This window comes from Bufo bufo, chromosome 5 (genome assembly GCF_905171765.1).
Source record: "Bufo bufo chromosome 5, aBufBuf1.1, whole genome shotgun sequence".
Taxonomy (NCBI): domain Eukaryota; kingdom Metazoa; phylum Chordata; class Amphibia; order Anura; family Bufonidae; genus Bufo; species Bufo bufo.
In genome coordinates, this window is record NC_053393.1 from 504451306 (window position 1) to 504739663 (window position 288358).

The following is a 288358-nucleotide window of genomic DNA, read 5'->3' on the forward strand; positions in this document are numbered from 1 at the left end:
AACGGAAGTACGGGACGAAACCCCACGGAGGCACTCCGTAGCGCTTCCGTAGGGTTCCGTTCCGTGGTTCCGTTCCGCACCATTCAGCATCTCCGGATTTGCGGACCCATTGAAGTGAATGGGTCCGCATCCGTGATGCGGAATGCCCACGGAACGGTGCCGTGTATTGCGGATCCGCAAAACAGCAACGGGGCGCACACGACCGTGGGAAAGAGGCCTAAGGGTAAGGCAACTTTCACGCTTGCGTCGTTGTTTTCCGGTATTGAGATACGGAAGAGGATCTCAAAACGGACAAAAAAAAACGTTTCCGTTTAGTCCTCCTGCATTCGGAATGGAAAGAGATCTGTTTAGGATGCATCAGGATGTCTTATGTTCCAGCAGCATTCCGTTTTGGGACCGGACACAAAACCGCTGCAAGCTGCGGTTTTGTGTCCGGTCATAAAAATGAAAAAAAAAACAAAAAAAAAAACACAGATCCGTCACTGAAAACAATGTAAGGCCTAGTTCACACGAACGTATGGCTTTTATAGTTTTTTGCGGTTCGTTTTTCACGGATCCGTTGTTCCGTTTTTTGTTTCCGTTGTGTTTCCGTATGTGTTCCGTTTTTTTTTGCGGACCCATTGACTTGAATGGAGCCACGGAACGTGATTTGCGGGCAATAATAGGACATGTTCTATCTTTCAACGGAACGGAAATACGGAAACGGAATGCTTACGGAACACATTAAGTTTTTAATGCGGAACCATTGAAATGAATGGTTCCGTATACGGACCGTATACGGAACACAAAAAAACGTTTGTGTGAACTAGGCCTAAGTCAATGGTGACGGATCCGTTTTTTTTAGGAGCCTAAAAAACGGATCCGTCAACCATTGAGATTCAATGTATTTAGTGATGGATCCGTTTTTTTCAGTTTTGATTTCACACAACCGCATCCTAACGGAATGGATGCATCCTGATGTGTAAAATCTAAACAGATCCGTTTCATTCCGGTAATAGGATCCTCTGCCCGATCTCAATGTCGTGATTAACAACGCAAGTGTGAAAGTAGCCTAAGTCAACATGGGAGGGAATTGCTGAAGATTTCCCCCTCGGGTCTACACAGGTAAAACCCTGAGTGGGTTACGGTAATAGGGCCAGCTCATGAAATTTTACAAATGTCGTCTACATGCTGTAGAATTTTTAAGCGCGAAAGCTGACATGCGTTCAAAGATTTTGAAATCCGAACCATGTCAGTGTCTGCAGATTTCACCCTTTGCAACACATAGAGTGAAATCTGCAGCATATCTCCTTGTGATGGATTCGCCACGGAATTGCATGAACATCCACAGAGGATCAATTCCATCCTTTGTGGGATTTTACCATCCAGCAGTAACAGCCATTAAAGGTGTTCTCCGGGCTACGGATATTGACGATCTATCCCCAGGATAGGTCTTTAATATCAGATCGGTGAGGGGGGTCACCCCGATGATAAGCTGTTTCAGGCTGCAGTGGTGCCGGACCCTACACGGCATACAGAATCCTCTGATTCCGTCCATAAACGGTTAGCATCTGGTGTACCGTAGCTCAGCTCCCATTCATTGAATCCCAAGACCACTACACATCGTACAGAGACGTCTGTCTCCATCTGACAGCCCAAAACAGTTAATTGGGGGGGGGGGGGGGGGGGGTTCTGGGTCATCAATATCTGTAACCCACAGAACCCCATTACATTTATTAGCTCAGTCCCTTACATGCAGTTTAAAAGAAAGCAGAAAAAGTGTTTAGGCCGGATTCACACTGCCGGCAGAGCCTTCCGGCATAGAATAGTGGGAATCGCACAGACACGGTGGTATTTGTCCGCTCGATTCTCTGCATCTTTGCTGGGTTTTGGCCGGATCACAACCGAACCCAATTATAGTTAATGGGGCCAGACGGCATTTCGGCAGCATCCGGTAGTAATGGATCCGGCAGGCTATATACAGGCTAAGGCTACTTTCAGATTAGCGGCAGGGGACTCCGACAGGCTGTTCCGGCGGGTGAACAGCCTGTCGGATCCGTCCTGCCGCTAGTTCACGTGTGCCCCCGGACTGCCGCTCTGTCCCCATTGACTATAATGGGGGCGGCGGCGGAGTTCCGTGCAGTACATTTAGTCCGGTAGCCTCTCGCCGTGCCGCTGCTGCCCCCATTATAGTCAATGGGGACGGAGCGGCAGTCCGGGGGCACACGTGAACTAGCGGCAGGACGGATCCGACAGGCTGTTCACCCGCCGGAACAGCCTGCCGGAGTCCCCTGCTGCTAGTGTGAAAGTAGCCGAAATGCAGTGTCAGTAATTAGTATAATTTATAGTAGTATCAGCCATAGTCATACATTAATATTGCATAAAGTAAATATATATATAGTCATTAGGTCAGTAGTATGGAGTAGTACCGTAGACTACTATAGACAGACTACATACAGAGTGTGAGTAATCTATAGTAGTATCCGACACATACATTAGTATTGTATACTAGGTGCGTACACTGTCAGTAGTAGTACCAGGCACAGTCATATACATTAATATTGTATACTAGGTGCGTACACTGTCAGTAGTAGTACCAGGCACAGTCATATACATTAGTATTGTATACTAGGTGTGTACACTGTCAGTAGTAGTAGTAGTAGTACCAGGCACAGTCATATACATTAGTATAGTATACTAGGTGTGTACACTGTCAGTAGTAGTACCAGGCACAGTCATATACATTAGTATTGTATACTAGGTGTGTACACTGTCAGTAGTAGTACCAGGCACAGTCATGTACATTAGTATTGTATACTAGATGTGTACACTGTCAGTAGTAGTACCAGGCACAGTCATATACATTAGTATTGTATACTAGGTGTGTACACTGTCAGTAGTAGTAGTAGTAGTACCAGGCACAGTCATATACATTAGTATTGTATACTAGATGTGTACACTGTCAGTAGTAGTAGTAGTAGTACCAGGCACAGTCATATACATTAGTATTGTATACTAGATGTGTACACTGTCAGTAGTAGTACCAGGCACAGTCATATACATTAGTATAGTATACTAGGTGTGTACACTGTCAGTAGTAGTACCAGGCACAGTCATATACATTAGTATTGTATACTAGATGTGTACACTGTCAGTAGTAGTACCAGGCACAGTCATATACATTAGTATTGTATACTAGGTGTGTACACTGTCAGTAGTAGTAGTAGTAGTACCAGGCACAGTCATATACATTAGTATAGTATACTAGGTGTGTACACTGTCAGTAGTAGTACCAGGCACAGTCATATACATTAGTATTGTATACTAGGTGTGTACACTGTCAGTAGTAGTACCAGGCACAGTCATGTACATTAGTATTGTATACTAGGTGTGTACACTGTCAGCAGTAGTACCAGCACAGTCATATACATTAGTATAGTATACTAGGTATGTACACTGTCAGTAGTAGTACCAGGCACAGTCATATACATTAGTATTGTATACTAGGTGTGTACACTGTCAGTAGTAGTACCAGGCACAGTCATGTACATTAGTATTGTATACTAGGTGTGTACACTGTCAGCAGTAGTACCAGGCACAGTCATGTGCATTAGTATCGTATACTAGGTGTGTACACTGTCAGTAGTAGTACCAGGCACAGTCATATACATTAGTATTGTATACTAGGTGTGTACACTGTCAGTAGTAGTACCAGGCACAGTCATGTACATTAGTATAGTATACTAGGTGCGTACACTGTCAGTAGTAGTACCAGGCACAGTCATATACATTAGTATTGTATACTAGGTGTGTACACTGTCAGTAGTAGTACCAGGCACAGTCATATACATTAGTATTGTATACTAGGTGTGTACACTGTCAGTAGTAGTACCAGGCACAGTCATATACATTAGTATTGTATACTGGGTTTGCACACTGTCAGTAGTAGTACCAGGCACAATCATATACATTAGTATTGTATACTAGGTGTGTATACTGTCAGTAGTAGTACCAGGCACAGTCATATACATTAGTATTGTATACTAGGTGCGTACACTGTCAGTAGTAGTACCAGGCACAGTCATATACATTAGTATTGTTTACTAGGTGTGTACACTGTCAGTAGTAGTACCAGGCACAGTCATGTACATTAGTATAGTATACTAGGTGTGTACACTGTCAGTAGTAGTACCAGGCACAGTCATATACATTAGTATTGTATACTAGGTGCGTACACTGTCAGTAGTAGTACCAGGCACAGTCATATACATTAGTATTGTTTACTAGGTGTGTACACTGTCAGTAGTAGTACCAGGCACAGTCATATACATTAGTATTGTATACTAGGTGTGTACACTGTCAGTAGTAGTACCAGGCACAGTCATATACATTAGTATTGTATACTAGGTGTGTACACTGTCAGTAGTAGTACCAGCACAGTCATATACATTAGTATAGTATACTAGATGTGTACACTGTCAGTAGTAGTACCAGGCACAGTCATGTACATTAGTATTGTATACTAGGTGTGTACATTGTCAGTAGTAGTACCAGGCACAGTCATGTACATTAGTATTGTATACTAGATGTGTACACTGTCAGTAGTAGTACCAGGCACAGTCATGTACATTAGTATTGTATACTAAATGTGTACACTGTCAGTAGTAGTACCAGGCACAGTCATGTACATTAGTATTGTATACTAGATGTGTACACTGTCAGTAGTAGTACCAGGCACAGTCATATACATTAGTATTGTATACTAGGTGTGTACACTATCAGTAGTAGTACCAGGCACAGCCATATACATTAGTATTGTATACTAGGTGTGTACACTGTCAGTAGTAGTACCAGGCACAGTCATGTACATTAGAATTGCATACTAGATGTGTACACTGTCAGTAGTAGTACCAGGCACAGTCATGTACATTAGTATTGTATACTAGATGTGTACACTGTCAGTAGAAGTACCAGCACAGTCATATACATTAGTATTGTATACTAGGTGTGTACACTGTCAGTAGTAGTACCAGTCACAGTCATGTACATTAGTATAGTATACTAGATGTGTACACTGTCAGTAGTAGTACCAGCACAGTCATATACATTAGTATTGTATACTAGGTGTGTACACTGTCAGTAGTAGTAGTACCAGGCACAGTCATGTACATTAGTATTGTATACTAGATGTGTACACTGTCAGTAGTAGTACCAGGCACAGTCATGTACATTAGTATTGTATACTAGGTGTGTACACTGTCAGTAGTAGTACCAGGCACAGTCATGTACATTAGTATTGTATACTAGATGTGTACACTGTCAGTAGTAGTACCAGGCACAGTCATGTACATTAGTATTGGATACTAGATGTGTACACTGTCAGTTGTAGTACCAGGCACAGTCATATACATTAGTATTGTATACTAGGTGTGTACACTGTCAGTAGTAGTACCAGGCACAGTCATCTACATTAGTATTGTATACTAGATGTGTACACTGTCAGTAGTAGTACCAGGCACAGTCATGTACATTAGTATTGTATACTAGGTGTGTACACTATCAGTAGTAGTACCAGGCACAGTCATGTACATTAGTATTGTATACTAGATGTGTACACTGTCAGTAGTAGTACCAGGCACAGTCATGTACATTAGTATTGTATACTAGATGTGTACACTGTCAGTAGTAGTACCAGGCACAGTCATGTACATTAGTATTGTATACTAGATGTGTACACTGTCAGTAGTAGTACCAGGCACAGTCATATACATTAGTATTGTATACTAGGTGTGTACACTATCAGTAGCAGTACCAGGCACAGTCATATACATTAGTATTGTATACTAGGTGTGTACACTGTCAGTAGTAGTACCAGCACAGTCATGTACATTAGTATAGTATACTAGGTGTGTACACTGTCAGTAGTAGTACCAGCACAGTCATGTACATTAGTATAGTATACTAGGTGCGTACACTGTCAGTAGTAGTACCAGGCACAGTCATATACATTAGTATTGTATACTAGGTGTGTACACTGTCAGTAGTAGTACCAGCACAGTCATGTACATTAGTATAGTATACTAGGTGTGTACACTGTCAGTAGTAGTACCAGGCACAGTCATGTACATTAGTATTGTATACTAGGTGTGTACACTGTCAGTAGTAGTACCAGGCACAGTCATATACATTAGTATTGTATACTAGGTGTGTACACTGTCAGTAGTAGTACCAGCACAGTCATGTACATTAGTATAGTATACTAGGTGCGTACACTGTCAGTAGTAGTACCAGGCACAGTCATGTACATTAGTATTGTATACTAGGTGTGTACACTGTCAGTAGTAGTACCAGGCACAGTCATGTACATTAGTATTGTATACTAGGTGTGTACACTGTCAGTAGTAGTACCAGGCACAGTCATATACATTAGTATTGTATACTAGGTGTGTACACTGTCAGTAGTAGTACCAGCACAGTCATGTACATTAGTATTGTATACTAGGTACGTACACTGTCATTAGTAGTACCAGCCACAGTCATGTACATTAGTATTGTATACTAGGTGTGTACACTGTCAGTAGTAGTACTAGGCACAGTCATGTACATTAGTATTGTATACTAGGTGTGTACACTATCAGTAGTAGTACCAGGCACAGTCATGTACATTAGTATTGTATACTAGGTGTGTACACTATCAGTAGTAGTAGTAGTAGTACCAGGCACAGTCATGTACATTAGTATTGTATACTAGGTGTGTACACTGTCAGTAGTAGTACCAGCACAGTCATGTACATTAGTATAGTATACTAGGTGTGTACACTGTCAGTAGTAGTACCAGCACAGTCATGTACATTAGTATTGTATACTAGGTGTGTACACTGTCAGTAGTAGTAGTACCAGGCACAGTCATATACATTAGTATTGTATACTAGGTGCGTACACTGTCAGTAGTAGTAGTACCAGGCACAGTCATGTACATTAGTATTGTATACTAGGTGTGTACACTGTCAGTAGTAGTACCAGGCACAGTCATGTACATTAGTATTGTATACTAGGTGTGTACACTATCAGTAGTAGTACCAGGCACAGTCATGTACATTAGTCTTGTATACTAGGTGTGTACACTGTCAGTAGTAGTACCAGCACAGTCATGTACATTAGTATAGTATACTAGGTGTGTACACTGTCAGTAGTAGTACCAGGCACAGTCATGTACATTAGTATTGTATACTAGGTGTGTACACTGTCAGTAGTAGTAGTACCAGGCACAGTCATATACATTAGTATTGTATACTAGGTGCGTACACTGTCAGTAGTAGTAGTACCAGGCACAGTCATGTACATTAGTATTGTATACTAGGTGTGTACACTGTCAGTAGTAGTACCAGCACAGTCATATACATTAGTATTGTATACTAGGTGTGTACACTGTCAGTAGTAGTACCAGGTACAGTCATGTACATTAGTATTGTATACTAGGTGTGTACACTGTCAGTAGTAGTACCAGGCACAGTTATGTACATTAGTATAGTATACTAGGTGTGTACACTGTCAGTAGCAGTAGTACCAGGCACAGTCATGTACATTAGTATTGTATACTAGGTGAGTACACTGTCAGTAGTAGTACCAGGCACAGTAATATACATTAGTATTGTATACTAGGTGTGTACACTGTCAGTAGTAGTACCAGGTACAGTCATGTACATTAGTATTGTATACTAGGTGTGTACACTGTCAGTAGTAGTACCAGGCACAGTCATATACATTAGTATTGTATACTAGGTGAGTACACTGTCAGTAGTAGTACCAGGTACAGTCATGTACATTAGTATTGTATACTAGGTGTGTACACTGTCAGTAGTAGTACCAGGTACAGTCATGTACATTAGTATTGTATACTAGGTGTGTACACTGTCAGTAGTAGTACCAGGCACAGTTATGTACATTAGTATAGTATACTAGGTGTGTACACTGTCAGTAGCAGTAGTACCAGGCACAGTCATGTACATTAGTATTGTATACTAGGTGAGTACACTGTCAGTAGTAGTACCAGGTACAGTCATGTACATTAGTATTGTATACTAGGTGTGTACACTGTCAGTAGTAGTACCAGGCACAGTTATGTACATTAGTATAGTATACTAGGTGTGTACACTGTCAGTAGCAGTAGTACCAGGCACAGTCATGTACATTAGTATTGTATACTAGGTGAGTACACTGTCAGTAGTAGTACCAGGTACAGTTACACACTGTGGTAGTAGTGCAGTTGGTGTATTTCGGGGCTGCACCACTATCCTGTGCCCAGAACCAGCGAGGTCTGCAGTGAATAGGAGCGAGTAACAGAACACATCCCCTCCTCTGCCTCCTCCCCCGCCGCCGCCGCCCCGGACCCTGTATTCCAGCAGCACTGGATGTTCACGGTCTGCGCTGCGCAGCTGGATAACATGGGCCGCTTGGTGTATGCGCAGTGCAGGGCTGGCAGCCTCCGGCTTAGTAAATAGGATAGAGCAGAGGCTGCCGCGGTTCGTGTGGTTAGAGCTGAGGACAGGACGGCGCGGAGACATGTGCGGCTCACCCCGGGGATGGAGCTCTAGCCTGGCGCTAAACCTGGCGCCCACCGAGGACTAAACCTGACACCGCGACCAATGATACTGCTGCCGGTCCCAGATACTTCTGTACCCGCGAAGCAGAACCGGAGCCGTGAGCAGGTAATGTCCGAGTGTCATCCGTGTGTGTGATCCATTCATAGTACGGACAGCAGGGCCGGCTTATTACTCTATCATCTATCTATTATCTAATCATCTCATATCTATATATTTATCTGTCTAATCTCATATCTGTCTATATTTCTATCTATTAATTAACTATCTAATATCTATCTACCTATATCTTTTTTTTATTATCTCTCTATCTATCTTACATCTCTCTCTCTCTCTCTCTCTGTCTCTCTCTCTCTTTCCATAGGTTTTCCCTCTATTTAGATGATGTTTGCTCTCAGATATTGGCCTCCGACACATAATATACTATTATATTCATATATCTTTATATTTTAGGGCGCTCACACAGACACATTGTAATGACTTATTACATGACTCTGTTTTTGTATTACTTATGACATATTCTGCAGTCAGTGTATTTGCTGACATCAGTCCTTGTCCCCTGAAGAGCTTACAATCTAATCCATGGATACCCATACAGTGCGGATAGCCGAGCTGAGTTGTACTACAGTTGTACAGGCTGCAGTCATTCAGCTGTAATATGGATGCATAACTCACGTTTATCTTCATCCTTTTCTATAAGCAGAATCTGTCAGATATCCATTAGCTGATATTAAACTAAACGTGATGTCATGCTGAGATATGTAGTTCACCACGGCCCTTCTAACCTGCAGACTATAATATCTATATAACATTTACTTGTCATTTGTAGAAGTGACGTGTTACATGTATTAGGAGGCATGCAGTAAGTCATGTGAGGAGAGATATTTGGCAAAGACAAGGAGGTCTGATCCGTTTTATGTGTCCGCTGTGTGTCTCTATTAACATTCGGGGCAGGGTATAAAGCAGAATAGGACAGATGTAGCAGTGCTGAGTGTGTCCCTTCATTATTTGGGGCTGCACGGTTTACGGTCAGTTCAGATAACGGATGTAGAATTTGAAAACATTGTGACATCATGGTCAGCTGTGCCAATGACAAACTCGGCTCCACTACATCCCTAGTGTACATGAGGCATTCCCAATAGCTTGTAAGAAGGATGGGTGAATGTAGCTGGGTAGTGCCGGTAGGTTTGGTCGCCCATTGGTGTAGAGTAGGACGGGTACGTCTTGATATTATTGTAGTGTACAGTAGAACAGTGGAGGGGATTCAGACAGCAGCTCAGGTTTTATGGAGAACAGACAAATAACGTCTGAATTACATCCCTGCAAATATTTGGAGTGGCCGCCCTTTCATGTTGCTCCACTTCAATCTAAACACAGTAAAACCGCACTGAGATCCGGGGGCTGAGGCTGCAGCAGGTTGTGGATGGTAGTGGATGAAGGAAGGTCACTGTGATGGATCAGGGCATGTTACACTGGAAATACTGTTATGCTCTTCCCAGGCGGTGGAAGGATCAAAGGCAGCGCAGGCTCATCTGGAGTGTAGGAACCCCATCTACAGGCGGCCATGGCGCTGAGCCTTCCACCAACCAGGGGTGGGGTGGGGGTTCTGCAGCTTTTACATTAATAATGTACCTAGTAGTGGTAGGAGTAGTAGTAGGATTAGTACTACTAGTAGTAGTAGAAATAGTCGTAGTAGTAGTAATATATGGAGTAGCAGTAGTAGTAGGATTAGTACTAGTAGGAGTAGTAGGTGGAGTAGCAGCAGTAGTAGTAGGATTAGTACTACTAGTAGTAGTAGTAATAGTCGTAGTAGTAGTAGGAGGATTAGTACTAGTAGGAGTAGTAGTAGTCGGTGGAGTAGCAGTAGTAGTAGTAGGAGGAGGATTAGTACTAGTAGGAGTAGTAGTAGTAATAGTCATAGTAGTATTAGAAGGTGGAGTAGCAGTAGTAGTAGTAGCAGTAAAAGCAGAAGTAGTAGTAGTAGCAGCAGTAGTAATAGTAGGAGTAGCAGTATTAGTAGTAATAGTAGGAGTAGAAGTGGTAGGAGTAGTAGTAATAGTAGGAGTAGCAGTAGTTGTAGTAATAGTAGGAGTAGTTGTAGTAATAGTTGAAGTAGTAGTAGTATTAGTAGCAGTAGGAGTAGTAATAGTTGGAGTAGTTGGAGTAATAGTAGGAGCAGTATTAGTAGTAATAACAGGAGTGGCAGTATTAGTACTAATAGTAGGAGTAGCAGTACTAGTAGTTCAAAATGGTATATATTCATAGAATATGTTCTAGTCAATTATTAGGTATCCAAAATCTCTGTGCTCTGCTACAGCATATGTTGGTGGCACACAAGTAATGTGTAAAACAATGTGTAATAATACACAAAACACAAAAAAAACTGCTAACACTACTACCGGTAGTACTAGCAGAAGCAGTAAAGGGGATATCAGTGGAGAAAGGGGGTTACACACTTTAAAACAAATTCTAAATATTCATAGAATATGTTCTAGTGAATTATTACATATCCAAAACCTCTGTGCTCTGCTGCAGAACATGTCAGCGGCATAGAAATAATGCTACTAATACGCAATATATATCGTAATACTTATACACCTGATCCATAGTCACGGATTACTGTGTGTGTATAGACATATATTACACACAGAGATATTACATACACTCATGCCTATATATACTTCTATATTTACAGAGGTTCATATGCACATTTCTATATATAATATACAAAGTTCAGTTTATAAATAAATATATATATTTACACGTATGTACATGTAGGAACAGATATACGTATGCACACCTACAGTATATGTGACATAATATCTACCACCCTGGCACGGTCTGATACTTGTGCACATAGGTGACCTGGTTTTGTGACCACTAGACTTGGAGCTCTCGTTGTGTGGATCTCCCACCTTCTGTTGGCTGATTGTACCGCGCTGCGGCAGATGTTGGCTCCACACAAATATCAGACTTGATTATCATTTTTTTCCATATGTTTATGTATCAGAATGATGTAGTATATTTTTTAGTAATGTGATGGTGATATTATATGGGTAATACATTAGAGTAGAGGCAGTGTTATACATACTGCGCATATATGAAAGGACAAGCATCGATAGGGACAATTCCCGTGTAGAACAGGGGCGTGCACCTCCCAGGGGACAGGTGACCAGTGCGCATGGGAATAATTGTCGGCAGCTACGGTCATTTCTATTGATTTCTATGCAAGGTCTTATTGTTTGGCCATCAGAACAAAATAATCGGCCCCGGGAAGTTGTCCGCTCTCGGTTTAGAAGATTACATCCATCTCTTTGGAGTCCTCTTACATTACCGACCTCATGTTACAGGTGTGTGGTATATGGATCCTATTATATAGATATTATGTGCAGCTGTCTGTAAGCACCTACCATAATATAATATAGGGGTGAAGGATTATGTGTGTCCGGTGCGCCTGGAAATTTACTGAAGGATCCGAACGTTTTGTGTTGATTTCCACTGACGTCTATTGAAAATAAATCAGATTTAACTTCCAATAAATTTGTAACAAATAATCAAATGATAATAATAATGACAATAATAATGATAACAAAGTATTTGGAAGTATTTGTACTCGGTTCTGAAAATGATCTCTGAATATTTGATCTCCAACACATTTTCCAGGTATAATGTTATACATTAAATTCGTGCAAGGTTTTTATGTAAAAAACAAAATACATATTGAGCAGTTGTATGTATGTTATATTCCAAGACTTTTTTTTTTTTAACATAAGCGGTATTTTATACTAACACCTTCCTGTTCGGGAGCATTTAAATAATCAGTACTGTGCTATACTATAGAGATGGAGCAGAGCTGAGTGTGTTGTTTAACTCTTTGGGGCAGAAGTTTTTGGGCAATGTATGTTATGCAGTAGATATACCCGCAGTCCTATGTAAAAGCATAGGTAAGACGTTGTGACAGTATGATGAATACCAAAGGACATTGTAGCCCCCTTGGCTGTAATTTTGATACTTGTCGGAATTTTAGGGAAGGGTCTGTGGTTAATTAGGGAGAATTAGATCCTATGGATAGAGGGCAGGAGGTTGACTGTTCATCTTTTTCAAACCTCTTAAATACCGAATTCACTAATTTATTAATGGGGGGGGGGGGAGCAAATTAGAAACATAGAAACATAGAATGTGTCGGCAGATAAGAACCATCTAATCTGCCCAAAATTGAGTAGAAAAAAATGATATAGCTTCAGCCAGTTTTCTTGGATGTGCACCGCGCGTTTCTTCCGTTTACTGTGGGTCCTCTGTGCCACATTACAGTCATTGGACGACAGGCTCTGATATAAATAGTGCATTCCTAATCATGGATGGTTGAATTTTACTAGTCTTTTCACAGCAACGCCTTGTATTTGCGAATGGACCTCAATTTACGAAATACCCAGACAAATCCCAAACTGACAACTTGTTCCAGACGGGATAAGCCGCCTTCTCCCTTCTGTTCATTATCTTATCCTTGCCTTACGTTCTCCATGGTTTTGATTAATTTAATGGCCCTCCACCTTCCATCATCACCTGTTTCTGAATAATGAGCTGGCGGGGAACCTTTGGACTAGAGAGGAGGTAGACGGTGGAAGAAGAGAGTCCATGAATCTGTCTGGTCACCCTGCTTATAGATCTTTCTGTTAGTTTTTTAATGGCAAGAATTGCGCAGTCTACAACGATATTGCAGTCAAAAATACCAGAACCTCCGGTAACGTCCATGGGGTCTGTAATTGCCCATTTGGAATTGTCTCTGTTAAACAGATGTCAAGATGCTAACGTGAAAAGAACCTAAGGCTGTACATACGTACTGTATAAGTCTAATGTCTGCCGAACCCATCTGAGACCGGCCAACCATCTAACGCGTCTTAGAATTTCTGTAGAAGTTCATTCAAAATATGTGAAAAAAGAAGTGGACATATTGAGCTTTAGCGTGCACATGTTCTCAAGGAAGGTTAACTGTGGTATTCCCCTCCCTCTATTGAGAACACATGAAAACTTGGTCTAACATATTGTTTGGGAAGATCAGGAGGAATAGCTCTCAGCTGCCGGCGGTTCTGAAGGTGCATGGACACCTTAACGATATGACTGTATGATCACTTGAGTTGACTAAAGTGAAGGAGTAGCACCATCACTGACCTTGAGGCATCTTTCTCATCTGTAAAGGGTCAATACACCTTTTGGTCCACCAGCAGGACCTGATAGCTCTTGCTAGCTTCTTGTGAACATGATCTTTGGAAGGTTCTATATGTGATATCAAGTCCAACCCATGGTCACAAGAGCTGATTATTACTAGGTATTAGACTAGGCCGTCCATTCGGCTCCAAATTAGGATTTCTGTGGCCGGTCTGTGCTTTATAGCTCAAAAATTCTACCATTGCAGGGATTAAGAAGAATCAAAGAGGAAGCCAATATTGGAATACAGCTATATAATACAACAACGTGTCTCATCTAACACCATAAAATGTGACAATGACCCATTATGCAATACATTCAGCTCTGTTGTATATGTGTTAAAGATGAAATACAGAGATGCAGACATCTGTCTACTAGATATTACACCATAATGATGAACAATCAGCCACAAGGAATCTTTAGAACCGCTGGTTACTCCACTAAGAAGATCTTTATGGGGGGAAAGCTATAATTTGGAGAAAGTTAGGAATGTTGGAGAAAGTCCTTGTCCCTGCTGTGTTTCATTATCCTGTAAGAGAACTGATCGATGAATGTTTTTTTTTTCTTGTAGGAACCGATTCTTCTACACTACAGAACCTCATTTTCTATAGGAGCCAAGAGAGAAGCTCCAAGACTTTCTACCATGAACACCATCATGTTTAATAAGCTCAGTGGTCAGGTCCTGTTTGAGGACGCCACAAGTGACCGCGAGAGGGTAGTACGGCCCTATGTAGTAGGAATGGAGAGCCCCAATCCTGATCTAGGCCTTCAAGACAGCGTCTCAGTAAAGGACAATGCCGGCATTAGACATCGGCGCCCTGGGTAAGATCATTTACATGTGTTACATTACATTATTCGCATTTATATCGAACCAAAATATGATGTTTTTGTGTAATAATTGTTTTTATTGGTTACTTGTTTTCCTTCTTGGGACTTTATCTAAAGCCAAGTAAAGTCTCCAGTCTAGTATGGCTTTGGAGGACACAGGCAGTCATTGTTTCTATTGATTTCTATACATGTCCTCTAATGCATATAGCTGAGGGGTGACCCTACATGATGTACCGGGATCTCATCTGTGTACATGATCGTAATTCAAGTGAGTGAAGCCTGCATGTGAAGTCAACAATGGTCAACCAGTAAAAAGTACAATATAGTATAATAGTAATAATAATAGCAATAGTAGTATTTGCTAATTATACCACCTCAGACAGCAGAGCAATTAGAAGTGATAGTAGTCATTTTGTCTCGTCGGAGGAACCCCCTTTTATACTGCAGGCTCTTAGCTCAGATGATAGGCTGTCCATGTAATCCATCAACAGCTCAGTCCTCCAGGACGGGATCCCAGTCTGGGATGTCTATATGCTTTCATTGGACATATGGGCTGATGTGTCTTCATCAGGCTTTATAAGGGCTTCTAAGGGCGGTTTCACGTTTTTCACGACAATCGTTTGCTGTGAGTTTATTAGAAATGTATGAGGTAGTTGGTTGTTTTTTTGTGCCATTTCAGAACATCCGTATTTTGGTGTTCTGCGGTGCAGCGCTTGGTCATGTTAGAACATACAGCTCCGTGGAAAGGTGCATGTTTTTTAGCTGTTAGGCCTCATGTACACGAACATATTTTCTTTCCGTGTCCGTTCCATTTTTTGGAGCGGACCGTATGCGGAACCATTCATTTCAGTGGGTCCGCAAGAAAAAACGGAAGTTACTCCGCGTGCATTCCCTTTTTGTATGTCGATTCCACAAAAAAAAGAACATGTCCTATTACTGTCCGCATTACGGTCAAGGATAGTACTGTTCTATTAGGGGCCAGCTGTTCCGTTCCCGCAAAAAACAGAAGGCACATGGATGTCTTCCGTGTTTTTTACGGACCGCAAAATACGTACGGTCGTGTGCATGAATGAGCCCTTAGGCTATGTTCGCACTTGCATTGTAACAAAATAACTTGTTTCATAACCAAAGCCATGGCACATTATTTATTCAATGCACTTATATAGCACTATGTGCTCTCCGCATCCGCATTTCCGGAGCGCGGCCCCCGAACTTCCGGGCCACGGCTCTACAAAAAAAGAGATCATGTCCTATTCTTGTCCGGACAAGAATAGGCAGTTCTATGGGGGGTGCATTGCGGATCTGCAATACACTACAGACGTGTGAATGGACCCTTAGTTGGATTCAAACCCAGGACCCCAGGGCTGCAAGGCACCAGTGCTAACCACCGAGCCACCCATATAGCGAGATATATTGCATGAAAGATACCGCCATTAGTACCCGATGGACCCTTTTGCCATTTTGATGGTATTCTTCCGGTGAAGTCTGCCAGGACTGCTGACAGAGGGCGCGACACTCCACATACTGTCTGTTGTCTTTGGTATATTCTGGAATTAAATAGATTATCTGTTTGTTTATGAAACTGGTCGATAGAACATTTGTCCATGTTGCCCACGGCCACCAATAATTTCATATTCTGCTCTTGAAAAATAAAAGCTGCACTGTGATTGGTTGTCACGAGTGGCAAAGACAGTTTTTTCTTTTAGACAAATTCACAAATCTGCCCCATTGTGTCCGAAAGTAACATTTTCTCTGTTGCCCATTGCAACCAATTGCATTTTTTTTTATTAATTGTGAAAAAATGATTGGTTGTTTTAAAAAGAAAACAAAAAAAAACCTGAGGCCCATTGTATATGACGCACACCTATAGATACACCCCTAGATCTTACCTTGTTCCAGGAGGCAGAGATTTAGGCTGCTGTATGCGGGGCGCTAACAGCAGAGGGATGCTTAAAGGGGTTTCCCACCTCCACATAAAATTAGCCAGTACCAGGAAAAACAAAGAAAAATAACATTTACCTTTCCAGATTCCCGAGCTCCTCTGCTTGTAAACACAAATAACCTCCCAGGACTCCTATTCATGATACTCCGGCAGCTGGGTCCAGCGGTGAAACGCGTTGGGCCGGTACTAACCACTGTGGTTGATATTTATTGTTTTGTCCACTTGGATTTATTTTTATTATGGAGTATTTATTTTAGAATGTATTCACCATATTGGGTTCCTATGTGATATGTAAGACTCTGTATTTGCACTTTACTGTACGTTGCTCTTATTGTTCCGACCGTTGATGTTTATTACCCCCCCCCCTTTTTTATTGTATGTCAGCTCTCTTATTTTTAGATTTTATGTGTTTTTTATCATTATGATTCAGTGAAGAATCTCTGATTATACGTGTTGGTGGTGTGTGCCTTTTTTGTAGGTAATATATTAATTTCTAGGCTGTAGGTTAATTATATTTACAGATGTAGCAAATGTTAAAGGGTTGTTTCAATTCAGCAAATGACATTTATCATGTAGAGAAAGTTAATACAAGGCACTTACTAATGTATTGTGATTGTCCATATTGCCTCCTTTGCTGGCTGGATTCAGTTTTCCATCCCATTATACACTCCTCGTTTCCATGATTATGACCACCCTACAATCCATCAGCGGTGGCCGTAGTTGCACACTATAGGAAAAGGCATCGGTGTATGTGCGGTCCTGGCCACCAGAGAGGCCAATGTTTTTTCCTGTAATGTGCAAGCACGGCCACTGCTGATGATTGCAGGGTGGTCGTAACCATGGCAATGTATAATGTGATGGAACACTGAATCAAGCCAGGAAAGGAAGCAATATGGACAATCACAATACATTAGTAAGTGCCTCAGGTTTCTAAACATGATATGTGCCACTTGCTGAAGTGAGACAACCCCTTTAACTTGACATTTAATGTGTTAAATACACAGTTGCAGCAAACTTTAACTTCACTTTTTTAATAGTTTTAGTTATGTTAATTTAATTTAAAGCTTGCTGCAACAGTGTATTCAGCACTTTGAGGGTATATTCATAAGACTGTAAGTGTTTTGCAAACCGCAAATCTGCAAAACACGTGTAGCGGTGCAGACCCATGTAGGTCAATAGGTCCGTGGTCTGCATATTATGGCAAAGTATAGGGCACATCCTGTATTTTGTGGCGCGGCCACACGGATGCGGAAGCACATGGAAGGGCTTCTGTGTGCTTCCGCATCCATGTGACCGCTCTGCAAAAGATAGAAACACTTACGCTCATGTGAATGTTCCCTAAGTGTCAAGTTAATATTTGCTATATCTGTACATTGGTTAAAAAAACGCTTTATTGTGTAATGAAGTTGTAATATTCTTTGTGCTTTAATTCATCAATGCTGTTTGCAACCAGAGGCAGAAGACCTGATAGGCTGGTGTCACACATAGGCTTTTGCTTTGCGTGTGGCATTTTTTTGGTGAGTTTTTTTAGGGGGCGTTTTTGCCATGTTTTTAGGCAAAAAACATCAGCTTTAGATGTTGTGTGGAAGTGTTTGGGAAATATTAAATGCAGGACTTACAGGCATTTTTTGTAGTGGCCTTTTATTCACCTTAGCGATGCTTTTTGCGTCAATGGTGTTTTTTAAGTCTACTTTTAGTTTTTTGGGCAAAACCCCCTCCTGGGCAGACCTGCAAAGGGAAGCATACTCAGGCTACTTTCACACTAGCGTTCGGGGTTCCGCTTGTGAGCTCCGTTTGAAGGCTCTCACAAGCGGCCCCGAACGGAACCATAGAGCCCCAATGCATTCTGAGTGGATGCGGATCCGCTCAGAATGCATCAGTCTGGCGGCGTTCAGCCTCCGTTCCGCTCAGCAGGCGGACATCCGAGCGCAGCTTGCAGCGTTCGCGTGTCCGCCTGGCCGTGCGGAGCCAAACGGATCCGTCCAGACGTACAATATAAGTCAATGGGGACGGATCCGTTTGACGTTGATACAATATGGTGCAATTTCAAACAGATCCGTCCCCCATTGACTTTCAATGTAAAGTCTGGACGGATCCGTCTGACTAACTTTCACACTTAGAATTTTTTCTGAACTATAATGCAGACGGATCCGTTCTGAACGGATCCCAACGTTTGCATTATAGGAGCGGATCCGTCTGTGCAGACAGCAGACGGATCCGCTCTGAACGCTAATGTGAAAGTAGCCTTACCTGCTCTCCGACACTGGGTCCCAACACCTTCGCTCTCTGGCCTTGGCTGTCACGCTTGGTTGCCGGGTGTCAGCATCCACTTTGACACCGCAGCAGCCAGTCTCTGGCCACAGCGGTGTCCTGCTCCCTTTGCATTATGTCAGTTGGTCATGTGACGCAAGGGGGGCAGGTCACCGCTGTGGCCATCAATTGGCTGCAGCGGTGTCAAAGCGGATGTGGGGCAACGGGAGACCCAAGCGAGGCGAGCGAAGGAGCTGGGACCCAGCAGCAGGGATCGGGTAAGTATGTTTCTCTTTGCGGGACTGCCCAGTAGGGAAGTTTGCAAAAAAAAAAAAAAAGGATGCCAACCCCTTGAAGCTATGCTTTTGTCTGAAGAATCAATATTTCATCATGTTTCTGCCGATCTGCCCATGACCAACCTTCCCCTAAACCCTAGCGCTTTTCACGTCCGGCTCCCGTACACCCATCGGTCTTCATGCTCAGTGATTTCAATCCCGTCCTTTAGCTTTGCCGTTGTGGTCGTTCCTTGGTGCTTATATCTGTGCTTAGTGTGTGACTGATCCATGCGGCACCACGAGGCACATGGAGTCCCTATAGGTCCATATTACAGAACCATAGATGCTCCACCAATTCCATGATGCACCTTATTCTCTCCTAGAAGCAGTCTGTAATAAGGCCTGAGACCTACAAGATCAGAGGCACAAGTAGGTATAATATAACCTCATAGCATCCGTATTATAGATCTCTACAACACCACCGTGTGCAGGACGCATTAGGTTGTCAGCACCATTGAACAGCGAACGCTTTCATTCTTTTTCATACTTTTTTTCTGTTTTCAGTTTTATATTTTTTATGGCAATTCTATAAAAATGATAGTAATAATTATCATCATCGTAATACCAGCATATACTGGAGGCACAGTTACCTACGGTAGCAAAATCACAAGCAGATCAGCGGTAGCTGTAATCTCTATAAGAGGTCTGTGGGTTTGGAATATATCCGGTTCCCTCCGTAGAATTCATATATCATATAATACAAAACATTCTTACCATCTGCTCATCAACTGGGTTTTCCATTCGGGGCTCGGAGGAAGCGATCTCTTCGAGTTTGGGTGTGATACGTGAATACGTGCTGCAGACATATCAATCATAAGGTAGCAACTAGTAAGTCATTCCTCTGTACATCAAAGTGTATGGCAGTACATTCCGGGGCTCAGGATGTGCCCTGTCTGACCGCGGCGTGTATAACATAGATCATTCTGTTCGATATACAAGCTAAATCCAGTTACTGGAAGTAATGGATATAGTTTAACTCTCTGGTGGATACTTTCTTATACTCAAGAGGTCTGCCTATGCCCTATATATACAGTATATTTGTTATACTCACTTATATAGCGCTACTATATTCCGCAGCGCTTTACAGACATTAGCATCAAGCTGTCCCCAGTGGGGCTCACAATCTAAGGTCCCTATCAGTATGTCTTTGGAGTGTGGGAGGAAACCGGAGAACCCAGAGGAAACCCACGCAAACACGGGGAGAACATACAAACTCCACCGTTCTCCATAAGGGAAGTACAATCTCCATAAGGGAAGTAAAAACAAATAATCTTGACTTTTACTTAGCGCCTGTGACTCCTGGCACCAGCACTGGTCATCTTCTATTGTATCTGTGTCCTCCTCCACTGAGTGTCATTGTGCTCCAAATACCTTCAGACTCTACCAACACCTTGGCTTTGTACAGTATTTTTTGCTGCCTACCCCAAAGAGCATAGGAATGTATTCAGCATACGGTATTCTGTTGTGCTGTATGCCGTCCAGGGATCATCTCTTCTCTAAGGGTACGCCAACACTGTCAGGTTTTCCAAAGCAATTTTGGAAGCCAAAATCAGCAGTGGGTCATAAAAGGAGAGATAGTATAAAGAACAGATACAGCTTTTCCTCTTTTTTTGAATTCACTCCTGGTTCCTTCATGCAGAAACCTGACTGTGTGGCCGTACCCTTATGACTTCTATATTAACGCACTGGTAAGGTCTCATGCACACAGCGGTATTCTTCATCCGTGTGCTATTCTCGTCCATTCGTTTCTGTTCTGTGGGGCCAGGCGCACCTTCATATTTTTCGTGGCTCTGTATATCCTATTCTTGTCCACATTGCAGAGAAGAATAGTCCTTTCTATTGATGGGAGTGAGAAAAATGTGGAATGCACACGGAAGGTATCCATATTTCGCGGATGCGTTGTTTGTGGACCACATTGCAGACACCACCGCGTGCACTTCTGCACCTTGCTACTGTCTTTATTGGCCTAACCTTATGTTATCTTGTGTATTTATTCCAGGTCCTTCACACTTTGCATTCCTATTTTGTTATGCAACTGTTATGTTCACATGTAAGGTGCCTGGTTCACCAGCAGGTGGCAGCAAACACAGCAGAGCTGTATGTAGATAGAATGGAACTTACCATACCATTCCCTCTGGAGAGAAGTGGGTGAGACCTACTTCCTGCATGAAGATGGGGACCAGTTAGCTTCAGTCTAGTTCACCCCCAGCTAAGGGAAGGATGTGCAGGGGCACATCTCTGCTAGACATGCCTATGCCAGCCAGAGCACCTTAAGCTCTGCTGGCCATGAAGGCCAAAGCTTGAAGCCTCAGGAGCCAGGAGGAAAGTTCCCTGCCATAACCTAGAGTCAGACTACAAAGTGAAGTGCAGCATATAGAAGAAGCTGAGTTATACAGCCAGCATGTCAGTACAACAGAGTCAGAGAGAAACAGATATAGCAGAGTTGAGTTTGCCTGCCAGTTTCATGCTAAAGCCTTCTGGAACCATGACAAAGCCTGTAAACTGATTTGGAGAAATGTTTATTCAAGTAACGCTGCCGTTGAACTTCATCTAAAGGTCTGGACTCAAGTTATTATTTTATTCCTCAATTATTCTCCCTATTTATTGCTTCGAATCCATAGCCTGGGGTCCAGTGGTATCGAGGTAGGAGCACCGTGACACACATAAAGAGACATTTGGGCCGCACCATTACACCACTCGGCAATTCCTACACCTGGGACGTGCGATATATATAGAGGGCCCTGGGGGGAGGCCACCAGTTGCACACGCAGCCTAATTGTGAGACAGGAATCACAGTCCCTAAAGTCCCATACACATTAGTCTTATGATGGCCAAACGCTCTAATGTGTGTAGGGAGCTCCTCACTCCCCCTGATGATGTCGAGGGTGAGAAGGATCGGCCGAAATGAATATTTTCGCCCGATCCTGTTGTTCTCCCATGAGATAAGCTGCTGCCATAGAAAACACATAAACGTTCAGCCGTGCCGTATGTGTGCATGGAGAAGCCAGGAGGGAATCAAGAGAGATAGCTGTAGACTGTGTAGGGGGCTTTAAGGCTCTGTTCACACTCATTTGGAGTCTCTGTCGCATAGTCAATCAAAAATGACAGTGCTATTTTACTGATAAAATGATGGACACCTTGAAGAAAAACTGTCAGCCCCATTATACTCAAGAGTCCATACGGCGCTGTAAGCATCCATCATATAACGGATTCGTCACTGCCGTCAATTTGTTTGACCCACACAGATGTGAACAGAGCTTTATATGCAATCTGGAAAGAAATGGTCTTGAATCGTGGTGTTTGCCCTCTATGAGTTTAGGAGCCTGTGCAGTCACGTTATTCGCTGGCCATCAAAACACTTGCTGTGTGAATAACCCAATAGACCACCATTGCTCTTAAAACGCGTGATGGCCGTCACATGTCCGTTTTTCACTGTAGCCTTAGGCTAAAGGCACATGATCAGGATTATGTGCGGATTTTTCGTGCACCATAGGTCATGCTCATTGTATTCTATGATAATTTGAAATTTAAACGGTGCAGATTTTTTCCGTGTGGATTTTAAAATCTGCATCATGTCAATTTATCTTATTTTTCCTGACCGTATTTTCTGCACTTCAATGGAGAGAGTAAAATCCGCACCAAATTTGCACCAATTGATGCGGATTGTCCGCATGGATTTCCCTGCGAACACTGTGCATTTACCCTTAAAGGGTTTCTGTCATCAGGATTAACCCTATTAAACTGGCTGACATTAGCGATGTGCTGATGTCAGCAGACCCTAACTAGCCTATGCTTATGCTTATGTCAGCCAGTTTAATAGGGTTAACCCTGGTGACAGAAACCCTTTAAAGTGCAAAGAATCCAGTTCCCAAAATCTTCTATATATCTTCAAGATACAGTAATCATGTTGGATTACCTGCAGAGTCAATAACAGATTGCAATGAGCTATGCCAAATGACAAACTCAGCTCTGCTGCATCTGTAGGTATGAATAATGAGTGGAGTATCTCAGGCATTCGGGCTGACATTTTCATCGATTTTTGCCGCAATGCTGTGTAATTGTTTGGCACGTGTTGCTGCTTGTATTCATTAGTGTCTTTTCATTAGTAATGTGACATCATTCATGGGGCTTAAGCCTCGGGGGGTGACACCAAACAGAAAACAAACGAGGAAAGAGAAGAGCAATGTAACCTAAGCTGTCGTTAGGAGAACACGGAGGGCTCTGGTCGCCAGTCGATGAAATGATTTTCATGCTTTCTCCGTGTTAATCTGTTTTGCAGACAAGGCTTGATAAATAAGTCTGGTAATTGTGAGTGGAGCGGCTTGTCGTTAGCTGCTTAAGTATCCTCTCTAGATGATCTCAGAAATTCTAAACATTTGCGAGGAGGTCTACGGCGGCCGGACGCGCGCACGTCTCTTGCAGGGCTCACGCTGACTTGCAGTGACATCTACTGGAATCCCATCAGTACTCAGCTGAATTCTATTACTCACGTCTGGGCATCCGAATGTGTATTTGGTCCCGGGCCAGAAATTTCTAAAGATGCTTTCGAAGGTCTGCTGCCAAGGAAAAATTGATGTCAGTAACAAATTCCAGGTAGTGAAAGTGTTTTAAAGAGTCCTTTATTTAAATAAAAAAAGACAACAATTTGTCAAATATCACAAGGTAAACTTAGCGCCAGGATCGGGAATAATGGAAAAAAACTTTTCCGTAACACTATTGACTTTGCTTCTTTTTTTTTTTTACATTTCCACTTCTTGGAGAAGACAATAAATATCTGCATATAATGCTAAACTAGTGTATGCGTGGTGCGTCCTTAAAGGGAAAGTGTCACCAGAAAATGACCTATTGTTTAAATCATGTTTTTATGTAAATTAAATTTTTTTGGGTGAGTTTTTTTATATCTAAAAAATAAAATAAAAAATAATGTATATAACCGTGCAATTTTCACTTTGGCCACTAGATCTAATCCTAGATCATGATTTCCTGTTGTGTACAGGTAACTTTTCGTTAGTTATTATATCCTTATCACCACAGGCAGAATTACAATGACAAGTAACACCTCTGGATAGATAACACAGAATCCACCATTCACATTAGGTGATATCACAGATTATCTACTCCCTCCTGATTACTGCACAGGTCACAGAGCATACGTAGAAAACACGCCCATCGAAGTCAATGGGGTCCCCTCCTGTCCATTGTGTCTATGGTCCACGGAGCTGCTCTCAAAAGATTTATTTTAGACCTAGTGGTCAGTGTGAAAATTGCAGGTTTATATGCATTTTTAAGAAAATATAGATAGTGATATGGAAAAATGTACAAAGCTCACCACAAATAAATAAAAAATAAAAAAAAGATATGCTTTACATAAAACATTACTTAAACAATAAGTCATTTTCTGATGACAATTTCCCTTTAAGACAAGACAAAAACAACCAGTTGCTAGTGGTTTCGCAGTTTTCTACATTATACTATATAGGGGAGAGAAAACGTAACAGATGCACAAAATGCATAATGCTTTGTTCCTATTTTTTATATTTGGCAGTTTTATCGGGTTTTAGAGGTTCTAGTATTTTTGGTCGTAAAGGGTTGTCTGCTTTTCCCGTATTGATGACTTATCCTCAGGATAGACAATCAATATGAGATCCGCAGGGGTCCGACTCCTGGCACCCCTTTGTTGAGCTGTTTGAATGGGACGTAGCCGCCATAGTTACCCCCGCTCCGCCGGCTGCAATGCCAGTAAGCAATGAAGAGAAAGCGGTACTCGCAAGAGTGCAGTGGTCTCTTCAAACAGCTGATGGGCAGGGGTGCCAGAAGTCGTACCCCCACAGATCTCATATTAGGTAAAAGTGGACAACCCCTTTAAGAATAGTGTAGTCTGCAGCGCTATTCTTGCCTTCAAAAAATATCAGAACCCTCATGAAAATGGGGAACTAAACTTAAAGGGGTTTCCTGCTTGAGTCGACTACTCGGCTAACTACTGGCTGAGGTGGGCCATGGTCAGCTGTTTGAAGAGACCACCGCACTCTTGCGAGTGCCGCTTTCTCTTCATTGCTTACTGGCATTGCAGCCGGCGGAGCGGGGTAACTATGGCGGCTACGTCCCATTCAAACAGCTCAACAAAGGGGTGCCAGGAGCCGGACCCCTGCGGATCTCATATTGATTGTCTATCCTGAGGATAGGTCATTAATATGGGAAAAGCAGACAACCCTTTACGATCAAAAATACTAGAACCTCTAAAACCCGATAAAACTGCCAAATATAAAAATAGGAACAAAGCATTATGCATTTTGTGCCATTTTTATGACATTTGTATTAGGTTTGTACAGTATTGTGAGCCTATTTTAACCAAAATGAATATGACCAGAGAGTCCCATTGAGTTACAACATTCGTTTATGCAAAATTATCCTACAGTATTTTGGTGGCAGTCTGAAGAGCGGTACACACCATATTTGCGCTATAATTGGAGACTTTAAACTCCTCACCACTTTTCAAAAGTGTCGAGAAAAGGGGGTCTTAGCGGGACAGGGCAGGGCTTCTCGTGGCCCATCTGAGTTACGCCAGAAATTGGCGAAGGTTAAAGCTCAAGTCTATGCCAGCCCTTAGCTGGCTCATGACCGCGCAGAGATACGCCTAATCTGCCTCTTTATAAATTAGGCGCTTATAACTCCAGTGCACAAGGAATCAGGACTGATGTACGGGAACGCAGGCATCCGTCAGAGGTATAAGCGCGGCACTGTGTAGTAACTAAAAACCGTAGCTGAACCTGCAGCCCGTGATGATTGCGGGACATCAACCAATCTGATAAAACCCTTGGAACACTTTCAGTACCAAGGGTCAATGATGTGTTTTCGAGTGGAATAGATTCATAGTCTTCTAATATTTTGAACATATTGACGTATCTTATATCGGTATTTCATATGGAAAATATAAAAACAATTAGAACAAAAAATATTTTTCCCCTAGGTATAAGGAAACCACAAGGAGGATTCCAGTTTTTAAGGTTCTAAGCTTACATGTATTAGTATGTAGGTGTTATCTGTACATGGATGTGTAAAGCAACTGGGTACAGAAATGCTGGTCAGGTCGCTAAAGATGGCGTCTTCTCGCGAGGACAGTGGACGCCATAGCAAGCCTGTAGTCAGCAATAACACTGATTGCAGACATTTAACCCCTCAGATGCCGGGGTCAATTGCGACCAGAGCAGCTTAGGTGGCTTTCCCTGGGAACACTGCGCACCTGAGGCCCAACACTTTATAATATGTCAGGGAAAATATCTGCTTCTCCCTCTTGCAGCTCAGGTTGCTCATCTTTCCCCTCTCCATAGACTTCTATGGATCTCTTGTCTGTGTTTCTCTGTACTAGTTTGTTTGCAACCTGCAGCACTCCATCTGCTGTGAAACTACAATTCCCAGCATGCTTCATTCATTACTGTGGAAGTTTGGAGAAGAGCAGAGTAAATATGCATGCTGGGAGTTGTAGTTTCACAACAGCTGGAGTGCCGGAGGTTGCCTACCCCTGTGCTAGTATGTATTTTTCCTATCGATATTATATTATAGTTCCGTGTGTATCATTCTCTGTATTATATTATAGTCATGTTCTATTCTCTGTATTATATTATAGTCATGTTCTATTCTCTGTATTATATTATAGTCATGTTCTATTCTCTGTATTATATTATATTATATTATAGTCATGTTCTATTCTCTGTATTATATTATAGTCATGTTCTATTCTCTGTATTATATTATAGTCATGTTCTATTCTCTGTATTATATTATATTATATTATAGTCATGTTCTATTCTCTGTATTGTATTATAGTCATGTTCTATTCTCTGTATTATATTATATTATAGTCATGTTCTATTCTCTGTATTGTTTTAGCTACTGTATCTGTGTTGTATTCTCTGCATTATTAGCATATTGCATTTGATTATTAATTTTTTTACTCTTTACAATAATTACATTTACGATCTATCTAATGGAAACATATACAGGATGCCCTGTGCACACTTTATAATTGATGCTTAGCAGCAGATCAATTCGTAGCATGCGGATATGTACGCTCCATGTCTTCTCTCTGTTTTATAAAGTTGCAACATTAAAATCGCAGTTTATTCTCTGTTCATTTTCTGAACAATTAGTCACATTTATCTTAATTTAGTTTACAATATTTTTGATTATTCTAGGAGTTATGATTATTTGTTATTTGGTAGACTGTTTAGGTATTATTAGGAAAAAGACTTACAATGAGCTAATCTTATAGGGTGCCATTATATATCTATATCCTATCATATAACTATAACTACAGTACAGTACTGTGCATACCATATCTTGTAGTTATTTAGCATTTTGTAGGTTTCATACACATGTGGTTTAGTGTATTGGTACTGACCAGTATAGTGGGCATGCAATAAATGTGCTGATACCTTTGTATATGGTTAAAAAAGCCAATTAAACAATTACGAGTATTATGATAAACTATAATACTACTGTACATTAAGCAATATATAATACTTTAATAATACTGCATAACACTATAATAATAATAATAATAATACGTAATACTGTAATAAGTGAAAAAATACGCAACCAGTTTCTGATATCGTCCATATCATATCCATCAATGTTGTATTCTGTAAACAGTACCTAACATCATGATGTCGTTGATTTAATGTCACGCATGTAAAATATAATTTCGACATTCCGTAGTATGAGTTCATAAAACTACAGTAATGTGCAGCAAGTTTCTAATAGCGGGATATTATATAGGTATAGCATTTTATAGTATTCTAATATTATATGTCATTTATGTTATGATATTAACCAATAGCTAAACGTATGATTCATAAAATGTTGAAGCTCTCTAAAAGCATGTATCATATGTCACATGTATAATAATCCACAAATACTATCTAATAATATTATGAGGGAGTGTGTCATAATAATAAATAATAAAAAGTATGTCATCATTTGGCGCCGTATGTTTTCTATAAAAAAATCTATACATTTCATATAATCATTTTATGTTATATAAGCGTAGAAATATGCAAACAATACCTAATCATATGGTTATATAAGTACCAATATATCCTTAAGCCATGTATACTGTACATGCAGTAGTAATATTAAATGAAACAATGCCGTAAGCGCAGAATATAAACTGTGTTAGGGTAAAAGATGTTTAAAAAGTTTACTATTATATAAAACCAATATAAATAATGACAAATCTGCAAAAAAATTAAAAATGACTAAAGTTTTCTCATGTTTCTCTTTTTTTTTGTAAACCTTAAGTATTAGTAATAGTGTTGGGAACGATTAAAAAGACATGAACATTATCAGCACTGAGGTCCTAGGTTGGAATCCGGCCAAGGACAACATCTGCATGGAGTTTGTATGTTCTCCCCGTGTTTGCGTGGGTTTCCTCCGGGTTCTCCGGGTTCTTCCCACACTCCAAAGACATTCTGAGAGGGACCTTAGCTTGGGAGCCCAATTGGGGACAGTGTTATGATGATGATGTCTGTAAAGTGCTGTGGAATATGTCAGCGCTATATAAGTGCATAAAATAATTTAAAAAAGTAAATAAATATCACAATATAACATATAGAAATGCACCGTCCTATGAATACCATACTGTGCTGAAAGAATAATTAACCCTTAAACTAATAAGAGAAATAATTCCTGTAAATGTTAACAAGTTTTAAACTCCTATTCTGCTGTTTTTGGTGTTTGCTGCGGTTTTGCTGTAACTTGAAAAACAAAAGATAAAAAAGAAAAACGTTGAAAAAGATGCAGAAAACAAACCCAAAAAATTGCACATGTGTAGTATACCAGAATGACCAGCAAATTAATTGCACAGAAATTAACCCCTATTGGACCAAAATTCCCAAATCAAAAACGTATCGCTCACTCCGGCTTCTTCAGTCTCGGCCTTCTGCCCTCAGCGTGAAAACCTCGGCCACTTCCCCTTTTGTGCGGTTTACTATGTAAACTTTTTAAATAATGATTGATTTAAGTAGGCCCAATTATAAGTAAATGAGGTGTGTGACAAGCTGTCATATCTGCATAAATTCTCAAGCAACAGCCAAACCCCTAATGTGGTAAATTGGAGCAGTCAGACTGTTGAAAATGTAATTTGTAACACATCTGTTCTACAGCGAAAATGCCCGAGATCATCAAATCCAAATGCTGGAGCAGAAAGAGAGACTAGAGCTCACCGTTTCTGTTCTACAGACCTAGACATGTTCTTCCCTTTCTATCCCTTTTATTTAGAGGGCATTTTATTAAAAGAGAAGGCTGTTACATTGTCGTTTATGAGTGGCAACGAATGCAAATACATAAGGCAGTTTTTTTTTACGTTTTTAGCCACTTTTAGCGTCCTTCATACACTCTTTTTAAATTCTTTTAAACGCTGGTAAAATACGTCATGAGTGTTTTTCATAGTGTTTTTCAAGCATTTTTGATGTTTTTTTGTAATATACATTTTTTCTGCATTTTTTTTGTCCCTTCCCAAAGCATTTAAAAAAAAAACGCCACTGCCCTAAGCCCCCACAAAAAGCCACCAAAACACCACAAACCAAAACACAATGGGTATAATTCATTAAAGTTTTATTTTTTTTTTCTAATATGCACCCCAGTTGGGAAGGCCTGTGGAAAAATCCATGCTCACATGCTCCCCACCGTTCTGTTTCGGCTGTTTTCTCTGGTCTTCCACTGTGCGCTGCTGCAGCCAATGACTGGCCTTCTGCTTCCGGTTCTGTCCACTGTATAGTTTCCGGCTGTCCGAAACAGCCCCCAGCAGTCTGATACTGATCAACTGTCCTGAGGATCGATCGTCAATATCAAAGTACCGAAAAAACTCTTTCATTGATTGGCCACATGGTTTGTAGTGTGTAGGGGTTGTCCCGCAACAGAAATATAATTTATTGTTTATGAAATGTAAAATTATTGAATTTCCTAATACACATTATTTTTCAAATCTGCATAGATTGTTCTATACTAGACTCCTTCTCCTGGTCCTTACAGATCCACTTCCTTGCCTGTTTCAATACAGACTGTGTTGGTGACTTACTTAAAGGCTATGTACACCTTTGGAGGCACATTTGTACTCATTTTAAGCTAAAAAAGATTTTTTTTTAAATTGGTCTTTATTAAAAAATATGGCGCCCCTTTTTCTGTACAGAGTTGAGATGCTCTAGAAGCACCCTGTGGATTTTCCCTCTTTTCCGTCAGACCAGGAGCAGACGGGCTCCTTACCTTTGCTTTCTGACCTTATAAACACTTATTATAACTTAGTTGTTATCTTACTAATAAGAATGTAGCTTAAATAAGTCTTTATGACCTCTCAGTAGTTTAGAGATAAGGTTTATCAGATGGCTGGCACAAAGGGAAAGTACTAGTCACACAGTTAGAAAAACAGCTAACCCTTTGTGACAGAACAGCTCAATATTTTTAATAAAGGCCAATTGAAAAAAAAGATTTTTAGCCAAAAGTTAGTAACTTGCAATCATAAACAAAGATTGCCTCTGAAGTTGTACAGAGCCTTTAAAATCAGCTGTCTGTCTACCTCAGTTTAATAGTTATGCCATTTTTCTTCTCTGTGTCTGCATCAGCCATGACAAAGAAGGAGGCTAGCTTGGCTAATAAACTAAGCTATACAGCCAGCCCTTTTCAAGCATGACACCAGCACAGAGAGAAGAGGTTCCCTTCCTGTATCGGCACAAAGGTGAAAATGTAGCTGCGGGGAGCAGGAGAGAAGGATCATCTGAAATAAGATGATCTAAGCAGATTTGAACAATAAATGAGATAAGTTAAGCAATTTTACTATTCTTAAATAAGAAAACATATTATTCTGCTGTTAAATAACCCCTTTCACTATAGACTTTAACCTCTTCAGGACCAGGCGATTTATCATGTGTGCGTTTTCATTTTTTACCTTCCCAAAGCCAATTTTTTAAAATTTCTGTGTTTACATAGACGTATCAGGGCTTGTTTTTTGAAAACCAAGTTGTACTTCATTTAATATTGCATACAATGTAATGAGAAACTGGAAATAAATTCCAAATGGGGTGGAATTAGAAAAAAAATGCAATTCTGCCACAGTTTTATGAGTTAAATTTTTACGAAGTTCCCTATACGGTAAAACTGACATGTTACCTTCATTCTCCCGGTCACTACGATTACAGTGATAATACATTTTTATAGTTTTTTGTGTGTTTTAATACATGAAAAATAGAAACTTTGAATAAAATAATTGTTTTTCTCTTTGCATCACCATATTCTGACCCTCAGAACTTTATTTTATAATTATATCTACGATTCTGAGTGAGAGATCATTTTTTCCGTGGCGGTTGGTAGTTTTTAGTGATACTATTTTGGAATATGTATGACTTTTTTATCACTTTTTATTCATTTTTTTGGGAGGTGAAGCAAAGAAGAAAAAGGCAAATTATGGATAAATTTATTTATATTTTAATAGTTTGGGCATTTTGGGTTGCGCCAATACCTGTGATCTTTATTTTTTATTATTTGTATTTATTTTTAATATGGGGTAAGGGATTTGAAGTCTATATATATATATTTTTTTATTTTTAACAATTTTTTCCCTTTTTGACACTCCCCTGGGGGATTTGAACATGCGATCGTCTGATCAATGCTTCCACTGAACTATTGCTGTGGTAGCCTTGGATCCTTCCTAAAGCTCAAGGCTACCACAGCGAACTCAGTGCGGGGATGCTGCTTGGGCCCCAGGACTGCAGCACTCATGGGGAAAAAACCTCTCAGATGCTGTGGTCACAAATGACCACAGCATCTCAAGGGTTGCAGACATTAGCCCCAGGTGTTTTCTTTTTAAAACAGCAGAAACCTGGTGGCTATGGTGCCCACTCAGCTGCTGAGCGGGCGCCATGTTTAAATGCTGAAATTCAAACGTACATGTATGTCGGAAGTCTGGAGGGGTCAAAGGAGTTTTTCTTTGTATCAACATCCCAATATTCATGCATGAAGGTAACTGTAATTTTGTAATTTATGTCATTTATGTTTATTGCTCCTATGTCCTGTTCTGGGCTGTGGTCACATGATCGTGTCCATGCAGCTCTTTCTTATTTCCTGTCATGTTATGTCCATGGGCGGGGCAGTGATAAGGGAGTGTCTATGTAACTCCCTGGGTGGGAGGAGCTATAAACTAGCTGGACATTGTGAGGGGCGGTGCTGGGGCTGTGGCAGAGGAAGGAGAAGTGCATCATGGGTTTGGTTGGATACAGGAACAAGAAGTGCTACATACAGGATGGAAACAAACCAGAGTAATTAATGTACATGGTGAAAATGGGTCAGGAGTCCAAAATGAAAAAAAAAAAAGCATGAGCGAGATGTATATGAGGGAAGCGACTACATGAGCATATCTGTTAAAACTATTGTAGTCCTGGAAAAGCCCTTTAAGCAGCATGCTACACTGTTCTGACAGAAAGAGAGGAGTCTCTCTTTAGCTGTGATATGATATTTAGAGCTAAAATTCCCCAGCATGCCTTGCTTGCTCAGAACCTGTTCCAGTAGTTTGCATTCTGGGATGTATCCTTTTTACAACAGGCCCCAAACTAATCTAACATTGAAAAAAAAAACTGTCCCACTGCAACATCAAACCTGATGACTGTTTCCAGTGCTGACCTGCTGCACCATAATACAGGGCGTGAGTCAGGATTGGCAGAAGATATGTAACGTGCAAGGTAAAGGTGAACGAAATTCAGACTTGTGTTTTGTGCCCAGTCCTTGCGTCAGGAATGGAAATCTATCTCTGCTATGAACAGGAATAGATTTGTGCTATAATTTGCAACAATTTCTGGCACAGATTATAGTAAATCTGGGAGGGCACCGACCCCGTTCACCAAACCACTTCTGTGAGACTCAACCCACTTTTCTTGCCACTTTTGAAGGTAGTAAAAGGCTGAAAAAGGTCACAGATTGTAAGTGCAAACATGAAGTGCACCAAGACTGTGTGCATTCATTATACCACAAAATAGATGCAAATGCCATGGTAAGTTCTCCCATAGACTTTAACAACTGTGACACAAGTTAAGTCAATTTTCAACAAATATTTGCAATGTGATTTTACAGTGTGATTTTTTTTTACTTGTAACATTAATGTAATTAAATTTTTATTTTTATAGCAGCTCAAGAAGCGCAAACGGTAAAGTGAGGCACAAACGGCAGGCACTGCAGGACATGGCACGCCCGTTAAAGCAGTGGTTGTACAAGCACCGGGACAATCCCTACCCAACCAAGACAGAGAAGATACTATTAGCACTTGGGTCGCAGATGACTCTTGTACAGGTAAATGCATCTAATACATGAGGGTAGGTGGAGGGATTTATCATGAGGGGAATATTTAAAGGCTATGTACACCTTTGGGGGCATTTTTATTATTGCATTGTACTCATTTTAAGCTATAAATATTTTTTTCAATAGGTCTTTATTAAAAATATGGAGCCTTTTTTTCTGTACGGAGCTGAGATGCTCCAGTAGCAGCCTGTTTTCTCTCTTTTCCATCATTTGGGAAGCTGACGGGTTCCTTATCTCTGATCGCTGACATTATAAACACTCATTATAGCTCAGGTCTTATTTCACTGATAAGAATGTAGCTAAAATAAGTGTTTATGTCCTCTTAGTAGCTTAAAGATAAGGGTTATTAGATGACCAGCACAAAGTGAAAGTACCAGTCACACAGTTAGAAAAACAGTTAACCCTTTGTGATAGAATGGCTTAATATTTTTAATAAAGGCCAAATGAAAATATAATTTTTAGGCAAAAATGAGTAAAATGCAGTCATAAACAAGAATTGCCTCTGAAGGTGTACATAGTATTTAAAGTATGTTTTGCAAAACCCTGCAGGGCTGTAATTTGTGCCAAATATATCAGCTTTCACACAATATTTCATACATTTTGTGCCTCTTTAGGTCTAAGGCTAATTTCACACTAGTGGTAAAGCAATTTATACCGGGATTTGGCCACACAACTGCGCACAACATTTTTTGTCTGGGGAGATGACTGTTCCCATTACAGTCAATAGGCCTTGGTGGTGAACGACAGAATCCTCCCAGCCCAGATCCGGAGGACTTCAGCACGCTGTTCTTCTGTCAGAACAGCCGGCCATATTGCTTCAATGCTAGTGTAAAAGCAGCCCTACACTTCCATCTTAAGATGTTGCTCCACTTTGGACACCCCTTTACTGGGTGTAAGATTCTGACAATTTTTGTGACTTTTTAAAAAGTCGGAGTTGATAACTCTGCCTTAGATTAGGTCCCAACCTTTTTTCAAAACTGGAGAGAGTAGTGTAAAACAACAGTAGTGTGACAACATGTCACAAGAATTTTGCAAAAATGAGCATAAAAAGTTGTATAAGCTATCCTGCAACTTATTTAGGTCCTTCTTACCAGGCCCACGGACAGTTTTCTACTTTCGTCAAATCTTTTTAGATAAAAAAAGCTAAGCATTTCAATGCTAAATGAGTTTTCCAACAGTTTAATGCCGATGACCTAGCCTCAGGATAGGTCATCAGTATCTGATTGGTGGGCGTCTGACTCCTGTCACCCCTGCTGATCAGCCCTTTCTAGGGTACTAACATCATATTCATCAGTCACATGGCCTAGGCAAAGCTCTGTCCCATTCAAGTGAATGGGTCTGAGCTGCAATACCAAGCACAGCCACTATACAATGGATGGCGCTCTGCTTAGTAAACTACAAGGAGGCTGCAGTACTCACCGCTTAGCTCTTTAATCAGCTAAGTCATCAGTATTAAACACTTGGACAACCTCTTTAATGGGGTTGTCCAACTTAGTAAAACATTTCAAGTCAGCAGTTGTACTAAAATAATAATAGAAGGTTTACTTCACCATTCTATCCCCTGCAACTTCCAGCTCCACCGCCTCCTCCCCGCTGCTGCAGCCATGCTGTTATCATCTCAGTTACAAAGGTGACATGCCCATATACACTGGACACCACTGCAGCCACTCACCCGCTTCACTGGTATATGGGTGAAACTGCTGGGGCCATTGATTGATTGCAGTGATCACCTAGCACGTACAGGCACATCATCACCGCAGCCAGACAAGAGTAGCTCAGCGGGAGGGATGGAGGCTGCAGTGCTGGAAGTGGCAGGTGAAGAAATGAGTATGCATTATTTTATTATTTTTTAGCAGTTTTTGGCCTGGGTTACATTTTTTGACAACCCTTTTAAAAATGTGAAGGTGTAAAAATGTGAGATTTCAACATTTGTGCTGCTGTATGGGGCTAGACTTGGGATGCCGATTTTAGATATATACAGTATCTGCTGTTGCTAACCTAAAAGAGAAGACAAAGGAAGGTGGAAGGGATTTTTGAGCCCCTCATTGTGAGCGTCTAGCCAAAAGAGACAGACAATACGGGAAGATTTGGCAAAAGTTTATAAGCAGGTGTTACAGATGAGCCAAGGTTTTATGGTGGGGAGGGTCTCCTGAAAAGTAATTGACTTTCACTATGACCTTTATAGACTAAATTAGTATGGCTATCTGCCACAACCTGTTCCCTTTTTGTTCTTTCTAAATCAAAATCCATCACATTAGCTTCCAATAAATGTTTCCATATGCTGCCTTACAAAGGAGCAAAGAGCCTATGAAAGTGTAAGGTACTCCATAGGACACCGAAGGACAGATGGCAGGCTACACCCAGCATTGGCTAATCCTCTACATTTGGTAAAAATCATCTTTAGCTTTAGATTTTTTTTTTTCTTGGTATACAGTTTCGGAGTTGACCTTATGATGTGTAACGGTTAGCTTCTGAAAAGTGTCTATAAAATACCTTTGTTAGTAAAGTAAAACATTTTCTTCTGCCTGGCCCATGTTAAGTTACAGGACATTACCCGTGTACACGTGGATTCTGTTAATGTGCCTTGAGAAATCAGAATTGTTGAGAATTCAGAAGGTAAACCAACTGTGCAGATTGTTTCGTGATGCCGATGGTCGAATGAGTGGTCAGTAGGCACTTAGCTAGACCCCAAACTCATGAACTTAAAGAGGACCTTTCATGTATGTTTTTTTTTGTTTAATTAAGTACCTTTACTTGTGGGGTACGGAGCTGCCATCATTGTTTTTTTCAAATACCCCTCACTTGCCCCGCTGTTCTCCCCTGCAGTCTTCGCACCCACATTTTCACCCAGCCTCTGAGAATTTCCTGCTGAATCGCCATGGGCAAGGGCTGTTTGTTTATATTTTTACACTGCTAGGCGGTCTCCATTTTCTGGTAAGGTTGTCTATGGGACACATACGTGCATAGCCATGTGGAATATTCAATCTGAAGAACCATTAATCATTTATTGATGAGATTCATAGGGGTGGACTGTGAGTCTTCAGGATAGCGGGGGGAGAGGGGGGTGCGAGCAGTCCGGCCATCTTAGGACTCTTTCACACGAGCGGATGCCGTGCGGGTAATCTGCTGTATGAAAGAGAGCCAAGCCCCGTTCCGGACAGCAGAGACACGGAGCATTAACATGATTGATGAGGCTCTTTGCCTCTCTGTGATCTTTTTACTGCAAAATCACGGTGACAACTTTATCTCACTGTGATTTTATAGTAAAAAGATCACAGAGAGGGACGGAGCATTATCAATCATGTTAATGCTCCGTGTCTCTGCTGTCCGGAACGGGGCTTGGCTCTCTTCTCGTGTGAAAGAGCCCTTACAGTTTGATAATTATCACCTATCCTGTGGATAGGTAGTAAAAAAAAATTGTTGGATAACCCCTTTTTTAATGTTTATGCCCAGATCTACTAAAGGCATCACAGCAGAAGGTGATCACACATACAGCCCAAAAGAGTCATCCTTCTGCATAAATTCGAAGTTCAAACATTTGATCATTATGTTATACAGAGGCATAGAGAGGTGGAGGCTGGTGGAGCAAGTGCCCTGGCTGCTGGATAGGCACCAACAAACCATGGTATTTAGAGCAGCGAACTAGATCTTTGCTCTGTATGAAGAAAATCGAACTACATCTCTGCATTATGGGCTCTAAATCTTTTGGATAATGCATTTGAAATTTATCCAAAATGCAGAATGTTGCGATGCCAATCCTTTAAGCCCCCATGATTGTTATCCTGATTCTGTCTACCAGTCAACATTGGGGTGCATTTTAGTTTGAAAGAAAACCTCGACTGACTGTATAAGATAAGCATAGAAATATTCTTATTAGAGCTGCTGATCCATGTACGTGTAGAGTAAAGACATTTTTATTCTCCTTCATAAATCTTCCCTTTGTGGGTCCAAGGAGAACGGACAAGGGTGAGTCAAAAATTAGCCGCACTCTGGCTGTAGAATTTATTTTAATCAACTTTCAAAAAAGACATTTTTCGACATAATCTCCCTAATCACTGCTCGTGTTACATCAGTTCATTTGCACCCCTTGTGATTTCATGAAAGATGGTTGTGAGGTTGTGACTTTGTGCCCTGTATAGAGAAAGTGTTTTGTTGCGAAGAAATGTGAATGAATGGATAAAGAACTTCAAGGAAGGTTGCAAAAGTGTCAGCCACGAAGAAGAAGCTGGACCCCCGTCCACGACCGATTGAGTATGCATGTCAACTGATTCTGTGGTATAGAAGCGTGACAGTAGATTATGTGGCAAATCAATTGCAAATCAGCTTTGGCTCTGCGGTGAAGACAGTGGTGCCTTCGTGGCTCACAGCTCAGCCTAAACATTTTTTTAATGAGGGAGTAGGAGAACTTGTTAACAGATGGACAAAGTGTCTTGAAAATCAGGGAGATTATGTAAAAAATGATGTACTTGTCTTTTCTGAAAGTCGATTAAAATAAATTGTATGGCCAGAGTGAGAGTATATCAGAACATGGAAACAAGCCTCCTCCTTCAAAGGTCTTAGCTTCATATTGCCTACTTCAGATTTTCCAGGCTCCCCAAGATATAAGACTTCACTTGTACAGGATGAAATATCAGAAAGTATCATTGGTAGCCCCCAATTAACAAACCCTAAATTACGTATTCAGTGACCCCCATCTCATACACGTGTTCAGCAAGCAAATAATTGATGATTTGGAGCCTCCTTAGCGTGGATTTGGTGAGATGTGTAATTCAGGCCTCTCTGTTTAAGGAAATCGTTTTGCAGTGGAAAATGAGATGGCTTTATGGATTATGTGTATAGTGTTACCTAACAGCATTTCATTGCAAGATGCTTATAATTCAACTCATTGGCAAAACATTTAATTTTATTTTTTCGACACATGTGGACACATTAAATCCCTTAGCTGTCACATAACTAATCCCAAGTACGTGATCCTTTGAGCAAATGGTTTTGCAATATATAAAATGAGAGAAAGCAGCATGAAATAGCAAGTTGTAATAGTCACACACACTGCAAGCTTAATTAATTTCTCTGCGCTGTAGTAAAAAGGTCATACTATAAATTTACTTTATAATAGTACCCAGTGGTCGGGACCTGCTGTTCTGGAAGCCATGAAATATAGTTCCATCAAATTATCCAAGATTTTAAAGGGGTCATCTCATCTGGACAACTTCTACTTTAACTGAGGATCCAGTTGGCGGTCCGCTGATTGCCTCGGTCTGGCAGCTAAAATGACTGACGATGAGATTTTACCACTGATCAAAGTGTGGGCTGCTGCAGCAACCCCTACAGAGGAAATGTGGTATTACATGATGCTCTTTCAAATGAATGGGTAACCATGTAATTTATAGTCCTGTAATCAGGGGATCCTGCGCGCCAGGCCCTTTCCCCCCCCCTCACTGATAGCCATGTGCATTTAACCATGCTAACAAGGGTCCAGCAATCCCTTTGAAGCTAATCATATAAGGCCTCATGCACACCACCATATGTATTTTGCAGTCCACAAACTGCACAACTGCAAAATACAGATATAGTCCATTTTGCTTTTGCATTTTTTGTGGACCCATTGACTTCAACAGGTCCGTGGTCTGCATTTTGTGGACGTCTTCTATCTTTTGCGGAACAGACATTCGGTTGCCAAAAGCACACAGATGATCCATGTGTTTTTCGCATCCATATATCAGTTTCGCAAAAAGATAGAATATGTCCGCAAAATATGGACCACGGACCCATTGAAGTCATTAGGTCTGCAAACAAGCTGCGGACTGCACATGGACCGCATCCTTATTTTGCATATCTTCGGTTTGAAGACCTCAACACAGATATAGTTGATTGCATGAGTCCTAAATTAGATGTGCATGGGGTTCTCCTGACGTTCCCCTGATGGTAGATGTTGGGGGAGAGAAGTATATGGCATGTTGAATTTCAATACGCCTTTTCCATTTGTCCTCTGGGGAGATGATTTACCTCCCGAAAGCGTCTAGCAAGGGCTTTCTCCTTTTTTCCTTGCACGACACATGCACGCTTGGCTGAGCCAAGCATGCATGTGTATGGGGGATCAGGATAGATAACTGTCAGACAAACAAGAGTTAAGTGTTTGCTCATTCATTGTGTGATCGGTAGCACCTTTACATGAGCCAGTTGTCGGTAATGAACGTTGGTACTATGAACATTTGTTTCCAACAATTGGCCCGTGTAAGGTGGCCTTAGGGTAGGTTCACATCACCGTTTCATCTTCTGTTCTTCTGATCCGTCGGAAGAACAGAAAACAAAAATTAAAAATCCTTTCTTTTGAGCATCTGTTATGCTCTGTTTACATCCATTTTAGCCTCTACAAAGTACTTTTTCTTCCATCTAAAATATCGGATCTTAGACTAAAATGGCTAAAATGGATGCAAAATTAGCATAGCGGATGCTCAAAATAAAGGATCCATTTTTGTGTTTTGGTTATTTTTTTGCCTTGTTTTTTGTTTTCTGTTCTTCTGACGGATCAGAAGAACGGAAAACGAAATGTTCATGTGAACCCGGCCTTAAAGTGGTATTCTCATCTGAGACAATGGGGGCAAATTGCTAGGATATGCCCTCATTGTCTGATAGGTGCCAACTCTGTGACCCACACCTAGAACGGAACAAGGAAGGTGGTGGCCGGAGGACCCCGGGTTTCCCTGGGTCCGGCCACGGCCAAGTGCTCTCCCCGTAGTGGTGAATGGGGGCGAACTGCGCTTGCGCGGTCGCCACCATGCACTCTCCCCGCAGTAGTGAATGGGAGCGCACCGCGCGGCCCTATCTTAGCGATATGCCCCTATTGTCTGAGATGGGAAAACCCCTTTAATGCTTTTTTAGCCTATAAGCATAAAAAGAATAGAGGGACATATCTAATCTTGTACTAGAGATAATACAATTTGCTGATATGTTACATGCTACAGTTTATGTCCATGGCAGTATACGTTCATGGAAATGCCATACAGTGTAATCTGCTACCTGCACTACTGGTGATAGGGCGCCCTGTTTTGTGCATTATTTTCACTCCCCCTCTTCCCTGCAGATGTATTTACTGGTTATGTAATGACATCATTAATATGAAGGAAATGAAAATGCTGTTTTGACTTTTTGCAGCTCGTGTTACATTAATTACTTTTTAAGGCTGTTTTGGTATATTATGTATGGAACCAGAATATATCAGGTGACCAAATTACTTCCTATAAAGTGAAGATTTTTTTTTCCTGACCTCACAGATGATAATAAACTTTTATGTGCCGTCCTACTTACCTTTTGTGTCCTTATAATATGCTCATTTTGAATCTAATTGTGTGATTTTGTTTTGTTCAGGAGCTGAACGCACTGTACTGTGTGTACTTTTTAAGTTCTGGGACACTGGTTAATGACTGTATTGGTTGTTATTGTAACAGGTACGCTTTGTGCCTTATAGACAGACAGTACCTTCTATCGTTATAAATAGCACTGAAATAAGAAATAATACGCCCAGTAACACAGTGGCGGCAACACAACATAATGTACCGCTTCAGATGCCGCAGAACAGTTTAATCATTGTGAGGGTTTTTTTATATTAATTTTTATATTAATTAGTCACTGGTGGAAACAGATCTCTCCCTTTTAAAAAAGAGGTTCTGCATCAGCTGAAGAGTTTAATATAAGGATTACTGTATCCATTGCAACAAATTAAGAGAATACAGAAGCCAACCTCAGAGGTCTATGATTCATACTTGGAGAATACTATATCTCCTTAAGGTGAGGGCCTAAACAGCATTAGGAGACTTATAGACCAGGCAACGCTCCTCTGGAGTTCTGGGAAAAAAGGGATGCAAATGAGCTCTTAAGCTCTGCCTCCAATGTCACCAGATGTAAGGGAGCTATCCTATAAGTCAATGTTCGACCTTTTAAACAGGCCTTGCAACATGACTTGGATAACAATTAAGCCAGCACCTCATCTGCAGACATCAGTTTTGGGGTGATTACCCCTCATTAATGCAGAGCAGTACGGCTTAACTGGGTGAGAGGCCTAAGTCAGGGCTTGGGAAATACTATATCTCCTTATGGAGAGCGCCTAAACAGCATTAGGAGACTTATAGGCCATACACGCTTCTCTGGAATTCTAGGAAGAGGGTATGCAAACGGTCTCTTAGCAAACTTTTCCTCTAATGCGACCAGATGTAAGGCAAGTATCCTATAAGTCAATGTTCAACCTTTTAAACAGGCCTTGAGACATAATTTGGATAATAATTAAGCCAGCACCTCATCTTCAGACAGTTTCGGGGTGATTGCCTGGCCTATAAGACTCCTCATGCAGTTTAAGCGTTCTCCATAAGGAGATATAGTATTTTACCAAATCCTGACCTAGGCTTCTCACCCAAACAATACTCTCTGCTCTGCACTGATAAGGAGCAATCACCCCAAAACAGCTGTCAGCAAATGAGGTGCTGGCTTAATTATTTTTCAAGCCATGTCTTAAGGCCTGTCTAAAAGGTCAAACATTGACTTATAGGATAGCTAACTTACATCTGGTGGCATCAGATGCAGAGCTATCTAAGAGCTCATGTGCGTACCCTCTTCTAAGATTTGTACTGACACTACTGTGATTTTTTTTTAAATCAGGTTATCATAGGATGCCCTCCACTAATCAGCTGCAATGCATGGGGGAACCTATTTGGAAACTTTCAGTATTTCTGCAGCACCCCCGAAGGTGAAATGAAGCATTACAGTTATCAGTTATTATCAGTGGATATATTAGTATGAGAGCAGAATAAGGTGGCACTGCTATTGCATCGAGTGCTATATCCGACAATCCCCTCAGACCAATGCGCACAGCAAAGAATCTTCGTATGTGGTGCTCGGCAAGCAGTAATAGTGTGAGAACAAAATCCAATGCAACATGAAGAGAAGAAACAAAGTATTTTGCGGCACTCACCGAAGTTGAAACAGTATAAAGCTTTATTCTTCCTCTTTTCAGGATACTTGTGAGCGGGGTGCAGGGGCGGACAGCTGATTACAGATGATCGGCGGCTACGGTAACAGCTGAGTGCCTAAATTAGTGACGTTAAAATCATATACATAAAAAAGATTATTACATACATATTCGTACCATATATTTAATTGTCCAATAATGATTATACTGACATATTCGTGTCTTGCAGTTCACTATGCGGTAATAATACTAATTCGCAATCTCCACTGGTTACTCAATGTCACATATATATGGCACTGGTGGGAGGGCTATCCAGGAGGGGATCTTCCTCGTAAAGAGTCCTCTATCTCACCATAACGAAACTTGATACAAATAGGTTTTATCATTTCATAATTCACATCTTAGAGGAACACGGACATGTCATTTCTATCATTTAACCCCGCTGCTCCGGTGGCTCCGGTGCGTATGATCCACCTTACCTCCCTCCGCAGGAGCAGCAGGTGTCGATCCCCTCCCCTGGGGATGGGTCGAACCTGTTCCACTCCTGCAAAGCAAAGGCAGCGCGGATGGCCGCCATGCGCGGCTCTAATATGTTCAATCAAGCGGGGGCATCCCTTGCCCGATCGAATGGAGTTGACATGTTCCCGTATTCTCTCAAAGAGTGGGCGGATTGTTTTGCCAATATAGAACCTCTTACACGGACAAAAGATGACGTAGACGACATAGGGTGTCCGACAGGTCATGAAATCCCTAACTACGTGTTTGACTCCTCCTATTTTTAGCCACTTGCTACACACATTCAATGCGCAAAAGGAGCAGTGCCCGCACTTATAATTTCCTCTTGATTTTCTACTTGTGAGCCATGTCTCAGCCGTCGGTTTATACAACACACTACTGACCAATTTGTCTTTAAGGGTTGAACACTTTCTAAACATAACCAATGGCCGCTGGCTAGTGAGGTTCTTCAAGGCAGGATCCCCCTTAAGCAGATCCCAATTTTCATTTATTACCCGCTTGATAATATCAGCAGCGGGACTATATTTAAATGCGAAGGCAAAACGGGGTTGCTCGATGCTTCTATCTTTCTCAACCAGCAATGCGTCTCGATCGAGTGCTGCTGCTCTCTGCAATGCTGTCGAGACTATTCTCGGCGGGTAACCCCGGTCCAACAATCGGTTCCTAAGCTCATTAGCCTGCCGATAAAATCCGCCATCGGTGTCGTTGATCCTCCGCAAATGGACAAACTGTCCGTATGGGATGGCTCCCTTCACCGATGGCGGATGAAAGCTGGTCTGGTGGAGCAGCGAGTTAGTCGCCGTGGGCTTGCGAAAGCCCGCGGTGTGTAGTACACCATCCTCTACTGTAACGTGTACATCTAGGAAGTCCAGCGATCCACCCCCAAAATTCAGAGAGAATCGCATGTTCATCTGGTTGTGCTCGTTGAGGTAGTCCACTAATTCGCGGCGCCAGACCAAACCAAAAAAACATCGTCGACATAACGTAAAAATAAATGTATAAACCGCAGGAAGGGGTTACCCACCAAGAATATATATGTCTCTTCAAATACCGCCAGGTACAGGTTCGCAAAGGTGCAAGACACAGGCGTGCCCATCGCAGTACCTAGTACCTGGCGGTACCACTGGCCATCGAACTGGAACACATTGCTGGTGAGAACTAAGTCAAGTGCCTCATGAATGAAGCTATTGAACATAATTCCCTTGTCGCTTCTATTTAGTATGAGATTCATGGCCCGGAGCCCTAAATCATGGGGAATCCTCGTATACAGACTTTCGACATCCAAGGACACCAGGCTAAACTCCCTCCTCCACTCAAAAAGCTGGAGTGCACGGAGGAAGTCGCCTGTGTCCTTAAGGTATGTCGGAGTACTGGAGAGGAGCGGCCTAAGGAGCCAGTCCACATAGCCAGAAAGTGGCTCTGTCACTGACCCGATCCCGGCCACTATCGGACGGCCTGGAGGTCGGGCCAGTGACGTGTGAATTTTTGGTACGAAGTACCATACGGGAGCTTTGGGATGGGAAGGAATAAGCTTTCTAGCCATACCTGTGGGTAGGAACCCGGCCACTATGTATTTCTCTATTAGTGTACAGAGTCTCGAGGTGATCCCCTGGATGGGGTCCTCTCTCAACTTCTGATACACTGTGCCGTCCCCCAACTGTCTACCTGCCTCCTCCAAATAATACTCCCTGGTCATCAGGACCACGTTCCCTCCCTTGTCGGCCGGCTTTATTACGATATTTTCCTGTTGTTTTAACCACAAAAGGGCCTGATACTCTTCCCCAGTAATATTAGGGGGTGCTGCTGGATACATCAGTGCACGTATCTCCCTCAATACCAGTTTGTGGAACAGGTCTATCGCTGAGCCGGCCAGCATGGGAGGAAGGAAAGTGGACCCGATGCCACCTACATGTTTCTCCGCCTGGCTACCACTCCTGGCTGTCTCCTCTGCCTCCATGTTGGCCAAGAACTGAATACATTCTATCTCCTCCTCATCAAAGCGACCCTTCAAATGAAAATCAGTCTCCGATATTGTCGATGGGATTTCCCCAGGCAACGGAGGTTTTTCACTAGATGGAGATTCCACGAACATTTTTTTGAGAAACAATTTCCGAACAGACAGGAACAAATCAATTTCAAAATCGACTGGCAGAACTGCTCTGCTAGGCTGAATCCCAACCCTCGATTAGGGAGAGGGACACAGCCCGGAGGCAGCTCTAACCCCATAAGGTTCACCACTATGTCCATAGCATTGGTATTGGACGTTTCACCCTCTGTTTCTACGGTCGCCACGAGACCTGTCGTCTCCGTCTCGTTGACTTGCGAATTTCTTTGGACTTTTCTTGCATGTCTCCCACGTCCCCTTCTCGTCCTTTTTCTAAAGGGATGGGTTTATTCACCAGGTTTGCTCCATTTCCTTCTGATAAGCTTGAGTCCGAGTCTGTTGTCCAAAAGGCAGTACGTCCTCGTCATGGTATACGTTTAGGGCGCGTTTTCTTTTTGCCCCAATCGAACACTCGATCGTGTTCATAATCATTTTTGGCCCTTATAAATTTGTCCCTCTTTCTCTCCTTGATCTCCATTTGGGTAGCTAAAAGTTTCTTGTTAAGTCTCTTTTCAAAATTGGTGAATTGGGACTCTTTTTTGCAACTCCTCCCGCGCTTTGCTTAATTCATCAGTTATGACCGTATACTCCTTTTCATCTCGTACCAGCACAAGATCCATAATTTGCATGGAAAACTGTTGATGCGCGTCAGAAGAAGCGCGGTATTGCATGCAAAACGGCCGTAGCCGCCGATCATCTGTAATCAGCTGTCCGCCCCTGCACCCCGCTCACAAGTATTCTGAAAAGAGGAAGAATAAAGCTTTATACTGTTTCAACTTCGGAGAGTGCCGCAAAATACTTTGTTTCTTCTCTTCATGTTGCATTATCAGTGGATATAGACATCCTCCAGTGGGAGAGAGACACTCTACTTGGTTTCTGTTTTCGCTAAACGCGAATCCCCTCTATTACCAGTAAACTAGAAACCCCCTTTTAAAAATGCATTATGTACGGCAGTATTTCCCAACCAGTGTGCCTCCAGCTGTTGCAAAACTACAACTCCCAGCATGCCCGGACAGCCTTTGGCTGTGCGGGCATGCTGGGAGGTGTAGTTTTGCAACAGCTGGAGGCACACTGGTTGGGAAACACTGATGTACGGTATACTATTTATAACTTCAGAAGTCTATTGAAGAGCATGTGAAGTGCATGAAATAATTCAGTTAGTCTCATATCAACTTTTAAGTATTCCTCCATGGCCTTCTAAAGTGATGGAAAGTATGATGTTGAGAGAGAAGTTGGCTATAGTGCCAATACAGTGCACACTGAAATCGATCCCGGCAGCCACTGGTTTGGGAATGAACAGTTAATACATATAGGGTATACATTTTTATTTATATGTACTTTTATTCCTTCTCAGGTTTTTACTTGAAGGAGGTTGAAGTATTTCAGCCTTTAGCGGATTATCTAGGCAGACATGAAACTAATCCCACCATGTTGTTGTTGTGTCATGTTAAATCCTGCGCAAGCCAGCAGTAGATCATGTGGAGGACTTGGAGAGAAATCAGCGTCCATGGAGCATTAAAAGGTGGAAGAATTCCAGGGCATCTTTCTCAGTTAATATCTCTTAAGGGACTTGCCATTTCTACCTAATCTAAGCTTGTCGGAGAGCAGAATGGAAATGACAGAACCACTAGTATAGGCTTATTAAGTTGTTACTATGAGTATAAAGACAGGCCCATGATATGGCAAAAGAGATTTAAGACCAATTTTTAACTGTCCGAATGTATCCACAACACAATACGACTGCATGCTATGGGTTAAAATCCATATTCCATTTTATTGTAGGTGCACTTGGCAACATAAATATGTCCAGATAATGTATTATTGTATGAATTTAACTGCAATTTAATACAGAGGTATATAGGCATAGAAGGCCAGACAAGACCCAATGGGCACCTGGATTCTGGCATAAATTACACCATAAGTTTGGTGCAGTTCGGTACAGTTTGGGGCATTTAGCTATACAGAAAGTTTCTGTGCTTAGTCAGGAAAAGAACATGGCTTAATGGAAAGGAATCATAGTCTAAGATGTGGCATTTTGCACCAAATTTGTGGTCCAATTCTGAGGTGTCTCTCCCTGTAGCAGATATATCACCCAGCCTCCCTGTGATAAATCTGGTGCATTTATTAGATAGTCAGCCTAAAGTTACTCCATCGGTAGGATTAGTAAATCTACCCCAGTGTGTCAGTAAAATACAGTAGGAACTGGTGCCCAACTTTTTGCAATTTTTTTCTGACTTGTGTGAAGTTGCGTTGTTGTATTGGCTCCTATAGTGGCTTACTCATTTCATAAAGTGGACACTCTCTTCTTTATCATTCCTGTATATGGATTCTGTACATAGTGCAATGGGGAACGAATAGCAACGTGAAAACAGACCACCCTACTATTAAAGGGGTTGGCCACTTTCTGATTACTGTAGACCAATGTGTTTGTAAGATGATAATATGTCACTTACTTATATAGTCTTTGTTAATATTCAGTGCTGCTTGCTATATGTCATATGCCATGCTCCCTTGTTAGGCAAATCTTATATGCTGTCCACACAGAGATCCTGTCCATAAGATGACCATTGATGGAGGGCCATATGACCAGACACATCACTCAACCTCCGCCATTCAAATACACTGCACCTGCACTAAACTCTCAAGAGTGCAAGCACAGATGGCAGGTGCAGTGTATTTGAACAGAGGAGACATCACATAGAGGTGATTTGCCTGGTCACATGACTCTCCATCAGCGGCCATCTTATGGACAGGACCTAACAGATTTGCCCAACAAGGATTTGCCCAACAATGGGGTCATACCCCATGAAATATAGAAAATGGTGCAGAATATCAACAAAGACTATATTATATAGTACATGCCATATAGTCATCTTACAAAAATATTGGTCACATGTAGCTAGAAAGTGGACAACCCCTTTAATTACAGTATTTTCAGCAACACATGCCATCCAGATATTGAGATAGATTGGTGCTTGTTCTCCTCCATCCCATCTTCATACCTTGTAGGAAACAAAATGGCCTTTAGATTAATATCCTCTTAACTTGTTAAGTTTCCAGTGTCTGTTGAAAATGGATTTTGGACCCCCCTCTTGGTTGGGAACCCTCTCTATGAGCCCCTTAGCAGACACAGTGGCTAGCCACAGGGAATGTATGTATGGGTCAGTTTATTCTATAATGTGGGCTATCTATATACTGCACAAAAAGTATCACTGTGGCTTCAAGCCTGTCCCCTTTCCATATGCACTATTAGGACATTAGATCTTACCCCGTCTATTAACCAGAGAGGAGACAGAGATTACTCCATCCACATGGTTGGCCATTCATTTGAAATGTATGGCTTTCTCCGGACAGTCGCTAGTTGTTAGGGAAGTTGGACCCACAGTGATAAGCTTCAATCTCAGAAGGGATTGTTTTAATAAAATTATCCCTTTAAGGTAGGACCAGATCTTACTGACCGATGAAGATGAACTGGAACCCCATGATCCTCAAATAGAGAACAGTATGGTGGCTCAGTGGTTACCACTGGGGTCCTAGGTTTGAATCTGACCAAGGACAACATCTACATGGAATTTGTATATTTTCCCTGTGTTTGCATGGGTTCCTCCGTGTACTCAGGTTTCCTCCCACATACCAAAAAACAAACTGATGATAGGAAACCTAGATTGTGAGCTCCATTGGAGACAGCAGGCAATGTATCATTGACAGTTGAAATTGTTGATTACACAACAGACACTTTGTGGGAAATGACCCATCTAGAACCAAATGTGCAGCTCTTGCTTTGGGTGGGAACCAGTTCTGGTGATCAAGATTATTCTTCTGCATTAGACTTCTCTTCAAATTTTGCACACTTTAACTACAGAGTCCGAATCTGAAATCCATGGCCGACACTGGGATTTCCGCTCCAGATATGCAATTTGATGTGACAAGAATCTGCCTAAGGCCTCTGACCAAATACTTGCCGTGTATGTTTTATCAGTATTTGTAAGCTAAAACCAGGAGTTGGTCCAAAACACAGAAGAAGCACAAATATTTCTATTATACCTTTTCTGTGTAGGTTCCACTCCTGGTTTTGGATTACAAATACTGACCAAATACTAATGCAAAATACTGACCGTGTGAAACAGGCCTAAGGATTAGTCCTATTCAGTGGGGTTAATCTATGTTTGGCTAATAATCTGGCTTTTTTGCATGGGAATAAGTAGAATGCTATATATTATTGCAGATTATTCTTAGGCGTAGAAATTTTCCATAGGCCTGTTTCAACAGTCAGTATTTGGTCAGAATTTGTAAGCCAAAACCAGAAGTGGAACCTACAGAGAAAAGGTATTATAATAAGATTTGTGCTTCTTCTGTGTTTTGGATCCACTCCTGTTTTCGGCTTACAAATATTAATGCAAAAATACTGACCAAATAGAGAGCGTGTGAAAGGGGCCATAGTGTGGAATCTTGGTTGCAGAAACTCCATCCACATACATCAGATACAAGTTTGGGGATTTTTTGCAGGTTTAAGTGAGGAATATGTGCCAAAGGCCTCTTTCACACGATCAGTTTTTGGTCAGTATTTTTGCATCAGTATTTGTAAGCCAAAACCAGGAGTTGGTCCAAAGCACAGAAGAGGCACACATCTTTCTATTGTACCTTTTCTCTGTAGGTTCCACTCCTGGTTTGTGCTTACAAATACTGATGCATAATACTGACTGTGTGAAAGAGGCCCAAATCCACTTAAATCAACATGTGAACAGACCTCAAGTGCTTTATGGTAGGATATGCCATCAATTACTAGGGATGAAATCATCTGGAGCCCCACGATTCTCAAAATGAAGGTGTTGTTCAATCATTGTCCAGGCCCCTCGGATAGGTCATCAATATCAAGTTAGTGGAGTCTAACACCAAGCACCCCCATGATCCGTTGTTTTAGGCAGTTTTTGGCACTGGAAACTATGCTGTGTAAGGATCTGGAAACAGACAGTTCTTCACACTCTAGTGGCTGTGTTGGGGTACTGCAACCCAGCTTCCATTCAGGAGAAAGGGCGTTGAGCTGCAGTATACTGGGCTCCATACACTGTATAGTTTCCAGCACCCAAAATAGCTGATTGGCGGGGGTGCCATCTGATACTGATGTCCTATCCTGAGGGCAGTTCAGCCCTTTTAACCACTGGGACATTTGCTGTTTTTCCCTATACCGCAGTGCTCCTGGCACCCACTGTGCAGGTAACTACAGCAGAAGCCCCATTCTCTAGTTGCCTGTACAGTTGGTGGCCAGGAGTGCTGCTGTGCTGAAGAAACGCTGAAGAGACGACCATCCCTTCATGTTTGGATCAGTGGCAATACAGGATGTCGGACCCTCACCGATCAGAATATTATGGCATATCTAAGCAATATAGCATGCGTATACTCTTTTAAATATGTGTCGTAAGAAATTATATTGTATAAAGGGTTAATTCTAACAAGATTGCTAGTTTCAACATCAGCTTGCATATGGGGATCATATGATTAAATATGAGTCAATCTAAAAGTGGTTATTGCTGCTAAGTGATCTTTTTAAGGCTGGGAATAATTTGAACAATATGGTGGAAGATATCTGTAGCAGAAGGAGAAGTCTGAAACAATGTCTACTCGTTAGCGGTGATGAGACATTTGCTGGTTTTCTTAGCTGCATTTTCTGCTTGTGTGGTATCTCCTTCTACAATGTCTTATTAAAGCATATTTGCCATTGCTTGAGGAATCCAATAGAGTGGTGGGTGCAGAATGTGACCCACCCTTATTTTTCATTCCATACCTCCTGAACACTGAAGTCATGCCCCCTTTTGTACAGAGCCTCACTCTCTTTCGTATAGCACTCCATCCCCTCTCGTCCGTCAACCCACCTGCTTAATGGACTATGGGCAACAGAACTACGTCTGATGATGCAGTATCCAGGTACCACATATGGCCAAAATGTATGACGGGAGGCTCTCTGGGAGAAAGCAGACCATCATACTGTGCCTGGGAGATTTGACGACTCTTCTGGGAGTCTGGTAGCACCCTTTTTTTTCCAGGAGCCTCTGGGACTTTACGGGAGTGTCCTGTCCCATGTCTTTATATATTATCTTATTGCAGTTATTGTAATGTCCTTGCTGTTTGAAGTTTGATCCTACAATCTCCCTGTAGGCAGGACCTGATGTAAGCAGCTCATCCTTCCTGTGTATGATGGCTGCCATTTTACATATGAGCTTTATACAGTCCACCATGTTCTCTTGAACCCTGACAAAAAATATCATCTTTTCACCTAGTGGTTTGTGCATAATTACAAGGATTCATCCTGGAATAAACCTCATCTGGTATCTTCATACATGCCTGATCAGTTGAGTCGACCTGTCTGACAAGATTTCAGGTGTATCTTCTCATGAACCTCAACAGTTGCTGCCCAGTTATTGAGTCAGAACAGGGAGAGTTGGCAAGTTTGTATTGATGGCATATGTCCCCACATATTACTGTACTCTAAATTATTGTAAGATTGTTTTCTTTGTGTGATAAAACTTTGATCTAAAGAGTTCTTGTGTTTAATAATGACTTATCTCGGTGTATGTTGTAAGTGATGATAGGCCTCATGCACGTATCTTAGATCTGTTCTGTTATTACAGATACTGGGTGTGTACCCACTGTGTCAACCAACAGATTTGACTTTGGGCTAAACCTAATTCCGTTATCCTGGCAGTCCCCTGGTATTCACCCTTTAATCTCAGTACAGGGATCAGGACTTCACTGCAGGGGAACCACCAGACCACTACCTCCTGGAATAGTTTCTGTATGATTGAAAGCTGACCCATGAGGGTCAGATATACTGGTGGTGGGCACCGAGGGTACAGGCAAAATCCTAGTCAGGGACAAGCCAAGATCAGGGCTGTCAGGGTACGTGGTTAGAGGGTAAAAGGTCTGAGGTTAGGGCAGGCAGCAGAGGTTGAATACAGAGGTCAGGCACAGGTCAGGCAGTGGAGAGTCAGAATTCAGAAAATGGGCAGAAAGTCAGTATATGGGCAGACAACCGAATACAGCACATCTTTGCAGTAAACTAGCAACCTGAACAACCTATTGTTCAGGCACCTTCTAACAGGCTTGCCATAAGCTGGTGAAGATTTCAGTGCACATTCTGGCCCTGCAAGAGCCGATGGGAGAGCGTGCACGCTCCCTTCGGGAAGAGGAGCAGATGACTTTGTTGGCAAGCAGTCCGCAGCCTGGGGGAGCGAGGAAGAGGATAGAGGGAGGATAGCATGGACATTTTTTTCTCTTGGATTCATATGAAAACCATGTATGTAATACTATTAGAAATCACACAAGAACAGGCCATGTCTACTTAAAGGGAACCTGTCACCAGGATTTTGGGTATAGAGTTGAGGACATGGGTTGCTAGATCGCCACTAGCACATCCGCAATACCCAGTCCCCATAGCTCTGTGTGCTTTTATTGTGTAAAAAAAAACGATTTGATACATATGCAAATTAACATAAAAGAGTCATATCTTACTTGTGTGACCAGAGAAGAGTCATATTTTCAAGCTCTGACTCATCTCAGGTTAATTTGCATATGTATAAAATCAGTTTTTATACACAATAAAAGCACACAGAGCTATGGGGACTGGGTATTGCGGATGTGCTAGCGGCCATCTGGCAACCCATGTCCTCAGCTCTATACACAAAATCCTGGTGACAGGTTCCCTTTAAAGGAGTTGTGTCAGTTCAGAAAATAGCATGTATTATGTAGAGGAAGTTAATCCAAGGCACTAATGTATTGTGAGTGTCCATATTGCTTTCTTTGCTGGCTGGATTCATTATTCCATCACATTATACACTGCTCGTTTCTATGGTTATGACCACCCTGCAATCCAACAGCGGTGGCTGTACTTGCACCCTATAGGAAAAAGCACTAGCCTATGTACCATCCCACAGTTCCAGCCACTAGAGAGACTGGCACTTTTTCCTATTGTGCGCAAGCACAACCACCACAGGGTGGTCGTAACCATGGAAATGAGCAGTGAATAATGTGATGGAAAAATGAATCAATCAAGCAAAGGAAGCAATATGGACAATCAAAATACATTAGTAAGTGCCTTGTATTACCTTCCTCTACATGATAAATGCCACTTGCTGAGGTGAGACAACCCCTTTAAAACAATCTGAATCAATTTCTCACTCTCTAAATTCTACTTTCTTTACCAGTCTTACCGTGGACTTGTTGAGGTAGATATTGGTCTTTAATTCTTCATGATTCTCCCATCAGCTTTCTTCTTTGCAGTTTACAGCATTGTCATGCATCATGTTTGCCCAGGGTCATTACCTGTTTAAAAATGATATACTCTGTGAGCTTGAAAACACTAGACCATGTTTTATATGTGATATAAGCTTCTATGCTTCAAATCCCAGCTATAGTGACAAGAAAGTACTGTAAAGGGGAGTTTCTGGTTCAGGGTATTGACGGGCTATCGTCAGGATAGGTCGTCGATATGAGATCCTGAGCTATGGACTCTTTATTGTTTACCTTGATCCATCTACGCACACACCATCTATTTAGCAGCAGCAGCAGCAATGCAGAATATTGCAGCTTTTTCCCATTTACTTGAATAGGGCAAGATTGCAGTATGGTCCACCGCTGCTACTAAGTGTAGGGCATGCAGGTAGATTGCCCCATGTAAGCAATGAAGAAGTCGTAGTGCTCGCACAATGGCCACAACCACTTTAAACAGCTGACTGTTGGGAGTCCCAGGAGGCAGACCCCCACCAGTCTAATATTGAAAGCCCATTCTCTGAGGTTAGGCCATCAATATCCTGATCCTGGAAAACCCGGTGGCTCAGTAGTTAGCTTTCTTTAGTGCTTTGCAGCACGGTGGTTCTAGGTTCAAATCTGACCAAGAACATGGAGTTTGTATGTTCTTCCTATGAAGCCAATGTCCATGGCGGCTCTAGATTGCTATTTCTGTAAAGTCTTTTCTATCATTCTGTCCTTTTCTCTTGTTGCAGTCTCTGATTTTTCCATGTTTCAGTTGACTTCTTCCTAATTGCTCTTTTGATGCAAATGATCTTAAAAAAATGAATTTTTTTTTTCTCAAGGTTTCAAATTGGTTTGCAAATGCAAGAAGACGCCTCAAAAACACTGTGAGACAACCAGATCTGAGCTGGGCTTTGAGGATAAAGCTGTATAACAAATATGTTCAAGGGAATGCTGAACGGCTAAGTGTCAGCAGCGAAGACTCCTGTTCAGAAGGTTTGTTCATGTCTTTTGATAATTCTGGTCAGACAGGAGGCATAGATTGACACGGTGATGTTGGGTCTTCTTCCTTGTCCATCTACAAAGGCCAATGACAGTCATAGATTTCATCACAAGACTCCACAAACCTTATGTATCAACACACTAGTGTTTGTAATTACCTGTGATCACTCTGAAGACCCAGTTGAATGCAATATTACAAAGCCCAAGCCCAATATGAATCTGAATAAGCTTCCTGTATTAGAACTATCACTCCCTAAATCGTATACAGTGAGACGTTCCAGAAGACCGCAAATATGCGATGAACACCCCTCTATCCAGACCAGATTTTCTGTGACACATTTTCTGTTTCATCGCATACTATGTATTCTGGTCATCCTTCTAGAAGACCTTTTTGAATACAATTTTGAGTGGTTGTCTCAGAGAGGTTTCATTGTATTAACTTATTCAGACATATCTTATCCATACTGTAAAGACTATGTCAATCTTACAGAAACTAAAACCTTTTAAAGTGGTATTTTGGTTATGTAAAGGTGTCCCCTATACTATTCGATCAGTGGAGGTCGTATCACTGGGAACCCCACCATCATGATAACGGGGGCCCCGCACCCCATGAAACCTCCAAAATGAACAGAGCTGCCAGTCAGGCATGCACAGCTGTTCCATTCATTTCTGTGGGAGTTCTGGAGATGGTAGAGTGCTGTGCTCTGCTATTTCCAGAACTTCCAGAAATAAGTTGAGTGGCTGTGCGCATGCCAGACTGGTCGCTCCGTTCATTTTGGATTGCTCCACGGGGTGTGGGTTCTTGTGATCGGTGGGGGCCCAGTAGTAGGACCCCAATGATCTAATAATTATCCTCTATCCTGTGGACATTACAGAATATAAGCAAAAAATTGAAGCTTTTTAACAACTGGAAGACTGTACCACCAGAAATATTGTTACAGTTCCTATAGATATTTGCCTACCTCCTGCTGACCAAACTTCACCTTTACATTTATTACTTTAAGAATAAAAGCTGGTCATAAAGAAGATTACTTGTCGTGATGTCTGTTAGGCTATGTTCACATCTGCGCCTTGGCTTCCATTCAAAACGGAAGCCATGACACAGTGTTGGATCCATCATAGAATGGATTTCAAAAGTGGCTGACGTCATTGACCTACATTGGAGTCTGTTGGAGCTCTGGCTGTGAAATCTGACAGAACTGTATACAAAAGCTTCAACGCATATGTGAGAACAACCTTATTCACACCTGCCAGACCTCCAGAGCATATCTGCCGCTGCTTCTGTATGGGTCCACAAGTTGCATTGCATGTTATTATAGAGTGAAAGGAGAAAAGTATATCTCATTATGCTCAGGTAGACATCTTGCCAATTATTCTTGACTTTGGAGGAGTGACTAGAGGTTCTTGTAGGACCTTCTGCAAGCCTGAAGTTTTAGGGTTGTCATAAGCCTGATCTAAATTCATACAACACTGAATAGTTTCTTCAGTAAGGACATTCTTCATGTTATTTATGTCTTGAGACAGAGCAGCGGTAACGTAAAGATGAGGAACCCTGTGTCCTATAGGAAAAAAGGAGCGATATCTGATCCTTTCCATGTGGGTTACGCAGAGGTAGCCTATATAGAGTATTTATATTTATGATGGACACTAGCCAGACTTTCTAAGAAAGGAAGGACTATTCCCGTGAAGAATAAGTTGCCAATCAGTATAAATAGAACAGTTCCACTGAGCCAACAGGGAATGTTTATTGGTACAGAAAGGAGTTTGTAACACAAGAATGCCGAGCAGAATGGCTTTAAAGGGCATGACCATACCTCAGATTGAAATACATGTGTTTATTACCTAGTCTGTACCTCATGGGCTGGTGACCCCTGTCTCCCCTTTCACACTAGTCTTAGGAAAACAAATCTGGATAGATTTATTCGGCATTACATGGCCCTTCGTTCAGTTGTTCATTGTTAGAGCAGTGCAAAGGAAAATAATCATAATGCGATATTTAAAAGCGATTCTACCAAAGCTACTTTAAGTGCATTTGTTATTTAGAATACAATAAAAATAAAATCACAAAAATACAATTACTGCCTAAAAATTCAAAGTCAGCTTCCAAGATTTAAAGGGGTTCAATTAGGGCGAGAAAGTGAAAGAAAAAGCACTCACCTAATCACCCCTGCTCTGTACCAGTGAAAAAGGTCCCATCCCCATTCCTTTTGGTCCCCTGTGAACCAGAATTATGATGTCACATCTGTGGTCATGACGTGCACCACTGCAGTCATCACAGGTCACCTGTTACTTGGAGACACAAGTGAATGGCTGCAGTGGTTTACATGACCAGGGATGGGACATCATACTTCCACGAGCTACTATAAAAAGCAGGGATGGGACCCTTGGCGCTGGAACAGAATGACTGTGACTAGATTAGTGTATTTTTTTCTTTATCTTAAACTCTTTCCTGGCCCTAATTAAAGGAGCCCACATATAGCAAGTTTACAAAAAAAAAATTTAAAACGTATCCCAGCAATTCCTTCCTTAATCATATCTTTTCCTATGTCCCCATTTTTTTTCTTATATTGCAGAATTATATAAATATATATCGTCTGTATGTTTCCCAAAAGATGTCATGTCTCCCATCCTCCTCCCCCTCACAATCTTGCGTCTGGCTGTAAGACAACTGGTTGCAACAGGAACATCCCCCTCTGTCTTTGCAGTAGGACACAAGGATAGTTAAGCCCCACACCAAGTTACACCCCACAGCTGTTCACAAGTAACAGATTAGCAGGAAAAGAACTGCTGGTACTCTACAGGATTTCTTTTAGGAATGTGCACGTGCAACGAGGTATCTCCCAAGGAAGGGAACCATCTCGCTAGCACCACCTCTTCGAAGTGGCTCCATATGAGTCAAAATCCAACTTTTCAACAAGCCTTGGAATTTGACAAGGGAATATAGCCAAGCAAGATATCCATCCCTAGACAGCTGTTTTGAATTGAAGGCATCGCATACAGCCAGCCAGAATCCTACTCCCTACTGATGAGGGGCAAGCACCCAGAAACAGCTGTCTACAGATGCATATCTGGCTTGGCTATATTCCCTTGTCAAATTCTAAGGCTTGTTCTCCAAGAGGTGGCACAAGTGAGATGGTTCTCTTCCTTGGGAGATACCTCTTTGCATATTTGTTTCCCATGGAGCATTACCAATAAGTTTCCATACCACTGAGTACTTCTAGTAAGTGTCCATACAGGACTGGTCTCTTTAAGGAGATTCAGAACCCTGCCTAAGGAATATGCACAAAATCCTATAGGTCGGCAAACAGCATGAGCAAGTTTATATAATTCATACCTAGAGATGAGCGAAGTATTGCAAAATTCTATTAGTGATGAATCATAGATTGAAGTTCTAGCGTGAAATCTTGCGCAGCCCATGATGACGTCATCAGGTTGGCCGGCTTGGTGATGTCATATGTCACTGCGCACAAGATTTCGTGTGAGATCTTCAATCAAGATGGCGGCAGCCGACATGTCGCAAGCAAATGGATATACACTATTTCAGGGAAAATCGATTTGCTACCATGAATCATGAGGAAATTCGGCTTCACGGCGAATCAAATTTTCCCTGAAATTTGGATCGAAGTCCACTTTGTGAACTTTGATTGGCTCAACACTATTTATATACTTTTTAATAATTTATTTTTAGGTTTAGGTTTATTTTAAATGTTCATATTTTAAGCATGGATATAAAACACATTACATTATTTTAAAAAAAACAATACATTTAAAATGCAAAGCTTTTAACATCAAAGCTACATGATATCTGCACAAAAATGTAAAGATGATGCAAAGAATACAGAGGCTGAAGTGCTCCCCTTCAAAATTTTCTCCTGCACAGTGGTCCTCCTGGCCACCATCTGTGCAGGGAACTGCACCATGCCCCATTCACTTGAGAGGCCAGGAGCAGCACTGTATAGGCAAAAAAGGTGAGCTGTGGTCCCATCAGTCTCAAGGTCGGTGGGGATTCTGGCTCTCCAACCCTCACCGATCATAAAGTAATTCTAAAATTCACCTGAATGATTTAGCCCATGCCCTTCTGCAGTGTAAAACCTTAGATCATGTTTCTTTTTTTTATTGATTTTCAGATGGAGAAAATGTTCCCAGGAGTCATGCTAATGAAGAAGTATATGATAAACCCATCCACCATAATGTGATAAATACTGAGAACTCGGTCATCAAGTCAGGGATGAGGGCAGAAGCTAGTGCCAATGAAGACTACGTCTCCCCTCCAAAGTACAAAAGCAGTTTATTGCATCGTTATCTCAATGACTCCTTAAGACATGTCATGGCCACTAACTCAGTCATGAGAGAAAACACAAGGCAGAGAAACCACTCAGGATCATTCAGCTCAAACGAGTTTGAAGAAGAGCTTGTGTCCCCCTCTTCTTCAGAAACCGAAGGCAATTTTGTTTACCGTACAGGTGAGTGTGTCTACAGATGGGAATTCCCATGTCTTCCTTTGTTTTAGCCTGAGTAGCAAATAATTTGACATTTTGAGGGCCGTAGATAAGCAAGTTGCCGAGAGTATTTTGCAATGTGTCTGGGCAACAGATGTGAGGCTGGCCATATAAGTCTATGGGACACACCATCAAGAGATCTCAGTTCTTTAGTCAAGTGGCTTCCATCATCATCTACAAAGCCTTCTTTAACTAGTAAGTGTTAGGAGGTAGACTTACAATGGGCTCCATGTGTACCCTATCCTTGACAAGCATTATGAGTATTTACCAGGATCTGATTAACTGCTTTTTGATAGAACATAGACTGTAAACTGTTAACTGCCTGAATAAAGTACGTTAGAAACATCTTGATTAGATATATTATTAAAAATAGGTTCTATCTCCACCAAATCTAACAGTCAGGCTAGTGGTGTGACCCGGAGCATAGGGAATCTGTATAAATACTATCTCCTCAACTCACACCGCCACAAAAACGTCTCCCTATTTTGTAATGGAAGCTACATAAAGCCCATAGGATAAGTGAGGTAGTTTAGTCCTAAATCAATCACTTTGTATGGTCTGTCCCTACTCATCTATTAGCCCCGCTACATACACTGCAGCAAAGGACACGACCCCCGGTGATTTCTGAATGGACTGTTCCTCAACTAAAACAGCGGATCTGCAAATATCATTAGTCTATTAAAACTGAACATAAGTAGGTGCATTGTGTTGCTCGACGCGTTTCCCTGCCGATATTAATCAGTATTTCCTGAGGAGCAAAGAGTACCATACACAGTCTAGTTCAGATGTATTGCTACAACACTCTAGTGGTGAGTGTGTAGCGATAGGGCCAGCCTATCTGTATTATCTTTAGCGTTGACTCAGATGTAATACTACAACACTCTAGTGGTGAGTGTGTAGCGATAGCGCCAGCCTATCTGTACTGCGCCAGCCTATCTGTATCTGTACATTCAGTAACACACACGCTGCACGACTCTGATAGCGTGCGTGCAGCACATTAGAGTCTCCGGCACTATGACGGCCCAAGAAGCACTTTACAGGGAGTGCAGAATTATTAGGCAAGTTGTATTTTTGAGGATTAATTTTATTATTGAACAACAACCATGTTCTCAATGAACCCAAAAAACTCATTAATATCAAAGCTGAATATTTTTGGAAGTAGTTTTTAGTTTGTTTTTAGTTTTAGCTATTTTAGGGGGATATCTGTGTGTGCAGGTGACTATTACTGTGCATAATTATTAGGCAACTTAACAAAAAACAAATATATACCCATTTCAATTATTTATTTTTACCAGTGAAACCAATATAACATCTCAACATTCACAAATATACATTTCTGACATTCAAAAACAAAACAAAAACAAATCAGTGACCAATATAGCCACCTTTCTTTGCAAGGACACTCAAAAGCCTGCCATCCATGGATTCTGTCAGTGTTTTGATCTGTTCACCATCAACATTGCGTGCAGCAGCAACCACAGCCTCCCAGACACTGTTCAGAGAGGTGTACTGTTTTCCCTCCTTGTAAATCTCACATTTGATGATGGACCACAGGTTCTCAATGGGGTTCAGATCAGGTGAACAAGGAGGCCATGTCATTAGATTTTCTTCTTTTATACCCTTTCTTGCCAGCCACGCTGTGGAGTACTTGGACGCGTATGATGGAGCATTGTCCTGCATGAAAATCATGTTTTTCTTGAAGGATGCAGACTTCTTCCTGTACCACTGCTTGAAGAAGGTGTCTTCCAGAAACTGGCAGTAGGACTGGGAGTTGAGCTTGACTCCATCCTCAACCCGAAAAGGCCCCACAAGCTCATCTTTGATGATACCAGCCCAAACCAGTACTCCACCTCCACCTTGCTGGCGTCTGAGTCGGACTGGAGCTCTCTGCCCTTTACCAATCCAGCCACGTGCCCATCCATCTGGCCCATCAAGACTCACTCTCATTTCATCAGTCCATAAAACCTTAGAAAAATCAGTCTTGAGATATTTCTTGGCCCAGTCTTGACGTTTCAGCTTGTGTGTCTTGTTCAGTGGTGGTCGTCTTTCAGCCTTACTTACCTTGGCCATGTCTCTGAGTATTGCACACCTTGTGCTTTTGGGCACTCCAGTGATGTTGCAGCTCTGAAATATGGCCAAACTGGTGGCAAGTGGCATCTTGGCAGCTGCACGCTTGACTTTTCTCAGTTCATGGGCAGTTATTTTGCGCCTTGGTTTTTCCACACGCTTCTTGCGACCCTGTTGACTATTTTGAATGAAACACTTGATTGTTCGATGATCACGCTTCAGAAGCTTTGCAATTTTAAGAGTGCTGCATCCCTCTGCAAGATATCTCACTATTTTTGACTTTTCTGAGCCTGTCAAGTCCTTCTTTTGACCCATTTTGCCAAAGGAAAGGAAGTTGCCTAATAATTATGCACACCTAATATAGGGTGTTGATGTCATTAGACCACACCCCTTCTCATTACAGAGATGCACATCACCTAATATGCTTAATTGGTAGTAGGCTTTCGAGCCTATACAGCTTGGAGTAAGACAACATGCATAAAGAGGATGATGTGGTCAAAATACTCATTTGCCTAATAATTCTGCACTCCCTGTAGATAAAAAGTAATTATTCCCAGAAAACCACTTTAAGGGGGCTAGTGTTAGCAGAAAGCAAACTAGGCCAAATGCTAGGGCCCATTGGCAGTGTCGGTAAGCCTCTTCTTAAAGGGGTTCTCCGGGAAATAATAAACTGAAAATACTTAAATATTATTTTATTATAAATATATCCTCAAATACCTTTCATTATTTATAATGGCTCGTTTTGTCTGGGGGGCAATCATCAGGGGAAACAAAATGGCCGCTGTGCCATCAGTTCACACAAAACCTGTCCTGATCACACATGAGGACTTTACAACACTGAGGTAAAGAGCTGCCTCATCCTCCTCATCCTCCTCTCTACTTGTCAGGGATTATGATCCTGAATACAGGTGATAAGAACTTTAGCTGAATCTCTGGGGAATTTAGTTCATGAGGAGACATATGAGGTACAGAGAGGACGGACAGGACAGACTGGTAATGTGGTAATGGAGACTGTAAACAAGCGCTGCTGCTCATTAGCCACACCTCACCCTCCTCTCATGTCTCCTTATCATCTCCATTCCCACAGAGATTCACCTGTATTCAGGATAATGATTCCTGACAAGTAGAGCAGAGAGGAGGATGAGGCAGCTCTATGGCTCATTGTGGTAAAGTAACTTGTCCTCCTGTGTGATTAGGACAGGTTTTGTGTGTACTGATAGGACGGCGGCCATTATTTCTCCTAATGATTGCTCCCTAGACAAAATGAACCATTCTAAGTAATAAAAGGTATTTGTGAATATATTTATTATAAAATAATATAAAATTATTTTCATTTTTTTAATTCCTGGAGAACCCCTGTAACTTGTCAAGCAGAGGATAGTGTAGAAAGAGGGCCCTTTATGACTCTGTTTCCCTGGGGCCCACATCTACTTGAAGATGAACCTCACAAAAGGCCAACAATTTTTGCATATTTATGTCTTGTATTGTTTCAAACAATGTATTTTCTGGAAGCTCTTCCAAATTCTTGAATTACGCCAATCACTGGTAAGGGTTTTAAACCACTGTGACATAGGTTATCATTTTAATTATTATTATTTTTTGTTTTAATCGATATTCCGATAGAAATAAAAAATTGAGGTTGCTCGTAGTAAGTGATTCTAGTTGGATACAAGGGCTTTACTGATACATCCCGGAGAAGATGCCAGTCTAGAGTAGAAGCTTAAAGGGGTTGTCTCATTTCAGCAAATGGCATTTATCATGTAGACACAATTAATACAAGGCACTTACTAATGTATTGTGATTGTCAATATTGCCTCCTTTACTGGCTGGATTCATTTTTCCATCACATTATAGACACATCATATACGGGTGTTTTCGGCCACAGCACATATACGAGGTGGCCGAGATGGGAGCTGCTGTGGATTCGTGTCTATGCGTGCTCCCACGGTCCCGGCCACCAGAGACGCTACCACTTTTTCCTATAGTTTGCAAGCATGACCACTGCTTGCTGGATTGCAGGGTGGTTGTAACCATGGAAACGAGCAGTGTATAATGTGATGGAAAAATTCATCAAGACAGCAAAGGAGACAATATGGACAATCGCAATACATTAGTAAGTGGCTTCTATTAACTTTCTCTACATCAGGGGTACTCAACTAGTTTTATTAAAGGTCCACATACCTGGGTCTGCAGTCAGGTGAAGGTCCGAGCTGAACGCCAACAGTAAAGATGCCATGCGATCATGTGATCCATGCGCGTGGGGCGCTCTGACGTTATAGTGGAGCGCCCCGGGTAAGTCCCAGAATTAGTAATGGCCACATTAGTGCCCCAGTAAGAATAATGCCCCCAGTAAGAATAATGTCCCCATTAGTGCCCCCAGTAAGAGTAATGCCCCCATTAGTGCCCCCCTTCTCTGCTTTTGCAAAAAAATAAAATAAAATTTGCATTCACCTGGCTGCGGTGAACATTCGCTGCTGACTGCAAGCTCAGGACCGGTGCTCCAACGTGATGACGTCTTGTAGGTCCTGTCTTGAGCTTCTAGTCAGCAGGGAGTGCTCTCCACAGCGTGAGCAAATGGAGGTGGAGGTACCGTAATTGGCGTAATATATATATATTTTTTTACTAGCACAAGTAGCGGTGGAGGTAACGGCTGTACTAATGGGCGTTCCATGATGGAAGCGCTCATTAGTAAGGGTACTTTCACACTTGCAGAAGGACGGATCCGACAGGCTGCTCACCCTGTCAGATCCATTTTGCCACTACTTCGCCGTGCCGCTGCTCTGTGCCCATCGACTATAATGGGGATGGGGGCAGAGCTACGGCGCAGCACGGTGAGAGGCCGCCAGACTAAAAGTACTACATGTCCGACTTTTTCGTCTGGCGGCCTCACGCCGTGCACTGCCATGCTGCACCGTAACTCCACTCCCGCTATAGTCAATGGGGAGTGGCAGTCCGGCGAAATAGCGGCAGGACGGATCTGACAGGGTGAACAGCCTGTCGGATCCGTCCTGCCGCAAGTGTGAAAGTACCTTAACAGTCCTTACAGGAAAATTCTGGCACCGCAAGGGAACTAAAATACCAGCCTTGCTGGTGAACTACTGGCCGGGTGGCAACCCAAGCCACAGAACAGACATATGATAGTTTTGTTCCGCATCCAATTCCCATTATTGGGGGATTGGATGCGGCCCCTTAATTACAATGGGGCCCCAAGAGATGCAGACAGCACACTGTGTGCTGTCTGCATCTTTTTCCGCTCCATTGAAACTAAGGGGTCCGCATCCAATGCCCCAATAATGGGAATTGGATGCGGAACAAAACTATCATGGTTTGATGGGGCTTAATCACTTTATTTAATCAGGTTACCTAAAGAAGATGGCCCAGGGGAGATGGGAACATGACACTGGAGTCAGTGACGTGTTCCCGCCTCTCTGTAGCCCTCTCCACGCACCCCTTACTTTCCAAATGTGACATTTATTTCATTGGTGGCAGTGGTGATGTCCCTCCCCTCTCCAGCAGCACGTAAGTGTCCTTTGGAGCTTGAAGCTCCCTTATGTGCTGCCGCTGCTGCAGGGGAGGAGGGACCTGTGAGCGCACTGAGGGAGAAAGCGCTGGTGCCTGCATGTGGAGGGAGCCGTCTCTCACTGTGCCCCTGGGAAGGAGGAAGTTTGCCGGTAAGCTCCGCCTCTTGCACGTACCAGAGTGTGCAGGAGAGGAGGAGCGCTATATGTGGAGGGAGCCGGCCTGTCTCACTGCGCCCCTGGGGCAGGAGGAAGTCCGCCGGTAAGCTCCTCCTCCTGCACGGCACAGTGTGCAGGAGATAGTGATGGGAAGTTCGGATCTTTTAGGTGAATCGGTTCATTTGAATCAGCTCATTCGGATCAGAATCGGATCTTCGGTTCACTTGGCGAGTCAGACTGCTGAGCTGACTCGCAAGTGAACTGAAGACTCTAGGTGCCGGTGCGCATGCGCAGCTGCTGACTCAGTCAGTGACACTGCAGTGAGTCGGCTCTTCAGCTCTCTGAAGTTGAACTCGTCTCTGATTAGTATTGAGTGAGTCAGGAAGAGTGATTTTTTTATAGTAAAGGGAAGCTGAGGCTGACGTTGGACAGGCGGACAGGAGGAAGCTGTCACTGTGGTGTGCAATGTGAATTGTTGTCTGTTGTGCATTGTTCCCCACAGTGACAACAGTCTGACACTGACAGTAGTACAACGAACCAAGTGAAGTGAAATGTGAATGCAGCACAGGGAAAACTATGTGCTGAACTGTGTCATCTGTCCCTTCTCTTATCTCTCTGCTCCTGTCCCTTAATCTTATCACTGCTGCAACAAGAGCCGAGAGCCTCAGTGTAATGTAACCTGTTCTACAGTCTGACTGACGGCTCCTTAACTCAATGAATCGAATGAGTCACTAACTGAGTCGGATCTTTAGGTTCTTTTGACTCATTCCATTCCTTTAGACTCCCTGACCCTGCACTACTCCGAGGACTCGAGTCAGAGCTGCTAGTGTGCTGTGCTGGCCTCGCCCCCTCAGCTCTGGTCGGTGATTGGTTGGTGGGCGGGGAGGGGAGGGGCTGGCAGAAGCAGCTTCCACTCTAAGATCATATTACTGACTCCTCCCAGTCCCTCCCTCAGGCTCCTGCTCCAGCGTGAGGTGAGCTGAGCGTCTCTGTCAGCATTGCTGTGTGCTGTGACTGAGCTGAGCCGGTTCAAACGGATCGGATCACTCTGAACTGAATCGATTGGAGGAGCGCTCTGAAGGATGGCCGGGGTCCGGACAACTGGCGGCCGCGGTCCGTATTTGGACCGCGGTCCGCCAGTTGAGTACCCCTGCTCTACATGATAAATGTCATACTGTATGTTGAAGTGAGACAACCCCTTTAACTCCCTAATTTTGCTGTTCCCGAGCTTGCACATAATATCATAGGTGTGGTTGGTAAGGCACCAAGTGAGGCCAGCGACTTCTGCTAGAAATACATTCATCTGGGACTTGTTACTACAGTCTGGAGTCTGGACAGTGAGCTCACAGGAATGATGTACAAGAACACTATTGAAGAACACATCTGATTTGCAAACTGGTTGGCGTTATGGCAGCCCTAATTTCTAAGATCATTATCACCCAGCGGAAAGTTCCACCTTTCGCCTCTTCCCTGCCTTGCAAACACAATTTTACGATCTGTTGAAACCGGCCTTAGCCACATAGAAGGAAATTTACTAATGCGGTGCTGGAAATAAACCTACAGACAAAGGTGACAGTTTTGACACTGCTTTTATAGTGATGTGTAAGAAATGAATATAAGAGTGTTTCTCTAATGAAGAGTAAAATGCAGCCGGTTTTATCTCATAATTATCTTTATTCTACTTATTGAAAACTACTAGTGGCTGTATCTACAGTACTTACCCTACACTTGAATTTCTTGCTTGTATCCATCAATAGAAGGGACTTGCTGAAGACAGATGTCTGCAGATTTCTTGTTAGTGACCAGTAGAACGCCCCCTAGAGATGGAAGCAGGCTAGCAGGAGATAAAATGGAGTTTTGTAAAAAAAAAGCAGAGTTTTGACCCTTTTAATACAAATCCACACAATATATTGGACCAATTTTATGAAAAATGATTTATTTTAGCAGGGACTTTGAGGATGGATTTATCCAGCCTAATAATAAATATGTTCTCAGTAAGCTCCTACTAGCGTTGGTAACAGTTAACCATATATTATCATTTAAAGGCTACATAAAGTACTTTCTTTTATTAATTTGCTCTCTAAATGCAAAATTAAACAACTTTCTAAATGGTCTTCATTATACATGTCTTACTAATTTGCTGTTGTAGAGTATATGTAAGTCCTTGACATAGTTGCTGGTTCTGCAGAATCTGACATCCATCTGTCAGGGCACCGCTCCTGTTACTGGTGGTTCTCTGTGTTCCCCCCTCTCTCTTCTGTCAGCGTTAGAGATAGAAGTAGGAGGTTGTACAAGAAGATTTATATGGAAAGGGGGAGAGGATCCAAGGAGGGCAGCTCACACACACACACTGTAGATAGGGAGGAAAACACACACTAGGCAGACTTCAGGAGAATGGCAGAAGCATCATTGACACCCAGATCCAGCATGTACTATTCTGCTGGGGAGAACACACAACATTAGCAAATTAGAAACTAGGAGTTGGTTGCAAACTAAATATCAGAGAACAACATTGGGTATAATTTGCCTGTATGGTTTTGATATAATATGATGATATGCAGTGAGATGTAGTAGACAGTCGTCCTAATTAGTGCATAAGGAACAGAGCAGAATGCACAAGGTGTATATACAGGTATGTAATTAGAATGGGATTGCCTGGTATGATTGTTGGGCCAAGTGCAGTGACTTGCCAAATAATTCAGTGGAACCCGGTAAGAGCATGTCTTCTGGTTTGAATTTATGAACTCATTCTTTACCAGTCAATTCCCTACCATCACAGTTAGGAGTTTTTGAGAAGATGACACAATTGTTAAAGGGAGTTTCCCCACAATGGACATTTCTCACCTATTTGATAATACATTTATGATCGAAGAGGGGGTGGGCCACAATGGCACTGAAGGGGTTAACCCCCGCTTGCTCTTTGTGCAGCTGCCATGCTGCTTGGTGGTTATTAGCCCTGTTATGTATTCTGTGTTGTGTGTCCCACCCCTCGCCTGTGCAATATGTCTTTGTAGATCTACCAGGCCACTCAGGTCTGCCTGACCCTGTAACAAGCTATATTCGTTTGTCTGTCTCTGTACCCAGTGTCTCAGTTATCTCACCTAATCTGTGCCTGTGACCCTGATCTGTTCATCTGCCTGTTGCTTGTTTTCTGACCTAGTTCTGTTTCTCCTGGCCCTAGGTCTGTTCCTTGGATTTGCATGTATTTTGTCTGGCTGACAGCCTGGTTCTGTTTGTGTGTAATGCCTGTTCCTCTGGTGTTTTGCATCGGTGTCTCTGACCTCTGTGGGTCAGCTACCAAATACGCCAGGACTATTCCAAGAGGTAGCAGCCTGGTGCCTCCCCTGCAGTGAAGGCCAGATCTCTGTATAGGGGGTCAAAGGGTGAAAACAAGGGAACCACCAGGAAAACTCCCTTAGAAATAGCCCAAAGTCAAACTGGTTAGTTGGCACAGTGGGTCCTCACCCATTGTCTGTAAAGTTGTTTTGTAAAACTACAATGTATAGCTGACTGTATCTTTCCCTGGCAGAATTCCTTGTTTACTTCTGTCTCGGGATCTATGATGAGATATGAATGAGGAATTTATATATAGAATTGTAATTTGTGTATAGAGCTGTAATATGTCTTGACGCTGTTGAATCCCAAACTAAATTACAAGATTTAGGTAGACATCCTTATTCTGCTCATATTATCGTTGATGTTTTTGCATTTCTTTTTTTTCTTATGCTGTAAATAGATGTAATTCATTTTTTTGGGTAGTGCACAGCGGTTGTACATATTATTTAGTGATGAAATAACACATGGCAGTATGGGTAGCAATGTTTGGTAAAGCCCTTTCTCGGAATGACAAAGTCAAGCCAACGCATTCCTGTGGAAGGACGCTGCTTCCTGCAAGCGGGAAATTGCATCTCTTTGCTTTACTGTATAAAGTACATTTACTTAACAAAATAGTATACTGTTTCTGTTTCTCCCCATCACAGAGATGCGGTTATGTAATGTTCCTTGTTATAGTGGAGGGATAAACGACAGAAACACTCAGATCAATGCTGTTTTTTATACCTTGTAGTTTAAGGAACAGCATCAACACTGTCTAGAAATGTCATTAACTTATGTAGGTAGCTAGACAGAAGGCGTTCTTGATGAAATAGGTGATTGTGATACCGAATTTTGATACTTCTTTGCCCAGATTTGTTAAGTTTTTGTGTCATATCTCAAAGTATATAGGTTTATAAACTCCATGCACAATTTTTTTTCCCTGCACTTAGCTCAACACATTTTGTAAAATTGACCATGCTAGTATGATGTGTATTTGTCTGACAGGTTTATTAAAGCTGTTGCTTTGGTTCAAATCTCTGTTTCAATTTTTATCCATTTTGCTTTGGTATAAAAATGTGCCTAATTGTTAAACTTATGCAAGTTATATGTGATAATGGGTCATTTTTAAGTACCATTGTTTAAAGGTTATGTACACCTTTGAAGGAAATTTTTACCATTGCATTGTACTCATTTTGAGATAAAAAAAAAATTCAATCGGTCTTTATTGAAAGTTTTGAGCTATTTTCTCTGTACAGCCTTGAGATTCTCTAATAGCACGCTGTATGTTTTTACTCTGTTGCATCAGGCAGCTCTGCTGATGGCTCCTTATCTCTGACCTCCTAAACACTCACTATAGCTGAGTTCTTATTTTACTGGTAAGAATGTGGCTTAATTAAGTGTCTATGACCTTTTAGTAATTTTGAGATAAGCATTAAATGACCGGCACAATGTGAAAGTGAAAGTAGCATTCACACAGCTAGACAGTTAACCCTTTGTGACAGAATGGCTGAATATTTTTTTTTAATAAAGACCAACTGAAAACATTTATTTTATAGTAAAATAAGTAAAATGCAATCATAGAAAAATTGCCCTCGAAGGTGTACATAGCGTTTAAATCTTTCCTACCCTGGGAGCATCTTGGTTGTCATATGTATAGACAACAGGAAATAATGTACGGTTGTCACATTTCCTGGGGTGGAAAACAATTGGTTTGAGTTGACAGTAACCACCACAAGTTGTTATAATGTAGAAACCATACTGTAACAGTAAATATAGAAGGTCTAGATTTTGCTTTTGATAGAGAAGACATACAGACTGTGTGAAGCCAATTTTACATTTGTGACCTGAGTTTACGTCTGTAAATGCCCCCTCAACTGCGGTATATCCTGTGACACTGCCTATTGGCGTCACAGCAAAAAAAAAAATTACCCCATAAAATGTAAACTTTATTAGTATTAATAAGAATGAAAAAAATTAACCCCAGTAAAAAAAAAAATACTGTGTCCCTACTCTTGCCCTGCCTGAGAGTGGAACTGCTGTCCTGACAAGGGCGCGATCCCACTGCCTTTTAGCTTTCCAAATATTACCCTGATACCACTGGGGTCCAAGAAGGCAGGGGATTGCCAGAAGTAGATTCAGGGAATGTCACAAATGTTCCACCAGTCGTGTCCCGTGCTATATACATATTGTATTTTAGTCAGTCACTGGTACGCAATATTCATACGGTATCGTAGGGAACAACAGGGAAAAGACACTGCCTATTGGCAGATACATAACTTGAAGCCCTTTGGCTCCCATGCAAAATCTGTATCAGATTACCTTCCATTTATAATACTGTTTTTTTTTTTTTTTATATGGCAGAGGAGACTTTGAGCCCTCTCAGTCACCAGGGCCCAGGTGACACTGGCGCCTCTGCAGTCCCTATAGCTACTCTACTGCCCATCGAACTTATAACTAGGCTATTCTGAAACTCTGAATTTAGATTTTAAGATGCAAACGCAATGACCTTCTAACCCACAGTATCTGTTCTCCAGGGTAAACTGTTTTCTTTCCTCTCCAGGAATAAGAAACAGTTAATTATGTTTAGAAAAGATCCATCTGAAATAGAGATCTCCAAAGAATAAAATGCATGAAGTAAAAATATGATTTTTTTGGGACATTACATTTGCTTTCTTTGCCCAGAAAATCCTTGGTAATAACACAACCACTGTCTTAATCAATTACTTATGACATCACTCAGCCCGGTTGTAACTTCATAGGGTTTCACTTTTTAGTGAGAACCAGAAGTTGTCTTTCCAAAGCAACGTTTCTTTTTAGGTAGTAGATTGCTTTTGGTATTTACGACCTTCTGTCCAACAAGTTTTGTGGTGGCAGGAATGGGATTTTAGTCGCTGTATTACTTGTCATATGTTGTGAAAAATTAGAGTTTGGATACAGTTTTTCCCTGCAGGCATTGTATGTCTCTTTTTGCTACATTTTCAGCTTTTTTTTTTTCAAGTAATTTATCTTGTCTATGGCAAGAATGCTGGACTTTTTTTCCGCCTGCCATGGGTGAAATCCACTGGCTGGAATACATTGACTGTCTACTGATGGATTTACAGGGCCTCTGTGGGAGATTCAAAATGTTCCATATCCCTGGATTTGTATTATTAGGCTGTTTTTCTTTTTTTGTTACTAAAGTGAGCAACCCTAATAATGCAACTGTGGTGGGAATCGGGATGTAGGATACCATGATGTCCATGTAGATGAATGGTGCTCTAATAGGCACAGAGACAGCCAGAATCCGCTAAAGAAAGCTGCTTGTTAGTGACTCTGCTCCTGCTCATTTGTATGCTCTATCAGAGGACGTTAGTGGGCTACCCCTTTAATGTTTGACAGTGACACAAAAGTCTGATACCTAATAGTATAGAGTCTACTGGATAGCTTCATCATCATAGTCAGCGCTGAAAAAAAAAAACCTTGTTAACCTACTGATTAAAGCTTTAGACTTTAAACTTTAAAATGGTTCTTTAGGAATACTATTTTTCAGCAAGTGCCCCCGGCTTTACCTGCTCCCCGGAGCCCCAGTCCTTCACTATGTTCATGTTCCAGTCCCCGGCTTGTTTTCTTCTGACGCTACATGGGCATGGTCACATTGCTCTCCTGCAGCCATTTATTGGCTTCAGTAGTGACGTACCCAGAAGCAGCACATGACCTCTGAAGCCAGTCATTGGCTGCAGCGGAGCATGTGACCATGCCCACAGAGCGCCGGAAGAAATCAAGCTAGAGACCAGAACATGGACGTGGCGGAGTGCAGGTAAGTATGAATCTTCTGTTTACAGAAGCAGGCGCGGGTGCTTGCTGAAAAATCTGTATTCCTATAAAACCTCTCTAAGGCTTTGTACACAAATATGTCGTGCCAGATCCATTGTGCAAGAGACCCCACTGCATTGCATACAAATATGAACATAACCGTAAAGACTATTGAGCTTATGCTTTTAGCTCTTATACAAATAATATTTGTTGTTTTTTAGAAATATTGGGCTTTTAACCGCTTAGTGACCAGCCTGTTTTGGGCCTTACTGACCATCATTGTTTTTAAAAAAATTGTCATAGTCGCCTTCCAAGAGCCAAAACCTTTTTTTTTTTTTTCGTCTGTGTAGCCATATGAGGGCTTGTTTTTTGTGGGACAAGTTGTAGTTTTTAATGGTGCCATTTTTGGGTAGACAAAACTTTCTGTTTAACTTTTATTAACTCTTTCTGGGAGGGAGATGGGAAAAAACATTAATACTGCCACTGAGTTTTCACGCTATAAATTTTTTGTCGTACACTTTTTGGAATGAATACCATGATAACTTTATTTTTTGGGTCAGTCCGATTACAGCGATACCAAATACATATACGTTTTACTACTTTTCTACAATAAAACCCCTTTTAAAAAAAAATAAATCTTATTGCATCACCGCATCCCAAGACCCATAACTTTTTTATTTTTCTTTCTATGAAGCTGTGTGAGGGCTTGATTTTTGTGGGACAACTTGTTGTTTTCATTGGTATCATTTTGGGGGTAAGTAAAACTTTTTGATAGTCAATTCTGGCATTTTTTTTCGTTGTTTTTTTACGTCGTTCACCATAGGGGATAATTTACATTATATTTGTGTAGTGTGGGATCATTACGGATGTGGCGATACCAAACATATGGGGGAGATTTTATTTTTGCAATTTTTGAAAAGCGTTTTTTCAGTGGGAAAGTTCAAATTCTGGTATCAGAAAACCCCCACCACCAACCAGTTTCCATTACACAGCTCTACAAATGGCAGTAAAGTTGACTTTGCAGCCGTAGAGATTTATAACTGGCCGCACAGTCTACACAACTTCATCTTAAAACATGGCACCTCTTTATGCTCTATTAACTTTGCCATCGCAAAATGCTAAACACTGGCCACGTTGAACACTCAGTTACTTGTGCATGTACCTCCGCTTCTAAGAAATGTTTGCTCTGGAAGGTTTGTGGATTTTTCTCTATAAATGACATGGTTACTGCATGTTAAGCAGACATTTAAGGGGGCATAACCCACGTAATAAATTCTGGGAATTTCATGTTAGGAGTAATAATATTTCTATATTGTAGAATCATTCAGACCAGGGACACCTTGTTTTTTTTTCATTACTAAAAGCTTATAACCCATGAACATTTGCATTAAAAAGGGGTTAAATCCGTTTCATATTCCAGTAGTTCAAAGTTTGGAGGCCCAAAAGTGCTATAATTTGATATAATTATAATGCTGAATTCTCTGAGGTCCAGTATGCTTGCCTTGGAGAAACGATGTGTGATATGTTCCAGGCAATTATTATAGATTGGATTATACAGAGTCTAAAAACAATCGTTGGAAATAGCTCAGTGGAAGGTCATGATTAAATAAATATATACGGAATAGCTATTCATGTAGGTTTGTAATGTAATTTCTACAATCTGTTATAATTCACACCAGTTAAATATTACACTTAAAGGGGTTGTCCCATCTTGGACAATATGGGCATATTGTTAGGATATGCCCCCAATGTGTGATAGGTGCAGGTCCCACTTCTGGGACACACACCTATCCTTAGAAACGGAGCCCGCAAATTTCAAGAGGCTCGGAGGCTGATTCCAGTACAGGGATGGAAGACCGGGCGGGATCTTACGCCAGGAGTGCAGTCACTCCTTCAGAATGGGCACGGCTGGGCTCCAGATACGTTAGGAACGGCCCCTTGGGCTTTTTTCAGAGGAAATTTGCATACTGGTAAGGGTGGGTTCACACTAGTGTTAGGGATTCCGTTATGGCTTTCCGTTATAACAGAGTTATAACGGAACATAACGGAATCCATAAGACGGAAGGGCGGATCTGTTTTTCTGCCCGTAGACTTGCATTATGACGGAATGCAAAACGGACTCCTTTAAAAGGCATTCCGTTTTTCTCCGTCCTAATAGAAGTCTATGGGAAAACATAACGGATCCGTCTGGTTCCTGTTATGCAAGACGGAAAACAAAGTCCTGTCGACAGGACTTTGTTTTCCGTCTTGCATAACGGGACCCAGACGGATCCGTTATGTTTTCCCATAGACTTCTATTAGGACGGAGCAAAACGGAATGCCTCTTAAAGGCTTCCGTTTTGCATTCCATCCTATGGATTCCGTTATGTTCCGTTATAACCCTGTTATAACGGAAAGCCATAACGGAATCCCTGACGCTAGAGTGAACCCACCCTTAAATTGATTTTCTGAATAAACTAAAGCATACATACAGTACAGACCAAAAGTTTGGACACACCTTCTCATTCAAAGAGTTTTCTTTATTTTCATGACTATGAAGGCATCAAAACTATGAATTAACACATGTGGAATTATATACATAACAAACAAGTGTGAAACAACTGAAAATATGTCATATTCTAGGTTCTTCAAAGTAGCCACCTTTTGCTTTGATTACTGCTTTGCACACTCTTGGCATTCTCTTGATGAGCTTCAAGAGGTAGTCCCCTGAAATGGTCTTCCAACAGTCTTGAAGGAGTTCCCAGAGATGCTTAGCACTTGTTGGCCCTTTTGCCTTCACTCTGCGGTCCAGCTCACCCCAAACCATCTCGATTGGGTTCAGGTCCGGTGACTGTGGAGGCCAGGTCATCTGGCGCAGCACCCCATCACTCTCCTTCATGGTCAAATAGCCCTTACTTTCAAAGTTTTCCCAATTTTTCGGCTGACTGACTGACCTTCATTTCTTAAAGTAATGATGGCCACTCGTTTTTCTTTACTTAGCTGCTTTTTTCTTGCCATAATACAAATTCTAACAGTCTATTCAGTAGGACTATCAGCTGTGTATCCACCTGACTTCTCCTCAACGCCACTGATGGTCCCAACCCCATTAATAAGGCAAGAAATCCCACTTATTAAACCTGACAGGGCACACCTGTGAAGTGAAAACCATTTCAGGGGACTACCTCTTGAAGCTCATCAAGAGAATGCCAAGAGTGTGCAAAGCAGTAATCAAAGCAAAAGGTGGCTACTTTGAAGAACCTAGAATATGACATATTTTCAGTTGTTTCACACTTGTTTGTTATGTATATAATTCCACATGTGTTAATTTATAGTTTTGATGCCTTCATAGTCATGAAAATAAAGAAAACTCTTTGAATGAGAAGGTGTGTCCAAACTTTTGGTCTGTACTGTATATATGGCAATGGTATATTGCGGACCTGCTATAGGAGATCTGGCACACCCTATAAATGGTTCTGTATGCACAGGTTACAGAATACATTTAACCTAGTTGGATCATAGACCATACAAAGTTGAGTCCTGAGCACCCTATACTACCGCTACGACTTTGGCTATGCTAAAATGTTTTAAGAGGAACCTGATTCATTCTGCTCTTATGATGGACAGCATAAAATGTGGACAGGCTCCCTCATTACATTGAACTCAAAATCAATGCAAAAAAGGAATCTTCCATCGTTATTCGAAAATATAGAAAACACAGAGATGAAAGCAGAAAAAACGCATTGGTCGACGCGTATCTGACCCTAACTTGGTACTTACTCATAACCTTTAACAGGCAGAAGTTGGTAAGCCTGTGGGTGTACAGGCACCACCTATGATTTGCATATAGCAAGCATTTAAAAACGTGATCATACAAAACAACAAAAAACATATAGACACATGAATTAGCAGTCTACATCAATAATATAATATCCAATCTGGACCTGCCTACAAGAGTTTAAACCATGGCGATGAACAGTATTTAACAAAAATATCAACTTCAATCTCAATTTCAGGATAAACTCGATTCGCCCTGAAGCCGAATTTCCTCATGCTTCGTGGTAACGAATCGATGTAACCTAAAATAGTGTAATAAAAAACAGGCCGGCCGCTGCCATTTTGCTTGAAGATCTCGCATGAAATCCTGTGCGCAATGACTTCACCATTCTGACCGGCTTGAGGACATCATCACATGCCGTGGCAGATTTCGCACCAGATCTTCAATCAAGAAGGTGGCCTGTGGCAAGCAAATGGATGAGGTGGAGGTAAGTATGATTTTTTTTTGATTTTTTTTAATTTTATGCTCTGTTATTCCTATCAGATGCACAATTGCCACTCCCTGTCATTGCACCCACTATTTACAAAGAAATGCGATTTGCGAATGACTTCATCACGAAGCAATCTTTATTGTAATTCGGCGAAGCAGCTGAATAGAATTTTTGAGTACTTTGCTCATCTCTAAATGAGACTCGCGGTTCAATTACACCTGTCTCCTGTCACCACCACTTACTGGCAAAATACCCTTTCAATGCCGAAAAATCTGGAAATGTAAAAATCTAAAAATTTTATTTGAAAAAAAAAAAAAGTTTAGGTGCATTCGAAGGGATTAATCGTATCTGGATTAGTGGCATCTCTGATCCCTTCTTTAAAGGGGTTTTCCCATCTGAGACAATAGGGGCATATCGCTAGGATATGCCCCCATTTTATGATAGTTGCAGGTGGTGGCTGGATTACCCCGTGTTTCCTGGAGTCTGGCCACCACCAGGCGCTCTCCCCATACAAGTGAATGGGAGCGCACCGCACTTGCGTGACCAGCCCTCCAATTCATTTCTATGGGGCTGACGGAATTAGCCAAGCCAGTGCTCGGCTATTTTTGGCGGACCCAGAGGTGGAGCCTTAACCTATGAGAGAATGGGGGCATATCGTAGCGATATGCCCCCATTGTCTGTGATGGGAACACCCCTTTAAGTTTTCGAATAGTGCAACCCACATAAGCAATCTGGCATGAAGTGCAGTATATCTGATATACAACATGTGTAGTAACACAATTAATGACTTTTTTAATGACATTTAAAATTTTTTCGAATACATCAGTGTGATCTTTCTATTATGAGATTTTTCGGCACTGTAAGGGTAAAGCACCCTGTACGTGCTGGTGACTGGAGACGCCTGTTATTGAACCGTGAGTCTCATTGGATATTTCTATTAAATACTGCTCATCCCGACGGTTTAAACTCTCCCTCAGATTTGATATTATATTATTGATATAGACTGCTAATTCACGTGTCTATCGTTTTTTATGTTATGTTTTTAAATACTTGTTTTACGCAAGTCATAGGTGGTGCCCATACACCTACGGGCATATACATTTCCAACTGTTAATCTAGCATCAGGTTATGAGCCCAGGTAGGGTCAGAAACACCCCAACCGATGCATTTTTTTCTTCTGTGTCTTCTATATTTTGGATTAACTAGGGAAGAATCTTTTTGTATTGAATTTAAACTTCTGTATCTTATTTTATTTGTGCTGGACCCTCCTTTTTCGCAGTTCAGTCTGTTTGCAGACGTGCTGAGCTGATTGAACATTCATTTGTCTCTCCCTACTTGCCTATAGGAAGAGAACTTTAAAAACAAGGCGAGCCGAGCGGGTACAAGCCAGAGGGGGCGGCCGGCAGACTCTTCTCCTGGCTTTTTAAAACTATATTTTCCATGAAATGCTGCAGAGTTTCAGAGTAAAGCATGCGGTAGTTCATGGAAATGGGGGAGCCTGTTGGCATTTGATGCTGCTCATGGTTAGGGCAGCGTGACTCTGCTGACAGGTTCCCTTTAACACGCATTCATTATGAGACTGATGGCTGCTGTGGGATATCGAATCCCAACCCACAATGCTACTTTTTTCCAACTTTGAGTTGAAATTGGTTGTTTTGGTAAGGACAAGTACTCTACAATGTCAGATCTGCTGTTCGCTCAGCCGCTTTCTTTTTTCGGGTGTATGCATAATCAGCCGGGGTGTATAATAGCTTAGTCCTTTCTGACAAGTAATTCAGTATAGTTGACCCTTTGCATAACTAAGGCTACTTTCACATCAGCGTTTTTCATTTCTGCTATTGAGATCCGTCATAGGATCTCAAAAGCGGAGGAAAACGCATCAGTTTTGTCCCCATTCATTGTCAGTGGGGACAAAACTGAATGTAACGGAGCGCACTAGAATGTGTTCTGTTCTGTTGCGTTCCCATGGGATACTGATTGAGATGGATTCGTCATGAAACACAATGCAAGTCAATGGTGACGGATCCGTTTTTTCGAACACGAAAAAAAACGGAATCAGATCCCATTGACTTACAATGGATTTAGAGACCGATCCGTCTTGTTCATTTGGGATATAATACAACTGGATCCGTTCTGAATGGATGCAGACGATGGTATTATATGGCTACTTTCACCCCAGTTTTTTTTGCTGGATCTGTCATGGATCAGCAAAAACGCTTCCGTCATAATAATACAACCGTCTGCATCCGTTCTAAACGGAACCGGTTGTATTATCTCTAAAATAGCCAAGCCAGACTCGTCTCTAAAACCATTGTAAGTCAATGGGGGATGGATCCATTTTCTTTTGTGTCCCCATTGACTCACATTGTGTGTCAGGATGGATCCGTCTTGCTCCGCACCACATCGCTGACAGAAAAACGCTGCTTTCAGCATGGGGACGCAGCCAAACGGAACGGAACGCATTCTGGTGCACTCCGTTTCGTTCAATTTTGTCCCCATTGACAATGAATGGGGACAAAACGGAAGCATTTCCCCCCGCTATTGAGATCCTATGATGGATCTCAATAGCGGAAAGGGAAAGCGCAGATGTGAAAGTAGCCTATACTGGATGCGTTTCTGCTGAACCCATGAAGGATCCAGCACAAACGCAGATGTGAAAGTAGCTTAAGATGCAGCCATGAGAAACAAAGTTCTGCAAGTTTACCTGTGAAGTGGTAATGTTGTACTGTTTGTCCATGGCTGCCTTGAGTATAAGTGTGGTCGACTTGGTTGCGGGTCCAGGTCTTTGATCTTTTGAGAACACAGTAATTCCACAGCACACAATGAAACTAAACAAATGTGATTTGTTGTATCAAACGTTCAAGCCAGACATGTATTCTAGCAATGAAAGATTCTTAACATTAACAATCTGATGTATTAGGAGACTTTTCTAAACAATCGAAGGATGTGTGGAATGTCCGAGGGACATCACAAGCATGTTAAATGTTACAACAAGGCTCTTGACAGAAGCTCATAAGCAAATCCGTCTCCACCTGTTCCAAACCCATAAGATGGAGAACTCGGTCAAATTAGTTTAGAATGGCTAAATGAAAACATAGATCCCAGGCAGTTCTGGGAAGGTGCACTGTTCCAGACTGAGATTGTCTTTGGCACTGCACTATGGGTGGAATGGATAGTGTGGTTTGGATGTGGGTGCAGAAGTGGATGTGCTGTATTTGGATTTGTGAGTGTGACTAAAACCGAAAAAAGAGGGGAGAAATGGATCCAACAACGGGTGGAGGCAGAACAGACCCTGGAATGAGATCAGCTAAAATAAATATAGCTATAGAAGGTAAAGTGTATTTGCATTCCCCCAAGGAAACATGTATTTTCAAAGTCTTGAAGCATAATGATTACATAAAAGCCATTTAGATATGTTGTTACAGTGTGTTTATGAGTATTGAGTGCACCAAGGGAAAATGCATATTGTCTGCATGCAGGGTTTCTAAAAAATGATCACATGTGGTTTATAGAAAAGCTTCTAACAATAGTACTTCAAGATGTAAGACTTATTCTGGAGGGATATGTAATGGGGTTCCTCAAAGGCAGCACTTCATCAGTCGGCTGCTCATCTTGATCAGTTAGGCCCCTTTCACACGGGCGTTGCGGGAAAATGTGCGGGTGCGTAGCGGGAACACCCGCGATTTTTCCGCGCGAGTGCAATACGTTGTAATGCGTTTTGCACGTGCGTGAGAAAAATCGCGCATGTTTGGTACCCAAACCCGAACTTCTTCACAGAAGTTCGGGCTTGGGATCGGTGTTCTGTAAATAGTAATTTTTTCCCTTATAACATGGTTATAAGGGAAAATAATAGCATTCTGAATACAGAATGCAAAGTAAAATAGCGCTGGAGGGGTTAAAAAAAAATTAAAAAATGTTTAACTCACCTTAGTCCACTTGATAGCGCAGCCGGCATCTGCTTCTGTATTCTTTCTTTAGGACCTGGGTAAAGGACCTTTGATGACGTCACTCCGGTCATCACATGGTACGTCACATGATCCTTTACCATGGTGAATCACGATGGTAAAAGATCATGTCATGTACCATGTGATGACCGGAGTGACGTCATCAAAGGTCCTGTAACTGTATTTAATGCTCACCATAGGTCCTTCAACAAAGGAGACACAAGGAGATGCCGGGCTACGCGAGCAAGTGGATTAAGGTGAGTTAAATTATTTATTTATTTTTTTAACCCCTCCAGCGCTATTTTACTTTGCATTCTGTATTCAGAATGCTATTATTTTCCCTTATAACCATGTTATAAGGGAAAATAATAATGATCGGGTCTCCATCCTGATCGTCTCCTAGCAACCGTGCGTGAAAATCGCACTGCATCCGCACTTGCTTGCGGATGCTTGCGATTTTCACGCAATCCCATTCACTTCTATGGGGCCTGCGTTGCGTGAAAAACGCAGAATATAGAGCATGCTGCGATTTTCACGCAACGCATAAGTGATGCGTGAAAATCACCGCTCATCTGAACAGCCCCATAGAAATGAATGGGTCGGTATTCAGTGTGGGTGCAATGCGTTCAACTCACGCATCGCATACGCGCGGAATACTCGCCCGTGTGAAAGGGGCCTTAGTGCTTATTTTCATGGCCACATTGTGCTATCCTACCATATACTGCCTAATCAACAACCTGGAGAAGTCGCTTATCTCCATCCTCCTGCTGGGTACAGCACCACACAGCGAACATATGGATCACACTTTTCCACCAGGAAAAGTTGGGCATTTTTGGTTGAAAGTATATTATGTTGATAAGGCTCATCCACGTGACCGTATGAATTTTGCAGTCCGCAAAACACGGATCTGCAAAAAAAGGGATGAGCCTGGAGGTTATCAACAAACTGACTGACAGATCTAAATTTACTTAAAGTACCTCCATTTTCACCCCGGCAGCCCCCCCTGACTTGAACTGCTCCGATGCTCTCCTTTGCCCTGCGCTCAATCGCGCAGGGCAAAGGCATTTTTAGGAGTTCCGCTGACGTACCGGGGCTCTCCATGGGGCTGCCAGGAAGCCCGGTGACGTCACAGATGGGCGGGATTTAGCGCTGCCCTAGCCAGTAAAACGGCTAGGGCAGCGCTAAAGCCTGCCCATCAGAGCCGGTGACATCACCGAACACACTGCTTTCCGCCCGGCAGTGTGTTATGATAAACAAAAGAGCCGTGCCCTGCGCGATTTAGCGCAGGGCAAGGGAGCGCATTGGAGCATGAGATGCTCTGATGCTAGCCTCACGGGGGCTGCCTGGGTGAAAGCAAGGGTATGTCCGGGTTCAGCTCGGAACCCGGACAACCCCTTTAATAATTATATAATTATATTACTATATCTTATTGGTGCTTGGAGATGTGAGTCTAGTGCTAAAAGTCACCTATGATCCATTGCACATTTTTTGGCAAATTAATTATTGTCCATGTAAAACCCCTGACTTTAGGGTGCATGGAATACCGACCACAGTGGCAAACACATGGGGCACCAGGAGCTCTGCACAGGATCTGTCGTCTTTTGTGAACCTCTAGAGATATACTATGGTAACTGGTGGTAGTCATTGCTTGACTAAAGCATTCTTGTGACTACCGGACTATTTGTTACAGTGTATTATTGTCATGTATTTTTCGTTTCATTTGGCTGACCATTTGATATTCAGTTAGTGGATGTATCGTGTACCAATAAAAGTTGTCTTTTATGCTTTTATGTGTGCATATGTTCTGGCAGGTGAGTATCTTCTGTGGGAACAAAGGATCGCCTTATCTTCCATGAAATTCCATGAAATTCAACATGACGTTCCTTTCTTCCCCCCGTACTTCAGTAGAACAAAATCGCATTCTTCCTGTTTGTAATTGAAGAAAAATAATTCTCAGAATTATATATTAAACTATATGAATGAACATTTCCATAGGTTTTACATGTTTATTCTAGTTTTTCTAATATATAACAAAATACCACTTTTTGGAATTTCAGCTTGCAATTTTTTTTTGTAAATTGACACAAAGTGAAATCTGTGAAGGGTTATCTACTCATTCCTTGAATACAACGAGAGTTGAAGGTCCCTGATAAATGATGACGTCACTCGATTTTGTCATCCGTAGTAATGGTAGCGTTTGGCGCTGACACTTGACACCGCCGAGCGATTGTGTAATTGTTTGCGTGAGGAAAGCACAAACGGTACCAGTCAATAGCCGCGCACAAGCAGCAGGCTGAAGACCACATGATGTGGAAACCTTGATGTTCTGCTGTTGAATATCTTCGAAATCTGTTTCAAATGTAAAATTGAAAAAGCTCAGTGAGGGTGGAATTCCAAACGCTCATTATTGTGGTTGGATGTTTCTGCTTTCTGTCTGCTACCCCTTCCTTGCCCTTTCCTCAATACAATACTTGTTCTTATTAATTTCTCTAGAGCAGGCTATTGTGAAATCCTGTCTGAATCCTCATTAACCCCTAGGCGCGCACATACTGGCGCTACAGCCCTGTTTGGAGTACTTACTGTTATTATTTGGTTCACTCGTGAGTAGAATTTATGACATTGATTTATTTTGCTTGAAATTTAATTATGTGCTTACAGGCTGGGAATAATTTGCTAGTATATTGTATTGTTTACTAGGACACGTCTTCTGGTGTATCCTCAGGGAATATATCTGCTCTGAGGTTCTCTTCCTTATGGCAGTCAGAGAGTGCTCCATGCTGTACGATGGTGAAATCATCCAGCTAGGGTACTCTGGATATGTATTATATCCACAGAGATCTGTGTGTGTAATCAGCATTATAGACAAAAGCAGACTGCCCATAGACCCTACAGGGACATTTCCCAGTGGGGCGATGACCAAGGGGCCACCCGAGCCCTCCACATGGCCTCTGGCCAGGTACTAAATGATCTCATGATCTCAGCATTAATTCATTCTAGGAACATCATGTACTTATGCGCTTGGCCAACAGCCACATGTGCCCTACTGAATTCTACTGAAGCACTGTCCTCACTATGGTTATAGGGCAGTATTTTATGCTGCACTGTGGTATTTGGTTTTGCTGGGGTGGTTTTTTTGTGCTAAGGTCAGGGGCAGACTGGAAACTTACAGTGGCCTTGGAAAAAAATAAAAGTGGCCCCATATTGTAGGCAGGTCCAAATTAACAGAAGGCGGGGCCAGCAATACCGTAGCATAGGACCAAATACCAGAGCAGAGCACAAAATACTGCCTCAGCAGAACCAGATAGGCTGAGAGAATCAGATCTTTATGTACCTGGCTGGCGGACAAAAGGAGGGCTTGGGTGGCCCTCTGGGCAACAGCCCACCAGGAAATTTCCCTGTAGAGTCTATGGGAAGTCCGCCCATGGCTACGGTACTACAGTATTGCTGGCCCCACCCACTTATGTTGTTCCTGCCGACTTGTGTTGGCCCTGTCTATTTCTGTTGCCCCACCTTCTGTAAATTTGGACAGATAAAACATTTTCCAAGGCCACTTCAAGTTCTCAGAACGCCTCGGCTGGCCTTGCATCACCTCCACCTCTCACCGTTGCCACTCCCTCCTTGAGTGAGATTGACAGGCACTGGCATTCTCACTGCTCCATTGCCTGGCCCAGGAATCCCTTGCATGGTCTGGCACAGTGAAGATCTCATGTGGTCATCCTGGCTCTGAGATTCTCACTGCCCATGCGTGGATGGTACTGCCAGCGGATCGTACGTGGGATTTCAGGGCCCTGTCGATCTCACTAGGTGTCAGACAGTCGCTAAGTGACAGACAGAGTCTTCATGCAGTAAGTTCGAAATGGTTGACTAAAGATGCAACTTTCCAGGTTAGATTTTCCAGGTCAAAGCTATACCCGGACATACCCAGAATTTCACCCAGGCAGCCCCCCTGACAAGAGCATCAGAGCAGTTCATGCTCCGATGCTCTCTTTTGCCCTGCGCTGAATCATACAGCGCAAAGGCATTTTGTGGAGTTCCGGTGATGAACCGTGCTCTCCTTCGGGCTAGGGCAGCGCTAAAGCCCACCTATCAGAGCCGGTGACCTAACCGAACACACTGCTGGGCAGAAGCCTCCGCCCGGCAGTGTGTTATAGTAAATAAAAGAGCCCTTGCTCTGCGCGATCCTGCGCAGGGCAAGGGAGAGTATCGGAGCATGAACTGCTCCCATGCTGAAGTCAGGGGGGGCAGCCTGGGTGAAATTATGGGTATGTCCAGGTTCAGCTCTGAACCCAGACAACCGCTTTAATGTTTTAGATTTGTGATCTAATATAACTTTTTTGGTTTAAAAAATCTTTAAAAATTCAGAATGGTCATTTAAAGCATGTTTTCCACTTGTAAACTACTGTACAATTTTATTAGAGCTATTTAGTTTATGAATCATAGTTCCTAAAATAATCCAATGAGCCTGAAATAGTGAATCATCCTGAGTGGAAGCTTTATTCATCTCTATCCGCTAGCAATGATGAGTAAGCCATTGACTGGCCATTGCTGTATAGACACTTGTAGATAAAGAACAACAACATTACGGTACTTTTACAATATATCCAGCAATTATTGCAGCTCTCCCAAAATAGTTTCTCCCCCCCATTTTTATCATTTCTTAAATGATCCTTTACAGCTGGAGAGGGATGCTTTACATCCTGTGATCAACCCCCAGCAGTTATCACTTATCCTTTTCATAAGTTAAATATATGTTGATAATGGAAAAACCCCCTTAACCCACAATCTTACAACATGCCGTAAAATGAGATGCTTTTTTTTTTTTTTTACCAGCCTGCTGTCTAGTGGGATTGATCAATAGATGTCAGCATGGGTGAAGACTGGAACATTCATAATTTGTTTTCACACTAAATGTCAAAAAATTGCAAATTTTTGTAGCTCAAGAAAATATTTGTAAAATTTAGTATATCACTTACTGATGTGTCTTTAATACCTTTTGTGCTTGTCAATATCACCAGTGCGCCATTGGGGTAAAATATCTAGCATTTTCTAGTGCTGATTATCAACTAAAGTTTTTTTTGAGGAACCTAATATTAAAGACCCATCCTCAGGATAGGTCATTAATACCTAATTGGTAGGGGTCCGACACTTGGCAGCCCCACCGATTAGCTGTTCACTGTAGCAGCCAGTGCTAAACTAGCCCTTTAAACATCGGAAACACGGCTCTGTTCAGAGTGTAGTGTAAGCGAACCAGCTCGCCACCGCCACCTAGTGGAAGTGGTTTCCTATTAAGGTCCAACTTTACTTTACAACAAGCCTTGGGATTTGACAAAGGAATATAGTCAAGCCTGATATCAATCCGTAGACAACTGCTTTGGGGTACTTGCCCCACGTCAGTACAGGTTAGGATTTTGGAGGGTTCAGTGCAATGCCTTGGAAGCAGCTTAGGCAGGGTTGTTAGGCTACAAAAACAAGTTATCTAATGTCCACATTAGTTCTTTATTTAGAAGGCAATGAAACTGCTGTTCTAGCAATTTAACCTTGATGTCCATATTTTTTACATGTCCGTTCAGTTTATTAGCACCATACAGTACATTCACTATGGAATGGAGACTGAACAACGTGTAGCCTATATGTACAGCTGTGTCCTTCCTTACCTCGATATGTCCTGATGTGTGTCAGAAGATGGCCAGCTTGTCAAATAGCATGATTATTGAGATATTGTGTCACGAGATGTCTATGTGAGACCACCAAGTGGTTGTGTTGTAAATTGCTGCCTCTCAGAGGTTTGTGATACGGTGTTGACTGGGTTTCATGAGAAATTGGAGTTCTTCACCAAATTATAAGTAGAGTAAGAGTTGACACATCTGTATGACCATACTGGATTTACTTTTGTGGGTGTGCATTTGGACCCTATTGTGTCCCTGGGGGCTGGAATAAAGAGGAAACAGTTCTATCATTGATCTGTCTCTATGTTTTTGGAGTGTGGAAGGAAACCTGAGCACCTGGAGGAAATCTGAGGAGAACCTATGGATATGTCATCAAGCCTTAGTGTGGGACACCTGTAAACAGTAGTACAGTACTTTAGTCAGTACAGAAATCGAATGACCCTCCATGAGTAGCAAATTCGGTGCACTCTGTGTGTCCAGTACTTGCTACTAAACATCTGCTGCCTCCCAGTACTTAGAATATCCTAGCGACTCAGACTTACGAAGAAACCGGTTAATAATGCAGCAATTTGGTCCTGTGCCAGAGTGCACGAGACAGCTGTGCTTCGTTGAGCGTACTTACGGTACCAACCACTAATTATTGTGGTAACCTTTGTTAGAAGGTTAGAAAAACTCAGCGCGGTGTTAGATTTCCTATTTCACCGTGTTTTCTTTATTTTTGCATTTCAGGTAACGGCATTAATTATGATCATACTAAAACGACAGTCATAAATCTTTTCATATGGCTTACTTTCAAGATGTCATTTAAATGGTCTCATTACTAGGACCCCCAGACACTGAACCTCATAACGAGACACTTTAACAGGTCGTTTTGTCCCGCAGTGACGATGGCGTAATCTTGGTTCATTTTAGGTATGCCGTATGAATGTGGAAAAATATTAAAAACAGAAGCACCTCTTAAAAAAATATCATTGTTATTCTATAGGGTTCAAGGAAGTGCCAGCGGCGCCCAACGTTGTACCGTAGCGTATTCATTTTCATAACGGCTTTTTAATGTGAAAGCTTTTTCTTATAAAAATTTGATGCTGAAATATTATATGAAAGTTGTGAAAAAGTAAAGTTTTTCTTAGAGACGCTGTATTTTATATATTAGAGTATTCATTAAATAGTGCTAGATTTATCATCAGAAATGAGCTATTATTTAACGTACATTTTATGCTAAACATTTTTTTATAATTTTTGTTGATTTCTTTTTTCTATGCCATTATCTATTATATATATTTTTTTAAATCCTTAAATCCTAAAATTGTGCAGTTTTCATAATGGCCACTAGGTCTAATAATAGGTCAATATTTCCTGTTTAGAGGTTTGCTTTACAGCAGCCATCATGGGGCATAGACTCAGTGGACAGGAGGGAACCTCATAATCTTCTATGCAATATTTTTTAAGGCGTGCTCTATGAGATGTGCAGAGGTCAAGAGGTTTTAGATAAGCTGTGATATCACCTATTGTGAATGTGTATCCTGTGTTATCTGTTTGTAATCCTGTTTGTGTGGATATGGAGATGACTGCTGAAAAAGGGATCAGTACAGAACAGGAAGTCTTTATATAACATCTATATATACAGATGTAGCTGGGTTAACACTCAAACTCTTAACTCAAATTGTGTTTTCTTGAAATTAAAAAGCAATTGAAGGTGTTTGCTTAACGCATTTAGTTTAGATAACACATCTCATAAAGCATGAGTGTTAACTCTACTACATCTGTATATATACAGTGGGGGAAATAATTATTTGACCCCTCACTGATTTTGTAAGTTTGTCCAATGACAAAGAAATGAAAAGTCTCAGAACAGTATCATTTCAATGGTAGGTTTATTGTAACAGTGGCAGATAGCACATCAAAAGGAAAATCGAAAAAATAACTTTAAATAAAAGATAGCAACTGATTTGCATTTCATTGAGTGAAATAAGTATTTGAACCCTCTAACAAAAAAAGACTTAATACTTGGTGGAAAAACCCTTGTTTGCAAGCACAGAGGTCAAACGTTTCTTGTAATTGATGACCAAGTTTGCGCACATTTTAGGAGGAATGTTGGTCCACTCCTCTTTGCAGATCATCTCTAAATCCCTAAGGTTTCGAGGCTGTCTCTGTGCAACTCTGAGCTTGAGCTCCCTCCATAGGTTTTCGATTGGATTAAGGTCCGGAGACTGACTAGGCCACTCCATGACCTTAATGTGCTTCTTCTTGAGCCACTCCTTTGTTGCCTTTGCTGTATGTTTTGGGTCATTGTCGTGCTGGAACACCCATCCACGACCCATTTTCAGTTTCCTGGCAGAGGGAAGGAGGTTGTCGCTCAGGATTTCACGATACATGGCTCCGTCCATTTTCCCGTTTATGCGAATAAGTTGTCCTGTGCCCTTAGCAGAAAAACACCCCCAAAGCAAAATGTTTCCACCCCCATGCTTGACGGTGGGGACGGTGTTTTGGGGGTCATAGGCAGCATTTTTCTTCCTCCAAACACAGCGAGTTGAGTTAATGCCAAAGAGCTCTATTTTGGTCTCATCAGACCACAGCACCTTCTCCCAGTCACTCTCTGAATCATTCAGGTGTTCATTGGCAAACTTCAGACGGGCCTGCACATGTGCCTTCCTGAGCAGGGGGACCTTGCGAGCCCTGCAGGATTTTAATCCATTGCGGTGTAATGTGTTTCCAATGGTTTTCTTGGTGACTGTGGTCCCTGCTAATTTGAGGTCATTAACTAACTCCTCCCGTGTAGTTCTAGGATGCTTTTTCACCTTTCTCAGAACCATTGACACCCCACGAGGTGAGATCTTGCGTGGAGCCCCAGAGCGAGGTCGATTGATGGTCATTTTGTGCTCCTTCCATTTTCGAACAATCGCACCAACAGTTGTCACCTTCTCTCCCAGCTTCTTGCTAATGGTTTTGTAGCCCATTCCAGCTTTGTGCAGGTCTACAATTTTGTCTCTGATATCCTTGGACAGCTCTTTGGTCTTTCCCATGTTGGAGAGTTTGGAGTCTGCTTGATTGATTGATTCTGTGGACAGGTGTCTTTTATACAGGTGACTAGTTAAGACAGGTGTCCTTAATGAGGGTGACTAATTGAGTAGAAGTGTCTAACCACTCTGTGGGAGCCAGAACTCTTAATGGTTGGTAGGGGTTCAAATACTTATTTCACTCAATGAAATGCAAATCAGTTGCTATCTTTTATTTAAAGTTATTTTTTCGATTTTCCTTTTGATGTGCTATCTGCCACTGTTACAATAAACCTACCATTGAAATGATACTGTTCTGAGACTTTTCATTTCTTTGTCATTGGACAAACTTACAAAATCAGTGAGGGGTCAAATAATTATTTCCCCCACTGTATATAAAATTATTAGACTTAGTAGTCACTATGAAAACTGCATGATTTTAAGAAAAGAAAACACTTCTTAAGGGGATTGTCAGAGAGTTGTCCCATTAGCGCAGAGGTTCTCAACCTTTTCTCGCTTATCTACTTTCAGATATGGCAGGTGATGTGCACGAGGTATTAAATTGAAAACGTCTATTAAATAGTTTATTTGGCCGCTTAATAAAAAAAAAAAAAAAAAAAAAAAAGGAATTGTTTAGAATAAGTAATACTCACCTTACCGATCCTTCGCGGCACATGTTCTAATGCTTACTGGCTCCCCTCTTGTCTGACACCATTATGAGTGAATTTTTTGTAAATTTTATTGGCCGGACAACCCTTTTGACTCTATGATTGATGCCGCAATGGTTTTTTACCCCAATATTAATTACCACTGATGAGTTTTTGATGCTAGGGGCAAGTTTCAGTCATACTATGATCTCCCTGTTGCTATTAGTGCCTAATCATATATTTAGAGCTGCCTCCAGCTAGGGAACGGCCAACAAGGGGCCCCAAGAGTCACATGTGACTTCCAAGCCACAGTTTGGGGAACACTGTATTAAAGTATATGGACATTACAGCGTTTTCTCCCTTGGTGAACAAGAGTAGCTCCCACACAGGCCGACCTTAACAAAACCTGTATTTTGTGGTCGCCCATTCAATCGTTGCCTGTGGCCACTCGCCTTCTTTATTATTTTTGCATACCTTTCCAATACTTTCCCCACATTGCTCTGAAGACTCGTTACCCCTTTCCTGGATCAATCTGTCACTGCACTGGCCACCTGCAAGTTCCTCTACGGCAGGGATCAGCAACCTCCGGCACTCCATCGGTTCTGAAACTACAACTCCCAGAATCTTCCTTTCACTTCTGTGGAAGCCAAGTACATGTGCATGCTGGGAGTTGTAGTTTCACAGCAGCTGGAGTCCCGAAGGGGGTATGAAAGATGGACCTGTGAAAATAAACTGATCACTAGAGCGACGCCATTCAAGCTGAGAATTGCTACTTATGCCATACCCTATTCTAAAGTTTAGCTATTGCTTATTATGTGTTTTCTTACCTTTATGTTCACATTCATCCCTTTTTGACTTTCTTCTTGCGCACACTTGCCCCCATCGGCAATGGCGTACACAAACGGTGAGACATGACTTTTTTCTGTTCTCTACCGAGAGTAACATTTACAGCCCATTTAATGCCTTCTGGCTGGTAACAGCAGACATTTCAAATAAATGCCGTTCCTTTTCGTTTCGGAGTGTTACTGTCCTTTTATTACATGCTCCATTTAATGTGCTAAACTTTATTCAGTTCCAAATACCGTATGCTGTGATCCTCAAATTCTGCTAGTAAAATATCTGATCTCTGCCACCTCATTATGCACCGCATTCACATACAAAAGATCTTACATTTTGAATAAATAGCAGAACTAGCAAAACGCAAGATTGAAAAGTGTAGGAAGCACTTCCCAGTGATATACGGTCCGCCACGGACGTTTAACTTATTACGACACTCCATTGAACAATTTTTTTTTATTTTTTTTTTATGGTTAAAAGCGGCAGTACTCAGACTGAAAAGCTAAATATAATTTGGTTTTAGTAAAAATGTTCTATAGTTATGATAATAGTGGAACTTGGCAGCCAAACAGCTAATAAATTGCCCTCTCCACAAACGTGACTGGAAAGTATAGACTATTTTACTGTGTGCTTTAACATGTGGCGGTGCATGCTAGACCTCGCTTTGTCTTTTCCAATGGAAAACTAACTTTTTTTGTTAACTGAGCCCTTGTGGGAATTTTTTGAAGTAAAGAGTAAAATAATTCCATTTTCTGTGCCAAGAATTTTTTTTTCTGCTCCTTTTTTATTCCCTTGCAAACCAAATTATCGATTAATGGGGCATCTCACAGCAAATGCAGCAAAGATGTTTTTTTACCCTCCAGTCAGAGGTTAAATCAATAGTTATTGGTAGAAGCAGGAGTACAGTAGATGAAGAACAGCTGTGTAATACCGACATCATGCAGCCCCCCTATAATGACATTTTTAACTCCTGCCGCCTTCTGACAAACAAATTTCGCACTACAGGAGAATAATAGAAGATACTTTGAAAGCAGATAAAGAAATGACTACATTTTTGTCAAGATGGGAGCCATTACATTGGTGCAAGGGCCTCAAGACACACCACACATGAAAGTCGAAAATGTCCCCCTTCTTATTATTTCCTTGCAGCCATTCCTACAAGCTTAAAGGAGTTTTCTCACTTCAGCAAATGGCACTTATCATGTAGAGAAAGTTGATACAAGGCACTTACTAATGTATTGTGATTGTCCATATTGCTTCCTTTGCTGGCTTGATTCATTTTTCCATCACATTATACACTACTCGTTTCCATGGTAAGATCACCCTGCAATCCATCAGTGGTGGCCGTGCTTGCACACTATAGTAAAAATCACTAGCCTATGAGCGCTCCCACGGTCCTGGCCACCAATGAGGCTAGTACCTTTTCCTATAGTGTACAAGCACGACCACCACTGATGGATTGCAGGGTGGTCGTAACCATAGAAACGAACAGTGTATCATGTGATGGAAAAATTAATCCAGCCAGCAAAGGAGACAATATGGACGATCACAATACATTAGTAAGTGCCTTGTATTAGCTTTCTCTACATGATAAATGACACTTGCTGAAGTTACACAACCCTTTTAAAGACTATGGACACATTCTGGCAAAAAAAATTTTTATTGCATTTTACTCATTTTGGTCTATAAAATAATTTTATTTTAACATTTTCAGAGTTTTTGTGATACATGCAGTTAAAGGGGCTGTCTCACTTCAGTAAGTGGCATTTATCATGTGGAGAAAGTTAATACAAGGCACTTACTAATGTATTGTGATTTTCCATATTGCTTCCTTTGCTGGCTGGATTCATTTTTCCATCACATTACACACTACTCGTTTCCATGGTTATGTCCACCCTGCAATCTATCAGCAGTGGCCGTGCTTGCAAACTATAGGAAAAAGCAACGGCTTCTCTGGTGGCCAGGACCATGGGAGTTCACATAGGCTGGTGCTTTTTCCTATAGTCTGCAAGCACGGCCACCGCTGATGGATTGCAGGGTGGTCATAACCATGGAAACGAGCAGTGTGTAATGTGATGAAAAAATGAACCCAGCAAGCAAACGAAGCAACACATTACAATAACAAGACATTAGTAAGTGCCTTGTATTAACTTTCTCTACATAATAAATGCTATTTGCTGAAGTGAGACAGCCCCTTTAAAAATCTGTCTATTTGCAGTCTGTCATTCTAGCGTTCTGATGGCTCATGTGAAGCCTTATCTCTGGTCTCCTGACCTCATAAACACTCATTTAAGCCATATTCTTATCAGTTGGATAATAGTTTAGTTATTATGAGGTCAGGAGATCAGAGAGCTTCAGATGAGCCATCCGACCTCAATAGACTGTAACATTACACTTTTTCCATCATCTGTGACTTTTATTTTTGAGCTCTCACACCTACTGGTCCTCTCATTGACCATATTGCCAGTGCAAGTGAAGTCAATCGTTCTGCTTTGAATGTACACATGACCTTTTTTAATGTGTAACTAAAACTCATTTTTTTCAATCAGATTTTTTAGAATTAACTGATTTTTTGTTGTATTTTTTTTAATATAAAAAAGTTTTGACGGGGAGAGCTGAAGCACACCCAAGATGCTGACATTTCCTGTTTGCTGCAGCTGAGTTCTCAGCTTTTCTGTGTAGACTGGTGCAAAATCAGTAGAGGACAGTGGAGTTAATGGGACTCTTTCATGACAAAAACTCATGAAAATAAAAGGGGGCCCCCTGCTCGGAGCAGAACCGAGAGGCATTTTCGCTGCAGGGGAAATAAATGTCTAGATGTGGCTTTTCTCACCAATAACAGATGACAACCAGTGGCTGGAGAAGACCGCTTTGTTTTAAAAAGGGTTTGTCTACATTAAATGACAGAAAAATGTTATTCCATTCTTATTGTAATGTAATAACGGCTCATCCACATTCCAGTATGTAGCTGTGCTTTTCATGGCTTAGCTCCATTCATTGTGCCTGGGTAAACATTGAAGGAGCGATGATCTTTTGGTGATCTGTGGGCCCTCCATTATGGGCTTTCAGTATTTTAGTCTATTAAAAACACTTTAAATATCGAAAAGTAATAATAAATAAAACTAATTAATGACCCATAGAAGAACTACCATTTTCAGTAATATTACTGATTCTGTATGATATAGTGCATTCCATAATACTAGCTAGAGATACTTATAGGCAGGGGCGTAACTACCATAGCAGCAGACCATGCGACTACTATGGGGCCTAGGGTAAGAGGGGGCCCAGTCTTAGTTGGGTTAACCTCCTCTTCTACTGGAAGTGAAAACTTGGTCAGGACTCTACCCTCTAAAGGAACAACGTTTAGCAAACGAGGCAGTGGAATAATGGCCCAAGGGTCATTGAAAAGGGTTTAGGCAGAAACCCTTCTGTCCTGTGTGGGGGGCCTGGTTTAATCCTTGCTATGGGGCCCTTACTTCTCTATGTACGCCACTGCTTATAGGGAATGTCCAAGATTAGTAAAAATAAAAAAGTCTGCTTATTTTCTGGAAACAGCGCCATTCATGACCTGAGCAACAATATCCGAAACATCCCATGGGTAAGCGTGGCGCTATTGCTGTAAGGCCCTTCAACATTAAAAAGCTCTTCTTGTGTTTAGGGTTTATTACCTTTTTTAATTTTTCAGAAGGTCACGTCAGTGTTAACATCTGCACTGAAATGCATAATCTCCAGGCTCACATTTCTGTCACTTTATTAACGTCTTTTGGAGATATCGCGGTGAAACGTGGCAGCGTTATTTCGTTCCAAATTGGCCAAATCTAAATGGAAGGCTGTTGTCAAACCGCACACCAAGTGAAAGCTGCGGCTCTGACAGCCACATTATATTTGGATATTTTTGTTTGATTAGTAAATCACTATCAGTTGCATAACACATAAATGATGTCATGTCATATAAAGCGAAAAGGATGAAAACACTGGCAGGATTGCATGTCTTAATAGGAACATTCAACTCTTGATTTTCTGATCTGCTTTAACATCTGAAGCTGAAATATGTCATGTATGTAACCATGCATTTCCTACACACATAGTAATAGCTTAAAATTTACAGCAAAAACTAGAAAATATCAAGATCTGAAAAGTTACATTTATTTTGCCACAAATTCATGTAGCAGATAATAGATTCCAAACCAAGTTATGTCTTTCACTATGGTAAGAAATGATAACTGGATTCAAAGACTGCTGTTTCCTCCCATTACCTTTTGGAGGAAGTGGTCCTCTGAAGACAAATATACTCCAGTTGTGAAATAATGGTGTTCCCTGGTGTTTAATCTCTGATGTGCATGTCCACCTCATGAGGTGGTCGCACATGCCCGGTTCCATCCTTCAGATGCCACCAGTCATAGCTACGGTTAGAAGCTGGAGATAGCTGCAGCAGAAAGGTCACATTCCCTATTATGCCTCCTGAGAAAGGACAGGCCCCCTGAGCTGTGATAGGGAGAGATCAGCAGCAGAAAGGACTTGCCCTATGAGCTATGACGGAGTGAGAGCTGCCTCTTAAAAAAAAAGGACATGCTATCTGAGCTGCAAGCTTGAAATCAATCTAGCAGAGCAATGGATGAGGAGATCTCTGGTTCCATGAGAGGTACAGGGCTGGTTTTAGCTTTGTTAGAAAGAGATTATCATGTACTATATGATGTTTGATTTTCATTTTTCACATCAATCATGGCATAACCTCTTTAAGGAGTAAAGAGGGGCAGAGGTTCAAAACTAGGCAGTGCCCCTCTCTGCATGTTTAATCTATGTGATATATTATTTATTAGCCCTAATTTATAGTTTGTGAGAAGTGTAGTTTAACGCTTATGTCAGTGTCTCCTCCTTAGTAAAAGTCAATATAACCGGCACCCTGACATAACTTGAACTGAACAAATCCAGAGACTGAGGAAGGATAAAAATGTACTGGGAAATGAGCGATACCTGAGGAATCAGTAAGTGTTTCGCTTGAAATATCTATGACTGACGTGACATTCTCATTTAGGCCTCTTGCACACGGCCGTGTCCCCCCCCCCCCCGTGGCTGTATTGCGGCCCGCATACAGCGGGTCTGCAATACACGGGACACCGGCCGCGTGCATTCCGCATCACGGATGCGGACCCATTCACTTGAATGGGTCCGGAGATACGGAACGGAACCACGGAGTGCTTTTGTGGGGTTTTGTTCCGTGCTTCCATTCTGCAAAAAGATAGAACTTGTCCTATCTTTTTGCAGGATGGACGGATCGCGGACCCCATTCAAGTGAATGGGGTCGCGGTCCGCATGCGGCTGGCCCACGGTTGGTGCCCGTGCATTGCGGACTGCAATTTGCGGTTCGCAGTACGGGCACGGCCATCACACGTTCATGTGAAAGACGCCTTACTAATATGTACAATGGAATAGTTGAGTGCTTGTGATCAGGGACTGTTCAAACGTGTTTTGTCACTGTTTAGGACAGGTTCGCATTGGCGTTATAACGGAATATAACGGAATTCTAGGACGGAATGCAAAACGGAAGCCTTTAAGAGGAATTCCGTTTTGCTCCGTCCTAATACATGTCTATGGGGCCATATAACGATTCTGTTTGTTTCCGTTATACATGACGGAAAAAATAGTCCTGTCGACAGTGATATGAACTCAGCCTAAGATTGCTCAAGAGATCTGTGAGTCTAGTCAGTGTCCTTCCAGTGTGTATGGACAACTCCCTGGGGTGAAAACTTGGATAATTGAGTGTATCTTAGAAATGAGACCATATAAGACGTGTATTTCAAGAAAGACCTCACAGCTCACCTGACATGCCTGTTCTAGTAAATAATTGGACTTCCCCATAAAATAACAATTTGGAGCATCTTTTTTTTTTTTATTCTATGTAGTGCCAGTCCTCTGTTATTCCTCCTAGTAATTTAAAAAAAAAGTTTTTCCAATTGGAAATTAAAAAAAAACCTGGTTGTTTCCAATCGGAGGTGTTTGTAAGTGGTCTGACCTTGCCCAATTAGTCTTGACAGTATGTGATTATGCAGGGACACATCCATTTGACAATGGTAACACCCAATAGTTAATTTATTTACACATTAAAGAAACAGAACAATGCAGAGTTCTGACAAGACATGACCCATAATTGTTATTTTATAGAGACTAAAATGGAGGCTGTCGTGTTATAAAGTGAAAGTAAGAAGCCTGGGAATGTGAGATCATCCATAATACTATTCAGCCAGTCAGTCTGCAGATAGCCATCCCCTGTGATGTCACAGCCCTATCAACTGCTCAGTCGCCACCATTGTCCTGTGAGCTGGGCATAGGGAGAGACATGACAAGAGCTCATGCGCTAGGGACAGTGTTGCTGAAAATGATTAATAGAACAATATTGGAGAGGGAGACTGCAGGGACAGTGTGGGTAGAGTGCAGGGAGACTACCGGGACACTGCAGGAAAAGTGCAAATGTAAAGACGTAAATGTAATTCAATACCAATAAGATGGAAGGATTTATTATTCCAGTGCCAGTGAGCCAACCAATACCATCCAGTCTGCACCCCTTAGGGGGGGCAGGTCTTAATGGTGACCTTCCTCATCTATTGCTGGCGTTACTTATTCCAAGTAATCCTTCTTGGTCTCCATGTCCTAGAAAAGTCAACAAGATGCAGAGAGAGGAGGAGCTGGATGTTCCTGATGAAATATTCTCATCGATATTAGATGATGTGGAAAAGGAGGAAAAGCAGATGGCAGAAGAAGGGCTACCACCTGTAGGGCAGGAGAGCGCTGTGGTTGGAGATATGGGTACAGTCCCTGTTCAAAAGTGTATTAAAGTTGCAGTGTGGCCATTAACAATGAAGAAGGACTATACAGTGCGGTCTTCATTATTAAATGAAAGGCAGCTGCGCGCTAATTAGCCACTCGGTGTGGCTGTACCCTAAGGAGTGGGCTGGGTATATCTGATTTATAGCGATTCGTGACAAATTCATTCGAAACAAATAACATTTCTTCTCTAACTTTGGTTGCCGTATCGAATTTTTCAAAACTTCCCTCATCTCTAATAACATAAAATCCTTCTTCAAAACCTCAGCAAATAACTCTCATTTGGAATTGAGAGCCGACTTACAAAGTACGGACATAAAAATCCCAAATACTTTATAATGTCTCCCTGGTGGACAAGTGGGATCACGCTGAGAAACATGTCATTCTTTCTCTATTAGCAGTGAGGGCACACCTTGTTTTATGCTTTGAGCCCTGTCTTTCTCTGCTCTTATTCCACTTTAACAAGGCTTCTGAGGCTCTGTCTGAGCAGTGATTGTTTGGCTATTAAAACGACTGGTTCCTGGCCCGTGTCCTTAGTACGAGCGCTGTAACTTCTATATAGTCTTTCTGGTCTGTCTCAGACACATGTGAGACAGATCCATGCTTGTACTGTGCAACATATGTAGTTCTAACTGCAGTGGTGACACACGCAGGTCTAGTGAATGTACGTTTGGGTGCAGTTTAGGGAAGGCTGGTCTTTGTAACACAAAAATCCCTTCCAGGAGATTTCTATCGTATGTGGAAATAAAGGGCTAAAATACAATTTTCCCTTGTACCTGCCTGAATCCAACTGTCTGACAGTTTTATATTAAAATTGTTGTTCAGGACTTAGTAAATAGAGGTGCAAGACCAAAAAATTATCAACCACTTGCTCGTAGGTCTTCTCAGCCATTCCAGGCAAACTGTAATGGAGGGAGGAGATATTCTTAGAAATTTGGTTTCTACGCTGCACCGTATGTCGTATAGTTAAGGCTGGTTTCACATCACCATTTGATTTTACGTTCTTCTGATCTGTCAGAAGAATAGAGGGAAAAAACAGGATCCTGTTGCATCCGTTATGCACATTTGGCATCCTTTTTAGCCATTTCCGTCTCAGATCAGTTTTTTTCAGGCGGAAAAATGTCTTGCATGCAGCAGGTTCCGTTTTTTTTTTACAGGATCCTGTTTTTATTTTTTTCTGTTCTTCTGATGGTTTAGAAGAACGGAAAATGAAATGGTTATATGAAAGTCCTAAATCGTGAGACGTACTCACTCCGAAATAGCCTAGAAAAGTCCCTTTTATGCAGATTTGCATAAACCCCACCAACTTATTTTCCTTTTTTTCAGGACTGGCCTATGATACGATTCCAGAAATGTTTGTACTTCTAGACCAACAAGCATCTTTGAGTTGCAGAAATTTGACTAGGCAATTGTTTTAGTATACTTTATGCTTGTATGACTTACTTTTGCGATTGTAAACTTGTCTGTAGCAATAATGATTATTTATAACCCATATATTGTCTGAAGGTCTTCAGGTTACCACTTGACTTCCTGTTTAGGTGACTACAATTTCATTACAACTAGCTGTATACAAAAAGTAGTCATATAAAGCTCTTGAATGTTATATACAAAGGTAAGAGATACAGTATATGTAAGTTGTATTTAGAACTAGGCTGAATGGAGACCTAGAAATAGGCTTGAAAGGACCCCCTTAGGGTCTCTTCGGCCAGAACCCCGCCACGTCGCCGAACCTGTTAGCATATTTACTTGCTCCTCAACTGCAGCTTCCGACTCCTTCGGTCCTCACTGCCGCGCTCTAGTCCTGCTTATCAGTATTCAGTTTCATGGGGATAACGTGCAGCAAAAGCCAAATAACTGGCCGCAGCTGTGACGTGTTCTCTATGCATCATGTCGGTGGGTCACATGACGTACGTTGACATGGAGGGCCATCTAATCAAAAGGCCCCCAAAGATTGACAACTCCTTTAAATGGGTTACCTCATCAACACCACCTCTATTTTATATAAAGCCGGTCCTTCACTATCCATATACCCTAATACGATGTCTAGACAAGTGAAATCATATTGGGACAACCCTTTTATTTACCTGAATACCTGAAATACTTTTACATCTAAAGATTTTAGATTTATTACATAAGCTTATATTAAGACACTTGGATTTGCTGTGCAAATTGCCTTTCAAGCAGTTTTCTGTTGTCATGCAGCTATGTTTCAGTAAGTATTCGAAATATTGGAGTCTGGTAGGATTGCTGTCCAATGGCTTGCCGTCTCATATAGTGATATTATGATTTTTACCCTTTTTATTTGACGTTTTATTGTAGCAATAACATATCTACAGTGTTCTCTTAAGATACAATGGCCTCAGGATACAATATTTTTAACATACAATGGTCTTTTCTGACCCATCGTAAGTTGAAACCAGACTCAACATACAATGTCTCAGACTCAGATCCAACCAATGAAGGCCACTTCTCTGATAAAAATTGCTGGATTAGTTGCTAGTTAGCAGCTTTTCCTGACTGTTATATGTAAGGACTTGTTTTATTTGTCTTAGTTATCTGCTTATTTTTCTTAACTCTTCATTTTCTCTTATCTTGATGACATTTTTGGCCTTTGGAACCAATTACTCAACTTACAATGGTTTCAACATACAGTACAATGGTCGCCCTGGAACCAATTGATATTGTAACTTGAGGGACCACTGTACTTGTTTTGATTTATATTCTTTATATTATTATTATTGTTTTAAATTATTTATATTATAGGGTTACATTGTTCCCTTACATGGGCAACATCTACATGGCATTTATATGTTCTCCCTGTGTTGGTGTGGCTTTCCTTCCACACTTTAACCCCTTAAGGACTCAGGGCGTACCGGTACGTCCTAAGTTTAAATCGCGATTGCCGCCCGGCGGGGGTTAATCGCAACAGGATGTCCGCTGAAATCATTCAGCGGGCATCCTGTCACAATGCCGGGGGGGGGGGGTCCCTTGACCCCCCCGTGTCGGCAATCGCAGCAAACCGCAGGTCAATTCAGACCTGCGGTTTGCGGCTTTTACCTATTGCGGTGGTGGCGTGTGGCGGTGCCATCGGGTCCCCATGCGGCTGTAGGGTGGACCCGATGGCATGGAAGGCAGCGCGATGTCTAAGGAAGGCATCACGCTGCCTTCCGGTGATGAGCCTGTGAGATCCAGCCCCCTGGATCTCACAGGCCGGAAGCTGTATGAGTAATACTCACAGTATTACTCATACAGCCAATACATTCCAATACAGAAGTATTGGAATGCATTGTAAAAGGGATTAGACCCCCAAAAGTTGAAGTCCCAAAGTGGGACAAAAAATAAAGTAAAAAAAAAGTTTAAAAAATAAAGTTTTCCCCCCAAAAATTAAAAGTTTCAAGTAAAAATAAACAAAAACTTCATTTTCCCCAAATAAAGTTAAAAAAATTGGTAAAAAATAGGGCAAAAAAAAAAGTATACATATTAAGTATCGCCGTGTCCGTATCGACCGGCTCTATAAACATATCACATGACCTAACCCCTCAGATGAACACCGTAAAAAATAAAAACTGTGCTAAATAAACCATTTTTTTGTGACCTTACATCACAAAAAGTACAACAGCAAGCGATCAAAAAGGCGTTGGCCCACCAAAATAGTACCAATCTAACCGTCATCTCACCCCACAAAAAATGAGCCCCTACCTGAGACAATCGCCCAAAAAATAAAAAAAACTATGGCTCAGAATATGGAGACACTAAAACATAATTTTTCTTGTTTCAAAAATGATATTATTGTGTAAAACGTAAATAAATAAAAAAAGTATACATATTAGGTATCGCCGCGTCCGTATCGACCGGCTCTATAAAAGTATCACATGACCTAACCCCTCAGATAAACACCATAAAAAATAAAAACTGTGCTAAATAAACCATTTTTTGTCACCTTACATCACAAAAAGTGTAATAGCAAGCGATCAAAAAGTCATATGCACCCCAAAATAGTGCCAATCAAACCGTCATCTCATCTCGCAAAATATGAGACCCTACCTAAGATAATCGCCCAAAAACTGAAAAAACTATGGCTCTCAGAATATGGAGACACTAAAACATGATTTATTTTTTGTTTCAAAAATGATATTATTGTGTAAAACTTACATAAATAAAAAAAGTATACATATTAGGTATCGCCGCGTCCGTATCGACCAGCTCTATAAAAATATCACATGACCTAACCCCTCAGATAAACACCATAAAAAATAAAAAATAAAAACTGTGCTAAATAAACCATTTTTTGTCACCTTACATCACAAAAAGTGTAATAGCAAGCGATCAAAAAGTCATATGCACCCCAAAATAGTGCCAATAAAACCGTCATCTCATCCCGCAAAAATCATACCCTACTCAAAGTAATCACCCAAAAACTGAAAAAATTATGGCTCTCAGTCTATGGAAACACTAAAACATGATTTTTTTTGCTTCAAAAATGAAATCATTTTGTAAAACTTACATAAATAAAAAAAAGTATACATATTAGGTATCGGAGCGTCCGTAATAACTTGCTCTATAAAAATATCACATGACCTAACCATTCAGATGAATTCCGTAAAAAAGCCATTTTTTGTCACCTTACATCACAAAAAGTGTAATAGCAAGCGATCAAAAAGTCACACGCACCCCAAAATAGTGCCAATAAAACCGTCATCTCATCCCGCAAAAATCTTACTCCTAAATGGAGTATGCACAGTATGCTCCTGGTAAGACTGCGCATACTCCATTTAAAACTAAGCGATCGCCTTCCAGTCAAATACAGCGGGACGCCGCTGTTTGTATGAGCAGGTGGAACGTCGTCTTTATATATTATTGACTTCCATCTGCGCTTTGAATCTTGGCCATTAAATGAATGTGTGTTGAGAACTGGTCACGAGCTGGCACTTAACCTGAATATTCGACAGAGATCGATAATTTCCATTTGCAATTTTTTATCGAATATTTTTATCATCGAATATTTTTCATTGAAGAATTTTTATCGAATATTACCATCGAACATCATTATCGAATATTTATGATCGACTACCTTCTATAACTATTATTGCTTTTTCGGAGACCTCACATTATTGCCTTTTAGAATTTATTTGATTATTGGGATCTGTATATATACGTGTGTTTTTATTGTTTTAGGTTTTATGATGTTACCAGGTTAATTATTACTACCAACCATTACTGACATTTTATTGCCATATCTGTGATATTCTATTGTTAATTTATCCTATTCAATAAAGATCCCTTTACTAATAGAGAGTGCCCCACTACTATCTATTTATTGTGTAAAACTTACATAAATAAAAAAAAAGTATACATATTAGGTATCGCCGCATCCGTGACAACCTGGTCTATAAAAATATCACATGATCTAACCTGTCAGATGAATGTTGTAAATAACAAAAAATAAAAACGTTGCCAAAACAGCTATTTCTTGTTACCTTGCCTCACAAAAAGTGTAATATAGAGCAACCAAAAATCATATGTACCCTAAACTAGTATCAACAAAACTGCCACCCTATCCCGTAGTTTCTAAAATGGGGTCACTTTTTTGGAGTTTCTACTCTAGGGGTGCGTCAGGGGGGCTTCAAATGGGACATGGTGTCAAAAAAAACAGTCCTGCCTTCCAAAAATCGTATGGCATTCCTTTCCTTCTGCGCCCTGCCGTGTGCCCGTACAGTGGTTTACGACCACATATGGGGTGTTTCTGTAAACTACAGAATCAGGGCCATAAATATTGAGTTTTGTTTGGCTGTTAACCCTTGCTTTGTTACTGGGTAAAATGGATAAAAATGGAAAATTTGCCCAAAAATTTAATTTCTGAAATTGTATCTCCATTTGCCAATAACTCTTGTGGAACACCTAAAGGGTTAACGACGTTTGTAAAATCTGTTTTGAATACCTTGAGGGGTGTAGTTTCTTAGATGGGTCACTTTATGGAGTTTCTACTCTAGGGTGCATTAGGGGGGCTTCAAATGGTACATGGTGTCAAAAAAAAACAGTCCAGCAAAACCTGCCTTTTCAAAAACCGTATGGCATTCCTTTGCTTCTGCGCCCTGCCGTGTGCATGTACAGCGGTTTACGACCACATATGGGGTGTTTCTGTAAACTACAGAATCAGGGCCATAAATATTGAGTTTTGTTTGGCTGTTAACCCTTGCTTTGTTACTGGGAAAAATGTATTAAAATGGAAAATTTTCCAAAAAATTGAAATTCTGAAATTTCATCTCTATTTGCCAATAACTCCTGTGGAACACCTAAAGGGTTAACGACGTTTGTAAAATCTGTTTTGAATACCTTGAGGGGTGTAGTTTCTTAGATGGGGTCACTTTTATGGAGTTTCTACTCTAGGGGTGCATCAGGGGGGCTTCAAATGGGACATGGTGTCAAAAAAAACTGTCCAGCAAAACCTGCCTTCCAAAAACCGTATGGCATTCCTTTCTTTCTGCGCCCTGCCGTGCGCCCGTACAGCGGTTTACTACCACATATGGGGTGTTTCTGTAAACTACAGAATCAGGGCCATAAATATTGAGTTTGGTTTGGCTGTTAACCCTTGCTTTGTAACTGGAAAAAAATTATTAAAAAGGAAAATCTGCCCAAAAAGTTTAATTTTGAAATTGTATCTCCCTTTTCCATTAATTCTTGTGGAACACCTAAAGGGTTAACGACGTTTGTAAAATAAGTTTTGAATACCTTGAGGGGTGTAGTTTCTTAGATGGGGTCACTTTTATGGAGTTTCTACTCTAGGGGTGCATCAGGGGGGATTCAAATGGGACATGGTGTCAAAAAAAAACAGTCCAGCAAAACCTGCCTTCCAAAAACCGTATGGCATTCCTTTCCTTCTGCGCCCTGCCGTGTGCCCGCACAGCGGTTTACGACCACATATGGGGTGTTTCTGTAAACTACATAATCAGGGCCATAAATTTTGAGTTTGGTTTGGCTGTTAACCCTTGCTTTGTAACTGGAAAAAAATTATTAAAATGGAAAATCTGCCAAAAAAGTGAAATTTTGAAATTGTATCTCTATTTTCCATTAATTCTTGTGGAACACCTAAAGGGTTAAAATCAGTTTTGAATACCTTGAGGGGTGTAGTTTCTAGAATGGGGTCATTTTTGGGTGGTTTCTATTATGTAAGCCTTGCAAAGTGACTTCAGACCTGAACTGGTCCCTAAAAATTGGGTTTTTGAAAATTTGAGAAAAATTTCAAGATTTGCTTCTAAACTTCTAAGCCTTGTAACATCCCCAAAAAATAAAATATCATTCCCAAAATGATCCAAACATGAAGTAGACATATGGGAAATGTAAAGTAATAACTATTTTTGGAGGTATTACTATGTATTATATGTAAAGTAGAGAAATTAAAACTTGGAAATTTGCAATTGTTTACTAATTTTTGGTAAATTTGGTATTTTTTTTATAAACAAAAAATAATTTTTTTGACTTTATTTTACCAGTGTCATGAAATACAATATGTGACGAAAAAACAATCTCAGAATGGCCTGGATAAGTCAAAGCTTTTCAAAGTTATCAGCACTTAAAGTGACACTGGTCAGATTTGCAAAAAATGGCCAAGTCCTTAAGGTGAAATAGGGCTGAGTCCTTAAGGGGTTAAGTACACCATATATAAAAAGAAGATGAGGTAGCTAAAAACTCAATCAGCAGGTTCTTCTAGATTATGAATGATGTCCAGTTTATTAGTTTTTTGACATATTGATGAAGTCTAACTAGCCTTACAATGAAAGGTGGTAACGGTCTTGGCAGCTATCAGAAACTGTAAGAAACTTTTGACTAGGGAAGAAATGTTAGCAGGAAAATGTTCAAAAAGGGAACCTGGGAGGAAAGGGAAGTGTCTCATTTCGTGGCATTTTTGATGATTATCAGAAACCACGTTGTGGTCTTTGATTAACAACTGAGTATAGTTTATTCTCATTCACATTTCTTTTGTGCAACTTTGTAACTCAATCTTTCTCTCATTTGCCTGCCCATTCTTTATGTTTACTGCAACTAAGGAATATACTATTACTATTACTAAAACATTATGTACAGAGATGAGCGAAGTATTTAGTCACAAAGCGACTTAAGTAGTGGATTGCGCCGACGCCCCCCTTCCCCCATCATTGTACCTCGCAGATGCCGCGTTCATAGCTCATCGCGGCTTCTAGCTAATTAAAGGGGTTTTCCTAGCGTTTAATACAGATGACCTATCCTTCGTAGAGGTCATCAGTATCTGATTGTAGTATAAGATATCAGAGCACTCAGGATATGTTGCAATTAGGAGTTTATTTCATGCATCTAGAAATATTTAGCAAACCATGGCCAATGTTCTGGTCCAACCTGGACCTTGTTCACTGCCATATTGTTGCGATGTGTATGGAGTATTGGATGGCGTCCTAATTGCAACATATTCTGTTGCCGTGATATCTTATACTACCATCTTGTGCATCATTTATCACTGAACAACAACTTCTCCACGTGGAGTGCCAACCAGTTTCTCTTTCATTACGATCTGATTGGCAGGGGTACAACTCCAGGCACCCCTGACGATCAGCTTACCAAGAACAGTGTCATCCATTGGATAGTGGCTATGCTTGGTATTGCAACTCAGCCCCATTGACTTGAATGGGACTAAGCTGCCCATAGGCCATATGACTGATGACTGTGACATCACTGGCCTAGGAAGAGGCCACAATACTCACCGAAGCACCGAGGTTTCTTCAAACAGTTGATTGGCTGGGACACCAGTAGTCGGATATTGATGACCTATCCTGAGGATAGGTCATCAGCATTAAACACTTGGGCAACCCTATTAATGGCACTAATATTGTTTTGAAGCATTTCTTCTATGTCCATATCCCAGAAAAACCTTTTTAGCATGTAAAGGGGCTGCCTAGGATAAGAAAAACATGGCTGCTTTCTTCAAGGAAAAGTGCCACCCCAGTCCACAGGTTGCATGTGGTATTGCAGCTCCATCTGGATCTGAGCTGTAATACCAGCTACAGACCATGGACAGGTGTGGAGCAAGTGCGGTTATGGAAGACAGCAGGCCTGTTTTTCTAATCTTCAACAAGCCCTTTGAGTCGATCCAGTTGGAAGATAAGATTTCATTGTATTATTATTATTTTTTTATTATATTGTATTTTACCTCTTATTCTTCAGCATTCACAGGGGAAAACCCGCCACCAAGGTACAAATCTCAGATTGCAGGAGGAATGTGCTTAGACATAGTAGATCTAAAGAACGTTAAAACGCTATTTGGCAACTTCATAATTACAAGGAGGAATACACCTGCCGCTGTGTAAATTTGTAAGGGGAAGGAAATTAAGATTCGGCTTGGAATTCCACACTCATTAAAAGGAAATTACGTTACAACATAAAGTCTAATGGATGTGGGATTATTTGGCGGGCCGTACGTTGCTCCAGCAAAGGGAGTAATTGTGATGTTGCTCACATTTTTTCCTTTGGTCTCCCTAAAGAATTTTCTTGGTTCTGTCTGTGGAATTTGTCTTGACTTCCCACTTCTATATATAGAGCGAGTGAATTGCACATGCTGACCGTGAGAGGGACAAGCCCTGCCAGAAAATTTCAGACAGTGAAAAAAAGGCTTCTACTGGAAAATTGAGAAAGTTGATTTATTGCCTGGTTTTATAAATCTAAAGGGGCAAATTACTTGTGCTTAAAACAAAGCAATCATAGTGTTAAAAAACAATGTAGTGCCAGACTGTGTGAGCAATGTGTGCAGTGGATGTTTTTATTGAGACTGTGGATGGCCGATGTTTAATATGAATTAATACTTGGAATAATTAAGCCACCAGTGCTGTTTCTATTCACCAGGTGTGAATATACTCAGTCCAGATAGGGTCAGGTTCCAATTTTTAAGTCATTGGCTAAGAATTCTGGGAGATGTAGTACAACAACATATGGCTTATTTTTTTTTTTATGTACAAGGTTTTCAGTCCTTATAAAAGTTAAACTGAAATGTATTTATATTTTTTTTTACATACCTAAAGAATCTGGAGCTTTGTTTTGTTGATGTAGAGCTCTAAATTCTTTGCATAGAAATATAGTTAAGTGATAGAATTCCACCACCACTAGAGGGAGCTTAGGAGCTTATTGCATACTGTTTTATTCATGCCTTAACTGTATGCAGAATAAGCTTCACTAGTAGTGACTGCAGGCAGTCTGGATTTTATCATTTAACTTTGTATGCAGTGAATTTGGGGAGATATATTAAGATGTATTAATTGTTGTAAGGTGTGCCACAGTTATTAAGAGGTGCATACCTCCTAAAGGGGTTGTTCATCTTCGGAAGGCCTTTCTGACAGACCCAGTGATGTGACACATAGGAGACACATCAGTCATTGGCTACAGCGGCCATGTGACACCCATGTCAAACAGTATGTTGACAAACGGGGACTGGGACTATAAGTATGCTTACGTACGCAGGTCTGGCCACGTGGGGGAGGGAGAGATGACAATAAGTTCATCAAACCTGAACAATCCCTTTAATAATTGTGGAGCATGTAATGCTGTTTCTGGTGTAATGTATGCCAGTTTTCTGGTTTACACGTTGTTAAAGGAGTTCTCTGGGAATGATTTAGAATGGCCACAAGCAACCTGTCCTAGAATGTGAGCAGGATTGGTTGCCGCCACTTGCAGAACTGCCTAGGGGAGAGAGGGGACGGGAACTCACCATACATTACACTGCTCTACAATAGATGGTAATGATGAGATCCTGTCTGCATTATGCCATCATGGCTGAGCAGCCTGACAGGAACGTTCACCAATGTTTAGTATATGCAAGTTCCTGAGTATAATGAGGCCCCGCCCCCTCACCTCTCCTTGGCAGCTCTGCACATGGAGTAAACCAGTCCTACTCTCATTCTAGGAAAGGTTGCTTGTGGCCATTTTAAATCATAAAAAAAAAAAAAAACTTTAAGTGAGTCAGGCTGTGGAGATCCCGGCAGCAACTCACCTCCCCCTTTCCACACCCCTTTCACTTCTTGGATAGTGGCAAAAGTGTCAGAAAAAAGCTGCAGAATTGGCCATAATCTGGCATATCGGTAGTAATAAATCAGAGCAACTTGACTTGTTTAGTTTTCTTGAAGATGTTTCGCTAGCCATCCGACTGGCTTTTTCATATAGAAATTGAGAAAGCCAGTTGGACGACTGGCGAAATGTCTCCAAGGAAAAAAATACACATCCAATTGCTCTGACTTATTACTACTGATATGCCAGGACCTGAATCTTCACAGTCACATGCTGGCACTTGCAACAAAATGTAAGACTTCACTACACTAGAAATCTGGCGTAGAGCCAGTATGAGAAGAAAACAAAGGTCTGATTGCTATTATCTAAATAAATGAACACAGAATTCTGGATAAAATGGTGTTCAACAATGGACATTTACAGTAAATTAGCAAGAGTCTGTCACAAGGAAATTCACTGTTACATCAGGTACAAAGCCTCGGTGCACCCTTTTTCAACCAGCATCTCCCTCTCCTTCCTGAATGACATGGCAAGGTGAGATGACTATGTAGGAACCTGGTCCAGAAGGAGAGGGAAGGATTGGCAGAGGAAGAAGGAGGTGCAGAGTGGCTTGGGCCCGCCCTCGGTGCATTTAACTGCTCATTTGCATATGGATTAAAAGTACTTTTTCTACAGAATGAAGCAACGAATGGCTAATTGCAGGTATCATTATATTCAGTGCCTGGTTTACCAGTGAATTTCCGAGTGGCAGACTCCCTTTAAAGTGTTTCTCCAGTAGTTTTATTTTATATTTAGCAGCTGTCTTAGAGCTATTTACGCCCTTATCTGTAAAGAATAAGTCAAGGCAACTGGACTTACTGTAGATTTCTTGAAAACGTTTCACTCGTTCTTCCAATGAGCTTTCTCAATTCTGAGTGACTGTACAAGAATTGGTACAAACGAGGCTGATTGGTACAAACGAGGTGTGAAGGAGGCCATCTACGTAAAAATGGAGAAGCCAAGCTTGAATAGAGGCGATGGGGGTTAGACATCTATTGTCTGCCACATACAATGCTGTCTTGACACCTTTTTCTGGGAGGTCATTATCACCTACTGACTCCAATTAGGATAATGGAATCAACACCTTTGACCCCATGCTGGGTATAATGACCTCTGACCCCATGCTGGATATAATTACCAGATGTTGATTCAGTTACATATTTATTCCCAGAGAATTCTTGTACAGTCACTCAGAATTGAGAAAGCTCGTTGGAAGAACGAGTGAAACGTTTTCAAGAAATCTACAGTAAGTCCAGTTGCCTTGATTTATTCTTTACAGATATACCATGACCTGAATAAATGAGAACCTTCACAGACATATTTACGCCCTTGATTGCTGTAGAGGGTTTCTCTTATAGGCAGGAGGTGGATGACGAACCACCCAAATGAGCCTATGTATACGGATGAGAGGTTTGGCATTTTTTATGATCACAAAATTTACAACTCCGAAAGTGGAGAGAAAATGTCAGTGTGTCTTATAAAGCGAATAATAATGAGCGCTTCCATTATGGAAGCACTCACTAGTATGAAGCAGGTGCAGGGAGCCAGGAGTGAGGCACTGCGAGCGCTGCCGGTATTCACCCTCCCTAGTCTTCATTCTTGGGGCCACACTGTACTGTCCTAAGTACGTACAGTATCAGGACGTAGTGCGTGCACTATGACCTGATGCTGCACGCAGTTAGGTGACAGTGTAAAGCAGGCCCGGAGAATATCAGGGAGTGAAAAATGCAGGGAAGACCGCCAGACCTGCAGAGGAGCAGCAGAGCAGCAGAGGTAAGTAAATTTATTTATTTTAAGGTCTGATCTGAGGTCTCATATGGAGGTCTAATAAGGGTCCGGTCTTGATCTGAGGTCTGATACGGGGGTCTGACATGAAGATCTGATGGGGGCCTGATCTGAAGATCTGATGGGGGCCTGATCTGAAGATCCGATATGGGGGTCTGATGTGAGAATCTGATATTGGGGTCTATTCTGAGCATCTGATATGGGGGTCTGATCTGAGGATCTGACATGGGGGTCTGATCTGAGGTCTGATATGGGGGTATGATCTGAGCATATGATATAGGGGGTGATGTGAGGTCCTAATATGGGGGTCTGATCTGAGGTCCTGATATGGGGGTCTGATGTGAGGATCTGATATTGGGGTATAATCTGAGCATCTGATATGGGATTCTGATCTGAGGTCTGATGAAAAATATTTTTCATTATTTTCCTGCTCTAATTCTTGGGGTGCATCTTATAATTAGGTGCTTCTTATAAAGTGAAAAATACAGTGTGTGACCACTGCAGCCTGCAATAATATATTGTGTGAGACAGCTGAGGCCAGTGATAGGCTGCGGCACTCTCTCACCTTCAATATGCTTTATTGAAGAAGAGCATATTGAAGGAGAGCGAGAGCCTGGATGACTTGTTTTCAAAAAAGTACAGAAACCCATTTTTTCCATGTGCACTGGTACAAGCCCAGATGCCGCCCAGACCTTCTACCTGTTACATGCTGTATATGAGCACCTCACCATTACAGTCTTGAAAACCAAGCCTGGTGAGGATATTGGAGCAGTGACATTGGAACTGAGGTGCTCTGAATTGGTGAGTATGTATATATTATTTTAATTCTTTCACTGTCTTAAAAAAATTATCATTTGACCATGACTTCATTCTAGTGTTCTGTGGCCTTAGAGACATCACAATAATCAATATTTGGTTGCTTCACTTCACTTGATGTCAGTGCTCCTCCTTGAAGACATCTGAAATAGGTTGCCTCCAATGAATAATGCCTGCAGGGTCACTGTCAGGTTTCCTTGTACTCTGTAGCATGAGAACACCCAGTATTATTTGGATGACAGTCACAATTCCATAGAGCATCATGCTGGGGAAAATGTCTTGCAGGCTCTATCTTATCTGTTTGGCAGCAGAATTCATCAGTAGCCTGCTGATGAACTTTGGCTTTTGTTATGTCTCTTTGATGTCTATTTTCCTGCACTGAATCTGTCTTCATAGCAGATGTCTTGAAAGATTTCCCCTTGAGACTGTCATAAAGGCTCTAAGTTTCACAGCTGCAAAGCATGACAGTGCAAAAGTCTACAAGACCAGAAAGCATCTGAGGATCAGCATTACCCTTGATATTTATCTAGATTGTCTAGTGTACTAGAAAACTGGAATCTGACTTATGTCCTATAATGCAATATTGTCCATGTTGGTTTGCTGGCTGTGGTGTAGTAATGACTTTTATTAACAATCAAAAAATGTATATAGTTTTTAATGATTGTAAGCTATGAATCAGAGTCACCTCTCTTCTTTCCTTGTCCATCAGTTTGTATATCTTAAGGTCCTTTTACACAAATCAATAATTAAGCTGATTATCGGGGATGAGCATTTGTATAAACACTCATTCCCGATAAATGCTCGTTCACCAGATGATCCTGTTGTTCTGCCGGCACCAAAAATCATTGTTCCTGTACAGCAGATCGTACTATCTAAACAGCAATCTGTGGTCCCGGAAATATGATTTTCAATGGGGACAAGCGATCCCTTCATTGACCGCTTGTCCCCATACAAAGGAAGTGATTACTGCATGTAAATGCAGCCCTTATGATCAGGCAATTATCAGTAGCGTCTGCTTCTTTCCCGATAATTGCCTGACACATCGGTCCATGTAAAAGGACCTTAACTCCCACAGTCAAGCTTGTGTGCCTTCTTGTATTAGCATGGAAGGAACTCCTGCTTTAAAGTAGAAATGGCCACATAGAAGCCCATGCATGCTTTAGGAGTTAGGAATTTCAATAGTAGAACATCCAAAGCCAGAGAGAAACCAGCTCTAAAAATTTACGGTGTCAAGCCTCAGTGCGTCATGCCCTATCATGTTCTATGCACAATGTTATTCATTTATTCTTAAGTTTGTCTTTCTAATTTTCAAATTTGTCCTTAAAGTCAAGGGGTTTAATTACAGTCTATCTTAAATGACATATTTATTAATCAACTTATTGATCCTAAATCAGATTGATTTTAAAACGAATGATCGTCGACAACACTTAAAGTGGAGCTGTCATCTCTCCGGACATGTCTATTTTAGTAATTATTTGCTTTCCCTATGTAGAAACAATATCTCTCTATGTTGTGCTGTTTCTCTATTATTCCTACTAGCAGTTTATGAATAAATGTACATCTGGGTGTTTCCAATTGGGGGTGTCCCTGTATAGTCTGGCAATGACAGCCCTGATAGGATAGAGTCAGACTGTGCAGGGACTATGCTATGATTAAGAATGCTGTGAATGTTCAGAACATGTAAGTTTCTGGGGCTGCCTTTTTCTTCCCCCATTGCTCAGAATTTTAAAACATTTGATATCAATAAAGATTGCATCTTGTATTCCTTTTACTGGAGCACTGGATCAATTTGTGCCATGTGCAGGGACGCACCCCCAGTTGGTAACACCCAATTGTACATTTATTCCTAAACATGCAGTCAGAATAATAGAGGAACTGCACAACATAAAATTCATAAGAATAGACGCACAAGAATGGTTATTTCATGTAGCACACCAATCATTTGCTTAAACAGACATGTCAGGAAAGCTGAGGTCTATGTATAAAATGCTCGAAGTGGTACTACTTTATTCTGTATTACATGTACACAGATGATTATGGGGTCCCTGGATATCTTTAACTATATTGTAGCTACTGGGACTGGATTCACCCCTGTCATCTCTGACTGTGACATATTTTACAATACAGGATAGTTTTATAAACCATAAACGAACTTCACCGGGCTTAATCTTTTTGAGAGATGTGTTGTATAAAAATGAAGAACTAAATGTAAAAAAACTAATATATATATATATATATATATATATATATATATATAAAGAAAAAAAAACTGCAATAACCTAATAAAATAGATGGTAAAATCACAACTAGAGATGATCATATTGATTCTGAAATTTGGAAATTCAACCCCAACTTTAACAAAATTCTGACTCTAACCAATCGGAATTTTGTGTTATTTAATTCTAGAGAATCATGAAGCAAAGTTGAGGTTGGGAGAGTGTTCCAGGCAATCAGAACACTTTTGATTCTGGTAGAACTTGTTTGGAATCAAATTGAGATGGTGATTTTGGCCAAAACAGATCAGAATCTAAGTTTTTAAGATATTTGCTCATCTCTAATCGTGACCAATCATAACAACAGTCCTATCCTGACCAGGAAAGATCAAATAACATGTATGATGATAAGCATCACAGAATGGCAAACATAACTTAATATTCTATTTAGGATCCACTGTACATCATAACATTTACATTCTTAAAAATGTAGAACTGTGTATTTCATTTTACTATGTTTCCACACTAAAATGCTAATATTACAATAAATACCAGAATAAGTACAATGCATTTGGAAAGTCTTCAGACCCTTTAAATTTTTTACATTTTATGTTGCAGCCAAATTTATTAAAAAGAAAAAACTAAAATTTTCATGGACATAAGTATTCAGACCCTTGACATTTAGCTCTGGGTGCCTCTCATGTCTCTTGATCATCTTCGAGATGTTTCTACACCTTGATTGGAGGTCATCTGTGGTAAATTCAGTTGATTGGACATGATATGTAAAGACACTTCCTGTCTATAATGCACATCAGAGCAAAAACCAAACCATGAGGAGGAAAGAACTGCCTGTAAAGCTCAGAGATAGGATTGTGTGGAGGCCCAGATCTGGAGAAGGGTACAAAAACATTTCTGCTGCACTGAAAGTTCCCAAGAGCACAATGACCTCCATAATTTTCCAAGAAGTTTGGAACAACCAGGACTCCAACTAGAGCTGGCTGCCCCAAAAAGCAAAAATCACTGTGATATCCTAACAGTTAGTCCTTAGACCAGCAATTGCTACAAATTGTTAAGAGTTTAAACATTAAACGGTTAATATATCCATAATAACATTTAGAGACTTCAATTTTTATTACACAAAAAAAAAAAAAATTCTATACTGTTTATTACTGTATGTTTACTGTAAGTAACTGGGGAGTTGTATGAGCCATAGAAATCAATAGTGCAAAAAATTAAGACACAAGTTTAAGATGTTACCACCATTTTCAGGGTTTTAACATTTACAAATTCACATGAGGTGTGCATTAAAAAAGCCAAATGTAACAAAATAAATGCAGTGAATAATAAAAGTCTTCTTTTTGCCTAAAGTAGTTAAGTTGAACGTTTCGGTGCCAGCCAGTTATGTGTTGGCAACAGTGATGTCTAAATGATTGCACAATACACATAAAAAGAAAAGTGTAAGACCGCTTAGTTCATGCAGAAAGGTGTATGGAAAATATTCTGGAACATTTAAAAAGTAACATCATAGTCATTTATAACACTTAAAATATCTGGAAACAAGGCGAAATTCTTTAACAAATCCAGGGACTCATTTAACAGAAGCCAGGAAATGACAAAGGTACTAAATATCTACAATTTGTACTGTAGGGAAATTTGGTCCTTGGGATTAGGTATATGTTATGTAAAAAATGTTTATTCAACATGATCATATATTCAGTTTCAAGGAGCTATATACCTGGCGTTTGCAGGGTACATTCAGCATACACTGCGTGCAGAATTATTAGGCAAATGAGTATTTTGACCACATCATCCTCTTTATGCATGTTGTCTTACTCCAAGCTGTATAGGCTCGAAAGCCTACTACCAATTAAGCATATTAGGTGATGTGCATCTCTGTAATGAGAAGGGGTGTGGTCTAATGACATCAACACCCTATATTAGGTGTGCATAATTATTAGGCAACTTCCTTTCCTTTGGCAAAATGGGTCAAAAGAAGGACTTGACAGGCTCAGAAAAGTCAAAAATAGTGAGATATCTTGCAGAGGGATGCAGCACTCTTAAAATTGCAAAGCTTCTGAAGCGTGATCATCGAACAATCAAGCGTTTCATTCAAAATAGTCAACAGGGTCGCAAGAAGCGTGTGGAAAAACCAAGGCGCAAAATAACTGCCCATGAACTGAGAAAAGTCAAGCGTGCAGCTGCCAAGATGCCACTTGCCACCAGTTTGGCCATATTTCAGAGCTGCAACATCACTGGAGTGCCCAAAAGCACAAGGTGTGCAATACTCAGAGACATGGCCAAGGTAAGAAAGGCTGAAAGACGACCACCACTGAACAAGACACACAAGCTGAAACATCAAGACTGGGCCAAGAAATATCTCAAGACTGATATTTCTAAGGTTTTATGGACTGATGAAATGAGAGTGAGTCTTGATGGGCCCGTGGCTGGATTGGTAAAGGGCAGAGAGCTCCAGTCCGACTCAGACGCCAGCAAGGTGGAGGTGGAGTACTGGTTTGGGCTGGTATCATCAAAGATGAGCTTGTGGGGCCTTTTCGGGTTGAGGATGGAGTCAAGCTCAACTCCCAGTCCTACTGCCAGTTTCTGGAAGACACCTTCTTCAAGCAGTGGTACAGGAAGAAGTCTGCATCCTTCAAGAAAAACATGATTTTCATGCAGGACAATGCTCCATCACACGCGTCCAAGTACTCCACAGCGTGGCTGGCAAGAAAGGGTATAAAAGAAGAAAATCTAATGACATGGCCTCCTTGTTCACCTGATCTGAACACCATTGAGAACCTGTGGTCCATCATCAAATGTGAGATTTACAAGGAGGGAAAACAGTACACCTCTCTGAACAGTGTCTGGGAGGCTGTGGTTGCTGCTGCAAGCAATGTTGATGGTGAACAGATCAAAACACTGACAGAATCCATGGATGGCAGGCTTTTGAGTCTCCTTACAAAGAAAGGTGGCTATATTGGTCACTGATTTGTTTTTGTTTTGTTTTTGAATGTCAGAAATGTATATTTGTGAATGTTGAGATGTTATATTGGTTTCACTGGTAAAAATAAATAATTGAAATGGGTATATATTTGTTTTTTGTTAAGTTGCCTAATAATTATGCACAGTAATAGTCACCTGCACACACAGATATCCCCCTAAAATAGCTAAAACTAAAAACAAACTAAAAACGACTTCCAAAAATATTCAGCTTTGATATTAATGAGTTTTTTGGGTTCATTGAGAACATGGTTGTTGTTCAATAATAAAATTAATCCTCAAAAATACAACTTGCCTAATAATTCTGCACTCCCTGTATTATCCTGCACAGATGCTACACATGTCCATCAGTAAATACAGCCTGGTGCACATTCCAATGTTGCTGGGTCCTGCAAAAAGTCTGTGGGTATAGTATGCAACTGTATGGCTTGCACTTGCATACGTCTGGGTTCCATGTCAGGCATATTTGTAGGCACATACGCCAAACATACATTACAAATGCAATGAGAATGGAGTAATTGGTATTGAGCTTGAAGTACATTTTCTGCTGTTATGTGTTAGTTATGGTACACTGCCGCTCCTGCAAACAGCTCATGTGTTGCCAGTATTCGGACCCTCACGGAGACAGCATTAAAATCGAAAAGTGTTTGACCGAATCAACTTCCTAATGATGATCCGAAGCCTGATTCGCTCAACACTAGTCATCAGTATCTGATCGGAGGGGGCCCGACACCTGGGACCCCCAGTGATAAGCTGTTTGAGATGGCACCAGCGCTCCTGTGAGCAGCACTGCCTTCTCTCTGCTTTTCCTACACCGTTGATGACACATTCATCAATCATGTGACCTAGGAGCAGCTCAGCCCCATTCAAGTGAATGGGGCTGAGCTGCAATACCAATGTATGGCACTGTGCTTGGTAAGCTGCGAGAAGGGAGCGGCGCTCACAGGAGCGCCAGTGCCTTCTCAAAACAGCTGATCGGCGGGGTTCCCAGGTGTTGGTCCAGAGGATAGGTCATCAGTAAAAAAATTGTGGAAAACCCTTTTAGGCCTGTGGTAAAATATGTAATAAACATATTTATGCAGCTGATATATTCACCAGTGCGGGCAATAAAAAAAAAAATGTAAGCAATATGGCATATGTGTGGTGGCACATGCTCTTAATTGTAACAGTTTTTTTATAACACTTTTTTTCCTCTGTGACTTCTTTTGTCAGTTGAGGTTTAGTTGGTTTTTGGACAGCAGTGTGTCATCGCCAGTACATCTGCTTGGAGCTGGAACTGAAGTGCTGAAAAAAAGTCTTGCACATTTGGGAATCTGTTGTAGTTATCTATTTAGGACAATGATTTAAAAATATGAACTCCTTTTAAATAGTTGACTGCATTATTCAAGGGCTGCCACACGTTCAGGTTTTTTGTGCAATCTTTTAAGCCAAAACCAGGAGTGGATTGAAAAAAGTGGAGGTCGTGTATGCCCATACTTACTCTACTGTTATAATCCAGACCTGATTTTGGCTTCAAAAACTGCATCAAAAAGCCTGAACGTGTGGCAGCAACCTTAAAATGATTAATAATTCGTATCTAATTCATCAGAATTATTCTGTCGTATACTTGTCATATAATATGTCCGGAGGGTTTATTAGATTTTTTTTAATTTTTTTTATTGCATCTTGTGCTTTTTCCAAATGTTACCAAATTGATTTGTTTTATTACATCTTGTGCTTTTTCCAAATTTTACCAAATTTACAGATAGTGGCAGATCTTTAAAAAAAAAGAGAAAAAGGTTTCAGATCAAGAACAATGTTTTCTAAATATGCTCTTTTCAATAAATAAATAAATACATAATTGCTCTCTGATTTTCCATTTCTAACAAGCTCGTTAGCAGCTTGCGTTAAATCAGTTCATTTGTTCACAGATGATTGCCTCTCATAATGAAAGGCAGATTTTGTCAAGTTTCGTCTACGTAAACACAACTCATCGCAGGCAGGTTGGGCTGAAGAACTTCTTTTTTCAACCTGCGCCAACACCCGCCGACCTTGGAATCGTTTTCTCCAGCGTCTGCTTCTAATGAGAGAGAAAGTTGCTGACAAACTTGTTTAGTTACTTGAATGATGCAGCAAGTGTGTTAGAGACATATTTTACTCATTTACTGTTCCCTGAGATTTTATTTTTCTCTTTTATTGCAATACGGCAACAATAGAAACTCGGAGGTAGAAACAATAAGATCCTGGAACAGATGGACGACACTATATGTATTGCTGGTTCCTGCTGTGCGACATAAGCTCCTAACGAGCTGCGTACAGAAATCCTGCTTTATGCTGCATCTGTTACCATTAAACACATCTGTATTTTACTCAGTATTTAGAGATGTTGCCAGTTGAGGTGGCAGGAAAAAAAGAGAAAATAAAATCAAACAGCAGTAATATTAAATAATATTAACGCCAAATGTCCGAACCTCTCAAAGCAAATTCTTACCCTTAAATGCCATTTGTTTTTTCACTCTAAATGGATTCAACATTTTTTTGCAGATTAATATCTAATTATATTTTATACTGAACATAAGCTTCATTTTTCTGAGCTTCAAATCCCCTTCATAGATATCCTGACAGCTCATAAACACAAATTTAAGCCATATTGTTATCAGTTTGATAGAACTTTTTTACAAAAAAAAAAAAAAGCTGGCTGGCTGTTCATATAGAAAAATTTGTTTCTTGCGGGATTTTGTTATACAGTACTTGCCAGCAAGCTGTATGAAACAACTGAGACAGTTACCACTCCCTCACTCTCTATGCTAAACTTTCCCTGATAAATCTCTAAAATCTACACAATTACATCTCCATATTCTCTCCCTATAGTGTCCCTAGTAACTTGTGTCTACAATTGTGTTTTGGCAGACACTGCCACAACACATCCTATGACAAGCCTAGCTGGGAGCAAAATGGCGTTTCTTCCTTCTGAGCAGAAGGACCTGTCTGCCTACTTCTTCATGAGTGGCTGATCAGGCCGTCTGTCAGCCTCTCAACCAGTCAGGGTAAGACCCCCCCCTTCTTCCCAGTGTCATGTGATCCTTCATCTTCTTCCTCCCGCCTTTTCCCACGCCAACCAATTTTTACAGTAAAATGGTGCTGGAGACCGTTTTTTCGCGATTTGTCCAAAGCGAATCAAAAAACTTTGCTTTTTTTGGTAGAAACTTTTTTGTCAAATTTGTAATAAATCTGATTAGTTTAGAATTGATTCGTTCATTTCTTCTCTTAAGTACCCATGCACACAACTATATCTGCCTTCACAGATCTGCAAAACACGGATACTGGCCATGCGAATCCCCAAGTTTCCCGTTCCGCACGTCCCACGCTATGTTAAAAATGGACAATTCTTGTCCACAAAATGGAGGAAAATTGGACGTGTTCTACTTTTTTTGGGGGACAGCAGAACAGACATACGATGCGGACAGCACACAGTGTGCTGTCCAAATTTTTTGCGTCCCCATTGAATTTAATGGGTCTGCATCGATATGGTTGTGCGCACGAGGCTTAATTCCTAATATTACTGTAACATGTCAGTGGCGTTTCTTTTTCTATAGAAAATGTTTAGGAGGAAGCTGTCTAAGTCTATTAATTCAAATATCACACTGCTGCCATGATTTATTTCATTGTGCCAGTTATGCGGTCACCCGTGTACATTATACGGTATCTGGTAATGGGCATAAATTGTTTCAGAAAGCCACCACTTTGTGACTTGGTCACCTTTTGATTGGTTGTTATGATTTGCTGTTATGCCACATGCTTCTTATTAGGTTGTATTGTGCCGTAGTGTGTATTGTGGTCTATGAAGTCTCTTTAACCATAGGGATATAAGTGGGCTTTATTTGATACATTTTTTTACTGAATTGGAGATGATTTAATAAACACAGTGCATACACGGACATTTGAAGAAACAATGGGTCTCTGTAGATTACTGGAATGTAGTACATTGAAAATGTACAGCCGTATCAATGTCACATATCTCAGGGCCTTCTTCTTCTAAATGGTAAGCAACTAATATAATGCCATCTATTATTTTTCCAGTTTAGATTAAACTTGTCAGATGTCCTTTTTTCACCCACGGCCCAGTCTATACCCCAGATTTAAACACCAGAGTGAGGGAACAGGACAGATATGATCAGGGCAGGTCCTCCTCCAACTCTTTCTTGGGTCTGTGATCCTAAATGCAAATAGTAGACCCCCAGAACACCAGGAATATTGTATTTAACCACTACACCACCAATTATAATAGTTCCCTAAATCCCCTAGAATAAAGGGGGAGATTTATCAAAACTGGTGCAAAGCAAAACTGGCTTAGTTTTCCATAGCAACCAATCATATCCCACCTTTAATTTTTTAGAGCTCCTTTGAAAAAAAAAAAAAAAAAATACTTAAAGGGGTTGTCTCACTTCAGCTAATTAAATTTATCATGTAGAGGAAGTTAATACAAGGCACTTAATAATGTATTGTGATTTTCCATATTGCTTCCTTTGCTGGCCTGATTCATTTTTCCATCACATTATACACTGCTCGTTTCCATGTTTACAACCACCCTGCAATCCAGCATACTATAGGAAAAACTGCAGGACTATGTGCACTCCTATGATCCCGGCCATTAGAGAGGCCAGCACTTTTTTCTATAACATGTAAACACGACCACCGCTGCTGGATTGCAGGGTGGTCATAACCATGGAAACGAGCAGTGTATAATGTGATGGAAAAATGGATCAAGCCAGTAAAGGAGGCAATATGGACAATCACAATACATTAGTAAGTGCCTTGTATTAACTTTCTCTACATGATAAATGCCATTTGCTAAAATGAGACAACCCCTTTAACTTCTAGACTAGCAGAAATATACTAAAAAAATTCACTGGACTACACATTTTATTAATTACTAACCCACTAGACCACCAGGAATATTATTTATCTAACCAATAGGAAGACTACAGACACCACCAAGAACAGACTAAATTACCAGTTTTTGGTGGCACACAGAGGGACTATAAACCACAGGGATGGACAGAAATCTTTTGATAATGTGATACGAACACTAATTTACAAGGTCGACAGGGACAAGATTCTTAAAGTGTACCTAAACCTTTCCATATACTTTATTAAAACGTATTTTAAATGCCATAAATGCCATAAAATAAATTTTTCTAATATTCTTTATTATTATTTTGTAACATTTTCTTCTTTAGCAGAGTGAGCACAGACAGGGAAACCATGTCTTATGTGAGCTCCAGCCCTGCACTAGCTCCACTCGTAGAAAGCGAGCACAGAGCAGGAGCTCACACAAAACGTGGCTCCTCTGCCTGTGCCCACTCTGCTAAAGCCTGCCATAGCCCATCCATGCCAGGCTTTAGGAGGGCAGTGCTGGTACAGGCAGGAGAAACGATGCACCAGCCTGTACAGTGCTCAGCACGGCCACAGGGGAGTCCGTACTCCCATACACAGCGCTGTATGGGAGTACAGATTCTAAAGTAGGCATCTGAACTTCAGGTGCCTATTTCGCTGAGGAAATGTTAAAAAAGTAAATAAAATATATTAGAAAAAATAATTTTATGGTATTTACAATAGGTTTTAATAAAGTATATTGAAAGGTTTAGGTACACAATTAAACTATTTTATAATCAGCAACATATACTACATTTTTGGCCAAGCTTTCCTTCTCAATTTATGGTATATGCTATATGGTTATTGTTTAACCCAACCTCCAGGTACTGCTGTAGAAAGTTTCCTGTTTCTCTCGTGAGAACTTACAATTTCTAAGACAAAAGGTGTTAGCGCTTTAGGACATAAATAAAAAATATAAAAAATCCATATGTGGAAAACACATTATTTAGCTTTCATGTGTCTGTAGAAAAATATCACAGAAAAAATATCACCAAGTAGAAAGCCTATACATGGCAGGGCCTGGCACGTGGCACACTTCTCTGCGACTGGATCATAAAAGTTTATGGGACTTTCTGTGCATAGCACAAAGCGTGGGGGATTCTGAAAGTTTATTCAAGTAATATTATGTCCAGGCCTCATAAAGAACTTACTGACCTCTGGAAAGCAAAAGCCAGCATGCAGACTGTGATAATGTTAAGCTTACTGCCTTATTTTATTTCCCCATTACATTCCTTTTGATCAAAAACAGACTTACGCGTGGTTTTCATGAATCAATTACAATTTCAGTTTGTTTTATAAGAGGCATGCTGCGAAAATATGACTGTTTTTTTAACGCACAAAAATGAAATATTCATGTTCCATTAAACAAAATGTGGGCTTTCCTTTCGGGTAACAAATATTTGAAAGGACATGTACTGGCTAAGTCACAGTAAAGAGTAAACATATGTGCAAAACTCAAACCTGAAAAGCGTCAAAGTGGCCTGTTTACAATGCAGAGACTGATGGAAAATATTATTATTCAGCCTTGAACTTCTTGAGGTGTCCTCCAACAAGGACCCATAGTGTGCATTTTTTGTACATGAAACCAGTAGTGGATGCCTTAAAGGGGTTGTCCGGGTTCAGAGCTGAAGCGAATGGGGATGAGCTACAATACCAACCACAGCCACTGTACAATGTAGGGCACTGTGCATGGAAAGTTGCGGGAAGCTGGTTGCGCTCACCAGAGCTCTAATGAGCGCCGCAGCTCCCTGAAACAGCTGGGGTACCAGGTCTCGGAGTCCTGCCAATGTGATAATAATGACCTGTCTTGAGGACAGGTCATCGTAATCAATTTACCGTATTTTTCACTTTATAAGACGCACCCGATGATAAGACGCACCCCAGGTTTAAGAGGAGGAAAATAAGAAAAAAATATTTTTCATCAGACCTCATTTCAAATCCTCAGATCAGCCCCCCATAAATATCAGTACATCAGATCAGGCCCCCATATCAGGACATCACATCAGCCCTTCATGTCAGACCCCCATCAGACCTCAGATCAGCCCACCTTGTCAGACCCCCATCAGACCTCAGATCAGCCCACCTTGTCAGACACTCTTCAGACCTCAGATCAGCCCACCTTGTCAGACACTCTTCAGACCTCAGATCAGCCCACCTTGTCAGACCCCTTCAGACCTCAGATCAGCCCACCTTGTCAGACCCTCTTTAGAGCTCAGATCAGCCCGCCTTGTCAGACCCCCATCAGACTTCAAATCAGAATAAAATTAAAAACTCTTCTTACCTATCCTGCGCCGCGGCTCCTGTCCATCTCCGGCAGAAGTCACGCTCCCTCTCTTCCCGGCCTGCGCTGTTCTGTCACTTGACTGTGTGCAGCGTCAGGTCAAAGTACGCGCACTACGTCCTGACGCAGGAATAAAGACCAGGAGGGTGAGTATTACAAGTGCTTGCGGCACTTCGCTCCCCGCTTCCAGCACCTAATGGATTCTAGTTAGCGCTTCCATATGGAAGCGCTCACTAGTATTTATTTTATAAGATGCACGGCCATTTTCCCCCACTTTGGGGGGGGGGGGGAAGAGTGCATCTTATAAAGCGGAAAAATACTGTAAATAAGCCACTTAAGGGTCTCATGTTGATCTGAGGTTGTCTGAACTGAAGTTATTATATTAACTAGATTTGTCATCTTTTATTGGATGGTCCGATTGTGAAAGTTTTGCCTGCAATGAGTAAAAATATGAGTAAAAATATGTGATGCAATGAGAGGCTCTTTGTACAATGATCCAAACTAAACAGAAATTATATATGTGCAGTAACCGTCTGTATTTGGCCTGGATTTCAGTAAATACTAGATACTGTTACAGTGACGCATAGACTGGTCATTCTGTGGTCTTGTAATTGTAAATGTTATATCAAGAGTCATAGCCTCACAATATACATTCTGGATATTACTACAGTATTATAGTTGTTGTTGCAGGAGACTTACTCATGATGGCTTATTTAACAAATGTGAAGCAAAAGTACCACTAACTATAACTGCGGCTTTATCTCCTGCCAAAAGATTAAAATCAATGGTGGTAGCGGTGGTCACAGTTATAACTGGAGGCACAATGAAGGACACTGGGGAGGATACATATTATGAGTATGATGCCACCTTCCTGACCAGATGGGAACTTATTAGACACAGGATGGGGAGGCAATTAAAGTCCTTTTCAGACAAAAGGCCAAACTGTGCTGCTTTCCAAGTAACACAGAGGTGTTAATGGACTTAATGCATGCCACAGACAAGATGTCTCGATTCCATCTAATGTTTGGAAATAGGGTCGTAGGTATCCATAGATCAGGAGATACACTTCAAAAGCAGCCTTGCCATATTTCACGTTTTGTAATAAATAACTTATTTTCTTATGTTTGGGGAACTTGAGCACTTCCTTGGTCTCAAAATGCCAGAAGTTTTGGCCTTAGGAAACCTACCAAATTATATATTAGTTGAAATGATTAATATGTCATATTCGTGCTTGGTATTCCTTTGTCTGTAAAAATATCCTGTAAAACTTGCCGGTCACATGGTCCTTCTTGGGGATACTAACAAGAAGATTTGTCTCAAATTAGAATTACTGTATGCCATACAACTTTCCACTTTTTGCATGTAATTAGCCAGCCTCCTGTCACATGAGCAAGAGGAGATTGAAGAAGGGCCGGCTAAGACCTTTTAAAATTTTTATATTGTAAACCACACATGGTCAGATCCTGGGGATACAACTAGCTTGTAGGTTTGGTCAACTTTCAGCTGTCCTCCCAGCAAGGATCGCTCACCATTCTGCGATTCATTATTTTATCCCTTTTATTTCAGTACTGTTTGCTTATCTTATGTCCTTCTTTGTTATCTTTTTATAACCTGTTAGCATTGTACCTTTTTGTATGTTAAATCTTAAATTTAATAAGTTGTTCCTTGTTGCGCTAATCGTACCCACACCCTCTAAGTACTGCTTTGTCGTGTTACCTTTGAAGATCAGTGTCCTAGAGGTTTGGCTGTTGTATGCTCGAATGCAGTGTGTTCCTGTGAACTGGGTGCCCCATCAGCCGTACAGACGGGTGATGACAACATTGTATGTGGATATGTTTGGGGATTGCTTAATTCTGTGGTAGCCTAAGGTGAGTGTGAAAGTGAGGATGGAAGTGAAGTACCTGTTCCACCTCCCTAAGGTCACAGGTGCAGTAAATGCTAGAATGCCCCTTGTGGCCTTTTGTGTTGCGAGTGTGCCAATTGTGCCAATACATATTATCAGAACTGTACCCACTGGTACAGGAAGGAGGTCCAACTATAAAATCTTACTTTGGAATTGCAGAAAATATCTTTATACAATCAAAGTGGCTCCAGAGCAGAAATCACTCTAACTTGTTCACATGAGAAGTTGAATATTTTGTACATAAATTCTATTACAAATCCTGTATTGATTCTTGTTATGTACATTATATTGAAGTTTAAAGACTATGAACACCTTTGGAGGCATTTTTTTATTTTTTATTAATGCATTCTACTCATTTTGGGCTACAAACCATTTTTTCAGTTTATCTTTGTTAAAAATGTTTATCCCTTCTCTCTGTACAGATGTCAGTCTGTGTCTATTTGCAGACGAGCAGCTTTCTGTTTACAGTGAGTCCCTTCAGATAGAAGTCCTGATCGCTCATATAAAACTCCTTTTTCTGAATTCCTTACAGCTCATAAGCAGTATTCTTTTCGGTTTGATATGAATGTAGCTATAATGAGCTGTCAGGAGATCAGGTCAAGTCAGGAGTGTCATATAAGAGGACTCAGTGTAAACAGTCTGCATATACAGATGTAGCAGGGTTAACACACAAACTCTTAACTCAAATTTCTTAACTCATCGTGTTATCTTGAAACAAAAGCCATTAAAAAGCAATTGAAGGTGTTTGCTTAAAGCATTTAGTTTAGATAACATGTCTCATAAAGCATGTGTGTTAACTCTACTACATCTGTAGACTGAAATGTAACCCCTGTACCACAAACACTGCTTAAAATTTTTAATAAACTACACTTACCTACAAATAATGCACCAACTATAAATACATTACAAATATATAAGTTTTATTAAATCCACAATTAAAACAATTCATAAATAAAAGGGGGACGCAGCATCCAAGAGACAAACAGACTGCAGGAGGTACAAGAATATTGATATTTACATTATATTAAATGATTTAAAGTAATTCCATATTTTCAAAAATATATGGTAAAATAGCACATCCTGCACACCACCGCTTACAATATCTAAGGCCGTGAACAAGGTCTAGGTTGGACCGAAATGTTGGCCAGTGACTCAATATTATTTCTACTGGATGGATTATAAAAAATGATAACAAAATAAAGTAAGAAGTTCGCGCAACAGAACTCAGAGTGCCGTGGTTTATTCTGAACTATATGAATAATGGAAGTGCTCATTAGTATTCGCCCCATAAGACGCAGGGCTATTTTCCCCCCACTTTTGGGGGGGGGGGGAAATGCGTCCTATGGGGTGAAAATACAGTATTATAGTATATCCGTATTTACTGAAATAACTAATATTCAACATTGTTTCATTTTAGACACCTTGGAGTCTGGACCAAATAAATGTCAAAGGTGAGTCCGCAGCTTTACATCTGTATGGTACATAAAGAAAAACTGGGAATTTTCCTTTTTCTGGTCTTTAAGGGGTTGTTTAAGTTGAAAAAAAAAATGTTTTTTTTTAAAAGGCAGGGAAGTTATTAAAATAGTTAAAATTATACTCACCATTCCAAACCACCTCCACTGCAGCCATGAGATCATGGTTTTGACACCAGATCACCTGTGGTATATAGGCACATCAGCAGTGCAGTCGTAAAGACAAAGTCTGTCAGGGAGGATCGAAGCAGCTGTGCTACAACAGATCAGGTTCGGAACAGTGAGTGTGTGTATATATATATATATATATATATATATATACATACTGTATATACCATATATATACCTTTTACAGATTGTTTTTAAACTCAAGACAACCTTTAACTTTTGCTCAATCTTTATATATTTTTTTTATTTCTTAAAGGGGCCAATCAGCAGTTTTGACCATGTTAATCTGCTGACAGGATTAGGTAGAAGCATTCGGTGAGAGCAGAACAAACGTATGTTTTATGGAACTTTTATCATCAGGAGTAGTGAGAATAGGATCTTTTATTCTGCCGGATTCTGCTCCTTAAGTGGATGCGGAGCTTCACTGTGAAGTGCTGTCTGCATTGAGCTGTCTCACACTCCCTTCCCTCTGCTTTGAGTGAAAACTATAGCATACAATCAGGAGACTAATACAGCTGTCATTGTCACTGTCAGAGCAGAGAGGAAGGGGCTGTGATCAGCTCAATGTAGACACCTCTTTACAGTGAAGCTCCATTAAACCTAAAGAGCAGAATCTGGCAGAATAAAAGTTCATATTTTCACTACTCCTGATAATAAAAGCTTCAAAATAGGTACAGAATGTTTGTACAGCTATCCCCAGCCCCTGCTTAGTGCTGTCAACAGTTTAGCATGGTCAAAACTGCTGACAGATCCCCTTTAAGAGCTATGTGCCTAAATTTGACATGGTACTCAGATTAAGACTGGTATATGAAATTCCACCCTAAGTCCAAGCTTTTTTTGTGTGGAATAATTTGTTAATTTTCTAGAGTACCACCAGTGATTGGGAGCATAATGAAGTAGTGATCTTGTTGGTTGCCTGATCATTTTAACTAGATGTGCTGATGCAATTGTGTTTCTTTCACTTAATCTAGTGCAGTTAATAAAAAAGTGGCCAGTAAGGATGAGACGTACTGGAGGGAGATCAATGCAGCAATGGCCTTAACAAACCTGGCACAAGGGAAAGACAAACTGCAGGGGACCACTAGCTGCATCATTCAGAAATCATCACATATATCAGAAGTTAAGACTGTCAAAGTGCCACTAATTCAGCAATATCAATGAAAGGAACTCCTCTGCCAACCACCGATGGAGCACTCGGGACTGGTGATCACAACTACAAGCATGTTTCTGCCTTAGAACATTTCATAGACTTTTTAAAACCAGTCCTACCAAACTTGGACTTCCATGTATACGATCCTTCTACCCACTGGGTTCTACAGGACATGTAAATTTTTATGTCTTTATGGTTTTTTTTAACCAAAATAATAACTTATTTTATGCTATGGAGCATAAATACTCAGCTTATAAGTAAAACTGTCTGCCTTGCTTCTACCATATGTGCCTTGCCTTTCAGTAATAAGCTAGAACGTGGGCATGATATTAAATATTTATGCCTTAAATTATGAATGCCGTAATTTTTTTTTTCTTTTTTAGCATTTAGTCTTAGACTTCTTGTATTCAGGTAACCTGAACTGAAAAGGATTATGTTGCCAAACACAGAAATGATGCATTCATTACGACAGACGATTGGCAATTAATGATATGCCTTGTTGTTATTTTCTACTGTCAGATAATGTAAATTACCAGTGTTAAGATTTGAGATATGAGATAGGACTATCAGCAAATTTGAAGTCTTTTTTTTTATAATTGAATCAAAAAGTTTCGCAATAAAAAGAAAAGTTTATAAAACTGTCTGAATTTTATACATTTTACTGGTGTTAAGTCAACACTCTCCGCTCTGTGTTTTTTGGTTTTTGTAGGGTAGTGTTGTCTTTCAGTCAGTAACGAATGCTCATACAGTGGGGAAAATAAGTATTTGATACACTGGAGATTTTGCAAGTTTTCATACCTACAAAGAATGGAAAGGTCTGTAATTTTTATCATAGGTACACTTCAACTGTGAGAGACAGAATCTAAAAAAACAATCCAGAAAATCACATTGTATGATTTTTAAATAATTAATTTGCATTTTATTGCATGAAATAAGTATTTGATACAATAGAAAAACAAAACTTAACATTTGGTAAAGAAACCTTTGTTAGCAATTACAGAGGTCAGACGTTTCCTGTGGTTCTTGACCAAGTTTGCACACACTGCAGCAGGGATTTTGGCCCATTCCTCCATACAGATCTTTTCCAGATCTTTCAGGTTTCGGGGCTGTCGCTGGGCTACATTGAGTTTCAGCTCCCTGCAAAGATATTCGATTGGCTTCAGGTCTGGAGACTGGCTAGGCCACTCCAGGACCTTGAAATGCTTCTTATGGAGCCACTCCTTAGTTGCCCTAGCTGTGTGTTTCGGGTCATTGTCATGCTGGAAGACCCATCTTCAATGCTGTTACTGAGGGAAGGCGGTTGTTGAAAATCACTGAAAAATGGTGCACTACAATGGTAAATGTAATTGACAATATATGGCTAAACCCTCACGCTGATATTAAAATGAGACTGTCGCCAATATATTCTTATATCAAGAACATACCGGAGCCCGCGCACCCCATCAAGGTATCTCAAAGTGGCACGGGACCTAACGCTAACCTACCTCTGCTGTATGGACAATTTTATGATAGGTGCATAAAGTCCGACACACAGCTTGCAGCTCCCAGTTACCTCCAGCGTGAAATCACACATACAATGAGAGGAGGGAGGAGGCTGTGAGTCCCACCTATAATTGGCTCATGTAATGCAGGCTGCCCAGTTGCACTTGAATTTTACTTGTAGATCAAAATCAAGGCATATTCAAACTTGAGGTTGCCCCACCTCCAGGCATACATATACAGACAAAATCACAGAATAAAGTGGTTTAAAAGGCAAAAGATGCTCAAAATCCCAAATGCTGTTGCGCATTTCTACCTGGGGGAGCAAATCCTGCCCATGTGATTCGTTGCTAACAGCAATCCCCAGCAAAAAATGCACACAATGGAGGATGCCCGCAACGGACCACATGTAAGGCAAATGTGCGGATAGGACTATAAGAAATAGAAAATCACAAAAAAATGGTGCACTACAATGGTAAATGCAATTGACAATATATGGCTAAACCCTTACGCTGATATTAAAATGAGACTTTCGCCAATATATTCTTATATCAAGAACATACCGGAGCCCGTGCACCCCGTCAAAGTATCTCAAAGTTGCACGGGACCTAACGCTAACATACCTATGCTGTATGGACAATTTATGATAGGTGCATAAAGTCCGACACACATGGCCCCATCCTCCTTTAAGTAAGGTGCATTCGTCCTGTCCCCTTTGCAGAAAAGCATCCCCAAAGTATGGTTTAGGGTTGGGACGGTGTTATTTGGGTTGTACTCATCCTTCTTCTTCCTCCAAACATGACGAGGGGAGTTGATACCTAAAAGTTCTATTTTGGTCTCATCTGACCACATGAATTTCTCCCATGCCTCCTCTGGATCATCCAGGTGGTGTTGGCGTGAACAGGGGGACCTTGCTTGCCCTGTAGGATTTTAATCCATGACGGTGTAGTGTGTTACTAATGGTAATCTTTGAGACTGTGGTCCCAGCTCTCTTCAAGCCATTGACCAGGTCTTCCCGTGTAGTTCTGGGCTGATTCCTGACCTTTCTCAGAATCATCCTTACCCCACGAGGCGAGATCTTGCATGGAGCCCCCAGACCGAGGAAGATTGACAGTCATCTTGTGTTTCTTCCATTTTCTAATAATTGCACCAACAGTTGTTGCCTTCTCACCAAGCTACTTGCCTATTGTCCTGTAGCCCGTCCCAGCCTTGTGCAGGTCTACAATTGTGCCCCTGGTGTCCTTAGACAGCTCTTTGGTCTTGGCCATGGTGGAAAGGTTGGAGTGTGATTGATTAAGTGTGTGGACAGGTGTCTTTTATACAGGTAACGAGTTGAAACAGGTGCAATAATACAGGTAATGACTGCAGAGTAGGAGGGCTTCTTAAAAGAAACTATCAGGTCTGTGAGAGCCAGAATTCTTGCTGATTAAGAAGTGATCAAATACTTATTTCATGCATTAAAATGCAAATTAATTATTTAAAAATCATACAATGTGACTTTCTGGATTTTTTTTTTTTCAGATTCTGTCTTTCACAGTTGAAGTGTACCTACGATAAAAATTAGAGACCTCTCCATTCTTTATAGGTGGGAAAACTTGCTAAATCGCCAATGTATCAAATACTTATTTTCCCCACTGTATATTATATATTTTTTAGATACCGGTAATTCTCCATTTTTAAGAGGAATTATATAAAATAATGCACCAAAACTATTTTAGCATTGCATAGCAAAATAAAGGTGGGCCAACTCAACAATTTTCCACCCCTGTAATCCTTCCAGTCCCCTATTTCTTAGCCATTCATACACATTTCATTTAGCCTTGGTCCCCCAGGATCTTTACATTTCTCAATGCATGTTTTGGTTAAGGCTATTTTCACAGTCCATCTGAGGTGTCTGTCTGAGATTTCCATTGGAAATTCTGAGCGCCATCCACCAACCATAGATGCCCATGTTTAAAAAAAGTTTCGTTTTTTTTCAAATTGGATGCTTTTTAATGGAATAGAACTTCTATTGTGCTATTCTTTGCAATAGAAAATGGAATCCGTAGAAGATACTGCTGAATGGAAGCCAAAAGAACACTCTTTTGGTATAATGGGAGCTTATGGATCAGTTTAACATATGTGCTAGGAGTTTTCCTGGCACATGCGGTAAATGTACACTGCAGATGCAGTGTGAAAACACCCTTAGCAAAGATATTCTTAAAGGGAACCTGTCGTCAACTTTATGCTACCCATAGTAAAGGCAGCATAAAGTAGAGACAGGTGAGTTGATTTCAGCGGTCTGTCATTTAAAAGTTAAAAGTAAGTGGTTGCCGAGAACCAACATCACAAACATTGCAGACTGGGCCTGGAAAAGAGTCCCGGCCACCTGAGAAGAGTCCTGGTTATTCATATCTTCCCGCTCTCCCACCCACCTGCTGATGATTGACAGGCTTCTACCTAGTTTTCTTTCTTTATCTCTAGGAGAAAACTGCCAATCATCAACAGATGGGTGGGGAGTGCAGGAGATTATGAATAACCAGGACTCTTCTCAGGTAGATTTGACTCTTTTCCAGGCCTGGGCTGCAATGATTATGATGCTGGTTCTCAGCAACCACTTACTATTAGCTGATGTGTGACACACCGCTGACATCAGCATTTCTGTCACTACTTTATGCTGCCCTCAGTGAAGTCAGCATAAAGTTGATGACAGGTTCCCTTTAAATGGGTTGTCCTCTCCTTTACTATTGATGGTCTATCCTCAGGATACACCATCAGTATCTGATTGGCGGGGTCCTCCCCCCTGCACCACCGCCAGTCAGCTGTTCTGCAATGGAACCGTCATCGGAAATTGGGACAGAAACTGTAGTACTGGCACCAATTTCCTGCATTGGAGCTACTCTGAAAGAAGCTGATTGGTGGGGGTGCTGGATGTCAAACCCCTACCAATCCTATATTGATGGCCTATCCTGAGCATAGCCAATTTAACCAATGTATTTTAAGGATAAACATGACATAAATAGTTATTCAACCCTTTATTTTACTGTTTAGAGGTTTATTTTGTGCAAAAACAACATGATCACATAGTAAAAATGATGAAAACCTGAGTCCATATCGTTCTATCAAGATCATCTTTAATTCTGGATCACCTAAGTTGTCATGCAATTTATTTCAGCCTGGGGTAAATATACAGAGCAACAGTTCACCACCGGCAAGGCAGCATACCGCACCTTGCTAGGCAAGTGCATGTCGTCACCACGTCTGCTTCATAGATAAAGGGGTTGTCCAGGTTCAGAGCATGCAGTTTTTTTGGCACAAAAATGGATTAAAACAGTAAATCTGCCCCATTGTGATTATATTCCATTCAGGGGTACATTATACATGTCCATGGCACTGATTTAAATATTTGAAAAACTTAACCAATCGTTTCTCAGTTCCACTCCAAGCTAGGAAAAACATCATCCACGTCTGGAATTGAAGAATTCACAGAACAATATGTTTTTTTATCCATTTTCTATGTGATGATGGTAAACCTCTAAACAATAAAAGAAAGGCATGAAGGACTCTGGAATTAATATTGTGTCTGTAATGGAATTGTGTATTTATAGAGCAGTGATATCCTGCCTCTCTGGTAATGTGTTGTACATAAATCTACTGCAGTCCTATAGAAATTACTTCCCAGATATACAGATGTAGCAGGATTAACACACAAACTATTAACTCAAATTTCTTAACTCATCTCGCTATCTTGAAACAAAAGCCATTGAAAAGCATCTGAAGGTGTTTGCTTAACTCATTTCGTTAACTCTACTACATCTTGTACCTCTTTATGAACTAATGGGGTTTTTGGCTGTAACCTCAAGTGTTCCAATAAGTGGTCAAAACATCATATTTGTATCCCAGAAAGTCTGAGGCATCTTGTGCTTTGTGACTCCTCTTGTTGAATAATAAGTCACCTTAGCAAAGGCAGATATTACAAACCTTTGCCCCTTTTGGCACCACTAATAAAGCCGAGCCTTTTAGCTAGGCGGGGAAAACGGGCAGTATGTGGCCACAGTAACCGTGTATGTGCTAAAGAGCAGTGATGTCAGTTCGCCAGCGAACACATGCGGGCTGCCATCTTTAGTAAGGTAGACTTACCCATCCGGTGATGCACAGGTAAGCCCTTACCTGTGCCGGGAGCCGGTCTGAAGTCAAATGCAGTCACCGGGAGCAGGTAATTTCGAGAACAGCCCCCGGGGGCCTTCATCGGGCTCTTCTCGGAACTGCCTGCTCCCGGTGACTGCATTTGATTTCAGATCGGCTCCCGGCACAGGCACAGGTAAGGGTGCAAACTGACCATCACTGCTAATGAGTTCATCCAAACTCCTAAACACTTAGTCACATTGAAATCCTCATAACACGCACGGACACAGTGTGATATTTTTTTCTATTAAAAATCAGAACAAATTTAGATTTAGTCTTAGTAAGCACAATCAACATTGCCTCAAAGCGCTGGATAAAAATAAAAAATCTACAATGTTTATTTGCCTTTACTGCGAGGAATCCAATCATTCTGGCATAAAACACAAATCCTTCCCAGTATATAACGAGTTGTTTACTGAAGCATATCAGGACATGACCCGTTCTACATGATCCTGAATATGTTTCGTGAAATCTCTGCAAACTGCCAAACTTGGATTCACAGCTGCTTTGATGGTTCTACGTTGGTTCTTTCAAGTTTGTCTCTTTTTCTGTCAGTGAAGATCGAAAGAAGATCTCCAGCCTGAAAGATTGCTGAGCATTGTACAATCACGTCTTCTAGAAAAGAAATAAAATATTAGTAGGAGGGTTTCCTTATCATAAGTTAAAGAGGTTGTCCGGTCCCAAAATCAAAATTATTTGTATGTGCTCCTAACACATCTCACCATGCATACATATGCCCCGAACACCTGTTTTTCATATCCGAGCTTTGATTTCTATGGATTTCAGATCTGCATTATGAGGAATAGGACATGTTCTTTTTTTTTGCAGAACTGACATACGGATGTGGAAAACACATGGACTTCATCAGTGTGCTTTCCACATCCATATATCAGTACAGCAAAAGATAGAACATGTCTTTTTCTGGTCCTCATAATGACAATCTAAAACCCATAGAATTCAATGGCTCTGGAAAAAATGCACATCTCACACAGGCAGTATCCTTATTTAGCAGATCTGCTACTTGGAGAAAGCAGAACGGATACGGTCCTGTGCATCAGGCCTAATTTTATCTTTTTTGGTCCTGACTGTTGAAGGGTTTATCTTGGGCCATCATGTGAGCATGATCAGCCTGGGAAACACGGTCCGCGTATCGCCACATATCCCAGGCCGACCGCACTTCCAGGTTGGCCTGGAAATTGTGGCTGACACATGGACTGAGGCTTCCTGGGCCGATCACAGTAGTTTGCATGTCTCATACTGAGCTGCCATAACAGTGTCATCCACAGTGTCCCCATAATATTGACATCTAGAGCACCCCATAATAGTGACATCCACAGATCCCACATAACAGTGACATCCACAGACCCCCATAACAGTGACATCCACAGTGCTTCCATAACCGTGACATCCACAGTGCACCCATGACAATGATATCTAGAGTGCCCTATAACACAGACATTCACAGTGCCCCATGTGCCATCCACAATGCCCGAGGTGACATTTAGTGCCGTCCACAGTGCCCCATGTGACATCCAGTGTGCCATCCACAGTGCCCCCATGTGCCATCCACAGTGCCCCAATGTACCATCCACAGTGCCCCCATATGACACCCACAGTGCCCTATGTGCCATCCAGTGCCCCATGTGCCATCCAGTGCCACCATGTGACAACCAGTGCCCCCCCATGTGCCACCCAGTGTGCCCCATGTGTCATCCACAGTGTCCCATGTGCTATCCACAGTGCCCAATGTGCCATCCACAGTTCCCAGTGACATCCAGTGCCCCCATGTGCCATCTACATTGCCCCAATGTGTCATCCACAGTTCCCCAGTGACATCCAGTGCCCCCATGTGCCATCAATAGTGCTCCCACTGTCATCCACAGTGCCTAATTTGCCATACAGTGTCCCATGTGCCATCCACAGTGCCCAATGTGCCATCCACAGTGCCCCATTTGCCATCTACATTGCTCCAATGTGCTATCCACAGTGCCCCAGTAACATCCAGTGCCCCCATGTGCCATCTACATTGCCCCAATGTGCCATCCACAGTTCCCCAGTGACATCCAGTTCCCCCATGTGCCATCAATAGTGCTCCCATTGCCATCCACAGTGCCCCATTTGCCATCAATAGTGCTCCCATTTCCCCCATTGCCTTCCATAGTGCCCCCAATTTTAGGTTTAGCCCGGAGAACCCCTTTAATCACCTACTGCCCTAACCCCTAGTATTTACATGCTCATGTCATATGTGGGGGAAATTTGTTACCTTTCCACTGCAGGATAATTTAAGTATTACACCTTTCCTATTAAAATAAATGGGTTGTCCGAAGAGTGCCTGGACATTCTCTAGTAACTTTCACTGTATTGTATGCCCTAAGTGGACTGTGCAGACAACTTCAAGCATACTGGATGAGGAAAGAGGGAAAGCAAGGCCAAAAAATGTATTTGCTTGAACCAGTGCCAACAATCTATCTATATATATAAAGAAGGACGTACAGGGAGTGCAGAATTATTAGGCAAGTTGTATTTTTGAGGATTAATTTTATTATTGAACAACAACCATGTTCTCAATGAACCCAAAAAACTCATTAATATCAAAGCTGAATATTTTTGGAAGTAGTTTTTAGTTTGTTTTTAGTTTTAGCTATTTTAGGGGGATATCTGTGTGTGCAGGTGACTATTACTGTGCATAATTATTAGGCAACTTAACAAAAAACAAATATATACCTATTTCAATAATTTATTTTTACCAGTGAAACCAATATAACATCTTAACATTCACAAATATACATTTCTGACATTCAAAAACAAAACAAAAACAAATCAGTGACCAATATAGCCACCTTTCTTTGCAAGGACACTCAAAAGCCTGCCATCCATGGATTCTGTCAGTGTGTTGATCTGTTCACCATCAACATTGCGTGCAGCAGCAACCACAGCCTCCCAGACACTGTTCAGAGAGGTGTACTGTTTTCCCTCCTTGTAAATCTCACATTTGATGATGGACCACAGGTTCTCAATGGGGTTCAGATCAGGTGAACAAGGAGGCCATGTCATTAGATTTTCTTCTTTTATACCCTTTCTTGCCAGCCACGCTGTGGAGTACTTGGACGTGTGTGATGGAGCATTGTCCTGCATGAAAATCATGTTTTTCTTGAAGGATGCAGACTTCTTCCTGTACCACTGCTTGAAGAAGGTGTCTTCCAGAAACTGGCAGTAGGACTGGGAGTTGAGCTTGACTCCATCCTCAACCCGAAAAGGCCCCACAAGCTCATCTTTGATGATACCAGCCCAAACCAGTACTCCACCTCCACCTTGCTGGCGTCTGAGTCGGACTGGAGCTCTCTGCCCTTTACCAATCCAGCCACGGGCCCATCCATCTGGCCCATCAAGACTCACTCTCATTTCATCAGTCCATAAAACCTTAGAAAAATCAGTCTTGAGATATTTCTTGGCCCAGTCTTGACGTTTCAGCTTGTGTGTCTTGTTCAGTGGTGGTCGTCTTTCAGCCTTTCTTACCTTGGCCATGTCTCTGAGTATTGCACACCTTGTGCTTTTGGGCACTCCAGTGATGTTGCAGCTCTGAAATATGGCCAAACTGGTGGCAAGTGGCATCTTGGCAGCTGCACGCTTGACTTTTCTCAGTTCATGGGCAGTTATTTTGCGCCTTGGTTTTTCCACACGCTTCTTGCGACCCTGTTGACTATTTTGAATGAAACGCTTGATTGTTCGATGATCACGCTTCAGAAGCTTTGCAATTTTAAGAGTGCTGCATCCCTCTGCAAGATATCTCACTATTTTTGACTTTTCTGAGCCTGTCAAGTCCTTCTTTTGACCCATTTTGCCAAAGGAAAGGAAGTTGCCTAATAATTATGCACACCTAATATAGGGTGTTGATGTCATTAGACCACACCCCTTCTCATTACAGAGATGCACATCACCTAATATGCTTAATTGGTAGTAGGCTTTCGAGCCTATACAGCTTGGAGTAAGACAACATGCATAAAGAGGATGATGTGGTCAAAATACTCATTTGCCTAATAATTCTGCACTCCCTGTATATATGTATGTATGTATGTGTGTATGTTCCGCAATCACTCAAAAACGCAACCATCGATTTCAACGAAACTTGGTATACACATCCCTTGCAGGTCACAGCTCTCTAGGATATTCCCCAAAAATGACCTACATTAGCCAATACAAGCCTGCAAGTCTTTCTCTTCATATCCCAACTGCCATACCCACGGTCACATGTCCCTTATCAGCCAATAGAAGCTCGCAGGCCCTTACACATACACACAGTTTTACTCTAGGTTTCCATAACAACCCAGCCATTTTTCTTCACTGCTGTAGGTCATCTTTAGGCTAGGGCTACACAACAACATGTGTCACTGCTACATGTCTACAATGTCGCGCAACAATTTTTCTAATGATAGTCTATGGTGTTGCACTGTGACATGTGACATGCTGTGACTGCGACGCGACAGTCACAGAAAAATCCATCTTGGATGGACTTTTTGCAACTATCGTGTCGCAGTCGCAGCATGTCACATGTTGCAGTGCGACACCATAGCCTACCACTATAAAAATTGTTGAGACAAAATGTCGCGCAACACATGTCGTCGTGTAGGCCTAGCATTAAAGCGGCAGGGCGCTGTGGAGGTTACTGTTAAAGAGGCGTTCACTGTGGATCTTACTGTTAAGGAGGCAAGCCATTGTGGAGGTCACTGTTAAAGGGGTGGACACTGTGGAGGTCACTATTAAGGGGGCAGGGGCCACTATTAAAGGGGCAACTTCTATAGAGGTCACCGTTAAGGCAGCGGGCTACTGTGGAGGTCACTGTTAAGGGGACGGGCCCCTGAGGAGGTCACTGTCAAGGGAGTGGAGTGCTGTGAAACTCACTGTTAAAGGGGCGGGATGCTGTGAAGGTCAACGTTAAGGGGGTGGGCTGCTGTGGAGGTCCCATAATAAAGTGGTGGGGCACTGTGGGGGGGTCAGTATTAAGGGGTGGGGGACTGTGGAGTTCACTGTTAAACGGGACGGGGTGCTGTAGAGTTCACTGTTATGGGGCGGGCACTGTGGAGGTCATTGTTATGGGGGATTCTGTCGATATCTTTTAACGACACACAGAAACATTAAATGAAATAGATGAAATATACCTGTGCGAAGCCGGGTTCTTCTGCTAGTTATTCCCTATATAAAGCTACTATTGCGATAGTCATCAACTACAGTTTCTCACAAAAGTGAGTGCACCCCTCAAATTTTTTGTAAATATTTTATTATATCTTTTCAGGGGACACCACTGAAGATATGACACTTTGATACAATGTAAAGTAGTCAGTGTACAGCTTGTTTAACTGTGTAAATTTGGTGTCCTCAAAATAACTCAACACACTAATGTCTAAACCGCTGGCAACAAAAGTGAGTACAGCCCAAATAAAAATGGCCAAATTGTGTCCAATTAGCCATTTTCCCTCCCCGGTGTCATGTGACTCGTTAGTGTTGCAAGGTGTCAGGTGTGAATAGGGAGCAAGTGTGTTAAATTTGGTGTTATCGCTCTCAAACTGGTCACTTGAAGTTCAACATGGCACCTTATGGCAAAGAACTCTGAGGATCTGAAAAAAAGAATTGTTGCTCTACATAAAGATGCCCTAGGCTATAAGAAGATTGCCAATACCCTGAAACTGAGCTGCAACATGGTGGCAAAGGCCATACAGTAGTTTAACAAAACAGGTTCCACTTAGAACAGACCTCGCCATGGTCGACCAAAGAAGTTGAGTGCACGTGCTCAGTGTCATATCCAGAGGTTGTCTTTTCAAAATAGACATATGAGTGCTGCCAGCATTGCTGCAGAGGTTAAAGGGGTGGGGGGTCAGCATGTCGGTGCTCAGACCATACACAGCACACTGCATCAAATAGGCCTGCTTGGCTGTCGTCCCAGAAGGAAACCTCTTCTAAAGATGACGCACAAGAAAGCCTGCAGTTTGCTAAAGACAAGCATAATAAGAATATGCATTACTGGAACCATATCCTGTGGTCTGATGAGACCAAGATAAACTTATTTGGTTCACATGGTCTCAAGCGTGTGTGGCGGCAACCAGGTGAGGAGTACAAAGACAAGTGTGTATTGCCTACAGTCAAGCATAGTAGTGAGAGTGTAATGGTGTGGGGCTGTATGCTGTGGGGAGCAACAGTTCATTGAGGGAACCATGAACATGTACTTTGACATACTGAAGCAAAGCATAATCCCCTCCCTTCAGAAACTGGGCCGCAGGGCATTATTCCAACATGATAACAACCCCAAACACACCTCCAAGATGACCTCTGCCTTGCTAAAGAAACTGAGGGTAAAGGTGCTGGACTGGCCAAGCATGTCTCCAGACCTAAACCCTATTGAGCATCTGTGGGACATCCTCAAACGGAAGGTAGAGGAGTGCAAGTTCTCTAACATCCACCAGCTCCGTGATGTCGTCATGGAAAAGTGGAAGAGGAGAGAAAAAGGCATTCGCTAGGTCAATGACTGTAAAATCCGCTGCATTCGGTGACACTGCAGAGAGCAGAGTGTGGGGGTTTGGTACAATCGGAGTTTCCAAAACAGTTGCTTCATTCACAGCCCGAAGATCATGGACCATCCTGTAGGTGTCAGGTTGTCCTTTTTTTACCTTTCTTCCTCACTGGGAAAAGGGGTGTGTTACATGGAGAGGTGATGTGAATTATGGCACCAGCTTTTAAGAAAGCCCGTAACTGTTGAGCGACAGCATCCATCTGCACTACAGACAGGGGATACTGCGGTTTGCGAAGGAGAATAGCACCTGGTTTCAGCTGTACCATCACAGGCTGCACCCGAAGCCTGCCTACATCCTATGGTCCTTTTGCCCACAGCGTCTCAGTTATTACAAATAAAACAGCAGCTGGAAGTGAACCTTCAGGCAGACAGTCTTCTAGGGACAAAAGAGCTGCCAACATGATTGTCTCCTCTGGCTGAAGGGAAGTGGAAAGGGTGACTGTACCATTGGGCTGAAACTGTATAGTGGCATTCATTTTCTGTAACAGATCTGCAGCCAAAAGGTTAAGTGGACACGTGGAAGAGTCTACAAACTGTGAAAGCACTTCATTGTATGGCTGTGGTCCAAAAGAAACACTGAGCGGTTTTGTTAAGGGAGAGGATCGAGCATGGCCGTCAAGGCCGTCTGTCTGACTGAATCTTCACAGGGCTGCACTGTCTTGTCAAATGTTATCAACGGAGGATCGGGGTAACTCGGAGTGGACTGTCTGTCACCCTGCAGTGGTGGCTGGACAACTGGGGAGGTTGTGTGTACGGACCGGTGCTGGGTTGTCACAGCGGCCCTCCCACTTCTGTAAGGGTGGGGCAGGGGAGCACCACAAGCAAGACACGTATATTGGGCATCAGGATTCTGCTGCCCACAATGTGCGCATGTCTATCCTGCTGGCCCGCTCACTGTCACCCCACTTGGTGGGCAGAGCCCCTCAGAGTGCAGATCACCAGATACTGCTCCAGCGGCGCCATTATAGGGCAGCGGCACTCCACTCTGGAGTATAGACATATGTTTTCAGACCTTCATTCCATCTCTCTGATCCTCCGTTAGCAGCCAGGCAGTCTGCTGTTCGCTGCCAAGCTTGCGCAGCACTCAGTAAGTCTTCATCACACAATTTCATGGCACTGTGCTAAAACTTTCCTCCACATTACAGAATTTAGCTCTCCATTTTCATGACCTCCAGCTATCTTCATCATCTTTTTGTAATGTTTCACATGCTTGCTACCCTCTTCCCCGGCCACCAGCTGATGGGCTGCATATTCACCCTCGGGCAGAGAGTGCGAGTGTCCCATGGATTTATTCACTTACAACCAAGACAGAAGCAGGCACCTTCTCCTTCACACTCCCAAGCAGAGCTCACCCCTGCAGTATACACTCTGGCTCCCACGTCTGGGCCACCAGCCGGGACTAATCCACCTGACGCATTCTAAGGGGAGATCACTTAAGATGCCCCAGTCCAGGTCCTGCAGGTCTGCCGCCTCCTAAGGGGAGATCACTTAAGATGCCCCAGTCCAGGTCGAGCAGATATTTACCCTAGTCCCCCTGGGCTACTCCATCTGCCACCTCCTAAGGGGAGATCTATAAAGATTCCCCAGTCCAGGTCCTGCAGAAATCTACTGTAGCCCCCCCCCCACCCCCCGCCAGGGGAAATCTCTTGCTCTGCTTAACCGTTAACTGTGAAGGTGCCTGACACAAACCACATAGAAGCAAAACACAAAACACAACCACAGAAGAGGATTTTAGGAACTCAGGATTTTACATCAACCAAAGTTGCTACTGCGTATGTAACCTCAATAGCAGAACAGATTACCACGGCACAGTGGAGCAGCAAGAAGCAGATGAGGTTACCAAATTTTCTCACCTTGTCTCTGTGAGGCTGCAGTCTTCGTCCTCAAGCGTGGTCCACCGTGCCCTGGGAACCCCAAACTTCAGCTAGTGACATTACTTCTCCCGAGCCCCACGTTTCGGGCGCCAACTGTGGAAGCTGCCCTTAATCAGGGCTGATCACGTTTTCTCTACTGCTCCAAATTAATAGTAACCCAAGGGTTTTACGTGCATGGAAGAAAATAACTGTGAAACACACACTGGGGTCAAAGAATTTTTTTTCTTTATTACAGGAAGTACAGCAGTTTATAAAGTCATCAGAGGGGCATTCCCCCTGAGGTATGTGGCATTGTTACATTGGCTAACATATAAAAATATGAAAAGAGATAACACTTGGCATCTGCGCATTGTTTTACTAACTGTGGTATGTAAACTATGTAAATATCTAACTGTAAGCACCATCTTATAAGCATATATGATGTAGCAAGGAGGCGTGTTCTCTTTCGGTAGGATGGAACCTTTGTGCTCTGAGAGCTAAAGTGTGTGGGAGCTTTCTTAGCTGAGCCAAAGAATGTAGTCCATATCTCTATCATGATCATCTACCTATCTATCTACCTCATCATGCTGAGTATGTAAAGTATATAGTGATTGTATACTGCTGCTGGGGACCCGGGATACATCTGCAGAGTTGATAACAGAACACTGGTGTGGGTTCACAAGTAACAGACCTTCCAGAAGGACCAGGGAGGTACAAAGAGATGTAAACAACCAGAGTAGAAATCAGGAAAAGATATACCAAGATAGACCAATGCAGTGCACAAATAATAATCCAGGACAACCAAGGTCAGTTACCAGGAGAGTCAATATGACCAGAAACGGCAGGCACAGGGGTGTCTCAAAAACAAGCCAGATTGTCAGATCTCCAGAATGTCAGAATGAAGTTGCACAGTATAGAGCCTAGAATACTAAACCCAATCACAGGCAAGGTTGACAGGAAACAGCAGTTTTAAATCCTTCACATAACTCTGGGATTGGACATAAAGTCAGAAACCTGATAGGCTTGGTTTCCAGCAGGTCCAACAGCCGGGGCTTGTCTGATAGGCATAACAGCCCCCCAGTACAGCAATGTATAGTGATGCAACATGAACTCCTGACAGTACTTTCTCAATTCTCCTTTTTCAGGTCAACCTCTTCATCATTTTAATGCATTCCTGAAACTTTACATGTAACATCTATCACCAGAAAAAGAGGAATACTTCACAACTGTCTGTACTATAATACATTATTCTGCTATATCTTATTCTGTGACCAAACATTATATTTTCCAAGCCTAACAGATGAGAAAATCCAGTGATTGTTGCATTTGTCAAGCGCGAAAAAAAACTATGAAAATTATGTCTGAATATAGACTACTGAAACAAGATCCATCCAGCATGATATCAGACCAAGGTTTAGAGATTGTACTTGTGAAAAGTATTCAAGGTAAATCTCAGGAGTCATGCGGGAGCCAAGTAGGTATGCTAAACTGTAACACATTTTACAGTAATTCTAGATTCGCATTTTGTGTCCGGTGTAGTTAATTCACTTTCATATTGATCCATATTGGCTACAAAGGAATCCAGTCCGAGCCAGACAATTACTGCAATTATATGTCATCTTCCAGTATATCATCGGCCACATTCCACCACTGAACTCCAGGCACATGAGATGAAATATCAGTCCTCGTACAATGGCTACAATCAAAATATTTTCCATTGTTTTCTGGAAAATGTATGGTGATGTCTTACAAAGAGTCTAATAGTGTGAAAATGTCTGCACTCATAGGGCATAACTAGCCACAATGGCCCATGTGATAGATCCCAGGACACAACAGTAACATGAGGTCCCTAGAGTGCATCTCAAAGTATTCTCTTGGTGTGGTTGAATAATGATTTTGAAGGCAACAATCCAATTTGACAACTATATATATATATATATATATATATATATATAGTAGAATAAATAGAAAAAAGGGCAGCACTCCAAAAATAAAAAAGGAATAACTTTTATTCACCCATGTGGTACAGCGATGTTTCAGCTTAACAATAGAGCCTTTCTCAAGCAAAATTCAAGGACAAACTTCTCTGTTTATATATCATAGTCAATCACATACATGATTATTAATTAATTGTTCAATAAATAAAAAGAAAATTCATACCCAGTGAAATGAAATTTATACAGTGAAATAAAAACAGTGGACATAATAGAAGCAAACGTGATTGCAGGTCCTCATAAAAAAGTGAAATGCCAAATAGGATAAAAAAGAGCAATATTTCATATGAATTGGTTTTAATCTTTAATTATAACATATGTGAAAATAAAGTGACGTGTACAATAATAATGATATGTTAAATTAAGGTGGGGAGGATTAGAGATACACTAACCATATGTACAGCGACCCAGTGCACATACTTCGTCAAACTCGGCGTATGGAGATCACCACTGTGCATGCCAGGGTTCTGCCCTTAGTTGCCGTGGCGCCACTACGTGATGCGGCTATTGGAGCATGCGCACAAGCCCTCTGAAGTTACGGTGGCCATATTGGAAGAGGCAAACAGCAAAAGTATACTGGCGCAAGCGCAATATGATTAACGGTAGCACGCTACGCCATTTTTATCGCTCGTTAAATAAACTAACACCTGTACAGATACATAGACTCATAGGGCCAGATTTATCATTACTCTGACAGCTCACTCCACTTTCACATATGGCTAAAATCAGTTTTAGCCAAGTCAGATTTATGATCGGCCCTTTAAGACTGTAATAAATGTGGTTTGACGGTAGTAGTTTATCCGTCAGTAAGCAGCTTTACAAAAGTCGCACATCTTTACGAAAAAGTCGCACATCTTTACGAAAAAGTCGCATGTTCTATTAAAAAGTCTCATAAAATAAGCATGGTTCTCACTGGAGTGAAATTGCGCATTTTTTTGCGACTTTTTTGCGACTTTTTAAATAGTCGCAATAGTAAATCTGTCTAGAGATTCATTTACATAAGAAAACACGCCCACTTTAGAAAACTGGCGAGCATAGTGCAGAGCAGAAAAAAGTCGCAGTTTAAGCGATTGCGCAAAAATTTGTGACTTTTTCACTCCATTATTCTGACTTGAGCTAATGATAAATCTGGCCCATAGAGTCCAAATAAGGGTCTATGGCGAAAGGGATCCAAAGGGATACAGGAGTGCATACCATCTGGGACTCACACCCCTCCCAAACTGAGGAATAGACCATACAGATGTTCCCATATTCATGCGGCAACTGCCATAGGTCCACCTCATGAATCTACCACGCAAAAAAAAAGCCCATGAGGTATCTCCTCTGTGTATTGTAAAGAAAACAGGTGATAAAAGAAATGTTATAACATATATTAATAGCACAACCCGGAACTGCAGCAGATCATATAGCAAATAGTTTGCACTGTAGTAGCAAAAACATCTGGAAAGTGTATTCATAATTCATATTCCTCCTCCTCTCATAAATCTTCAACATATCATCTACAAAAGAGAAAGAAAAAAAGATAAGATCACCATGAATATTATAAATATTCATCCTAAATAAACCACCCACTACACAGGAGTAGAGGCGAGGGTTCCCAAAGGGCAAACAAACCACTCACAATATATTCCCAATTTTAAAGTCAACATTAAGACCAGAAGGTTTAAGTGTATTCAGATTGTAAATCTGCAATAATTCTTTTTTCTTTAACATATTGACTCGATTACCACCTCTCCTGGGCATAGGAACATGATCAATAATGCAACATCTTAAGTCTCTTTCAGTGTGTTTAAAATCACAAAAGTGTTTGGAAACTGGCAAATCAAAGCGTCTTTTGCGTATCATATAATGATGATTGTTAATACGTGTCTTCATATCAGTGGAAGTCTCATCTACATACATCAGTTCGCAGGGACATAAAAGTACGTAGATAACGAAATTCGAGTCACAGGTAAGGTGAAAACGGATCTGGTGTGAAACACCAGTTACAGGGTGAATAAAGACACCGCCTTTATATATATATATATCGACAATTGACACAGCTGAGACAAGGGAAACAACCAAGTCCAGCATGTGTCAATGTCATTTGTCTAGTCTGTTTTGCAGATCCAACATCTGCCCTGACTAATTGGTCACGCAGACTCCTAGATCTGCGGTACAAAAAAAGTGGAGATTTAAATTCAGGGACACTCTTAAGGCAACCAACTAATATACTCTAATGGCGTCTGATGATTTTACTGATGTCAGTGCTCAATTCTGTATATTGTAAGGGATCGCCTCTTATTCGGGGGTCATTCTCACAATGATCTTCATCGACCACAGGGTTAGGGGCCAAACATTGCTTTTATTTGGCACCTCAAAACAAACAATACAAATAAAACACCTGCCCGGCTGGGTACTAACTAAACATGAGGACTCCCTACCTCACTGAAAGCCCCGTTCACACACGGGAAGAACATGCGGCTTTTCCCAGCCTAACAATCCAGCACTTCCAGGCTATAACAAAGTCCAGTACCTTTTGGGGGATTGTGGCCAAGAAGTCCTCCTGACTCTGGCCTAGCGACCGTCAATTCCAAGACCTCGCGGAGTCCCCCAGAATTCAGGCTAGTGGCCCGTGGCCCCTCAGCCAGCTCGGCTGAGCCCACTTGTACAGAGCCTTCCCAGGCCTCTGCTGCACACAGACTCTTCCTCCTCCTAACAGTCTGGACTGGGCTCTTATCCCAGACTGATTGTTCCACCTGGTGCGGCCTCTGACCTGCTGATTGACAGCGAAGAAATGGAAACTCCTGCCATATCTCTCCCCTAGCAGCCGTGAGGCCTGTCACTGCCTCACATATCCCGTAGGGGCCCGTAGCCCGTAGGGGTGAACACTAGCACAAAACCCAGATGCTTGTGAGAGGGCATCTACCTGGCCTACAGTCTTCCTTTTATTCTGCCAGACCCAGGACAACAGCGCTTGGTTTGTCACGAACACAAGTTTATTATGGAGTAGATCATATCTATGGGACTTTCTTCCCCATCTCATGAGCAGGTACTCTCTTTCACGAGCGAGGATGTTACGCCTTCGCACCTGTGGCCTCTCTCTTTTCTTTCTTTTTCTCTCCACATTTGGCCTTCGGCCTCTGGAACTTCTCTCAGAAGATGTTTTTATATGATCGGCAAGCTCTCTTTTTTGATTCTTGGGCTTCTGTACATGCTACTTATGTCCTTTCTTGGACTGCTGCAACTCTTGACCGAATGGTTCCAGTTCATGGTTGTGTCTCGACCCTTTCTCCTTCAGCAGAGCAGGCTTGTCCCCGCACGCTTTTTTAAAGTGCCTCCGGTGCACATCTTCCATCTTCCCAGCTGTGGTTTCCCCCACTTTGGCAGCAGTTTCAGAGACCTCTGCTTCTTTAGTGGCTTTTTCCACATCAGTAGTCACTCCTTCGGTCTCTGCAGCACCTGAGGACTTCACGTCCCCCTACACCTCGGCATTAACTTCTTCAGCCTTTGTTTCCTTGGACCTGGCATCATATACTTGCCCTTTTAAGTCCTTCTGCTCTTTCTCCAGAGGCTCACCCAGGACACTGTTCTCCTTTTGGGAGCAATTCGGGAGAGCCAGCCCACAGTAGTAGACAGGATCTGCATACTGGTCATCCATCTCCTCATATTTGCTGGCTACTTGGAAGGCCTTGTAGGCGGAGGGGACGTCCTTTGCGACCTGGTCCTCGTTACACACTGTTATGAGACTCTTGGCCTCTGCATCCACATCAGCCCCATCAACGGGTTCAGCAGAAAGACCATCCATCTTCTCTGCCTCGGGCGGTACTACAGCGCCACCATCTCCAGACCGCCTCCTAACAGGCTCTGGCTTAGACCTCTTGACATCCTTCAGAGGACTCTCCTCTTCAGGTTTCTCATTTTCCACCTGCTGCTCGAGAGCACGCTTAGACTTCTCCAACTCATAGACGTTCTTCCCGACGTCATCTTTTGAGCTCATGAGATCTTTCATCTCTGTTCTGAGTTGCCTGTTCAGCCTCTCAAATTCATCTCGCTTCTCAAGTACTTCTTCAAGAGCTCTGGCCAAGGAGAGGGCCTTGGTCGCCTTCTCTCGAGCATCAGTCTCCGCTTGGTCACGTTCTTCGGCATATCTGGCCGAGGTGGTTTTCTCTTTAGCCAGGAGCTTGTCCAACATCTTCTGTTTCTTCTCCAATTTAGACACAATTTGTTTCTGGTGGTCCAGGTCTACCATCCGATCACGCAACTCTTGATCAAGTTGAGCCATCCTGGCTTCCAAATGTCTTTTCTCCTCCAAGAGAGCAGATTTTTCGGAGGCGCTGTTTAGAACCTCATCAGCCAGCACATCTCTTTCCTGCTCTGCATGAAGTCTGGATCGCTCAGAAGATGCTTGAAGTTGTAGAATTTCCGCTTCTATTAGTGACTCTAGTTCCTTCAGTTCATTCATCTCTTTCTGTGACTCCTCTGGAGATTCCTGCAGTTGCTCTGCGAGAACCGCTAGCCCCATCTCTAGTGTATCTAGGGACTGTGCAGAGTGAGCAAAAACATCTTCAAGTTTGTAGCTGTACTGTCCTGTCAGGTCATCTACAACTGTCTGGATATGAGCTTCAGACACTAGGCTGTCACCCGACTGAACTCTCGTCTCGTCAGATATAACTGTCATCTGGTCGCTACTAGTAACCACTTTAGTTTTGCTGGGTCTTGACATGGTAGCCTCACTCTCGGAGTTGCTAACTGTCACGGCATATACGCCACTTATACTTCTCGTGTCATTATTAACCCTGACCTCTAGGGGCACCCATGAGTCAATCAACACCTGGGACATTTTATTAATCATAGAAACCTGTGGAGACTGCACATCCACCTCTGGTACGTGTGGTACACCCCTCAGCATTGCCACAGTTTCCTGCACATTCACTACAGTGGGTTTACTCAGCTGTGAGCTCTCAACATCAATCAGCATTTTTATACCGCATACATTTTTACCAAGAGGGGGAGCTCCTTCCCCAATCACAGCCTGCAAAGGAAAAGGATCATCATCATCATCATCACCACTATCATGATATTTTTCACTAGTATCCACATTGCCATTATGCCTATCCGCAAACTTGGCACCATTGTTTTCAATGGTCATATCACTTAAACCATTGTGCAGATTCCTCGCATAGTCCCCAGCTACCAAGCTTGCATGTACCAGGCTCACCTGGCTTTCGGTGTCCACCAACACTTGGACTGGACTGCCCTTTACTATAATGTCAAAACAATGGGAAGTCTTTGCCAAGTACAAACTCCACTTCCAGGGTCTCACATTTTAAGAGCTCCCATTGCACAGGGCCATAGTCTGTTATAAAGGTAAGTGACACCTTAGTTGTTGTCTCTGGCCCTCTTGTCACAAAGTCCAGAATTTTGGGCAGAACCTGAGACACTTGTTGGCGGGAGTCTAGTATAACCCCAGCGGGATCCCCCCGATCACCATCTCACAGGACTTTTCCCACGCGCTCCACAATTTGGCAGCCATTTTGACAGGTCAGTTTATTTTACTGTGCCCTTTAAATCCCTGCACAGCTTGCACCTCAGAAAAAAAGTCCAGTTTAACCAGCAGTTTTCCAGCAGCACCTGCTCCAGCGAACAAGCAGGCTTCCGGCCCTTTAAATCACTGCACAGCAACACAGCAATTCCTTGGCAACATTCAGCAGCACCTGCTCTTTTCCGTCAGGTCGTTGCCCCTAGCAACCTGCTGTTGTTACACACGGGAAGAACATGCGGCTTTTCCCAGCCTAACAATCCAGCACCTCCAGGCTGTAACAAAGTCCAGTACCTTTCGGGGGATTGTGGTCCAGAAGTCCTCCTGACTCTTGCCTAGCGACCGTCGATTCCAAGACCTCGCGGAGTCCCCCAAAATTCAGGCCAACACCTAGCCCCGTGGCCCCTCAGCCAGCTCAGCTGAGCCCACTTGTACAGAGCCTTCCTAGGCCTCTGCTGCACACAGACTCTTCCTCCTCCTATCTGGACTGGGCTCTTATCCCAGAATGATTGTTCGTCCTGGTGCGGCCTCTGACCTGCTGATTGACAGCGAAGAAATGGAAACTCCTGCCATATCTCTCCCCTAGCAGCCGTGAGGCCTGTCACTGCCTCACAATATGTGGAGATAAAGGTAATTGTAGATATTTTTATATTAGTTTTTTTTACTATATAATAATAATACTAAAATTTATTTATATAGTGCCACCATATTCCGCAGCGCTTTACAAATTCATAGGGTTCATGTACGAGACAAAAATAACTGGCTAATTTGCAACTGAAATACTAAGAGTCAGGGCCCTGCTCGCAAGAGCTTACAATCTATGAAGAATTGGGGGTGACACAAAAGGTAGTTGATTGTGATAAGTAGGATTTGAGCCATTATTGAACTGACAGGAGTGGTGCCGGACGATCTGCTTCGGGTTTGGGACTACTAGAGGATCGAGTTCAGGCCAGAGGAGTTGGCGGGGGGGAGGTTTAGTCGGGGAATAGTCAGTTTAGGTAGCTTGATAAGCCTGCCTGAAAAGATGTGTTGTTAAGGTACGTTTGAAGGTGGAGAAGTTGTTAATTGACCTAGTATTCCGGGGCAGAGTATTCCAGAGAGTAGGTGGAGCTTGAGAAAAATCTTGAAGACGGGAGTGAGAGGTACGAATTATGGAGGTTATTAATCTTAGGTCGCTAACAGAATGGAGAGCATGAGTAGGGTGGTAGATGGAGATGAGGGAGGAGATGTATGGAGGTGCAGCACTGTGGAGAGCTTTGTGGGTGAGGGTGAGAAGTTTGAACTGTATTCTGTGGTGGATGGGCAACCAGTAAAGTGACTGGCACAGACTAGTAGCATCAGTGTAGCGGTTGGATGGATAGATGAGCCTGGCTGCAGCATTTAGGACAGACTGAGGGGGGGAGAGTTTAGTAAAAGGAATACTGATTAGTAATGCGTTGTTGTAGTCAAGACGAGAATGAATTAAGGCAACAACAAGAGTTTTTGCCGTTTCCACCGTAAGTAAAGGGCGGATTCTGGCGATATTCTTGAGGTGCAGACAAAAAGAGCGTGTAAGTGCTTGAAAATGGGGAACAAAGGAAAGATCAGAGTCAAATGTGGCCCCAAGACATCGGGCATGTTGCACAGAAGTTATGATAGTGCTGCAGACCGAAATTGAAATGTCAAGTTTAGGTGAGTTAGTAGATGGGGGAAAGACAAGAAGTTCAGTTTTTGAGAGGTTCAGTTTTAGATACAGAGAGGACATGATGTTAGAGACAGCTGCCAGACAATTTCTTGTGTTTTGGAGTAAAGCAGGGGTGATGTCAGCATAGAGATGGTATCGAAAGCCAAATCTACTGATAGTCTGTCTAATGGGGGATGTATAGAGGGAGAAGAGTAGAGGACCTAGTACTGAGCCCTGAGGAACGCCGACATCAAGAGGAAGAGGAGAAGAAGAAGAGCCAGCGAATGATACACTAAAGGAGCGACCAGAGAGATAGGTAGAGAACCAAGAGAGAGCAGTGTCCTTAAGGCCAATTGAGTGGAGCATGGTGAAGAGAAGTTTATGGTCTACGGACCATTTACCAACCCCCAGGCCCAGCCACCATCTTTCTTGACCACTTTAACACCTGGCTACTACTCTTTCTTTCTGCCGACATCCCTACTACCATCATGGGTGACGTCAACATCCCTATTGACACCTGCCACTCAGCCGCCTCTAAACTCCTATCACTCTCTTCCTCCTTCGGCCTCTCACAGTGGTCTTCAGCTCCCACCCACAGAGATGGTCGCACTCTGCATCTTAGGCTACTTTCACACTAGCGTTCGGGGCTCTGCTTGTGAGCTCCGTTTGAAGACTCTCACAAGCGGCCCTGAACGCATCCGTACTGCCCCAATGCATTCTGAGTGGATGCGGATCCGCTCAGAATGCATCAGTCTGGCAGCTTTCAGCCTCCGCTCCGCTCTGCAGGAGGACACACCCGAACGCTGCTTGCAGCGTTCGGGTGTCCGCCTGGCCGTGCGGAGGCAAACGTATCCGTCCAGACTTACAATGTGGGACGGATCCGTTTGAAGTTGACACAATATGGCTCAATTTTCAAACGGATCGGTCCCCCATTGACTTTCAATGTAAAGTCTGGACGGATCCGTCTGAACAACTTTCACACTTAGAATTTTTTCTAAACTATAATGAATACGGATCCGTTCTGAACGGATCCAAACGCCTGCATTATAAAAGCGGATCCGTCTGTGCAGACACCAGACGGATCCGCTCTGAACGCAAGTGTGAAAATAGCCTTATCTTTACCTGCCAATGCTCCCTATTTAACCTTTCTAATTCGCCTCTTCCCCTATCCGACCACAACCTACTCACCTTCTCTTCATTGGTCTCTTCTGCTGCTCCCCTGGCCCACACACTAGCACACCCCCGCAGGAACCTTAAAAATCTCGACTTTCGCTTGCTTTCTGACTCTCTTCTCCCACTCTCTACCATCTGTTCTCTCCAAGACCCAGATGCTGCCACCACCCGATATAACACCACAATAAGTACAGCTCTGGACACTGTTGCCCCCCTCACACACAACAAAACCCGAAAAATCAACAGACAGCCCTGGCACACCAACCTGACCAAAAAACTCAGACAAGCTTCCAAGGCTGCTGAGCGGTGATGGAAGAAATCCCATTCTAAAGATTAATTCACCGCATACAAGCAATCCCTCCTCATATTCAAATCATTACTCGCTGATGCAAAACAGGCCTACTTCTCATCTGTCATATCTTCCCTGACCCACAGCCCTAAACAACTTTTTAACACTTTTAACTCCCTTCTCTGTCCCCCAGCGCCCCCACCCTCTGCTCTCATCTCAGCTGAGGACTTTGCCACATACTTCAGACAAAAGACAGTCAACATCAGAGAAAGCTTCAGTACACAGTCCCCACAGACCCTCTACACAACTGCTCGGTCCTCTTCTCCCAAAACCCACTTCTCCACCATTACAGAAGAAAAACGTTCCACTCTAGTCTCCAGATCACATCTCACCACCTGTGCACTTGACGCAATCCCATCCCACCTCATCCCTAACCTCACCACAGTGTTTATCCCACCCCTAACTCATCTCTTCAACCTATCACTAACCTCTGGTGTCTGCTTTTAAACATGCTACCATTACACCCATCCTCAAAAAGCCTTCACTTGACCCTTCTTCTTTGTCCAGCTATCGCCCCAATGCCACCCCATATCACTTCTTCCGTATGCCTCAAAGCTACTTGAACAACATGTCCATTCCGAACTGTCCTCTCACCTAACCTCCTGCTCCTTCTTTGACTGGCTACAGTCTGGCTTCCGACCCCACCACTCGACTGGATCACATCATACCTCACAGACCGGACGTTTAGCGTCTCCCACTCTCACACCACCTCCTCGTCTCATCCCCTCTCTGTTGGTGTCCCGCAAGGCTCTGTCCTAGGACCCCTGCTCTTCTCTATTTACACTTTTGGCCTGGGACTACTCATAGAGTCCCATGGGTTTCAGTATCACTTTTATGCTGACGACACACAAATCTACCTCTCTTGTCCAGACATCACCACCTTATTATCCAGAATTCCACAATGTCTATCTGCTATATCATCCTTCTTCTCCTCTGACTTTCAAAAACTTAACATGGATAAAACAGAATTCATCATCTTTCCCCCATCTTGCTCAACCCCCCTAACAGACCTATCTATCATGGCTGCACACTCTCCCCGGTCAACCATGTCCGCTGCCTTGGAGTGACCTTGGATTCTGCCCTCTCCTTTTGACTGCACATCCAAGCCCTTTCCACCATCTGTCGCCTCCAACTCAAAAACATCTTCCGCATCCGCGTTTTCCTTACCTTTGAATCTGCGAAAATGCTTGTACATGCCCTCATCATCTCCCGCCTAGACTACTGCAACACTGTCCTCTATGGCCTTTCATTTAGCACTCTCACACCCCTCCAATCTATCCTCAACTCTGCTGCCTGACTTATACACCTCTCACCCTGTTACTCCTCCGCCTCTCACCTCTGCCAATCCCTTCACTGGCTCCCCATTGCCCAGCGAATTCAGTTCAAAATACTAACTGTGACAAAACCCCTGTTTTAGAACTGTCCAGACTCTTGTATTTAGTCTGCTGTTCATGTAGTTAACCCTATTTTGCCCTTTAAATGTACACAAACCACCTCATCTGCCTGTGACGCAGTAAGAGAACACATTGGACATTAGCGAACACAATGAATATTGCCCATGACGCAATCCAAAAACACAATGGATATTGCCTGTGATACATTTAGCAAACACAATGGTCTGGGTTATCGACCGCATGGAACTATGTCCGGCCCCTTTATCCAATTATCTCCAGGATAGAGAGGAGAGATGTTACTGTTCATGTGGGAGTGTGTTATATCTTACTGTATATTGATTGGTCACTGTATTTCGTGTGCCTGTTCCCCACAAGGGCCCCGTGGGAGTAACCCTTGCTGGAGGACTTGATAAAAGGCTGAGCTTTGGCCATCAATAAAGTTGGTCATTTTTACGCCCTTCCTGAAGTCCTGGATCCTGTTTGTGGGGGATTGGGAGCTATATATTCACAACACCTTCGGATTTACTTGGTTTTCGGGAGACGCTGTACGGATTTACTCAGCTGGAGTGTAAGATATCCGTAACACTGGTGGCAAGCAGCGAGATTTTCTCCCAATTGGCCCACAGATGCGAACGACTCAAACGAACGATGTTGAAGGAACTATTAGAAGCTTGCGGCATAGTGGCAAGTAACAAGCCAAAAGCCACGATAATTGCCGAATTGCTAGAGAGCGACAGAACCAGCGACGCTACCATGGAGATGCCAGAAGAAACTGAATTTCAAAAGGACGTAAGATGGAGGCTTAGCATTTTGGGGCCCAACCCATCACAAGAGACGATCACCCAAATAATGGCGCAAGCAACGCAAGCACAAAGCGCAAGAATACAAGCGACTGCAACACAACAAGGGGATGTAATGGCACTACAGAGAGCTACTAATCGACAGACACGTAAGATTAATTATGCTGCATTTAAAGCCTTTACATGGCGAAATGGATATAGACAGCTATTAACAGGATTTCGAACGACAATGTGCATTGGAGAACCTGGAGAGAGATAGCTGGGCCGCAATATTGAGCAGTAAGCTATCAGGTCGAGCAGCAGAAGCCTACAGAGCAGTGCCGGATGAAAAGGTCAGGAACTATGACAAGGTAAAATAAATATTGCTGGCCTGCTATGCCGTCACGCCAGATGCATATAGGAAAAAGTTGAGGGCCCTCAGGAAAACATGCAGAGACACTATTACCGAGTGTGACTTTCGTATGCACCGCGCTGCCCGCAACTGGATGCAGGGGTGCCAGGCGACCACGTTGGCAGATGCCTTACAGTTATTACTGCTGGAGACCGCACGCTCTCAGGAAACCCAGGTAGGAACTGATGTCCCGACCCTTGCCTTAAACCCCACTATGAACTGGGACACCAGCAAGATTTTCATGGCCCTCAAGAAAATCCGCAGGGGCAGTTTTACCGAGTGGGCCTTCAGTATGCACTGCGCTGCCCGCAACTGGATGCAGGGGTGCCAGGCGACCACGTTGGCAGATGCCTTACAGTTGTTACTGCTGGAGCAGTTTTTTGATTTTGCTCCGATAGATGTTAGAGACTTGGTTCGTGACCGCAGGCCTCAGACGGTAGAAGAGGCTGCTAGACTGGCTGATGAACACCACAATAGCAGGACTATGGAGAGAAGCAGAGCACCGACGGTCCATCGTACCCCCACCTACACCCCAACATCCACGACACCAGCCAGGCCCAATGGGTCCCACACCGCACTAAGCAATCAGGGAGCACGGAGGCCACCATCGAGGTGCTATGGGTGTAACCAAATAGGACACATCAAACCCAACTGCCCGCAGAACACGCCTAACCAAGGGGGCCGACAACCAGCACCACTGCACCGAGCCGGGGCTCATGGCGTCCAGGAGGACTACAGTAAAGCTACCCAAGGGAGTTATGCAGCGTATTCACCCCCAGAACCCACTGAGCAATGGTCCGTACTGCACGAGGTCAACTTCGTACAGGCCGCCGGAGTCAACCGGGCAAATCACCGCCAGTCCGTCCGCCTAAATGGACAGGAGGCTAGGGGCCTGAGAGACGGAGGAGCCACCATCACCCTGGTCCAACCTCATCGGGTAAAGCCATCCCAACATACTGGATGCACCGTAGCAGTTTTAATAGCTGGAGGGGCCCTCCATAAGATACCAACAGCCCGGGTTCATATTGACTGGGGTACGGGAGCTAAATCACTGGAGGTGGGGATTATGGCTGACCTGCCGGCATAAATGCTGCTGGGGAATGACTTGGGATGTATGACCTCCCAGTTTGTTACGCCAGCCCAGGAAGGAGCTTTACCGGTGACTACCAAGTGACCAAAAAACAACTAATAGTACCTTGCAAGTACCGAAACAAACTGTTGCGGATTAGCCACGACATTCCCCTAGCTGGACATTTAGGGATAAAGAAAACCCGGAATAGATTGACTCAGACCTTCTTTTGGCCCGGAATCACACAGGACATAGACCAGTACTGTAGGAACTGCGAGGTATGTCAGCGGGTAGGGAAGAGAGGTGGTCACCCCCGGGCTAAGCTACGACCCCTCCCCATAACAGGAGAACCCTTTTTCCGCATAGCGGTAGACCTAGTGGGACCCCTTATCAAACTTAGTGCCACGGGCAAGAGGTATATCCTCACTATAGTAGATTATGCCACTAGGTCAGGGATCAGCAACCTTCGGCACTCCAGCTGTGGTGAAACTACGACTCCCAGCATGCTCACCTCCTTGGCTGTTCTCAGAACTCCCAAAGAAGTGAATGGAGCATGCTGGGAGTCGTAGTTTCACCACAGCTGGAGTGCCGAAGGTTGCTGATCCCTGCACTAGGTACTCGGAGGCAGTGGCCCTCTCTAATATTCAGGCTGAGATGGTAGTAGAGGCCCTGGTCAAGGTCTTTTCCAGGGTGGGATTTCCCCGGGAGATTGTGTCTGACCAAGGGACACAGTTCACGGCAGCCATTACCCAGCAGCTCTAGCAGAGCTGTGGGGTAAAACCTATCCTAAGCTCTCCTAATCACCCCCAGATGAACGGCCTCTGTGAACGATTCAATGGCACGCTGAAACAGATGCTAAACACCTTCACAGAGACCTGCCGTAATTGGGAAGCTTTTCTTCCCCACTTATTATTCACGTACCGGGAAGTGCCCCAGGAGTCCACCGGCTTTTCTCCCTTCAAATTATTGTATGGGAGAATGGTACGGGAACCCCTGGACCCCATACGGGAACATTGGGAGGGAGATGTGGGAGAGGCAGGAACCCCTATCGTGCCCTACGTTCTGGAGCTGAGGGACCGGCTGAAAGCCCTAACCGACACGGTTCGGGAAAACTTGCAGTCGGCCCAAAAGCGTCTGAAATAGTGGTATGATAGGGGCGCTAGAGACTGAGCATTTGAACTCAACCAAAAAGTACTAGTCTTGTGGCCCACCCAAACAGACAAATTACAGGCCGCCTGGCAGGGTCCTTACAAGATAGCAGCCCGGATCAGTGATACCACCTAGGTGGTAGTGAGCTGTTTAAATGAACGGATCAGAAGATCCTTTCATGTGAACATGCTCAAGCCATACTTAGAAAGGGCTGAGGAGATATCCGCAGTATGCGCCCCAGCCGGCGAAGATAGCGAGGGCATCCCCTTACCTGATATGCTAGCAGCCAGCCAGGTTGGGGTAGAACAAGTAAGTCTGGGAGACAACTTGAACCCCGAGGAAAGACAGCAACCCTCCCAATTGGAAAGGAAATTTAGCGGTATGTTCTCTGCCGTTTCAGGGTACACGACACTGGCAGTCCACAGAGTGGAGACCCCAGGTCAGGTACCCCTCCGGCAGCAGCCATATTGCATTCCCGAGGCCGTTATGGAGAGCATGCAGAAGGAGATACTAGACATGTTAGCCTTAGGAGTAATAGAAACCTCCCAGAGACCGTGGGCCTCCCCGGTAGTGTTGGTGCCGAAGCGGGATGGGACGTCCCGTTTATGCGTCGACTACTGGAGGCTCAATGACTGGTCAGTCACCGATGCCTACCCCATGTCCAGGGTAGACGAATTGTTAGACCGGATGGCAAAAGGGAGTTACTTGACCACTATAGATATGTGCAAGGGATATTGGCAGATCCCTTTGAAACCGGAGGCCATCCCCAAGTCGGCCTTCGTCACCCCATTTGGCCTGCACCAGTTTAAGGTCATGCCATTTGGGATGAAGAATTCCCCGGCAACTTTTCAGAGGATGGCTGATCGGCTCTTAGAGGGACTCAAGGACTTTGCATGTGCATATCTAGATGATATAGCCATCTTCAGTTGCACATGTCAGGACCACCTGGAGCACATGTCTGTGGTGCTCAAGAGAATCCAGACTGCCGGCCTAACCTTAAAACCGGACAAGTGTCATGTAGGGATGGCAGAGGTGCAGTACCTAGGCCACCGAGTGGGCTCCGGGAAACAAAGGCCTGAACCCGCCAAAGTAGAGGCCATAACCCAGTGGCCCCAGCCCCGCACCAAAACACAAGTTATGGCATTTTTGTGGACCGCTGGGCGCTGGGTATTACCGGAAATTTGTACAGGATTACAGCACTATAGCTAAGCACCTCACAGACCTCACCAAAAAGTCTCTCCCCAAGCAAGTTGTATGGACCCCAGAGTGTGCGGACTCCTTTCAAATGTTAAAAACGGCCCTCAGCGAGGCACCTGTATTAGCGGCACCAGATCATTCTAAAAAATTCTCGTCTATACAGATGCCTCAATGTTTGGATTGGGAGTCCTATTGAGTCAGGTTGGGGAGGAGGGCATGGATGGCACCTGAGCAGAAAACTGATACCCAGGGAATTCAGTTATGCCACTGTGGAGAAGGAGTGCCTTGCCCTCGTTTAGGCCCTCAAGAAACTACAACCTTATTTATACGGGCACTCCTTCACTGTTATGACTGATCACAACCCCCTGATTTGGCTCAACCGGGTGGCAGGAGACAACCCCAGACTATTGAGATGGAGCCTGGCACTGCAGCCTTATAATTTCACTGTGCAATACAGACCAGGGAAACAGAATGCCAATGCAGATGGGTTGTCTCGCCAAACAGAACTGGACCCATTGCCAACTGATTCTCGGGCATCCCCAAGCCAACCCGTTGGGGTCTAGGCGGCTATGCCGTCCCATGGAACTAAGGGGGAGCTATGTGACAAAACCCCTGTTTTAGGAATGTCCAGACTCTTGTATTTCGTCTGCTGTTCATGTAATTAACCCTATTTTGCCCTTTAAATGCACACAAACCACCTCATCTGCCTGTGACGCAGTTAGCGAACACAATGGACATTAGCGAACACAATGGATATTGCCCTGATGCAAACCACAAACACAATGGATATTGCCTGTGATACATTTAGCAAACACAATGGTCTGGGTCATCGACCGCATGGAACTATGTCCGGCCCCCTTATCCAATTATCTCCAGGATATAGAGGAGAGATGTTACTGTTCATGTGGGAGTGTGTTATATCTTACTGTATATTGATTGGTCACTATATTTTGTGTGCCTGTTCCCCACAAGGGCCCCGTGGGAGTAACCCTTGCTGGAGGAGTTGATAAAAGGCTTTTACCCTCTTCCTGAAGTCCTGGATCGTGTTTGTGGGGGATTGGGAGCTATATATTCACAACACCTTCGGATTTACTTGGTGTTCGGGAGACGCTGTACGGATTTACTCAGCTGGAGTGTAAGATATCCGTAACACTAACAAATATATACAAGGCCGTCCACAACCTGTCCCCTTCCTACATCTCTGAGCTACTTTCCTTATACATCCCCACACACAATCTCTGATCCTCACAAGACCTCCTTCTCTCCTCTTATCACCTCTTCCCACAATCACCTCCACGATTTCGACCGTGCATCGCCCACACTCTGGAACTCGCCACCCCAACATATCAGACTCTCACCTACAGTGGAATCCTTCAAAAGAAACCTGAAAACCCACCTCTTCAGACAAGCCTACAACCAGTTGCAGTACGCAGCCCTGCAGGGTGAGTGAGTGTGAGGTCACGGTTAATAAGCAGAACGAGGGTTTGCTCTTGGTACTCACAGTTTATAGAAGACCCTGGGCAGGCGTACAGCAGTGATGGAGAGGCTGGCACATGGATCCTCTGGGGCACTCTCTGTATATAGGGACCAGGTCAGGTGGTAGGTGAGGTGCCCTGGGTGTTGCAGGTTTAATGTGCCGGTGGCAAGATCCCTTTAAGTCTGTGACGCCAGTGCCGGTAACGGTGGCACACCGATTTATTGCAGTAATAAGTGAGGAACACAAGTTGCAGTGAACCAAAACTTCTGTTTACTGAACAGTTAACTATTTATAGTCTTTGGTCAAAAGCTCCATAAATAAGAGGCAGTAATATGCAGGCTTGACATCAATTGGCAGGTACAATGTTCTTGCAAGATACTCAGAGGGTTAAACACTTACAGATCAGGCTGCACTTTTCCTCAGAATCCTGTCTGTCTTTATCCCAAGGCCCGTATGCCCTATTGCTGGCTTTATCCTTGGTTAGGGAAAACTTCCTCAGGTATATGTCTCCTTGCTTTAAATATATATCCTTCTGTTTGGCTGGAATAACACTTGGCTCTGCACTGTACTCTTGTAGGAACTTGAGGAGGCAAACTCTTCTCCTGGTGGCAAGCTAGAAACCTGGACTATTTAGCTGCATGTCAGAGGCTACTTCTCAGCTCCTCTCTGGCTGAAGTGACTCCTGGCTTCTGACTAGTATACACCCTCTCTCTGGTCTGGACCTGGCTATATATACTAGGGGGTTCCCTAGCTCCCTCTACAGCTTGGGAGGAGAAACTACACCCCTAACAGGCCTGGTACACAGGAGATAACATTAATAAAATGACAATATACATTAAAATGCCATATAAAATACAATAACCATGTTCCACAGGAGGTGGAGAACAACGTGACCCAATTGACCCTTGTGTAGTGCCCACCCTTACGTAGTGGGACACTACACAGTGACCCTGCTGCCTCTATACCGCCATGACCAACTTCACCCTCACCTAGTGTGTCCTTCTCCCATGCCATGTAGATTGTAAGCCCTCACGGGCAGGGCCCTCTCTCCTTCTTTACCAGTTTGTAACTCGTCTTGTTTATGCTTAGTGCAATTGTCTGTATTACTACTGGGAGCTCTAGAGGGGGCCTTATAGGTGGCCTTTTAGTACTGGGAGCATTATAGGGGGTTTATTTTTACTAAGAGCACTTTACGGGTCCTTAGTACTATTGGGGGAACTTTAGGGGACCTTATTACTACTGGAGGCACTTTAGTGGCCTTATTACTATTGGGGGGCAGTTTGGGGAGCATTATCACGACTAAGGGGCACTATGGGGCATTACTACTACTGGTGGTACTGTGGGAGGGCATTAATATTATTGGTCAGAATATGGAGGGCACTACTACTAACTGGGGCATTCTCAAGGAACATTATCACAGTAGGGGGCACTATTAGTAATGAAGGCACTCTGGGAGAGAATTATAATTGGTGGAATTTTTGGGAGCACTATTAGTATGTTGGGGACTATCTGTATGGTGCTGTTATTACTTCAGTATAGTGTTTGGGGGCATTGAGGAGCACAGCGGCCACAGTATTGGGGTAGCAGCAGGATAACAGTTGGGGCACCAAGAGGGGAGGATGATGGAAAAGACTCTAAGATGACTGTGTAGCAAACTCTGCAGAGACAAGATATGGCTGAAAGATTCCATCATAGTGGTCTGCTCCCAATGGAGAAGATGAGGAAAGAAAGCACATACATTAGAGAAGACATTGCTGGATATAATAGCTGTGTAGTGTATATATTTAGTAGTGCTGAATGTAATGTCCATCCAAATATGCCATTAGTACTGGAGTGGGGTGGGGGGTAGATTTTAGGAACAAACATATTTCACCAGACAGCTAGTGGTCTTGTCTTTCTGTTCTCCAGCTGTTGCAAAACTACAACTCCCAGCATGCTCAGACTGCCTACGGCTGTCAGCCTGCAGCAGGGCATGGTGGGAATTGTGGTTTTACAACAGCTGGAGAGCCGCACGTTGGCCATCCTGCAGCAAGCCTCAGGTAAAGGATTGTCAGGGAGATGTGGCGGGAGCCCCAAAAAAGAACTGAGTAGGGACCAGGGATGATGGAGATAAAGAGGAGCAGGTCAGGGGAGAGGCTGCAGGGAGGATAGGATATTTCCATGGTAGCACCGGAGCTCGCTGCAGGTACGTCTTCCTGTCAGCACGACTTGGCTCCGCATCCAACATGTTTCTTTTCTCATGAATGCTATCTTACTGTAATTGTGTCACCTACTGCCTCCCAAGTAGCTATCAATATGTACCCAAAAATGTCAATTACAACCGACATTCCTATACGTTATTTTATGGTTGCTAGACTTTGACAAAATTATGTATCATTTTCAATCAATATTTTATTATGAGTGGAGCATTTACTGTTTGCCGAGTGCTAATCAACAGACGTACTCAAAATTTCAGCAAGATGGATGTTTACATCTACCGTTGTATGGTTACCATTGACAACAACCAAAGTTGTCTATTCTTTTCTTTTTTATTATGCTAGTGTAGTGCAAGCATGCTCTCAGCTGTTTTTATAATGATAATTAATATATGTTGTTATTTTTAGATATTTCAGGACAAACATACAATATTTATATTTATTTTGATTTATTTTATGCACTTATATAGCGCAGAGCTTTACAGACATTAGCATCAAGCTGTCCCCAATGGGGCTCACAATCTAAGTTCCCGATCATTATGTCTTCGGAATGTGGGAGGAAACCCACAGAAACACGAGGAGAACATACAAACTCCATGCAGATGTTGTCCTTGGTCAGATTCGAACCTAGGATGCAACATTGTGGTTGCCGTTAGTAATAGCTTTATTTTATATGTATATTTTTTTTTATATATTCAGTTACCATCATCTGATTTGTAACCAGATTGCAATTGTTTCGTTTATGGGTTTATTATTTTCCAATGATCATAAATAAGATGCCAATCACTTACATGGTGAGTTCCATAGTTAATTACAACTAAAACTAAAACCAGACACCCATTCAGACCAGGTTTAGGTTATTTTGGATATTGGGATGGAAATTTCTACTGTCATCCTCAACAAAAGTGCAAAGATATTAATAAATCAACTACTACTTCCTCAAATAGGTTCTCCAGGACTTAAGAACTGATAACCTATCGCTAGGCTATCAATATTAGATCGGTAGGGGTCTGACACCCCCCGCACACCCGTCAATCAGCTGTTCTCCCGTAGCTCCTATGCTGAAACTACACTGCTTTGACAGCTGGTTACTGCATTGCTGCCCCCATTGAAGTAAGTGAGAGTCGCTCTGCTGTAGCAGCTCTGTCCTCTACACAATGGGTGAAGGTGTGTAATTCCAGTGACCTGAGCCAGCATTGAGGAAGGTTAACATGGGCAATTTCCCAGGGCCTTTATCCCTAAAGAGGCCCCTACTCCTAAGTAGCACCTAAGGCAGGAGAAGGGGTGCACGTGATGTAACCTGCAGCATCTAACAATATGTGCTGGCAGAGGTTCTCTGCATTTAGCAGCTGCTAGTGCTACCTTAAAGGGGTTGTCCCAACTGGGACATTTATGTCATATTCATAGGATATATCTGATAGCTGTGGTTCTCACTTCTAGTACCAGCTTTTATCTCAAAAGTTGCACCATGAATGGAGAGACTTCCAAGAACAGTCTGTATAGTCCATGGGTGGCTGGAAAGCACTTGGACATCCCTCTTTCTTGGAAACGTCACAAGGATAACTCAAGGCCTGCTCTTCTCCATCAGAATTTCCATGTGCCTGTAAACCAGCTATATACTATGAACTACATCATTACCGAATAGGTGAACATTGCTTGAAGCCACCACGGCTGTATACTGAACTGTGATGACGGATCATGTATTTATTCTGCCATTGGATATATATGAAGCTTTTCTGAAAGCTTCTATGTTCTGCACTATTATCTACTATTATTTGGACATTATTGAGGGACAAGAGACCCCTTATCTGCTAGAACTGTATGGTGGTTGGATGTATTTCACCTTTATTTCATTTTTACTACGATATCTGATGCATCCAGTGTTATGGTAGAGACTTCTATTAGAAAATGATGTGTGCATGGGCTCTATGTGTGTACAAGGTTAGACTTTTCTTTAAAGGGGTATTCTGGTTAGAGAAGGATAGGGTAGGATAACTATTCAATCTGTGGGGGACCCCCACTGATCACGAGATAAGGGGCCCTGTACCCCATGGAGCCCCTCTGAAATGGACAGAGTGGCTGGTCGGAAATGCACGCCGCTGCTCCATTCCTGTCTATGAGAGCGTCGGAAATAGCTGCTTTTATTTTCCAAAAGTATTAACGCTATTATGACCAAAATAAGCAACGTCCTGAAGGGGTTAAAAAGATATCCAATTAAAGATGATAGTTTCACTTTAAGAAAAAAAAACAACTGCAGTAACTATAAGAGGTGATGTCGTCATAGCAACCGGACTGTTCTATTGTTGTGTATTTGGTTCTAGAACACGGACACCTAGAACGCATGTGAATTACACTCAGCCTTTCCTCACACGTCACACATTACAGGTGAAGTGAACATTTACCTACCGTGCGATAACTGCGATATTACCGGAAGGAAATCTCTGGAAACGGATCTCCGGAGCTGAAACGGTAAAGTATAATAAGTGTAATATAGCGTAATATATCTAATCAGATACTGGGGGAAAGTTATTAAGACCCTTGTCTTATACACTAGTATTAATATGTAATGCGCTGTAGTGAGGAGCGCCACAGTTATTAACAGGCTTTTTAAGTGGTGAGAGTGTAAAATTGTAAATAGTTGCAAAATGCTACTTGTCCAAAAATTTGCTAAACTTTAATGTTAATTCCCTCTATTTGGTTTAGTTTACTACGAAAAAATGGTGCACCTCTCTAGTGCCACCTATAGGTAGATACTTCACAGTATACATATGTAGACAGCTCCCATTAAAAGTGAGAACTATAAATACGTATGCAGTAGCTCCCTCTAGTGGTGACTACCATTTTTGAACAGCTTGTATTTTTGCAGACTCTTGGACAATCGGGGAGTGTAGGTAAATATGATATGACCTCCCACTGCTGACCTGCAGCCGTAGTTCCTGAGGTCTTACGCAGAACTATATTATTACAGTACATTCGTTTCAGGGCATTATTTATGTGTTATTCCCTTTGGTAGGTAAATTTTACAGTTGCCAACATAACTTGGGACATTTTAACACTAACACCAAAACACCCAAGAAATTCTCACAAACTACCCACTTTGGGGTATTTTCACAAACCCGGCCCGTTGTTATTGACTCCACCCCCATCCTGTACATTTCCCAGGATTGTTGGCAACTAGCTTGTTACATAAAATTAAAATGTACTTTCAATAAATAAATAAATAAAATGTGGTGTTACCATGACAACCAGGGCACTCGCTATTGTTTTATAAGCGGTTCTAGAACTAACTGGTTTACATTTCGGTGGTAACTTAGGGTTAAATGTCTCAATTTTAATTTCTGTATCAATTTCCTGTACTTTATAAGATCTCTGCTTGCTGTCATTCAGTAGAAACCTCACAGTTTATTTCCAGGGGTTAAAAATGTGTTCTGGACATGTGATGGGCACACGGCTCTAATATATATGTGTATGTGTCACATGACCAGGACCGATTTTATTCCCTGGAAGTAAATCATGGGAGTGTATTCACACGTAGCATTTGACGTGCAGATAAAGTCACATCAGCAGAACGGAAGTTTTACTGTAATGTATTGAGGTTTTGTAATGTGATATATGGATATGTAATCTTATAGGTGTAATATAAAATAAATGTTTATTAACCTGTAAAAAAAATGGGGCCGATTATCGTCTCAGAAAACTACGGAAAAAAATGCAGGTTCTTCTCAGCTTTGACGGAGCTTTAACTGCACATCAACTGCTATGTGTGACCTAAACCTAACTCAAACCTGTTTCAAGATTTTGGCCGTGTTTTGTGGCGGCAGTGAATGGAGAGGTTGCCACGCATTAGCAGTTGAGCATTCTTAGCTAATATTGGAACTCCCATAGAACTGAATGGAGAGAGCCATATGTCCATAACCACCTCTTCATTTCCTGTGGCCGCAAGATGGTCCCCGTTCTTGAATAAGGTGCGGGTCCTAGTAGTGGGTCCTGGACATGGCATATTCTGTGGAAATGCCATGGATGTCCAAATGGACATACTTCTTTAATGTATGACGGAAACCATGATTCATATACAAGTTCTTCACATGATGAAAACCACTGGAGTCCAACAGACCTCACTGACTTGGGAGGGTCTATCATTTTCTATTGGGGTCTTGTAGTTTTATAAGGGAGAACAGTGCTGCATGTATTATTTGACTAGAGTCTTACATGGTATTTCATTGTCTCGATGTATTGGTTTGTGAGAGTTGTACATATATAATGGATTTTTGTCTTTAAAGGCAGTGTGAGATACTATATAACAATGGCGGACAATGCACTTGAGAAGTCCAGGAAGAGACACCACTGCTGCCCCGACTTACCAGCCAAGCGGCGTCTGATTGACCCTGCACAATCATCTCAGAGGCGTGTTGTGATCTACACCCCTTCCAGTGAGCTCCTGAGGTGCCTCGGACTCTTTCTACGTCGGAGGTGCTATAAGCTTGATCTTTCCCCTACACAGGTTATAGGATGGCTAAAAAATATCGACAACTATCTCCTTATTATGGGTTACCAACCCGTAAGTTTCCTGAGCTCAGGCAGCGTGGTCTTCCTCTATATGCTATGCCGGGACCTCATCTCCCCAGAGGCAGACAGCGTAGAACAGCTTCAACTGTCGGTCCTGACCTGCTACTTCATCACCCACTGCTACACCGGCAATGAGAATGGGTATCCAGAAACACCATTCCTGCTGGGCTCAAGGAAAGCCTTTTGGGACCGATGCCTGTCATACATCAGCATTATGAGCTCCAAGATGATGCAGATCAATTCCAACCGCCAGATTTATAGCGAAACACTCGCTGAGCTGAAAGCTATAGGGCGATAAGACACAACCTGTGACCTACAAGAACTGGATGGACAGAAGATGGATTAGAAAATGAGGCCAGAATATGGCATTTTGTGAAGGGACCATGTTTTAGGGAGGTATTAACACCTGAGACCACCATGTTATACATATATGCCATATAAGTTATCATGGCTCCTGGAGATTTAAGATCAGGGTGTGAAAGACTCCAGGGTGCATTGTATGAACTCCTGGTTTATCACATGTCCCCCTCACAAGCCGCTCTGGCTCTTTTTCAAGCTCCTAGAGCTTCTCATTTTTGAAATTGATATCTCTTAGAGATTTCAATATTGGAATTATACCGTATGGCTCTCAGAGCAGACATTGATTTTTCAGATTGCTGCACTATGGTGCAAAGACATTAGTTTTCAGACTGGACTTTACAAATGCATGATTTTTGCTTGACTCAGAGGATTTCTTTATAGGTGACAGCTGTCAAGTTTTTAACTTTATATTTAACTTACATGACATAATCATTTCCTTCTCCGAGCTCTCAGTCATGTGGCCCTGGAAGCACTTTTATGATCTGGTAGTGATGAAGTTTTGTCTACTAGTCACATGTCTTCCAGGCTCCTAAATCATGCCCCGTTGACAGCACATCACCAGTAATATCCCTTTTGGGGCTGGTGCTCTGTGCTGTGTGCAAGGTGCATGACATGACCAGCATACAATAGCTGGATACATGCATGCACAGACAAAAGAAGAGTGCTTGCCCTCTTCTACAATGAAGAAAGCAGAGAAGCGAGAGGAAGATAGACAGTGATGCCCGGCACTTAATACCGGAAAATGCAGTTTTTTAAACTACTGACCAGCTCTCCAAATTCAGCGTCATGATATCAACAAATGGTCCATGACAAGGAAGCGGATAGCAGCAGAAACATCCACTGCAAGCGAAGATCAAGTAAATATCATCACAAGGTCTTCTGAACAGAAGAAGAAGGCAGCAGCTGGAAGCTTTCCTGAGACTTGAACTGTGTGCCTTATACACCTAGTGGACTTAAGTTACTTAGGTGACTTTGCTTCTGAAGCATGCTGAATTTTCTATTAAACTTAAACAAAACATTACTATTTCATTTGTTTCTATTTTCTGGAATTGTACTGCTTCCATGTAATAAAGATGAGAGATGAAAAACACAAACTACATTCTAAATCATAAATAGCACAAAAGCTACAATGCTTGTTCTATTTCAGTATGTTCTCAACAACCCTTTACCTTTAGAAAATCCCTCTGGGGTCAGTTAAATTGAATGTATCATTGGAAAATGACCTATTGTTTAAATCACATTTTTAGGCTAAACATATATTTTAGAATTTTAGGTGAGGTCTTTTAATTTTCCTTGTCACTATTTTTATTTTTAAACAGTGTATATAATCCTACAACTTTCACACCGGCCACTAGTTCTAATAATAGGTCATAATTTCCTATTCTGCACAGATAACTTTTTAGTAGCGATTATCATTATCACTAGAGATTAAAAAATTTGAATCAGATTATTCACTGAATTTCCCAAAAAGATTTGATTTGATCCAAATTTATTTATGACAAATCATGTTAAAAAAAAAAGCTATTTCCTGGCTGCTAAGAGCCTGTATAGTGGTGTAGAACACTGTGCCAGTAACACGCATAGGGAGTCCACTGTGGTAGTGAAACAGTACTGTGAGATAGTATGACCAACCTATAAGAAAAAACTCACATATAATGTGTAGATAACACTGGGGTCTAGTATAATATACTGAGCCAACCCAAAAACAAAAACAATAACCCCAAAGAAAAGTGGGAGACACACATATAAAATATATGTAATTTATTAAGACATGATCAAATAACAAATACTATATGAGACATAAGGCACAAGTGTACAGGAGGGGGGGAGACCTCATATAAGGAGGTCAGATACAACCTCTCTCCTAAACACCCAGCTGGCAGGGAAAAAGAGGTCACAGCCCTAGGTATACATCAGCATGAAAATTGTGAGAAATGTAGGTTCACTCAAAATAACATGTACTGGTATGTATGTTGCATGCACAGAAAGAAAAATGAAAAAATTTACAAATAGCACAAGGCAAACTAGCCCACCCAAAGACCTGGGATGGCCGCATAAAGTATGCACATAGCCATTGAACTGTAAAATACAGACAGAGGCAAGTGTGCCAAGTGCAGGTGGTAATAGAAATATAAAAGGAAAAATAACAACTAACTGAGCAAAACAACAAAACATGTATTACCCATGATATGCTGGACCTAGAGCTTGTGACCAAAAGCTGCACCTCGACGTACGTTTCACCTGGAGAGGCTTCGTCAGGAGGTAAAGTAACAAACTGAGTTCGTCCTTAAATGGTGTGGTCCACAGCTGGCAGCTGATTAGCGCATCCGCCCAGTGTTGCAGGGATGACATCATAAAGACGCGCCACCCAGCTTACAGAGCAGGGCGAGGTACGCCCACCGTGTCACATGACCAGACCAGGAGGAGGGAGGAAGCCGCATCTAACATCACACAGCCACACCTCCCCGCCCCGGGTCTAATCACATGACACGCGGCCGCACGTCGGCCGGCCCTGAAACAGCCAGGTATAGGAGCGTCACTACAATGCCAGCCAAACAGCGCACCAGAATGATGCGCATATGCCAGGTGGAGACAATAGTTAGAGGACAGTGGAAGGATAACCACATACGAAGGACAATATATGGGGGGCACAAAGATCAAAATTACCAATAGTCAGCTCAATCGTACAGCATATCAGGGTAATACACTGCGTGCAGAATTATTAGGCAAATGAGTATTTTGACCACATCATCCTCTTTATGCATGTTGTCTTACTCCAAGCTGTATAGGCTCGAAAGCCTACTACCAATTAAGCATATTAGGTGATGTGCATCTCTGTAATGAGAAGGGGTGTGGTCTAATGACATCAACACCCTATATTAGGTGTGCGTAATTATTAGGCAACTTCCTTTACTTTGGCAAAATGGGTCAAAAGAAGGACTTGACAGGCTCAGAAAAGTCAAAAATAGTGAGATATCTTGCAGAGGGATGCAGCACTCTTAAAATTGCAAAGCTTCTGAAGCGTGATCATCGAACAATCAAGCGTTTCATTCAAAATAGTCAACAGGGTCGCAAAAAGCGTGTGGAAAAACCAAGGCGCAAAATAACTGCCCATGAACTGAGAAAAGTCAAGCGTGCAGCTGCCAAGATGCCACTTGCCACCAGTTTGGCCATATTTCAGAGCTGGAACATCACTGGAGTGCCCAAAAGCACAAGGTGTGCAATACTCAGAGACATGGCCAAGGTAAGAAAGGCTGAAAGACGACCACCACTGAACAAGACACACAAGCTGAAACGTCAAGACTGGACCAAGAAATATCTCAAGACTGATTTTTCTAAGGTTTTATGGACTGATGAAATGAGAGTGAGTCTTGATGGGCCAGATGGATGGGCCCGTGGCTGGATTGGTAAAGGGCAGAGAGCTCCAGTCCGACTCAGACGCCAGCAAGGTGGAGGTGGAGTACTGGTTTGGGCTGGTATCATCAAAGATGAGCTTGTGGGGCCTTTTCGGGTTGAGGATAGAGTGAAGCTCAACTCCCAGTCCTACTGCCAGTTTCTGGAAGACACCTTCTTCAAGCAGTGGTACAGGAAGAAGTCTGCATCCTTCAAGAAAAACATGATTTTCATGCAGGACAATGCTCCATCACATGCGTCCAAGTACTCCACAGCATGGCTGGCAAGAAAGGGTATAAAAGAAGAAAATCTAATGACATGGCCTCCTTGTTCACCTGATCTGAACCCCATTGAGAACCTGTGGTCCATCATCAAATGTGAGATTTACAAGGAGGGAAAACAGTACACCTCTCTGAACAGTGTCTGGGAGGCTGTGGTTGCTGCTGCACGCAATGTTGATGGTGAACAGATCAAAACACTGACAGAATCCATGGGTGGCAGGCTTTTGAGTGTCCTTGCAAAGAAAGGTGGCTATATTGGTCACTGATTTGTTTTTGTTTTGTTTTTGAATGTCAGAAATGTATATTTGTGAATGTTGAGATGCTATATTGGTTTCACTGGTAAAAATAAATAATTGAAATGGGTATATATTTGTTTTTTGTTAAGTTGCCTAATAATTATGCACAGTAATAGTCACCTGCACACACAGATATCCCCCTAAAATAGCTAAAACTAAAAACAAACTAAAAACTACTTCCAAAAATATTCAGCTTTGATATTAATGAGTTTTTTGGGTTCATTGAGAACATGGTTGTTGTTCAATAATAAAATTAATCCTCAAAAATACAACTTGCCTAATAATTATGCACTCCCTGTATATACAGACAGAGCAGCATAGTATAAAGCCCCCTGTAGCCTTCACCATTAGCGATATATACACAGCCCCATAGATATGCCCCTTTTATATTGCTGTAACACAGAAAAAACAACTGTACTGCATAATATTGTAACTTTATAAAAATGGATCCATGGATCCATAAGTCAAAAAAAGGGTGATAGAAACCTATGCCATCAGTGAGAACATGACCCTAGACCAAAAAAAATTATGAATACAAAAAATTTATATATATATATAATCAAGCAGCAGTGAACATATAATATTATAATAATCATAATATATACTAAAGTGAATACACTAAATCCCTCTCAACTAAAGAATAGGGATATGGATGCTGACGCATCAAAGGAAGGGGAATAACCCCCCCACACACATATCCCTATAATGTGAATTCATATACTGGAAACATATTTCATGTGCATACATATGTGCCAAAGAAGTAATAATAAATCATTATACATAATGATAATCCATATAAGTGATAAGATGTGATGTTCATAAAAATTATGAACTCATATAAAGTTGCCAGCTGGGTGTTTGGGAGAGAGGTTGTATCTGACCTCCTTATATGAGGTCTCCCCCCCTCCTGTGAGATAGTATGACACACAGATGACAGACATCACTCAGTTACGGGGCCAAAACTGACAAAATAACTCAAGTGTTAACTCAGACTTACAGGTCAATGTTAGCGCTAGGTATAATGACCCATGCAGTGGCCCAAGATTGTACTATAGAGTGAAAGAGCGCACTCCTTTTACACCGTCGTCAGCTGATTCCACATAGATTTCTACAGAACCTGTTCTGTTGCACTCTGAGACAAGTAGTGTCCCCCTGAAAGAGTGGAGAGGGTGTCAGCAGTAAGTTTGTGTTGCCGTCACTGTTTATTTTGCCCTTCTTCTCATCCGTCATAAGAACAACCCCAAAAAAATGGATCCTGTCTTTTAAGCACCCCCCTTCACATGGTCAGCATTTGCTCAGTAATCCATCAGTATTGCTAAGGCCCAAAAAAACAGGAGTGGATCCAAAACAGAAATCACAAGTGATTGTAAAGTTTGCATGTCCTCGGTGTATTGTACCAACTCCTGCTTTTGACTTCCAAATCATGAGCATATCCTGCTACAAAATAGGGACTGTGTGATACAGGCCTTACGGATGCTCCAAAGACAGGATCCATTGTGTTTCTCATTTTTCCATCCTTCTGACAGATCAGAAGAAGGGTTAAATAAATAGTGATGTCCACAAGGCCAAACAGGGACAATAGTGGCCCGTCACAGAGTGGTGAGGTGGCAACCGCATGAGGAGTCAACACTGTGGCCCAGTCACAGAGTGGTGAGGTGTCAACAGCATGAGGAGTCAACACAGTGGTCCAGTGTCAGAGTGGTGCGTTTGCAACAGCATGAGGAGTAAACACTGTGGCCCTGTCACAGAGTGGTGAGGTGGCAACAGCATGAGTAGTGAACACAGTAGCCCAATCGCAGAGTGGTTATTGTGGCAACAGCATGAGGAGTCAACATAGTGGCCTAGTAACAGAGTGGTGAGGTGGGGGGCATAAGCAGTGGCAGTAACAACACAATATGGTGGGTGGCAGCAGGAGCACATGGCATCGGGTGTGTGGCATCAGGCGGGTGGCAGCATCCGAATAGTGGCTGAAGCAGGTGGCCAGAAGAAGAGGGTCTCTTTTGGCAAAGATTGGGTTTGCCACCCAGAATGATCTAGTGTGATGTATCAGGCATTGGCGTGTGGAAATCCTGGCTGACCCCTGCCTGATTCATCTTCACAAAGGCCAGTCTCTCCACATTTTTGTTGGAAAGCGAGTTCTACTTGGGGTAACTATGCACCCTGCCGCACCAAACACCCGCTCTGATGCCACACTACTGGCGGGGCAGGAAAGTTTGACCAGGGCAAAGTTGTCTAGTTGCGGCCAAAAATCTTCAATGTGGGATGGCAGTCAGCAGTCCAAGTATGTCACTGAGAATTGTGTCCGAGCCCACTTTTACATGGCTTCTGCTTCCTATCCTGAAACTTGTATCAAATACTGCCCATCCAGGAGAATGAGAAGGGAGGGAGGAAGGAATTATATAAAACTTAACCTTTAATGGACATTTAACTAAAAGATAAAAAATAACTTAGGTTAAAAACCACAGTGCACCGAAGTATATAGAGGAAAGACGGCAGTTACACCATAGATTTAAACTACTTATAGTATTCACATATTTAGTAATAGGAAAATGAGCGAGCACTCATACACTTGGCAACCAGATTGACATGTGCAGAAAATATTTATTAAATCCCCATAAAATACAAGTAATAAAATTTATAAGAACAATGTAGCAATAATATACAACATTACAGTCACATATATTGTGGTAGATATGATCGACACTATATTCATATGACTCAATAGTGTCGATAAATTCAATAGTATATATCTCACCAAAAAACTTCAAGTATGCTGTTATTTGGGAAGAGGGGGTATTATCTTCTAGCACTCTATCCCAATTTGGGAAACTGAATGTCACTGAAAATGCTGTAGGTGTATTCACTGGGAGTGAAATATGTTCATAAAGTGTCCACAGGAATCCTGATAATGTGAAAAGTCTCTTATAGCATATCCTTTTAAGCTCGATATGAGCTTTGGATTGAAGAAAACTTTAAATCGATGTTTGGCTTACCGTCTAGCGTCTGCTGTCTCCATATTGCTTAAAAGGATATGCTATAAGAGACTTTTCACATTATCAGGATTCCTGTGGACACTTTATGAACATATTTCACTCCCAGTGAATACACCTACAGCATTTTCAGTGACATTCAGTTTCCCAAATTGGGATAGAGCGCTAGAAGATAATACCCCCTCTTCCCAAATAACAGCATATACTTGAAGTTTTTTGGTGAGATATATACTATTGAATTTATCGACACTATTGAGTCATATGAATATAGTGTCGATCATATCTACCACAATATATGTGACTGTAATGTTGTATATTATTGCTACATTGTTCTTATAAATTTTATTACTTGTATTTTGTGGGGATTTAATAAATATTTTCTGCACATGTCAATCTGGTTGCCAAGTGTATGAGTGCTCGCTCATTTTCCTATTACTACATTTGCCTTTAAGAGAGGGTGGGGTGATTCCCTCTATATGAGCTTGCAGCACCATACCTTAACTACTTGCTAGTGAGCCACCACAACCTACCAGTATTCACATATTGTTACCTTGAACAATTAACAAATAAGAAATGGTTAGATCTTACCGGAACCTGCAGTGTATTTCTTAGAGGATCCGGATGAGTTGGACACAATTTTGGAAAGGTCGCCCCAGGAGGAGATGTGTTAGTGTGGCGTCTTATTGTACAGGGACTGTAGCGTAATCAGAAGCCACCTATCCCTAAATAAACCCTATAAAGGGAAGGGACTACAGTACCCTACCAATATTACACAGAGCACCCACCCTGAAAGGAGAGACCCCGTCTGGATCCTGTGCCTAACTATGGACAACTCCTTAATCTTGTCCCTGAGTAATTGCTCCCTACGTGACACGTTTCTGTCCACTCCGTTACCGTCGGACTTTTCAGGGGATAAATATCAGAGACATATGGAACTGACTGTATGTTCAGATCCACTCTATAATTAGATAATCATATTCACTAGACACCAATTGATAGGGAAAGAAACTCATAAGTAATCCATTAAATAATAGAGGACCACCTTCCAATATCCAATGGCATATACACCCCACTACCTTGGGCAGCGATTTATTTCCCTATCAATTTTTGTCTAGTGTCTAGTGTCTTAGTCTTTTCAAATGCATACCTTCTCATCTGACCGCTTGCACAAACCTGTTTGGCAACATAAAACACTTCCTTCCCAAACACACACAGATGCCTCATGCCCTATCTTATTCTCATCTATTAATACTTTCTCTGCTTCTCCTTACTGCTTGTGATATCTCTCCAAATCCAGGCTCCCCTCAGCAAATCCCCACTATCACCTCCATTCTCCCAGTACAAATTTCCATCTATACATTTCTGCAACCCCTTAAACCTAATAACCATTCCTCTGACCCCTGCTCCTTTGGTTCCTTTTGCTGGAGCATTATGGGATGCATGTTCTGTCTGTAACAAACTGTTCTACATTCATGATCTTTTGATCTCTCAAAAACTTTCCTTTCTGGGTCTTACAGAAACATGGCTGACACCGTGTCACACCTCCTCCCCTGCTGCACTCTCATATAGTGGATTTCATTTCACTCACACCCCCCGCCACGGCTGCAAACATGGTGGAGGAGTTGGTCTTCTCTTATCAGACACCTGCTCCTACAGATCAACTGCACTGCCACCCTCCATTACGCTCACCTCATTTGAAGTACACTCTGTTCGCATCTACTCTCCCTCCAACCTTCAAGTAATAAAATAATAATAATAAAATTTCTTTATATAGCGCCACCATATTCTGCAGCGCTTTACAAATTCATAGGGTTCATGTACGAAACAAAACTAACTGGCTAATATGCAACTGAAACACTAGGAGTCAGGGCCCTGCTCGCAAGAGCTTACAATCTATAAGGAATTGGGGGTGACACATACGGTAGTTGATTGTTATAGGTAGGATTTGAACCATTATTGAACTGACAGGAATGGTGCCCGACGATCTGCTTCGGGTTTGGGACTACTAGAGTATCAAGTTCCTGCCAGAGGAGTTGGTGGGGGGGAGGTTTAGTCGGAGAATAGTCAGTTTAGGTAGCTTGATAAGCCTGCCTAAAAAGATGTGTTTTTAAGGCACGTTTGAAGGTGGAGAAGCTGTGAATTGACCTAGTATTCCGGGGCAGAGTATTCCAGAGAGTAGATGGAGCTCGAGAAAAATCTTGAAGATGGTAGTGAGAGGTACGAATTATGGAGGTTATTCATCTCAGGTCGCTAACAGAACAGAGAGCATGAGCTAGGTGGTAGATGGAGATGAGGGAGGAGATGTATGGAGGTGCAGCACTGTGGAGAGATCTGTGGGTGAGGGTGAGAAGTTTGAACTGTATTCTGTGGTGGATGGGCAAACAGTGAAGTGACTGGCACAGACTAGTAGCATCAGTGTAGCGGTTGGATGGATAGATGAGCCTGGCTGCAGCATTTAGGACAGACTGGAGCGGGGAGAGTTTAGTGAGAGGGAGACCGATTAGTAATGCGTTGCAGTAGTCATGACGAGAATGAATAAAGGCAACAACAAGAGTTTTTGCTGTTTCCACCATAAGAAAAGGGCGGATTCTGGCGATATTCTTGAGGTGCAGACGACAAAAGCGTGTAAGTGATTACATATGAGGAACAAAGGAAAGATCAAATGAGTCAAATGTGGCCCCAAGACAGCGGGCATGTTGCACAGGAGTTATGATAGTGCTGTAGACCGAAATAGAAATATCAAGTTTAGGTGAGTTAGTAGATGGGGGAAAGAAAAGAAGTTTAGTATTTGAGAGGTTCAGTTTTAGATAGAGAGAGGACATGATGTTAGAGACAGCTGCCAGACAATTACTGGTGTTTTGGAGTAAAGCAGGGGTGATGTCAGGGGATGAAGTGTATAGTTGGGTGTCGTCAGCATAGAGATGGTATCGAAAGCCAAATCTACTGATAGTCTGTCCGATGGGGGCTGTATAGAGGGAGAAGAGTAGAGGACCTAGTACTGAGCCCTGAGGAACGCCGACATCAAGAGGAAGAAGAGAAGAAGAAGAGCTAGCGAATGATGCACTAATGGAGCGACCAGAGAGATAGGAAGAGAACCAAGAGAGAGCTGTGTACTTAAGGCCAATTGAGTGGAGCATGGTGAGGAGGAGTTTATGGTCTTCTTGACCATCTTTCTTGACCACTTTAACACCTGGCTACTACTCTTTCTTTCTGCCAACATGCCCACTATCATCATGGGTGACGTCAACATCCCTATTGACATCTGCCACTCAGCCGCCTCTAAACTCCTATCACTCTCTTCCTCCTCTCACAGTGGTCTTCAGCTCTCACCCACAGAGATGGTCACACTCTGGATCTTATCTTTACCCACCTCTGCTCCCTATCTAACCTTTCTAATTCGCCTCTTCCCCTATCCGACCACAACCTACTCACCTTTTTTTCATTGGTCTCTTCTGCTGCTCCCCTGGCCCACACACTAGCACACCCCCGCAGGAACCTTAAAAATCTAAACTTTTGCTTGCTTTCTGATGCTCTTCTCCCACTCTCTACCATCTGTTCTCTCCAAGACCCAGATGCTGCCACCACCCTATATAACACCACAATAAGTACAGCTCTGGACACTGTTGCCCCCCTCACACACAACAAAACCCAAAAAATCAACAGACAACCCTGGCACACCAACCTGACCAAAAAACTCAGACAAGCTTCCAGGGCTGCTGAGCGGCAATGGAAGAAATCCCATTCTAAAGATCAATTCACCGCATACAAGCAATCCCTCCTCATATTCAAATCCTCACTCGCTGATGCAAAACAGGCCTACTTCTCATCTGTCATATCTTTCCTGACCCACAGCCCTAAACAAATTTTTAACACTATTAACTCCCTTCTCTGTCCCCCAGCGCCCCCACCCTCTGCTCTCATCTCAGCTGAGGACTTTGCCACATACTTCAGACAAAAGATAGTCAACATCAGAGAAAGCTTCAGTACACAGTCCCCACAGACCTTCTACACAACTGCTCGGTCCTCTTCTCCCAAAACCCACTTCTCCACCATTACAGAAGAAAAACTCTCCACTCTATTCTCCAGATCACATCTCACCACCTGTGCACTTGACCCAATCCCATCCCACCTCATCCCTAACCTCACCACAGTGTTTATCCCACCCCTAACTCATCTCTTCAACCTATCACTAACCTCTGGAGTCTTCCCCTCTGCTTTTAAACATGCTACCATTAAACCCATCCTCAAAAAGCCTCCACTTGACCCATCTTCTTTGTCCAGTTATCGCTCCAATGCCGCCCCATATCACTTCTTCCATATGCCTCAAAGCTACTTGAACAACATGTCCATTCTGAACTGTCCTTTCACCTCTCCTCCTGCTCCCTCTTTGACCGGCTACAGTCTGGCTTCCGACTCCACCACTCGACTGAGACTGCCCTTTTCCAAAGTCACCAATGACCTACTAACAGCCAAAACCAAAAAAACATTACTCTGTCCTCGTTCTCCTTGACCTGTCCCCTGCCTTTGACACTGTCGACCACTCCCTTCTGTTGAAAACTCTCTCATCTCTTGGCAACACTGAACTGGCCCTCTCCTGGATCACATCATACCTGTAACGGGGTTCCGATTAGCCGCAGACCTGCTGCTTAGCTTCGGGAACGAGGATCTGTGTTTTACCTCGTTCCCAGTGCGGCTTTACTAGCTGGGTGGCTCCTTGCTCCTAAGTCTGCCATGAGCGCCGAGCTGATCACTCGGTGCTCGACTGGTTGGTCTGTCGGTCATGTGACGCTGGCCACGTCACATGACCCTCACTCCCTACTATAAATACAGGCAGCCTGCTGGCCACAGGTTGCCTGTTAATTTAGGTTCCACCTGTGATTTGGTCTTTCCTGGCGTACTTACCTCCTGCTGAATTCCTGACGATCCTCTGCCTGCTCCTTGTGTACTTTGCTGCTCTCCTGGTATTCTGACCCCGGCCTCCTCCTGACGATCCTCTGCTGACTCCTTTGGTACTTCACGTCTCTCCTGGTATTTATGACCCCGGCTTCTCCTGACAATTCTCTGCTTGCTCCATTTGTACTTTGTAGCTTTCCTGGTATTGACTCGGTCCGTTCACGTCCTGTTCTTTGTCTGTCTGTCATCCCTGCACTTATTCCAAGTTAGGGATTGCCGTCCAGTTGTCTCCTGTCATTAGGACTCGCGAGGCAAGTAGGCAGGGCCAGGGGTAAGGGTGGAGCGCAGTGGTCACTTCCCTCCCCCCTGTGTGTGTGTGTACGCGACCGTTACAGATTAACAGGCCCAATAACCACAGGTATAATGAATCCTCTGGTGACCCTGACTGACCATGTCTCTAATCTGACACAGATGGTGCAGGAGTTAGGGGAAAAACTCAATTCTTTTGAGTTAGGGCAAGGTTCTTCCACTCCTCAGGCCTCCAGTCCGCATTTTGAGCCCCAGATTAAAGAGGACCTTTCACTGATTATTACACTATGAACTAAGTATACATACATGGAGAGCGGCGCCCGGGGATCTCACTGCACTTACTATTATCCCTGGGCACCGCTCCATTCTCCTGCTATGGCTTCCGGTATCTCCGTTCACTAAGTTATGGTAGGCGGAGTTTGCCCTTCTTCTTCTGTAGTGCTGGTCAATCGCATTGCTGAGCTCACAGCCTGGGAGAAAATAACCTCCCAGGCTGTGAGCTCTGCGCTGCGATTGGCCAGCGCTAGAGCAGAACAAGGGCAGACTCCGCCTACCATAACTTAGGGACTGAAATCTCCGCCTACTATAACTTAGTGAGCAGAGATACGGGAGGGCATAGCGGGAGAACGAAGCGGCGCCCGGGGATAATAGTAAGTGCAGTGAGATCCCCGGGCGCCGCTCTACATGTCTGTATACTTAGTTCATAGTGTAATAATCGGTGAAAGGTCCTCTTTAAGCTCCCAGAACCCTTTTCTGGAGACTGGAAGAAGTTTCTCTCTTTTAAGCAGAATTGCAAACTGTACTTCCATTTGCGCCTCGTGTCCTCTGGCCCCGAGAGTCAACGCGATGGCATTATCATTTCCCAATTACAGGGTGATCCCCAGGACTGGGCGTTCTCTTTACCTGCTGGCGCCAGTTGTTTATCTTCTGTGGAGGGGTTCTTTCAGGCCCTGGGTACCCTCTATGATGAACCAGACAGGGCTCTAGTAGCCGAGACGGCTCTAAAGGCACTGGTTCAGGGCAATCTACCAGCGGAGGATTATTGCACCCAATTCAGAAGGTGGTGTGTACCCTCAGGATGGAACGAACCAGCCCTGAAGAGTCAGTTCAGGTCAGGTCTGTCTGATAAATTAAAGGATCTTCTGGTCAGTTATCAACTTCCAGAGACCTTAGAGGAGATGATGACCCTTGTAGTCCGACTTGACCGACGGGTTAGAGAGAGACGACAGGAACAACAGTTCTCTTCCCAGATGGTGGTCCAGCCAGAGGCCTATCCCAGAGACAATGCTGAGGTCTCCACCGAGGAACCCATGCAGGTTGGCATGACCCGAGGGAATCTTCGCCGCAGACGTGGAGAATTCTTTTACTGTGGAGATCCTGACCATTGGATCAACCAGTGTCCTAAGAAGGTCCTCTCTGTCAAGTCTCCTAAGGCAAGGCAACCTAAAGACCAGGTACACCCTGAATTTTCTAAATGTAAGCTTTCGGTACCCATTACGATTTCTCTGGGAGTAGATAAATGGCCGGGTAAGGCCTTTATTGATTTTGGCTCAGCGGCTAGCTTTATTGACTCTGAGTATGCTGTAAGATTGGGTATTCCTATGTTTGCCTTACCAACTCCTATTCATGTCATGGCTATTGATGCTACTCCTCTTATTGGTGGTACGGTGAGCTTATGTACCTCGGAGATTTCTCTAACCGTGGGTGTGTGCCACTCAGAGAGATGTTTGCTTTTAGTCCTGGAGAACCTACCGGCTGAGGTGGTACTAGGGTTGCCTTGGCTCCGACTACATAACCCCACTATAGATTGGTCCAATGGGGAGTTGGTGAGATGGGGGCCTAAGTGTGACTCGTGCTTGTCCGTGGTACAGGCTGGGGTCTCAGTAAAGTCTGATACTTTACCCTCTGTTGTTAGAGAATATTCTGATGTATTCTCATCACCAACCCCGGAGGTTCTACCCCCCCATAGACCTTATGATTGTACCATAGAGCTAGTAGAGGGGGCCAAGTTTCCTAAGGGACGAATTTATAATCTTTCTATGCCCGAACGCAAGGCCATGGAAGATTATATTAAGGAGAGCCTTGGTAAAGGGCATATTAGACCTTCTGTCTCTCCTATGGGGGCAGGGTTTTTCTTCGTTAAGAAAAAAGATGGTGGTCTTAGGCCATGTATCGATTACCGGAGATTAAATAAAATCACTGTCCAGAATAGATACTCCCTCCAGGGCCGGATTAAGAGCATCATGGGCCTGGTGCTGAGGATTTTGCTGGGCCTTTTTATGGAACTGCACTCAGTGTCTTTATTACATATATCCTATCGATACCATTAAAGTATTTTGTTCCTGCAACTACCCCTCATTTGGCGTCTATCTTGGCAACATAGAGGGGGACCACGGGAGGGGGACCCTGAGGTTGGGGGCACCCTCAGGGCACTATAGTGTCAGGAAAACCGCTTTGTTTTCCTGACACTATAGTGATCATTTAACATGACTATGAAGATTACTGTTTTCTAGCTGCTGTGGACTGTGGACAATAGCAGCTAGAAACAGTAATTTTCATAGTGCTGTTATGATTTATGGACACAGCTCTCAGCATGCTTAGCCAGCCTTCTATCTGGCTGTGCTTCTTGAGAGTCACAGTCCACAGGCTCAGAAACAGCCTGTGGACTGTGACTCTCAAGATGCAAAGCCAGATAGAAGGCTGGCTAAGCATGCTGAGAGCTGTGTCCATAAATCATAACAGCACTATGATTGCCCTCCCTTCCAACTGGATGAGTTTATCTGATACCTGCTCCAGAAGCTCCTGCTGTCTCGCGGGCTGGTGTGGCTGAGCGCTGTGGGCCGTGTGCTGGTCGAAACTGCTGAGCAGGTTGTACACAGCGCAGCGTGCAGGAGGGATAACCGCGGGCGCACTGAGGTCATATCCGGCGGGCCGGCATTACAGGAACCGCACCAGCTGCTCTGACGTCCTGCCGCCGGATATCCTGTGACGTATATCCGGCGGCAGGACGTCAGAGCAGCTGGTGCTGTTCCTGTAATGCCGCGGCCCGCCAGATATGACCCTCCTGCACGCTGCGCTGTGTACAATAGTGATGGGAAGTTCGGATCTTTCAGATGAATCGGATCTTCGGTTCACTTGCTGAGTCACTGACTGCTGAGCTGACTCGCAAGTGAACCGAAGACTCTAGGTGCCGGTGCGCATGCGCAGATGCTATCCATTCGATTCACTTGCTGCTGCTGACTCAGTCGGCTCTTCAGCTCTCTAATGAGTGAGTCCGGATCAGGAAGAGTGATTGATTATAGTGATAGTGAAGGGAAGCTGAGGCTGACGCCGGACAGGAGGACTCAGGACAGGAGTCAGGAGCTGTCACTGTGGTGTGCATTGTTGTCTGTTGTGCATTGTTACCCACAGTGACAACAGTCTGACACTGACAGTAGTACAACAAACCAAGTGAAGTGAAATGTGAATGCACAGGGAAAACTATGTGCTGAATTGATAACAGTATTACAGTAACACAGTCACTGGCTGATAATAAAATAGTCCCCACTTAACGGAATCCATAAAGGAGATGTGAACCCACCCTTAGTTATATAGCTACTGAACGAGATGCCTTTAACATATATATCTCCTGAGAAGCCAATTTGATCCTAAAGGGTTAATTCAACCTGTAATCTAAACTCTGTGTCATCTGTCACTTCTCTTATCTCTCTGCTCCTGTCCCTTAATCTTATCACTGCTGCAACAAAATCACTGGGCCCCATAGCAGGAATCTAAATTGGGCCCCCATTCCCCTTTTATAGCCCCTCTTTTTGTTCCATGAACTATTCTTGCTGCTGCGTTTTATAATTTATGCCATCAGGGCCGGATTGGGATTGCAAAACAGCCCTGGCACACAAAAGAGGTATAATAGATGCAGTGTGTACAGGTATATAGTATATTCCCTAGTGTTCTGATATGTGAGGTACAGGGTATAATATATGCCGTGTGTACAGTATATACAGTAGTGTAATATGTGAGGTACGAGGTATAATAGATGCAGTGTGTACAGATATATAGTATATACAGCAGTGTATTGACACCTCGTACCTCACATATAAGTACACTGCTGTATATACTATATATCTGTACACACTGCATCTATTATACCTCGTACCTCACATATCAGTACACTGCTGTATATACTATATATCTGTACACACTGCATCTATTATACCTCGTACCTCACATATCAGTACACTGCTGTATATACTATATATCTGTACATATTGCATCTATTATACCTTGTACCTCACATATCAGTGCACTGCGGTATATACTATATATCTGTACATATTGCATGTATAATACTGTGTAATGTGTGTGTGTGTGTGTATGTGTATGTATATATATATATATATATTACACACAGAGCAGTGTATTGATGTGAGACATAGAAGGTATAATACTGTAGATGCAGTGTTTACAGAAATATGTGGTCAGTTATGCATTATGGTCACTGTGTGTGTGAGGTACATGAGGTAGTGGTCACTGTAACTGTCTGAAGTATTATACATGAGTGAGCAATGAGTAAAACAGGGCATGGGGGGAGGGGGGGGGGGGTAAATGACAAGAAGATGAGGACCTCCTCTTACCACTCCATTCCAGTCTGTATGGATCAATGCAGAGCTGCTTGTGAACTTCTAATACTTGCTGTTAGGGGTTGAAGGACCTGTGATGATGTCATCACAGGTCCTGGCAGATATACCTTTGAAACCTAGGAACTACACCATTTTTGGTGCAGTTCCTTTGCTAGATTCTGCAGGACCTGTGATGTTGAAGATGATGTCATCACAGGTCCTGGCAGATGCACTGTTCTAACCTGGGAACTACACTTTACACTGTGCAGTTCCCTTACAGGACCTGTGATGACATCATCAAAGGTCCTTTAGCTTTAGAAAGATAAACAGTCTACTCAGACGACTCCGAGCTGCTAGTGCTTGCCTTGCCTCAGCTCTGATTGGTTGGTGGGCGGGGAGGGGAGGGGCTGGCAGAAGCAGCTTCTACTCTAGGATCATATTACGCTCCTCCCGAGTCCCGCCCTCAGGCTCCCTGCTGCCAGCGTGAGGTGAGCGTCTCTGCATTATCTGTGTGCTATGTGACGCTGCGCTGTGTACAACAGAGGACTTTTAGCTCCCGACGGCCTTTTGGCTGGCGGATGGGCCTATTTTATGGTAGGGGCCTGGAGCTGCAGCTCCATCAGCCCCTACGTTAATCCGGCCCTGACTCCCTCCCATTGATTCCGGATTTATTTAACCAGGTTCTGGGGGCAACCTGGTTTTCCAAAATTGACCTGAAAGGGGCATACAATCTAATCCGAATCAATGAGGGAGACGAATGGAAGACGGCGTTCAATACCCTGGTAGGACACTTTGAATATCAGGTGATGCCTTTTGGACTCAGCAATGCCCCAGCTGTGTTCCAAAACTTCATGAATGACATTCTTAGGGAGTTCTTAGGTAAATTTGTTATTGTCTATCTTGACGACATTTTGATATTCTCTCCTGACTTCGAATCCCATGTGTCTCATGTTAAACAAGTATTAGAGGTGTTGAGGGAGAATCAGGTATCCGCTAAGCAAGAGAAATGTGTCTTTGGTGTACAGGAGATTCTGTTTCTAGGGCATGTTCTGACTCCTCACGCCTTCAAGATAGATCCTGGTAAGGTACTAGCAATTAAGGAATGGGTAAGACCTTCATCCTTAAAGGCCTTACAACGGTTCTTAGGTTTCGCCAATTACTATCGTAAATTTATTATGAATTTTTCCGTAATTGCTAAACCGTTGACCGACCTTACTAAGAAAGGGGCGGATTTGGAAAATTGGTCTACTGAGGCCATTTCTTCATTTGAAAAATTAAAAAAGGCATTCAGTAGCGCTCCCATGCTGATGGTGGATGCGTCCGAGGACGGCGCAGGAGCAGTCATTTCACAAGGTCCTGCTAGCCTCACTAACCTGAGACCATGTGCCTTCTTCTCCAGGAAATTCTCTCCCACGGAGAGAAACTACGACATAGGGAATAGGGAGCTGCTGGCCATTAAATGGGCTTTTGAGGAGTGGAGACATTTTCTGGAGGGGGCAAGGCATTGTGTAACTGTTGTCACTGACCATAAAAACCTTATGTTTCTCGAGTCTGCTAAGAGGTTGAATCCCCGTCAAGCCAGATGGGCTCTGTTTTTTACTCGTTTTGATTCTTCCATTACGTTCAGGCCGGGAAGTAAAAATGTGAAGGCGGACGCATTATCTCGGAGCTTCCAGGCTTTTCAACCTACTGAGGTACCACCTGAATCCATCCTACCAGCAAAAATCTTCTTAGCAGCTCTTACCCAGGATATCTCGGCTCGCATTAGGTCTGAACAACATCTGGCACCGGTATCCACCCCAACAGATAAGTTGTTTGTTCCCGTACAATTTCGTCTCCAGCTGTTGGGTGAGTGTCACGATTCTGCCTTTTGTGGACATCCAGGTGTTGAGGGCACTAAGGATCTGGTTTCTAGATCTTATTGGTGGCCCACTCTAACTAGGGATGTCAAGTCCTACGTGTCAGCCTGTGAGGCTTGTGCCAGGTCCAAGACACCTAGGACTTGCCCTGCTGGTAACCTACGACCCCTACCCATTTTCCAGTAGACCCTGGTCCCATATCTCGATGGACTTTATAACTGACCTACCGCCGGCGGAGGGTAAGACTGTAGTTTGGGTAGTGGTCGATAGGTTTAGCAAGATGGTCCATTTCATTCCCCTGTCTAAACTCCCGAATGCCAAAACCCTGGCGTCTATTTTTGTGAAAGAAATTGTTCGATTGCATGGTATCCTGGAAAATATTCTTTCTGACAGGGGTGTGCAGTTTGTGTCCAAATTCTGAAGGGTCTTCTGTCAAAAATGTAAAATTTCATTGTCTTTTTCCTACCACCCTGAGAGTAATGGGCAGACTGAACGCCTTAATCAGTCTGTGGAACAATTCTTGAGGTTGTATGTTGCTGATGACCAGCAATTATGGGTGAGATTTCTTCCATTGGCTGAATTTGCTTTGAATAACCGTGTCAATTCTTCTGCTGGGGTTTCACCTTTCTTTTGTAACCATGGTTTCCATCCCCGTTTTCATTCTGGGTCATCCGTCTCCTCCTCTAACCCTGAGGCGGATAGGTTCTCCACTGAACTGTGCACAGTTTGGGCCCGGGTTCAATCGAACTTAGAAAAGGCTCAAAGTTCTCAGAAACTCAAGGCCGATAGGAGACGTTCAAGGGGGGTGAATTTTCAGGTTGGGGATAAGGTATGGTTGTCCTCCAAGAATCTCTCTCTTAAGGTAGATTCTAAAAAGTTTGCTCCTCGTTTTATTGGACCATATAAGATCACGGAGGTGATTAACCCGGTATCATTTAGGTTGGAGCTGCCCGAGTCATTCCACATTCATAATGTGTTCCATAAATCTCTACTTAAAAAATATTTTGAACCGGTAGTACCATCGAAAGCCTCGCCTCCGCCAGTTCTTGTTAATGATGCTGTCGAGTATATGGTGTCTAAAATAGTGGATGTCAGGAAGGTGCGTAATTCCTTGCAGTACCTGATTCACTGGAAGGGGTATGGACCTGAAGAGAGATCTTGGGTACCTGCCAGGGAGGTTCATGCTCCCAGACTTGTTCGAAAATTTCATTTAGAACACCCGGAAAGGCCATCGCCTGAAGTCTTGGGTCCGGTGGCCCCTCGTAAAAGGGGGGGGTACTGTAACGGGGTTCCGAAGGTACACTCGGTCCCCCATTAGCCGCAGACCTGCTGCTTAGCTTCGGGAACGAGGATCTGTGTTTTACCTCGTTCCCAGGGCGGCTTTAATAGCTGGGTGGCTCCTTGCTCCTAAGTCTGCCTTGAGCGCCGAGCTGATCACTCGGTGCTCGACTGGTTGGTCTGTCGGTCATGTGACGCTGGCCACGTCACATGACCCTCACTCCCTACTATAAATACAGGCAGCCTGCTGGCCACAGGTTGCCTGTTAATTTAGGTTCCACCTGTGATTTGGTCTTTCCTGGCGTACTTACCTCCTGCTGAATTCCTGCTCCTGCTCCTTGTGTACTTTGCTGCTCTCCTGGTATTCTGACCCCGGCCTCCTCCTGACGATCCTCTGCTGACTCCTTTGGTACTTCACGTCTCTCCTGGTATTTATGACCCCGGCTTCTCCTGACAATTCTCTGCTTGCTCCATTTGTACTTTGTAGCTTTCCTGGTATTGACTCGGTTCGTTCACGTCCTGTTCTTTGTCTGTCTGTCATCCCTGCACTTATTCCAAGTTAGGGATTGCCGTCCAGTTGTCCCCTGTCATTAGGACCCGCGAGGCAAGTAGGCAGGGCCAGGGGTAAGGGTGGAGCGCAGTGGTCACTTCCCTCCCCCCTGTGTGTGTGTGTACGCGACCGTTACAATACCTCACAGACCGGACGTTTAGCGTCTCTCACATCACCTCCTTGTCTCATTCCCTCTCTGTTGGTGTCCCGCAAAACTCTGTCCTAGGACCCCTGATCTTCTCTATTTACACTTTTGGTCATAGAGTCCCATGGCTTTTAGTATCACTTTTATGCTGACGACACACAAATCTACCTCTCTGGTCCAGACATCACCACCTTATTATCCAGAATTCCACAATGTCTATCTGCTATATCATCCTTCTTCTCCTCTCACTTTCTAAAACTTAACATGGATAAAACAGAATTCGTCATCTTTCCCCCATCTCGCTCAACCCCCCCAACAGACCCATCTATCACGATCAATGGCTGCACACTCTCCCCGGTCAACCAAGACTGCTGCCTTGGAGTGACCTTGGATTCTGCCCTCTCCTTCCGACAGCACATCCAAGCCCTTTCCACCACCTGCCGCCTCCAACTCAAAAATATCTTCCGCACCCACGCTTTCCTTACCTTTGAATCTGCGAAAATGCTTGTACATGCCCTCATCATCTCCCGGCTAGACTACTGCAACACTCTCCTCTGTGGCCTTTCATCTAGCACTCTCGCACCCCTCCAATCTATCCTCAACTCTGCTGCCTGACTTATACACCTCTCACCCTGTTACTCCTCTGCCTCTCCCCTCTGCCAATCCCTTCACTGGCTCCCCATTGCCCAGCAAATTCAGTTCAAAATACTAACTGTGACAAAACCCCTGTTTTAGGAATGTCCAGACTCTTGTATTTCGTCTGCTGTTCATGTAGTTAACAATTCATGGAAATTAATAGGTGATAAAGTAAAGCGTCCCTAATAAATATGACTCATGGAAGGTGTGGGATATGCTAAATGTAACTTTTATTGGTATATCAATAAAATAGGGAAAAGAACGTAACCTAAAAAATCCCTAATAATTATAGGCAGGTGGGGTGGCACTAACCAGGTGCTCAAACAAATAGTGACATGTGAACCCTGCAGGATCCCACCCAATCCTACTTCCCAAGAGAACTAGCTCATCTAGCTCATGCTATCGCAGTAATACTAGAGCTAGACAGTTCTCTTGGGAAGTAGGATTGGTTGCGATCCTGCAGGATACCTTTGGCTGTGTTGCTACTACCTGATTCATACAGCACAGAGGTGATCGATGCTTGACATAGTGTATCAGGACGCCGTATCACCAGAGGACCCTGATCTGCACCCAACCCTGTTCTTCCCAATTTAATCACCACAGCTTGTCTGAGAGCGCTTGTACATTGTAGTGTCTCTCACACAAATACACTCTTGTCTCTTGGCTCTCATGCTACCACTATAGCATCAGCTGTTGATGATAAGCTTGTATGTGATTCCTATCATACCTCTCCATAGTTGTACCTGGATAGCCTTCCAGGTTCAAGGAGGTGGTTTGATATTGGTACACATTTTCATATCCCTTTGGCTACAGAGTGGAGGTGGCGACACTATACACATGGTGGGTTCACATGTCACTATTTGTTTGAGCACCTGGTTAGTGCCACCCCACCTGCCTATAATTATTAGGGATTTTTTAGGTCATGTTCTTCCCCCTATTTTATTGATATACCAATAAAAGTTACATTTTAGCGTATCCCACACCTTCCGTGATTCATGTTCATGTAGTTAACCCTATTTTACCCTTTAAATGTACACAAACCACCTCATCTGCCTGTGACGCAGTTAGCAAACACAATGGACATTAGCGAACACAATGGATATTGCCCGTGACGCAATCCACAAACACAATGGATATTGCCTGTGATACATTTAGCAAACACAATGGTCTGGGTCATCGACCGCATGGAACTATGTCCGGCCCCTTTATCCAAGAGAGGAGAGATGTTACTGTTCATGTGGGAGTGTGTTATATCTTACTGTATATTGATTGGTCACTGTATTTTGTGTGCCTGTTCCCCACAAGGCCCCCGTGGGAGTAACCCTTGCTGGAGGACTTGATAAAAGGCTGAGCTGTGGCCATCAATAAAGTTGATAGTTTTTACCCCCTTCCTGAAGTCCTGGATCCTGTTTCCTTGTGGGGGATTGGGAGCTATATATTCACAACACCTTCGGATTTACTTGGTTTTTGGGAGACGCTGTACGGATTTATTCAGCTGGAGTGTAAGTTATCCGTAACACTGGTGGCAAGCAGCGGGATTTTCTCCCAACTGGATATATTGAACCGAAAGAAGGAGTGAATGGCCCACAGATAAGAACGACTCAAACAAACGACGTTGAAGGAACTATTAGAAGCTCGAAGCATAGTGGCAAGTAACAAGCCGAAAGCCACGATAATTGCCAAATTGCTAGAGAGCGACAGAACCAGCGACGCTACCATGGAGATGCCAGAAGAAACAGAATTTCAAAAGGACGTAAGATGGAGGCTTAGCATTTCGGGGCCCAACCCATCACTAGAGACGATCACCCAAATAATGGCGCAAGCAACGCAAGCACAAAGCGCAAGAATACAAGCGACTGCAACACAAGGGGTTGTAATGGCACTACAGAGAGCTGCTAATGGACAGGCACGTAAGATTAATTATGCTGCGTTTAAAGCCTTTACAGATGGTGAAATGGATATAGACAGCTATTTGCAGGATTTCGAACGACAATGTGCATTGGAGAACCTGGAGAGAGATAGCTGGGCCGCAATATTAAGCAGTAAGCTATCAGGTCGAGCAGCAGAAGCCTACAGAGCGGTGCCGGATGAAGAGGTCAGGAACTATGACAAGGTAAAAGAAATATTGCTGGCTCGCTATGCCGTCACGCCAGATGCATATAGGAAAAAGTTGAGGGCCCTCAGGAAAACATGCAGAGACACTATTACCGAGTGTGACTTTCGTATGCACCGCGCTGCCCGCAACTGGATGCAGGGGTGCCAGGCGACCACGTTGGCAGATGCCTTACAGTTATTACTGCTGGAGACCGCACGCTCTCAGGAAACCCAGGTAGGAACTGATGTCCCGACCCTTGCCTTAAACCCCACTATGAACTGGGACACCAGCAAGATTTTCAGAAGGAACAAAGGGATGACCCTACCCTAGCAGGTTACCGCAGAGCCGTAGAGAAACCACGGGTAGACACAGACCAGGCCAGGTTTCAATGGGACAAAGGACGGCTATACAGGGTGACAGATGGTATTGGACAGGGGGCTAACCAAGTGACCAAAAAACAACTAACAGTACCCCGCAAATACCGAACTGAACTGTTGCGGATCAGCCACAACATTCCCATAGCTGGTAATTTAGGGAAAAAGAAAACCCGGAATAGATTTAGCCCGGATTCACACAGGACATAGACCAGTACTGTAGGACCTGCGAGGTATGTCAGTGGGTAGGAAAGAGAGGTGACCACCCCCAGGCTAAGCTACGACCCCTCCCCATAATAGGAGAACCCTTTTTCCGCATAGCGGTAGACCTAGTGAGACCCCTTAGCAAACCTAGTGCCGCGGGCAAAAGGTATATCCTCACTATAGTAGATTATGCCACTAGGTACCCGGAGGCAGTGGCCCTCTCTAATATTCAGGCTGAGACGGTAGTAGAGGCCCTGGTCAAGGTCTTTACCAAAGTGGGATTTCCCCGGGAGACAGGGACCCAAGGGACACAGTTCACGGCAGCCATTACCCAGCAGCTCTGGCAGAGTTGTGGGGTAATAACTATCCTGAGCTCTCCTTATCACCCCCAGATGAACTGCCTCTGTGAATGATTCAAATGCACGCTGAAACAGATGCTAAAGACCTTCACAGAGACCTGCCGTAATTGGGAAGCTTTCCTTTCCCACTTATTATTCGCATACCGGGAAGTGCCCCAGGAGTCCACCAGCTTTTCTCCCTTTGTATTACTGTATGGGAGAAGGGTACGGGGACCCCTGGACCTGCTACGGGAACATTGGGAGGGAGACGTGGGAGAGGCAGGAACCCCTATCGTGCCCTACGTTCTGGAGCTGAGGGACCGGCTGTAAGCCCTAACCAACACGGTTCGGAAAAACTTGCAGTCGGCCCAAAAGCATCAGAAACAGTGGTATGATAGGGGCACAAGAGACCGAGCATTTGAACTCAATCAAAAAGTTCTAGTCTTGAGGCCCACCCAAACAGACAAATTACAGGCCGCCTGGCAGGGTCCATACAAGATAGAAACCCGGATCAGTGATACCACCTATGTGGTAGTGAGCTGTTTAAATAAATGAATCAGAAGATCCTTTCATGTGAACATGCTCAAACCATACTTAGAAAGCGCCAAAGAGATATCCGCAGTATGCGCACCAGCCGGCGAAGATAGCGAGGGCATCCCCTTACCTGATATGCTAGCAGCCAGCCGTGTCAGGGTAGAACAAGTAAGTCTGGGAGACAACTTGAACCCTGAGGAAAGACAGAAAGCCTCCCAATTGCTAAGGAAATTTAGCGGTATGTTCTCTGCCGTTCCAGGGTACACGACACTGGCAGTCCACAGAGTGGAGACCCCAGGTCAGGTACCCCTCCGACAGCAGCCATATCGCATTCCCAAGTCCGTTAGGGAGAGCATGCAGAAGGAGATACTAGACATGTTAGCCTTAGGAGTAATAGAACCCTACTTTTCAGAGGATGGTTGATCGGCTCTTAGAGGGACTTCAGGACTTCACATGTGCATATCTAGATGATATAGCCATCTTTAGTTGCACATGAGAGGCCCACTGGAGCACATGTCTGTGGTGCTCAAGAGAATCCAGACTGCAGGCCTAACCTTAAAACCCGACAAGTGTCATGTAGGGATGGCAGAGGTGCAGTACCTAGGCCACCGAGTGGGCTCCGGGAAACAAAGGCCCGAACCCGCCAAAGTAGAGGCCATAACCCAGTGGCCCCACTTTAACTCAGTGTAAACTTACCCTTACAGGTCAATGTTAGCGCTAGATATAAAGACCCATGCAGTGGCCCAAGATTGCACTCCTTTTACAACTTTGTCAGCTGATTCCACATAGATTTCTACAGAACCTGTTCTGTTGCACGCTGAGACAACGAGTGTCCCCCTAAAAGAGTGGAGAGCGTGTCAGCATAAGTTTGTGTTGCCGTCACTGATTATTTTGCCGTTCTTCTCATCCGTCATAAGAACAATCCCCAAAAAATGTATTAAGCACCCCCCTTCACACGGTCAGCATTTGCTCAGTAATCCATCAGTATTGCTATGGCCCAAAAAAAACAGGAGTGGATCCAAAACAGAAATTACACGTGATTGGAAAGTTTGCATGTCTTCTGTGTATTGTACCAACTCCTGCTTTTGACTTCCAAATCAGGAGCATATCGTGCTACAAAATAGGGACTGTGTGATACAGGCCTTACAGATGCTCCAAAGACAGGATCCATAGTGTTTCTCATTTTTCCGTCCTTCTGACAGATCAGAAGGGCAAAATAAATAGTGATGTCCACAAGGCCAAACAGGGACAATAGTGGCCTGTGACAGAGTGGTGAGGTGGCAACCGCATAAGGAGTCAACAGGGTGACCCAGTGACAGAGTGGTGAGGTGGCAATAGCATGAGGAGTCAACACAGTGGCCCAGTGACAGAGTGATGAGGTGTAAACAGCATGAGGAGTCAACATAGTGGCCCAGTGACACAGTGGTAAGTTGGAAACAGCATGAGGAGTGAACACCGTGGCCCTGTCACAGAGTGGTGAGGAAGCAACAGCAAGAGGAGTGAACACAGTGCCCCAGTGACAGAGTGGTGAGGTGGCAACAGCATGAGTAGTGAACACAGTAGCCCAGTCGCAGAGTGGTGATTGTGGCAACAGCATGAGGAGTCAACACATTGGCCCAGTAACAGAGTGGTGAGGTGGGGGGCAAAAGCAGTGGTAGTAACAGCACAAGATAGTGGGTGGCAGCAGGAGCACATGGCATCGGGTGTGTGGCATCAGGCAGGTGGCAGCATCTGAATAGTGTTTGAAGAAGGTGGCCAGAAGAAGCGGGTCTCTTTTGACAAAGTTTGGGTTTGTCACCCAGAATGATCTAGTGTGATGTATCAGGCATTGGCTGTGGAAATCCTGGCTGACTCACGCCTGATTCATCTTTACAAAGGTCAGTCTCTCCACATTTTGGTTGGAAAGCGAGTTCTACTTGGGATAACTATGCCCCCTGCCGCACCAAACACCCGCTCTGATGTCACACTACTGGCAGGGCAGGAAAGCTTGACCAGGGCAAACTCGTCCAGTTGCGGCCAAAAATCAAGTTTGGCTGCGTAGTAGTCCAGAAGATCTTCAATGTGGGATGACAGTCAGCAGTCCAAGTATGTCACCGAAAATTGTGGCCGAGCCCACTTTCACATGGCTTCTGCTTCCTATCCTGAAACTTGTATCAAATACTGCCCACCCGTCAGAATGAGAAGGGAGGGATGAAGGAATTATATAAAACTTAACATTTAATGGACATTTAACTAAAAGATAAAAAATAACTCAGGTTAAAAACCACAGTGCACCGAGGTGTATAGAGGAAAGACGGCGGTTACACCATAGATTTAAACTACTTATAGTATTTACATATTGTTACCTTGAACAATTATCAAATAAGAAATGGTTAGATTTTACCGTAACCTGCAGTGTATTTCTTAGAGGTTCCGGATGAGTTGGACAGGGTTCCGGACACAATTTTGGAAAGGTCGCCCCAGGCGGAGATGTGTTAGTGTGGCGTCTTATTGTACAGGGACTGTAGCATTGTCAGAAGCCACCTATCCCTAAATAAACCCTATAAATCTTGGGAAGGGACAACAGTACCCTACCTATCTAACACAGAGCATCCTCCCTGAAAGGGGCGACCCCGTCTGGATCCTGTCCCTAACTATTGACAGCTCATTAATCTTGTCCCTGAGTAATTGCTCCCGAAGTGACACATTTCTGTCCACTCCGTTACTGCCAGACTTTTCAGGGGATAATTGTCAGAGACATATGGAACTGACTGTAGGTTCAGATCCACTCTATAATTATATAATTATATTCACTAGACACCAATTGATAGGGAAAGAAACTCATAAGTAATCCAATAAATAATAGAGGACCACCTTCCAATATCCAGTGGCATATACACCCCACTACCTTGGGAAGCGATTTCTTTCCCTATCAATTGGTGTCTAGTGACTTTGCAACATCTTTCAAATGCAACTCTTTAAGTGCACATACCGAATTATACCAGAATTGGACCAGAAGGGGTAATTACAGAAATAGTTATTGCGAACTATGTTTCACTTTTTTATCTTACTCTTCCCACTTTTCCACAACCTCCTGAAATACCCGCACATCCATTTACCCAGCAAGGAAATATTCATCTTTTCCTCCATCTTACCTTCTCTTCTGACCGCTTGCACAAACCTGTTTGGCAACAAAAAACACTTCCTTCCCAAACACACACGGATGCCTCATGCCCTCTCTTATTCTCATCTATTAACACTTTCTCTGTTTCTCCTTACTGCTGGTGATATCTCTCCAAATCCAGTCCCCCCTCAGCAAATCCCCACTATCACCTCCATGTACCAGTACAAATCTCCTTCTACAAATTTCTGCAACCCCTTAAACCTAATAACCATTCCTCTGACACCTGATCCTTTGGTTCCTCTTGCTGGAGCATTATGGAATGCACACTCTGTCTGTAACAAACTGTCCTACATTCATGATCTTTTCATCTCTCAAAACTTTCCTTTCTGGGTCTCACAGAAACATGGCTGACACCCTCTGACACCTCCTCCCCTGCTGCACTCTCATATAGTGGATTTCATTTCTCTCACACCCCCTGCCCCGGCTGCAAACGATGTGAAGGAGTTGGTCTTCTCCTATCAGACACCTGCTCCTACAGCCAAACTCCATTACGCTCACCTCATTTGAAGTACACTCTGTTCGCATCTACTCTCCCTCCAACCTTCAAGTAATAAAATAATAATTATAACATTTTTTTATATAGCGCCACCATATTCCGCAGAGCTTTACAAATTCATAGGATTCATGTACGATACAAAACTAACTGGCTAATATGCAACTGAAACACTAGGAGTCAGGGCCCTGCTCGCAAGAGCTTAAAATCTATGAGGAATTGGGGGTGACACATAAGGTAGTTGATTGTGATAAGTAGGATTTGAGCCATTATTGAACTGACAGGAGTGGTGCCGGACGATCTGCTTCAGGTTTGGGACTACTAGAGTATCGAGTTCATGCCAGAGGAGTTGGTGGGGGGGGGGGGGTTTAGTCGGGGAATAATCAGTTTAGGTAGCTTGATAAGCCTGCCGGAAAAGATGTGTTTTTAAGGCACGTTTGAAGGTGGAGAAGTTGTAAATTCCAGGGCAGAGTATTCCAGAGAGTTGGTGCAGCTCGAGAAAAATCTTGTAGATTGTAGTGAGAGGTTCGAATTATGGAGGTTATTCATCTCAGGTCGCTAACAGAACGGAGAGCACCAGTAGGGTGGTAGATGGAGATGAGGGAGGAGATGTATGGAGGTGCAGCACTGTGGAGTGTGGGTGAGGGTGAGAAGTTTGAACTGTATTATGTGGTGGATGGGCAACCAGTGACGTAACTGGCACAGACTACTTGCATCATTGTAGCGGTTGGATGGATAGATGAGCCTGGCTGCAGCATTTAGGACGGACTGAAGTGGGGAGAGTTTATTGAGAGGGAGACCGATTAGTAATGCGTTGTTGTAGTCAAGACGAGAATGAATTTAGGCAACAACAAGAGTTTTTGCCGTTTCCACCGTAAGAAAAGGGCGGATTCTGGCGATATTCTTGAAGTGCAGACGACAAGAGCGTGTAAGTGCTTGAATATGGGGAACAAAGGAAAGATCAGAGTCAAATGTGGCCCCAAGACAGCGGGCATGTTGCACAAGAGTTATGATAGTGCTGCAGACCGAAATTGAAATATCAAGTTTAGGCGAGTTAGTAGATGGGGGAACGAAAAGAAGTTCAGTTTTTGAGAGGTTCAGTTTTAGATACAGAGAGGACATGATGTTAGAGACAGCTGCCAGACAATTTCTGGTGTTTTGGAGTAAAGCGGGGGTGATGTCAGGGCATGAAGTGTATAGTTGGGTGTCGTCAGCATAGAGATGATATTGAAAGCCAATTCTACTGATAGTCTGTCCGATGGGGGCTGTATAGAGGGAGAAGAGTGGAGGACCTACTACTGAGCCCTGAGGAATGCCGACATCAAGAGGACGAGGAGAAGAAGAAGAGCCAGCGAATGATACACTAAAGGAGCGGCCAGAGAGATTGGAAGAGAACCAAGAGAGAGCAGTGTCCTTAAGGCCAATTGAGTGGAGCATGGTGAGGAGGAGTTTATGGTCTACGGACAATTTACCGCCCCCCCAGGCCCAGCCACCATCTTTATTTACCACTTTAACACCTGGCTACTACTCTTACTTTCTGCCGACATCCCCACTATCATCATGTATGACGTCAACATCCCTATTGACACCTACCACTCAGCCGCCTCTAAACTCCTATCACTCTCTTCCTCCTTCGGCCTCTCACTGTGGTCTTCAGCTCCCACCCACAGAGATGGTCACACTCTGCATCTTATCTTTACCCGCCTTTTCTCCCTATCTAACCTTTCTAATTCGCACCTCCCCCTATCCGACCACAACCTACTCACCTTCTCTTCATTGGTCTCTTCTGCTGCTCCCATGGCCCACACACTAGCACACCCCCGCAGGAACCATAAAAATCTCAACTTTCGCTTGCTTTCTGACTCTCTTCTCCCACTCTCTACCATCTGTTCTCTCCAAGACCCAGATGCTGCCACCACCCTATATAACACCACAATAAGTGCAGCTCTGGACACTGTTGCCCCCCTCACACACAACAAAACCAGAGAAATCAACAGACTGGCACTGGCACACCAATCTGACCAACAAATTCAGACAAGCTTCCAGGGCTGCTGAGCGGCGATGGAAGAAATCCCATTCTAAAGATCAATTCACCGCATACAAGCAATCCCTCCTCATATTCAAATCCTCACTCGCTGATGCAAAACAGGCCTACTTCTCATCTTTCAAATCTTCCCTGACCCACAGCCGTAAACAACTTTTTAACACTTTTAACTCCCTTCTCTGTTCCCCAGCGCCCCCATTCTCTGCTCTCATCTCAGCTGAAGACTTTGCCACATACTTCAGACAAAAGATAGTCAACATCAGAGAAAGCTTCAGTACACAGTCCCCACAGACCCTCTACACAACTGCTCGGTCCTCTTCTCCCAAAACCCACTTCTCCACCATTACAGAAGAAAAACTCTCCACTCTATTCTCCAGATCACATCTCACCACCTGTGCACTTGACCCAATCCCATCCCACCTCATCCCTAACCTCACCACAGTGTTTATTCAGGCCCTAACTCATCTCTTCAACCTATCACTAACCTCTGGTGTCTTCCTCTCTGCTTTTAAACATGCTACTATTACACCTATCCTCAAAAAGCCTTCACTTGACCATTCTTTTTTGTCCAGTTATCGCCCCAATGCCACCCCATATCACTTCTTCCGTATGCCTCAAAGCTACTTGAACAGCATGTCCATTCTGAACTGTCCTCTCACCTCTCCTCCTGCTCCCTCTTTGACCGGCTACAGTCTGGCTTTTGACCCCACCACTCGACTGAGACTGCCCTTTTCCAAAGTCACCAATGACCTACTAACAGCTAAAACCAAAAAACATTACTCTGTCCTCCTTCTCCTTGACCTGTCCTCTGCCTTTGACACTGTCGACCACTCCCTTCTGTTGAAAACTCTCTCATCTCTTGGCAACACTGACCTGGCCCTCTCCTGGATCACATCATACCTCACAGACCGGACTTTAGCGTCTCCCACTCTCACATCACCTCCTCGTCTCATTCCATCTCTGTTGGTGTCCCGCAAGGCTCTGTCCTAGGACCCCTGCTCTTCTCTATTTACACTTTTCTCCTGGGAAAACTCATAGAGTCCCATGGCTTTCAGTATCACTTTTATGCTGATGACGCAAATCTACCTCTCTGGTCCAGACATCACCACCTTATTATCCAGAATTCCACAATGTCTATCTGCTATATTATCCTTCTTCTCCTTTCACTTTCTAAAACTTAACAAGGATAAAACAGAATTCATCATCTTTCCCCCATCTTGCTCAACCCCCCCAAAAGACCTATCTATCAACATCAATGGCTGCACACTCTCCCCGGTCAACCAAGACCGCTGGCTTGGATTGACCTTGGATTCTGCCCTATCCTTCCAACCACACATCCAAGCCCTTTCCACCACCTGCCGCCTTCAACTCGAAAACATCTTCCGCATCCGTGCTTTCCTTAGCTTTGAATCTGCAAAAATGCTTGTACATGCCCTCATAATCTCCCGCCTAGACTACTGCAACACTCTCCTCTGTGGCCTTTCATCTTGCACTCTCACACCCCTCCAATCTATCCTCAACTCTGCTGCCTTACTTATACACATCTCACCCTGTTACTCCTCTGCCTCTCCTCTCTGCCAATCCCTTCACTGGCTCCCCATTGCCCAGCAAATTCAGTTCAAAGTACTAACTGTGACAAAACCCCTGTTTTTGGAATGTCCAGAATCACACAGGACATAGAACAGTACTGTAGGACCTGCGAGGTATGTCAGCAGGTAGGGAAGAGAGGTGACCACCCCCGGGCTAAGCTATGACCCCTCCCCATAATAGGAGAACCCTTTTCCCGCGTAGTGGTAGACCTAGTGGGACCCCTTAGCAAACCTAGTGCCACGGGCAAGAGGTATATCCTTACTATAGTAGATTATGCCACTAGGTACCCGGAGGCAGTGGCCCTTTCTAATATTCAGGCTGAGACGATAGTAGAGGCCTTGGTCAAGGTCTTTACCAGGGTGGGATTTCCCCGGGAGATTGTGTCCGACCAAGGGACACAGTTCACGGCAGCCATTACCCAGCAGCTCTGGCAGAGCTGTGGGGAAAAAAACTATCCTGAGCTCTCCTTATCACCCCCAGACGAACGGCCTCTGTGAACGATTCAATGGCACGCTGAAACAGATGCTAAAGACCTTCACAGAGACCTGCCGTAATTGGGAAGCTTTCCTTCCCTACTTATTATTCGCATACCAGGAAGTGCCCCAGGAGTCCACCGGCTTTTCTTCCTTCGAATTACTGTATGGGAGAAGGTTACAGGGACCCCTGGACCTGGTACGGGAACATTGGGAGGGAGACATGGGAGAGGCAGGAACACCTATCGTGCCCTACGTTCTGGAGCTGAGGGACCGGCTGCAAGCCCTAACCGACACGGTTCGGGAAAACTTGCAGTCGGCCCAAAAGAGACCAAGCATTTGAACTCAACCAAAAAGTACTAGTCTTGAGGCCCACCCAAACAGACAAATTACAGATATCCTTACAAGATAGCAGCCCGGATCAGTGATACCACCTATGTGGTAGTGAGCTGTTTAAATGAACGGCTCAGTAGATCCTTTCATGTGAACATGCTCAAGCCATACTTAGAAAGGGCCAAGGAGATATCCGCAGTATGCGCCCCAGCCGGCGAAGATAGCGAGGGCATCCCCTTACCTGATATGCTAGCAGCCAGCCAAGTCGGGGTAGAACAAGTAAGTCTGGGAGACAACTTGAACCCCGAGGAAAGACAGCAAGCCTCCCAATTGCTAAGAAAATTTTGCGGTATGTTCTCTGCCGTTCCAGGGTACACAACACTGGCAGTCCACAGAGTGGGGACCCCAGGTCAGGTACCCCTCCGGCAGCAACCATATCGCATTCCCGGCGCCGTTAGGAGGGAGAGCATGCAGAAGGAGATACAGTCCTGATCAAAAGTTTAAGACCAGTTGAAAAATGGTAAAAAATCATATTTAGCATGGCTGGATTTTAACAAGGTTCCAAGTAGAGCTTTAACATGCAACAAGAAGAAATGGGAGTGAGACAAAAAAAAATTTGAGCATTCAATTTAATGAAAACAACGAATAAACTGAAACAGGCTGTTTTTCAGCTGATCAAAAGTTTAGGACCACATGCCTTTTAAAAGGCCAAATCTTTGCAAAGATGTAGATTCATTGTCATTTTCTGTCAGGTTGTCACACGTTGTGATGGCAAAGGCAAAAAAACTCTCCCTTTTTGAACGTGGTCGGGTTGTTGAACTGCATAAGCAGGGTCTCTCACAGTGCGTCATCGCTGCTGAGGTGGGACGCAGTAAGACAGTCATTTGGAATTTCTTAAATGATCTTGAGGGTTATGGAACAAAAAAGTCAAGTGGAAGACCCAAAAAAATGTCATTAGCACTGAGCCGGAGGATCCAATTGGCTGTCCGTCAAGACACTGGACGATCTTTGACCCAAATTAAGGCCCTTACTGGTGCTGACTGCAGCCCCATAACCATCAGACGGCATCTGAGACTGAAGGGCTTCAAAAACAAAAAACGTCTTCAAAGACCTCGTCTCCTTGAACGCCACAAAACTGCTCGTTTGGACTTTGCAAGAGAGCACCAAACATGGGACATTCAAAGGTGGAAGAAAGTTTTATTCTCTGATGAGAAAAAATTTAACCTTGATGGTCCTGATGGTTTCCAACGTTACTGGCATGACAAGCAGATCCCACCTGAGATGTTTTCTACGCGCCACAGTGAAGGGGGCACCATAATGGTCTGGGGTGCTTTTTCCTTCAGGAAGTGCAGGGGCGTCAAACGGCCGCTGGCTATGTTCAGATGTTGCAGAGAGCATTCTTCATGACGGAGGGCCCTCGCCTGTGTGGTAACGACTGGGTTTTTCAACAGGACAACACTACAGTACACAATGCCCGCAGGACAAGGGACTTCTTCCAGGAGAATAACATCACTCTTTTGGCCCATCCTGCGTGTTCCCCTGATCGAAATCCAATTGAGAACCTTTGGGGATGGATGGCAACAGTTCCAGACAGTAGATGGCCTTCGTGCGGCCGTCTTCACCACTTGGAGAAATGTTCCCACTCACCTCATGGAAACGCTTGCATCAAGCATGCCGAAACAAATTTTGAAAGTGATAAACAATAACGGCAGAGCTACTCATTACTGATTTCATGTTTGGAAGTTGGATTTCTGTTTTGGGGGGGTTTAGTTTTTTTTGGAGGTGTGGTCCTAAACTTTTGAACAGCTGAAAAACAGCCTGTTTCAGTTTATTTGTTGTTTTCATTAAATTGAATGCTCAAAATTTTTTGGTCTCACTCCCATTTCTTCTTGTTGCATGTTGAAGCTTTACTTGGAACCTTGTTAAGATCCAGCCATGCTAAATATGATTTTTTGCCATTTTTCGAGTGGTCTTAAACTTTTGATTATGACTGTACTAGACATTTTAGCCTTAGGAGTAATAGAACCTCCCCAGAATCCGTGGGCCTCCCTGGTAGTGTTGGTGCCGAAGTGGGATGGGACGACCCGTTTCTGCGTCAACTACCGGAGGCTCAATGACCGGTCATTCACCGATGTCTACCCCATGCCCAGGGTAGACGAATTGTTAGACCGGATGGCAAAAGGGAGTTACTTGACCACTATAGATCTGTGCAAGGGATTTTTTCAGATCCCTTCGGAGCCGGAGGCCATCCCCAAGTCGGCCTTCGTCATGCCATTTGGGATGGAGAATGCCCCGGCTACTTTTCAGAGGATGGCTGATCGGCTCTTAGAGGGACTTCAGGACTTCGCATGTACATATCTAGATGATATAGCCACCTTCAGTTGCATATGGGAGGCCCACCTGGAGCACATGTTTGTGGTGCTTAAGAGAATCCAAACTGCCAGCCTAACCTTAAAACAGGACAAGTGTCATGTAGGGATGGCAGAGGTGCTGTACCTAGGCCACCGAGTGGGCTCCGGGAAACAAAGGCCCGAACCCGCCAAAGTAGAGGCCATAACCCAGTGGCCCCAGCCCCGCACCAAAATGGCATTTTTGTGGACCGCTGGGTATTACCGGAAGTTTGTACAGGATTACAGCACTATAGCTAAGCCCCTCACAGACCTCACCAAAAAGTCTCTCCCCAAGCAAGTTGTATGGACCCCAGAGTGTGCAGACTCCTTTCAAATGTTAAAAACGGCCCTCAGCGAGGCACCTGTATTAAGCGGCACCAGATCATTCTAAAAAAAAATCTCGTCCATACAGATGCCTCAATGTTTGGATTGGGAGCCATATTGAGTCAGGTCGGGGAGGAGGGCATGGAGCACCCAGTGGTGTCCCTGAGCAGAAAACTGATACCCAGGGAAATCAAAAATGCCATTGTGGAGAAGGAGTGCCTTGCCCTCGTTTGGGCCCTCAAGAAACAACAACCTTATTTATACGGGCGCTCCTTCACTGTTATGACTGATCACAACCCCCTGATTTGGCTCAACCGGGTGGCAGGAGACAACCCCAGACTATTGAGATGGAGCCTGGCACTGCAGCCTTATAATTTCACTGTGCAATACAGACCAGGGAAACAGAATGCCAATGCAGACGGGTTGTCTCGCCAAACAGAACTGGACCCATTGCCAACCACTTCTCGGGCATCCCTAATCAAACCCATTGGGGTCTAGGCGGGTATGCCGTCCCATGGAACTAAGGGGGAGCTATGTAACAAAACCCCTGTTTTAGGAATGTCCAGACTCTTGTATTTCGTCTTCTGTTCATGTAGTTAACCTATTTTGCCCTTTAAATGTACACAAACCACCTCATCTGCCTGTGACGCAGTTAGCGAACACAATGGACATTAGCGAACACAATGGATATTGCCCGTGACGCAATCCACAAACACAATGGATATTGCCTGTGATACATTTAGCAAACAGAATGGTTAGGGTCATTGACCGCATGGAACTATGTCCGGCCCCTTTATCCAATTATCTCCAGGATAGAGAGGAGAGATGTTACTGTTCATGTGGGAGTGTGTTATATCTTACTGTATATTGATAGGTCACTGTATTTTGTGTGCCTGTTCCCTTGCTGCAGGACTTGATAAAAGGCTAAGCTGTGGCCATTAATAAAGTTGATAGTTTTTACCCCCTTCCTGAAGTCCTGGATCCTGTTTGTGCGGGAATGGGAGCTATATATTCACAACACCTTTAGATTTACTTGGTTTTCGGGAGACGCTGTACGGATTTACTCAGCTAGAGTGTAAGATATCCGTAACACTAACAAATACATACAAGGCCGTCCACAACCTGTCCCCTTCCTTCATTTCTAAACTTCTTTACCGATACATCCCCACACACAATCTCCGATCCCCACCATACCTCCTTATCTCCTCTTATCACCTCTTCCCACAATCACCTAAAAAATTTCAACCGTGCATCGCCCACACTCTGGAACTCGCTACCCTAACATATCAGACTCTCACCTACAGTGGAATCCTTCAAAAGAAATCTGAAAACCCACCTCTTCAGACAAGCCTACAACCAGTGACCCTGCTGCCTCTATACCGCCATGACCAACTTCACCCTCACCTAGTGTATCCTTCTCCCATACCAAGTAGCTTGTAAGGCCTCACGGGCAGGGCCCTCTCTCCTTCTGTACCAGTTTGTAATTCGTCTTGTTTATGCTTAGTGCAATTGTCTGTATTACTACTGGGAGCTCTACAGGGGGCCTTATAGGTGCCCTTCTATTACTGGGAGCATTATAAGGGGCTTATTATTACTAAGGGCACTTTATGGGTCCTTTGTATTATTGAGGGCACTTTAGGGGACCTTATTACTACTGGAGGCACTTTAAGGGCCTTATTACTACTGGGGGGCATCTTGGGGAACTTTATCACTACTAAGGGGCACTATAGGGCATTACTACTACTAGTGGTACTGTGGGAGGGCATTAATATTATTGGGCAGAATATGGAGGGCACTACTACTAACTGGGGAATTCTCAAGGAACATTATCACAGTAGGGGGCACTATTAGTAATGAGGGCACTTTGGGAGAGAATTATAATTGGTGGAATTTTTGGGAGCACTATTAGTATGTTGGGGACTATCTGTATGGTGCTGTTATTACTTCAGTATAGTATTTGGGGGCATTGGGGAGCACAGCGGCCACAGTATTGGGGTAGCAGCAGGATAACAGTTGGGGCACCAAGAGGGGAGGGTGATGGAAAAGACTCTAAGATGACTGTGTGGCAAACTCTGCAGAGACAAGATATGTTCTTAAGATGCCATCATAGTGGTCTGCTCCCAATGGAGAAGATGAGGAAAGAAAGCATATACATTAGAGAAGACATTGCTGGATATAATAACTGTGTAGTGTATATATTTGGTAGTGCTGAATGTAATGTCCATCCAAATATGCCATTAGTACTGGAGTGGGGTGGGGGGTCGATTTTAGGAACAAACATATTTCACCAGACAGCTAGTGGTCTTGTCTTTCTGTTCTCCATCTGTTGCAAAACTACAACTCCCTGCATGCTCAGACTGCCTACGGCTGTCAGCCTGCAGCAGGGCATGGTGGGAATTGTAGTTTTACAACAGCTGGAGAGCCGAACGTTGGCCATATCGCAACAAGCCTCAGAATAATGAATCGTCAGGGAGATGCGGCGGGAGCCCAAAAAAAGAACTGAGTAGGGACCAGGGATGATGGAGATAAAGAGGAGCAGGTCAGGGGAGAGGCTGCAGGGAGAATAGGATATTTCCATGGTAGCACCGGAGCTCGCTGTAGGTACGTCTTCCTGTCAGCACGACTTGGCTCCGCATCCAACATGTTTCTTTTCTCATGAATGCTATCTTACTGTAATTGTGTCACCTACTGCCTCCCAAGTAGCTATCAATATGTACCCAAAAATGTCAATTACAACCGACATTCCTATACATTATTTTATTGGTTGCTAGACATTGACAAAATTATGTATCATTTTCAACCAATATTTTATTATGAGTGGAGCATTTACTGTTTGCCGAGTGCTAATCAACAGACGTACTAAAAATTTCAGCAAGATGGATGTTTACATTTACCGTTGTATGGTTACCATTGACAACAACCAAAGTTGTCTATTATTTTCTTTTTTATTATGCTAGTGTAGTGCAAGCATGCTCTCAGCTGTTTTTATAATGATAATTAATATATGTTGTTATTTTTAGATATTTCAGGACAAACATACAATATTTATATTTATTTTTATTTATTTTATGCACTTTACAGACATTAGCATCAAGCTGTCCCCAATGGGGCTCACAATCTATGTTCCCGATCATTATGTCTTAGGAATGTGGAAGGAAACCCATAGAAACACGAGGAACGTACAAACTCCATGCAGATGTTGTCCTTGGTCAGATTCGAACCTAGGATGCAACATTATGGTTGCCGTTAGTAATAGCTATATTTTATATGTATTTTTTTTTTGCTATATTCAGTTCCCATCATCTGTTTTGTAACCAGATTGCAATTGTTTCGTTTATGGGTTTATTATTCTCCAATGATCATAAATGAGATGCTAATCACTTACATGGTGAGTTCCATAGTTAAATAAAACAAAAACTAAAACCAGACACCCATCCAGACCAGGTTCAGGTCATTTTGGATATGGGGATGGAAATCCTGAATAGGATTTCATGATACCCAGATTACAAATATAAGAAAGTCAACATAAGCAGACTCTTTGAGCTACTGGAAAAAGTGGCAGAAAGAGGCCCGAAACGCGTGAACTTTCTACTGTCATCCTCAACAAAAGTGCAAAGATATTAATAAATCAACTACTACTTCCTCAAATGGGTTCTCCAGGACTTAAGAACTGATGACCTATCGCTAGGCTATCAATATTAGATCGGTAGGGGTCTGACACCCCCCGCACACCCGTCAATCAGCTGTTCTGCCGTAGATCCTATGCTGAAACTACACGGCTTTGACAGCTGGTTACTGCATTGCTGCCCCCATTGAAGTAAGTGAGAGTCGCTCTGCTGTAGCAGCTCTGTCCTCTACACAATGGGTGAAGTTGTGTAATTCCAGTGACCTGAGCCAGCATTGAGGAAGGTTAACATGGGCAATTTCCCAGGGCCTTTATCCCTAAAGGGGCCCCTACTCCTAAGTAGCACCTAAGGCAGGAGAAGGGGTGCCCGTGATGTAACCTGCAGCATCTAACAATATGTGCTGGCAGAGGTTCTCTGCATTTAGCAGCTGCTAGTGCTACCTTAAAGGGGTTGTACCAACTGGGACATTTATGACATATTGATAGGATATATCTAATAGCTGTGGTTCTCACTTCTGGTACCAGCTTTTATCTCAAAAGTTGCACCATGAAGAGACTTCCAAGAACAGTCTGTATAGTCCATGGGTGGCTGGAAAGCACTTGGACATCCCTCTTTCTTGGAAACGTCACAAGGATAACTCAAGGCCTGTTCTTCTCCATCAGAATTTCCATGTGCCTGTAAACCAGCTATATACTATGAACTACGTCATTACCGAATAGGTGAACATTGATTGAAGCCACCACGACTGTATACTGAACTGTGATGACGGATCATGTATTTATTCTGCCATTGGATATATATGAAGCTTTTCTGAAAGCTTCTATGTTCTGCACTATTATCTACTATTATTTGGACATTATTGAGGGACAAGAGACCCCTTATCTGCTATAACTGTATGGTGGTTGGATGTATTTCACCTTTATTTCATTTTTACTACGATATCTGATGCATCCAGTGTTATGGTAGAGACTTCTATTAGAAAATGATGTGTGCATGGGCTCTATGTGTGTACAAGGTTAGACTTTTCTTTAAAGGGGTATTCTGCTTAGAGAAGGATAGGGTAGGATAACTATTCGATCTGTGGGGGACCCCCACTGATCACAAGAATGGGGGCCCTGTACCCCATGGAGCCCCTCTGAAATGGACAGAGTGGCTGGTCGGAAATGCACGCCGCTGCTCCATTCCTGTCTATGAGAGCGTCGGAAATAGCTGCTTTTATTTTCCAAAAGTATTAACGCTATTGTGACCAAAATAAGCAACGTCCTGAAGGGGTTAAAAAGAGATCCAATTAAAGATGATAGTTTCACTTTAAGAAAAAAAAAAAAACAACTGCAGTAACTATAAGAGGTGATGTCGTCATAGCAACCGGACTGTTCTATTGTTGTGTATTTGGTTCTAGAACACGGACACCTAGAACGCATGTGAATTACACTCAGCCTTTCCTCACAAGTCACACATTACAGGTGAAGTGAACATTTACCTACCTTGCGATTACTGCGATATTACCGGAAGGAAATCTCTGGAAACGGATCTCCGGAGCTGAAACGGTAAAGTATAATAAGTGTAATATAGCGTAATATATCTAATCAGATACTGATAACAGAAAGTTATTGAGAACCCTTGTCTCATACACTAGTATTAATATGTAATGCGCTGTAGTGAGGAGCGCCACAGTTATTAACAGACTTTTTAAGTGGTGAGAGTGTAAAATTGTAAAAAGTTGCAAAATGCTACTTGTGCAAAAATTTGCTAAACATCAATATTAATTCCCTCTATTTGGTTTAGTTTACTACGAAAAATGGTGCACCTCTCTAGTGCCACCTATAGGTAGATACTTCACAGTATACATATGTAGACAGCTCCCATTAAAAGTGAGAACTATAAATACGTATGCAGTAGCTCCCTCTAGTGGTGACTACCATTTTTGAGCAGCTTGTATTTTTGCAGACTCTTGGTCGGGGAGTGTAGGTAAATATGATATGACCTCCCACTGCTGACCTGCAGCCGTAGTTCCTGAGGTCTTACGCAGAACTATATTATTATGGTACATTAGTTTCAGGGCATTATTGATGTGTTATTCCCTTTGGTAGGTGAATTTTACATTTGCCAACATAACTTGGGACATTTTAACAATAACACCAAAACACCCAAGAAATTCTCTCAAACTACCCACTTTGGGGTATTTTCACAAACCCGGACCCTTGTTATTGACTCCACCCCCATCCTGTACATTTCCCAGGATTGTTGGCAACTAGCTTGTTACATAAAATTAAAATGTACTTTCAATAAAAAAATAGAAAAAATGTGGTGTTACCATGACAACCAGGGCGTTCGCTATTGTTTTATAAGCGGTTCTAGAACAAACTGGTTTACATTTCGGTGGTAACTTAGGGTTAAATGTCTCAATTTTAATTTCTGTATCAATTTCCTTGCACTTTTTAGGATCTCTGCTTGCTGTCATTCAGTAGAAACCTCACAGTTTATTTCCAGGGGTTAAAAATGTTTTCTGGACATGTGATGGGCACACGGCTCTATCATATATGTGTATGTGTCACATGACCAGGACCGATTTTATTCCCTGGAAGTAAATCATGGGAGTGTATTCACACGTAGCATTTGACGTGCAGATAAAGTCACATCAGCAGAACGGAAGTTTTACTGTAATGTACTGAGGTTTTGTAATGTGATTTATGGATATGTAATCTTATAGGTGTAATATAAAATAAATGTTTATTTACCTGTAAAAAAAAAATGGGGCTGATTATCGTCTCAGAAAACTACGGGAAAAAATGCAGGTTCTTCTCAGCTTTGACGGAGCTCTAACTGCACATCAACTGCTATGTGTGAATATACCCCTAGGTGACATGGTACGCTTGTGCCACTTTTTTGCTGTGTGCATGAAAATCATACAGCATTAAGTGTCTGATAGGTGAGTGGACACGCCCGGACCCAAACCTGTTTCAAGATTTTGGCCTTGTTTTGTGGCGGCAGTGAATGGAGAGGTGGCCACGCATTAGCAGATATCTCCATTCACTTCTATATGAGTTTCAAAAATAGTTGAGCATTCTTGGCTAATATTGGAACTCCCATAGAACTGAATGGAGAGAGCCATACGTCCATAACCACCTCTTCATTTCCTGTGGGCGCAAGATGGTCCCCGTTCTTGAATAAGGTGCGGGTCCTAGTAGTGGGTCCTGGACATGGCATATTCTGTGGAAATGCCATGGATGTCCAAATGGACATACTTCTTTAATGTATGACAGAAACCATGATTCATATACAAGTGCTTCACATGATGGAAACCACTGGAGTCCAACAGACCTCGCTGACTTGGGAGGGTCCATCATTTTCTATTGGGCTCTAGTAGTTTTATAAAGGAGAACAGTGCTGCATGTATTATTTGACTAGAGTCTTACATGGTATTTCATTGTCTCGATGTATTGTCTTGTGAGAGTTGTACATATTTAATGGATTTTTGTCTTTAAAGGCAGTGTGAGATACTATAAAACAATGGCGGACAATGCACTTGAGAAGTCCAGGAAGAGACGCCACTGCTGCCCCGACTTACCAGCCAAGCGGCGTCTTATTGACCCTGCACAATCATCTCAGAGGCGTGTTGTGATCTACACCCCGTCCAGTGAGCTCCTGAGGTGCCTCGGACTCTTTCTACGTCGGAGGTGCTATAAGCTTGATCTTTCCCCTACACAGGTTATAGGATGGCTAAAATGTATTGACAACTATCTCCTTATTATGGGTTACCAACCGGTAAGTTTCCTGAGCTCAGGCAGCGTGGTCTTCCTCTATATGCTATGCCGGGACCTCATCTCCCCAGAGGCAGACAGCGTAGAACAGCTTCAAGTGTCGGTCCTGACCTGCTACTTCATCACCCACTGCTACACTGGCAATGAGAATGGGTATCCAGAAACACCATTCCTGCTGGGCTCAAGGAAGGCCTTTTGGGACCGATGCCTCTCATACATCAGCATTATGAGCTCCAAGATGATGCAGATCAATTCCAACCGCCAGATTTATAGCCAGACACTCGCTGAGCTGAAAGCTATAGGGCGATAAGACACAACCTGTAACCTACAAGAACTGGATGGACAGAAGATGGATTAGAAAATGAGGCCAGAATATGACATTTTGTGAAGGGACCATGTTTTAGGGAGGTATTAACATCTGAGACCACAATGTTATACATATATGCCATATAAGTTATCATGGCTCCTGGAGATTTAAGATCAGGATGTGAAAGACTCCAGGGTGCATTGTATGGACTCCTGCTTTATTACATGTCCCCCTCACAAGCCGCTCTGGCTCTTTTTCAAGCTCCTAGAACGTCTCATTTTTGAAATTGATATGTCTTAGAGATTTCAATATTGGAATTATATCGTATGGCTCTCAGAGCAGACATTGATTTTTCAGATTGCTGCACTATGGTGCAAAGACATTAGTTTTCAGACTGGACTTTACAAATGTATGATTTTTGCTTGACTCAGAGGATTTCTTTGAAGGTGACAGCTTACATGAAATAATCATTTCCCTCTCCGAGCTCTCAGTCATGTGGCCCTGGAAGCACTTTTATGATCTGGTAGTGATGAAGTTTTGTCTACTGGTCACATGTCTTCCAAGCTCCTAAATCATGCCCCGTTGACAGCACATCACCAGTAATATCCCTTTTGGGGCTGGTGCTCTGTGATGTGTGCAAGGTGCATGACATGACCCAGCATACAATAGCTGGATACATGCATGCACAGACAAAAGAAGAGTGCTTGCCCTCTTCTACAATGCAGAAAGCAGAGAAGTGAGAGGAAGATAGACAGTGATGCCTGGCACTTAATACCGGAAAATGCAGTTTTTTAAACTACTGACCAGCTCTCCAAATTCAGCGTCAGGATATCAACAAATGGTCCATGACAAGGAAGCGGATAGCAGCAGAAACATCCACTGCAAGCGAAGATCAAGTAAATATCATCACAAGGTCTTCTGAACAGAAGAAGAAGGCAGGAGCTGGAAGCTTTCCTGAGACTTGAACTGTGTGCCTTATACACCTAGTGGACTTATGTTACTTAGGTGACTTTGCTTCTGAAGCATGCTGAATTTTCTATTATTAAACTTAAGCAAAACATTACTATTTCATTTGTTTCTATTTTCTGGAATTGTACTGCTTCCATGTAATAAAGATGAGAGATGAAAAACACAAACTACATTCTAAATCATAAATAGCACAAAAGCTACAATGCTTGTTCTATTTCAGTATGTTCTCAACAACCCTTTACCTTTAGAAAATCCCTCTGGGGTCAGTTAAAATGAATGTATCATCGGATTGTTTAAATCACATTTTTATGCTAAACATATATTTTAGAATTTTAGGTGAGGTCTTTTAATTTTCCTTGTCACTATTTTTATTTTTAAACAGTGCATATAATCCTACAACTTTCACAACGGCCACTAGGTCTAATAATAGGTCATGATTTCCTTTTCTGCAAAGGTAACTATTTAGTAGCGATTATCATTATCACTAGAGATTAAAACATTTGAATCAGATTATTCTACGAATTTCCCAAAAAGATTTGATTTGATCCAAATTTATTTGTGACAAATAACGTTAGAAAAAAAAAAGCTATTTCCTGGCTGCTAAGAACCTGTATAGTGGTGTAGAACACTGTGCCTTGCAGTAACAAGCATAGGGAGTCCACTGTGGTAGTGAAACATTACTGTGAGATAGTATGACACGCAGATGACAGACGTCACTCAGTTACGGGGCCAAAACTGACCAAATAACTCAAATATGAACTCAGCCTTACAGGTCAATGTTAGCGCTAGGTATAATGACCCATGCAGTGGCCCTAGATTGTACTATAGAGTGAAAGAGCGCAATCCTTTTACACCGTCGTCAGCTGATTCCACATAGATTTCTACAGAACCTGTTCTGTTGCACGCTGAGACAACTAGTGTCCCCCTGAAAGAGTGCAGAGGGTGTCCGCAGTAAGTTTGTGTTGCCATCACTGTTTATTTTGCCCTTCTTCTCATCCGTCATAAGAACAACCCCAAAAAAATGGATCCTGTCTTTTAAGCACCCCCCTTCACATGGTCAGCATTTGCTCAGTAATCCATCAGTATTGCTAAGGCCCAAAAAAAACAGGAGTGGATCCAAACCAAAACTACAAGTGATTGTAAAGTTTGCATGTCTTCGGTGTATTGTACCATCCCCTGCTTTTGACTTCCAAATCATGAGCATATCGTGCTACAAAATAGGGACTGTGTGATACAGGCCTTACGGATGCTCCAAAGACAGGATCCTTTGTGTTTCTCATTTTTCCGTCCTTCTGACAGATCAGAAGAAGGGTAAAATAAATAGTGAAGTCCACAAGGCCAAACAGGGACAATAGTGGCCCGTCACAGAGTGGTGAGGTGGCAACCGCATGAGGAGTCAACACAGGGGCCTAGTCACAGAGTGGTGAGGTGTCAACAGCATGAGGAGTCAACACAGTGGCCCAGTCACAGAGTGGTGAGGTGTCAACAGCATGAGGTGTCAACATAGTGGCCCAGTGTCAGAGTGGTGCGTTTGCAACAGCATGAGGAGTAAACACCGTGGCCCTGTCACAGAGTGGTGAGGTGGCAACAGCAAGAGGAGTGAACACAGTGCCCCAGTGACAGAGTGGTGAGGTGGCAACAGCATGAGTAGTGAACACAGTAGCCCAATCGCAGAGTGGTGATTGTGGCAACAGCATGAGGAGTCAACACAGTGGCCTAGTAACAGAGTGGTGAGGTGGGGGGCATAAGCAGTGGCAGTAACAACACAATATGGTGGGTGGCAGCAGGAGCACATGGCATCGGGTGTGTGGCATGAGGCAGGTGGCAGCATCTGAATAGTGTCTGAAGAAGGTGGCCAGAAGAAGTGGGTCTCTTTTGACAAAGTTTGGGTTTGTCACCCAGAATGATCTAGTGTGATGTATCAGGCATTGGCGTGTGGAAATCCTGGCTGACCCACGCCTGATTCATCGTTACAAAGGTCAGTCTCTCCACATTTTGGTTGGAAAGCGAGTTCTACTTGGGATAACTATGCCCCCTGCCGCACCAAACACCCGCTCTGATGCCACACTACTGGCGGGGCAGGAAAGCTTGACCAGGGCAAACTCGTCCAGTTGCAGCCAAAAATCAAGTTTGGCTGCGCAGTAGTCCAGAAGATCTTCAATGTGGGATGACAGTCAGCAGTCCAAGTATGTCACTGAGAATTGTGGCCGAGACCACTTTCACATGGCTTCTGCTTCCTATCCTGAAACTTGTATCAAATACTTATAAAATAATGTCGCACTCGAATGGGGTGGGGATCCAAATAGAGGTGCTCCCACTAACAGACAACACCCAGTCTGAAAAAGTGGAATAAATAAGTAAAATGGAAGTGGGGCACTCTCTTTTAAGTAAAGGGATCTTTATTACACAATGTATACAATAAATTAGCAATGTAAAATAGGTTTAGGGTACAATAATATAACAGTAGATAAAAGAAAAGTAGCAGCCCTATAAAATATAAAAATATATTAAATCACAATCGACATGAATATAGATCCCAATTAATACACTAAAAATATTAATATATTCGGATTTCCAGATAATATTCGATAAATATTCGATAAATATTCGATATAAGTTATATTCGAAATAAATTATCATAAAAATCTTACGCTGATAATCATATTATATCAAAAGCATCAGGGGAATAAATAGTTAAATGAAAAAAGGTTCCTGACTAAGACCAGTCTTTTGTACCTCAATTGATAACTGAGCAAAGTCTTTCCTAATATAGATAGTTTGTAGATGATAAGTCAGTGAATCTGCAACATTTTATCGATACACGTATGTGTGCTATCCAAATTCCAAGCGGTATGGCTTTCAATAGTTCAAATAATAGCGTAATAGCTATAGAGGCATACAGCGGCGTCCCGCTGTGTTTGGAAGAGAAGCGATCGCTTGTGTGGAATCTATGCAACCTTACCCGGAGGTCTTTGGACCTGACGATGAGTCCTCGACTTGGTACGGTCAGCTTGTGAGGTCCCGGTCTCAAGGGCTGTTACTGCGGATTTGAATTGTGGCGCCAATCAGGTTGTGTTATTCCACGTGGTCTTTGGAGTCTCCGATAACGCGGTTAGTTGGCTTTTACAATTCCTTCTTCTTGTAACAGTGTCCAGACCTTACCGGAGTTGCAATGTCCTTACTGTCCTTAGGGGGGATTCACACCAGACGCGTTTCGGGGATTTAGAGCATTGACCCCTTCCTCAGCACTCAGGAAGGGGTCAATGCTCTAAATCCCCGAAACGCGTCTGGTGTGAATCCCCCCTAAGGACAGTAAGGACATTGCAACTCCGGTAAGGTCTGGACACTGTTACAAGAAGAAGGAATTGTAAAAGCCAACTAACCGCGTTATCGGAGACGCCAAAGACCACGTGGAATAACACAACCTGATTGGCGCCACAATTCAAATCCGCAGTAACAGCCCTTGAGACCGGGACCTCACAAGCTGACCGTACCGAGTCGAGGACTCATCGTCAGGTCCAAAGACCTCCGGGTAAGGTTGCATAGATTCCACACAAGCGATCGCTTCTCTTCCAAACACAGCGGGACGCCGCTGTATGCCTCTATAGCTATTACGCTATTATTTGAACTATTGAAAGCCATACCGCTTGGAATTTGGATAGCACACATACGTGTATCGATAAAATGTTGCAGATTCACTGACTTATCATCTACAAACTATCTATATTAGGAAAGACTTTGCTCAGTTATCAATTGAGGAACAAAAGACTGGTCTTAGTCAGGAACCTTTTTTCATTTAACTATTTATTCCCCTGATGCTTTTGATATAATATGATTATCAGTGTAAGATTTTTATGATAATTTATTTCGAATATAACTTATATCGAATATTTATCGAATATTTATCGAATATTATCTGGAAATCCTAATATATTAATATTTTTAGTGTATTAATTGGGATCTATATTCATGTCGATTGTGATTTAATATATTTTTATATTTTATAGGGCTGCTACTTTTCTTTTATCTACTGTTATATTATTGTACCCTAAACCTACTTTACATTGCTAATTTATTGTATACATTGTGTAATAAAGATCCCTTTACTTAAAAGAGAGTGCCCCACTTCCATTTTACTTGTATCAAATACTGCCCATCCAGCAGAATGAGAACGGAGGGATGAAGGAATTATATAAAACTTAACATTTAATGGACATTTAACTAAAAGATAAAAAATAACTCAGGTTAAAAACCACAGTGCACCGAGGTGTATAGAGGAAAGACGGCAGTTACACCATAGATTTAAACTACTCATAGTATTCACATATTGTTACCTTGAACAATTAACAAATAAGAAATGGTTAGATCTTACCGGATCCTGCAGTGTATTTCTTAGAGGATCCGGATGAGTTGGACAGGGTTCCGGACACAATTTTGGAAAGGTCGCCCCAGGCGGAGATGTGTTAGTGTGGCGTCTTATTGTACAGGGACTGTAGCATTGTCAGAAGCCACCTATCTCTAAATAAACCCTATAAATGTTGGGAAGGGACAACAGTACCCTACCTATCTAACACAGAGCATCCTCAATGAAAGGGACGACCCCGTCTGGATCCTGTCCCTAACTATTGACAGCTCATTAATCTTGTCCCTGAGTAATTGCTCCCGAAGTGACACATTTCTGTCCACTCCGTTACTGCCAGACTTTTCAGGGGATAATTGTCAGAGACATATGGAACTGACTGTAGGTTCAGATCCACTCTATAATTAGATAATCATATTCACTAGACACCAATTGATAGGGAAAGAAACTCATAAGTAATCCATTAAATAATAGAGGACCACCTTCCAATATCTAGTGGCATATACACCCCACTACCTTGGGCAGCGATTTCTTTCCCTATCAATTGGTGTCTAGTGTCTTTGCAACATCTTTCAAATGCAACTCTTTAAGTGCACATACCGAATTATACCAGAATTGGACCAGAAGGGGACAACAGGTAATTACAGAAATAAATAGACTCAAAATGGTGGCTCACCTCCGGCGGGGTTCTGGATTAGGTGCTTCTAGCCCAGTATAGAGGAACACCCCTCCTCTAGTATAAATTATAGCAAAAATCAAGATCAGGGCGAGCACTCAACACTTGGACCAAAGTGATAATGAATAAAAATTTTATTAAATCACAATATATAACACGTGTATGTTTCAACCATAAAACTAAAATCTATAAAATACATAATATCAAATGCCACATGGGGAAAATTGCATAATATCAGTCTCTTGTGTTCAGAACAACTGGTATAAATGTAGCCAGCCTGGGAGGTTGTTAGCAACAATGCGCTGTGCTGTCCCGTGCGCACATTAGAATAGTCAATAGGTTTTGCTGACTCGTGTGCGCTGCTCCAGTGTTAATATAGCAATTGAGTAGGTGAGTCAAACAGTTCCTGCTGCTGTATGAACACGTACCTCAATGTCCTTAGATACCGGTAGTTCAATCAAGTTGCCGTACACATTCAAGTCGTATGCCTCATCGCATAAGGTTTACAAATGTAATGTTCCTACCTTCCTCTCGGTATGACTCGAGGACGTCTCTATGGACGTGTGCGGTGGATAAGCGGCAAGGAACAGTTCCGGCGTCTGGCTTGTAACTCCTGTTATTCGCTGTTCCCGGATCTCGCGGGATTACGGAAGCGGTGTGTATCCTTGACAACACAGAGCACAACTTAGCAGATTCTGTACTCGGCGTCCTGGAAATCTCAATTCTTCCGATTATAGTAATGTTTGCATGGCCATGCATAGAGTGCGGAGATACTTCTGTCACAGGTGTGCGGCCTAGACGCGTTTCGGGAACTCTTTCCCTTCGTCAGTGGTACAGCAACACCTGTCTTACTCCGCCTTTTATACCCGCAACTTGTACCAAATCCTGGATCACTGGATTAGCTTTCAGCTGAAAGGAATCGCATGCGTTTTTTGCATGCGTTTTCGATGCGGTTTATTTTACAAACATGCGTTTTTTCATGCTACGGATTCCTTTTGACATTCTATATGCCCTGCAGAAGTCCAGTTTATAATTCCAAATTGTATAAATAAGTTATAATCATTTTTCTGGATAAACAACATAAAATCATGCAATCATGTCATTTTACTAGAGCTACAACATAGATTGATACAGATGGACTTTGTTCCTCCTTATTTTAGCACTAAGTGTGCCATTATAGTGTCCATTCGCATATAATATATAAAAAATATATGTAAATGTAAAATAATAAATAAATAGCAATATAGGCTACCTATAAAAGGTATTGCTAATACTATGCAAATATGAATATAAATATACACCATTAATACCTAAAATATCCTAAATGGTGCAGTTTAGATAAAAATACATAAAATTATTAATTCTTAAAATGTGTGAATGTAACAGATATTAGGATTCGGACTGTATGTGATGTGTAAGACTAGGGGCCCACAACCGAGTCCACGACTCAGTGTCGATAAACGGCCTGACTGAGTCGCAAGAGTCAGAATGGGGGCACCCAGTCTACAAAAATCCAAAAATCTCCAATTCAGCATTCAAACCCACTGGCAACAAAGATCCAAACTGATATATATGTTTGGATTCTGTCCTCGACATCTGTTTGATGTAATTTCCACCTCGCCAGTGTCTGTCTACCTTTTCCAGTGCCGTGAATACCAGGCCGGAGGGATCTTTATTGTGTATGTCTGTATAGTGTTTAGATAGACAATGCTTGTCATAACCCTTCCTTATATTGGCTATGTGTTCAGCCAGCCTGGTTTTCAAGGGACGTTTGGTTCTCCCTATGTACTGTCTCCTGCAAGGGCACTGGATGAGGTAGACGACTCCTGACGTATTGCAAGTTAGGCAATCCTTAATCTCCCATATGTATTTATTTTGTGTTGAGGAGATAGTAGTAGTTTTTCTAGATGTGGGATTGACCTTGCATGCCATACACTTCCCACACTTAAAAAAACCTTTTAAATTCATCCAGGAGCCCAAGATTGTATTCTCCTTTTTCATTGTTTTAGATGTTTTAATTGATGGGGCTATTTTTAAACCTAGATTAGGTGCCTTGGTGAATATTAATGCCGGGGTAGTTGGTAATAAATGGCCTATCTTTTTATCACTCAAAATATGGTACCAGTGGGTTTTGATAATTTTCTGTAGCCGCTTGTGGCTATTGTTAAATAGAAAAATGATTTTATTGTTGATAACATCACTCTCTTGTATTTCCTCAGTCTTACCTGTCTTATTTGTGAAGAAGGTGCTTCTATCTAGTTTTCTAGTTTTTTCTAAAGCCAAATTAATCACCTTTTCGGGATATTGTCTCTCCATAAATTGATCTTTCATCTTAATCGCTTCTACCTCGAAGTCCTCATCTTGTGTGCAGTTTCTTTTTATTCTGCGAAACTGGCCGTATGGCACATTTATCAGCCAGGTTGGCAGATGGCAGCTAGAGAACTGTATGAAACTGTTTTTTGAGGTAGGCTTCGAGAATGTATTACATATATACCTTTGTTCTCCTGATTTTATTTTTAGATCCAGGAATTCTGTCTCCTCTGCAATATTTGCAGTAAATCTCAAATTCAGCTGGTTTTGATTAATTTCATCCAGGAAAGAATCCAATTCCTCTCTACTTTTATTCCAGATAAAGATGACATCATCTATAAATCTCCGCCATAGGACCAGATCCACCCCCAGCCGGGGCTTGATGATGTTATGTTCCCATTCTGCCAAAAACAAATTGGCATAGCTGGGGGCGAATCTGGTTCCCATGGCAGTCCCGCACTTCTGCAGGTAGAAGTTACCTTCAAAATAAAAATAATTGTGGGTCAAAATGTAATTTATACCCTTTAAAATGAATTCAATGCATATTTCATCCATTGTTCCATCTCTTCTTAATTGTTCCCCTACTGCTGATATGCCTTGTTGATGGTCAATCACTGTATACAGTGACTGAACATCAAGAGTACCCATAATCCACCCTGTTTCAGTTCGCATTTCTTCCAATATTTTGATACGGTGGGTTGTGTCTTTGATATAGGAGGCTGTTTTCTTCACTACCGGTTGTATCTGTACATCTATGTATTTCGACAAATTAGATGATATTGAGCCAATTCCCGAAACTATCGGTCTGCCCGGTGGTTTGACCAGGCTTTTATGCACTTTGGGGAGACAGTAGAAGACTGGTAGTCTCCTCTGTGTCCCCAAAATGAAATCATGTTCTTGTTTAGAAATTATAGTAAGTTCCAAACCTTTCATACATAATAGCTTCAGGTCTTGCTCAAAGACATCTACTGGATCGTTTTTTAACTGGATATATGTCTCAATATCTGTTAATTGACGTTCTTCATTGTAATCTACTGTATTTAAAACGACCACTGCCCCCCCTTTATCTGCGGGTCATATCGTGATGGCTTCGTTTTTTTGTAGCTGTCTAATAGCATGATGTTCTTGTCTCGTCAGATTATCTTGGCATGTAGATCCTACTTTCAATTTACGTATGTCCTCTTCCACATTCCTTTGGAAGGCAGCCATTTCTACACTGATTTCATTCTTAGGGAAGAATGTGGATTTGTTTTTCTATATGGGTTTATTCGGGTCTGTGGGTATATTCCTCATTATTGGATTTTTTAGGAAGTGCTTTTTTAAACATATATTTCTTATGTATTTTTGGATCCCTATTGTGGCAAAACCGACCTCGCCACTGGGTTTTGGAGAGGACTGGCTGCTGGCCTCTTGCCCCTGGATTATGGGCCATATACTAACTTTTAAACCCCTGAACCGATTCAAGTGAATTTTGGATAGGTTTGTCCCCACGTTATACTGTTTGAATTAATGTAAGTTATATGTATGGCCAATGTAAACTAACAAAGTTGTAACAATTTATAATAAGTGTAACTTGTCAGCTTGGGAGGAATATGCGGGTGTGTTTCTATTGTGCCATTGTCCCATTGTGTTTTAAAATGGTGATGTCTGTTCTGTTGTCCTCACATGTGTATTGGCGATCTCCCTTTGTCCTCAGAGATAATTGGATTGCCCTTCAGGTTGTCTGGACAGAGAGGAGGAGACCATGATGCATTGTGGGGATATGTTGTCCTATGTCCCAGTCTTCATTCTGGTCCTCTGGGGGCGTGAACGATTGGTTGCTGTAGTTACATTGTATGTGTTGTTAATTACTGATTGGTTGTATTTCAAACCCCTGTGGGCAGTACTATGTTTGTGGTTTATGAATAAAAGAGGCTGTACGTGAAGTACAGTCAGACCACTGTTTGACCCTCAACACGGAGCCTTGTCTCGTTAATGGGGGGATTCACTGTATGCTGTTAGAAGACCGATTGCCAGGATTGTATGCTTTTCCTGTTCGTCTGCTAGCAGCTATTCGTGAGGTTCCAGTTCGGAGTGCTACTTTGTATCCAGTCCGGGAGTTGGTGTTCTGCAGTAGCTGTGCCTGTCTCTCAGAAAGGGGCTTATCGCCTAAACTGATTTTAACCCCTTGTCTGCTGAAATGTGCCGTTACATTGGTGGCAAGCAGCGGGATCGTTCCTACAGCCAGAAGGACAGCTACAAAGAAACATCATTCCCTGGAATTACAATTTAAGGGCAACGCATGTCCCAGTACAGCGACCCTGACAGCACCAGAATGGAAACAGCAGTGGAGTACGATGAGGGTGTCATGGATGACCGAGATGCAGTCCGCAAAGGCATCTGGTACCAGGTACTGGGTATTGTGGAGTATATGCAGGACGAGAGACTCCCCACGGAAGACCAGCGGTTGCAGAAGCGAGTAGCCCTGCGGATGCCCTTCCTGGGAGAGCAGCCCCGGGAGGAATGGGTAAAGGAATTGGAACTCCTAGCATGGCGAGAGCTGTGGCTGGAAGATGCCTACCAGGCGCTCTGGTGGTATGGGGCACAGTACCTACCCAGGACAGCTGAGCATGACAAGCCGGAGGGAGAGAAGTTTGACGGTCCTGGCTTGTTATGGGAGACCTTTTCAGAGCTGGAGTTTTGGAGCCCTACACAAGCCCGGTTCCATGATCTCTTGGAATGGAGGGAGAGCAGGTATGACTGGGACGACACTCATGAGATTGAGCAGGACCTGGTCCACCTGGTGACCCGGGAGATGGAGCTGGAACAGGGCTACCAGCAGCTGTTCCACGCCAGTGAGAAGGCTCAGCAGGACAGTAAGGTGACAGACCCAGTCTCCATTCCCCAGCGGCAGTGTGAATTGCAGGGAATTGGGAGCCCAGTCTCCATTCCCCAGCGGCAGTGTGAAGTGCAGGGAGAGGAGAGCAGCGTCCTCCCTCCTCAGCGGCAGGCGGAGTTACAGGGGGCAGAGGTAGTTGTTCCTGCCCCCCAGCAGCAGCATGATTTTTTGGGAATTGGGAGCCCAGTCTCCATTCCCCAGCGGCAGTGTGAATTGCAGGGAATTGGGAGCCCAGTCTCCATTCCCCAGCGGCAGTGTGAAGTGCAGGGAGAGGAGAGCAGCGTCCTCCCTCCTCAGCGGCAGGCGGAGTTACAGGGGGCAGAGGTAGTTGTTCCTGCCCCCCAGCAGCAGCATGATTTTTTGGGAATTGGGAGCCCAGTCTCCATTCCCCAGCGGCAGGCGGAGTTCCAGGGGGCAGAGACAGTCGGTCCTGTCCCCCAGCGGCAGAGTGTCCAGCAGGGAATAGAGAGCCCAGTCTCCTTTCCCCAGCAGCAGGACAATGTATTGGGAGCGGAGACGGTCGGTCGCCCTCCCCAGCGGCTGGAAGTATGTATGGGAGAGGAGCTCATTACCCCCTCTCCCCAGCGGCAGCTTAACGCACCAGGGGGACAAAGTAAGCCCCACAACAGTGCAGATGGGACCGTGGTCTCTGCACTTACAGCACAGGGGGTAGAGACAGTCGGTCTCCCCCTCCAACAACCAGGCTTCTTCCGTGGTAGCGCTGGCACCAGGGCAGAGTACCGCTGATACCTGCCCACAAAGCAACCTCCACTCCAAGCCAGGGAGCAACACAGAGACCGAGAGTACCAGCTTCCAACACAACCTTGGTGGACTCACTGGACAGAGACAGGCTACTAAAGTCAACAGGTCCAGTATTTGGTTGTGGGTGGGCTGCCAGACTAACTCAGGTACCGACCGGCGTGAGGTCAGGTATCTGGTTAGTCTTCCCTGGGGGGGGAGATGTGTGGCGAAACCGACCTCGCCACTGGGTTTTGGAGAGGACTGGCTGCTGGCCTCTTGCCCCTGGATTATGGGCCATATACTAACTTTTAAACCCCTGAACCGATTCAAGTGAATTTTGGATAGGTTTGTCCCCACGTTATACTGTTTGAATTATTGTAAGTTATATGTATGGCCAATGTAAACTCACAAAGTTGTAACAATTTATAATAAGTGTAACTTGTCAGCTTGGGAGGAATATGCGGGTGTGTTTCTATTGTGCCATTGTCCCATTGTGTGTTTAAAATGGTGATGTCTGTTCTGTTGTCCTCACATGTGTATTGGCGATCTCCCTTTGTCCTCAGAGATAATTGGATTGCTCTTCAGGTTGTCTGGACAGAGAGGAGGAGACCATGATGCATTGTGGGGATATGTTGTCCTATGTCCCAGTCTTCATTCTGGTCCTATGGGGGCGTGAACGATTGGTTGCTGTAGTTACATTGTATGTGTTGTTAATTACTGATTGTATTTCAAACCCCTGTGGGCAGTACTATGTTTGTGGTTTATGAATAAAAGAGGCTGTACGTGAAGTACAGTCAGACCACTGTTTGACCCTCAACACGGAGCCTTGTCTCGTTAATGGGGGGATTCACTGTATGCTGTTAAAGACCGATTGCCAGGATTGTATGCTTTTCCTGTTCGTCTGCTAGCAGCTATTCGTGACATTCCAGTTCGGAGTGCTACTTTGTATCCAGTTCGGTCGTTTGGTGTATCCTGCAGTAGCTGTGCCTGTCTCTCAGAAAGGGGCTTATCGCCTGAACGGATTTTAACCCCTTGTCTGCTGAAACGGTCCGTTACACCTATGTAGGCGGAGAATTTATCAAATTTTTCGGTTGGCGCAAATTTCAGACCTTTTTCAGACCTTTTTCTAATAATTTAATTTGTGAATTAGTGAGATTAATTGAACTTAAATTAATTATTGTGGTGTTTTTGTTTGTCAGTGTCTCCTGTGATATCTTGTTCTTTCTAGAACTTCTTCTGTTTTTTTTCGTGCCTCTGTGTAATCTTGGTGGTAATTCTTCCGGGAATCTCTTTGATTCCTTGAGGGATATGTGTTGTGATCTCTGCCTTGGGGATTGTGATGTTGATGGTTCTCTGAGGTCTGTGTGGGATAGTGATTTTTGTGCCTCAAGTTGTATCTGTGTGTTGGTGATTCCTGATTGTGAGTTGGGGGAGTGTGTTCTCTGTGTCTTATTCGTGTCTTGTGGTGTGCTGGGGTGTGGTCTAAAAAATGTTGGTTAGATAGTTGGTCATATCTATTGTTAACCGTTACCGCATACCTATTTTGTATAATGAAAAAAAAAAGAAAAAAAAGAAAAAAAAAAAAAACCCCACTTTTTTTCTTTGTAGCATATATTGGAGGCGTGGCGATCTCCTTTGAGTCAAGCACACCTGACCAGTCAATCTGTCCTGGAGGCTGGTTTTAAAGTCAGTATAAAACTGAGTCTGCTTATATAGAACCTACCATTAGCCATCTGGCTCCAGGAGAAGTATATGGTGGGTTCAGCATGCATGTTGGTACTTGCATCCCTGGATCCGATGAAAGCTGTAATGGCACCGGACGGGGTTACAAGCAAAGTGTACTTGGCTTGCATGCTGACCTGCATTCCCTGGATTTTATGTGGCTGTCATGGCCCATGAACAGGTAGGAACAAGAGTTAGGGACCACTCAATTGAGACGACCTTGACGCGGTGAGTGGCTTACTATGCTTTGGCCAAAATATAAACCAATGTCTCATCCAGCATGGAGGGCAGAGTGCTGGATGCAGTGTGCGATCACATTTGCATTTTCCGTTTGTATATGTATTTCGCCATAGTGATCTGCACCTGCATGCAGGTTGTGCTGACTCAACCCCCCACTTTTTTTCTTTGTAGCATATATTGTAGGCGTGGCGATCTCCTTTGAGTCAAGCACACCTGACCAGTCAATCTGTCCTGGAGGCTGGTTTTAAAGTCAGTATAAAACTGAGTCTGCTTATATAGAACCTACCATTAGCCATCTGGCTCCAGGAGAAGTATATGGTGGGTTCAGCATGCATGTTGGTACTTGCATCCCTGGATCCGATGAAAGCTGTAATGGCACCGGACGGGGTTACAAGCAAAGTGTACTTGGCTTGCATGCTGACCTGCATTCCCTGGATTTTATGTGGCTGTCATGGCCCATGAACAGGTAGGAACAAGAGTTAGGGACCACTCAATTGAGACGACCTTGACGCGGTGAGTGGCTTACTATGCTTTGGCCAAAATATAAACCAATGTCTCATCCAGCATGGAGGGCAGAGTGCTGGATGCAGTGTGCGATCACATTTGCATTTTCCGTTTGTATATGTCACGGAACCATGAACCAGACGTACAACAAGGGATAAGTGAAAATAAGAAGGCTTTATTGAAAATAAAGCTGTAAAGCTAAAGTCCAAACGGATGGCGAAACCGAAGCAGAGTCTTTGCGAAGCCAGAGGTCAGGAACCAGAAGGGTAGTCAGACGAAGCCAGGATCAGGAACCAGCAGGGTAGTCAGACGAAGCCAGGATCAGGAACCAGCAGGGTAGTCGGACGAAACCAGGATCAGGAACCAGCAGGGTAGTCGGACGAAACCAGGATCAGGAACCAGAAGCAGCAGCAGTCTAGAAGCATGTGAACACAGGAGGACCAAGCAAAGAACTGAAGCCACAGACCTCCTGTATATATGAGCTAGGCATCCAGCTCCTCCCAGTGGGAAGGAGGAGCCGCAGGGTGGAAGGCTACAAGAAACCCAGAAACCAAGATGGCCGCCAGCACATGTCAAACGAAGGAGAACAGCAAGAAGGTAAGACCATGACAGTACCTCCCCCTCAAGGGCCCCTCCTCCGCGGAGTAAAGAACGGTTTCTGAGGGAAGCGTGCGTGGAAGGCTCGGAGCAAGGCAGGAGCATGGACATCTGCGGAGGGAACCCAGGAACGCTCCTCTGGACCATAACCACGCCAATGGACCAAAAACTGCACCCGACCGCGGACCAGGCGTGAGTCCAGGATATTGCTCACCTCATACTCCTCACGATTACCCACTTGGACCGGACGAGGCCGAGGAACCGAGGAAGTGAAACGATTACACACCAGTGGCTTCAACAGGGAGACATGAAACACGTTGGAGATCCGCATGCCAGGAGGAAGCGCAAGGGCATAGGCTACCGGGTTTACCCTGCGAAGCACTCGGAAGGGACCAACAAAGCGAGGCGCCAGCTTGGGAGTGGGCACTCGAAGGTTGAGGTTGCGGGTGGACAACCATACACGGTCTCCGACCTGGTAGGAAGGAGCAGGCGCTCGTCTGCGATCAGCCTGGAGTCTCTGGCGCTGCGCAGAGACCTCAAGGGACTTCTGGATCAGTACCCAAGAAGCACGTAGGACGGAAAGGTGATCCTCCACAGCCGGAATATCCTGGGGAGAGAATACCTCCGGTAACACGGCAGGTTGGAACCCATAATTGGCCATGAAGGGAGACGTCCCAGAGGAAGAGTTCACCGCCGTGTTCCTGGCAAACTCAGCCCAAGGCAGGAGGTCAACCCAATTGTCTTGGTGATCGGAGACATAGCAACGAAGGAATTGCTCCAAGGCCTGATTGGATCGTTCTGCGGCCCCATTGGACTGAGGGTGGTAGGCCGAGGAGAAGGAGAGATGAATCCCCAACTGGGAGCAAAAGGCGCGCCAGAACCTGGACACAAACTGACTCCCCCGATCCGACACAATCTCCTTGGGCAAACCGTGCAACCGGAAGACCTCCCTGGCAAAAATCGTGGCCAACTCTTGTGCAGAGGGTAACTTCTTGAGAGGAACACAGTGGCACATTTTGGAAAACCGATCCACAATCATGAGAATGACCGTATGGCCTCGGGATGCAGGGAGGTCCACAATGAAATCCATCCCCAGGTGTGACCATGGGCGCTCCCCGGTGGCTATGGGTTGCAGAAGGCCCAACGGAAGGTGCCGAGGGGACTTACTCTGGGCACAAACGGAGCATGCCGCTACATAGGCCACCAGAACAGACGTGAAACAGCCCAGGACAGCTGATTCTTTCCAGGATGCCCCGCGGTCTTGGAGTTATGGTAGGTTCGCAACAACCGAGTGCGCAACTCCTCAGGCACAAAACATCTGCCGTTGGGTCTCCCAGAGGGAGCACCAGATTGAGCCGCCAAAATCTGCTCACCCAGGGGAGAGGTCAGGCTGGTGCGAATGGCGGCCAAGATCTGATTCAGAGGTATGACCGAAGTCGGAATCGACTCCTCCCTGGACAGCTCGGAGTACTGCCGTGATAAGGCATCCGCCCTGATGTTCTTGGAACCGGGTAGGTAGGAGACCACGTAATTAAAACGTGACAAGAACAGAGCCCATCTGGCCTGACGTGGTGTCAATCTCTTGGCCTCAGAAAGGTAGGTCAGATTCTTGTGGTCCGTCAGGATGAGGACCGGAACCACCGAACCCTCGAGCAAGTGCCTCCATTCTTTAAGGGCCTGCACGATGGCCAATAACTCCCTGTCACCAATCTGATAGTTGCACTCCGCGGAAGACAGTTTCCGGGAGTAAAACCCACAAGGAAGCAGAGGACCCTCTGGTGTTCTACGCTGAGACAGAAGGGCGCCTACTCCCGTCTCAGACGCGTCCACCTCGAGGACAAAGGGCAACCCAGGGTTGGGATGCGACAGAATCGGAGCCGACACAAAGGCGGACTTTAGAGCCTCAAAAGCTCGGATGGCCTCGAGCGGCCAGACCTGGGAATTACTGCCCTTCCTGGTCAGATCCGTGAGAGGCTTGGCTAGCATGGAAAAGTCCCTGATGAACTTCCGATAATAATTGGCGAAGCCCAAAAAGCGCTGCAGGGAACGAAGACCACTGGGCTGGGGCCACTGTAAGACAGCCGAAACCTTCTCAGGATCCATGGAGAACCCCTCAGCGGAAATGATGTAACCTAAGAAGGTTACCTGGGATCGGTGAAATTCGCATTTCTCAAGCTTACCGAACAGCTTGTTCTCTCGTAACCGTTGCAACACTCGTCTGACATCCAGAATGTGGGCCTCCATGGATTCAGAATATACCAAGATGTCATCCAAATAGACCACCACACACTGCTGCAACAGGTCACGGAAAACATCGTTGATGAATTCCTGAAAGACTGCGGGCGCATTGCACAACTAAAAGGGCATAACCAAGGATTCATAATGACCACTCCTGGTGTTAAACGCGGTCTTCCACTCATCGCCCGCCTTGATCCTTACCAGGTTATATGCCGCCCTCAGGTCGAGTTTGGTAAAGACCGTGGCCCCTTTAAGGCGATCGAACAGCTCGGAAATCAAGGGTATCGGGTAAGCGTTCTTGATCGTGATGCGATTGAGACCCCTGTAATCGATGCAAGGCCTCAACTCACCGCCCTTCTTTTCCACAAAGAAAAATCCAGCCCCTGCCGGGGACGAGGATTTGCGAATGTGTCCGCGTGAAAGTGCCTCCCTCACGTACTCCTCCATGGCCTCATTCTCCGCTACCGACAGTGGATAGACTTTGCCACGAGGAGGAACGGCACCAGATTGTAACTCTATGGCACAATCGTATGGGCGGTGCGGAGGTAGGGCAACCGCGCGCACCTTATCGAATACATCCCGGTACTCCTCGTATTCAGGAGGCAACAGAGAGTCCGAGGAAGTACACAGCAACTTGACAGACCCATGGATGCAACTAGCCCCACACTGCGGTGACCACGAGAGGATCTCGGCCGATCTCCAATCGAAAGTCGGATTATGCTTCCGGAGCCAGGGGTACCCCAAGACCACCGAGTAGTGTGGAGACGAAATAACCTGGAGGCAGACCGACTCTCTGTGAACGGCACCAATGGCTATCCCCACTGGAAGGGTCTCATGAGTCACGTGTGGCGGCAGAAGGGGTCTGCCGTCTATCGCCTCAAGAGCCAGTGGGGAACCTCGAGCCTGCAGAGGAATGGAATTGGCGGCAGCGAACACATTATCAATGAACAAACCACCGGCACCAGAGTCCACCAACGCCTGGGTCGTCACCGAGCCCCCGACCCAGGAGAGGACAACAGTGATCAGTGGTTTGTCAACACGGGAAACCGGGGACGAGGAGACTCCACCCAAGATCTGCCCCCGACAGGATCTCAGGTGCGAGCGTTTCCCAGACGGTTCGGACATGCCAACCGAAAATGCCCACCGAGACCACAGTACATGCATCGGCCCTCGCGTCTCCGGAGTACCCTCTCCCCCTCGGACAGGCGAGCAAACCCCAGCTGCATGGGTTCACCCCCAGACAAGTCATCCCCAGGAGGCGTGGGAGGAGAGGGAGGCACGGGTGGGACAACAAACGTAGGCGCCAATCTGTTAGAAAACCTCCGCAGGCTCTCCTTAAAGGAAGGTCTCTCCCTGAGTCTGGTGTCAATCAAAATCAGGAAAGAAATAAGAGACTCGAGCTCCACTGGTAGGTCCTTAGCTGCAACCTCATCCTTCAAGGCATCCGAGAGACCATGAGAGAAAGCAGCGACCAGAGCCTCATTATTCCAGCCCACCTCTGCTGCCAGGGTACGAAACTCAATGGCGTATTCAGCTACGGATCGTGAACCCTGTCTGATGGACATAAGGAGCTTCGCAGCAGAGGCAGCACGAGCCGGCACATCGAATACCTTCCGAAGAGAAGCAATAAAACCGGAAAACTCGGCAACCACCGGATTGTTGTTCTCCCATAAAGGGCTGGCCCAGGCCAAGGCCTTGTCCGAGAGCAGCGAGATCAAGAAGCCCACCTTTGATCTCTCAGTGGGAAAGGCATGTGGCAGCAACTCGAAATAAATGCCCACCTGGTTAAGGAAACCTCGGCACTGAGTTGGCTCTCCCCCAAAGCGCTGTGGAAGAGGGGCAGAACCGGTCATACCCCGAAACACCGCAGGTGCAACAACAGGTGTCGGGGTAGACTCTGGCGCAACAACCGGAGCGGCAGTAGGAGCGGGCCCAGGAGCGACAACCGACCCATCGGCAACGGGAGCGAAATGAGCCGTGCGTTCAAGCGGGGTTTGCAACGCCACAGCGAACCGACCCAACAGGTGATCCTGCTGATCAAGTCTGGCAACCAGCGTGGGTAGCGAGGATGGCCCTGTACCGTCAGAATTCATGGCTTGGTCCTAATGTCACGGAACCATGAACCAGACGTACAACAAGGGATAAGTGAAAATAAGAAGGCTTTATTGAAAATAAAGCTGTAAAGCTAAAGTCCAAACGGATGGCGAAACCGAAGCAGAGTCTTTGCGAAGCCAGAGGTCAGGAACCAGAAGGGTAGTCAGACGAAGCCAGGATCAGGAACCAGCAGGGTAGTCAGACGAAGCCAGGATCAGGAACCAGCAGGGTAGTCGGACGAAACCAGGATCAGGAACCAGCAGGGTAGTCGGACGAAACCAGGATCAGGAACCAGAAGCAGCAGCAGTCTAGAAGCATGTGAACACAGGAGGACCAAGCAAGGAACTGAAGCCACAGACCTCCTATATATATGAGCTAGGCATCCAGCTCCTCCCAGTGGGAAGGAGGAGCCGCAGGGTGGGAGGCTACAAGAAACCCAGAAACCAAGATGGCCGCCAGCACATGTCAAACGAAGGAGAACAGCAAGAAGGTAAGACCATGACAGTATATGTATTTCGCCATAGTGATCTGCACCTGCAGGCAGGTTGTGCTGACTCAACCCCCCACTTTTTTTCTTTGTAGCATATATTGGAGGCGTGGCGATCTCCTTTGAGTCAAGCACACCTGACCAGTCAATCTGTCCTGGAGGCTGGTTTTAAAGTCAGTATAAAACTGAGTCTGCTTATATAGAACCTACCATTAGCCATCTGGCTCCAGGAGAAGTATATGGTGGGTTCAGCATGCATGTTGGTACTTGCATCCCTGGATCCGATGAAAGCTGTAATGGCACCGGACGGGGTTACAAGCAAAGTGTACTTTGCTTGCATGCAGACCTGCATTCCCTGGATTTTATGTGGCTGTCATGGCCCATGAACAGGTAGGAACAAGAGTTAGGGACCACTCAATTGAGACGACCTTGACGCGGTGAGTGGCTTACTATGCTTTGGCCAAAATATAAACCAATGTCTCATCCAGCATGGAGGGCAGAGTGCTGGATGCAGTGTGCGATCACATTTGCATTTTCCGTTTGTATATGTATTTCGCCATAGTGATCTGCACCTGCAGGCAGGTTGTGCTGACTCAACCCCCCACTTTTTTTCTTTGTAGCATATATTGGAGGCGTGGCGATCTCCTTTGAGTCAAGCACACCTGACCAGTCAATCTGTCCTGGAGGCTGGTTTTAAAGTCAGTATAAAACTGAGTCTGCTTATATAGAACCTACCATTAGCCATCTGGCTCCAGGAGAAGTATATGGTGGGTTCAGCATGCATGTTGGTACTTGCATCCCTGGATCCGATGAAAGCTGTAATGGCACCGGACGGGGTTACAAGCAAAGTGTACTTGGCTTGCATGCTGACCTGCATTCCCTGGATTTTGTGTGGCTGTCATGGCCCATGAACAGGTAGGAACAAGAGTTAGGGACCACTCAATTGAGACGACCTTGACGCGGTGAGTGGCTTACTATGCTTTGGCCAAAATATAAACCAATGTCTCATCCAGCATGGAGGGCAGAGTGCTGGATGCAGTGTGCGATCACATTTGCATTTTCCGTTTCTATTTTGTATAATGTCTTCTTCTATTTCTTTATTATTAGAGGGATTATCCTCAGATACATTTGGGCGGTCCCTGCTGTTTTCTATCTGATAGTTCCTCTGGGAATTCTGATGTTTCCCCCCTTTTCTGTTTATTATTTCACTTTCTATCCTATCCAGACCCCTACATAATCTTTCCTGCCAGTTCTCAAATTCTTCATTTCTGGGCAATTTTTCAATCTGTTCTTTAAGAATTGTAATTTTAATATTGAGATCACCCAATATTTCAGTTCTTCTTTTGATAATTAATTTAATCAGCGACACTGAATGTGAAGCCAGTAAGGCATTCCATTCCTCTTCAAATTTGTCGCTGAGTAAATCTTGTGCAGGGATTTTGTTGCATAGGAGACCTTTAGGTATATCCTCATTCTCTAGATATTGTTGGAGGGACCTAATCTCCCAATGTTGTTTTAGCCGTTTTTGTAGAAGTCCCTCTAATTCACGAAAAATATACGACATATCTCTATCTCCCGACTGTGCATTTTTTATATCATTAAATTTGTAAGTCTCAGCTCTCAACCTTTTAGCCTCTAAATGGTGCCAAATGTCCATAATCCCGTCTAAAGGAGCACACACAAAGGGTGATTGAATATGTGCAAATCTATAGACTCAAAATGGTGGCTCACCTCAGGCGGGGTTCTGGATTAGGTGCTTCTAGCCCAGTATAGAGGAACACCCCTCCTCTAGTATAAATTATAGCAAAAATCAAGATCAGGGCGAGCACTCAACACTTGGACCAAAGTGATAATGAATTAAAATTTTATTAAGGCTACTTTCACACTAGCGTTCGGAGCGGATCCGTCTGATGTTTCATCAGACGGATCCGCTCCGATAATGCAGACGTTCGCATCCGTTCAGAACGGATCCGTCTGCATTAAAACTTTGAAAATTTTCTAAGTGTGAAAGTAGCCTGAGCGGATCCGTTCAGACTTTACATTGAAAGTCAATGGGGAACGGATCCGCTTGAAGATTGAGCCATATTGTGTCATCTTCAAGCGGATCCGTCCCCATTGACTTACATTGTAAGTGTGGACGGATCCGCTCGCCTCCGCACGGCCAGGCGGACACCCGAACGCTGCAAGCAGCGTTCAGCTGTCCGCCTGGCCGTGCGGAGGCGAGCGGAGCGGAGGCTGAACGCCGCCAGACTGATGCAGTCTGAGCGGATCCGCATCCATTCAGACTGCATCAGGGCTGGACGGAAGCGTTCTGCTCCGCTCGTGAGCCCCTTCAAACGGAGCTCACGAGCGGACAGCAGAACGCTAGTGTGAAAGTAGCCTAAATCACAATATATAACACGTGTATGTTTCAACCATAAAACTAAAATCTATAAAATACATAATATCAAATGCCACATGGGGAAAATTGCATAATATCAGTCTCTTGTGTTCAGAACTGGTATAAATGTAGCCAGCCTGGGAGGTTGTTAGCAACAATGCGCTGTGCTGTCCCGTGCGCACATTAGAATAGTCAATAGGTTTTGCTGACTCGTGTGCGCTGCTCCAGTGTTAATATAGCAATTGAGTAGGTGAGTCAAACAGTTCCTGCTGCTGTATGAACACGTACCTCAATGTCCTTAGATACCGGTAGTTCAATCAAGTTGCCGTACACATTCAAGTCGTATGCCTCATCGCATAAGGTTTACAAATGTAATGTTCCTACCTTCCTCTCGGTATGACTCGAGGACGTCTCTATGGACGTGTGCGGTGGATAAGCGGCAAGGAACAGTTCCGGCGTCTGGCTTGTAACTCCTGTTATTCGCTGTTCCCGGATCTCGCGGGATTACGGAAGCGGTGTGTATCCTTGACAACACAGAGCACAACTTAGCAGATTCTGTACTCGGCGTCCTGGAAATCTCAATTCTTCCGATTATAGTAATGTTTGCATGGCCATGCATAGAGTGCGGAGATACTTCTGTCACAGGTGTGCGGCTCAGACGCGTTTCGGGAACTCTTTCCCTTCGTCAGTGGTACAGCAACACCTGTCTTACTCCGCCTTTTATACCCGCAACTTGTACCAAATCCTGGATCACTGGATTAGCTTTCAGCTGAAAGGAATCGCATGCGTTTTTTGCATGCGTTTTCGATGCGGTTTATTTTACAAACATGCGTTTTTTCATGCTACGGATTAATTTTGACATTCTATATGTCCTGCAGAAGTCCAGTTTATAATTCCAAATTGTATAAATAAGTTATAATCATTTTTCTGGATAAACAACATAAAATCATGCAATCATGTCATTTTACTAGAGCTACAACATAGATTGATACAGATGGACTTTGTTCCTCCTTATTTTAGCACTAAGTGTGCCATTATAGTGTCCATTCGCATATAATATATAAAAAATATATGTAAATGTAAAATAATAAATAAATAGCAATATAGGCTACCAATAAAAGGTATTGCTAATACTATGCAAATATGAATATAAATATACACCATTAATACCTAAAATATCCTAAATGGTGCAGTTTAGATAAAAATACATAAAATTATTAATTCTTAAAATGTGTGAATGTAAAATTATAATGGTTGGGAGAGAGAATCCAAAAATTAAAAAATGCACATTCAGGTTAGATTCAAGCTGTACAGATATTAGGATTCGGACTGTATGTGATGTGTAAGACTAGGGTTGAAACATACACGTGTTATATATTGTGATTTAATAAAATTTTAATTCATTATCACTTTGGTCCAAGTGTTGAGTGCTCGCCCTGATCTTGATTTTTGCTATAATTACACTTTTTTATCTTACTCTTCCCACTTTTCCACAACCTCCTGAAATACCCGCACATCCATTTACCCAGCAAGGAAATATTCATCTCTTCCTCCATCTTACTTTCTCTTCTGACCGCTTGCACAAACCTGTTTGGCAACAAAAAACACTTCCTTCCCAAACACACACGGATGCCTCATGCCCTCTCTTATTCTCATCTATTAACACTTTCTCTGTTTCTCCTTACTGCTGGTGATATCTCTCCAATCCAGTCCCCCCTCAGCAAATCCCCACTATCACCTCCATGTACCAGTACAAATCTCCTTCTACAAATTTCTGCAACCCCTTAAACCTAATAACCATTCCTCTGACACCTGCTCCTTTGGTTCCTCTTGCTGGAGCAATATGGAATGCACACTCTATCTGTAACAAACTGTCCTACATTCATGATCTTTTCATCTCTCAAAACTTTCCTTTCTGGGTCTCACAGAAACATGGCTGACACCCTCTGACACCTCCTCCCCTGCTGCACTCTCATATAGTGGATTTCATTTCTCTCACACCCCCTGCCCCGGCTGCAAACATTGTGAAGGAGTTGGTCTTCTCCTATCAGACACCTGCTCCTACAGCCAAACTCCACTGCCACACTCCATTACGCTCACCTCATTTGAAGTACACTCTGTTTGCATCTACTCTCCCTCCAACCTTCAAGTAATAAAATAATAATTATAACATTTTTTTATATAGCGCCACCATATTCCGCAGAGCTTTACAAATTCATAGGATTCATATACGATACAAAACTAACTGGCTAGTATGCAACTGAAACACTAGGAGTCAGGGCCCTGCTCACAAGAGCTTAAAATCTATTAGGAATTGGGGGTGACACATAAGGTAGTTGATTGTGATAAGTAGGATTTGAGCCATTATTGAACTGACAGGAGTGGCGCCGGACGTTCTGCTTCGAGTTTGGGACTACTAGAGTATCAAGTGCATGCCAGAGGAGTTGGTGGGGGGGGGGGGGGGGGGGTTTAGTCTGGGAATAATCAGTTTAGGTAGCTTGATAAGCCTGCCGGAAAAGATGTGTTTTTAAGGCACGTTTGAAGGTGGAGAAGTTGTAAATTCCAGTGCAGAGTATTCCAGAGAGTAGGTTCAGCTCAAGAAAAATCTTGAAGATTGTAGTGAGAGGTTCGAATTATGGAGGTTATTCATCTCAGGTCGCTGACAGAACGGAGAGCACCAGTAGGGTGGTAGATGGAGATGAGGGAGGAGATGTATGGAGGTGCAGCACTGTGGAGTGTGGGTGAGGGTGAGAAGTTTGAACTGTATTATATGGTGGATGGGCAACCAGTGACGTAACTGGCACAGACTACTAGCATCAGTGTAGCGGTTGGATGGATAGATGAGCCTGGCTGCAGCATTTAGGACGGACTGAAGGGGGGAGAGTTTATTGAGAGGGAGACCGATTAGTAATGCGTTGTTGTAGTCAAGACGAGAATGAATTTAGGCAACAACAAGAGTTTTTGCCATTTCCACCGTAAGAAAAGGGCGGATTCTGGCAATATTCTTGAGGTGCAGACAACAAGAGCGTGTAAGTGATTGAATATGGAGAACAAAGGAAAGATCACAGTTAAATGTGGCCCCAAGACATCGGGCTTGTTGCACAAGAGTTATGATAGTGCTGCAGACCGAAATTGAAATATCAAGTTTAGGCGAGTTAGTAGATGGGGGAACGAAAAGAAGTTCAGTTTTTGAGAGGTTCAGTTTTAGATACAGAGAGGACATGATGTTAGAGACAGCTGCCAGACAATTTCTGGTGTTTTGGAGTAAAGCGGGGGTGATGTCAGGGCATGAAGTGTATAGTTGGGTGTCGTCAGCATAGAGATGATATTGAAAGCCAAATCTACTGATAGTCTGTCCGATGGGGGCTGTATAGAGGGAGAAGAGTGGAGGACCTACTACTGAGCCCTGAGGAATGCCGACATCAAGAGGAAGAGGAGAAGAAGAAGAGCCAGCGAATGATACACTAAAGGAGCTGCCAGAGAGATTGGAAGAGAACCAAGAGAGAGCAGTGTCCTTAAGGCCAATTGAGTGGAGCATGGTGAGGAGGAGTTTATGGTCTATGGACAATTTACCGCCCCCCCCAGGCCCAGCCACCATCTTTATTGACCACTTTAACACCTGGCTACTACTCTTACTTTCTGCCGACATCCCCACTATCATCATGGATGATGTCAACATCCCTATTGACACCTACCACTCAGCCGCCTCTAAACTCCTATCACTCTCTTTCTCCTTCGGCCTCTCACTGGTCTTCAGCTCCCACCCACAGAGATGGTCACACTCTGCATCTTATCTTTACCCGCCTTTTCTCCCTATCTAACCTTTCTAATTCGCACCTCCCCCTATCCGACCACAACCTACTCACCTTCTCTTCATTGGTCTCTTCTGCTGCTCCCATGGCCCACACACTAGCACACCCCCGCAGGAACCGTAAAAATCTCAACTTTCGCTTGCTTTCTGACTCTCTTCTCTCACTCTCTACCATCTGTTCTCTCCAAGACCCAGATGCTGCCACCACCCTATATAACACCACAATAAGTACAGCTCTGGACACTGTTGCCCCCCTCACACACAACAAAACCAGAGAAATCAACAGACAGCCCTGGCACACCAATCTGACCAACAAATTCAGACAAGCTTCCAGGGCTGCTAAGCGGCGATGAAGAAATCCCATTCTAAGGATCAATTCACCGCATACAAGCAATCCCTCCTCATATTCAAATCCTCACTCGCTGATGCAAAACAGGCCTACTTCTCATCTTTCAAATCTTCCCTGACCCACAGCCGTAAACAACTTTTTAACACTTTTAACTCCCTTCTCTGTTCCCCAGCGCCCCCATTCTCTGCTCTCATCTCAGCTGAAGACTTTGCCACATACTTCAGACAAAAGATAGTCAACATCAGAGAAAGCTTCAGTACACAGTCCCCACACAACTGCTCGGTCCTCTTCTCCCAAAACCCACTTCTCCACCATTACAGAAGAAAAACTCTCTACTCTATTCTCCAGATCACATCTCACCACCTGTGCACTTGACCCAATCCCATCCCACCTCATCCCTAACCTCACCACAGTGTTTATCCCAGCCCTAACTCATCTCTTCAACCTATCACTAACCTCTGGTGTCTTCCTCTCTGCTTTTAAACATGCTACCATTACACCTATGCTCAAAAAGCCTTCACTTGACCATTCTTTTTTGTCCAGTTATCGCCCCAATGCCGCCCCATATCACTTCTTCTGTATGCCTCAAAGCTACTTGAACAACATGTCCATTCTGAACTGTCCTCTCACCTCTCCTCCTGCTCCCTCTTTGACCCCACCACTCGACTGAGACTGCCCTTTTCCAAAGTCACCAATGACCTACTAACAGCTAAAACCAAAAAACATTACTCTGTCCTCCTTCTCCTTGACCTGTCCTCTGCCTTTGACACTATCGACCACCCCCTTCTGTTGAAAACTCTCTCATCTCTTGGCAACACTGACCTGGCCCTCTCCTGGATCACATCATACCTCACAGACCGGACTTTAGCGTCTCCCACTCTCACACCACCTCCTCGTCTCATTCCCTCTCTGTTGGTGTCCCGCAAGGCTCTGTACTTGGACCCCTGCTCTTCTCTATTTACACTTTTGTCCTGGGAAAACTCATAGAGTCCCATGGCTTTCAGTATCACTTTTATGCTGATGACGCAAATCTACCTCTCTGGTCCAGACATCACCACCTTATTATCCAGAATTCCACAATGTCTATCTGCTATATTATCCTTTTTCTCCTTTCACTTTCTAAAACTTAACAAGGATAAAACAGAATTCATCATCTTTCCCCCATCTTGCTCAACCCCCCCAAAAGACCTATCTATCAACATCAATGGCTGCACACTCTCCCCGGTCAACCAAGACCGCTGCCTTGGATTGACCTTGGATTCTGCCCTCTCCTTCCAACCACACATCCAAGCCCTTTCCACCACCTGCCGCCTTCAACTCGAAAACATCTTCCGCATCCGTGCTTTCCCTAGCTTTTAATCTGCAAAAATGCTTGTACATGCCCTCATAATCTCACGCCTAGACTACTGCAACACTCTCCTCTGTGGCCTTTCATCTTGCACTCTCACACCCCTCCAATCTATCCTCAACTCTGCTGCCTTACTTATACACATCTCACCCTGTTACTCCTCTGCCTCTCCCCTCTGCCAATCCCTTCACTGGCTCCCCATTGCCCAGCGAATTCAGTTCAAAATACTAACTGTGACAAAACCCCTGTTTTAGGAATGTCCAGAATCACACAGGACATAGAACAGTACTGTAGGACCTGCGAGGTATGTCAGCAGGTAGGGAAGAGCGGTGACCACCCCCGGGCTAAGCTATGACCCCTCCCCATAATAGGAGAACCCTTCCCTCGTAGTGGTAGACCTAGTGGGACCCCTTAGCAAACCTAGTGCCACGGGCAAGATTATGCCACTAGGTACCCGGAGGCAGTGGCCCTTTCTAATATTCAGGCTGAGACGGTAGTAGAGGCCCTGGTCAAGGTCTTTACCAGGGTGGGATTTCCCCGGGAGATTGTGTCCGACCAAGGGACACAGTTCACGGCAGCCATTACCCAGCAGCTCTGGCAGAGCTGTGGGGAAAAAACCTATCCTGAGCTCTCCTTATCACCCCCAGACGAACGGCCTCTGTGAACGATTCAATGGCACGCTGAAACAGATGCTAAAGTCCTTCACAGAGACCTGCCGTAATTGGGAAGCTTTCCTTCCCTACTTATTATCCGCATACCAGGAAGTGCCCCAGGAGTCCACTGGCTTTTCTTCCTTCGAATTACTGTATGGGGGAAGGTTACGGGGACCCCTGGACCTGGTACGGGAACATTGGGAGGGAGACATGGGAGAGGCAGGAACCCCTATCGTGCCCTACGTTCTGGAGCTGAGGGACCGGCTGCAAGCCCTAACCGACACGGTTCGGGAAAACTTGCAGTCGGCCCAAAAGAGACCAAGCATTTGAGCTCAACCAAAAAGTACTAGTCTTGAGGCCCACCCAAACAGACAAATTACAGATATCCTTACAAGATAGCAGCCCGGATCAGAGATACCACCTATGTGGTAGTGAGCTGTTTAAATGAACGGATCAGTAGATCCTTTCATGTGAACATGCTCAAGCCATACTTGAAAGAGCCAAGGAGATATCCGCAGTATGCGCCCCAGCCGGCGAAGATAGCGAGGGCATCCCCTTACCTGATATGCTAGCAGCCAGCCGAGTCGGGGTAGAACAAGTAAGTCTGGGAGACAACTTGAACCCCGAGGAAAGACAGCAAGCCTCCCAATTGCTAAGGAAATTTAGCGGTATGTTCTCTGCCGTTCCAGGGTACACGACACTGGCAGTCCACAGAGTGGAGACATCAGGTCAGGTACCCCTCCGGCAGCAACCATATCGCATTCCCGGGGCCGTTAGGAGGGAGAGCATGCAGAAGGAGATACAGTCCTGATCAAAAGTTTAAGACCACTTGAAAAATGGTAAAAAATCATATTTAGCATGGCTGGATCTTAACCCCTTAGGGACCAGGCTCATTTTCACCTTAAGGACCAGGCCATTTTTTGGAAATCTGACCAGTGTCACTTTGAGTGCTAATAACTTTAAAACGCTTTGACTTATCCAGGCCATTCTGAGATTGTTTTTTCGTCACATATTGTACTTCATGACACTGGTAAAATGAAGTCAAAAAAATTATTTTTTTTGCACAAAAAAATACCTAATTTACCGAAAATTTGGAAAAATTTGCAAATTTTAAAGTTTCAGTTTCTCTACTTCTGTAATACATAGTAATACCCCAAAAAATTGTGATGACTTTACATTCCCCATATGTATACTTCCCCATACGTCTATGTTTGAATTATTTTGGGAATGATATTTTATTTTTTGGAGATGTTATAAGGCTTAGAAGTTTAGAAGCAAATCTTGAAATTTTTCAGAAATTTACAAAAACTCAATTTTTCGGGACCAGTTCAGGTCTGAAGTCGATTTGCGAGGCTTACATAATAGAAACCACCCAAAAATGACCCCATCTAAGAAACTACACCCCTCAAGGTATTCAAAACTGATTTTGCATACATTGTTAACCCTTTAGGTGTTGCACAAGAGTTATTGGCAAATGGGGAGGAAATTTGAGAATTTCATTTTTTTGTCTAATTTTTCATTTTAACCCCTTTTTTCCACTAACAAAGCAAGGGTTAACAGCCAAACAAGATTGTATCTTTATTGCCCTGACTCTGCCATTTACAGAAACACCCAATATGTGGCCGTAAACTACTGTACGGCCACACAGCGGGGCGTAGAGTGAAAGGTGCGCCGTTTGGTTTTTGGAAGGCTGATTTTTATGGACTGGTTTATTTACACCATGTCCAATTTGAAGCCCCCTGATGCACCCCTAGAGGAGAAACTCCCTAAAAGTGACCCCATCTAAGAAACTACACCCTTCAAGGTATTTAAAACTGATTTTACAAACTTTGTTAACCCTTTAGGTGTTGCACAAAATTTAATGGAAAATAGAGACACAATTTCAAAATTTCAAATTTTTGGCAGATTTTCCATTTGAATATTTTTTTTCCAGTTACAAAGCAAGGGTTAACAGCAAAACAAAACTCATTATTTATGGCCCTTATTCTGTAGTTTACAGAAACACCCCATATGTGGTCGTAAACAGCTGTACGGGCACACGGCAGGGCGCAGAAGGAAAGGAATGCCATACGGTTTTTGGAAGGCAGATTTTGCTGGACTGGTTTTTTGACACCATGTCCCATTTGAAGCCCCCCTGATGCACCCCTAGAGTAGAAACTCCAAAAAAGTGACTCCATTTTAGAAACTACGGGATAGGGTGGCAGTTTTGTTGGTACTAGTTTAGGGTACATATGATTTTTGGTTGCTCTATATTACACTTTTTGTGCAGCAAGGTAACAAGAAATAGCTTTTTTGGCACTTTTTTTTTTTGTTATTTACAACATTCATCTGACAGGTTAGATCATGTGGTAATTTTATAGAGTAGGTTGTCACGGACGTGGCGATACCTAATATGTATACAATTATTTTTATTTATGTAAGTTTTATACAATAACTTCATTTTTAAAACCAAAAAAATGTTTTAGTGTCTCCATAGTCTAAGAGCCATAGTTTTTTCAGTTTTTGGGCGATTATCTTGAGTAGGGTCTCATTTTTTGCGGGATGAGATGATGGTTTGATTGGAACTATTTTGGGGTGCATATGACTTTTTGATCGCTTGCTATTACACTTTTTGTGACGTAAGATGGCAAAAAATTGCTTTTTTTACACTGTTTTTATTTTAATTTTTTTACGGTGGTCATCTGAGGGGTTAGGTCATGTGATATTTTTATAGAGCCGGTTGATACGGACGCGGCGATACCTAATATGTATACTTTTTTTGTATTTATGTAAGTTTTACACAATGATTTCATTTTTGAAACAAAAAAAAATCATGTTTTAGTGTTTCCATAGTCTAAGAGCCATAGTTTTTTCAGTTTTTGGGCGATTATCTTTAGTAGGGTCTCATTTTTTGCGGGATGAGATGACGGCTTGATTGGTACTATTTTGGTGTACATGCGACTTTTTTGATCACTTTTATTACCTTTTTTGGGAAGTAAGGTGGGCAAAATTTCAATTTTCTCATAGTTTTTATTTTTTTATTTTTATGGCGTTCACCGTGCGGGGAAAGTAACATGACCGTTTTATAGATCAGGTCATTACGGACGCGGCGATACCTAATATGTGTAGTGTATTTTATTTTTTTAATTTTTATTCAGTGATAAATGTGTTTTTTTTATCTTAACTTTTTTCACTTTTTTTACATTTTTTTGACCCAGACCCACTTGGTTCTTCAAGATCCAGTGGGTCTGATGTCTGTATAATACAGTAAAGTACAATATATATTGCACTGTACTGTATTTTACTTACACTGAACAGATCTATGCTTTTAGCAAAGATCTGTTCAGCACCATGGACAGCAGGACGCCTGAGTAGGCGTCCTGTTGCCATGGGAACCTTCCCCGTCTGCCACAACTTCGCAGACGGGGAAGGGTAAGCACAGGGCTGAGGGGGGCTGTCGGGGGGCTCTCTGAATTGACCTGCGGTTTGCTGCGATCGCCGACACGGGGGGGTCACATGACCCCCCCTGGCGTTGTGACAGGATGCCGGCTGAATGATTTCAGCCGAAATCCCGTTCCGATTAACCCCTGGGGCGCCGGAATGCCTATTTAAAAGTTAGGACGTACCGGTACGTCCTTGGTCCTTAAGGACTCGGGAAATAGGGCGTACCGGTACGTCCTATGTCCTTAAGGGGTTAACAAGGTTCCAAGTAGAGCTTTAACATGCAACAAGAAGAAATGAGAGTGAGACAAAAAAAAATTTGAGCATTCAATTTAATGAAAACAACGAATAAACTGAAACAGGCTGTTTTTCAGCTGATCAAAAGTTTAGGACCACATGCCTTTTAAAAGGCCAAATCTGTGCAAAGATGTAGATTCATTGTCATTTTCTGTCAGGTTGTCACACGTTGTGATGGCAAAGGCAAAAAAACTCTCCCTTTTTGAACGTGGTCGGGTTGTTGAACTGCATAAGCAGGGTCTCTCACAGTGCGTCATCGCTGCTGAGGTGGGACGCAGTAAGACAGTCATTTGGAATTTCTTAAATGATCCTGAGGGTTATGGAACAAAAAAGTCAAGTGGAAGACCCAAAAAAATGTCATCAGCACTGAGCCGGAGGATCCAATTGGCTGTCCGTCAAGACACTGGACGATCTTTGACCCAAATTAAGGCCCTTACTGGTGCTCACTGCAGCCCCATAACCATCAGACGGCATCTGAGACTGAAGGGACTTCAAAAACAAAAAACGTCTTCAAAGACCTCGTCTCCTTGAACGCCACAAAACTGCTCGTTTGGACTTTGCAAGAGAGCACCAAACATGGGACATTCAAAGGTGGAAGAAAGTTTTATTCTCTGATGAGAAAAAATTTAACCTTGATGGTCCTGATGGTTTCCAACGTTACTGGCATGACAAGCAGATCCCACCTGAGATGTTTTCTACGCGCCACAGTGAAGGGGGCGCCATAATGGTCTGGTGTGCTTTTTCCTTCAGGAAGTGCAGGGGCGTCAAACGGCCGCTGGCTATGTTCAGATGTTGCAGAGAGCATTCTTCATGATGGAGGGCCCTCGTCTGTGTGGTAACGACTAGGTTTTTCAACAGGACAACACTACAGTACACAATGCCCGCAGGACAAGGGACTTCTTCCAGGAGAATAACATCACTCTTTTGGCCCATCCTCCGTGTTCCCCTGATCGAAATCCAATTGAGAACCTTTGGGGATGGATGGCAACAGTTCCAGACAGTAGATGGCCTTCGTGCGGCCGTCTTCACCACTTGGAGAAATGTTCCCACTCACCTCATGGAAACGCTTGCATCAAGCATGCCGAAACAAATTTTGAAAGTGATAAACAATAACGGAGGAGCTACTCATTACTGATTTCATGTTTGGAAGTTGGATTTCTGTTTTGGGGGGGTTTAGTTTTTTTTAGAGGTGTGGTCCTAAACTTTTGAACAGCTGAAACAGCCTGTTTCAGTTTATTTGTTGTTTTCATTAAATTGAATGCTCAAAATTTTTTGGGTCTCGCTCCCATTTCTTCTTGTTGCATGTTGAAGCTTTACTTGGAACCTTGTTAAGATCCAGCCATGCTAAATATGATTTTTTGCCATTTTTCGAGTGGTCTTAAACTTTTGATTATGACTGTACTAGACATTTTAGCCTTAGGAGTAATAGAACCTTCCCAGAATCCGTGGGCCTCCCTGGTAGTGTTGGTGCCGAAGTGGGATGGGACGACACGTTTCTGCGTCAACTACCGGAGGCTCAATGACCGGTCATTCACCGATGTCTACCCCATGCCCAGGGTAGACGAATTGTTAGACCGGATGGCAAAAGGGAGTTACTTGACCACTATAGATCTGTGCAAGGGATTTTTTCTGATCCCTTCGGAGCCGGAGGCCATCCCCAAGTCGGCCTTCGTCACCCCATTTGGCCTGTACCATTTTAAGGTCATGCCATTTGGGATGGAGAATGCCCCGGCTACTTTTCAGAGGATGGCTGATCGGCTCTTAGAGGGACTTCAGGACTTCGCATGTGCATATCTAGATGATATAGCCATCTTCAGTTGCACATGGGAGGCCCACCTGGAGCACATGTCTGTGGTGCTTAAGAGAATCCAAACTGCCAGCCTAACCTTAAAACAGGACAAGTGTCATGTAGGGATGGCAGAGGTGCTGTACCTAGGCCACCGAGTGGGCTCCAGGAAACAAAGGCCCGAACCCGCCAAAGTAGAGGCCATAACCCAGTGGCCCCAGCCCCGCACCAAAATGGCATTTTTGTGGACCGCTGGGTATTACCGGAAGTTTGTACAGGATTACAGCACTATAGCTAAGCCCCTCACAGACCTCACCAAAAAGTCTCTCCCCAAGCAAGTTGTATGGACCCCAGAGTGTGCAGACTCCTTTCAAATGTTAAAAACGGCCCTCAGCGAGGCACCTGTATTAGCGGCACCAGATCATTCTAAAAAAAAATTCTCGTCTATACAGATGCCTCAATGTTTGGATTGGGAGCCATATTGAGTCAGGTCGGGGAGAAGGGCATGGAGCACCCAGTGGTGTCCCTGAGCAGAAAACTGATACCCAGGGAAATCAAAAATGCCATTGTGGAGAAGAAGTGCCTTGCCCTCGTTTGGGCCCTCAAGAAACAACAACCTTATTTATACGCTTCACTGTTATGACTGATCACAACCCCCTGATTTGGCTCAACCGGGTGGCAGGAGACAACCCCAGACTATTGAGATGGAGCCTGGCACTGCAGCCTTATAATTTCACTGTGCAATACAGACCAGGGAAACAGAATGCCAATGCAGACGGGTTGTCTCGCCAAACAGAACTGGACCCATTGCCAACCACTTCTCGGGCATCCCCAAGCAAACCCGTTGGGGTCTAGGCGGGTATGCCGTCCCATGGAACTAAGGGGGAGCTATGTAACAAAACCCCTGTTTTAGGAATGTCCAGACTCTTGTATTTCGTCTTCTGTTCATGTAGTTAACCCTATTTTGCCCTTTAAATGTACACAAACCACTTCATCTGCCTGTGACGCAGTTAGCGAACACAATGGACATTAGCGAACACAATGGATATTGCCCGTGACGCAATCCACAAACACAATGGATATTGCCTGTGATACATTTAGCAAATAGAATGGTTAGGGTCATCGACCACATGGAACTATGTCCGGCCCCTTTATCCAATTATCTCCAGGATAGAGAGGAGAGATGTTACTGTTCATGTGGGAGTGTGTTATATCTTACTGTATATTGATAGGTCACTGTATTTTGTGTGCCTGTTCCCTTGCTGCAGGACTTGATACAAGGCTAAGCTGTGGCCATTAATAAAGTTGTTTGTTTTTACCCCCTTCCTGAAGTCCTGGATCCTGTTTGTGCGGGAATGGGAGCTATATATTCACAACACCTTTAGATTTATTTGGTTTTCGGGAGACGCTGTACGGATTTACTCAGCTGGAGTGTAAGATATCCGTAACACTAACAAATACATACAAGGCCGTCCACAACTTGTCCCCTTCCTTCATCTCTAAACTTCTTTCCCGAAACATCCCCACACACAATCTCCGATCCTCACAATACCTCCTTATCTCCTCTTATCACCTCTTCCCACAATCACCTAAAAAATTTCAACCGTGCATCGCCCACACTCTGGAACTCGCTACCCCAACATATCAGACTCTCAACTACAGTGGAATCCTTCAAAAGAAATCTGAAAACACACCTCTTCAGACAAGCCTACAACCAGTGACCCTGCTGCCTCTTTACCGCCATGACCAACTTCACCCTCACCTAGTGTGTCCTTCTCCCATACCAAGTAGCTTGTAAGGCCTCACGGGCAGGGCCCTCTCTCCTTCTGTACCAGTTTGTAACTTATGCTTAGTGCAATTGTCTGTATTACTACTGGGAGCTCTACAGGGGGCCTTATAGGTGGCCTTCTATTACTGGGAGCATTATAGGGGGCAGTGGCATTGCAAGGGGGGTGCGGGGGTTGCGGGCAGTCTGATGGGGTGTCACCCGGCCGCCGGACTGACTTACTGCAGTGCAATTTCAATGTGTTACATCATTTAATTAATCACCTTGGTAGGTCTGGCTGGCAGCTGCTGCTACAATGGGGTGTCACCCGCCCCCGGCGGGGGCAGGTGATACCCCATTGTAGCAGCAGCCGCCAGCCAGACCTACCAAGGTGATTAATTAAATGATGTAACACATTGAAATTGCACTGCAGTAAGTCCGGGGGCCTTACTTACTACTTACTTACAGTGAGGGCAGCGGGCCTGCGGCTGTCCTGCCTACATGTGTGCTGTGCGGCACTCAGGCCAAAGGAGGCGTCACTGACTGTCAGTGGGGCCGCGGCGGAGGGAGGCGAGGAGGCGAAGCTGCTCTGTCTGCTGTGGCCTGTAAAAGCTGCCCCTCCAGGCTGGCAGCAGAAGAACACAGTCACAGAGTAACACTGAGGCACGACTTGTTGGAACTTGGCCGACCCTGCTGGACTCTAGTCTGGACTCTGGAGAAGACACCTTAAGGCAGAGCCAGCTGAGATTGGAGCCAGGACCAGACCGACCCCACTCCAGCCAGACCCCAGTGATATATCAGGTACTGTAAGTGTATTGTAATTGTAACAGAGAGGGGGAGATGGGTGACAAAATGTACAAACATGTCTGTGCAATGGAGCCTGGAGGGGAAGAGAAGAAATGTCTGTGCCACCGACTCCAACATTGTCCCTCATCATGTCACCCCCCCTGATGGTGCAGACTCCAACATTGTCCCCCATTAGGGAGCATAATGGATGGGGGCTGACGGCTGTCATGGGCATGATGGATGGGGTGCTGACGGCTGACATGGGGGGCATGATGGCTGACATGGGGGGCTGATGGCTGACATGGGAGTAATGATGGATGGGTGCTGACGGCTGACATGGGCATGATGGATGGGGTGCTGACGGCTGACATGGGCATGATGGATGGGGTGCTGACATGGGGGGCTGATGGCTGACTGCTGACATGGGGTGCTGACGGCTGACATAAGGTCATGATGGCTGACATGGGGGGCATGATGGATGGGGGCTGACGGCTGACATGGGCATGATGGATGGAGTGCTGACATGGGGGGCTGATGGCTGACGGCTGACATGGGGTGCTGACGGCTGACATGAGGGCATGATGGCTGACATAGGGGCATGACGGCTGACATGGGGGGCATGATGGCTGACATGGGGGGCTGATGGCTGACGGCTGACATGGGGGGTAATGATGGATGGGGGCTGACATGGGCATGATGGGGTGCTGACGGCTGACATGGGCATGATGGATGGGGTGCTGACATGGGGGGCTGATGGCTGACGGCTGACATGGGGTGCTGACGGCTGACATGAGGGCATGATGGCTGACATAGGGGCATGACGGCTGACATGGGGGGCATGATGGATGGGGGCTGACGGCTGACATGGGCATGATGGATGGGGTGCTGACGGCTGATATGGGGGGCTGATCTGAGGTATGATTAACATTGGGGGTCTGATTGGTGGTCTGACCTGAGGTATAATGGAAAATATTGTTTCTTATTATACTCCTCTAAAACCTATGTGCATCTTATAGGGCGAAAAGTACAGTCCTCAAACCAGATTGAAGCAGATCGAAGATATCAGGACCACACAGAGGAGAAGCCAGCTGCTGCAGACAGAACCAGGACCAGGTGAGCTGCGGGCGGGGAGGGGGGGGGGGGGTCACCGAGATGTAGCTTCGCTTGTGTTGTCAAAAAATCCTTGCACAGGCTCTGGTCACGTCCACGTGACAGGGCCGGTGCAAAGAGTCCCACAGTACATAATGTGGGCAAAATATACCTACTTACATAATATTCCCAATAAATACATTTTTTTTTTTGTGAAAAAAGGCTATTTTACATTTTTATTAGTGATACTCTAAGGTGCCAGGGGGTGTACCCTGGCATTTTTATTATGGTACACCACCTGGCACCATTTTCCACATAAAAATAAGTTTATGTATTGAGAATGTTATGTAATTAGGTATATTTTGCCCACATTATGTACTGTGGGACTCTTTATTTATTATATAAAAATATAGGGGACACGTACTGTGCTGTAAAAATATTGCTATTGCCAAAGTCAGGAGGTAAGCAGGGTGGCCACCTCCAGGCTCTATCATTGTGCCACTCTTTGGCCTTCTCATACTGCCGCCAACTCCTCACTCTGTCATTTTGCCTCTCGGTGGCCTTCTCCTGATGCTGCTGCCCTGAACTCCAGACTCTGTGCTTGTGCCACTCGGTGGCCTTCTCCTGATGCTGCCAACTCCAGACTCGGTCAATGTGCCACTTGTTGGCTTTCTCCTGACACTGCTGCTGCTGACGCCAACTCTAGACTCTGTCATTGGGCCACTCTGTGGTCTCCTCATGCTGATGCCAAATCCACACTCTGTCATGCTGCCGCTTTGCGCCTACTTAATTATATTTGGGGGCGGGGGGCATTTCCAAATTTAAACCTGGACTCCAGGTTGGACCTGGAGAGATGTCAGGCATTTAGAGCCCTCTCTGTGGGCACCCATCCCACACCCTGGGAAAAAGTCTATGGGTGTACCAATTTGCCTTAGACTTTTTCTAAGTGCAGGGCGCGCTATAAACAGCACAGGAAGTGCATTAACTGTAGGCAGGATATTATAGCTATGTAAATGATAAAGTACATGGAAGACAGACCATATTGGTATTCAGGTTAAATTGCCTGTATTCCGCCCAGGTCCCCTGTTCTGTCCGCCCAGCTCCTCTTGATTGATGCCACTGTTCCCTGCATCGTTGGCGAAATCCCGCGCCTGCGCCGTTCACTTCGGTCTTCGGCGCAGGCGCAGTGAGTGAATGATGCGATCCTGGTGCCGGCTTCCTCACTGCGCCTGCGCCGACTACGTCACAGTGAGGATCGCATCATTCACTCACACTGCGCCTGCGCCGAAGACCGAAGTGAACGGCGCAGGCGCGGGATTTCGCCAACGATGCAGGGAACAGTGGCATCAATCAAGAGGAGCTGGGCGGACAGAACAGGGGACCTGGGCGGAATACAGGGTGAGTGGACGGAGCCTCTAGGTGCTGATTTTATGCCCACATAGCACCTAGAGGCTCATTAGCATATAATAAAAGTGCTTTTTTAACAAAAACGGCTGCAGGGACTAACATTAGAAACATACTGTTATGTAGTGCTGACATGGGCGCATCGCTAATGTCAGTCAGCTACATAACAGTATTTCTGGTGGTAGAAACCCTTTAAAATGGCCCTAGCCCAATGATTTTAGCATAATTCAAGTTGCCTTGCCAGCCTGAGCCTGCTATTATTTTCTGTCTGCCGACACAAAACAATCTGGAAGTGCTCCTCCTGAGACCAAGCTCTGGATCCGCCACTGCGGGTGGGTGCTCTGACAGGTGTGTTGTGTGCTACATGTGCCGTACGGCGGCGCAGCCCCTCACTCACACAGAGAGCAGCACACGGGGTCAGGGGTGTGTGACTGGAGCCGAGGCTGCGGGCGGCAGTAGGGAGTTTGTGAGATTGGAGTGGGGTCCGGATACTGGTGTTAGGGGGAGTTCTGGGGGGGGGGAAGAATGCACCAAAGTGTAGCTTTGCTTGTGTTGGCAAAAATACTTCCACTAGACCTGCCACTAGCACCCCCCATTCCCATCGGCGATCTATCTGCTAGCACCTCCAACAACCCCCCCCCCCCCCACAAAGTTAAACCAAACGACAGTGTATGATATGGTTTATCCATACCATTAGCAAAATATGAGAAGCACAAGAGACAAATTATATGTTTTCATGCTGTCCTTTTTTCAAATGGAATTCAGAAAGCAAAGTCTGAATTCCTAAGCGAATATTCCACCATGCCACATGGAGTGCATAAGTCAAAGAGGCCAAGTGGATTCCACCAAAGGAGAACAAAAGAAGCAAAAATTCAAGCAATCAAAACCCTTGCTGGATCCATGCTCAAGTATGTCAAAAGACCAGATGATGGCCAGGGTTCATCAAAAGACACTCCGCCAATTGAGCAAGCTGATTCTTTTGATGCTTTTGCTAGAAAGCTTTCTGCAGAGGAGCAAGAAGTGTAAATGGCAGAATCTGAAGAAGAGCAAGGAGGGCAAATAGAAGAATTTGAAGCAGAAGAGCAAGGAATGGAAATGACAGAATCTGAAGCAGAAGAGAGTGCTGAAAGTGACTCAAGCCATAGTCCGTATACTATGAAAGACATGACTGCAGTTACGGAGAAAGATTTGCAAATTTTATCTGATGTGTCCTTCTGGGAGATACCGGTTCCAGATCATTTTCGGGTAGAAATTGTGAAAAGAGGAAGATGGTCCTTTTAGTGTCACCAAAAGGCCAGATGAAAAAGCTGCATCAAAGGGAGAAGTGCGCCAACTTTCAAAAGTGTGGTTTTACAAGGTCATGCCAAATGGAGAGAAAATTCTGAGGACATGGATGGTTTACTCACCTGTCAGCGGGAATTTATATTGCTTTTGTTGCCGACTCTTTACCAGCTGTACTACAGATACAACATCCAAATTTGTCACTGGGTTTCAGAAGTGGTGGAAACTGAGCCCAAAGGTATATAATCATGAGACATCCGAAGAGCACTTATACTGTCTGGAAAAGTGGAAAACTTTGGCAGCAGAACTGAGGCTGCATGAAACCATTGATGCCCAAACTATTTCTACGATGGAGACTGAGAAGAAAAAGTGGAGGGACATTTTGCACAGATTGCTGGATATTACATTTTTTCTTGCCAAGCAGAATCTGGCATTTCGTGGTCACAAGGAAGATGAGTCTTCTTTGAATAAAGGGAACTTTATGGTTGAGATGCTTTCCAAGTATGATCCGGTACTGAAGGAACACCTAATTAAGTTAAAGCAGCACACCTGTAAAGTTAACATGTCTGTCTCCTATCTTTCTCCACAAACTCAGAATGAGTTTATAAGTGTCCTGGCAAATCATGTGAAGGCGAAGATTGTAACGGACATAAAGTCTGCAAAGTACTTTGGCATCATGTTTGACAGCACGCCTGACGTATCGCATACTGATCAGATGTCTGAAGTGATCAGATATGTACACATCACCAACAGGAAAGTTGAGGTAAAATACGTTTTTTTAGGATTTTTCCCTTTAAAGGGAAAAAAGCTGCTGACCTCAGTTCTGACATTCTTCAAAAATTTGAAAGTGGTGGACTCGACATAATGATGTGCCGCTCTCAGGGTTATGATAATGCTGCTACTATGGCTGGAATCCATGGAGGTGTACAATCCATTCTGAAGGGGAAAAACAGGAAGGCTATTTTTAATGGATGTGTGGACCATTCCCTTAACTTCTGTGGTCAGCACTCTTTTGCTCAAAATGCATCTTGCGTGACCTTTTTTGGAACTCTGCAGACAATGTTTTCTTTTTTTGCTGCTTCCACCCATCGATGGGATGTGTTAATTGACCATGCTGGAGTGTCAGTAAAAAGACTATGCACAACACGCTGGAGTGCTCATTATGCTGCAGTTAAGCCAGTAAAAGAAAAATTTGACATGTTCGTGTCGGCACTTGGAGCTCTTTGTGAACCATGTGAAAATATGGACACAAGAGGAGCAGCACAAGGTCTTCTACCTGCTGTCTGTGACTTTACTTTTCTATGCTACCTGCACTTCTGGTCTGATGTACTGAGGGAAGTTAATGATGCACAGCAGTACCTGCAGACTAAGGGCTTAAGTCTCGATAAAGTGGTGACAAAGCTTGAGACACTAAGACTTTTTCTGTGTGAGGAGCGCAGTCACCTCGTCGAAAATGCAATTCAGCAGGCACTTTTAAAAGCTGATGAATATGGAATTGCAGTAGAGAGAAGAACCAGGTTCAAGAAGAGGATGGCAGGGGAACTGGCAAGAGATGCTGGAAGCCCAAGTCTGCAAGAAGAAAATAAGAGGGTGATGTTTGAGTGCATTGGTCGCTTTCATTTGGAACTACAGACCAGATTAAGAGCCATCATGGAAGTAGCAGGCATGTTTGAGGCTGTTCAAGCAAAGAGTCTCATATCTGCCACTGAAGGAGAATTAAAGGTGTCCATTCCAAAACTGACCAATTTCTATGATGAGGTATCGTAGAGTGAGCTGTTACTGGAGATACCAAGGTTCAGAAGACACCTAAAAGCAGCAAAGTTGGACCTAGAAGAAGTCAAAGATTGGGCAGCTTTACAAGTTTTGACCTTCATAGCTGAATGGGATTTTATTGAGTCTCTCCCACACCTTTCACTATGTCTGAAATTATTCCTCACAATCTGCGTATCTGTGGCTTCGTGCGAGAGGAGCTTTTCAAAACTTAAACTTATCAAAAATTATCTGCGATCTACAATGGGAGAGTCTAGGCTTTCCGATCTTGCACTGTTGTCAGTTGAAAGCGAATTAGTGCAAACCATTGATTTTGATGAAGCAATTAATAGTTTTGCAGCTTTGAAGGCCAGGAAAGCAAAGTTCTGAATTGATTGAGATGTTCTTTAAGTGCACTTGTATTTGTTCCTGTTCAATTTTCTGTTATTTAATTATTTATTTATTTATTAGTCATGTTGAATTTTGTGTTATTTAATTATTTATAATTTTATCCTGTTAAATTTTGTGTTGTAAAACGTTATTTGTTCAGTAAAGGGGTTGGATTTAAAATAAACGTTATTTTTTAAAAGCATTAACTTTGACTTCTTTCATTCTTTCAACATATTTTTGGTTATATGACTAAAAGATTATTGCTCGGGGGGGGGGGGGGGGGGGGGGGCAGGTTGGGGTGACACCATTTTCTACCGCACCGGGTGACACCAGCCCTAGCAACGCCACTGATAGGGGGCTTATTATTGCTAAGGGCACTTTATGGGTCCTTTGTATTATTGAGGGCACTTTAGGGGACCTTATTACTACTGGAGGCACTTTAAGGGCCTTATTACTACTGGGGGGCAGCTTGGGGAACTTTATCACTACTAAGGGGCACTATAGGGCATTACTACTACTAGTGGTACTGTGGGAGGGCATTAATATTATTGGGCAGAATATGGAGGGCACTACTACTAACTGGGGAATTCTCAAGGAACATTATCACAGTAGGGGGCACTATTAGTAATGAGGGCACTCTGGGAGAGAATTATAATTGGTGGAATTTTTGGGAGCACTATTAGTATGTTGGGGACTATCTGTATGGTACTGTTATTACTTCAGTATAGTATTTGGGGGCATTGGGGATCACAGCGGTCACAGTATTGGGGTAGCAGCAGCATAGCAGTTGGGGCACCAAGAGGGGAGGATGATGGAAAAGACTCTAAGATGACTGTGTGGCAAACTCTGCAGAGACAAGATATGTTCTTAAGATGCCATCATAGTGGTCTGCTCCCAATGGAGAAGATGAGGAAAGAAAGCACATACATTAGAGAAGACATTGCTGGATATAATAGCTGTGTAGTGTATATATTTGGTAGTGCTGAATGTAATGTCCATCCAAATATGCCATTAGTACTGGAGTGGGGTGGGGGGTAGATTTTAGAAACAAACATATTTCACCAGACAGCTAGTGGTCTTGTCTTTCTGTTCTCCATCTGTTGCAAAACTACAACTCCCAGCATGCTCAGACTGCCTACGGCTGTCAGCCTACAGCAGGGCATGGTGGGAATTGTAGTTTTACAACAGCTGGAGAGCCGAACGTTGGCCATATCGCAACAAGCCTCAGAATAATGAATCGTCAGGGAGATGCGGCGGGAGCCCAAAAAAAAGAACTGAGTAGGGACCAGGGATGATGGAGATAAAGAGGAGCAGGTCAGGGGAGAGGCTGCAGGGAGGATAGGATATTTCCATAGTATCACTGGAGCTCGCTGCAGGTACGTCTTCCTGTCAGCACGACTTGGCTCCGCATCCAACATGTTTCTTTTCTCATGAATGCTATCTTACTGTAATTGTGTCACCTACTGCCTCCCAAGTAGCTATCAATATGTACCCAAAAATGTCAATTACAACTGACATTCCTATACGTTATTTTATTGGTTGCTAGACATTGACAAAATTATGTATCATTTTCAACCAATATTTTATTATGAGTGGAGCATTTACTGTTTGCCGAGTGCTAATCAACAGACGTACTCAAAATTTCAGCAAGATGGATGTTTACATCTACCGTTGTATGGTTACCATTGACAACAACCAAAGTTGTCTATTATTTTCTTTTTTATTATGCTAGTGTAGTGCAAGCATGCTCTCAGCTGTTTTTATAATGATAATTAATATATGTTGTTATTTTTAGATATTTCAGGACAAACATACAATATTTATATTTATTTTTATTTATTTTATGCACTTTACAGACATTAGCATCAAGCTGTCCCCAATGGGGCTCACAATCTATGTTCCCGATCATTATGTCTTAGGAATGTGGGAGGAAACCCACAGAAACACGAGGAGAACATACAAACTCCATGCAGATGTTGTCCTTGGTCAGGTTCGAACCTAGGATGCAACATTATGGTTGCCGTTAGTAATAGCTTTATTTTATATGTGTTTTTTTTTGCTATATTCAGTTACCATCATTTGTTTTGTAACCAGATTGCAATTGTTTTGTTTATGGGTTTATTATTCTCCAATGATCATAAATAAGATGCCAATCACTTACATGGTGAGTTCCATAGTTAAATAAAACAAAAACTAAAACCAGACACCCATCCAGACCAGGTTTAGGTTATTTTGGATATTGGGATGAAAATCCTGAATAGGATTTCATGAGTCCCAGATTACAAATATAGGAAAGTCAACATAAGCAGACTCTTTGAGCTACTGGAAAAGTGGCAGAGAGAGGCCCGAAACGCGTGAAATTTCTACTGTCATCCTCAACAAAAGTGTAAAGATATTAATAAATCGACTACTACTTCCTCAAATGGGTTCTCCAGGACTTAAGAACTGATGACCTATCGCTAGGCTATCAATATTAGATCGGTAGGGGTCTGACACCCCCCGCACACCTGTCAATCAGCTGTTCTCCCGTAGCTCCTATGCTGAAACTACACGGCTTTGAAAGCTGGTTACTGCAGTGCTGCCCCCATTGAAGTAAGTGAGAGTCGCTCTGCTGTAGCAGCTCTGTCCTCTACACAATGGGTGAAGTTGTGTAATTCCAGTGACCTGAGCCAGCATTGAGGAAGGTTAACATGGGCAATTTCCCAGGGCCTTTATCCCTAAAGGGGCCCGTACTCCTAAGTAGCACCTAAGGCAGGAGAAGGGGTGCCCGTGATGTAACCTGCAGCATCTAACAATATGTGCTGGCAGAGGTTCTCTGCATGTAGCAGCTGCTAGTGCTACCTTAAAGGGGTTGTCCCAACTGGGACATTTATGGCATATTCATAGGATATATCTGATAGGTGTGGTTCTCACTTCTGGTACCAGCCTTTATCTCAAAAGTTGCACCATGAATGGAGAGACTTCCAAGAACAGTCTGTATAGTCCATGGGTGGCTGGAAAGCACTTGGACATCCCTCTTTCTTGGAAACGTCACAAGGATAACTCAAGGCCTGGTCTTCTCCATCAGAATTTCCATGTGCCTTTAAACTATCTATACACTATGAACTACGTCATTACCGAATAGGTGAACATTGCTTGAAGCCACCACGACTGTATACTGAACTGTGATGACGGATCATGTATTTATTCTGCCATTGGATATATATGAAGCTTTTCTGAAAGCTTCTATGTTCTGCACTATTATCTACTATTATTTGGACATTATTGAGGGACGAGAGACCCCTTATCTGCTAGAACTGTATGGTGGTTGGATGCATTTCACCTTTATTTCATTTTTACTACGATATCTGATGCATCCAGTGTTATGGTAGAGACTTCTATTAGAAAATGATGTGTGCATGGGCTCTATGTGTGTACAAGGTTAGACTTTTCTTTAAAGGGGTATTCTGGTTAGAGAAGGATAGGGCATAACTATTCGATCTGTGGGGGACCCCCACTGATCACAAGAATGGGGGCCCTGTACCCCATGGAGCCCCTCTGAAATGGACAGAGTGGCTGGTCGGAAATGCACGCCGCTGCTCCATTCCTGTCTATGAGAGCGTCGGAAATAGCTCCTTTTATTTTCCAAAAGTATTAACGCTATTGTGCCCAAAATAAGCAACGTCCTGAAGGGGTTAAAAAGAGATCCAATTAAAGATGATAGTTTCACTTTAAGAAAAAAAAACAACTGCAGTAACTATAAGAGGTGATCTCGTCATAGCAACCGGACTGTTCTATTGTTGTGTATTTGGTTCTAGAACACGGACACCTAGAACGCATGTGAATTACACTCAGCCTTTCCTCACACGTCACACATTACAGGTGACGTGAACATTTACCTACCGTGCGATAACTGCGATATTACCGGAAGGAAATCTCTGGAAACGGATCTCCGGAGCTGAAACGGTAAAGTATAATAAGTGTAATATAGCGTAATATATCTAATCAGATACTGGGGGAAAGTTATTAAGATCCTTGTCTCATACATTAGTATTAATATGAAATGCGCTGTAGTGAGGAGCGCCACAGTTATTAACAGACTTTTTTAAGTGGTGAGAGTGTAAAATTGTAAAAAGTTGCAAAATGCTACTTGTGCAAAAATTTGCTAAACATCAATGTTAATTCCCTCTATTTAGTTTAGTTTACTACGAAAAATGGTGCACCTCTCTAGTGCCACCTATAGGTAGATACTTCACAGTATACATATGTAGACAGCTCCTATTAAAAGTGAGAACTATAAATACGTATGCAGTAGCACCCTCTAGTGGTGACTACCATTTTTGAACAGCTTGTATTTTTGCTGACTCTTGGACAGTCGGGGAGTGTAGGTAAATATGATATGACCTCCCACCGCTGACCTGCAGCCGTAGTTCCTGAGGTCTTACGCAGAACTATATTATTACGGTACATTAGTTTCAGGGCATTATTGATGTGTTATTCCCTTTGGTAGGTGAATTTTACAGTTGCCAACATAACTTGGGACATTTTAACAATAACACCAAAACACCCAAGAAATTCTCACAAACTACCCACTTTGGGGTATTTTCACAAACCCGGACCCTTGTTATTGACTCCACCCCCATCCTGTACATTTCCCAGGATTGTTGGCAACTAGCTTGTTACATAAAAGTAAAATGTACTTTCAATAAATAAATAAATAAAATGTGGTGTTACCATGACAACCAGGGCGTTCGCTATTGTTTTATAAGCGGTTCTAGAACAAACTGGTTTACATTTCGGTGGTAACTTAGGGTTAAATGTCTCAATTTTAATTTCTGTATCAATTTCCTGCACTTTTTAAGATCTCTGCTTGCTGTCATTCAGTAGAAACCTCACAGTTTATTTCCAGGGGTTAAAAATGTGTTCTGGACATGTAATGGGCGCACGGCTCTAATATATATGTGTATGTGTCACATGACCAGGAACGATTTTATTCCCTGGAAGTAAATCATGGGAGTGTATTCACACGTAGCATTTGACGTGCAGATAAAGTCACATCAGCAGAACGGAAGTTTTACTGTAATGTACTGAGGTTTTGTAATGTGATATATGGATATGTAATCTTATAGGTGTAATATAAAATAAATGTTTATTTACCTGTAAAAAAAAAATGGGGCTGATTATCGTCTCAGAAAACTACGGGAAAAAATGCAGGTTCTTCTCAGCTTTGACGGAGCTCTAACTGCACATCGACTGCTATGTGTGAATATACCCTTAGGTGACATGGCACGCTTGTGCCACTTTTTTGCTGTGTGCATGAAAATCATACAGCATTAAGTGTCTGATAGGTGAGTGGACACGCCCGGACCCAAACCTGTTTCAAGATTTTGGCCGTGTTTTGTGGCGGCAGTGAATGGAGAGGTGGCCACGCATTAGCAGTTCTCTCCATTCACTTCTATATGAGTTTCAAAAATAGTTGAGCACTCTTGGCTAATATTGGAACTCCCATAGAACTGAATGGAGAGAGCCATACGTCCATAACCACCTCTTCCTTTCCTGTGGCCGCAAGATGGTCCTCGTTCTTGAATAAGGTGCGGGTCCTAGTAGTGGGTCCTGGACATGGCATATTCTGTGGAAATGCCATGGATGTCCAAATGGACATACTTCTTTAATGTATGACAGAAACCATGATTCATATACAAGTGCTTTACATGATGGAAACCACTGGAGTCCAACAGACCTCACTGACTTGGGAGGGTCCATCATTTTCTATTGGGGTCTTGTAGTTTTATAAGGGAGAACAGTGCTGCATGTATTATTTGACTAGAGTCTTACATGGTATTTCATTGTCTCGATGTATTGGTTTGTGAGAGTTATATATATATAATGGATTTTTGTCTTTAAAGGCAGTGTGAGATACTATATAACAATGGCGGACAATGCACTTGAGAAGTCCAGGAAGAGACGCCACTGCTGCCCCGACTTACCAGCCAAGCGGCGTCTGATTGACCCTCCACAATCATCTCAGAGGCGTGTTGTGATCTACACCCCATCCAGTGAGCTCCTGAGGTGCCTCGGACTCTTTCTACGTCGGAGGTGCTATAAGCTTGATCTTTCCCCTACACAGGTTATAGGATGGCTAAAATGTATTGACAACTACCTCCTTATTATGGGTTACCAACCCGTAAGTTTCCTGAGCTCAGGCAGCGTGGTCTTCCTCTATATGCTATGCCGGGACCTCATCTCCCCAGAGGCAGACAGCGTAGAACAGCTTCAAGTGTCGGTCCTGACCTGCTACTTCATCACCCACTGCTACACCGGCAATGAGAATGGGTATCCAGAAACACCATTCCTGCTGGGCTCAAGGAAGGCCTTTTGGGACCGATGCCTGTCATACATCAGCATTATGAGCTCCAAGATGATGCAGATCAATTCCAACCGCCAGATTTATAGCCAGACACTCGCTGAGCTGAAAGCTATAGGGCGATAAGACACAACCTGTAACCTACAAGAACTGGATGGACAGAAGATGGATTAGAAAATGAAGCCAGAATATGACATTTTGTGAAGGGACCATGTTTTAGGGAGGTATTAACATCTGAGACCACCATGTTATACATTTATGACATAAAAGTTATCATGGCTCCTGGAGAATTAAGATCAGGATGTGAAAGACTCCAGGGTGCATTGTATGGACTCCTGGTTTATCACATGTCCCCCTCACAAGCCGCTCTGGCTCTTTTTCAAGCTCCTAGAACTTCTCATTTTTGAAATTGATATCTCTTAGAGGTTTCAATAATGGAATTATACCGTATGGCTCTCAGAGCAGACATTGATTTTTCACATTGCTGCACTATGGTGCAAAGACATAAGTTTTCAGACTGGACTTTACAAATGCATGATTTTTGCTTGACTCTGAGGATTTCTTTAAAGGTGACAGCTGTCAAGTTTTTAACTTTATATTTAACACATGACATAATCATTTCCCTCTCCGAGCTCTCAGTCATGTGGCCCTGGAAGCACTTTTATGATCTGGTAGTGATGAAGTTTTGTCTACTGGTCACATGTCTTCCAGGCTCCTAAATCATGCCCCGTTGACAGCACATCACCAGTAATATCCCTTTTGGGGCTGGTGCTCTGTGCTGTGTGCAAGGTGCATGACATGACCCAGCATACAATAGCTGGATACATGCATGCACAGACAAAAGAAGAGTGCTTGCCCTCTTCTACAATGAAGAAAGCAGAGAAGTGAGAGGAAGATAGACAGTGATGCCCGGCACTTAATACCGGAAAATGCAGTTTTTTAAACTACTGACCAGCTCTCCAAATTCGGCGTCAGGATATCAACAAATGGTCCATGACAAGGAAGCGGATAGCAGCAGAAACATCCACTGCAAGCGAAGATCAAGTAAATATCATCACAAGGTCTTCTGAACAGAAGAAGAAGGCAGCAGCTGGAAGCTTTCCTGAGACTTGAACTGTGTGCCTTATACACCTAGTGGACTTAAGTTACTTAGGTGACTTTGCTTCTGAAGCATGCTGAATTTTCTTTTATTAAACTTAAACAAAACATTACTATTTCATTTGTTTCTATTTCTGGAATTGTACTGCTTCCATGTAATAAAGATGAGAGATGAAAAACACAAACTACATTCTAAATCATAAATAGCACAAAAGCTACAATGCTTGTTCTATTTCAGTATGTTCTCAACAACCCTTTATCTTTAGAAAATCCGTCTGGGGTCAGTTAAAATTAATCTATCATCGGATTGTTTAAATCACATTTTTATGCTAAACATATATTTTATAATTTTAGGTGAGGTCTTTTAATTTTCCTTGTCACTATTTTTATTTTTAAACAGTGTATATAATCCTACAACTTTCACACTGGCCACTAGGTCTAATAATAGGTTATGATTTTCTTTTTTGCAAAGGTAACTTTTTAGTAGCGATTATCATTATCACTAGAGATTAAAAAATTCTAATCGGATTATTCACTGAATTTCCCAAAAAGATTTGATCCAAATTTATTTGTGACAAATCACGCAAAAAAAAAAGCTATTTCCTGGCTGCTAAGAGCCTGTATAGTGGTGTAGAACACTGTGCCTTGCAGTAACACGCATAGGGATTCCACTGTGGTAGTGAAACATTACTGTGAGATAGTATGACACACAGGTGACAGACGTCACTCAGTTACGGGGCCAAAACTGACCAAATAACTCAAGTGTGAACTCAATGTTAGCGCTAGGTATAAAGACCCATGCAGTGGCCCTAGATTGTACTATAGAGTGAAAGAGCGCACTCCTTTTACACCATCGTCAGCTGATTCCACATAGATTTCTACAGAACCTGTTCTGTTGCACGCTGAGACAAGTAGTGTCCCCCTGAAAGAGTGGAGAGGGTGTCAGCAGTAAGTTTGTGTTGCCGTCACTGTTTATTTTGCCATTCTTCTCATCCGTCATAAGAACAACCGCCAAAAAATGGATCCTGTCTTTTAAGCACCCCCCTTCACACGGACAGCATTTGCTCAGTAATCCATCAGTATTGCTAAGGCCCAAAAAAACAGGAGTGGATCCAAAACAGAAATTACAAGTGATTGTAAAGTTTGCATGTCCTCGGTGTATTGTACCAACTCCTGCTTTTAACTTCCAAATCATGAGCATATCCTTCTACAAAATAGGGACTGTGTGATACAGGCCTTACGGATGCTCCAAAGACAGGATCCATTGTGTTTCTCATTTTTCCGTCCTTCTGACAGATAAGAAGAAGGGTAAAATAAATAGTGATGTCCACAAGGCCAAACAGGGACAATAGTAGCCCGTCACAGAGTGGTGAGGTGGCAACCGCATGAGGAGTCAACACAGTGGCCCAGTCACAGAGTGGTGCATTTGCAACAGCATGAGGAGTAAACACTGTGGCCCTGTCACAGAGTGGTGAGGTGGCAACAGCAAGAGGAGTGAACACAGTGCCCCAGTGACAGAGTGGTGAGGTGGCAACAGCATGAGTAGTGAACACAGTAGCCCAATCGCAGAGTGGTGATTGTGGCAACAGCATGAGGAGTCAACACAGTGGCCTAGTAAGAGAGTGGTGAGGTGGGGGGCATAAGCAGTGGCAGTAACAACACAATATGTTCGGTGGCAGCAGGAGCACATGGCATCGGGTGTGTGGCATCAGGCGGGTGGCAGCATCCGAATAGTGGCTGAAGCAGGTGGCCAGAAGAAGCGGGTCTCTTTTGACAAAGATTGGGTTTGCCACCCAGAATGATCTTGTGTGATGTATCAGGCATTGGCGTTGGAAATCCTGGCTGACCCACGCCTGATTCATCTTCACAAAGGTCAGTCTCTCCACATTTTGGTTGGAAAGCGAGTTCTACTTGGGGTAACTATACACCCTGTCGCACCAAACACCCGCTCTGATGCCACACTACTGGCGGGGCAGGAAAGCTTTACCAGGGCAAAGTCGTCTAGTTGTGGCCAAAAATCAAGTTTGGCTGCTCAGTAGTCCAGAGGATCTTCAATGTGGGATGTCAGCAGTCCAAGTATGTCACTGAGAATTGTGGCCGAGCCCACTTTTACATGGCTTCTGCTTTCTATCCTGAAATGAGAAGGGAGGGAGGAAGGAATTATATAAAACTTAACCTTTAATGGACATTTAACTAAAAGATAAAAAATAACTTAGGTTAAAAACCACAGTGCACCGATGTATATAGAGGAAAGACGGCAGTTACACCATAGATTTAAACTACTTATAGTATTCACATATTGTTACCTTGAACAATTAACAAATAAGAAATGGTTAGATCTTACCGGATCCTGCAGTGTATTTCTTAGAGGATCTGGATGAGTTGGACCGGATTCCGGACACAATTTTGGAAAGGTCGCCCCAGGAGGAGATGTGTTAGTGTGGCGTCTAATTGTACAGGGACTGTAGAGTAGTCAGAAGCCACCTATCCCTAAATAAACCCTATAAATGTTGGGAAGGGACTACAGTACCCTACCTATATTACACAGAGCACCCGCCCTGAAAGGGGCAACCCCGTCTGGATCCTGTGCCTAACTATGGACAACTCCTTAATCTTGTCCCTGAGTAATTGCACGTTTCTGTCCACTCCGTTAAAGTCTGACTTTTCAGGGGATAAATATCAGAGACATATGGAACTGACTGTAGGTTCAGATCCCCTCTGTAATTAGATAATCATATTCACTAGACACCAATTGATAGGGAAAAAAACTCATAAGTAATCCAATAAATAATAGAGGACCACCTTCCAATATCCAATGGCATATACACCCCACTACCTTGGGCAGTGATTTCTTTCCCTATCAATTGGTGTCTAGTGTCTAGTGTCTTTGCAACATCTTTCAAATGCAACTCTTTAAGTGCACATACCGAATTATACCAGAATTGGACCAAAAGGGGACAACAGGTAATTGCAGAAATAGTAAATGCAAACTATGTTTCATTTTTTTATCTTACTCTTCCCACTTTTCCACAACCTCCTGAAATACCCGCACATCCATTTACCCAGCAAGGAACTATTAATCTCTTCCTCCATCTTACCTTCTCATCTGACCGCTTGCACAAACCTGTTTGGCAAAATAAAACACTTCCTTCCCAAACACACACAGATGCCTCATGCCCTCTCTAATTCTCATCTATTAACACTTTCTCTGCTTCTCCTTACTGCTGGTGATATCTCTTAAATCCAAGCCCCCCTCAGCAAATCCCCACTATCACCTCCATGTCCCAGTACAAATCTCCTTCTACAAATTTCTACAACCCCTTAAACCTAATAACAATTCCTCTGACACCTGCTCCTTTGGTTCCTCTTGTTGGAGCATTATGGAATGCACGCTCTGTCTGTAAAAAAAACTGTCCTACATTCATGATCTTTTCATCTCTCAAAACTTTCCTTTCTGGGTCTCACAGAAACATGCCTCACACCCTCTGACACCTCCTCCCCTGCTGCACTCTCAAATAGTGGATTTAATTTCACTCACACCCTCCCTCCCCGGTTGCAAACATGGTGGAGGAGTTGGTTTTCTCCTATCAGACACCTGCTCCTACAGCCCAACTCCACTGCCACCCTCCATTACGCTCACCTCATTTGAAGTACACTCTGTTCGCATCTACTCTCCCTCCAACCTTCAAGCAATAAAATAATAATAATAAAATGTATTTATATAGCGCCACCATATTCCACAGAGCTTTACAAATTCATAGGGTTCATGTACGATACAAAACTAACTGGCTAATATGCAACTGAAAAACTAGGAGTCAGGGACTGCTCGCAAGAGCTTAAAATCTATGAGGAATTGGGGGTGACACATAAGGTAGTTGATTGTAATAAGTAGGATTTGAGCCATTATTGAACTGACAGGAGTGGTGCCGGACGATCTGCTTCGGGTTTGGGACTTCTACAGTATCGAGTTCATGCCAGAGGAGTTGGTGGGGGGGAGGTTTAGTCAGGGAATAGTCAGTTTAGGTAGCTTGATAAGCCTGCCTGAAAAGATGTGTTTTTAAGGCACGTTTGAAGGTGGAGAGGTTGTGAATTGACCTAGTATTCCGGGGCAGAGTATTCCAGAGAGTAGGTGAAGCTCGAGAAAAATCTTGAAGATGGTAGTGAGAGGTACGAATTATGGAGGTTATTCATCTCAGGTCGCGGTGAGGGTGAGAAGTTTGAACTGTATTCTGTGGTGGATGGGCAACCAGTGACGTAACTGGCACAGACTACTAGCATCAGTGTAGTGGTTCGATGGATAGATGAGCCTGGCTGCAGCATTTAGGACAGACTGAAGGGGTGAGAGTTTAGTGAGAGGGAGACCAATTAGTAATGCATTGTTGTAGTCAAGAAGAGAATGAATTAAGGCAACAGCAAGAGTTTTTGCCGTTTCCACCGTAAGAAAAGGGTGGATTCTGGCGATATTCTTGAGGTGCAGGTGACAAGAGCGTGTAAGTGATTGAATATGGGGAACAAATGAAAGATCAGAGTCAAATGTGGCCCCAAGACAGCGGGCATGTTGCACAGGAGTTATGATAATGCTGCAGACCGAAATTGAAATATCAAGTTTAGGTGAGTTAGTAGATGGGGGAAAGAAAAGAAGTTCAGTTTTTGAGAGGTTCAGTTTTAGATACAAAGAGGACATGATGTTAGAGACAGCTGCCAGACAATTGCTGGTGTTTTGGAGTAAAGCAGGGGTGATGTCAGGGGATGAAGTGTATAGTTGGGTGTCGTCAGCATAGAGATGGTATTGAAAGCCAATACCATAGATAGTCTGTCCGATGGGGGCTGTATAGAGGGAGAAGAGTAGAGGACCTAGTACTGAGCCCTGAGGAATGCCGACATCAAGAGGAAGAGGATAAGAAAAAGAGCCAGCGAATGATACACTAAAGGAGCGACCAGAGAGATAGGAAGAGAACCAAGAGAGAGCAGTGTCCTTAAGGCCAATTGAGTGGAGCATGGTGAGGAGTTTATGGTCTACGGATTATTTAACGCCCCCCCAGGCCCAGCCACCATCTTTATTTTCCACTTTAACACCTGGCTACTACTCTTTCTTTCTGCCGACATCCCCACTATCATCATGGGTGACGTCAACATCCCTATTGACACCTTCCACTCAGCCGCCTCTAAACTCCTATCACTTTCTTCCTCCTTCGGCCTCTCACAGTGGTCTTCAGCTCCCACCCACAGAGATGGTCACACTCTGCATCTTATCTTTACCCGCCTCTGCTCCCTATCTAATCTTTCTAATTCGTCTCTTCCCCTATCCGACCACAACCTACTCACCTTTTTTCATTGGTCGCTTCTGCTGCTCCCCTGGCCCACACACTAGCACACCCCCGCAGGAACCTTCAAAATCTCAACTTTCGCTTGCTTTCTGATGCTCTTCTCCCACTCTCTACCATCTGTTCTCTCCAAGACCCAGATGCTGCCTCCACCCTATATAACACCACATAAGTACAGCTCTGGACACTGTTGCCCCCCTCACACACAACAAAACCCAAAAAATCAACAGACAACCCTGGCACACCAAGCTTCCAGGGCTGCTGAGCGGCGATGGAAGAAATCCCATTCTAAAGATCAATTCACCGCATACAAGCAATCCCTCCTTATATACAAATCCTCACTCGCTGATGCAAAACAGGCCTACTTCTCCTCTCTCAAATCTTCCCTGACCCACAGTCCTAAACAACTTTTTAACACTTTTAACTCCCTTCTCCGTCCCCCAGCGCCCCCACCCTCTGCTCTCATCTCAGCTGAAGACTTTGCCACATACTTCAGACAAAAGATAGTTAACATCAGAGAAAGCTTCAGTACACAGTCCCCACAGACCCTCTACACAACATCATCTTTCCCCCATCTTGCTCAACCCCCCCAAAAGACCTATCTATCAACATCAATGGGTGCACGCTGCCTTGGATTGACCTTGGATTCTGCCCTCGCCTTCCAACCGCACATCCAAGCCCTTCCCACCACCTGCCGCCTTCAGCTCGAAAATTTCTTCTGCATCCGTGCTTTCCTTACCTTTGAATCTGCAAAAATGCTTGTACATGCCCTCATCATCTCCCGCCTAGACTACTGCAACACTCTCCTCTGTGGCCTTTCATCTAGCACTCTCGCACCCCTCCAAAGTAAACTCAACTCTGCTGCCCTACTTATACATTTCTCACCCTGTTACTCCTCTGCCTCTCCCCTGTGCCAATCCCTTCACTGGCTCCCCATTGCCCAGTGAATTCAGTTCAAAATACTAACTGTGACAAAACCCCTGTTTTAGCAATGTCCAGAATCACACAGGACATAGAACAGTACTGTAGGACCTGCGAAGTATGTCAGCAGGTAGGTAAGAGAGGTGACCACCCAGGGCTAAGCTACGACACCTCCCCATAATAGGAGAACCCTTTTCCCGCATAGTGGTAGACCTAGTGGGTCCCCTTAGCAAACCTAGTGCCACGGGCAAGAGGTATATCCTCACTATAGTAGATTATGCCACTAGGTACCCGGAGGAAGTGGCATAGTGGCATTTAAAGAAAAACTAAAATTTTGACTGTAAATAAATAGCAGTCAGTTTCACACACGTGTTTGTGTGTTTAAGGCCCAGCTGCAAGTGCATAGTGTCACCAGCGCAACTCATATCTGGTGTCACAGTAGCTTGCACGCATAGTACAACTTAACGAATCTAAAAAAAAATGACAGGCAGAGTCAGGCCACCCCACAGGGGCCGTCGTGGTCGTGGTGCTGTGATTTCCTTTGGCCCTAGAATAATGCCCAGTGTTCAGAGGCCACGTACCCTGAACTCAAAAAGTTCTGAGGACATAGTTGACTGGCTAACACAGGACACCCAATCTTCTACAGCTTCCGCTCAGAACCTTGACGCACCATTCTCCTCCAGCTCAGCTTCGGGCACTTCTCAAGTTACCACTCGCCCGCCTGCCGCCACCAACAACACTAGCACCACAGCCGCTTCACTTGATCTGTCAGAGGAGTTATTTACACATCAGTTGGAAGAAATGAGTGATGCGCAACCATTATTGTCAGAGGATGTAGATAACAGGGATATGTCTCAGTCAGGCAGCATTACACACATGGACGTACAGTGTGATGATGATGATGATGTTGTACCCACTGCTGCTTCCTTTGCTGAGGTGTCAGATACAAGTGAAGTGGTTGATGATGACGATGTGTCCGTGGATGCCACGTGGGTGCCTGCTCGAAGAGAAGAAGAAGAGGGGGAAAGTTCAGAAGGGGAGACAGAGAGAAGGAGGAGACGAGTTGGAAGCAGGGGGAGGTCATCGCAAGGAGCTAGTGGCACAGTCAGACAGCATATATCGGCACCCGGGGTCAGCCAGACAGCACGCCAATCAACGCATGCTGTTGCCACCACCAGAATGCCGTCATTGCAAAGCTCAGCAGTGTGGCATTTTTTTTGTGTGTCTGCCTCTGACAAAAGCGATGCCATTTGCAACCTGTGCCAAAAGAAACTGAGTCGTGGGAAATCCAACACCCACCTAGGTACAACTTCTTTGCGAAGGCACATGATCGCACATCACAAACGCCTATGGGATCAACACATGATGACAAGTAGAAGCAGCACACAAGCTCAAAGCCACCATCCTCCTCCTGGTCCAGCATCTTCAGCCACGTCAACCATTGCTGTCCTCCTTGCCCCCTCTCAACCACCCGCCACTCCCCCTCTCACCTTCAGCAGTTCCATCTCATCTGGCCACAGTCAGGTGTCTGTAAATGAAATGTTTGAGCGTAGGAAGCCAATGTCCCAGAGTCACCCCCTTGCCCGGCGTCTGACAGCTGGCTTGACGGAACTCTTAGCCCGCCAGCTTTTAACATACCAGCTGGTGGAGTCTGAGGCCTTCCAAAAATTTGTCGCTATTGGGACACCACAGTGGAAGGTACCCGGACGAATAAAAAAAAAAAAAAAAGGCAATCCCAAACCTCTACTCAGTGATTGAAAAGGAAGTCATGGCATCTCTGGCATACAGTGTTGGGGTAAGGGTCCATCTGACCACTGATACCTGGTCTGCAAAGCACGGTCAGGGCAGGTATATCACCTACACTGCGCATTGGGTCAACCTGCTGACGGCTGCCAAGCATGGAATGCGTGGCTCTGCAGCGGAGTTGGTGACACCGCCACGACTTGCAGGCAGGCCTACTGCCACCTCCTCTACTCCTCCTACTCCATCCTCTTCGATAACCTCCTGAGTCCTCTTCTGCTACGGCGTCTGGCTGCACATCAACTGAATCCCCCCAGCTCCCCAGGGGCTATTTCACATCTCAGATACGACAGTGTCACGCTGTCTTGGGGTTGACTTGCCTGAATGCAGAGAGCCACACCGGACCAGCACTCCTGTCCGCCCTGAACGCACAGGTGGATCAGTGGCTGACCCCGCACCATCTGGAGATCAGCAAAGTGGTGTGTGACAATGGAAGCAATTTGTTGGCGGCATTGAATTTGGGCAAGTTGTCACATAGGCCGTGCATGGCACATGTGTTGAATTTCATCGTACAACGCTTTGTGTCTAAGTACCCAGGCTTACAGGACGTCCTCAAGCAGGCCAGGAAGGTGTGTGGCCATTTCAGGCGTTCCTACACGGCCATGGCACACTTTTCAGACATTCAGCGCCAAAACAACATGCCAGTGAGGCGCTTGATTTGCGACAGCCCGACACGTTGGAATTCAACACTCCTAATGTTCGACCGCCTGCTCCAACAAGAAAAAGCAGTCAACGAGTATTTGTATTACCGGGGTGCTAGGACAGCCTCTGCGGAGCTGGGAATTTTTTTGCCACGTTACTGGACGCTCATGCGCAATGCATGTAGGCTCATGCATCCTTTTGAGGAGGTGACAAACCTCGTCAGTCGCACCAAAGGCACCATTAGCGACCTCATCCCATTTGTTTTCTTCCTGGAGCGTGCCCTGCGAAGAGTGCTGGATCAGGCTGTAGATGAGCGTGAAGAGGAAGAGTTGTGGTCACCATCACCACCAGAAACAGCCTTGTCATCATCGCTTGCCGGACCTGCGGCAACGCTGCAAGAGGAGTATGAGGAAGAGGAGTCAGAGGAGGAATGTGGCTTTGAGGAGGAGGAAGACCAACCACAGCAGGCATCCCAGGGTGCTCGTTGTTGTCACCTATCTGGGACCCGTCGTGTTGTACGTGGCTGGGTTGAAGAACAGACCGTCAATTACATCAGTGAGGACGAGGAACGGGAAATGAGTAGCTCGGCATCCAACCTTGTGCAAATGGGGTCTTTTATGCTGTCATGTCTGTTGAGGGACCCTCGTATAAAAAGGATGAAGGAGAACGACCTGTACTGGGTGGCCACGCTACTAGACCCCCGGTATAAGCAGAAAGTGGCGCAAATGTTACCAAATTACCGAAAGTCAGAAAGGATGCAGCAGTTCAAAACAAAACTAAAAGATATGCTTTACACAGCTTATAAGGGGGATGTCACAGCACAACGGGAATCTAACAGGGGAAGAGGTGAAAGTAATCCTCCTCCTACCACGACCACGGCGGCAAGGACAGGACGCTTTTAAAGATGTGTTGTTGATGGAGGACATGCAGAGCTTTTTCACTCCTTCACATCGCCATAGCCCTTCGGGATCCAGCCTTAGAGAACGACTCGACCGACAGGTAGCAGACTACCTCGCCTTAACTGCAGATATCGACACTCTGAGGAGCGATGAACCCCTTGACTACTGGGTGTGCAGGCTTGACCTGTGGCCTGAGCTATCCCAGTTTGCGATAGAACTTCTGGCCTGCCCCGCTTCAAACGTACTGTCAGAAAGGACCTTCAGTGCAGCAGGAGGCATTGTCACTGACAAAAGAAGTCGCCTCGGTCAAAAAAGTGTTGATTACCTCACCTTCATTAAGATGAATGAGGCATGGATCCCGAAGGGACTGACAGTGGGGGATACGTTTGACTAACAAAAGGCCTGATGACATGCCTTGGCCTCAAAATGGTCCCCACGCTGCTGTATTTAATGTCTGCATACCGGATGACTTTCGTGAATTGTCCACCACCAACTAGGGTTCAAGCCGCAATGTTTTAGTCACCTTTCTGCCTTGAAAACATCAATTTTTCCGGCCGCTGCTACAACAGCGGCTGCAACAATAGCATTCTTTTTCAGACATGTGTACATGCCTAATTTTTCTGGCCTCTGGTGCTGCACTGTGGCTTCAAAAACCAAACAAAAAAAAAGGCACATACATGTGTCAATTCCCCTTCGTGATCGTTACCTTGTTGTGGTGAAGGGGCTTGCGTATCACTGTGAAGCGACCACCACTGTGAGTGTGTTGGCAATGGCAATGTTGGCACACCCCAGATGATAAGGTCGTTGCTTCATTGTGAACAGACCAAAAGCGATCGGCTGGATAATTTTGCATAGAAAAAACATTAATTTTCTTTGTGATCATCTAAGGTGATCATTAAAGCCTACTAGGCCAACAATGGGCCCACACTGCAGAATCATTGTTTTCTGGGTCACTTAACTGTCACTGAACTACCTCATCACGACCATAGGCTTTGAAAAACCCCCATTGCCTGCAATCTCCCAAACGTGCGCACGAGCACAGTCATAACTACACCAAGATTGACGCATAGAGGTATAAAATTTATGTCATGAGTGTGTCAACTATTGACAACTCTTTGCGGTTGTCTAAAATCTATTCCATACACGTCCCCTGATGTAACAGGGATTAAACTGATAGGAATAGTACTACTTAACACACCACTCATATCTGGTGGCACATTACATTGCACGCGCAGTGCCCCAAATTTGAAGTAGGAGGACTGACCAAGCATCTTTTTCCATCTCCCGGTTCCTAAAATCGATTCCATATACACGTCCCCTGAAAGGGGACGTAACAGGGATTATACTGATAGGAATAGTACTACTTAACACACCATTCATATATGGTGGCACATTAGATTGCACGCGCAGTGCCCCAAATTTGAAGTAGGAGGACCGACCAAGCATCTTTTTCCATCTCCCAGTTCCTAAAATCGATTCCATATACACGTCCCCTGATAGGGGACGTAACAGGGATTAAACTGATAGGAATAGTACTACTTAACACACCACACATATTGGGATTGCACAGTACATTACACAGCGCACGCGCAGTGCCCCAAATTGGTATTAAGAGGACCGACCAAGCATCTTTTTCCATCTCCCGGTTCCTAATATCGATTCCATATACACGTCCCCTGATAGGGGACGTAACAGGGATTAAACTGATAGGAATAGTACTACTTAACACACCTTATAATAACGCAGAGAGAGGCAACGCAGAGAGAGGAGTCTGAATAAGAGGAGTCAGAGGAGGAAGGTGGCTTTGAGGAGGTGGAAGACCAAACACAACAGGCGTCCCATGGGGCTTGTTGTCACCTTTCGGGGACCCTTGGTGTTGAACGTGGCTGGGTGGAGGAAGAGACCTTCAATGACATCAGTGAGGACAAGGAACGGAACATGGCTAGCTTGGTATCCAACCTTGTGCAAATGGGGAGTTTGCGGTTGTGCAAATGGTCTGTTTGTGGTGCGTTAAACAGGGAGTTTGGTCTGTAACTGTGAAGCGGGCGTAACTGTTACACTACCTGATTGATACAACATCATACCTGATGTTTTAAAGCACGTTATTCCAAACAAAAAAAAATTGGCCAAAGCGTAATAAGCCACTCACCACGTCAAGGTTGCCTCCATTTGAGTGGTCCCTAACGCTAGTTCCCACCTGTTCATGGACCATGACAGCCACACAAAATCCAGGGAATGCAGGTCAGCGTGCACGCCAAGCACACTCTGCTTTTAACCCCGTCCGGTGCCATTACAGCTTGGATCCCTGGATCCGATGAACGCAAATTTTTTTTTTGGAAATGAACTCTGGACCTTGTATCTGCTCATTGTAATTGGGATAATGAGGGAATAACACACACCTGGCCATGGAACAGCTGAGAAGCCAATTGTCCCATTACTTTTGGTCCCTTAACAAGTGTGAGGCACATATGTAAACTGTTGTAATTCCTACACTGTTCACCTGATTTGTATGTAAATACCCTCAAATTAAAGCTGACAGTCTGCAGTTAAAGCACATTTTGTTCGTTTCATTTCAAATCCATTGTGGTGGTGTATAGAGCCAAAATTGTTAGAATTGTGACAATGTCCCAATATTTATGGACCTGACTGTATGTCCGGCCCCTTTATCCAATTATCTCCAGGATAGAGAGGAGAGATGTTACTGTTCATGTGGGAGTGTGTTATATCTTACTGTATATTGATTGGTCACTGTATTTTGTGTGCTTGTTCCCTTGCTGGAGGACTTGATAAAAGGCTGAGCTGTGGCCATCAATAAAGTTGATCGCTTTTACCCCCTTCCTGAAGTCCTGGATCCTGTTTGTGCGGGATTGGGAGCTATATATTCACAACACCTTTAGATTTACTTGGTTTTCGGGAGACGCTGTACGGATTTACTCAGCTGGAGTGTAACACTAACAAATACATACAATTCCTACATCTCTGAGCTACTTTCCCGATACATCCCCACACACAATCTCTGATCCCCACAATACCTCCTTCTCTCCTCTTATCACCTCTACCCACAATCACCTAAAAGATTTCTCCCGTGCATCCCCCATACTCTGGAACTCGCTACCCTAACATATCAGACTCTCACCTACAGTGGAATCCTTCAAAAGAAACCTGAAAACCCACCTCTTCAGACAAGCCTACAACCAGTGACCCTGCTGCCTCTATACCGCCATGACCAACTTCACCCTCACCTACTGTGTCCTTCTCCCATACCATGTAGATTGTAAGCCCTTTAAGGGCAGGGCCCTCTCTCCTTCTGTACCAGTTTGTAACTCGTCTTGTTTATGCTTAGTGCAATTGTCTGTATTACTACTGGGAGCTCTACAGGGGGCCTTATAGGTGGCCTTTTATTACTGGGAGCATTATAGGGGGCTTATTATTACTAAGGGCACTTTACGGGTCCTTAGTACTATTGGGGGCACTTTAGGGGACCTTATTACTACTGGAGGCACTTTAAGGGCCGTATTACTACTGGGGGGCAGTTTAGGGAGCTTTATCACTACTAAGGGGCACTATGGGGCATTACTACTACTGGTGGTACTGTGGGAGGGCATTAATATTATTGGGCAGAATATGGAGGGCACTACTACTAACTGGGGCATTCTCAAGGAACATTATCACAGTAGGGGGCACTATTAGTAATGAGGGCACTCTGGGAGAGAATTATAATTGGTGGAATTTTTGGGAGCACTATTAGTATGTTGGGGACTATCTGTATGGTACTGTTATTACTTCAGTATAGTATTTGGGGGCATTGGGGAGCACAGCGGCCACAGTATTGGGGTAGCAGCAGGATAACAGTTGGGGCACCAAGAGGGGAGGATGATGGAAAAGACTCTAAGATGACTGTGTGGCAAACTCTGCAGAGACAAGATATGGCTGAAAGATTCCATCATAGTGGTCTGCTCCCAATGGAGAAGATGATGAAAGAAAGCACATTCATTAGAGAAGACATTGCTGGATATAATAGCTGTGTAGTGTATATATTTAGTAGTGCTGAATGTAATGTCCATCAAAATATGCCATTAGTACTGGAGTGGGGTGGGGGGTAGATTTTAGGAACAAACATATTTCACCAGACAGCTAGTGGTCTTGTCTTTCTGTTCTCCAGCTGTTGAAAAACTACAACTCCCAGCATGCTCAGACTGCCTACGGCTGTCAGCCTACAGCAGGGCATGGTGGGAATTGTGGTTTTACAACAGCTGGAGAGCCGCACATTGGCCATCCCGCAACAAGCCTCGGGATAAAGAATCGTCAGGGAGATGCGGCGGGAGCCCCAAAAAAGAACTGAGTAGGGACCAGGGATGATGGAAATAAAGAGGAGCAGGTCAGGGGAGAGGCTGCAGGGAGGATAGGATATTTCCATGGTAGCACCGGAGCTCGCTGCAGGTACGTCTTTCTGTCAACACGACTTGGCTCCGCATCCAACATGTTTCTTTTCTCATGAATGCTAGATTGTGTCACCTACTGCCTCCCAAGTAGCTATCAATATGTACACAAAAATGTCAATTACAACCGACATTCCTATACGTTATTTTATTGGTTGCTAGACATTGACAAAATTATGTATCATTTTCAACCAATATTTTATTATGAGTGGAGCATTTACTGTTTGCCGAGTGCTAATCAACAGACGTACTCAAAATTTCAGCAAGATGGATGTTTACATCTACCGTTGTATGGTTACCATTGACAACAACCAAAGTTGTCTATTATTTTCTTTTTTATTATGCTAGTGTAGTGCAAGCATGCTCTCAGCTGTTTTTATAATGATAATTAATATATGTTGTTATTTTTAGATATTTCAGGACAAACATACAATATTTATATTTATTTTTATTTATTTTATGCACTTATATAGCGCAGCGCTTTACAGACATTAGCATCAATATATAAAAATGGAGAAGAAATGATAGCGGCACTCACCCGGGTGTAGCAAAAATATATCTTTAATCCAGGAAAGACAAGTACAAGGTAACAGCAGGCTGGGGCGGATACAGGTGTGTATGCTGAGTGATCAGCTGGCGAAGGCCGTTTTGCGCACCTTGCGCTTCCTCTGGCCTCTGATCGCATCACGACACCTGTATGTTCCCTTTTATAGCAGGTCTCCAGCTATCAAGACCTGCTATAAAAAGAGACCTGCTATAAAAGGGAGCATACAGGTGTCGTGATGTGATCAGAGGCCAGAGGAAGCGCAAGGTGCGCGAAACGGCCGTCGCCAGCTGATCACTCAGCATACACACCTGTATCCGCCCCAGCCTGCTGTTACCTTGTACTTGTCTTTCCTAGATTAAAGATATCTTTTTGCTACACCCGGGTGAGTGCCGCTATCATTTCTTCTCCATTTTTATACAAACCGGATTCCAAAAAAGTTGGGACACTAAACAAATTGTGAATAAAAACTGAATGCAATGATGTGGAGATGGCAAATGTCAATATTTTATTTGTAATAGAACGTAGCTGACAGATCAAACGTTTAATCCGAGTAAATGTATCATTTTAAAGGAAAAATACGTTGATTCAAAATTTCACGGTGTCAACAAATCCCAAAAAAGTTGGGCCAGGTAGCAATAAGAGGCTGGAAAAAGTAAATTTGAACATAACGAAGAGCTGGAAGACCAATTAACACTAATTAGGTCAATTGGCAACATGATTGGGTATAAAAAGAGCTTCTCAGAGTGGCAGTGTCTCTCAGAAGCCAAGATGGGTAGAGGATCACCAATTCCCACAATGTTGCGCAGAAAGATAGTGGAGCAATATCAGAAAGGTGTTACCCAGCGGAAAATTGCAAAGACTTTGCATCTATCATCATCAACTGTGCATAACATCATCCGAAGATTCAGAGAATCTGGAACAATCTCTGTGCGTAAGGGTCAAGGCCGTAAAACCATACTGGATGCCCGTGATCTCCGGGCCCTTAAACGACACTGCACCACAAACAGGAATGCTTCTGTAAAGGAAATCACAGAATGGGCTCAGGAATACTTCCAGAAACCATTGTCAGTGAACACAATCCACCGTGCCATCCGCCGTTGCCAGCTGAAACTCTACAGTGCAAAGAAGAAGCCATTTCTAAGCAAGATCCACAAGCTCAGGCGTTTTCACTGGGCCAGGGTTCATTTAAAATGGAGTGTGGCAAAATGGAAGACTGTTTTGTGGTCAGACGAGTCACGATTCAAAGTTCTTTTTGGAAATCTGGGACGCCATGTCATCCGGACCAAAGAGGACAAGGACAACCCAAGTTGTTATCAATTCTCAGTTCAGAAGCCTGCATCTCTGATGGTATGGGGTTGCATGAGTGCGTGTGGCATGGGCATCTTGCATGTCTGGAAAGGCACCATCAATGCAGAAAAATATATTCAGGTTCTAGAACAACATATGCTCCCATCCAGACGTCATCTCTTTCAGGGAAGACCCTGCATTTTTCAACAAGATAATGCCAGACCACATTCTGCATCAATCACAACATCATGGCTGCGTAGGAGAAGGATCCGGGTACTGAAATGGCCAGTCTGCAGTCCAGATCTTTCACCTATAGAGAACATTTGGCGCATTATAAAGAGGAAGGTGCAACAAAGAAGGCCCAAGACGATTGAACAGTTAGAGGCCTGTATTAGACAAGAATGGGAGAGCATTCCTATTTCTAAACTTGAGAAACTGGTCTCCTCGGTCCCCAGACGTCTGTTGAGTGTTGTAAGAAGAAGGAGAGATGCCACACAGTGGTGAAAATGGCCTTGTCCCAACTTTTTGGGGATTTGTTGACACCATGAAATTCTGATTCAACATATTTTTCCCTTAAAATGGTACATTTTCTCAGTTTAAACTTTTGTTCCGTGATTTATGTTCTATTCTGAATAAAATATTAGAAGTTGGCACCTCCACATCATTGCATTCAGTTTTTATTCACGATTTGTATAGTGTCCCAACTTCTTTGGAATCCGGTTTGTATTATTACTGTGAACTTTCTTGCCGATAGCAGAGCACCACTGAAGGGCGCTTCTTTGACTGATTTGCGCAGTTCCCACTTCTGATTTGGCCGGAGACACTGGCAGTGCCGCCTCATTTCTCTATTTATACCAGACATTAGCATCAAGCTGTCCCCAATGGGGCTCACAATCTAAGTTCCCGATCATTATGTCTTAGGAATGTGGGAGGAAACCCACAGAAACACAAGGAGAACATACAAACTCCATGCAGATGTTGTCCTTGGTCAGATTCGAACCTAGGATGCAACATTATGGTTTCCGTTAGTAATAGCTATATTTTATATGTTTTTTTTTTTCTATATTCAGTTACCATCATCTGTTTTGTAACCAGATTGCAATTGTTTCGTTTGTGGGTTTATTATTCTCCAATGATCAAAACTGAGATGCCAATCACTTACATGGTGAGTTCCATAGTTAAATAAAACTAAAACTAAAACCAGACACCCATCCAGACCAGGTTTAGGTTATTTTGGATATAGGGATGGAAATCCTGAATAGGATTTCATGATTGCCAGATTACAAATATAAGAAAGTCAACATAAGCAGACTCTTTGAGCTACTGGAAAAGTGGCAGAGAGAGGCCCGAAACGCGTGAACTTTCTACTGTCATCCTCAACAAAAGTGCAAAGATATTAATAAATCAACTACTACTTCCTCAAATGGGTTCTCCAGGACTTAATAACTTATAACCTATCGCTAGGCTATCAATATTAGATCGGTAGGGGTCTGACACCCCCCGCACACCTGTCAATCAGCTGTTCTGCCGTAGCTCCTATGCTGAAACTACACGGCTTTGAAAGCTGGTTACTGCAGTGCTGCCCCCATTGAAGTAAGTGAGAGTCGCTCTGCTGTAGCAGCTCTGTCCTCTACACAATGGGTGAAGTTGTGTAATTCCAGTGACCTGAGCCAGCATTGAGGAAGGTAAACATGGGCAATTTCCCAGGGCCTTTATCCCTAAAGGGGCCCCTACTCCTAAGTAGCACCTAAGGCAGGAGAAGGGGTGCACGTGATGTAACCTGCAGCATCTAACAATATGTGCTGGCAGAGGTTCTCTGCATTTAGCAGCTGCTAGTGCTACCTTAAAGGGGTTGTCCCAACCGGGACATTTATGCCATATTCATAGGATATATCTGATAGGTGTGGTTCTCACTTCTGGTACCAGCTTTTATCTTAAAAGTTGCACCATAAATGGAGAGACTTCCAAGAACAGTCTGTATAGTCCATGGGTGGCTGGAAAGCACTTGGACATCCCTCTTTCTTGGAAACGTCACAAGGATAACTCAAGGCCTGGTCTTCTCCATCAGAATTTCCATGTGCCTGTAAACCAGCTATATACTATTAACTACGTCATTATCGAATAGGTGAACATTGCTTGAAGCCACCACGACTGTATACTGAACTGTGATGACGGATCATGTATTTATTCTGCCATTGGATATATATGAAGCTTTTCTGAAAGCTTCTATGTTCTGCACTATTATCTACTATTATTTGTACATTATTGAGGGACGAGAGACCCCTTATCTGCTAGAACTGTATGGTGGTTGGATGTATTTCACCTTTATTTCATTTTTACTACGATATCTGATGCATCCAGTGTTATGGTAGAGACTTCTATTAGAAAATGATGTGTGCATGGGCTATTCTGGTTAGAGAAGGATAGGGGATAACTATTCGATCTGTGGGGGACCCCCACTGATCACAAGAATGGGGGCCCTGTACCCCATGGAGCCCCACTTTAATGGACAGAGTGGCTGGTCGGAAATGCACGCCGCTGCTCCATTCCTGTCTACGAGAGCGTTGGAAATTGCTGCTTTTATTTTCCAAAAGTATTAACGCTATTGTGACCAAAATAAGCAACGTCCTGAAGGGGTTAAAAAGATATCCAATTAAAGATGATAGTTTCACTTTAAGAAAAAAAAAAACAACTGCAGTAACTATAAGAGGTGATGTCGTCATAGCAACCGGACTGTTCTATTGTTGTGTATTTGGTTCTAGAACACGGACACCTAGAACACATGTGAATTACACTCAGCCTTTCCTCACGCGTCACACATTACAGGTGAAGTGAACATTTACCTACCGTGCGATAACTGCGATATTACCGGAAGGAAATCTCTGGAAACGGATCTCCGGAGCTGAAACGGTAAAGTATAATAAGTGTAATATAGCGTAATATATCTAATCAGATACTGGAGGAAAGTTATTAAGACCCTTGTCTCATACACTAGTATTAATATGTAATGCGCTGTAGTGAGGAGCGCCACAGTTATTAACAGAGTTTTTTAAGTGGTGAGAGTGTAAAATTGTAAAAAGTTTCAAAATGCTACTTGTGCAAAAATTTGCTAAACATCAATGTTAATTCCCTCTATTTGGTTTAGTTTACTACGAAAAATGGTGCACCTCTCTAGTGCCACCTATAGGTAGATACTTCACAGTATACATATGTAGACAGCTCCCATTAAAAGTGAGAACTATAAATACGTATGCAGTAGCTCCCTCTAGTGGTGACTACCATTTTTGAACAGCTTGTATTTTTGCAGACTCTTGGTCGGAGAACTATATTATTACGGTACATTCGTTTCAGGGCATTATTGATGTGTTATTCTCTTTGGTAGGTGAATTTTACAGTTGCCAACATAACTTGGGACATTTTAACACTAACATCAAAACACCTAAGAAATTCTCACAAACTACCCACTTTGGGGTATGTTCACAAACCCGGCCCCTTGTTATTGACTCCACCCTTATCCTGTACATTTCCCAGGATTTTTGGCAACTAGCTTGTTACATAAAATTAAAATGTACTTTCAATAAATAAATAAAATGTGGTGTTACCATGACAACCAGGGGGCTCGCTATTGTTTTATAAGCGGTTCTAGAACTAACTGGTATACATTTCGGTGGTAACTTAGGGTTAAATGTCTCAATTTTAATTTCTGTATCAATTTCCTGCACTTTTTAAGATCTCTGCTTGCTGTCATTCAGTAGAAACCTCACAGTTTATTTCCAGGGGTTAAAAATGTGTTCTGGACATGTGATGGGCACACGGCTCTATTATATATGTGTATGTGTCACATGACCAGGACCGATTTTATTCCCTGGAAATAAATCATGGGAGTGTATTCACATAAGATTACATATCCATATATCACATTACAAAACCTCAGTACATTACAGTAAAACTTCCGTTCTGTTCCGTTCTAGCATTTGACGTGCAGATAAAGTCACATCAGCAGAACAGAAGTTTTACTGTAATGTACTGAGGTTTTGTAATGTGATATATGGATATGTAATCTTATAAGTGTAATATAAAATACATGTTTATTTACCTGTAAAAAAAAAATGGGGCTGATTATCGTCTCAGAAAACTACGGGAAAAAATGCAGGTTCTTCTCAGCTTTGACGGAGCTCTAACTGCACATCAACTGCTATGTGTGAATATACCCTTAGGTGACGCTTGTGCCACTTTTTTGCTCTGTGCATGAAAATCATACAGCATTAAGTGTCCAATAGGTGAGTGGACACGCCCGGACCCAAACCTGTTTCAAGATTTTGGCCGTGTTTTGTGGCGGCAGTGAATGGAGAGGTGGCCACGCATTAGCAGATCTCTCCATTCACTTCTACAGTATATGAGTTTCAAAAATAGTTGAGCATTCTTAGCTAATATTGGAACTCCCATAGAACTGAATGGAGAGAGCCATACGTCCATAACCACCTCTTCCTTTCCTGTGGCCGCAAGATGGTCCCCGTTCTTGAATAAGGTGCGGGTCCTAGTAGTGGGTCCTGGACATGGCATATTCTGTGGAAATGCCATGGATGTCCAAATGGACATACTTCTTTAATGTATGACAGAAACCATGATTCATATACAAGTGCTTTACATGATGGAAACCACTGGAGTCCAACAGGCCTCACTGACTTGGGAGGGTCTATCATTTTCTATTGGGCTCTAGTAGTTTTATAAAGGAGAACAGTGCTGCATGTATTATTTGACTAGAGTCTTACATGGTATTTCATTGTCTCGATGTATTGGTTTGTGAGAGTTGTATATATATAATGGATTTTTGTCTTTAAAGGCAGTGTGAGATACTATATAACAATGGCGGACAATGCACTTGAGAAGTCCAGGAAGAGACGCCACTGCTGCCCCGACTTACCAGCCAAGCGGCGTCTGATTGACCCTGCACAATTATCTCAGAGGCGTGTTGTGATCTACACCCCGTCCAGTGAGCTCCTGAGGTGCCTCGGACTCTTTCTACGTCGGAGGTGCTATAAGCTTGATCTTTCCCCTACACAGGTTATAGGATGGCTAAAATGTATTGACAACTATCTCCTTATTATGGGTTACCAACCGGTAAGTTTCCTGAGCTCAGGCAGCATGGTCTTCCTCTATATGCTATGCCGGGACCTCATCTCCCCAGAGGCAGACAACGTAGAACAGCTTCAAGTGTCGGTCCTGACCTGCTTCTTCATCACCCACTGCTACACCGGCAATGAGAATGGGTATCCAGAAACACCATTCCTGCTGGGCTCAAGGAAGGCCTTTTGGGATCGATGCCTGTCATACATCAGCATTATGAGCTCCAAGATGATGCAGATCAATTCCGACCGCCAGATTTATAGCGAGACACTCGCTGAGCTGAAAGCTATAGGGCGATAACACACAACCTGTGACCTACAAGAACTGGATGGACAGAAGATGGATTAGAAAATGAGGCCAGAATATGACATTTTGTGAAGGGACCATGTTTTAGGGAGGTATTAACATCTGAGACCACCATGTTATACATATATGCCATATAAGTTATCATGGCTCCTGGAGATTTAAGATCAGGGTGTGAAAGACTCCAGAGTGCATTGTATGGACTCCTGGTTTATTACATGTCCCCCTCACAAGCCGCTCTGGCTCTTTTTCAAGCTCCTAGAGCTTCTCATTTTTGAAATTGATATCTCTTAGAGATTTCAATATTGGAATTATACCGTATGGCTCTCAGAGCAGACATTGATTTTTCTCATTGCTGCACTATGGTGCAAAGACATAAGTTTTCAGACTGGACTTTACAAATGCATGATTTTTGCTTGACTCGGAGGATTTCTTTATAGGTGACAGCTGTCAAGTTTTTAACCTTATATTTAACTTACATGACATAATCATTTCCTTCTCCGAGCTCACAGTCATGTGGCCCTGGAAGCACTTTTATGATCTGGTAGTGATGAAGTTTTGTCTACTGGTCACATGTCTTCCAGGCTCCTAAATCATGCCCCGTTGACAGCACATCACTAGTAATATCCCTTTTGGGGCTGGTGCTCTGTGCTGTGTGCAAGGTGCATGACATGACCCAGCATACAATAGCTGGATACATGCATGCACAGACAAAAGAAGAGTGCTTGCCCTCTTCTACAATGAAGAAAGCAGAAAAGTGAGAGGAAGATAGACAGTGATGCCCGGCACTTAATACCGGAAAATGCAGTTTTTTTAAACTACTGACCAGCTCTTCAAATTCAGCGTCAGGATATCAACAAATGGTCCATGACAAGGAAGCGGATAGCAGCAGAAACATCCACTGCAAGCGAAGATCAAGTAAATATCATCAAAAGGTCTTCTGAACAGAAGAAGAAGGCAGCAGCTGGAAGCTTTCCTGAGACTTGAACTGTGTGCCTTATACACCTAGTGGACTTAAGTTACTTAGGTGACTTTGCTTCTGAAGCATGCTGAATTTTCTATTATTAAACTTAAACAAAACATTACTATTTCATTTGTTTCTATTTTCTGGAATTGTACTGCTTCCATGTAATAAAGATGAGAGATGAAAAACACAAACTACATTCTAAATCATAAATAGCACAAAAGCTACAATGCTTGTTCTATTTCAGTATGTTCTCAACAACCCTTTACCTTTAGAAAATCCCTCTGGGGTCAGTTAAAATTAATGTATCATCGGAGAATGATCTATTGTTTAAATCTCATTTTTATGCTAAACATATATTTTAGAATTTTAGGTGAGGTCTTTTAATTTTCCTTGTCACTATTTTTATTTTTAAACAGTGTATATAATCCTACAACTTTCACACTGGCCACTAGGTCTAATAATAGGTCAAGATTTCCTTTTCTGCAAAGGTAACTTTTTAGTAGCGATTATCATTACCCGACCCGAACTTAGTCCCGAACCCGAACCCCATTGAAGTCAATGGGGACCCGAACTTTTCGGCACTAAAAAGGCTGTAAAACAGCCCAGGAAAGAGCTAGAGGGCTACAAAAGGCAGCAACATGTAGGTAAATCCCCTGCAAACAAATGTGGATAGGGAAATGAATTAGAATAAAAATAAAAAAAATAAAAATTAACCAATATCAATTGGACAGAGGTCCCATAGCAGAGAATCTGGCTTCACGTCAGCAGAGAATCAGTCTCTTCATGCCATAGCAGAGAATCTGGCTTCATGTCAGCAGAGAATCAGTCTTCATGTCATAGCAGAGAATCAGGCTTCACGTCACCCACCACTGGAAGAGGCCACTGTCACACATTTAGGCCCTGGCACCCAGACAGAGGAGAGAGGTCCCGTAACAGAGAATCTGGCTTCATGTCAGCACAGAATCAGTCTTCATGTCATAGCAGAGAATCAGGCTTCACGTCACCCACCACTGGGTGCCAGGGCCTAAATGTGTGACAGTGGCCTCTTCCAGTGGTGGGTGACGTGAAGCCTGATTCTCTGCTATGACATGAAGACTGATTCTGTGCTGACATGAAGCCAGATTCTCTGTTACGGGACCTCTCTCCTCTGTCTGGGTGCCAGGGCCTAAATGTGTGACAGTGGCCTCTTCCAGTGGTGGGTGACGTGAAGCCTGATTCTCTGCTATGACATGAAGACTGATTCTCTGCTGACATGAAGCCAGATTCTCTGCTATGGCAGAGAATCTGGCTTCATGTCAGCACAGAATCAGTCTTCATGTCATAGCAGAGAATCAGGCTTCACGTCACCCACCACTGGAACAGGCCACTGTCACACATTTAGGCCCAGGCACCCAGACAGAGGAGAGAGGTCCCGTAACAAAGAATCTGGCTTCATGTCAGCACAGAATCAGTCTTCTTGTCATAGCAGAGAATCAGGCTTCACGTCACCCACCACTGGAAGAGGCCACTGTCACACATTTAGGCCCTGGCACCCAGACAGAGGAGAGAGGTCCCGTAACAGAGAATCTGGCTTCATGTCAGCACAGAATCAGTCTTCATGTCATAGCAGAGAATCAGGCTTCACGTCACCCACCACTGGAACAGGCCACTGTCACATATTTAGGCCCCGGCACCCAGACAGCGGAGAGAGGTCCCGTAACAGAGAATCTGGCTTCATGTCAGCACAGAATCAGTCTTCATGTCATAGCAGAGAATCAGGCTTCACGTCACCCACCACTGGAACAGGCCACTGTCACATATTTAGGCCCCGGGACCCAGACAGAGGAGAGGTTCATTCAACTTTGGGTTGCCCCGCAATATAATGGTAAAATGAAAATAAAAATAGGATTGAATGAGGAAGTGCCCTGGAGTACAATAATATATTGTTAAGGGGAGGTAGTTAATGTCTAATCTGCACAAGGGATGGACAGGTCCTGTGGGATCCATGCCTGGTTCATTTTTATGAACGTCAGCTTGTCCACATTGGCTGTAGACAGGCAGCTGCGTTTGTCTGTAATGACGCCCCCTGCCGTGCTGAATACACGTTCAGACAAAACGCTGGCCGCCGGGCAGGCCAGCACCTCCAAGGCATAAAAGGCTAGCTCTGGCCACGTGGACAATTTGGAGACCCAGAAGTTGAATGGGGCCGAACCATCAGTCAGTACGTGGAGGGGTGTGCACAGGTACTGTTCCACCATGTTAGTGAAATGTTGCCTCCTGCTAACACGTTCCGTATCAGGTGGTGGTGCAGTTAGCTGTGGCGTGGTGACAAAACTTTTCCACATCTCTGCCATGCTAACCCTGCCCTCAGAGGAGCTGGCCGTGACACAGCTGCGTTGGCGACCTCTTGCTCCTCCTCTGCCTTCGCCTTGGGCTTCCACTGGTTCCCCTGTGACATTTGGGAATGCTCTCAGTAGCGCGTCTACCAACGTGCGCTTGTACTCGCGCATCTTCCTATCACGCTCCAGTGTAGGAAGTAAGGTGGGCACATTGTCTTTGTACCGGGGATCCAGCAGGGTGGCAACCCAGTAGTCCGCACACGTTAAAATGTGGGCAACTCTCCTCTCGTTGCGCAAGCACTGCAGCATGTAGTCGCTCATGTGTGCCAGGCTGCCCAGAGGTAAGGACAAGCTGTCCTCTGTGGGAGGCGTATCGTCATCGTCCTGTGTTTCCCCCCAGCCACGCACCAGTGATGGGCCCGAGCTGCTTTGGGTGCCACCCCGCTGTGAACATGCTTCATCCTCATCCTCCTCCACCTCCTCCTCATCCTCGTCCTCCTCGTCCTCCAGTAGTGGGCCCTGTCTGGCCACATTTGTACCTGGCCTCTGCTGTTGCAAAAAACCTCCCTCTGAGTCACTTCGAAGAGACTGGCCTGAAAGTGCTAAAAATGACCCCTCTTCCTCCTCTTCCTCCTGGGCCACCTCCTCTTCCATCATCGCCCTAAGTGTTTTCTCAAGGAGACATAGAAGTGGTATTGTAACGCTGATAACGGCGTCATCGCCACTGGCCATGTTGGTGGAGTACTCAAAACAGCGCAACAGGGCACACAGGTCTCGCATGGAGGCCCAGTCATTGGTGGTGAAGTGGTGCTGTTCCGCAGTGCGACTGACCCGTGCGTGCTGCAGCTGAAACTCCACTATGGCCTGCTGCTGCTCGCACAGTCTGTCCAGCATGTGCAAGGTGGAGTTCCACCTGGTGGGCACGTCGCATATGAGGCGGTGACCGGGAAGGCCGAAGTTACGCTGTAGCGCAGACAGGCGAGCAGCGGCAGGGTGTGAACGCCGGAAGCGCGAACAGACGGCCCGCACTTTATGCAGCAGCTCTGACATGTCGGGGTAGTTGCGAATGAACTTCTGCACCACCAAATTCAGCACATGCGCCAGGCAAGGGATGTGCGTCAAACCGACTAGTCCCAGAGCTGCAACGAGATTTCGCCCATTATCGCACACCACCAGGCCGGGCTTGAGGCTCACCGGCAGCAACCACTCGTCGGTCTGTTGTTCTATACCCCGCCACAACTCCTGTGCGGTGTGGGGCCTGTCCCCCAAACATATGAGTTTCAGAACGGCCTGCTGACGTTTACCCCGGGCTGTGCTGAAGTTGGTGGTGAAGGTGTGTGGCTGACTGGATGAGCAGGTGGAAGAAGAGGAGGAGGAAGCTGAGTAGGAGGAGGAGGAGACAGGAGGCAAAGAATGTTGCCCTGCGATCCTTGGCGGCGGAAGGACGTGCGCCAAACAGCTCTCCGCCTGGGGCCCAGCCGCCACTACATTTACCCAGTGTGCAGTTAGGGAGATATAGCGTCCCTGGCCGTGCTTACTGGTCCATGCAGGGCCGGCGTCATAACCCGGCATCCCCGGGCAAGTGCCGGGGCCCAATGCTCCTGGGGGGGCCCACTGAGCTGCTATGAGCACTTCCATCAATACAGATGGGAGCTCTCACTGCTGTCCTTTCACATACGCAGTACCCCTTCGGTGGGCCCTCTGAGCTGCAGAGACTCAGGACACTCTACACAGGACACACGCTGCCTGAGGAGACTGGAGAGAGACCGCACGGCTGGAGCTGGAGCAGAGAAGTGTGGAGACAGTCTGTGAGTGAGTCTGCACTGTGACTGGCTCTTGTCTTGGCTGCTTCATTCTATTTAGTTGTGTTACTGTTTTATTAAGCTGATTGTCTCCATGACACCTGCCCCCCCCCCCCCATATCCTGTCCTATATCACCCTCATGTAGCCCCTGCTGTCTCCTTTCCTCCCTCATGTATCCAGGGCTCCTGTCCCACCCTCCTATCTCCTATTGCTGCCCTGCACAGACCTCCTGCCACTACTTGTATGAATCCCTCTCAGAGCCCCTTCAACCTACTTGCTGTGTCCACCCCTCCTGTCCATCCAGGGCCCCGGGCCCCTGTCTCACTCCTCTGCCTCTCATTATGGTGGCATCTGAACCGCATTCACCATAAGGACCTTCTAACATCACAGGGTCATGTGACTGTGCCCCCCACCCCGTATTGTGCCCCTTTATACCCTGCATTGTGCCCTCTTACCACACTCTGTGCAGTGCCCATAGTCATTCCCTGTACTATGCCCTCTTATACCCTTTTATCCGGTCACTGTATGGTGGTTTTATCCTTGTATGGCGGTGTTATCACTATATGGCGGTGTTATCACTATATGGCGGTGTTATCACTATATGGCGGTGTTATCACTATATGGCGGTGGTATCCAATAACTGGATGGCCATAACTGTATCCCTTTCTGCCCACACCACTTTTTTTAGACCTGGCATGAGCGGGAAAAGATACAGATTGCGGTGTTAAGGACCTTTGCGCCACATCTGTGTCAGAAATACGCCTAATATAGACGTATTTCTATATAATAAATGACCCCCTAATTGTATTATTATTCGGGGGTAGGGCTGATATCTTTATATTATATAGATTCTAGTGCATTATACTGTTCCCTGTGTTTCCCAGTAGAAAATGATCCTTGGGAAGCACAGTCCTCATCCCTGACCACCAGGACCAGGTAGCGCTCTGTCAGTACATGGCGGCCTCCCCTCTCCGCCATGCTGCTCCGCTGTGTACTGGGGCTTATTCTGACACTAGGGCTGGGTTCACATCACATTTTTGCCATCCATTTAATGCATACTGAAAATGTCTGCGTTAACAGACGCCTCAGACTGATGCCGCACAGTGGCGTCCGTTCACCATACAGTTCCATGGTAAAAAAACATATACGTTAACGTATGCATTTTTTACTTGACTCTGCAGGATACAAAAACGTGGAGTGCAGCACATGTGTATACATCAAACCGATAGGAAAAACGTAATGTGAACACACATTGGGGGGGAGGGGGGCGTACTAAATTTTGCTGTGGGGCCCAGTCAGTTCTAGCTCCATCACTGCACATCTCCTTCTCTCCTCCAGGCCTGGCTCACTGCTGTAGCAGGCCGCCATAGAGAAGGAGCGCAGGGAGCTGCGGTTAGTGAATGACAGGACCACCAGCTCCCCTGCAATGATAGGTATGTGAGGGGGCCACTGGGGGGTCATTCATCACACTGTGAGGGTCCCTTACACAGTATAATGACTCCCAGTGCCCCCCATTTAGTATAATGATCCCCATTGACCCTCCATTTAGCATAATGACCACCAGATCCCCCATTAAATATAATAACCCCTCGTGCCCCCTCCATACAGTATAACCCCCAGTGTGGGGGCGACTGGGGGTCATTATTCTGAATGGAGGGTCACTGTGGGGTCATTATACTGTGAGGGCCCTTTACATAGTATAATGACCCCCAGTGTCCCCCATTTAGTATAATGATCACCAATGACCCTCCATTCAGTATAATGACCCCCAGAGCCCCCTCCATACAGTATTCCCCCCGTGTGGGGGCTACTGGGGGTCATTCAGGGCCGGCTCCAGGTTCATGTGGGGAGCTGGGAGCTGCGGTTAGTGAATGACAGGACCACCAGCTCCCCTGCAATGATAGGTATGTGAGGGAGCCACTGGGGGGTCATTCATCACACTGTGAGGGTCCCTTACACAGTATAATGACTCCCAGTGCCCCCCATTTAGTATAA

At 43.6% G+C, this 288358-nt stretch overlaps 2 protein-coding genes across 4 annotated transcripts; both read left to right on the forward strand.

Annotated features, from left to right (window-relative positions):
* Positions 1-8481: 8481 nt before the first annotated feature.
* On the forward strand, positions 8482-128136 carry MKX (mohawk homeobox). 3 transcript variants are annotated; one of them, XM_040434343.1, is made up of 7 exons: positions 8482-8687; positions 14356-14606; positions 33305-33467; positions 54145-54298; positions 58432-58767; positions 126198-126231; positions 127392-128136. In XM_040434343.1, exons 1-7 carry the CDS (start codon positions 8625-8627, stop codon positions 127579-127581), a joined length of 1191 nt encoding a protein of 396 aa, XP_040290277.1. In that variant the 5' UTR covers positions 8482-8624; the 3' UTR covers positions 127582-128136. The 3 variants fall into 3 exon arrangements, with proteins under 3 accessions (XP_040290277.1, XP_040290279.1, XP_040290280.1); XM_040434345.1 differs by having other exon boundaries at positions 33308-33467; XM_040434346.1 differs by having other exon boundaries at positions 127397-127534.
* A 122015-nt stretch (positions 128137-250151) lies between these two features.
* LOC121002597 lies at positions 250152-252173 on the forward strand. The gene is given in 3 exon segments (XM_040434041.1): positions 250152-250390; positions 250392-251203; positions 251206-252173. Coding segments are annotated over 3 exon segments (2019 nt in total).
* Positions 252174-288358: the final 36185 nt, after the last annotated feature.

Excerpts from the sequence above, each read along its gene's own strand:
- MKX (XM_040434343.1), top strand. The coding sequence starts at position 8,625 with ATGATACTGCTGCCGGTCCCAGATACTTCTGTACCCGCGAAGCAGAAC. Across the intron at positions 33,468-54,144 it reads CGCAGATGACTCTTGTACAG|GTTTCAAATTGGTTTGCAAA; the intron begins GTAAATGCATCT and ends TTTTTTCTCAAG. Across the intron at positions 58,768-126,197 it reads CAATTTTGTTTACCGTACAG|ACACCTTGGAGTCTGGACCA; the intron begins GTGAGTGTGTCT and ends GTTTCATTTTAG.